General features: G+C 36.5%; 8 protein-coding genes across 16 annotated transcripts in view; 3 read left to right on the top strand and 5 right to left on the bottom strand.

Annotated features, from left to right (window-relative positions):
- Positions 1 to 1794: 1794 nt before the first annotated feature.
- Positions 1795 to 17232, bottom strand: LOC106072859 (uncharacterized). Its single transcript, XM_056044652.1, has 8 exons — positions 17071 to 17232; positions 13069 to 13295; positions 12652 to 12903; positions 12168 to 12259; positions 8210 to 10135; positions 6797 to 7026; positions 2303 to 2456; positions 1795 to 2007 (listed from the first exon to the last, which is right to left on the bottom strand). The coding sequence occupies exons 2-8, from the start codon at positions 13272 to 13274 to the stop codon at positions 1814 to 1816; spliced, it is 3054 nt and encodes a 1017-aa protein (XP_055900627.1). The 5' UTR covers positions 13275 to 13295; positions 17071 to 17232; the 3' UTR covers positions 1795 to 1813.
- An 8125-nt stretch (positions 17233 to 25357) lies between these two features.
- On the top strand, positions 25358 to 59164 carry LOC106073454 (pleckstrin homology domain-containing family F member 2-like). 2 transcript variants are annotated; one of them, XM_056043959.1, is made up of 9 exons: positions 25358 to 25449; positions 47342 to 47406; positions 47898 to 48035; positions 48759 to 48822; positions 49451 to 49576; positions 51422 to 51531; positions 53097 to 53250; positions 54390 to 54502; positions 55518 to 59164. In XM_056043959.1, the coding sequence occupies exons 1-9, from the start codon at positions 25434 to 25436 to the stop codon at positions 55539 to 55541; spliced, it is 810 nt and encodes a 269-aa protein (XP_055899934.1). In that variant the 5' UTR covers positions 25358 to 25433; the 3' UTR covers positions 55542 to 59164. The 2 variants fall into 2 exon arrangements, with proteins under 2 accessions (XP_055899934.1, XP_055899933.1); XM_056043958.1 differs by lacking the exon at positions 25358 to 25449 and adding an exon at positions 41420 to 42138.
- A 619-nt stretch (positions 59165 to 59783) lies between these two features.
- Positions 59784 to 65822, bottom strand: LOC106073455 (ubiquitin-conjugating enzyme E2 T-like). The gene is made up of 6 exons (XM_056045409.1): positions 65515 to 65822; positions 64292 to 64361; positions 63987 to 64092; positions 63094 to 63192; positions 61642 to 61737; positions 59784 to 60493 (listed from the first exon to the last, which is right to left on the bottom strand). The coding sequence occupies exons 1-6, from the start codon at positions 65630 to 65632 to the stop codon at positions 60221 to 60223; spliced, it is 762 nt and encodes a 253-aa protein (XP_055901384.1). The 5' UTR covers positions 65633 to 65822; the 3' UTR covers positions 59784 to 60220.
- Positions 65823 to 68810: 2988 nt separating this feature from the next.
- Positions 68811 to 176492, top strand: LOC106053220 (MAM and LDL-receptor class A domain-containing protein 1-like). The gene is made up of 65 exons (XM_056043065.1): positions 68811 to 69000; positions 83579 to 83753; positions 88210 to 88263; positions 88769 to 88897; positions 89536 to 89647; positions 91760 to 91901; positions 93267 to 93357; positions 93919 to 94044; positions 94627 to 94889; positions 95133 to 95361; positions 96012 to 96137; positions 97927 to 98202; positions 100142 to 100300; positions 102148 to 102374; positions 103570 to 103705; positions 104719 to 104862; positions 105387 to 105658; positions 107235 to 107294; positions 109133 to 109247; positions 109773 to 109951; positions 110390 to 110518; positions 111184 to 111283; positions 112402 to 112512; positions 113411 to 113536; positions 114170 to 114307; positions 115232 to 115362; positions 116683 to 116764; positions 117597 to 117731; positions 118704 to 118850; positions 118972 to 119069; positions 120699 to 120863; positions 121829 to 121922; positions 122942 to 123097; positions 124267 to 124398; positions 124840 to 124974; positions 125801 to 125946; positions 126622 to 126730; positions 127467 to 127646; positions 128685 to 128896; positions 130407 to 130500; positions 131365 to 131499; positions 132397 to 132650; positions 135018 to 135231; positions 136416 to 136541; positions 137443 to 137582; positions 138435 to 138564; positions 139951 to 140094; positions 141287 to 141445; positions 142714 to 142832; positions 143078 to 143171; positions 143583 to 143729; positions 145275 to 145528; positions 146069 to 146300; positions 146697 to 146885; positions 147971 to 148170; positions 149012 to 149198; positions 149661 to 149827; positions 150804 to 150946; positions 158419 to 158617; positions 168411 to 171177; positions 172557 to 172634; positions 173285 to 173381; positions 174837 to 174921; positions 175091 to 175143; positions 176203 to 176492. Exons 2-64 carry the CDS (start codon positions 83702 to 83704, stop codon positions 175127 to 175129), a joined length of 11811 nt encoding a protein of 3936 aa, XP_055899040.1. The 5' UTR covers positions 68811 to 69000; positions 83579 to 83701; the 3' UTR covers positions 175130 to 175143; positions 176203 to 176492.
- Positions 176493 to 194842: 18350 nt separating this feature from the next.
- Positions 194843 to 222535, bottom strand: LOC106053221 (uncharacterized). Of its 6 annotated transcripts, none has more exons than XM_013208745.2 (3): positions 222356 to 222535; positions 200681 to 200757; positions 194843 to 199816 (listed from the first exon to the last, which is right to left on the bottom strand). In XM_013208745.2, the coding sequence occupies exon 3, from the start codon at positions 199725 to 199727 to the stop codon at positions 198558 to 198560; it is 1170 nt and encodes a 389-aa protein (XP_013064199.2). In that variant the 5' UTR covers positions 199728 to 199816; positions 200681 to 200757; positions 222356 to 222535; the 3' UTR covers positions 194843 to 198557. The 6 variants fall into 6 exon arrangements, with proteins under 6 accessions (XP_013064199.2, XP_013064198.2, XP_013064201.2 ...); XM_013208744.2 differs by lacking the exon at positions 222356 to 222535 and adding an exon at positions 213866 to 214276; XM_013208747.2 differs by lacking the exon at positions 222356 to 222535 and adding an exon at positions 206659 to 206794.
- LOC129928706 (uncharacterized) lies at positions 210369 to 211055 on the bottom strand (the record flags this gene model as incomplete). Its single annotated transcript, XM_056044158.1, has 1 exon — positions 210369 to 211055. A coding segment is annotated over one exon (441 nt), but the record flags the coding sequence as incomplete, so codon positions are not given.
- On the top strand, positions 211054 to 211899 carry LOC129928737 (uncharacterized). The gene has a single exon (XM_056044512.1). It carries the CDS (start codon positions 211054 to 211056, stop codon positions 211897 to 211899), a length of 846 nt encoding a protein of 281 aa, XP_055900487.1.
- Positions 222536 to 237031: 14496 nt separating the features above from the next.
- The window catches only part of LOC106053222 (uncharacterized), a 17546-nt gene continuing 15749 nt past the window's right edge, over positions 237032 to 238828 (bottom strand). For all 3 annotated transcript variants that reach the window (XM_056044142.1, XM_056044141.1, XM_056044143.1), the window contains one exon: positions 237032 to 238828. This exon is cut by the window's right edge and continues 1797 nt beyond it. The gene's annotated coding sequence lies outside the window, so the exon portion shown is untranslated.

The following is a 238828-nucleotide window of genomic DNA, read 5'->3' as shown; positions in this document are numbered from 1 at the left end:
CAAAGAAAGCAATAACATGGAGGCAATATCCAGGAAATGGAAACAAAGATATAACATGGCACCACTCCTTCATGGACGATCTTTAATATTGCTGTGTCGATGTGCTGAACAGCGCTAGACTATTGTCTTTTTTTTTTAGTTGGTTTAACAGATTGTTTAACTGTGCTCTGAATTGAGAAAAATCCAGACTTTACTGTTAAAAAACTTGAATTAACAAGTTTTCAACAACCATCCCGTGGAATAAATATTATCTTTTTTTTAAACCTACTTTTTAAAGCTGATGAAAAAATAATTATTACCAAATTCCTGTCAGAGATAATTGCCTAGAAAATATCTAATTAAAATAAATTCAAGCAATTGAAAATATTTCAAATCATGAGCAACGTTTCAACAAGATAACATTAAACATTTCAGATTTGTATGATTTTTTTAAACATTGGGTCTGCAGGATAGTATTTCAAATTATTTCATGCACCACAAGAAAGAAAGATTTAATGCTGCAGGAGTGAATGATTGTATAGAAAATACACTAAACATGCAAAAATAGCTGGTAGACAGAGATCTCTCATCATAAAGGCTGTGGGAAACACGTGTTAGGTTCAAAGAAAAGCTTTTGCAGAAAACGGGCAGAAGACACAAAGAAAGCTTAAATAGATCTCCAGCAGACAATGGCTATGTCTGTATAATATGTGGGAAAATATGCAGCTGGGTTTGTGTAGTCATGTGAAACACTGCACTCAATCTTTGGAATGAAAGACCTTGCCACTATATCTCACTCAAATGTTGCATCAGTTCTACTTTTTTTTTTGTTTTCTTGAGTTGAGGAGTCCCAAACAGAGGAAGTATATTCTGAAAATGGTTTAACCATCCTTCTTATTTCCATTCTTATTTGATTTGTAAATAATTCTGTTATCACAAATGTGCACTATTTCTTTGAGCCCTTCAAATTTTTATTTGAAAATAAATCAATAAAAAATGTTTTCTTTTCTTCTTTCAATCAATTCCTATTTCATGAAGCTGATGGTGGTCTTAGGATTTCTCATTCTATTCGTTGCTTGTCTTCCTTCATTATTGGAAGGAGTCTTTCCAGTAAGCTTCTTACAATCCATATCTTATCTGATCTTATCTTATAAATTACAGACGTTACGTCAAAAAAAGATAATTAGGTCCTACACATTTCATGTGTCAATCTAGTCATGCATGTTAATCAATGACTTAAACTCTGCTAAGTTGTTGGTTTTCCTGGCTGATTCAGGCAACCCATTCTATTCTCTAATGGCGCTAGGGAAGAAGGAGCACTTGTAAGAATTTGTTCTAGCATTTGGAATAAGAAATGTGTTTTTCTGAGTATTTTATTAAATTTGGTTTTTGTATTTGAAAATTATGATTCAGTGTTTTATGTATAATTGGCTTCTTTACTTTTGAGTCTTCTCTCCTGAAGGCTTTCTAAATTTACTGATTTTACTAAAGGTGTAACTCTAGTCAAATGTGAATATTTGTTTATGAGTCTCACTGCTCTATTTTGTGTCTGTTCCAGTTTCTTAATGTTTTCTTGAGTTGCAGGGGTTCCAAACAGAGGATGTATATTCTATTATTGGTCTAACCAAGGTTAAATAACATTTTAGTTTTATAATCTTAATTGATTTATAGAAATTTCCTTTAATAAGCCCTAATTTTCTAGGAAAATCATTCAAAGTACAAAACCTTTTTCTACCCATGACGAAGAGTGTAAGCTAATAGCAGGAATTGAAAAAGTTCAACTAATCTGAACATCGACCAACACATATGAACAGCTACTGGGGATGAGTCAATTTTAATAAGGCAAGCCATACTCAACAGACAGTTTACAAAATGGACATAAGTAAAATTTAAAACCTTTCTTTTTAGTCTCAGTTTGAGAACCTTTGCTGGCCGTCTCCACTGGAGGTTTCTGTACAGTTTCCACAGTAATGGTAGGTTGAATTACAGTCTGTCGGGGCATTGCTTGTGGGGGGGCTGAAGTATCATCTAGGGAAAACAAATGTGTATAGATCTATTATGTACATAAAGAGTCTGGCATTAACACTGTACCACAGAATGGACTCCGTTTTACACTGTTTCAAACTACTGTTAAAGGTACAATATCCATTCAATGATTAATTTGTAAAAATCCACTAGGCCAACAGATGTTTTATAGTTTCTATCACAATTTTAAATTTGTAAAGAATAAGCACACTTATTGAAATGAATGCTAACAGCAATAAGTTCTGTGTAAAATCTCTGACAGTAAGATGTATTAAATGTGGATTAAAAACTATGTTACCTGGCTTGGGCAGCTGGGCTACAGATGTTTGCCTTGATGAAGGTTTTGTAACGGGAGATGCGGGATAGGAAGGGTCATTAGGCCCTATTGAGCCAATTGAAGATGAAGGATACTGACTCTGTGAAAGCTCATCCGCCTTCTTGCGTACAACATCCTTGAACATGGCATTAGATTCATTCAATAATGTGACCTTCTTACAACATTCTACAACATGGCATTAGATTTATTCAATAATGTGACCTTCTTACAACATCCTACAACATGGCATTAGATTTATTCAATAATGTAACCTTCTTACAACATTCTACAACATGGCATTAGATTTATTCAATAATGTAACCTTCTTACAACATCCTACAACATGGCATTAGATTTATTCAATAATGTGACCTTCTTACAACATCCTACAACATGGCATTAGATTTATTCAATAATGTAACCTTCTTACAACATCCTACAACATGGCATTAGATTTATTCAATAATGTAACCTTCTTACAACATCCTACAACATGGCATTAGATTTATTCAATAATGTAACCTTCTTACAACATCCTACAACATGGCATTAGATTTATTCAATAATGTAACCTTCTTACAACATCCTACAACATGGCATTAGATTTATTCAATAATGTAACCTTCTTACAACATGGCATTCAATTCATTCAATAATCTGACCTTCTTACAACATTCTACAACATGGCATTAGATTCCTTCAATTAATTATGTGACCTTCTTGAACCTCATGTACAAAATTGTACAAGGTAAATGTGGTGCGATAGTGATGTTGGTGTACAACATTTTATAAAGAAAGTTTTGTGAGAGGATGTTGTGTGTACAACATTGTACAAAGATGATGATGTGGGTGTACAACACTGTAAAAGGAAAGTGTGGCACGATGATATGTGTGTGTGTGTATAATATTTGTGAATCCCAGGAAGCACTGGAGTCTAACTGGAATTTCCCTCCTTGACCAGTCACCACAAATTTAGCCGTGAGTTTGCCTCTAATCCAATTGAATGTATTGTGTTTAGCCTCTCAAATCCTGGTGCCTTGTGCATGTTGGAGCTTCTCCTTGTTCAAATTCAGCCGTGAGTTTGCCTCTAATCCAATTGAATGTATTGTGTTTAGCCACTCAAATCCTGGTGCCTTGTGCATGTTGGAACTTCTCCTTGTTCTGTTGCACTTCCTTGCGAAGTGGATTTTCTCTATGCATTGATTGCTAGTCAGTCCCCAAGCCGAACATGCCATTATGATGAACGCGTGATGGCGTCTTATTTAAAGGCGAAATTATACGACATGAAGCAAAGTGGCTAAGTAGTAAAGCGCTTGGCTTCCGAGCTAATTCGAATTCTCTGAAGACTGGGATTTTTAATTTTGGGATCTTTAGGCGCCTCTGAGTCCACCCAGCACTAATGGGTACCTGACATAAGTTAGGGAAACGTAAAGGTGGTTGGTCATTGTGCTGGCCACATGACTCCCTCATTAACCATGGGCCAGAGAACTAGATGACCTTTACATCATCTGTCCCATAGATCGCAAGGTCTGAAAGGGGAAATTTTACTTTTAGGATATATCCTCTAAAAAGAGAATATGTAACAGTGGTGGGATGATAACATATGAAGGCTGAGTCTTGAGGGGCCAGACTTTTTTGTGTATTGACAGTGATGACCTGTATGTGATATATGTAGTACCAGTGTAGACATGCTACCTTGCTTTAACCGTTCACATTATTTCTTCCACACCCATTCTCGGATCAAGTTGAAACTTTAAACAATTATTTATACTAACAAAACAAAGAAATCAATTAAAAAATTAACAAAATAATTAGTTTTTTTAATTGAATAAAGGAAATATTATTATTATACATTAGTGAGAGATATAGTTCTTATCTTATAAAATACAGACGTTACTTCAAAAAAGAAGATGATTACGTCCTACGCGTCATGCATTTAGTCATGCATATTAACCAATGACTTAAATTCTGCCAAGTCACTGGTTTTCCTGGCTAGCTCAGGCAACCCATTCCATGCTCTAATAGCACTAGGGAAGAAGGAGTATTTGTACAAATTTGTCCTAGCATATGGGACAAGGGACGTGCCTTTATCTTTGTGTCTTTCAGAGTATTTTATTAAATTTTGTTTTTGTATTTGAAGATTATGGTTCGGTGTTTTATGTATAATTGCTACTTTACTTTTGAGTCTTCTGTCCTGAAGGCTTTCTAAATTTAGTTCTTCAAATTTGTTTTTTTATCAAAAGGATTTTTTTTTAATTTTGCTTTTTAGTCTTCTGTTCTTAAGTATTTCATAATTTTGTAATTTTACTCATGGCTCTATTTTGCCTCTGTTCTAGTTTCTTTGTTTTCTTGAGTTGAGGTTCCCAAACAGGATGCATATTCTAATATTAGCCTAACTAAAAGTTAAATAGCATTTTAGTTTTATGTTCCTGTTTGATTTGTGAATATTTACTTTCATAAATCCTAATGCTTTGTTTGATTTGTTTAAAGATGATTTTGTCAACGTGGGAATTTTAAAGATAACTTTTCATGTATTATAACACCTAGATATTTTGAGTTCCTGGTCTTTGTAACTGGTTTACCATGACTCAAAAGTAAAGTAGCAATTATACATAAAACACTGAACCATAATCTTCAAATACAAAAACAAAATTTAATAAAATACTCTGAAAGACACAAAGATAAAGGCACATTCCTGGTCCCATATACCTGAGCTAGCCAAGAAAACCAGTGACTTAGAGAATTTAAGTTATTCGTTAATATGCATGACTAAATGCATGACGCTTAGGATGTAATCATCTTCTTTTTTGAAGTAATGTCTGTAATATATAAGATAAGATAAGAATAAGCTATTTGTGTGTGTGTGTGTGTGTGTTTTTGTTACTCTCAATAAACAGCATTTTTACTTTATTACTTTATTTTGTTACATTTCTGTTATTCTTCCAATTCTCTTTGTAAACCTTCAGTATCTTGTGTTGTGTTTTTTTGTTCTGTATATTATGCAATCATCTCTAGATGATCTGACTTTTCTTCCTGAACTAATGCAATTAGGTAGGCCATTTATGTAAATTAGAAACAGTAGTGGACCGAAGACTGTTCCTTGAGATACAGCTTAGTTTACTGTTAATGGCATTGATTTGGAGCCATTTAATTATTATTACCAGTACAGTTTGTTCTCTTCCTATTAGGAAATTCCGAATCCATTGGTGCAATAAGCCAGTAATGCCAAAATATTTTAATTTTTGAAACAAAACTATGGTGGTGAACTTTGTCAAATGTCTAATAAATTGCCATCTATTTGTTCATTATTATCTAGGCCCTTTGAAAAGTCATCAATTAGAAATATAAGTTAAGTTTCACATGACCTAAGGACTGCAGACATTATGTTTATTTAATTGGTTTATGATGTTGCTACATATGATCTATTCTTGTATTTTACATGGGATGTTGGCGAGTGTTACTGGTCTGTCGCTTTTTGGGTCAGATTTTTCTCCGTTTCTAAATGGGGTGACTTAAGCTTCTTTCCAGTCCATATTACTCTACCTTGTTGAAGTGATGCTTGAAAAAGTAATCTGAGCTTGGTGCTAGCTCGTTGTTTAGTTCTCGGATTAACCTAGTTGGAACACACCCACTGTCAGCTGGAGAAGCTTTATTTGGTTTTATGTTAGCTACTAGGTGTTCAAACGTTTTTAAGATTATTTTGTCATTTATCTTATCTTTTATAATACAGGCGTTACTTCAAAAAAAGAAGATGATTACATCCTACGCGTCATGAAGTCAGTCATGCATATTTACCAAATGCCAGGTCACTGGTTTTCCTGGCTCGCTCGGACAACCCATTTCATGCTCTGATAGTGCGAGGGAAGTTTGTTCTCTCCCTATCAGAAAATTTTAACTCTTTATGTTTATTTCTCGGGCCTACATTATGTTAATCAACAGTGCTATATTAATTAAATTCAATTATTATATTAAACATTTCACATTAACGTTTGAGTGAGACTAGTGTGAATGTATATATTGTTTCTATTGATATAAATTTGTTTTTTTTTTCTAAATGCACAAATTCTAAGACAAATTATCTCATGGATGATAAAGGCTATTATTAGTCGTACTAGTACTAGTTTTTTTTTAATCCCTTTTGTTGCATACCTATGTTATTAATTACCATTGATTTGTTCCCATGCTATAAAAGTTTTTGATTTGGACAGAATCTCCAGCTCTCTCTTTTTATTTCCTCTCTCTTATTCTCTTTCCCAATTTTTCTCTCTTCTTCTCTCTTTCTCTTCCTTTCCTTCTTTCTCTCTCTTTCTCTGAAGCTTTCTTGTTTTTTTCAAGTGTAATGCTTGACTTTTGACTTGACTATTCATAATTTGTTTCAGCACAGAAAGCTTCAAACTCCATTTGTACATAACACAAATGATCATTATGTTATCATCGTCTGTTTCAACTCTGTTACCTTTTCCACATCACACTTACCAGAACTGAGCTGAAATCCATGTCCTGCTGTGAAGACCTTGTCTTGCTTTTGGAATTTCTAGCACCTGGACCATGATGCCGCCGGTGACCATGGTGATGTTTGCGGTGACCTCCATCACCAATTTCAGACTTTCTCTTTTTTATATCAGTTTCTTTACCAGGGGCAGCTGCAGCTTCTTTTTCTTTCTCTTTCTCTTTTTCTTTTTCTTTTTCTTTGGCCTTGGGATCATCTATGCAAAGGAAATCACAGAGCTTTATGCCATTACACAATAAATTGCATTTGAATTGTCAAAGTTTGTTTTTTTTCAATTCCTAATATGTTAGCTTAGATGCTCTTCATGGCTGGAAGGTGGCCGAAAAAGTTGCTCAAAACTTGGAAGTCTGGACATTAAAAAAAAAATGGTAGCAGAAGTGAAATAATACTAAGCCTTGTCTTCGAGCCCAAAGATTAATGAGGAATGCAGTATTTCCCTTGATCCCAGCTGTGACCTACATATTTGTCACAACTAGTGCAAGCATAACCATTGTCCCCTGGTGGTCCATTACGATTTTCTTTTCGCCGTCTAAATCTGTCTCATGAAGCCGCATGCAACCAGATGCTCTCGTCTATGTCAGTTAAAGCAAGTTGGCACCTAAGCTGATCTCTAAAGCTTTTTCTGTGGGGCACCTCTGTTACATCGACCACCTTTCTGTTGAAATAGTGTTGTGCTAATAACCCAAATGTCTTCGATCCAATACCGGTCAATTCTTGTTCAATGATGACCTGATCAGATTCCGTCTGATCAGATCAGAACCAATCTTATCAGATCGAATATGGTAAAATCCAATTTTATTGGAACATAAAAAAAAAAGGTAGTAATTAAATTTTACATTTGAAATTAAATCTTGTTTTAATCTCAAGAGTCAGAGGACAAAATGCAGACAATAGTGCATGGGAAAAGAAAGGGAAGCACAAGGAGGAAGGGAAGACAATATAAAAGAATGGACAGGCCTACCATTAACTCTTTCTCTCCGTAATTATTTTCCTCATTCCAATAATATTATTCATTTAACTCATTTGTATTTCACTATCCTGTTACGATTAAACTTCAATAACTTTGTGTTTGTTATCAGAAAATATTATATTTGGTATCGAATTATAGGAGAATGCACGCTTTTTTTTACACAGCACAAAGTTTATAAATCCAAAAAGCCATTTAGTTTAATGGGGTCAAATCAACGTTGGCATCGTCAATTAGGAGAGAAAGAGTTAAAAGCAACTCTACTTTTGGCAAAACGCAAAAAGAAATGAAGAGAGATGGTCAACATATTATGCGTCCCAACGGGACCAAGAGACAAAGAAGGTAAATAATGGCATTGCTAAAAAAAAAAATGATTTTGTGGTAATTTAAAAATAAATAATAAAACAATTACCTTTTGGGGGTTGATCCTTACTTCGAGGCTGAAAGCTGTAGTTAATGTCTCCAGATTTCTCTTTACCGCTTCTTGGCTTAAAATTGGAGAATGACATGTTATCGTTTGTCTGATCGGCACTGCTTTGTCTGAAGGTGACATGATCTCCTAGATGTCCTGTCAGACTACTGACATGGGTTGCGACTGTTGTCTTGGATGTGCTGCAGGCGTGTTTATCATGGTGATTAGAATCTCCCAAGGATCCAGTCTTTCTTTTATCGCAAAGATTTGAATGTGATGACTTTCTTGGGCTGCGCGTGCTGGGTGACTGCAGGCGGTGGTATTTCGACTCCTCCATCTGCTTCCAGGCGTGAAATAATTTGTAGATATTTCCAAGGTCAAGTTTCTGGAGTTCAGTCTGGCTCAACTTCCCTTCGCTACAGTAAGCCTTTTGAAAAGCTTGAAACTCAGCTTTCGAGAGCAATTTTCTCAGTTTACTGGGGCTGATAGATGTTCCATCTCCTTGACTTAAGTCCTGCATAATGTTGTTATCTGTGAGCATAGTGGTATATTTAGGTCTGACTTTTGACCTTTTGTTTTCACCATCTGAAAAGCATCGTTTCGTGTTTTCCTGAGATTCGTCATGAACATTTTGATTCGATTTTTTCTTCTTCCTGGTAAACAAGAGATTTCGAAGCTTGGACGTTTTCATTGGTTGAACATTCACGTCACTGTTTCCTTGCCAATCATCTTTTGAGTATTGTGTCAGGAAGGCTGGGTATTCACGACGTTTTTCTGGATAACAGAGAGAGTTCTCTGTCACATGACCAATCTTGTGTATATTGCTCATGCCATTGACAAAATTTATGTTCGCCATCATATCATACTTGGGGTCTGTATAAGTAGGCAACTCCTGCCTGAACTTCTCTCTCCAAACCTGGTCTCCCTCACAAAACTTAAGGCCTTCAATTTCATCCTCAGGTCTGTCGGCAAGCCTGGGATCTGGCAAGTTGTTAATGAACTCACTACACCAGTACTGAGACATCTGAAGCTGGTTCAAACTGTTTAGCCTTTTCTCCAATGTATTGAGGGAGGTGGGTTTGTCCGGCACGCCTCTGTAGCTTTCATGCCTGTAGGAGTCTGGCTCGCAAAACATGTACTTGTGAAGCTGGGTGGCTGATATCAGCTTGTCAGTGAAAGCTTCTTCCTCACATACCTGAATAGAATTGTTTCTATCCAGTTCCGCGTCCCCACTTGCCATGTCCTTGACCTGAACTTTGCTCAGCTCTTTCCTGGCATCCTCCATTATACCCTTGATGAGCAGACTTTCGTCGCTAGTAGAGACCTTGGATACGTTCTTATCAGCGTTTTTCGACTTGTTTTTCTTGTCTTTCTTCTTGCCCTTTTTGTCTTTTTTACCTTTTCCTTTGTCTTTGCCTTTCTTTTTGTCTTTTCCTTTTTTGCTTTTACCTTTCTTATCCTTACCTCCTTTCTTATCCTTTCCTCCTTTCTTCTTATCCTTTCCGCCTTTTTTCTTATCCTTTCCTTTCTTTTTATCCTTACCCCCTTTTTTATCCTTACCCCCTTTCTTTTTATCCTTCCCGCCTTTCTTCTTGTCTTTACCACCTTTCTTCTTTTTATCCTTTCCACCTTTGTCCTTCTTGCCTTTCTCTTTCTTCTTTCCTTTTTGATCCTTGTCTCCCTTACTTTTTGTCTCAGGCTCTTTCTTTTCTTTCTTTTCAATTTTCTCCTTAGATTGAGATTTGGATTTCACGGGAGCTGGCTCTTCTACTTCCTCTTTCAGAGAGCTTTTCTTCTTCAAGGACTTGTTGGAAGTAGCACTTTTGAGCTCTGGCATGGATTTTTTAACTGGAGAAGGCATTATGATGGACTTGACTTTAGGCAGAATGCCTTGAGTCTCTTCCATCTCAGGTCGACCAAATAAGCCTGGAACAGTGGTCAGGAAGAAGAAAATTCTATCAATGAGATTGAATAGGAATAAATTATGGCTTTTATATAGCGCTACTTTCGTGCTTATAGCATGCTCAGAGCGCTTTGGTCCAATCTATTTGTGGACCAGGGGGTGGAAGGGGGTATCTGGGAGAAGGTTTTTCTGTGCTGCCTTTAGGCGCTCAGTAAACGCAACTCAAGTCGGGTGTCAATTGTCGAGCCTCCTTCATAGGTAGCCAAGCCAAGCCAAGTTCAAGCATATTTAGCCTCTTGACCATGCTTCCCAGTATAGCAACAATGACATCTCATTAATAGTCATTCTTTTTAAAAGAAACTATTTCATGTTCTAATCTAGTCTTTCATGCACAGGATTGTTTATTTTGTTATGTTTTATATGTTTTGGAATGTTCCTTCAGATTCTGAAGATAATTAAATCCTAGCCCAAACTTCCCGCAGGACAATGGTAGAAATCAGGGTTTGAACCCAGGACGTTCAAGACAACTGAATTGCAGTTCACATGACTGCGCAGTCACCCAAGATCAGGATAGGCCCATTGAGAGAGAAAAAAAAAAAAGCAGGGTCCCGAATCACAGATGACGAAAAAAAAAAAGCCTCTGGTAATTACAAATGCCCAACTTGTGACCATCCATATACATTTAAGATTGGCCTCTATTGTCCCATGAGAAATGACCATGTTTATTTACTAAACAAGCTTCAGTTGTTCGCATCAGCATAAATCCTTATTTCCTTGCCCAAACCTACCGCAGGATAGAATATTGTGTTAACAGTCGGAATTGAGCACTGAAACAATTAAACATGTGCCTGATCCATAATAAGTCTACATTAAAGTCCTTAGAAAAGATACCAGCAACGGAGCTAGGCAGGCTTTAGAGTGGAACCCCCCAGGGAACAAGACGCAGAGGAAGACCAAAAAGAACATGGCGACGCAGTGTACTTGAAGAAGCAGAGAAGACCAGGAAGAGCTGGGAAACCATCGAAAAAGCTAGCAAGAGACCGTGGAGAGTGGTGTGTTTTTGTCGAGGCCCTATGTTCCATGAGGAACTCAAAGGAGTGATGATGATGATGAAAGGTCTTTTGTAATTAAATGGACGTACATCACCCGGAATAAATTACTATCAGAATGGAGCTAGGGAATTATGGGATAAGATAGAGATGAAGTGAAAGACTGTGTAAAAGCTGTGTATAGTTTGACTGACCTTGCGATCTATAGGGCAGATGATATAAAGGTCATCTGTTTCTGTGGCCCAAGGTTAACAAGGGTGTGATATGGCCAGCACAACGACCCACCGCCTTTACTTTTCCCCAACTAATGTCAGGTACCCATTAGAGCTGGGTGGACTCAGAGGCGCCCTAAAAATTCAAAACATAAAATCCAAGTCTTCATCGAGATTTCAACCCAGGACCCCAGGTTTGGAAGCCAAGTGCCTTACCACTCACCCACTGCACCTCCTTGAGAATGGTAGGAGTTTATAATTGTTAGGAATTTTTTATTTTAAAGAGTATTATTGCAAAAGTTCTTTTTGTTATTGGATATGATAAATATGTCCAAGAATAACTTTTTTTGTTGGCATGTTTTACATGTTTTTGATGTTCCTCCAGAGTTGAAGATAATCTACTTCCTAGTCCAAACCTCCCGCAGGACGACAAGAGATGACAGCGGGTAGCGCGTGAGCCCTGATCTATCGAGATGACCGAATGACAGTCCAGACAATATTGTTTTTGAATAAAATAGTTGTACAGAAATAAGTATGGCATGACTGATTCATTTAAAGTTGAGTAGTTAGCTGAAGGCTAATTAAATTTAAATCTTAAGTATTCAAGAAAACTGCAAGATTGAGATAAACAATTTCATTATGATTGTAACAGGTGAAAGTAATAGAAGTATTGAAATAAACTAGGGAACAAATCAATCAAAATATTCTATAGGGCTAAATTTTTTTTGTTTATAACAATTTATGTTACATTGACCACACAGCTATAAACGGTATTGAAATACTGGTCCACTCACCTCTGGATTGAAGAGAAATTTTGAGTAAGTCAGTACTATGTAATCCAGCACATCCCTGGTCTGACCAATCACCGGTCAAATGTTTTTCCTGCCTGCAAGATATGGATTAGCTTTTAAAATTTAAATGTTTCTTATTGAACAAGAATATTAGAAAGATATTTTAACGAGAAGGCTTTATAATAAGGGAAATAACTCAATTAAAATATGACTGGATTCTTCACATATGGGATGTAACTCATATTTAACAATTGTAGCTGCTAGTCTCAATTGGATTAAAGCCTACAATTTAAATAGACTCTAATGGCAAGGCTCACTCTTCTAATGGAAAATCAGTATATGAAAGAACTGTAAAAAAAATATAACTGGGTCCCTTGATAGGGGAGGTAATTCATATTTAACAAATGTAGCTGATAGTTTTCATTTAGGAAAAAAACACTAAAAATTAAAAGACTGAATTTCTATTATGAAATATTTTTAAACTCACCTCAGCCGTACGCAGAGATTGCATAAATACTTTCCGTTGTTTTGCTCCACTCGACAAAACTTGCACACACGATACATGCAATGCATACAAAACTTGCCGCTATCTACAAATGGTATAGGTCGCTTCCAAATTTGTAGAGGTCTTCTACAGCGTACACACATGTAGCCCATGTAGTAGGGATTTTTGGCATTGGGATTCTTTTTAGCTTTACCAGCCCAGGAACGAATGATTTCAATCTCATTTCTCACAGCACTGAAATCGTTATAAAACAAAAAAATTGAACACACATCGTCCTGCGGGAGGTTTGGGCTAAGATCTTCCTATCCGAGGGAACATCCGAAACATTGAAAAAATTAAACAATAAAATGTTGTAGATAAAAAGATAAAGCTTCCAATCTAAAAGCTTTCATAACTTACCCCACTGACTTGTCCAGTGCCCTCGTCTCCAGCTCATCTTTTTCAACCACTTGTTGGAGCACTTCTTCTTCCTCGGTTGTAAGCGTGCGAAGGTCAATGAGCACATTGTGAATGGGTGGGATCGCTGGTAAGTCATCCGTATCAATGTCATTGTCCATGCCCTCCTCATCCTTCTTCTTCTTCTTCTTCTTTTTCTTCTTCCCCATTTTTTTAAATTCTAATCAAAACTTAGAAACAAAATAGTACAGGGACTAGATTATTTACATAAAGAAAGGCCCAAATTAAAGAAGTGATAAATAGAACAAGAAGCACATTAATAATAATATAAAACAAAAGCACATTTCTTATTCCATATACTAGGACACATTCGCAAAAGTGCTCCTTCCTCCATAGTTTCATTAGAGCATGGAACAAGTTGCCTAAGTCAGCCATGAAAACTAATGATTTAGCAGAGTTTAGTCTCTTATCGTGCAAATTACAAACGCTCCTTCTTAACAGAAGAGGATTACATCCTATTCATATACTTGTATCAATCTTATCATTCATGTTAATTAGAAATTTACTCTACTAAGTTATTGATTTTCCTGGCTGATTCAGGCAACCCTTTCCAAGCTTAAATGTCTCTAATTTACATGTATGACTAGATTAGCACATAGGTAAACATAGTAAATAACTATGATTCAAGAAAAATTGCTAGGTTAAAATACCAACTGTACAGATTTTTGTAAGTATGCATTTAATAGACATCTTATAGCTGTACTCTACACATATTGATATCACTAGCACATTATGACTTTTAAAAAGCTTACTATAAAGAGAAGCAAGAAACAAACCTTTAAATAAATTATGGCTTTTATATAGCGCTACTTTCATGCTATAGAAAGCTCAGAGTGCTTTGGTCCAATCTGAGTTGTGGACCAGTGGGGGGGAGGGGGTAGCTAGGAGAAGATTTTTCCGTGCAGCCTTCAGGCGCTCAGTAAATACAACTCTGTCAGAGTCGGGTGTCGAACCTCGAGCCCCCTTCATAGGTAGCCAAGCCAAGCCAAGTTCAAGTGCACTTAGCCTCTTGACCATGCTTCCCACATTTGCATTTATTTCATATTGTTATATTGCTAACTGGTTGTGTTGTATATATGCTTTGGACTGTGGTCTCAATAGTCCCAAGATCAAACCCTGCCTGCTTATATTTTCTTTTCTCCCGCAGAAGTTTGAGCTAGAACTTTTTAATCTAAATATCTGAGGTACATCTAGTTCTCCTTTCAGACCTTGCGAACTATAGGGCAGATGATGTTAAGGCAAGGTCATCTGTTTCTTTAGCCAACATTTAATGGGCAGAGTGTCATGTGGCCAGCACGACGACCAACTGCCCCTTTTTTTTCCCAACTAAAGTCAGATACCCATTACAGTTGGGTGGACTTAGAGGTGCCTTTATCGAGCCGGATGTCATGTAGACAGCACAACAACCAAACCACCTTAATTTTCAATAAACAGGTACCCCTTATAGTTAGTTCTCAACCTATCAGGAAATTCTGAATCTGCTTGTGTCATAGACCAATAATACCAAAATATTTTAATTTTTGTAAAAAGTTATGGTAGTAAATTTTGTCTAGTGCCCTAGAGATGTCTAATACAATGGCATCTATTTTTTCCATTTTGATCAAAGCCCTTAAAAGAGTCATCAATCAGATCTATTAGTTGAGTTTCACATGACCTAAATTTCCTAAAGCCATGCTGATGGAGTAACACCTTTATATTTTAATCAAAAGTATTAATAAAAAAATCTTTATTATCCATAAGAAAATTTGTCTACAAAACATAACTATAGAAAACCAAATATACTTCCACACTAGTTTCACTCAAACATTGCATGTGAAAAGTTAAAATCAGATAGTTTGATTATATTGAATGATTTGATTGCAAAGGGGAACCAAGGAGATTTTGTGTCTGTCTGTTTTGTAATCAGTGTCTTGTATCTTTTCTGTAATGGCAAAATGTTAGTCCTGACCTATAGGATGTTTTTCTTGTCTTTTTATCTTTTTTAAATATGTTTTTCTCAAATAGTTGTCCATAAGCTGTTTGTTGGTTGCTGATGAGTAACATTTAGAATTGAAATATTATCCAACCTATTTGATATCCAATATCTGTTATAAACATTACTGATACATGACACCAAGAGATTCAGGTAGAGAAAAAAATGTAATAAACTATGGCTATATAAATCAAAGTGTAAAAATCAGGTGTACCTGAAATTTTACAAAAAAATTGAAGTATGTCATTCCACTCAAAAAAAAAGGTCAATTATTAAGAGCAATAAACAAACTAAAATATGTTGATGTTATAATAAATGAAAAGTAAAATGATCATAAATTCCCATACTGATATTATTACATTATTACAAAAAAAAACAACATTGGGGTTTATTGAAAGAAACGTTTACAAATCAATCAAGAACATATATAATACTAAAATACTATTCAACCTTCATTACCTTGGTTAGACCAATACTAGAATATGCATCATCTGTTTATTGCGACTCCTCAACTCAAGAAAACATAAAGAAACTAGGACAACTAAATAGAGCCGTATAATTTATAACAAATGGATATTCAGATTTGACCAGAGAAGCACCATTAGTAAAATCACTACACTTCAGGACAGAAGTTTAGTTAAGTAGCAATAATACTTCTTCTTCTTCTAGCCAGCTTTATTGCTGCTGAGCTGTGAGCTCTTTTGCAGACTGTGCCAAGGAAAAAAAGTGTGCTGTTTTCTTCAGTTGTTCAATAATACATAAAACACTAAACCATAATTTTTAAATACAACAAACAACCTTGATCTAAAAGAAAATACCCAGAAAGGCACAACGATAAAGGCACATTTCTTAATCCATATGCTAGGACTAATTCATTCAAATGTGTCTGCTTCTTCTTCCCTAATTCTATTAGAGCATGGAATGGGTTGCCTGAATCAGCCAGGAAAACCAATGTTTAAATCTCTAATTAAAATTAATAATCACAACTAGATTAACACATGGATATGCAAAGGAATGAATCATTAATAATAGGCCCTAATATTATTTTTATTCAGTTACAAGTCTTCGAAACAATGTGATGGCCTCCGTAATAGATTTGAGATGTATGAATAGAACTAGAGTAGATATCTTGATCATCTAGACTCTATACTAGACTATATATACAGATTCTAGGTCTAGATACCTAGAAGTAGACAATTATATAGACTTTCTAGAGTCTAGATCTAGATACTGATAATACAATAACTTCGTTCAGCAGGGACAGGGTCAGGCAGGGGTTCCTTCCACACTTAGTCACTTACTTAAGTTAAATTCAGTACTGGTCTTGATTTAGATTAAGATTAGCCTGTAGAATCTAGAACTAGATCTAGCCTTAGGTCTATATTGACACTAGTAATAGTAATAGGATAGGCTATGCCAGGCTATGGTCACTATGGTATAGTGACAGTGTCGATAATAGTCATTATTTATAATAAATTATAATTATATTATATATTATATAGACTAGCTATATTGCCTATAAAGGTTATATACTTATATTTTTATAGATCTAGGCTATATAATATAATATATTATAGTCTATAGGGGCCTATAAGTATAATTATAATATGATATAGACTCCAATGAGCAGGGGACAATGTTTATACCGCGCCGCAATGCATTGTTGTTATGTCATTTGACATACCTACTACTACTACTAGATCTTTCCTTACGGATAATAAAGATTATTATTATTATTATTATTATTATTATTATTAATATACTAGATCTAAGCGACTAAGCCGTTTATATAGAGATACATTTTAGTAAATTTTACATATTCAGGTGGATCTGCCTTTTACTATAATAATATACTAACTAAGTAATACTATCCCCTATGCCTATACTCTATACTATACTACTTTTAGACTTAGAAGTTAGATCTAATCAAAGTATTTCTTTACTATTTAGTCTAACTATGGTAGGCCTATCACCTCATTGTTTATATGATGGCGATACCATGACGGTCTAGATTTATCTGCTACCGTCTAATGTAGATAAAAGATTAGAGATGGTTCTAGATTCTAGATCTATAACTTTTCTGATTCTGCCTTATGAACGGATGTTGCCTGATTTTAAACGTTGGTAAGGTGAAATGAAATGCCCTGCTCGTTTATGCTATGAACCCGTCTTTCTGAATGGCAATTTAAAAGCTTGGCATTTTAATTTCATCAGTAGAATCTGTTTTCTACTTTTAATTGGTTAAGGATGAAAGCTATAGTGTGTAATTTGTTTCTAGATCTATTTATTTTCACGATGTAGCCAATTCCGAGCCTAGCCCATCGTCATTTCCCAACTCTCAATTTGTAGAAGTTAAGCTATAAGATCAGAGGCCTATACATTTTTTTTTAAGGAACCTGTCTGAAACTTTATAAAATAAATGTGTCACAGTTAAGGATTACCAGGCGTCTCCTTTTTTTTTTTTTAGGTCGCGCCTTAATTGGCCTTGCGATCTAGCGAGGCATTAGACCTATATGGCTGCCTGGTCGTACGGTTTGCGCGCTGGACTGTCATATAATCTATATCGATGGTCCCGGGTTCAAACCCTGCCCTCTCCCATTCCCTGTCGTCCTGTGGGAAGTTTAAGACTAGGAAGTAAATTATCTTCAACTCTGAAGGAACATTCGAAACATGTAAAACATAGGGCAGATGGTGTAGGCTATAAGCTATAGGGCCTAGGTCATCTGTTTCTGTGGCCCACGGTTAACGAGGGTGTCATGTCATGCCATTTTGTATACACTCATTTTAAAACAGCTAAGCACTTTAAGGGTTAATCTATAATTAGCACTAATCCATTAGTGGCAAATTCTATTCAGATATTTTTTTTTTGTAGGCCTATATAATAATTCTATATAGTTGTTGTTTTTTTATGTGTATTAAATTTGTAGCTTATGCTTAAATTATAATCATAGAACTAGAAGCAATTTAAGCTTAGTATTTTATTTTTTTTTATTTTTAGCGGTTTTGTTGATAAGGTCGTTGACTTATAGCACCAAACTGCTGGTAGACAAGATAAGCCGATTTTTTTTTTCGTAAGACTCATATTATATTTTTAACTTGAAAAAGTTTAAATAACTTGAATAAATTCTTTATGAACAAAACTAAATATAACTTTTATTACAATATTATTTCAACATGAGATGAAATGAAATAAACTTTTAAATAAATGACACTATAAAACACGTCTTTACACTCTGGCATCCTGAAGTCGTCTAGCCTACCTATTAGAGCTTGCTACAGCGTCTCTTATAGGCTATTATAATCTTGAATCATTCTTCCAGACTATTATAAAATTAATGCTCTCTCTCTACGACTAACAATAAATACTCCCTTTCTATTAACTAAAGAAAAAAAAAACACTCCATAAAAAGCGGTTCCCGAAATATGAGAAAAGCAGACTTTGGGCTAAAGTGTAACGGTTAACTTTTCACAATCTTTCTTACCAGCACATATAGAACTAGAAGGAAAATGAGAAGGCTGACACACTCGCCAAGTGTGGGAGAACAAACACACAATTAAACATTGCACTATATCCAGAAATAATGAAGAAACTAATAGTGAATAAAATAAATGAGAAATGAACTTGCAAGCTCTCATTCTAATCACAAGAAAGATGATGCCTTATATTATAAGCTATCCCGACAAGCAGTGGGGTAGCAAGGTACCAGTGGGCCCGGGTTCAAGAACATTTTGGTGGGCCCGGGTTCAAGAACATCTTATGGGCCCCCTCCAGCCAATAAGACAAATTTAGTGTGTGACAAAAAATAAGTAATCTAAATGCAAAGACATTCCAATGTAAAGATCGTAACTTTAAAAAAAAAAGTTATTCGAATGGATGGTTTTAAGGTCATACGATGTGAATGAGTGGGCATTGCATCGTATTGGTTTCAAATTCAACCAACGCTAGAAAAGAAAAAAACAAAGAAACAAACAAACTTTGAATGGATGGTTTTGAGGTCATACGATGAGAATGTATGGGCATTGGCATCGTATTGGTTTCAAAATCAACCACCGCAAGGAAACAAAGAAACAAACTTCGAATGGATGGTTTTGAGGTCATACGATGAGAATGTATGGGCATTGGCATCGTATTGGTTTCAAAATCAACCACCGCTGGAATCCGCTATCGGAATAATTTAAATAGGCACTCGCTGAACCTCTAAGAAAACATTTAACATCTATATTTCATTTAGTATGGGGATCCAACCCAGGTCTTGTGTGACAGGCTCGAGCTAAATAGGAGATGGCATAAACACGGCTTGGTGTTGGACCGAATTGATGGAAATCAAGTGCCAGTGCTTCTTGTGACTGAATTAGAGACAGTAGGGCCTACTTCTATATCTCATATGTTGTCTACTTGGTTCAAATTAAGTAATATGTCTTTGTCTCTTTACCAAGAGACCTAAACAAGTTCGACACTGGCCCCAAAACACTCCAACTATATGGAGAGCTCCCTGATTTGGAAACCACTGCGCAGTTCATCTCATATATTGGTCTAGTCATTTGAACGCCCAAACATAAAAATGAGAACAAGGAAGAAGAAGAATAAGAACTATCTTTCTACCAGACGAGGCAATTTACTTCTTGCACAGGATGGGGCAGCTTGATGTCGATCTCTCAAACAAAACAAGGCAGTTTATCTTCGTTCCAAGGAAGGGTCATTTTAACATCGGCCTTTCTACCCAGGACTAGGCATTTTAACGTTCTGCATTGGACTAGGCAGTTTAAAGTACTACACAGGCTGGATGGAACAGTTGAACGTTGTACCCAGGTCGTAGACAACACTTAGATATGATTTTTGAGTGTATCAATACGATACGCGGATGTCTATAAAGCCTTTATATATATATATATGTACTTTTTCTGAAACTGTAGGGGAAAAAAGTTTCAATTCAAATGAAAACTAAAATTATATCTTTAGTAGGCCTACACACCGGCTTCGCCCGTCGATTTGTTTTCAGGCTTTATATTGAAAATTAGGCCGCTATGTTCGAAACAGCCTGTTTTCTTTTTAATTGTAATAAACGGGTCACTTTTAAACGATGAACCTAACAAACTTTTTTTTAGTCCGTGAATTAGTGCATCTGTTAGAATGAAATTTTACGCCCCGCTCTTTATTTCCTGTCTGTCTATCTGCCTGTCTGGCTGCCAGGTCGTGCGGTTTGCGCGCTGGACTGTCGTTTTGGATTTATCAATGGTCCCGGGTTCAAACCCTGCCCGCTCTCATCCCCCGTCATCGTGCGGGAGGTTTGGACTAAGAAGTAAACTATCTTCAACTCTGAAGGAACATCCGAAACATGTCAAACAAAACAAAACTCTCTCGCTCGCTCTCATGAACCACCATTTTTTTTTTAAACCTGCGCATCGTAATTTCTCCGACATAGACTTTTGACTTGATTTGTAAACACCCGCTCCATTATTATCTATATTATATTTCGACCGCAACTTCCCAACCCCCAACGATTTTTTTGGCAGATAAGTTCCAGTTAGTTTTCATTAAACGGACCCCCCCCCCCACCACACACGCACACGTTGAATAGTTTTATAACTCTGGTGGTAACGCAGATGGGGATATTAGTGTGTGTGTGTGTAGTCACAATGACACAAATCGCCCCAGGCCAGCGATAGACGAGCGGTCTACGGTGACCATTCGAGTGTTGACAGGTAAACGGTCAACCGCGATGACCTGTGAAGTTTCAAGAAACATAGTTCGTCCATCGTTGATGACCACTTTTTTCATTCAGGGGTTGAGGGCTTTGTACTAGAATTTTGTGCCTCCTCGTGTGATTGGTGAGACCCAGGGGCGGACTGGCTATATGAGCGTTTGAGGAAAAGCTCGGTGGACCGGTACCCAATTGGATCGGTAGGATAACCGAATGAATGCCAGTAAATTGTTTTAAGATTTTATAATATTCCATTTGAAAGCAACACTTTGAGCGTCTTGATTAAAACAAACCAGCATCTTATACACTTTAAAGTATAATAAAAATCTAAAACATTATCGTAAATATATCAACATCCGTATATATATTCTTCTAGTTGACGTCGATTCCTCATACATTCTAACCTAAACGATAAACAAGACACCAAAAGGCCTTTATTTCTTATAAAGATCGTCGCTAGTGTGAATATATTCAGATGAATCTATAAAAAGACCACCAACAACGTTTTAAGTCCTATAGATGACATGTCCAGTCACATACGAACTCTTATTGGTTTGGTGGAGTTGTCAAATGATCCCGAGTTGGCTCCGCTACGAAATCACAATTATTATCTTGAACAGTGTAGCAATGCCTTGATTTTAATCAAAATGCAAAAAGAATAGAAAAAGAAGCAGCAGAAAATAAGTAAGATAAAAAAGCAACTATTGCTGGAATCCTGTGCAAGAAAAAAAAAAGTAAAGTTATTTATGTTGACGTCATTTATGAATGAAAAAGCTCAAAGCCATATGAAACTCTAATACTAAGACGACAAAGACCTCAGTCGAAATACAAAGAGGCTTTACTAAAGTATGAAACATCTTGACAGCATTTGTTTTACTGAACGTAAGGATATTAAATTACCTTCAAACAAGTGGACTTAATGTTCCGTTGTGCGTTTAGTCAGCTCTAAGATGCAGTTAAACTAGCTTTCCAATTTCCAAGTTGGTATTGAGAAAGCTGTCAGTATATGAGCCTGTGAGTAAAGTTCTCCTTTCACACCTTGCGTTCTACATGGCAGATAATAATAATAATAATAATTGACAGACTCACTAGAAAATTACTAACCAAATTTCGATGCCTACACCCCAAGTCCTCCACCATAAGGTTATACCTGCCAAGGAAGGATGGGGGTCGTGGATTGCAGAACATCTTCAAATTGTGTAAGATGCAAGTTTTAAAAATACGATCAAAACTGCTCGCCTCCAGCAACAAATTAGTTTCCTTCCTACGGAAATACGACTCCGATGCAATGCTGATGTCAATGTCAGTTTGGACGACGTAGGGCATGAGATTCGCCAGTGGGAGGAAAAAACACTCCACGGAAAATTTCCGGCTTCATTACATGGGGACAACATCGACAAGGCTGCTTCCTTAACATGGCTCAAAGCAGGTCATCTCTACCCTGAAACAGAAGGCTTTGTTACAGCAATACAGGACAGAGTAATCAGGACAAAAATTACGAGAAGCATATCCTGAAACTCAATGTTGTCGACAAATGCCGAAAATGTGGAAATGTGGGCGAGTCGATTGAACACATTATGGCAGGATGTCCAGCCCTATCAGAATCAGCCTACCTAGGTCGCCATAACCAAGTTGCAAAGTTAATACACCAACACCTGGCTTTGACGTACAAATTGATCGGTAAGGACACTCCCCCTTATTATAAATACTCTCCGCAAGAGGTTCTCGAGTCTACTGAACATCTGCTGTACTGGGATAGGCCTATTCTGACCGACAAAACGGTAGATTTCAATCGCCCGGATCTGCTGTTCATCGATAAAAAAGAAAAAACCGCTACCATTATCGATATCGCCGTACCACTGTCTCATAATTTACGAAAAACTGAGATAGAAAAACAAAGAAAATATGGGAACCTAGGCTTGGAGATTAAGCGTCTATGGAAATTGTCCAAAATAACAATATACCCCATTGTTATATCAACCGAGGGGATAATAACAACTGACCTCACAGACACCTTCAAGGCCCTTAACATTCCTAGGAACATCTTCGTTGCCTGTCAGAGGGCAGACCTGCCACATCACCAGAAAATTCCTCAGTGGAAACTGTTAAAGGGACTACGATGAATTTTGTTTCTCTTTAGCGAAACTCGACCCTGGCAGCGCCAGAGAATGACTACTCGTTCATTTCTAACATAATAATAATAATAATCTTTTTTGTCCGTATGGAAAGTTGTCTTACAATTTGTGCATTACACCAAACAAAAAACATTATAACTATAAGAAACCAAAGTGTACATTCACACCAGACTCACTCATAATTTACATGTGACAAAGTTTATACCAGATTGTTCTTATTTAATGATTTGATTGCCAGGGGAACAAAAGAGTGTTTGTGTCTCTTTTTTTGCTGATATAATCAGTATTTGCAGTAAAATTTAGTTTATTAAGGTCGTGTGTTTCTTTCATTCATCATCATTCCATGTTCCTCGTGGCACATAGGGCCTCGACAAAAACACGCCACTCTCCACGGTCTCTTGCTAGCTTTTTATTGTTTCCCAGCTCTTCCCGGTCCTCTCTGCTTCTTCTAGTACACTGTTTCTAAGGGTGTGACCAATCCATCTCCACTTCCTCTCTAAGATCTGCACTTTTATATTTTTCTGTCCACTCATCTCCCACAGTTTGGTGTTTTCTACTTTGTCGTACCAGTGTATTTTTAGGATATTTCTCAGGCATCTGTTGATGAAGGTCTGTTGATTGCCCCAAAGTCTTGTTCCCTGGGGGGTTCCACTCTAAGGCCTGCCTAGCTCTGTTGCTGGTATCTTTTCTAAGGGTGTGACCAATCCATCTCCACTTCCTCTCTAAGATCTGCACTTCTATATTTTTCTGCCCACTCATCTCCCAGAGTTTGGTGTTTTCTACTTTGTCGTACCAGTGTAGTATGGTTTTTTTTTGGCCAACTGTTAACAAGTAGGGTGGCACGTGGCCAGCACGACCAACCGCCTTTACTTTCCCCAACTAAAGTCAGGTCCCCTTTCGAGTTGGGTGGACTCAGGGGCATCCTCAAATTCCCGAAATTGAAAATCCCTGTCTTCATCGAGATTCGAACCCAACACCCCAGATTAGGAAGACAAGCGCTTAACCACTCAGCCAATGCGCCTCCATGACCTTGTTAAATAACGGAAGATGAAGAGTTGTATTTGTAAATTGTAGTCCATATACCTAAAATATGTCGAGGAGTGAAATTGAATCACAAACAAAAAGTTCGTTGATTGAGAGTCTTCATGTAAGACAAATTTCCTTACGGATAATAAAGATTATTATTATTATTATTATTATTATTTGGTAACACGAATTTGTTCCCTATTCCAAGTGTTATAATGTAGTAATTTAGAAATTGCGTTTATCAGATAGTTTCAAAGTCATCTAATACATTATTTATATAGCTAACTACTTTCGATACATTATTAAACTCTACACCAGTTCTTCTTCTTCATCGTTCTCATTGTTATGTTGGAGTGTTCATATGACTAGACCAATACATGAGATGAACTGCGCAGTGGTTTCCAAATCAGGGAGCTCTCCATATAGTCTACACCAATGATGCCCAACTTAATTCGACCCGCGGGCCATTTCACTTTCCGTCACTCGTGTCGCGGGCCACATGACCGAAAAGGTTCGAAAACGAAATAAAATTGACCTGAAAATTTTTATTCGAAACCTCTGGATCTAGTAGCTTACGTTAATTAATGGGATATATCTGAAATGTATCCTTTTTTTTTACGCGCCTCTACTTAAAATGTGAGCGACATTGTATCTAGCTTACCAACAAATCATTTTCTTCTCTCGTTTGTCCTCCAATCTCTAGGCGTAGTTTAACAATCTTTTTTTATCTGAGATTCAAACCAAGAATGACGACAAATTTGTTTTATAATGCCGTGTATATGTTGTTCCTTTTTAAAACAGCCAAACTTTCTTTATAAATCAAATATGTTGGCTTATCGTCACGTTTCACAAAAATTAAAGATCCCTTCACTTTTTCTTGTTTATTCTAAATTCAGAGTTTCTTCAGGTCTTCCATGTCATAACGTACAAGTACTAATGTTAAAGGTCATTGTACCAATCCATCAGAGAAAAAGAGAGGCCCTAACGTACTTCAAGATACTTTTTCAACTTAAAAAAAAAGAGGGGGATTTTCTTCACTTTGTGTCGACTTTTCTGCGGGTCGGATGAAACCACGTCGCGGGCCGTATTTTGGGCATCACTGCTCTATGCCTATAAAGAAAAGATCTCATAGGGATAGTAAAATTGTTTGGGGTTTCACCTCTCGAATATTTTTTTTTGGTTAGGTATCGTGTATATTTTAATTAGTCGATAAGTTATATATATAATATATATATATATATTACTAATTTTGATTATAGAAATATTAGAAGATGAACTTTAAAAAAAAAGGCAACCAAAAAAAAAAAAGGAATTTAGGAATTTCTGACATTATAGTCTATACTTTTTTTTTTTTTTATAATTTGACCTCGATCGGTCCTAGATATTGATATACACAAATACACAATCTAGATCTACGTACCAACTTTGTTTTACTAAAAAAATCTGGCCATATTTGTGACTCATTCTTTCAAGATGGTTGATCGATTAGGTATGTAGTGTTGACAACTCCCACTGTAAACAAAGTTTTGTTGATTTTATTTTCCTCCCAATTTAGCTCATTCATTCTGTGGTCTGTTGTCATTACTGAACATATTAACATTGTCACTCAGCTCACTTATTAATTTTAATTTGATCACGATCTAATCTAGATCTATGTCTATACTTTTCAATATTTATAATTTACATATAATAATGATATAAAATAAATAATAATATTATAATATAATTTATAATATAACAATAAATTTTATAAATCAATGAATAATTATATAACTATTACTATAACATTGACATTGAATAATGATTGAATTGATTGATGATGAGGACATTGTGTCTGTGACTTAGACTTAGCACAGACTACTGTCTGACTGTCATTGTGGTATGTGTCTGTGTGTTGTGATTGCAGTTCAGCATAGTTTACTTGATTCTAGATCATACATACTAGAGATGTAGATGACTAGATCTAGTAAATCTAGTAATATTTAGATTCTAGATCTATATTAATATTAACTTAAATCTAGTCACTAGTGTCAATTAGATTAAAAGAGTGCTGTTAACCAACATGACGTGACTAAATGATACTAAATCACTAATGTAGCCATTGTAGGCTCAAGTCAAAACTCAAGTCCCGCAGGCGCTGTGAAACTGTGATAACATTTACATTACTACCTAGTCACATTACAACACTATTACAAACATAAAATAAACACTAAACAGGAGAGCTAAAATGACAAACTATTCTAAAAAGGTTTTAAACTGATAGACTTTAAGGTCTTAATTCTTAATGTTCTTCTTCTTCTTGAATGTAGTGAAGCTTGTCTGTCATAAATCAATGGTGAGTGAGTTCCTAACCTTTGCCTTTAGCCCTTCAATTTCAATCATCAATGGTTTTATTTCAAAGACAAAGAGTCAAGACTAGATTCTAGTAGGTTCTAGTGCTAGGACAAATTTGTACAAAAGCTCCAGGTTCTTCCTTAGCACTATTAGAGTATGGAATGGGTTGCCTGAGCTAGCCAGGAAAAGCAGTAACTTGGCAGAGTTTAGGTCATTGGTTAATATGCATGACTAAATGCATGACGCGTAGGACGTAATCATCTTCTTTTTTGAAGTAATGTCTGTTTCATATAAGATAAGGTCTATCTATAAAAATATATATATCTCTTGTCACAGTCTTGTGAAAGTCTTTATATAAATAGATTCTATTATATTTAATATATATGTTTACACAGAGTCAGCCAAATTGGAATTTATGTTAATTTAGATTAGATTTAAGTTTTTTTTTCTAGATCAATAGACTATAGATTTAGATCTCTACTTATTTTAACAAATGCGTGGTTGTGCATGGATCTAGAGCTAGATTCTAGGTCAGTCTATGTCTACTTAATGACTTTATGCTGTCTGTTATACTAGGCAAATGAATATTTAAGTAGAACAGATTCTCTGTGAGGAACATTATGCCATCTCATCATCATAGATTATTATTAGATCATTTAATTTTTTTATTAGCTCTAGATTACTTAAAGTGCAGAATGTATACCCTAAATCTGTATTATAAATTCAAATTTAAGATGTATACCTAGATTTTGTTGCCTAATCTTTGATTTTCTCTAGCTACCAATTTCTAGATTTATAGATCTAGATCATCTAGTTGAAGTTGGATAAGAATGGCATTAGACTAGATTCAGAATCTGTAGGTGCTTAATTACTTTTCTAAATATTTAAATCACTCCATTGTCACTGTCTACATATTGTACTTCAAATTATCAATTAAAGTATAAAGATTTAGTGGATGAATGATAATATTAACTAAACTTCCAGTCTAAGGATTTTGTGTTGAAATTTCTATGGCACGACAACTGATTCAAAAATAAGGTAATATGGAAATAATGAGCATGATATGTATATATCAATAGAGACACAGAACTTAGTAATCTCTGATAACATAATACAATAATGATACATAAAACGAAACCGTTACATTTATTTTTTAAAATTATTATTTGCAGATGCTGTAAAAGGTTTCTAATCTGAGTCGGTAGAATTTGTACTGATCAGAAGATTGGTTGCATGTCTCTATATGCATAGTACTTCTCTTGAGTTCATAGTAATAGGCACACGGATTAAGACACAGTAAAAAAAAATCATTAGGTGTATGTAGAATATAAACGTTTAATCCAGAATGGGAACAGTCTAGTCTTAGTAACTATAAAAGATGTTACTTCTTTGAAACCCTAACCTCAACTGTCTGTTTAACGTTATCAGTTAATATCTACACTAGTCTCCCTTTGAATTTATGTCCTCATAATTGCACATTCACTAGCAGTCACCTAAAGTGTGCATCCACAATGCCTGTTTTAAAAAATAATTTACTAAACTTATAATACATTTCTAATAAAAAGGATTAAAGCTTAAAATTGCAGACAGCCCTAGCAACAGAAATTTAGAAGTAATGAGATACTGAAATTTGTGTGTGTGTGTCTCCGATTGAAGATGTACATATATGATAAGATCATCTTCTTTTTTGAAGTAACATCTGTATTATATAAGATAAGATCTGCAACACAAAACAATTTAAAGTCTAGAGTAGTGGTCTTCAACCTTTTTTTGGCCTACTGCCCCCTTTTCGTATTGTTTCTTTAAAAAAATCCGCCAGTGCCCCCCTCGAAGAAAAACACTTATAAAGAAGCGTAAGAAGGCAAATTTGAACCAAGTGTCATTTATTAATTAATTTTTATGCTGTCAATTACAGTTATCCTGCATGGGTGGTGACTGCATGCCAAAGGCGAGCTTAGAGGAGGACGGCGTTACAGAGGTCCCCCTCCCCCCCCCCCCCCCCCCCCCATAAGCGCTATAAAGATCCACTCAGGCGCCATGTTGTACCATTCTTTTTTCTGAAGACATAATTTTGTAAATCTTATATTTCCTTGCAGCCGGAGGATGGTTTCATTCATTTGAGTTAGATGGTTCCCTATATGTCGTCATAAGTTACATAACTAAACAGTTTTGAAAATATATTTCATCGCTAACAAAAGCAGTCTTTTTTTTTTTGTCACAGACATGTTTTGAAAATTTTTTAATTTAGTTTTAATCAATTTTCAAACAGTATCATAAGACTTTAAAAAAAAGCTCTATGCATTTTTCTAAGAGGCCACTAAAACATATCCTGCTTTGCCGTTGTTGTTTTTTTTTTTTTTAATTTTTATTTTAATATTGTTTGAATAGTAGATTTTTATAATTGTTCATGAATATTCTTAAATTATTTTTGGATATTGCCCTATGTTTGTGAAGCCGATTCGGTTTCATAACCTCATCTGAAAATGCAATTATTCAAAGTAGAACATTGGACTACTTTTATCTAGTGGTAGTCCACTAGAACTCATAAAAATACTTCTTTACACTTTGTCAATGTTTTTGTTTTAAAAAAAGGTTAAAATTATTCAATTTTAATGTTAGCTTTAATTTTTTTTTTTTTTTAATTAACATTTACATATCAATATATTAGCATATGTAGATAAATAAAACTATAATCAGAAAGCGTATTACCTAGTTTGTTTATCAAATCATAAACATTTAGGCACGCAAGATCTAAGGACAATAGATTCCCACAGATTACAATAACAGAGTAAGAATTTAAAAATAGAAAATGGAATTCCCGAACTCAATTTCTAACATTGTTTCTGTTCTTAAATTAGAAGCAAACTATCTATATTTTGTCTATCTTTAGTTTGCCAGCTTTAATTTTGAGGAAATTTTTTATTTGTTTTGTTTCAGTGCACCTTTAGTTCTTTTTTCCCCTTTTATGCCCAGCGCCTCCTTACTGCCCCCTATTGTGCGCAGCGCCCCCCCTACCACCCCTTTGGCTCCCAGCGCCCCCGTTAAAGACCACTGGTCTAGAGTATGGGTGTTGTTTCGGCTTTCACTGAGTTTTTTGTTGTTGTAAACACACAGAATTTAGGTTTCTTTTGACTACAAATACTTGGTTTCTTTTTTTCTAAATAATTTTATTGGCTCAGTGAAACCTGCCTGGGTTTTAAGTTTACATTGTACAGCTTAGTTGCTAAATGCTTACTGGAATGAAGATTTTTTTTTTTTTATCAAAATAAAACAAGTAGTTGATTATGAGTTTTTTTGGTTACAGCGATGGGTTATCATTATTGATTTGTGTGGCTCCCATTTCAGAAGGTTCCATCTTGTGAATTAAACAAAAAAATCAATACCACTAATTACATAACAAAAAAAAAAGGTTAGTCCTTTTTGATTCCCAGAGTTGGTCAAATTTCGAAAAATAAAACTGAACTTTAGTGACCACCCTAAATTTGAATGTAATTGTCTCTAGCTCACATTGTACTTGTTTAATGTTTCCCTAACCAGACAGTTGTCCCTGAGAATGTTTCCTGAACTATTCAACGTCTCACTCACTTGGCAAACCCTTTTTGAGATTATTGATTCAATATTATGTTCTGGCCTTTGGTGTTCAAACTTAGTTCTATCTTATGCATTCAAATGTATAACAAACATTGTGGCTACAATTGCAAAGCATGGTTGATTGCTGCAAAAAACTAACAGATTACTCAATTACTCTACAACGTTCAAAATGTACCAACCAATAGGTTCATGGTCTAGTGCAGTTCTAGAAGCTTTACTTCTGCCTTGAAGTCAATTTTGGCATTTCATTGCACTTCCTAGATACATAAAGGTGTCTGCCTTTTTCAAAACAGACTTTTGTTTCTGGTTGTAGACAAAACTCTTAATTCTGTCATTGATTTATTTCTAAAAAGAGACATATTTTCTGCACATGCAAGGTATCAGGGAAGTTTGCTGGGTATATTCCCAGACCTAAATCTGTGTGTGTGTGGGGGGGGGGCCTGGCCTTAGGCTCAGGCGAAATAGGCAGCCACAGAGGCCTCCAATTAGTGGTGGCCTCGCACAAGGCTCAAAACATTTTTTTTGGAGAAGAAAGAGCATAAACTTGGGCCCAATGTTATTGTTGGAGTACACTAGGTTTTAAATAAATTGCTTCATTTGGGGCCACCAAGTTCACTTTGCCGAGGGCCTCCAGTTGTCTAAGGCCGGCCCTGGTGTAGCATTATGGTTGTCTAAACACATACGCACAATGGACCTCATTCACCAATCGTAAACAAACAGCATTTAGTCACGTGATAATATTGATAAAACAACGGGAAAAAACTGTCACGTGACAGCCTCTGAGTATTAAAATTAGGTCGTAATTTGTATAGAGATAGAGAATCACGTGGCTAAATGTTGTTTGTTTACGATTGGTGAATGAGGTCCATTAACGTACTACATTTGACCACTGATTTGGACCATTTCAAAGTTAAACAAAAAAAAAAAAATGTTTTGTATGTTTTTATACAGTTACGTCACACTCAATGTTACACTCAATTACACGCGTGGAAACTCAATAAGAACTGTGTTCAGTCTATAAATAATTCCGGTAGGTTTTTACTTTAAGTAGGAGAGAATAGTATGCCAGTAGACACTAAAAACTCTTTTCTTGTCTGTGTAAATGCTGACCTTATTCTTTCTTGATCGTTGCTATATATAGGCCTATAAGGTTTTCATTATTCCCCCCCCCCCTTTTTTTTTTTCTTTAAGTGCATTCTTTCCACGTGTCAGCAATGTGGGTTACTGGGTTACAATAACGTTACGGGTCACATAAAACACTTAACATTTACTATCACGCAGGGGGGCTTGGTTTCGGACCGAGGGGGTCTCGGGTTAGAATCTCGGTGGAGACTGGGATTTTGGATTTTTTAGGACGCCCTTGAGCCGCCCGCCCGGCTCTAACGGGTATCTGACACGAGTTGGTCGTTCTGCTGGCCACATGACTCACTTGTTAACCCTAGAAACAGATGACCTTTACATTATCTGCCCTGTAGGTCGCTAGGTCTGAGCAGTACTTTACTACTCTTTCTCTGAGACTCTCTCGTTTTCTCTCTCTCTCTCATTAAACGCCCGAATTGAATGATTCGTGCAGCTCACACTAATCTATATGAGTGTTTGTGAGCTATTCTTATCTTATATAATATAGACGTTACTTCAAAAAAGAAGATGATTGCATTCAGTCATGCATTTTAACCAATGACCTAAATTCTGCCAAGTCACTGGTTTTCCTGGCTGGCTCAGGCAACCCATTCCATGCTCTAATCGCACTAGGGAAGAAGGAGCATTTGTACAAATTTGTCATAGCATATGGAATGAGAAATGTGGCATTATTTTTGTGTCTTTGTGAGTATTTTATTAAATTTTGTTTTTGTATTTGAAGATTATGGTTCAGTGTTTTATGCATAAATGCTACTTTACTTTTAAGTCTTCTATCCTGAAGGCTTTCTAAATTTAGTGGAGCTTTTCTTCAATGTGAGGAATCCAAATCGAAATAGTTTTAGAGGTATGCCCCGTGTAATGTGACATTCTAATAAATAACACTCAAGTTGGCCTTGACCTTTTAGCAGTCGCATCACAATCACATCGTTGTGATTTCTTCAGACACACACACGTGACCTGCTGATTTCCGTGCACTATAAATGTAGCCTGTTGCCTAGTGATGAATCGTTGTTTCCTTGTGAACACATTGTCATGTCTGTCGCCGCAATACATTACCTCTTCCTGGCGGAAGTGCTCTGTCATTCAGCCAGCTTCCCGCCAGTAAACTTATGTGCTGCAAACGACTACAGTTGCTTTCTTTTTCTTTTCTTACACATGAGCTGATTGTCATTGTATGGCACCACCGAGGCCCCGATTCGTTCCACTGCGATCTCTTGTTAAAGTAGCAAATAAAGGCTGGTAAAGTGGTAACATGTATGTTATAAGGTGTCGGTTATATTCAAGACCATAGATGTTAAGTATGTTAGTTGTCATCATATATTTTTTTAAGGTTAGCTGTCATCATATATTTTTTTGAGGTTAGCTGTCATCATATATTTTTTGAAGGTTAGCTGTCATCATATATTTCTTTGAGGTTAGCGGTCATCATATATGTCTTTGAAGTTAGTTGTCATCATGTCTCTGAAGTAAGTTGTCATCGTAGATGTCTTTGGGGTTAGTTGTCATCACGCCTTTAGCTGTTATCATTATTGTTTCGTTCAATGGCGTAGCCAAGATCATCTTGGGGCCCGGAGGGTCCCCTGCATTGTTACATGACGTTATAATTTTGAAACATGGCCTATATTGTACCGATGTGCCAAAAACTCAAACTAATTTTGAAGTCCCCCGTCAAGTATGGGCCAGGGGGGATTGTCCAATCCCCCCCACCCTCCTCCCCACCCTAGCTACGTCAATGGTTTCGTTTTTCGTACACCGTTCCTTACACCCCAGACGTCGGTTTTCATTTTTTTTAAGTTGTAAGATAGTTGCACTTCAGTAACATTGTTTGTTAGATAGTTGCACTTAAGTAACATTGTTTGTAAGATAGTTGCACTTCAGTGACATTGTTTATAAGATAGTTGCACTTCAGTGACATTGTTTGTAAGATAGTTGCACTTCAGTAACATTGTTTGTAGTAACATTGTTTGTAAGATAGTTGCACCTCAGTGACATTGTTTGTAAGATAGTTGCACTTCAGTGGCATTGTTTGTAAGATAGTTGCACTTCAGTGACATTGTTTGTAAGATAGTTGCCCCTCAGTGACATTGTTTGTAAGATAGTTGCACTTCAGTGACATTGTTTGTAAGATAGTTGCACTTCAGTGACATTGTTTGTAAGATAGTTGCCCCTCAGTGACATTGTTTGTAAGATAGTTGCACTTCAGTGACATTGTTTGTAAGATAGTTGCACTTCAGTGACATTGTTTGTAAGATAGTTGCACTTCAGTGACATTGTTTGTAAGATAGTTGCACTTCAGTGACATTGTTTGTAAGATAGTTGCACTTCAGTGACATTGTTTGTAAGATAGTTGCACTTCAGTGACATTGTTTGTAAGATAGTTGCACTTCAGTGACATTGTTTGTAAGATAGTTGCCCCTCAGTGACATTGTTTGTAAGATAGTTGCACTTCAGTGACATTGTTTGTAAGATAGTTGCACTTCAGTGACATTGTTTGTAAGATAGTTGCACTTCAGTGACATTGTTTGTAAGATAGTTGCACTTCAGTGACATTGTTTGTAAGATAGTTGCACTTCAGTGACATTGTTTGTAAGATAGTTGCACTTCAGTGACATTGTTTGTAAGATAGTTGCACTTCAGTGACATTGTTTGTAAGATAGTTGCACTTCAGTGACATTGTTTGTAAGATAGTTGCCCCTCAGTGACATTGTTTGTAAGATAGTTGCACTTCAGTGACATTGTTTGTAAGATAGTTGCACTTCAGTGACATTGTTTGTAAGATAGTTGCACTTCAGTGACATTGTTTGTAAGATAGTTGCACTTCAGTGACATTGTTTGTAAGATAGTTGCACTTCAGTGACATTGTTTGTAAGATAGTTGCACTTCAGTGACATTGTTTGTAAGATAGTTGCACTTCAGTGACATTGTTTGTAAGATAGTTGCACTTCAGTGACATTGTTTGTAAGATAGTTGCACTTCAGTGACATTGTTTGTAAGATAGTTGCACTTCAGTGACATTGTTTGTAAGATAGTTGCACTTCAGTGACATTGTTTGTAAGATAGTTGCACTTCAGTGACATTGTTTGTAAGATAGTTGCACTTGAGTGACATTGTTTGTAAGATAGTTGCACTTCAGTGACATTGTTTGTAAGATAGTTGCACTTCAGTGACATTGTTTGTAAGATAGTTGCACTTCAGTGACATTGTTTGTAAGATAGTTGCACTTCAGTGACATTGTTTGTAAGATAGTTGCACTTCATGACATTGTTTGTAAGATAGTTGCACTTCAGTGACATTGTTTGTAGGAAATTGTTTGTTTTATTTTTTTTTCATGAAAAGTCGAATCTAGATTTGGACGTTTGAAATCCTGTTTCTTCTTATGAATATTATTGGTGTCTTAAAATCACGTGACATCCTTATTTTGTTTGAGTGTCCAGGGTAGCCAGTCACTGATGGGGCCTTGTAATTATACGAACTACTGCAACCCCTCTTACTTAATCATGGGCTATTGAAAGCAACAAACCAATTAGACGAATGAAAATACACATCTAATTTTAGAAAGTAATGTTAAGGCTTCCGCGCGGTGTTGATTCTTGGAAATATAATTAGTGTAGATCTACGTCTGACTGGAAGTAACACTGAACTCAAACTACTTCAGTAACACCGGCGAAAGGCCGAAACAATCAAAATATGTAGTCGACGCTGATGTTGGTCTACAAATATATTTAATAATCAAGAAGGGAATCGTCCGATGTCAGCTATGTCCGTAAATCTGTATGTCTATTCTACTGCTCTACAAGAAGCGTCTTCTTTTAGCGTCACTTAGAGCGTTCTTGTTTTTTAACCAACTTTACGTCATCGTCGCTAAGTAAAACTTTACCCTATTCCCGAAACAAATAACTAATTCCTAATCACGTCATAACAGTAAATAACAGGCCGATGTATGAATCATGTTATGGGTACAAGGCACAAGATAACACTTGATGTGCGCGAAGGATTTTAATTAACATACAGTCATTATAATTGAGTAGATGACAGAAATGAAGTTTGTTTATCGTTGTATGTTTCTGTGGAGTAGGCCTACTCTAACAGGGTTTTTAAACATAATGTAAACCAAATGTAGAAATACTCTCCAACCCAATGCTGAACTGGTTTTATTGTAAAATACTTCTACATTTTCTTTTGTAGTGCTTGGGTACTCTTTGCAAACAAGGAGTGATAAACTAAATTCATTACTGCCATCTCTTCAACTAGAATCAAATTGTGTTCATCTTGTGCAGTGGTTCCCAAACCTTTTCCTTAACGGAACTCTTGGCACTTTCGAGTATTTAGTGGGACGCTTCGCACATTCGAGTATTTAGCGGGACACTTCGCACATTCGAGTATTTAGCGGGATGCTTTGCACATTCGGGTATTTAGCGGGACACTTCGCACATTCGAGTATCTAGCGGGACACTTCGCACATTCGAGTATCTAGCGGGACACTTTGCACATTCGAGTATTTAGCGGGACACTTCGCACATTCGAGTATTTAGCGGGACGCTTTGCTTGTTTATTTTAGAGAGAGATTAATTCACGTGATGGTCTACTGTTTCATTATTCCAGTAGTTCAGGCCTCGAGGAACACTTAGGGTTCCGCTGAACACAGTTTGGGAAACACTGATCGAGTGAGTTCTATTGGTAGCTTGTGTTTCCATTTAGTGTCTTGCTCTTCGTATCCAGAACGTAATTCTGTATATGAAGAATAACCCCCCATCATCATTGGACTTAATTTTTTAACTCTTTCTCTCCCAATCGACGTTACCATCTGTGGTGACACGGTTACTGTGTGGTCAACCGTGACACACGGTCAAGTGTTGGGGTATCGGAGAGTTAGGGGGACTTGGGGCAAGTGACGAGTGTGTAAACAAGAAGAGAGAAAGTCAGCGAGTGAAGTTGGAGATCTGTATATAACGTTGCCGTGTATATATGTTATGTTGAAATGTTACACAATGAAAAGGCACATTAAACTTAAAAGGACTTGTTTCTTCACACCATCGTTGATTTGACCTCATTAAATTAAATTAATGTTTAATTAAAAAAAAAACTTTACTTTATGTTATATAGAAGAAGCATGCATTTCCCGTTAATTCTATACCAAAAAAAATATTTATCTGATCACAAAGAACAAAGCTATTGAAGCTTAGTCATAATATGGCAGTGAAATAGTAATGCGCAACAGGGAGAATTGCGTCTGAATGTGCAAAAATAATTACGGAGGGAAAGAGTTAAATGCGAGCCTTCGCCCGTGCCACATGTCGTAACATTCTTAGCCACACCACTGCTCTGTGTCAAGTGCGCCAGGTCTTGTTGTCTGTGCGTCGTGTCAACACCGGTTCTCTATGTGTCCAGTCATATGGCAGATGTTATGGAGTGTGTATGTGTGTGTTTCTATGAAGACGGTGCGAAGAAGTTCGCGATTGGTTGGTGGCTATGCACTGTGAATGACGCAAGATAAGCGGCATTGCCGTAAGCTGTCTTGAGAAAAGCAGACGGCTTCAGACTGTAAACACCTGTTTTTGTAGTGAGTTTTGGTTCAAAATACCATTTTATATAATTACTGAAGTCTATAACATTTATTTCAAGTTGAATTGGTCTATATTGGAAAAAAAGAAACCCAACTATATTTAGTTTTCTTAATTAAAGAAGTTTTACAAGTTATTTCAAGTTTTACAAGTTAGAATATTATATACAATACGACTACAGCGGTTCAGTTGTCTACTAGCAGATTGGTGCTGCAAGTCAAAGACAGCCTTAAGTCTTGTATTAGCTGCTGTCAATTATTTAGTTGTGTCTTTTCTTTAAGATTTGCATTGAAAGGGATGAACTCGGCATGGAGAAATGGAACATACGCGTTTGAAGCAGTAGAAATGTGAATAGTACGTCTCTGCACTAGAGTAAGCAATAAATAATAGTTTGCAAACCACACCTCTAGATTATATCATTCTTAACACGTCTGGTGAGGCATAGCCTTCCCCTCCCCACCCCAACTCCTTGAGTATGGATTATTTATAATCATTTTTTTTTTTTTCGCAGAACTTTGTAGGCCTACAACTTTAAATAAGGGCTTAGTAAAGTTGAGTTTCTAAGACGCTTGTTGAACTAACTCCACTGTTTTGTTGCGTTATTTGAAATGAAGAGGAATTTTTAAATAAATATTTTCACTGTTTTTTCGGGAAGCGTATAGACCCAGTCACTAATTTATTTTACTGTGTTTGAAATTATTTGCATTTGAATAGCGTAACTGCCCCGATTCGAGAATATATCTTGTTTATATGTATCTCCCCGATTCATAAAAATTATGGGCATTATGTCATCGTTTTGACAGAAATTTCATTCATATTGTAAAAACTGAAGGGAGGCAACATGGATGTTTATTTACATGAAGACATGACAAACACAAAGGGGCATCTGCCTTGAACAAGGCATCTTCATCTCGGCTCTAGACTTGGGCGGAAATCGTTCTCTCTTCCCTAATGTCAACATCCTTCCTAGTCTGGTCACTAATAGTGCGCACCTTCTGCACTGTCTTGGATGGCGGTGTGCATGGCGGGGTTATAACAGTATTATAAAGTTTAGCTTTCAACCCCAACTCACTTCACTTAAGACTTAAGTCCTGCTGCGTCGTTGGGCAGTCCCAGAGAGCGCTCATTGGCGACCTCCACAGCCTCTTCCCAGATGGTGCTCGACAGATTTGAGGTCTTCCAAGAAGCTGCAACGCCATGGTTGACGCACGGCCTTGTTTTCTCTTTTCGGCTTCCTTGTTCTGTCTGGCTTTTGGTCAACGTGTTTCTTCTCGTCTAGGAATGTGCCAAATCTCATACGATGGGCACACCACTGCACTTGGTGGACGAGTGCCCGTGCCAGAAAGAACTTCTATTGGTGACGTGTTATTCCTAGGATCCCTCGCAGCCATTGCTGCAGGGCCACGTTGAGTCTTTAGGGATGCCACGATAGCGTAGGTGGCCGCTGGCTGTATTGTATTGTATCTCGCTGGCCTTAGGGTTCCAAGTGCGACGCACAACTCTATATGACAATTTCAGATGGTTGTATTGAGGGAGTAACTCTGGTGATATGAAGGGAGAGTAATCCTTGAAGGATTACGGGCACGACATGGCCTAAATTGTGCCGATGTGCCAAAAACTCAAACTTCAGACTAATTCATTTGTTTGCCCGGATATGCCTTTCCTACCTGACATTCGACATCTTATTATTTATCTCCATTGCGTGTGGTAGCTCGGCCTAGATATGGGAACTTTTCTATTAGTTCAAGCTTTGTATGCCCATTGTTGACGGGGGTACAGGTTGACGCATAGCTTGGTTTTATCTAGATTTATCCGGAGGTCGATTTTGTGTGTTTTCGTTTCTAGGTTCTCCGCCATCTTTTGTATACATTTCATTGTATTCCCGAGTAATGCTATATTGTCTGCAAAGTTCAGGTCTGTCATTCGGTTTGGCTCACGGCATGGGATACCAAATACAGCCTGAGTCATTGTGTTTGTTTTTTTTCTTCTCTTTTTTTGTTATGACATAGTCAATGGCAAGCGGCAAAAGTAATGGATATAAGATACACTCTTGTATCACGCCCATCTTGATGTAGAACTCCGTTATTCCATTGTCCGTCCTTACACAGCAGCTAGAGTTGCTGAGAGGTGTCGCAAACTCAGGACAAATTTTGGCGGGATATCATATTCTCTTACTATTTTACAATAGAAAAAAAAATCACTTGATATAAATCGAAATGTTAATACGGTGTTAGAATGTGGTGAAATTTATGGTAACCCAATAACAGCATTCATTGTTTAGCCTTGGAAAAAATCGCGCTTGCTACCCATTCCCCATAATCACGTCTCCGTTTCAACGCGGACATTATCGAGTTATTTCCCTTGACACACGCTCCCGGCATGTTCTATTCATCACCCCTTCTCTTTCTTCCCCTTTTATTGTTCTCAACTAAAGTGGTCTTTATTGTTGCCTTCCCTTTTTTATTACGTTTTAAAAGTTTTAGGCCCACTTGCCTCTACTTGCCAGTTAGGATTGCAAATGGTTGTGTTGATGCAGATCTAGATCTTGTTCATTCAATCCTGTGTGACCTTCGACCTACTCCGTCTCAGTTTCTTTTCTGAACTTGGCCCTTTTCCCTACGGGTGTGTTACATTGTAGTTCATTTTGTGTTTATGTATAATTGTGTGTGTGTGGGCGTATACATATTGTTACGTCTCTCCTACTATCCCTCCAAACTGCATCACACGACACAACGAACTTAAAGAACCTCACAACTCAGGGCTCCAAAGTAACAGTAGCAATTAAATTTCAAATACATTACAACACTGTACAGTTGGCAACAACATTACACGAACTGTCCAAAAACCTAGCCTTGCTCCGTCTGACTTCATCGTCTGTTTCTAACTTCGCCTCGTACTGGTCACATTGCGAGGTAACGTGGAGTGTCTTGACTCAAACACACTTGCTCTTATATAGGGTCTCTACTGGCCTTCCAGAACCGGATGGAACGTCGCTTGACCACTCAGGTTGATTACATTCGCCGTGACACAGGTCGTTGCCGAACTGGCGTTTACATTTTGACTATTTTTGTTTTACATTTCTTTATCTGTTACAATTTCACTAAATTCCCTCTATTCAAACCGAAATTGAAAATAGCTAACTTATATTCATAAGCTATTCTCTGGTAGACATTATTTTTATTTCACCCAGTAGGCCTACTGCTTTTGTTAGTTTTTTGTTGCAGTTTATGAAGTTGCATTTCATTTCTATATAACTTTTTTTTCGTTGAATTTGGCTCCTTGTCCTGCGGTGTCTTACGAGTTGTAGTGTAGTAAATAGAAAAAAAAAAACAACGTATTAGTCCTTGACCTTCTTGTCTATTAAAAAATTAATAAGTGCATTTCTATGCCTTGAAGAGTTGCGCGGAAGTTTGAAATGTGCAAGCGTCGTCTGCTAGTCTTCACCGGAAGTGTTCTGTAAACCTTCCTTCATTTAGATGCAGATCTAGATGATTACCAATGTTCTTCTTTTGTTTTGTTCCACCTGTCGTTACGAGGCAGTGGTTCTCAATCTTTTGGGACATAATGACCGCGCCAACAGTTTCTGTTTTGTTTGGAATTTGACTTCTACATTAAATGACCCTTCAATGTATCGTTATAAAAATATGGTTGTCTTTCACCACTTTAGCAACAATGCAAATAGTTTCTAAAATTAGTTGTCGCAACTTATCTCCCATGGCCATCCAATCCGGGCACGATGTTATTATTGTTTTCTTCTTTGCTGTCCATTGCGGAGAAATTTCAACTGAAGGGATGCATCATTTTGTTCAATATGTAACAAGCAAAATATTTTTTTTACTTCTACGGGATAAAAACACATTGACAAAACCATCTCTCAATATTGTAAGATCTATTTCCTTTTCGTATCCAAGAAAATTAATTTATTGCTACTTACTAAATATTTTTTGTTTGTTTTTCATTGATTCATGTTTTGTTAGGGACAGTGAATAATTGTGCAAAGTTTCAGCTTGACCCGGAAGTGGGGGTCAAATAACGTGTTCAAAATTTGTACCAGACAGGTGGACGGAGTGGGTTGATTTAAGCTTTGTAAAAATAGTGCAGCCTACTCTGAATAAATATAGGTATCAAGTGTCTGACGTCCCTTCCTAACTGTAAAGTCTAATGCGTTGTATTGCAGCCTTCCTCAAGTCAAGTAGATAAACCCAAGACCGAGTTGCTAATTTACTTTGTAGATCTAGGTCTACTCAGTTCAAATATAATTCTACACTTTCTCTTGTCATGTCCACGGGCCTCCCCATCACCCACCCTCTTTTCTTTCAGCGGATTTCTCTCGTCACGACTTCCTTCATGTGTTTTTCTTCCCATCGTGAAATCCAAGATCCACTTGTCGGTCTATTTTTACGCCCGGTTAAAGTAAGCCCCATCTTTTAAAACTTGATGATTAACACTTGATCTAGATATGGATCTAGAATCACCTGTTTCATTGGACGCCTTGTCTTACTCAAGCGTGTAAGAGACTGGTTTTTACCCCAACTATTATATACATGACCTTTGCCCTTTAAGCGCGTGTTTTTTTTTTTTTTTTTTTTTTGATTTTAGAATGAATAGACGCCGCTACTGCGCACATAGGGACACATGTCACACACACAAAAAACACATGATAATTTCAACATGTCAAAACCTGGCCTTCGGGCCAGCGCAATGGCGTGATTGCGCTAACAAATCTGTCTCCACCTCTCTCTTTCTCGCTCTCTCTCTCGTTATTTTGTGGGCACCGGATGTGCTAAGTTAGAAGTCACCGTCTTTTCAAACGCCTGCAGTTTTTCATTGATAACCTTTCACCTCTTCTTGCAGCACGCTGACACCCGTGTAGCTCAGTAGCGGTTCCTCGACTTACGACTATTTTTTTTTTTTTAAGTGCGTGATTCATTGACTTTTTGATGTCATCGATGTAGATCAAATTATCTTAACTGGAAGTGACAAGTGTCATTAGAAAAACCTTAAAGTTTTTTTTTCTTCTTCGATCTTATCTAGATCTACTCAAGATCTTTCTCACCGTGACTGGGATGAAGCTGTTGACATTTTCGTCAACCTTGAATCTGTGTGTTGATCCTAGTCCACTTTTCTGTTGACACTAAGCGTGCTACCGTTAGGCTTACTGGAACGCCGTGTGTGTGCCACACAGCTCTAGGATATTCATTCAATCTCCAGTTATTTCGACATGACGCCGCGATACCCTTTCTTTCTCACAGTGTACGTGCGGTGAAATTGAATACAAGGCTACTGGATGAGTCCCCCTTTTCAATGGATTACTACCCCTTGCCATACCACATTGTTGTGTGACCTAGATATCTGGGACAATACGTGTATAATTAGTCAATTAAGTGTACCATTTGTCACCTGTATTCGCTTCTCAACGGATATTAAGATACTGGCTTAGGATAATCAGCGTAACTCAAGGAATATTTGCGTGTTAAATAATATGATACAAACAGCCAGGAAAAGTTTTATTCTTTATAACACTGATGATGAGGAGGATTTAGACATAGGAGGTAGGGATACTTAGATCTAGCTAGATCTACTCTAGACAGTCTAGTCTGATCTGATTACTGATAGTACTAATAGTAGTAGTGATAGACTCTAGATTCTAGTAAATTATTAAATTTTTACTACCGGTACCTTTACTATTTTAACTGTGAATAGATCTTTTTTTTAATGATTTAGATCTAACTGTATATAATTTAGCCCTTGTTATATAAAGGGAGGAGTGATCCCTAAAGCAGGATTATGTCGATGTGCCTAAGTCTAAGCCTAAACTCAAAACTCATTGTTATTTTCAAAATTTTGTTTTCTGAATTGATTATTTGATAGTCCAAAGTTGATGAAAAAAAAAAAGATAAAACTTGATAACTGAAAGTTGTTTTTTTTTTTTTTAAAGAGATCTCTAGAGAGATTTTAGCAGTATTTGACACAGTGGACATAGTCACATTAATAATGTTATGATCTAGTTCTACCTTCCACAAACATCTAATTTCTAAGGCAGACAAAGATCATTAGTCACTCAAATGTGGTGGTGTGACTCATCAACCCGTCTAGAATTCAAGACTAAATTTTATGCTATCTGATCAAGTTCTAGACTCTAGATCTACATCTAGTCCTTAATTCTGTGAAATTAGAATCTTGTTAGTGGGTGAAACTTTTTTTTTCTGGATTTCAGAGTGTCTTTATAGTCCATCTACTTATCAACTGCTATTGGAATTTAACATCTTTTGGGGGGTTGGTTTGCTTTTGTGCTAATCACTAACAAACATTAAAGATCTACATCTGTACTATCTATACTAATCTATATTAGACTATATAATCATAATGCCATATCTCAACATCAGAAACTCTCCTGAATGTCTGTACTGACTAAAGGAAACTTAATATAAAACAATTAAACAGTTTGTAATTTTATTTTGAAATTTTCATTTTACTTGAACTTTCCACATCTAGATACTAAACCTTAGTCTTTTAAACTTTCCACATCTAGATACTAAACCTTAGTCTTTTAAACTTTCCACATCTAGATACTAAACCTTAGTCTTTTAAACTTTCCACATTTAGATACTAAACCTTAGTCTTTTAAACTTTCCACATCTAGATACTAAACCTTAGTCTTTTAAACTTTCCACATCTAGAGATACTAAACCTTAGTCTTTTAAACTTTCCACATTTAGATACTAAACCTTAGTCTTTTAAACTTTCCACATTTAGATACTAAACCTTAGTCTTTTAAACTTTCCACATCTAGATACCAAACCTTAGTCTTTTAAACTTTCCACATTTAGATACTAAACCTTAGTCTTTTAAACTTTCCACATTTAGATACTAAACCTTAGTCTTTTAAACTTTCCACATTTAGATACTAAACCTTAGTCTTAGTTGTAGACTTTATTCTCTGGGGATTGTGAGGAGAGGGGTCATTATGGTACCTCTCATAATAATTTATGTTGAGGTCATCTTTATCATCTGTTCCTTTTAGGAATGGCTAGATCTAGTTGACTCATCCTTTCAATACTGCCTCAATTCTTCAATTATATATTTATGTGTTGTATGAGTGTTTGTTGATATATACAGGGCTTTTTTTTTTTTTTTTTTTTGTGACGGTATCTATATATATTTGGGTTGATCAATCGTGGCCTTGAAATAATGTCTTGCTTTATGTCTAAATAATTGCAGCTTTTGGTGCTTCAATGTTAAAGAGTTTCTATTTGCTTGCCCAAGAGAAGAATTGTGGCATGACACATTCTTTTTGTTTTTTTTTTATGATCTTTTACCCAGCTTTCTTTCAAAAGTAGAAACAAAGACTGGTGTTGGAGGAGATAACATTATGGGAAAAAAATGTAGGCCTAATTGATAGACATAAATATATGTCTGGCTTATATTTATATCTATTGTATATTTCTTACAGACTCTAATGCTATTGATGGAGTACACTTGTATTTTTATTGCTTTGTTATGCCAGATCTTATTACTATTTTAACTGTGAATAGACCTTGATTTTAATGATATGACTGTATAGAATCTGGCCCTTGTTGTTTAGAGAGAGAGTAGTCCTTAAGGGACTGCAGGCACGACATGGCCTAAATTGTGCCGATGTGCCTCAAATCAAAATCAAATCAAATACTTGCATCGTTTGATTTGTTTCTCTTGTTACTATTAATAGATCCCAGACTGTTCAGGGTTTGCCCATGAAGCTTTTAATTGAAACTCCCCTTTATTTAGTTCACCACCACTAAAGAATATAATCTTTCTGGATATCAGCTTTATTGATATTAACAAGACATTTTATTTCTCTGGTAACACAAAATGAATAGTTCTATTTCTGTTTACAAAGCAAGTTTGTTTTTTTTTCCTTTGAACTCTCTGTTTTGTTTGCTAGTTTTAATGATTTGAGGGCAAATTTGTTCACAAATTTCAATTATTTCTTAGTTGGCTGTAGTGAAAAAAAAACAAGATAATCTCTAGGGAATGAGGAGTTTGGTTTTGTCATTAGAAGAGATAATGCATTGATGTCATCACTCTCAACCCTTGCTTGTATCACTATCTTTAAGTGTCTGCTACATTTAGTTGAGCTTTGGAGATAAAAAGCACTCCTTAAAAGGTGCTCAAACCACTTGTCTGAACCAAGTCATCAATCAAGTCAGATTTAGAAATGTTGTCATGCTTGTCAATTAACTTCCCCCAAACACCTTGCTTCATAACCAAACAGTAGCTGTAGGCTCTAATCTATTTCTGTTGTCGTATACTGTTATTCACAAGAAATAGGATTTCAGTCACAAACAGTTGAGAGTTGTCTTAGCATTGAGATGAATCAGATGAAGTAAACGCACTTTGTATACTAACACACAATATCATTTATACACATGCTTATTAAGTTTACAATAATAGATACACATTAAACTGCAACCAGGAGACATCATTACATTGGGCTTAGCACATAAGGTGTGTTTCTTGAAATATGGCTCTATAAATACAATAAAAAGAGACTCAAGTTAACTTTTTGAACCAAGAGGCAGTAATGTTTTTAAAACATATATACTGATTGACTACACCTAAGGAAAGGATAAAAGATACAGGCTTAACTGTAACAGCCTCATGCTAATTTTTTTTTTTTTTTTTGAGGTATCTCATCAACTTATACAGATTAGGACATTCTCTCCTGCCCTGTACACCTTCACATATCCCTAAGTCTTTGGAACATTTAGGGTACCACACATGGTCAGGCAGCTCTCCATTATATAGTTGTTTTTTTTGTATAGGGGTGTTTTGGGGCCAGTGTCTTGTTCAGGTCTCTTGAAAAAGACTGAAGTACATGGTCAGCATTCTCTGGTGACACTTCTTAAAGGCAAAGTTCGCTAGTCACAATTTTTAGTTTACGAAACATATGGGCATGTCATGGCTTAAATTGTGCAGATATGCCAAAATATCAAATATCTTTCATTCATTTATTATCTGGGTTATTTTTGTCGTTTGATATTTTTTTTTTTTGTTATGCAAATGAAGCTGTTTCAAAATTTATTAACATTTTATGATTACTTGAAAAGTAATATACTGTGATTAAAAAGTGGGTATTTTCTAATCCAGTCTCTGTAAATGTTCAATCATTCCGTAACACTTCTACAATGTAAACCAAACATGGAATGTAATCTTTTGAATATCTACATTTATGTTGACTTGTTTGCACAAAGAACTTTCCCTAATATGCTAAGAGTGTTTTAATGCTTGACTTTTAAAAATACTAATTCATTGCATATCAAAGTAAAATGAGAAAGAGAATTTTGAAGTTTTCATTGCAGTAGTAGAAAAACATTACATCAGCGAGTAACTTGGTTTATAATATTTATTTCACTATCTTTTTTATGTTAAACTTTTTATTTCTCTCTTTTTTTTTATTTACCGGATGTGGGACTGATTGTTCTTTGTTTTGATAGTAAATTTGATGCAGTACCAACATGTTCAAATAAAAATAGACAACATTATGTTAATGGTTCCTCTTTTTAGTTTATTTCCCGGGATCCAAAAAATGAAAATAATACAATTTCTTAGTGCATTTGTTCATATTTTATGAAATTTAAAGTTATTAAATGTGTTTAGTATTGTGGATATTTAATATTTATGGATTAAATGGTTAATTAAAAGGTTAAATCTTTCAGAATAACAATTTTTTAATGAACTTTTAAACATTTTCTTTTTCTGTACTCAGTTTAAAATTAATGAAAAATATATATTTTTTTTGAATAATTTATAATTTAATTTACTATACTTTTGTAGCCCATTCATTTTCCATAAAATCAAATATATTAGATTATTTAAAAAAATATAAAAGTTATAGTTGTTTTAGTAACTCTACCTTTAATAAAATATAAAAGTTATAGTTGTTTTAGTAACTCTACACCCCTTGAAAATTTGTGTTCGTTCTCGGAAAACTCCATTTTTTTCGATCAAAATAATTCGCACTCAAAGAGTTAAAAATGTAATTTTTAAAAATAAAGTTAGCCAAAAAAAAATATTTATATTAATTGTTTTTTTTTTAATCTCCTACTAAAATCTATTTCAATGCAAGATAATGGAGTTATGCTTTCATTTTTGGCAGTCCTCAAAATATCTTAAGCCTTTTTAAAACTTTGACCATAGTTATACTAAGGGAAGTGCTTAGTTTTAGTACTTTATATATATATGGCTTCTTCTATCTCTGAAGACAATGGATGCGGCCAGATGAGTCACTGGTTTTGGTACTTTGTATAACAGGAAGATCAATCCAGTGGCTTAAAAAAATGTACATTACAGAAATGTGTTTGTATAGTTCAGAATCATATTGTGTTCATTATTTTAATGATGATGCCAAAAGAAATAGCTTCACATATACTTAAATGAGATAATGGTTTTCAAATACATTGGCTCTTGACTTTCTGCACATTTTTATTTCTTTTTAACTGCTCATACCTTTGTGGTGACCAGTATTGTCACAAGTTTCTTTATCTCTCTTTTCCTATATGTTCTCTAGTACATTAGTTGATGTTTAAAGTAGGAAAAAATTTAGGTTTTATAATAGGTTTGGATTACTGCTTCTGTTTTGGAGGAAGGGGGCTGTCATATCAGTGCTACTTGAATATTAAATTGTGTCACACAAATTACACACAGTTAGTGTTTGTCTAGTTGAAAAAGATATCATTTTTGTATAAGTTTCTTTTTTTTTTTTTTTTTTTTCAGTGAATTCAGAAGCCAATTCCAGGAGAATTAACAATGTTGAACAGAGTTTTGGTTCTTCTGGTCAGGTGAGCAAGTCATGTGTCAGCTTACTGACAGTTGTTTTGTCGTGTAATAAAAGATTCATTTTTTACATAAATAACCTCATTTTGTTTGAGCGCTGTGTTTTCATGTTGCCGGTCATGTTGACTATTTCCAGACTGGACAGTTAGATCAGGACATTTTAGTAATTACCATTTAAGTTCATATTGATTTAGTGCTTGTTTTGGTTTGTGATTTCATGTTATTTGTTAATGGTCTGTATAGTGACTAACTGAATGTTACTTTAAACTCCTGTGTTACTAGATATAGTCTTTGCTTATGTCCCAATGCTTTTATGTTATAATCGAAATACAATTCAGATATTTCAAACCTTTGTGTTACTGTACAACTTGAGAACCTCAATAAAGTTTTTTAATATATTAGGTCTGGGTGTAAACGTATTACTCTTGTGTAATTGTGTTAGTCTTGTATGTAAGCACGCAAACTAAAATCATCTGTGCCCCTTTTTTTTATGCAGCCCCTTGGCCTACCTGGGAGAGTCCTCGTTGGAGAAGGTGTCCTGACAAAGATGTGCCGTAAGAGAGCAAAGCCTCGACAGTTTTTCCTTTTCAACGATGTTCTCGTATATGGAAACATTATTATCCACAAAAAGAAGGTAAGTTTTATTCTAGGGCACTATCTCAGTTTAAAAGGGAAGTTATGAAATCAAGCATTTGCTTTAGAAAGAAATTTGTAATGAAATTTTTGTAGGGTAATGTTATTCTAGTATGTAAAGTAAAGTTCCCCTTTTAGACCTTGTGATCTATAGGGCAGATGATGTAAAGGTCATCTATTTCTGTGGCCTATGGTTAACGAGGCTGTCATGTGGTCAGCACAACGACCAACCGTCTTTACTTTTCCCCAACTGAGGTCAGGTACCCATTAAAGCTGGGTGGACTCACAGTGGCGCCCAAAGATCCAGAAATTTAAAAATCCCAGGATTCAAAGCCGGGACCTCTGGTTCAGAAGCCAAGCGCCTTACCGATCAGCCACCGCTCCTCATTGTAGAATGAATGTATGTTTCTTCTCTGACTTACAATCTTTAGTCTCCATGACCTGTGGTTAAAAGGTGCATTATTGAATAATGGGATTTAGTGGAAGTGATATAGAGGAGTAAAAACACAAGGGAATAGTGTAGATCAGCGGTTCTCAACCTTTTAGGCTCGGCGACCTCTTTTTACCATCCCCCACTCTGATGGGACAAATATACTAATATACTGCAATATGGTTTTTAATGGATTTGGTTTGAGTGATGCTAGGTCTTATTAATTAAAATGTATCTTATAAATACATATCTAAGTACATAAAAATAAAAAAAAAACATTTTTGTATATTCCAGTATAACAAGCAACATATATTGCCTCTAGAAGATGTCAAACTGGATAATGTTGACGATGATGGAAGTAAGTTTCTACACACAATGTTTCCTCATCTTGTTTTTCAAGATATCTATCACATTATGGTGTGTGTGTGTATTGCTATGGTGACTGTGAGTAGAAGTTAGTTGGTTTACATTTTAGACGTTAGTACCTAAGACAGCTTACGACATTGACACTTGTCTTGCATCATTCACCCTGCGTAGCCACCAATGGACCTCATTCACCAATCGTAAACAAACATTTAGCCATGTGGTGCTCTATCTCTTCTATATAATTTGCTATCTCATGTTTAATTCATGATGGTTGTCACGTGACAGTATTTTTTCGTTGTTTTATCAATAAGATCACGTGACAAAATGTTGTTTGTTTACGATTGGTGAATGAGGTCCATTGCTAACTTGTACTCACTATCACCATAGAAATACACACACCATAACATACATTTATACAAATTTTCCAAAACTCTTTTTGTCTGTTTTTGCGATTGGTAAATCTATTTCACCATCACCTATGCTAAAGTGATAGTTCATCTATTAATGTTTTTCGAAAGTTGAATAAAATAATAATAATAAATCAACGCATTCATTTATGCTTAGAGCCATAGCTTCACAGATTTTAAACAATGTCTATGATATATTGACCTTTCTTTCAGATTTAAGAAATGGTTGGAAAATTATCAGTCCCAGTAAATCCTTTGTTGTCTATGCAGCGACAGCCACAGAGAAGAAGGAATGGATGGCCCACATCAGGAAATGTGTGAATGATATACTAGCATTAAGTAAGTTGAATCTGTGTGACCTGGAATTGATAAATTAACTTTTCTTTGATAAAAAAAAAAAAAGAATGAGGGTTTTTAAAATCCAAAGACCCTTTGTGCTTACATATTATTTTTACTTCATTTTATGCAGATGAAATTATTTGCAGATAAAGTAATTGTTTGCAGATAAAGTAATTGTTTGCTGAGACTTAAGTTCTCTTATTACCAGAGCTATTTCTTTGATTCTAATTAGAGTCACAGCAATCACTCTGAAACCTTATATTGTATTCTTTTAGAACCCAGTCCGGACCATACTCAGAAAGACACCAAGATAGAGGCACATTCCTCGTTCCATATGCTAGGACAAATTTGTACAAAAGCTCCTTCTTCCCTAGCGCTATTAGAGCATGGAATGGGTTGCCTGAGCTAGCCATTAAAACCAGTGACTTGGCGGAGTTTAGGTCATTGGTTAATATGCATGACTAAATGCATGACGCGTAGGACGTAATCATCTTCTTTTTTGAAGTAACGTCTGTATCATATAAGATAAGCCCAATTCTTTTTCCTCAGACATAATTTTTTATTTCTGAGATAGTTTGATACAGGCTTCTACAATGTCTTTTTTTTTTTAAATATATACTTAAAGGTATTTTTGGAAACTATCTCTTTTTTTCACCAAAACTTCATCGTCGAGGCATAATTGCACTAAAAGTTTGAAATGCATGGCACATCATCACTACATAGGCCAGATTGTTTACTTCAACCCCAAAATGGTTGCATGATATTTTGTTAACAATCTCAATACTGCATTATCCATTCAACTAAACCTTTGTGGTTATTAGTTACTTAATTTGCCTCATCATCAGCAGATGACTGAGGATTAGGTGGTGAACTTAATCCATGCTGACTTTGCTAAATGCATGCTGAATTATGCTATCTTTGACTGTATCATTTAAAATGAGCTAAAAATCTTTTGAATGTAAATACAAATGTAGTTTGAAGCTAAATTACTCACTAAACTTCTATATTTTTGTTTTTGTTCCCCTTTCAGACCTTGTGGTCTATAGGGCAGATCATGTAAAGGTCATCTGTTTCTGTGGCCTGTGGTTAACGAGGGTGTCATGTGGCCAGCATAATGTCAAACTGCCTTTACTTTTCCCCAACTAATGTCAGGTACCTATTAGGGCTGGGTGGACTTCCTGAAATTAAAAATCCCAGTCTTCACCAGGATTTGAACCCTGACCCTGGTTCAAAAGCCAAGTGCTTTACCGCTCAGCCACTGCTCCTCCTGAACTCCTATATGTATTGTATTTATGTTGTCCGATTTGTTCTGTGGACAGATATTCAATTAGAGCTATTTGTATGTCAGCTTTGTTGAAGATTGTTGGTGGGTATTTTGAAGTGGGGGATGGTCATATGACCTCTGGGTTGCAAAGTGTATGCTGACCTAAGACTACTGATCAGAAATATTCTTTTATGGGAATCTGGATGGTCTAGTACCTTGCCTAGTATTGCATTGCTGCTAAGAGTTGTTGAATCAGAGGTCCATGGCTCGCTATATTTAATTCACCATTTCTCTCATTAAAAATGTGGTCTTTAGGGCTGCCTTTATAGATGTAATATGTATGCAATCCTTAGAATTAAATAAAATACTTAGATGAATCAGTTGGACACTGGATGCTTTTATCTTGTGTACATTGTTAAAAGTTTACAGAGAAGTGTGATACCGGTACTCCAAATAAATACATTCCAACTAACTTTCATTATTTTATTATAGGGAAAGCTGTTAGTTGTGATAATAAATCAAACTTTTGTCATTGATCATTGGATTATTTCACTCTTTTTTTATGTTGTTTTCCTTGCCAGGAGGTATCAGACAGAGCACTACAGTGGACTCTCCTGTTTGGGTGCCAGACTCAGAGGCTAAGACATGCATGCACTGTAGAAAGTCAGAGTTTACTGTCGTTAATAGGAGGGTATGTGTCTTTTAATGTCTGTCTAAGGTCTTAGTGTATGTCTTAATTGTGTCTGCCATTACATTGTATATGTCTTTTATGTGTCTCTGTGTTAAGATCTGTGTCATAATTTGTTCTGCAATATATATATATAAATAGCTTCTCTTTCATGATCAAAGATTGCTCCGTCTCATTTGTTGTGAATTCAAAGATGACTATGAAGTGCAATCTTTATTTTTAAAAGTTGATCACACACAACGCTCTGGTTAGTTAAGTCAGTCGCCATATTGCCTGTTTTTAGTTTTGTACTTCTCTTAGTTCTTCTTTGCTGATGGCCGCCCTCTTTGACTTTTTATCTTGTAACAACAACATTCACGGCTCCATGCCGCCAGGACCGATCAAGGACTAGTATTTCCAAGTCATAAGTGTCTTCTTCTTTCTCATTATTATGTTGGCTCATTCAGATGACTAGACCAATATATGAGATGAACTGCGCAGTGGTTTTCCATATCAGGGAGATCTCCATATAGTTTTCTTTCTTTAGGGGGGTTTTGTGACCATTGTCTTGTACAGGCCTCTTGGTAAAGAATGCAGTTTTGAAGGACATAGTCAGCATTCTCTGGTGATACTCCACAAGTGCAGATTTCACTAGTTCCAATTTTGAGCTTCTGTAAAATATGTTGTCTCATTCTGTTGTGTCCAGTTCTGAGGCAAATTAAGACATTGATCGTGTCTCATAAGTGTCGATTCTGCATTAAGTGTCTTTGTTTCTGTGTTGTTTTTTTATTGTCTTTAAATATACATGCGCAGCTTCAAGTTTTCTTATTTCTTTCAGTTTAGACATCCCCTTTCCTCTTCTTTTTTTTAAAAATTAGACCCAAATTTCTAGTGTTAGGTCCCTATATGTGTGTCAATCTTATCTTATTTTATATAATCTTATATAATACAGACGTTACTTCAAAAAAGAAGATGATTACGTCCTACGCGTCATGCATTTAGTCATGCATTTAGTCATTCATATTAACCAATGACTTAAATTCTGCCAAGTCACTGGTTTTCCTGGCTAGCTCAGGCAACCCATTCCATGCTCTAATAGCACTAGGGAAGAAGGAGTATTTGTACAAATTTGTCCTAGCATATGAGACGAGGAATGTGCCTTTATCTTTGTGTCTTTCAGAGTATTTTATTAAATTTTGTTTTTGTATTTGAAGATTATGGTTCAGTGTTTTATGTATGATTGCTACTTTACTTTTGAGCCTTCTGTCCTGAAGGCTTTCTAAATTTAGTGATTTTACTAAAGGTGTTACTCTAGTCAAATGTGAATATTCGTTTGTTATGAATCTCACTGCTCTATTTTGTGTCTGTTCCAGTTTCTTAATGTTTTCTTGAGTTGAGGAGTTCCAAACGGAGGATGCATATTCTATTATTGGCCTAACCAATCTGTATGGAATTAGTCCAATGTATCTACTCTTATTCACAGATAGTTATGTGTTGTCTACTTATCCTATGAACTTGTGTATTATGTTATCTTAGAGTTATTCCCACTGATTAAATGATGGTCTGTATAATGTCCTTTTAATTTCCAGCACCATTGTCGACATTGTGGTATAGTTGCCTGCAATGCTTGCACCAGTAAAAAATGGCTGCTCCCACTCCAGAGTTCAAAGCCGATTAGAGTTTGCCTTACCTGCTACCAGAAATTGTCCAAAGAGGCAACAGACAACAATGTGACTAGAAAATGTAAGTGTAGTCAAAAGGATTAGGGTTTCTTTACTTAGCTTACAATGTTTCTAGCTATTCCCTCTGTGGTATCTTGTACATGTTGTTTCTCCCACATTCCATTCTCCAATCAAGTTGAAACATTGCACAATTATTCTTTGATCATAGCACATGAATCATTCAAAGAATTAACCAATTAGTTAAACAATTAGTTGTAATTAATTAATTTTTAAAATATAGAAATGTAAGGGGAGATATGTCTTGTGTAGAAAATAAGGGGATATGCTAACAATTTTTAAATGTAGACTTTTTTAGACTATAAAACCTTTTATTTTTATAAGTACTTGTATAGCTCAGTGGCTAACTTGCAGACTTCCATACAGGAGGCTCTAGACCACAAGCAACTTTAAAAAAAAAGCACATAAAACCTTTCTCCCTCCCCTCCAGTGAATTAATAAAACTATTTCCCGTTGCACAAATTTATTATTGTAGTCTAGATCTATTCAAAATTAATTACATGATTGATTCAGAATAATGAATACAATTTTAGTCAACATAAGCTTTGTTTTAAAAAAAAAGTATTTTTATATATAATTGGTTGTATAGAGCTTAACTGTGTAGACTATGCTTGAATACCTACAGTTAACACATAGTTTTGCATTGAACAACATGGAAATGTTTAGTGTTGGCTGATGTAATTAGTTTCTCTTTTGATGGAATATCTGTAATGTATAAGATAAGAAAATGAAACCATTTTTTCAATATACCTTAGAAATCAGTTTTACCACATGACCACTGTGCTTCTTATATCTAATCAGAACATTGCAAATTCATATATCTGTTAAACTACATTTTCTATAGAAAATAATAGCAATAGTTTTAAATAATTTAAGTCTTACACAAATATTTAAGTACTTGTCAGTGTGAAGTTACACTTTAAGAACCTATTTTATTTAAATTTTTGTTTGCATTGCATTTGTACACATATTTGTTTTGTAGCCATAATCAGTTCAATCCATTTTGGTGGTGCTTTTTTTAAACCACTCTCATTTCCAGCAAGGTTGATGTTCTGTTTCCAACTTCTGCCTTCTAATCTCTGTCACTGCATCCTATTTTGATATTGTCATTTCTAACTTCCATCCTTGTATGATTACTTTCAGACTCTTCAGTTATGACAAGTGGTGACAATAGAAATTCATCGGGAGAAGATTCCTCTGATGATGACGATGATCAGTTTAGAAATGGTGGCTCTGAACAACTAGCTATAAATGATGTGAGTTGGACAGTTAGTGTTGGAGTAACTTGAATGCACTTGATGATAAACTAGAGCCCCCTCTTCTTAATTAAATTAATTAAATATTAAATTTCACTCTAACATAAATTAGCAAGAAATTGATTAGCATTAAAATGATCACTATTTACTTTTGTAACTTAATAATTACATTTGTGTTAAAAGTCTCCTATTTTTCTGTGGGTCATAAATAAACGTCTTTGAAATCCTTTACACATTGCCAACTACAGTTGTTAAAAATGTCTTTCAAATCTTTATGTTATTCTCTTGATAAAGCACAGTCACAGCTCCAAGGGCAGCAGCCTAGAAAAATCATTAAAGTTTTGATGCCACTAACTAATAATAATACAGTATTGATTTAATTCGACAAAAATTTAAACATAAAAAAATGTCAATGGCTTTTTGAAAATCTTATGCTGTTGTGGTTAAAAATATTGAGAGATTGACCCTTCACCAACCTCTAGGCCAAGCCTCAATCAGATTATTTAGTCACATCTGTTAGGCCAGGCCCACACTGGTCATGTCTTAATAACAATCTATGGTCTGTTAAAGTCGCAAAGCAACTATCTATCATCTATCATCTCATAGAAAGAGGTAATATCTATGGTCAGTGTTCCTCCCCTCCAATCCAAAGTAACTGCATGTGCTGATACACTTTTGGATCAGTGGCCTCGCTGGCTCTGCCAGGGTGTAACTCTATGTGCTTCAAGCTTCCAAAAGGTTACCAGCTCCTTATTTTTAGTGAAGCCTTTCCAATGTTTGTGTATAGCTGCAAGGCAGCAGAGGTTTGAATTCAGTTTTCCTTCTCCTAGGTGGGTAGCCAGCCAAAGCTAATGATCATACCAATCAGTTCATTGAATACTTGTGAATGTCAAGGTCAGCCGACCAAACATTACATTACATCTGTCCTTGGACCTCTATGACTTTGAATCTATATTAACCATTATCTCTGCAAATGTAGGAAATATCAATAGAAGTCCTATTTGTTTTGTTGCAGGCACATTTCCAGAGCTATGACTAATGCAGTACCGGTACACTTTGACTAGATGTTGGATCCTGATCAAAAGCACTATTTTATAGAATACATCATATATTCTTTTAGTTGAATTCAAAACTATTTTTATACATTAAAATATTTGGAGGAAAAAAAAAGGTTAGTGGGGGTGGGGAGCTTTTGTACTTGTATTATATAGAAATCCTTCAACTGGTGAGATGAACAGTGTTTTGTAGCGCACTGCTATATTGTTTTGTGTGTTTTCATTTTTTAACCCTGTTGATAACATTTGCAATAATAAATCGATTTTCATCTTACTCGACTGTGGGCAAGATTGAGGAAAGTCAATGTTAAAGTCACTATGTAGTAAAGTTCATTGGGGTTAAAGTTCAGGGTGTAATAGAAGCACAGGCTCATTTCAGGTCGTGTAAATAAATAAGATTGTAATATGGCTTCTGAGTGAGAACACTACCAATACTTTGTTAGGGTCTTCCAGCTTGTATAAGCATTGCAGGCCATACTCTAGACTGCACTGGTCCTCTGTATTGCCTTGAATGTGTTTGGCAATCACAGAAGAGGATGATTACGCTACATTTGTGATAACATTGAACTATGATTATGTTAGAATCCATATTTGTTGTTTACACTATGAGAATCTGTTTCATGCAAGTTGATTGCTAATTATGTATTGAGATGATAACTTGTTTCAAGTTTAAGTCCTATTGTATTATTCTCACTGCAATGTATGGGTAGGGCAGTAAGTCGACTTTAAATTATTCTCCATCCACGTACGGAAAGTGTGACATCTTTCATAAATATTTCCGTTTCACATGATCACAGTGTGTCGCACAAAATGTTCACAGTGATGCTCGTAGAGGACAAACAAAAACTCGTAGAGAAATGTTGATGCTTTTTTTTTGTCTTTAGAACTGCTGCGTGGCCTTCTTCATCTTGTTTCTTAATGTGCAATTACTTAACGATGTAACATAGTTTATATAAATGCTGTGTCTGCTATGACTTGAATGAAGTCAAATGTTGGCGTCTAATGTAGTATAAGAATAGAACAGAAAAGACAATATTGTAAATTTTATGTACATTACTATCCACCAGTCAGATGATTAAGATTTTTTTTTTTAACAATAATTCTCTATGATGAAGATATTTTTATAATTTTTTCTTTTATTACCATATATGTTTTGGTATTTAATCTTTACTATTGAAATAATATGTTGCAATGGCATATTAGTTACATGAGAAGTTGTAAAGGGATAGTCTCTAGGCTTAAAATGCCACAGAATATTGCAAGCAGGAACTTAAACGATTTTGTTTAGTTCATAAGGTTATGATGGCTGTTCTTTGTATTTCCTAATTATTGCAGAATGGTTACTTATTCACTGGCTTGTCTTAATTTCTTGTTCAAAGTATGTCTCCTGTCAACTAGTGCTTACCGGGTACCAATCTTTTTAAGCCACAGTCTTGATTTAAGTTTGAGCAAAACTTTACCACAAACCTCCCTGTGCACAGATTTGTTTCCATACTGGTTAGAACTGGTTTTTAGTCTTAACATTATCCCCTATTGTTTTGTTTCATTGTACATATGGCCCTAAGGTAGCCAGTGTCTATATTCCAGTACACTGGTATCTCTTGATAGTGTTGTGACTTAACTGTGTTTCTGTATGCATGTCTGATAGTATTCTTGATTTCACAGCATAATTATGTGCAGCCTAATTTAATATGAATCATACTGAGACCATTCATTGACCAGCAATGTCACAACCTGTGGGCAAGACCTGTGATGTGGCAACAAGCTATTGGTCTAAACTGACCACATGTTGTGATGTTTCCAGTCAGTGTTCAGGCCCTCTATAACAACTGGGTCTCGATCATACTCCTATTTATATGTTTGACTAAGTAAAATAAAAAGATCAAATATTTTATTTCCCTTACACTCGCCGAGACGTCAGAACTGTAAGCTAAACTCATTTCATCAGGTGGAACTTAGCAGGTTTTTGTCTTATTTATTAATGAATGTATATTTTAATTTGTATAATACATTTTGTAATTATTTGATTGCATCAAAACAATTTTTATTGGATCAAGTCAATACTCCCCATGTTACTAATTGTTATCACCCGATAGATTAGTATATCAACATGTGACCTGCAGAAAGTCATCTGTGACTTATAAAAATTTTCTGTTTGTTAAGTCTAGTGTTAACAGCTCAGGAACAAGGTGATAGATCACAGACTTTAACATAACAAATAAACGTGGAAGACTAGCTCTTCTGTTGTTGCAATTTTGTACATTGTGTTGCTTCCCTTTTAAAACTGAAGTATTCAGACAAAATTCACTCTGCTCGACAATCTCTTTACTTGGTCTGTGACCTCCCTTTGATTATCTCACTTATAATTAACTAAATGGCACAAGGAATTAACATTGGCGCCGCAGTAATGTTTGCATTGGATGATCAGAACATGAGTTGCTTAGCTTGAATGTGTTATGTATGCTATGGTCAGTAAAATGCAAGACTTCACTTAATCAAGGTTATATAGGATGGCTGCCTGGTCGTTCAGTTGTCTCAATGGTCCCGGGTTCATACCCAGCCTACTTCCATTCTCCAGTTGTCCTGCCGGAGGTTAGGAAGTAGATTATCTTCAACTCTGAAGGAACACCCAAAACATTTTAAAATCTATATATTAAAGGAAGATAATTAAGCAGTGATGCCAAAACTATGGCCTACAGGCTTTACCCTAGCTTTGATGGTGTGCTATGCAGGCCCTTAAAAACATTCTGTGCATAATGAAGCAGTAGAAGGCAAGTTCCTTTGGACTCCTCGTATGATTTTGATGACTTATGTGGGACCGTCATAAACTTTTTTTTTTTATGATAGGTCTTTTCTTCTTTTTAGTGCAATTGTTATACAAGCCATTGTTATTTGTATACATAATAAATGTAAATGATGACTCAATTTATTAGTTCATTGAAATTTAGTTACTCTTGTCTGTTTCTAGGTAGTTTTATATTTACTGTAATAGCATAAAAAAATTATTATGAAATAAATAATTTCTCTTCAAGTTTTGTTTTAGTCATAAACATGTGTTAATGTAATGAAAAGTTCCATGGAATAGATTTATATCAATTGACCTATTATAATTAAATTTTTAATGATCTTTTCTTTTACTTTGATTGTCATCCTTTAAGTAGTCCATGAAAAGATTATATTTCATTGTTATAATTAATTGCACCTATCTTTTGTTAAATCTTTAATAATCTTTTTTTTTAGTTTTTCATCCCCTAAGTAGTCCAGGTAAAGGTTGTTTTGTATTGTGGCACCTTGTAACTCTCTTGTTGAAGAAATACTTCACAGAATGTTTAGAACAATTTCGCATTAGCTTGTTCGTTAGCCCAAGTTTCACAAGACTGGGTGGACGCAAGAACTGATCAAATTTTTTTTTAGGTCTCTAAATTTTGCTTACAATAGTTGAAGGTTTTCGCAGTGTGCCCAAGTATGTCTATATTATTGTTACATTATCTTTGCTGTATGTACCAACCGATATAATTGTGTTAAATAATGATTCTGTTTCAATGACTCTTTTTGCCTTTGTTCATAATTCTTTGTTGAAACTTGATTACATTTGTTTAACAAATCATTTCGTTTTGAGTGTTCATGTGGCAGTGAGTGATCAAAAAAACTAATGTAGATCAAAATATTTCTTGAACTAATGCACCTGACCTGAATTAAAAAAAAAATGTAAAAATAAACTGCACCACAATGATGGGATAAAATCATAGAATATCTGTGTTATTCCCAAGATGAGAATTGTAGTTAGCGATTAGAACAGACTTAAACATTTTTTTTTTTAGCAAACTAGTCACTATGTACTGAAAATATATGGAATGTAGTTAAAATGAAAAACTTTTTTGTTAATGTTGTTAATAATTAGATTTCTGGATGTTCCATTAAAAATCTGAAGGAGAAAAAAAAAACATTTTTGTTAGAGAAATAACAAAATTTCCAGATCTTTTGCTAGGAAAAAAGATTGGAGGAATTTTGTTTGAAAATGTCCAATTTCTGGTCTCTGAAAATGTTAAAAATTCTTGTGTAACATTAACATGGAGGATGTAAAAGTTAAATAAATAATTCTAATAGTGTCAAATGATGTGAGTGACAAGTGATTACAAAGAAATATGTAGCTTGACCTACTGAATGAATCAACATAACACAACATGGGTGCAGGATTTTCTAGAGAAATAACACTAACACTACTATAGAATAATAAATACTTGTATTATCTTAAAGGCAATAACATTCCATCAATAATTAATAAATAAGATGATGTTTAAAAGATTCAAATACATAAAATTCAACATGACAGTCGAACAGAACAATGATGGCTCTCTAACATATTTGCTGACTTTTAGATCAGCTTCTTCATAATATTCCTTACATGGTATACGAATGAAAACCAAAAAAAAAAAACAAATCTACATTATTGTCCAACACATAGGTCAGACAAGACATCAAATTATATACAGCTAGCAAAAGAAAAAATAATTTCATGGTGACCTGAACAGCTTATAAATTGTATTTCAGTATCACTCAAGTCCTATTGGTGTAGACTACATATTTGCAAGTCTATTTGGAAATAGTGCGACCAATGAAATTAAACTATTTGCTAGTCAACTTCAAGGTTATATACAAAAGATCAGTGTAATCTCAATTTCCTTTTTTTTCTTTCTGGACAGTTACCTGCGGGCCAGTTTTCCTGGTTGCCTTGTACTTCTTTTGTGGCAGTATTGTTGTCAGTGCCAACTGGACCTTGGGGTGGTTGGGTGCTTTCTAGCACGCCAGTCTTGTCGCTGGATGAATTGCAGACCTCCTTGCTACTAAGTTTGAGTTTAAGAGTTGGTCGAGTTTCACTTCCTGAGGCATCTCTAAGTGCATTACTCTCTCTCATCTCTAATGGTTGTTTCACATTCTAGTGAATACAAGAACAAGTTTACGTCAGTTTTTTTGTTACAAAACTGATTCTGTCATGACGTCACAAATCAGGAAGGGTGACCCCAAGAAAATTTCAAAATGGCGACCTATTGATATCAACAATAGTTAAAATCTTAAAAACTTTTAAAAAATGTGTCTCTGTCAATAATAATTTGTGATGGTACAACTTTTGAGTGTAGGTTTATGAGCCTATAAGCTACTATTAGACTACCGGAAGAACCTGATCGGGTGTGGGCAGTATAATATCTACTATTACCCAATTACTTGGTACTGACTTCTATAAGAACTTCTTACATAACTACTAACTTCTAGCTTGACTGCTCTACTCTTAACTTCTGTTGACTTCTCTAAATTTCTCTTGCAAGCTCACAAAATCTATCAGTGAAAGAGGGGCCCTTCTTCTTCTAGCCAGCTTTTTGCTGCTGAGCTGTGAGCGCTTTTGCAGACTGTGCCAAGGAAAAATAGTGTGCTGTTCTCTTCACTTGTTCAGCACTGAGAGGGGCCTTAACTCTTTCTCTCCGTAATTATTTACCACATTCTGGTGGAATCAACGATGGTATCGTTAGTTAAGAGAGAAAGAGTTAAAGAACTGCCAGTTCAATTTAGTTGAAATGTTGACCACAAAGTTTGTAATAACCCTACAGGTTACTTAATGAGAAATTCTTTGCATATAAGCTCAAATTGTTTGTATAGTAAAACAAAGATTTAACCATAGTTACTTGTTACTAAAAGAAAATTTAGCGAGCTTATGAGGACTGCCTAACAGAGAATGTGCTATGAAAATCAACTAAGGCATAGTGGAAAGCAGCTGATGGCATCTGAAAGACAGCCGGAGAGCTCTCCTGAAAGTCCTGGGACACACATTTGAGGCCAAAGTAAAGGCCTTGTCAAAGACAGGCATAGATGACAAAAAGAAAATGTAAGTAGACCCCCTGGCAGATAACAGCTTTGTTTGCATCAGATGTGGCAAAATATGCTCATCAATGACAATGCTTTATTAGGTAAAGAAAACTAGTTTTAAATGCTTCAATAGTTTTTGTCAAAGCTATTCGCTTAGGAAAAGAAAAAAGAAAAGCAAAGCATACATACAAAATTGGTTTCAGAAGAGTTTATTGTACTACTTACTTTATGTTGAGAGTCACTTTCAGTCACAGCATACAGGCGAGTCCATTCCTTAGCTTTTGCTGCATATGTCTTGTAGTCATATTTGAATTCTTGCCACTGGGGAAAACATTTTTTTTTAAATGAAAAATTTTAATTTTAAAAGATGAAAAAAAAATTAAATTATATTATTAAGACATAATGGTTTCCATTCTTCAGATCTGTCTGGCCTATACTGATTTTCAATATATGAGTAGAAATTCACATAAAATGAAATTCCTTTGATGATAATTCATAATTTTTTTCTCTACTTCATAATAAAGCGAACTACCAGGCCTGTGAAAATAAACTACACAGACTGTAAAAAAAAAAAAGATCCAGGTTTAACAAAAAAACACAGAGATAAGATTTTAAAATTAACTTTGCTTTCCAATTTTTAAAAAAATCTACAAACATTCATGTTATGGTAGATTTGTAATTGCTTTTATAAAAGGGATTGTTTCCACTTTTTTTTGCAAATAAAATAAGGCTCTTACTCATTTTGTAAAACTATTAACTAGAAATTTTTATAACTTATCCAAGATTCACATAAAAATGTATAAAATGCAAGCTAATTAAATAAAAAAACAACAACACTTGAATACATTTGCATAAAAAATTAGACCTTTATATGTCTTCATAAAAAAAATCTTCAAATAATTTCTCTAGTTCAATTAGCTCATTGAAATTTTAATTTTCTCTCTAAAAATCTTTAAAAAGATTAGTTTAAGCGTAATTGAGGTATCTGGTTTTGATTAGTACAAAATCAAGAAGTATTTCTTTTTTAATTCTTTTTGTTTAGTGCATTTTTCATGCTAATAAGTGCTCACTGCATTATGTTCCAATGTGGACATGCAAGAGAGAGGAGGGGGTGATTGGGAGAATGTTTCTGGGCTGCTTATTGTGCTCAGCAAAATATACACAATTTAAGGATGGCTGCCTGGTTGTGCGTTTTGCATGCTGGACTGTCGTTCAGACTTATTGATGGTCCCAGGTTCAAATCCTGCCCGCTCCCATCCTCCGCCATTCTGCGGGAGGTTGGGACTAGGAAATAAATTATCTTAAACCTTCTCGAAGGAACATCCGAAACATGGAAAACATTTTACAATTTATTTTTTTTCTTGAAAGAAATTCTACAAAAAAACTTATTCATGGAATTGAATAGCAATATAATTAGACTTACAACTAAAGATTTATAAACCTGCTTTCTAATATAAACAGACGTTACTTCAAAAAAAAAAAGATGATTACGTCCTACGCATCATGCATTCAGTCATGCATATTAACCAATGACTTAAATTCTGCCAAGTCACTGGTTTTCCTGGCTAGCTCAGGCAACCCATTCCATGCTCTAATAGCACTAGGGAAGAAGGAGTATTTGTACTAATTTATCCTAGCATATGGGATGAGGAATGTGCTTTTCCTATCGTTACTTACAATGTCTGTCATTAAAGGATCCTCTGAGCCAGGTTCGCCCATTAAAACTCGAATCATCATCAAGACAGTGGAAATATTTAGGAATGGTCGCCATGTTCCCTAAAAGGAAAAAAAAAAAAAAATTAAATAAGAAACTTTATCAAACTCTCTTTTCTGGAGTTGAGGATAATCTTGATATCACACAGCTTTTTAAATAACATATATGCATACTTTTCTTTTGAAACAAAAGGCTATATTTCGGAAAAGTGGAAGATGATCATATGTTGAACATGATGAAGATTATAGGGAAAACATATTTAAAAAAAAATAGCCATTTTCTTTTTTTGAGTTAACACAGCCTGATCTTCTATTTGGTATGTATGCACATAAAATAGGCATGATGCATATGTAACATGGTATATGATGCCTATGTAACATGTGTATGGAGTTAACACAATGTGTAACACAAACTGATCTTCTATTTGGTATGTATGCACATAAAATAGGCATGATGCCTATGTAACATGGTATATGATGCATAAGTAACATGGTATATGATGCATAAGTAACATGGTATATGATGCCTATGTAACATGGTATATGATGCATAAAAGTAACATGGTATATGATGCATAAGTAACATGGTATATGATGCCTATGTAACATGTGTATGCACTGAAGGAGGCAGGAGACTATACATTTCGCCTGCTTTTGTTTTTGTGAAAAGAATGAATTGAAATATGTGTAAAATAAAAAAGGAACTTCCTTGTTTTAAATTCAGTAGGGCCTACATTTATATAATATAATTACTTCACCAATGACAGCAATCTATTTTTTTTTTCATGATAACAAGAGCTAATAGATCTTTTTTTTTTTTAAATTCTGAAACACTTTGTTAGTCTTTAGGCACATACCTTGGGAGGAATCTTCAACGTATCCATACAAATTCTTCCATCAGGATCTATGTTTGGGTGGTAAATTGGAGTAATGAAACGAATCCTTGGAGGTTCAAAGGGGTATCTAAAAACAAAAGAAAAGTTAAATTAGCTTTTGAACAATTCTATTATGATGGTTTTTTTAAAGTACTGCTAATAAATAAGCAATGATGTTACAATGCTAGATCAAATATTACATCTTCAGATCTAATTCTAAAGATCAGAAATTGATTTTTAAGGTCTGATGTACAAAAGAGTTAAAACTGGAAATAAATTTGCCTCACCTGTCAGGTATTTGAATCTCCAACTTAAAGGTGCCACCTTCATATGGAGTGCCAGATGCACCTGTTATTTCTGCACACGCAAAAAATGACAATAATTAGTACATTAAATATAGTCTTAAAATCTGTAAAAATGAAGATTCAGGGTTTATTTTTTATTTAAATGAAAGCCACCGCAGGCTAATGAAATTTTTTTTCAGGTGAGTAAAATTGTTAAGTTACTTGAAATACTTGTAACTTACTATTTTTTCTGTTACAGCATCAGTAGATTTATATTTTGGCCCATGAATTGTAGTATCACTTATTTCCCTCCCAACCCCCTTTTCTCTTGAATAATTATAATGCCTTAAATTTAAAATAATAATTAGTCTCAATCTGATCTATAAATTAAAGACTCTCTACATAGATCTATCTATAATCTATATAAAAATGATGACATATTAAATTATATTTTTGGAATCTAGACAAGATCTATTATAGATATTTAAATTAAAGATGTTTCTTCAAAAGAGAATTATTTATTATTTAAATTTAAGTCTAAGATTTTTATCAATCATCTGCATCCCATTCTGAGATTCTCAGATTATCACGATTCTAGCATTTAGAATCTCAAACTCAATCTAGTAAGTTTAGTAATCTAGATGAAGTAGATGAGTAGATTAGTAGATCCTTTGCCTTTGACTTTGGGGCTTTGGTAGCTAGACTGCTAGACCTAGATTTATAAATGAATCATATGTAGATCTATATAATAGAATCTAGTCTAGATCTATTCTAGACTAGAATTAAATAGAAATGTAAACTCACTAAAAGTAAAGTGTCTAAAGTCCTCTAAAGTCAAGAGATGTTAGCTACATTAAGTAATATGATTAGCTACAACAAATATTGAAATCTACATTCTACAGGCCACTACAGACTATATCACTATACTTATACATAATCATAATACACTAATTTGACTAATACTACTAATAGTAATACAGCACTGATATTATTACTATTACAATTGATGATTCACAATGATTGAGTTTTTCAATGATTTATTGATAATTGATTGATTGAACATTGTCGGTTGTGAATAGTCACTTAAATAAATATAACTTATAGATTATACTATAAATTATAGATCTAGATCTATACTCTAGATCTAGTGAAATCTAGATCTAGATCTAGTAAATTCTAGTATCTAGATCTAGAATCTAGTCACAGTGACAATCTTGGTTACTTACGCGCTGAAAGGTTATCAAGTCTCTCGTCGTTCAAAGCAGAGCAATATATTTCTGAAGATGGCAAACTTAAAAACATTTCAAGCTCCTTTTTAATTCGACTTTTATTTATATTGTTCATTGCTTCTATATCTAGATTAGTCAGTTATTTTAGAGAATATCAAGATCTAGACTATAACAGTATTTACAGAGATTCAAAGAATCCGCGAAATTCTAGACACAAACCGGATGTTTACAGATCTAGACCTATGTGGAATAGTGTCTATTTTATAGGTTAGTGTTCCCTGACAACTTGATAACTTACAAACCAAAGACTGTTACAAACATATCTAAATCTAGACATAACTATGGTTACAAAGTACAACAAAGACCTATATATTATAGAGACTCGATATCTAGATAAGATTGTCCTATTAAATTTAGATCTATAAATGCTAACATTGAAAAGGAACGCGAAGTTGTTTTTTTCCTAAGGACGAAAATAATGACACTGAAGACAGCAGGCGCTGAAGACGAAAAGAGCATGTAAATTTAGACGACCGTCAGACGACGACTTTTTCTGCTCTAGATGCGGACAAATATCAGGTCCACTTTGCATAGTCGTGTACTGCACTCATCTGTAATCCTCGGAATCAAAGAACATTGCCATTATTATAATTGAAATTATAATTAAATTGCGTGAATTGTTTCATCTGCTAAGTAGAACCTTTCTTTTCTTTTTTTTTTTGTTTTTGTTCGCGAAAGACGTAAAGAAGATCGATTCTAAGGTTCTTATGAAGAAAATATTCCGTTGTGTCTTCACCAACGCGATTTTAGAATCTACACTCTTAGTCCTGAACTGCCTTATAATTTATCCGAAGTTTAACATGATCAGGCCGTGACCTCGAAGGTGTCGATCAGGTTCACTAGACGTCTTGCTGGACACAATGATGAACCTATATTAGAATCTATAGGCTTACAATTTACAATGGTCAAGCCCATTTCAAGTCTTTCATTCTTCAATATCGACTTATCCCGCAATTATAATAGACTTTTCGTATTTTGATTAAAAGTAAAAATGATGCAAATAAGCTTTCTATATTGATAGAACGACTGGATCATGCAAAATAGAAAATGTATCTAATCTAGAAATTAAGATATTTATAAATAGATAAATGAAAAAAAAAAAAAGAAATCTAAAATGAAAAACAAAATATCTTTAGTTTAAAAAAAAAACACATGAATAGGTCTTTATTTTAATTTTCAGATAATTCTTTAGCTTATAAAAAAGAATCATAATTAAATACAGTAATAAGCATTATAGTAACAAATTGTTTTATTTAGTTATCTTATAAGTTACAGAAGTTACTTTAAAGAGAAGATGATTGATTATTTTCGTCTAACTAGTCTACAATGAGATTAAATAAGTTGCAGAAACATTTTGTATAGCCTACTTAGTGGGTTGATGCGGTCATGGCCATTTTCTTGTAGGTCTATGCTTAGGGAATTGAGATGCTATAGAAGGATAATATAGGTATCAACAACAAAGACCGCATCACAAATGCGATTCGAAACAGGAAAACCCCAATGGCAACTGGGCCCCAAGATGACCAGCTGACCAATGTAAAAAACAAATCGCAAACTAAAACAACACAAAGTTCTCAGGGCTCGCAAAAACCTAGGCTTCCTTTAGGGAACAAAATCAGGGAAAAGAATGTGAGGCAGACAGAGAAAGCATAGGAATAAAGAATATACTAAATGGACGGGCCTGTCAATGAAAAGAGATTCTATTCAAGGCAAAAGACAGGAATGAAGAAACACGGTCGACAGGTGTGGCGCCCCAACAGTTCCACAGACTAAGGGATAGGTGAAGATGATCAATCTTTTATTCCATCTTTCATACAACAGGATGGCTGCCTGGTCGTGCGCTATGTGTGCTGGACTGTTGTTCGGTTGTCTCGATGGTCACGGGTTCATACCCTTCCCGCTGCCACATGCCCGTCGTCCTGCGGGAGGTTTGAACTAGGAAGTAGATTATCTTCACCTCTGGAGGAAAATCCGAAAGTAAAACATTTTACAACACAATATGAAACATCTTCCGTACCGGTATCAACAATTTAACAAGCATAATAAAGTTATGGCACAGCAAGCAAAGTTGTATTTAAAAAGACCTGCACACTTTTAAGAAAATTACAAAATTATTCAGATTACTGGTGAATAGAAACATTTTTCCCCGAGAGACGACTAATTAGAATGTCACACCTTAAAATGGCATTTCACACTTTGAGGCAAAGAATGCCAAGGCAGAGTATAGCACTGTATACAATCAAGACTCGCCTGTACACCCATGGTAGGCTACACCGAATTCTGGCAAATAGTGTGCACATTTGTACACTGTAGGAAATAGAAAGCGTATTTCTTACTTCAAATGAAATCGTCAGAATTCTATCCTACCATGCATTAGGCATTCTATACAATGACGAATTTAGTGTATATATATATATATATATATATATATATATATATAAATATCGGGGTGGGGGTGGCACGGTGGGTGAGTGGTTAAGCGTTTGGATTCCGAACTTGGGGGGTCCTGGAACTGGGTTTGAATCTCGGTGAAGACTAGAATTTTGAATTTCGGGATCCCTATAGGGTGCCTCTGGGTACCTGACATTAGTTGAGGATAAGTAAAGGCAGTTGGTCGTTGTTGGCCACATGACACCCTCGTTAAACGTGCGCCACAGAAAGGATGATCTTTACATCATTTGCCCTATAGATCGCAAGGTCTGAAATGTACCAATAATTTTGAGAAATAACAAAACTGTTAGCATAAATGTTATAAAACTATACACTATAATCACTTACATTTCCTTAAATACTTTTCCCATTTGCTTTTTTGTATTAAGCCTATCCCTAATAATAGTTTTAAAAATGAAAGTATTTATCATGAAAAGAAAACAACTTGCAAGTCACAAAATATCATTAAAACTGATTTTCAATAACCCTTCTACTTTTTGAGATCTAAACTTTGACAGACAAACGTACGGACAGACAGACAGCACAAAAAAAAATATGTATATAACACAAAAGGCTAATTATAAATAAAAATTAAAAACCCTTAGTCGTTTTAAGCTATACACGGTTCGGAACATACGAATAATCTTAAGTATTTCAATAAACCCGGCTCCTACATAAATATTATATAGGTGCTAATAATTCAATATAATTAAAGTTTTTGTAATGCTGAACTAGTGTCCCATGTAGTATCAGCAGGAGCACAAAATGTGATTAACTAGATTGTTTTTTGTTTGCGTGTAGGTGGGTGTTCGCTATACAAGGTCTTGAATCAGGTCACAATCTTAACTGATACGATATCTAGATGAAATGCTCGGATGCATCTGTGTTAACTTTTACTATTATTTTTTTTGTAATACTTTTCCTATTTAATATTTTTTGTTTCGTGCATTAGTCTAAAATAAACATTTCTGATATAGGAAGTTTTTAATCAAGGTAATACATTTTGGTTTTGTTTTTGGGTTTTGTATTGACTGGTCTCTGCTCTACCTCCGTCTCTCTCTCTCTCTCTCTCTCTCTCTCTCTCGCATGCACTCACTTTCCTAATCATTCAGCTATTCGCATAATTAATGACATAATTATTATGTTAGTCTAAATAAATACGATTTTTTTGGGGTTTAGAAAATTGAAATATAATTTTATGAGTCCGAATAGGTGAGCATATTCAATTGGCACAAAAAATTTTGAATAATATAAGATTATTTAATTTGCTAGATAAATAAAAAAGAAATGATTGTTGTTAAAATGGTACAGTAGGCTATACATTAGTTTACTATTTACGTGATCGAAAGAAACGTCTGCAAGAAAAACAAAACAAAACAATGTATTCATCCTGCCCTCCAGGTAGCCTATTAAGTAAAATCACTCAATTCTGAGACAATTCAGCACAGAATTTAAAAAAAATATATAAACGGGCAAATGGGCCTGTGGCATTCGATCGCAGATAAAGTTAAAAGTTTGCACACTTATTCATTGTACCTGAAAGGACATTCTCTCTCTCTCTCTCCCTCCGTCTTTCTCCATTCGTCCCTGTCTTTTGCCTTGTTTAAAACCTCTATCAATGGCAGGCCCGTCCATTCTTTTATGTTATCCTCCCATCGCTTTCTCTGTCTGCCTCTTCTTCTTTTTCTGGTACTGTTCCCTGAAGGAAGGTCTTTGCGAGCCCCTTGGATCATGTAATATGGCCATATATTTTAAGCTTGCGTTTCTTTACAATAGTTAGCAGGTCATCATGGGGTCCGATCGCTGCAGTAACCCTGTCTCTAATCTCTTGGTTTGTGATGCGGTCTTTGAAAGTGATGCCTAGGATACTTCTGTAGCATCTCAATTCCATTGCTAGGATCCTCCTCTCTAGCTCTGCAGTCAGCGTCCAAGACTCGCAAGCATATAAAAAATGTGGCCTTGACCAGGGAGCGCATCAGTCTGATTTTGTTGCCGAGGGCCAAGCCCTGTCTTTCCAAATGATTTTCAGTTTTGAAAGGGCTGCTGTGGACTGTGCAATTACATAAACTCTGTCGCCATATTTGACTATTCTGTTTTAAAACGTCATGGGACGTTAGAGTGAAAACGATTAATCCTCGCTCCTTTTTATAATTTCTGCTAATGATTGCGTTTGACAATAAAGAATAGGGAATAAAGAATATATTTATAGCGTATATGATATATAAATTATATTAGTGACATATTTTCTAAAACATTTTCTAATTTCTTAACTAAAATACAAAAAGAAAAAGTATTGGTTTGTCCGATGGGTGGAGAGCGATTGCTTGTATCGCCCCTCCCACCTGGTACAACCCTTTTTCCTAATGATACAATTTGAGATTAGAGTGTGGTGCGACATTTTATACAAATGGGTTCAAATATCAACATGTAGCTTATGTTATATAAATATTCAACTAATTTTGTTCTCAAACCATGATTTTTCCATAAAAATATCACCGGCCCCCACCACTCAGAGGGCTAGAGCGGGAAGGGCAGTAGATGCAATAGCCCCCCACCCACCCCACCGAATCGGCCAAGATACCAGAAGGGGAGCGACATAATATAAAAATTATATAGTAATTCAACTAATTTTGTTTTCTATTATTTAACCATAAAAGTAGGACCGCTCCCCCCACACTCAAAGGTTTAGGTGGGAAGGGCAGTATATGTATTCGCCCCCCCCCCCCACCTCACCCAATCAGCCAACAGGGGAACGACATAATATAAAGACCAGTTAAAATACCAATATCAAGTTTTAATCAATAGAAATTTAATTGATTCTGTTAACAAACTGTTATTTCTACAAATAAATTGGACCGCTCCGGGCGCCCCCCCCCTCGAAAGTTTATGGTTTGGGGGGGGGGTGTCGGATTGATGCCATCGCTCTCTCCCCACCCCATTATTTGGCCAACGTACCAAAAGGGGGGCGAAATAGTTAAAAAAATAGGTTGAAATGTAAATAATTCGAATATATTATTAACATAAGTAATAAATTCGTATACAAATTTTGTGATTTCTTTACCCCGTCGAAGTGGTGGGGGTCGGCCGACTGGGGGTGGGAGCGATCGCCCCTCCAGCCCCCCCCCCCCCCCCCGGATCCGCCAGTGGTCTTATTGGGAGAAAATCATTTAAGTTTTCCAGTTTTGTGGAATCAGGCGATTTTGTAGCGAGTACTTCAAGACGTGCACATAGCTTGATCAGCCTATAGCAGCGATGCCCAAAATACGGCCCGCGGGCCAGATCCGGCCCTCGACGTTGTTCCATCCGGCCCGCAAAAATGTTGGCACAAAGAGTAGGCATCTCCCACCCCCCTTTTAAAAAAAAAAGATTGACTTATTTATCTTTACCTACGTTAGGGCCCTAAATTTTTCTTTAATTGATTGGTACCATGACCTTTAACATTTGTGTGTTTATGAGATGAGAATCTACCAGAAAAAGAAAACGGATCTCAACTTTCTTTTGTGGAGCATGACCATAAGCCAACATATTTGATTTGTAAAGAAAGTGTGGCTATTAAAAAAACAACAACAACATATAAACGTCAGTATGATAGAAACATGACGACATTCTTGGTTTGAGCCGCGAATAAAAGATTGTTAAACTACGCCTACAGTTTGGAGGATCGATAGGAATATTTATGAAAAAGCGACAAGAAAATGAGTCGGTGGTAAAGCTTGCTACAATGTTGCTCTTATTTAAAGTACAGAAATTAAGCCATTTTCTTGCGCTTGAAAAAAAAAAAAAAAAAAGCTTCAGATATCCAATTCCATAACGTAAGTATTGTTTCTAGATCCATGGGTTTCTAATCAAATAGTTTCATATTCAGGTACATTTGATTTAATTTTTTTTTTTACCTTTTCGTTCACGAGTGTCAGAAATTAAAATGGCCCGCAGGTCGAATTAGGTTGGGCATCACTGGCCTATAGATATATATTGTTACAAATGAACAGTGATAGGTAGAGGTCAACGTGTGACCCCGGCGAGATGACACAGCAGCGAGTGTTCTCTGGAATCTACATGTATAAACAAAGACAGGATGTGACGTTTCCTCACGTGTTGTCCCAGAAGATACTAGCAGTGTTTGTGCAACTTTGGAGGATCGATTAGGGACTCTATGTAAGCCAGAGAGTTAATGTGAAAGTCAGTCGTAGGAAGTCGTAGGTACAGTCGTCGTTACTGTTGTCTACTGTGCGAGACAGTAGAAGAGAGATGTGTACGACTCGATGTAAGTTAACTAGGGTAGAGTTAACTGGAGTGGACTACTGTCGTTAAAGTTTATACAGCGAACTACAGTGGACTTGAGCCGTTACAGTCGATACAATCGATGTAAGACGTGTGCGGCTCTAGTGGAAGAGAAATGTGTACGACTCGATGCAAGTAACTAGGCTAGAGTTAATTGGAGTGGACTACTGTCGTTAAGGAAGTCTATACAGCGAACTACAGTTTACTTGAGCCGTTACAGTCGATACAGTCGATGTAAGACGTGTACGGCTCTGATTCGGCAGACTTGAGTACGACTTGGTTAAGCTTTGGGAGACCTGGAGCGACACTGGGAAGTGTGTCGGTGGTCTGTTCAGTGGAATACGGCTCGATGCAAGTTGACAAGAGATGAATTGCAACGAAGTGAAGAAATGAATTGCAACGAAGTATAGCTAACTGTTAACTGACAGATATTGTACAGTCTTCTACGCTACATGTTACAGTGACGAAATGTTAGAGTTAATAGTCAATAAAGTTATATGAAGCTGAAAGTTTAGTCGTCAAGTTCTTTGCAGTGTTTTTATTTGTGTGCCTACTAGTACATTTAGCCAGAAGATAGAAATATGTAACAATATATATATATATATAGTTATCAGATAATGAAAGTATTAACATCTAGGCCTACTAAATGTTATCACCCAATGCTTATTCCGACTCTCCCTTGTCAGTAGATTTGGATATTTTTAGTGCGACTTTTCTTTTAATACCAGATGACTCAAATGCGAACTGCGTGACAGTTGTTTTCGTTGCTAACCTAATATTATTAATTTTTTCTTTTACGTGACGTTAAGTTTTTTAAACAAAGCACAGCAGAACATAAAAGAGAGCACTACAAAGAATTAACAAGAAAAAGGTTTTAAAAAATACTTTAAAAAACCAACAAAGCTTATATTAAGTGTAATTGTAACAATTAGTCTTAAGAGGATAAAAAGAAAGGAAAAAAAATGGATAAAAAGCAGATAGCAGTAGAGTTGCGAGGTTGAAATCTATTGTGTGGGAAGCGTGGTCGAGAGGCTAAGTGCGCTTGAACTTGGCTTGGCTTGGCTACCTAGAAGGGGGCTCGAGGTTCGACTCCCGACTCGGGCAGAGTTGCGTTTACTGAGCGCCTAAAGGCAGCACGGAAAACCAACTCCTAGATACCCCCTCCCCCCCACTGGTCCACAAATGAGATTGGACCAAAAGCGCTCTGAGCATGCTATAAGCATAAGCTTTATAAAAGCTATAAATATATATATATATTTATATATTCCAGTTTTATTAATGAACCAAATGCATATACTTATCTCATAAATTACGGACCTTTTATTCAAAAGAGAAGGGCTACGCCCTACGCGTAAAAAAGTGAAGTTCACCTTTCAGACTCTCCGATCTAGGAAGAGAAGAAAGTAAGGTAATCTGTTTCTGTGGCCCACTGTTAACGAGGGTTTCATGTGACCAGCACAGCGACCATACCAACCATAACGTACCCAATAGGAGCTCAGAGGCGTCCTAAAGTTCCCAAAATAAAAAAAATTCCAGTCTTCACCAGGATTCGAACCAGAGAACCTTCAGTTCGGAAGCCAAGCGCTTTACCACTCAGCCACCTCGTCTCCTACGCGTATCCTTGTGTTACTCCAGCCGTGTATGTTAATCAGGGACTTTAACTCTGCTAAGTCATAGGTTTTCCAGCCTTACTTCTGTACCACGCGCAGACATTAGATCTATTTTTCCCCTAGAAGATTTTTAAAAAACATGCCAATCATTTCCGGTTTACCTTACCTTTACCTATCCCTTAGTTTGTTGGACAGTTGGGTCACCATGCAAGATTCATCGACTGTCTTTCTCTATTTTTCTCTGTCTTTTTACCTTAGTTAGACCCTCTTTCAATGGCATGCCCTTCCATTCTTTTATGTTGTCCTCCCATAGCTTTCTCTCTCTCACAAATTGAGAGTCAGAGAGTTGGAGCTAATGGAAAAGAAAGAACTCAAAGAGCATATAAAACCTGTATGGAAGCCAAAGTTGCCACCTTTTAATGAGAACGTGGATCAAATGGATGCATATTTGGCGAGATTTGAAGTGCATGCTCAAGCTACAGAAATACCTAAAACTCAATGGGGAAGTCATCTTTATACATTATTACAGGGAAAGGCACTGCAAGCTTGTATCAACTTTTCTAAGAAAGATTTAGAGGATTATGACAAGGTGAAGGAAGTATTAATGAAAAGATACAACCTGACCCGTGGGTATTGGCAGATACCTTTGGTAGATAAAGCTAAACCACTTACAGCGTTTAGTAGTCCTTTTGGTTTATTTCAATTTAATGTCAAGAGTTTCGGGCTTGTCAACGCACCAGCAACGTTCAGCAGAATGATGAGAAAGGTGTTGTCTAATCTACCCCATGTACTGTGCTACCTAGACGACATCTGCATTCATGACATTACTTGGTCAGATCACCTACAACATCTAGAAATGGTTCTAGATACATTGAGGAGAAATGGTGTTTAACCGTGAGACCATCTAAAGTGGAGATTGGTTGCAAGAACATTTCCTATCTATTGAAACTTATTCACAACAGGGGAGTGAAATAGTAATGAGGAAAGAAAGAAAAGAAGAACTCCTTCGAAGAGTGGAAAAATAATAACGGAGAGAACGAGTTAAGGGCCGCTCGAAACGAAATTGAGTTGGGGTCCCCTTCCTTAATAATTTAGCATACACAATTTTCCTCATACTAATTGATACAATAACGTACTATTGTTACTGTTACTATTGTACGTCAACACACGAGTTCAAACTGACCAAATTGTCCCCACGAGATTTTAAGATGGGAGAACATATAGTAGCCTACGCAGGAAAAGGCCAGCATATTTTGTTTTTTCTGTCTCTCTCACTCTTTCGCTAACTTCTTTCTTTTTGTCTGTCTGTCTTCTTTCTCTTTCTCTCTATCTGCCTCTGTCTATCTCTCGATTTTTCTTCTTTCCCTATATATTTGTGTCTTTCTTAACTCTATTTCTCCGTAATTATTTTCCGCCTTATTCATATTTCCCATTTTGTATTTCACTTGTCTTATCTTCTTATTTAATACAGATATATAAGATAAGATACGAAGACGTTACTTCAAAAAAGAAGATGATTACGTCCTACGCGTCATGCATCTAGACATGCATATTAACCAATGCCTTAAATTCTGCCAAGTCGCTGGTTTTCCTGGCTAGCTCAGGCAACCCATTCCATGTTCTAATAGTGCTAGGGAAGAAGGAGCACTTGTACAAATTTGTCCTAGCATATGGAAAGAGGAATGTGCCTTTATCTGTGTGTCTTTCTGGGTATTTTATTAAATTTTGTTTTTGTATTTGAAGATTATGGCTCAGTGTTTTATGTATAATTGCTTCTTTACTTTTGAGTCTTCTATCCTGGAGGCTTTCTAAATTTAGTGATTTTACTAAAGGTGTTACTCTAGTCAAATGTGAATATTCGTTTGTTATGAATCTCACTGCTCTATTTTGTGTCTGTTCCAGTTTCTTAATGTTTTCTTGAGTTGAGGAGTCCCAAACAGAGGATGCATATTCTATTATTGGCTTAACCAAAGTTAAATAGCATTTTAACTTATATGTTCTTATTTGATTTATAGAAATTTCTTTTAATAAATCCTAATGCTTTGTTTGATTTTTTTGATAGTTTCATCAATATGGGGATTCCCTGACAGTTTTTCATTTATTATTGTGATAGTAAGTGTATGTGTTTTGCGTGGCTGGTAGTGCAGTGTGTATGCCTGTGTATGAAATGACCAGTGGACCTTGAGTGTACATGGTTGAGTGAACAGCAGTGTGTTAGGACTGTGTGTAAAAGGAGGTCAGCTTAGAGAACAAGTGGCTGGAGTAAAGAACATAATTAGAGACTAATAAAATCATTGTGTTTATTGAAGCTCCTGTTGGTTTAGTGTGTCTATTACATGGTGTCAGATGGACCGACTCCACCCGCCACAACCGCTGGAATTAAATGGCAACGTAGCAGAAAATTGGAAAAGGTTCAAACAATCCTTTCAGATCTATACGATAGCAAGTGGACTGGATACAAAAAGCAGAGAAGTCTATGACATTATTGCATGTGATCGGCCAAGAAGCAGTGCAAGTCTATAACACTTTCCAATGGACGGATAATGAATGTAATGAATGTGAGATTAGCAAGTCCTTCCATACACATCACTGCATTCTTTAAAAGTTCGAAAAGTACTGTCTACTGCCTATTACAATTATAACACCTAAGTATTTTGCGTTTTTAGTCTGTGTTACTGGTTTACCATGAATAAGATAAGTGGAATTATTTTTTTTTAGTTTTTTTTTTGTTACTGTTAATAACTGACATTTTTCTGGGTGGAAAGACATACTCCAATTTATTCCAATTTCTGTAATTCATCTAATTCTCTTTGTAAAATTTCTGTATCTTGTGTTGTTTTTATTGTTCTATATATTATGCAATCGTCTGCAAATAATCTGACTTTTGTTTCTGAACTAATGCAATCTGGTAAATCATTTATGTTAATTAAAATTAATAGTGGACCTAGGACTGTTCCTTGAGGTACACCTGAGATTACTGTTATTGGTGTTGATTTAGAGAATTTATTATTACAGTTTGCTCTGCAGCTGATTACTTTTTGGGTTAGGTGTTTAATTTTAATATATTTTTATAAACTCTTTCTGCCTTAGTGTCTTTAAATTTTCTATATAGGTTTTCCTTCCGTTTACACATTCTTTATTCTATTTTTAAATCAGCATTTATTTATTTTGTTTGATGTGTATTCAGTTGGTATATGATTTTCTATAATGTTTTTAAGATAGTTTTTAACAAAATTCCAGAGGACATCGACTGGTTGGTTATAATGTCTTTTTCTGATTAGAATGTTTGTTGAAAGTTTAAAGCAGCTGGGTATAGTTGTGTTAGGTTGCATTTGTTCCAGAGTGAGATTATTCTTTTGGGTTTTATATTGCTTTTATCAGTGTATTTTAATGATCCCATGGTCTGATAGACCTGGGATAATATCATAATCGACTGCTAATCCAGCCTGTTAGTATTGTTAGGGTTAAACTTCAATAATGTTTTTCTGTTAATCAGAAAATGTTATAATAATAATAATAATAATAATAATAATCTTTATTATCCGTAAGGAAATTTGTCTTACAATTTGTGCATTACACCAAACAAAAAACATTATAACTATAAGAAACCAAAGTGTGTATTGATAAGTGTAGATCATTTTTATATAAAAATCAAAGTTTTTGAACCCAAAAATTAATCTAATTTAATGGTATCGTCAATCAGGAGAGAAAGAGTTAACTTTCCATGTCTCTAAGTCTCAATATCTAGGTCTTTCCCTCTTCTTTTCTCTCTCATTAACTTTTTTTTTTGCACCCTAATCAAACTCTCTAACCAAATTTCAAAATCCAGAAGCTGTTTTTTTTTTTGTTTAAATCTGAAGGTGACTTGACAGTTAAACAAAGTCAAGAAATATTAAACCTATATAAATACAAAGAAAGAAATACAAATAGAAAAAGTGTTACGAAACTTATTTCACAACCTTTGCCCCTCATTCTTAAACAGGCCAGGTACGTTCAGTTGCCAAAAAGAACTGTAATTTGAGTGCACAAATATTGAAACGACCACCGAATTCTTAGAGGTACAGTACAGCTGTACTTTATGCTTCAGTGCAAAGGCGTCAACGTCACATGTAGAAACCTGTGGCGTAGCAAAAACGGGGCAAGTGGATCAATGCGCCTAAGCCCATGACACCAACGGGGTCCTTGAACGAAACTATATTACAAATTGATATTGTAGGCTTATCGAAGTCTTACTTTTACTTATAGTCCATCATGTATTTATCTTTATAAAATTATATCTTTTGTAATGAATCTCTTCTAAATGCATCTTTTGTAAATGAATCTCTTCTAAATGCATCTTTTGTAAATGCATCTCTTCTAAATGCATCTTTTGTAAATGCATCTCTTCTAAATGCATCTTTTGTAAATGCATCTCTTCTAAATGCATCTTTTGTAAATGCATCTCTTCTAAATGCATCTTTTGTAAATGCATCTTTTGTAAATGCATCTTCTAAATGCATCTTTTGTAAATGCATCTCTTCTAAATGCATCTTTTGTAAATGCATCTCTTCTAAATGCATCTTTTGTAAATGCATCGTTTCTAAATGCATCTTTTCTAAATGCATCTTTTCTAAATGCATCTTTTGTAAATGCATCGTTTCTAAATGCATCTTTTGTAAATGCATCTCTTCTAAATGCATCTTTGGAAATGCATCGTTTCTAAATGCATCTTTTGTAAATGCATCTCTTCTAAATGCATCTTTTGTAAATGCATCTCTTCTAAATGCATCTTTTGTAAATGCATCTCTTCTAAATGCATAGTTTGTAAATGCATCTTTTGTAAATGCATCTCTTCTAAATGCATCTTTTGTAAATGCATCTATTCTAAATGCATCTTTTGTAAATGCATCTCTTCTAAATGCATAGTTTGTAAATGCATCTTTTGTAAATGCATCTCTTCTAAATGCATCTTTTGTAAATGCATCTCTTCTAAATGCATCTTTTGTAAATGCATCTCTTCTAAATGCATCTTTTGTAAATGCATCTTTTGTAAATGCATCTTCTAAATGCATCTTTTCTAAATGCATCTTTTGTAAATGCATCTCTTCTAAATGCATCTTTTGTAAATGCATCGTTTCTAAATGCATCTTTTCTAAATGCATCTTTTCTAAATGCATCTTTTGTAAATGCATCGTTTCTAAATGCATCTTTTGTAAATAAATCTCTTCTAAATGCATCTTTGGAAATGCATCGTTTCTAAATGCATCTTTTGTAAATGCATCTCTTCTAAATGCATCTTTTGTAAATGCATCTCTTCTAAATGCATCTTTTGTAAATGCATCTCTTCTAAATGCATAGTTTGTAAATGCATCTTTTGTAAATGCATCTCTTCTAAATGCATCTTTTGTAAATGCATCTCTTCTAAATGCATCTTTTGTAAATGCATCTCTTCTAAATGCATAGTTTGTAAATGCATCTTTTGTAAATGCATCTCTTCTAAATGCATCTTTTGTAAATGCATATCTTCTAAATGCACTTTTGTAAATGCATCTCTTCTAAATGCATAGTTTGTAAATGCATCTTTTGTAAATGCATCTCTTCTAAATGCATCTTTTGTAAATGCATCGTTTCTAAATGCATCTTTTGTAAATGCATCTCTTCTAAATGCATCTTTTGTAAATGCATCTCTTCTAAATGCATCTTTTGTAAATGCATCTCTTCTAAATTTATCTTTTGTAAATGCATCTTTTGTAAATGCATCTCTTCTAAATGCATCTTTTGTAAATGCATCTCTTCTAAATGCATCTTTTGTAAATGAATCTCTTCTAAATTTATCTTTTGTAAATGCATCTTTTGTAAATGCATCTCTTCTAAATGCATCTTTTGTAAATGCATCTCTTCTAAATGCATCTTTTGTAAATGCATCGTTTCTAAATGCATCTTTTCTAAATGCATCTTTTCTAAATGCATCTTTTGTAAATGCATCTTTTCTAAATTCATCTTGTCTAAATGCATCTCTTCTAAATGTATCTTGTCTAAATGCATCTCTTCTAAATGCATCTTTTGTAAATGCATCGTTTCTAAATGCATCTTTTCTAAATTAATCTCTTCTAAATTCATCTCTTCTAAATTCATCTCTTCTAAATATATGTTGTCTAAATGCATCTTTTCTAAATTCATCTCTTCTAAATTCATCTCTTCTAAATTTATCTCTTCTAAATGTATGTTGTCTAAATTCATCTTTTCTAAATGCATTTTTTCTAAATGCATCTTTTCTAAATGCATCTTTTCTAAATGCATCTTTTCTAAATTCATCTCTTCTAAATTCATCTCTTCTAAATTTATCTCTTCTAAATGTATGTTGTCTAAATGCATCTTTTCTAAATGCATCGTTTCTAAATGCATCTTTTCTAAATGCATCTCTTATACATGCAACTTTTGTAAATGCATCCCTTCTAAATGCATCTATTCTGAAGCGCCGCGTTGTTTTACTATATAATGCTTATTGGCACTTAATGCGCTCTATAGACCTATATCGTAAACCTAAACCCGGCCCCGTACAAATTGACACAATCTTCTTCTGGAAAAAGATGGGCTTTAGGATGAGAGAATGATGTCGAAGTGTTGCGCGAATTCCTCCTCCCTAACATTTTCAGTGCAAGTCACTTAGTCACCTCCCCCCCCCCTCCTTTTCCCAAACTGCGCTAGCAGAAGAAAATCGTCAGAGAAAAAAAGGCCAATGATAGTATGGTTCAGCTGGAATAACCTTCCCAGTGTGCAGCTGAACATTTGAGGCCCACACAAGCCTCACCAGCCACATGAGAAGGCACCATATCACAGTGCAAAGCTCTCAGCCGCTTGGTGATAAAAGTGATCATCATTGAACCACGATGGACGTTTTCTTTTCGGTCGCTCCTTTAGAAATGAGGATTATTTGGTCTTGTCCCAAACCTCCCGCTGGACGACGGGAAATGGCAGGGTTTGAACTCGGGACCATCAAAATGCATACCAAACATCAAAAATTGCATCGAACATTTTTTTCTAAACTAGAGAAAGCATAATTTTCTGTTATAGAAAAACAAAACCTAATAAAATACCCAGAAAGACACAAAGATAGAGGCACGTTTCTTGTTCCATATGCTAGGACAAAGTCGTACACGTGCTCTTTCTTCCATAGTGCTATTACTGAATGGAATGGGTTGCCTGAATCAGCCAGGAAAATCAACGACTTAGCAGAGTTTAAGTCACTGGCTGACATGCATGACTAGATTGACACATAAAATGTGTAGGACGTAATTATCTTCTTTTTTTTTAGACGTAACGTCTGTAATCTATAAGAAAAGATAAAATTTGTGTAAGTGCGCATTTTGGTTGGCAATGGTCGCAAACACACAAAAAAATAGTAGGCAATTATCGTCCCTTGTGCAGTAACATAAATTTAGGCCTAAATATTAAAAACAAACACGCAATTAATTTGTGTATTTTGTACTTACTGTAAAGTTAACTGACTCTATTAAACAGACATTTCATGTCGCAAAGTCAGCTTGAAATATGTAGTTTCTGTATGTTTACTTTACTGTATGGTTATGACTCCGCTGGGTGTGGCAAAATATGTAGGTCACAGCTGGGGCTGCGTATCTGCGGGAAATAATGCATTCCTCATTAATCTTCGGACTCGAAGACAAGCCTTATTATTATTATGTTAGAAAAGAAAGGGTATTCATTCTCTGGCGCAGCCAGGGTCGAGTTTCGTTAAAGGGAAACAAATTTCATCGTAATCCCTTTATCAGTTTCCACCGAGGAATTTTCTGGTGATGTGGCAGGTCTGCAGCAGTACCGCCCTCTGACAGGCTGCCTGGTCGTGCGGTTTGCGCGCTGGACTGTCGTTCAGATTTATCGATGGTCCAGGGTTCAAACCCTGCCCGCCCCCGTCCCCCTGCGGGGGGTTTGGACTAGGAAGTAAACTATCTTCAACTCTGAAGGAACATCCGAAACATGTAAAACATTTTACAACAAACATTTTACATCGAGAATGTTCCTAGGAATGCCAAGGTTCTTGAAGGTATCTGTGAGGTCAGTTGTTATTATCCCCTCGGCTGATATAACAATGGCGTATATTGTTGTTTTAGATAACTTCCATAAACCCTTAATCTTCAAGCCTAGGTTCCCATATTTTCATTGCTTTTCCAACTCAGTTTTTCTTACATTATGAGATAGTGGTATGGCGATGTCAATAAAGGTAGCGGCTTTTTCTTTTTTTATCGATGAGCAGCAAATAAGGGCGATTAAAATCAACCGTTTTGTCGGTCAAAGTAGGTCTATCCCAGTACAGCAGATGATCAGTAGACTCGAAAACCTCTTGTGGTGAATATTTGTAATAAAGAAGAGTGTTCTTACCGATCAATTTGTACGTCAAAGCCAAGTGCTGGTGTATTAACTTTGCAACTTGGTTATGGCGACCTAGGTAAGCAGATTCCGATAGGGCTGAACATCCTGCCATAATGTGTTCAATTGACTCACCCACATTTCCACATTTTCGGCATTTGTCAACAATGTTGAGTTTTAGGATATGTTTCTCGTAATTTTTTGTCCTACTTACTCTGTCCTGTATTGCTGTAACAAAGCCTTCAGTTTCAGGGTAGAGATGACCTGTTTGGAGCCATGCTAAGGAAGCAGCCTTGTGAATGTTGTCCCCATCTAATAAAGCCGGGAATTTTCCCTGGAGTGTTTTTTCTTCCCTTTGGCTAATCTCATGCCCTACGTCGTCCAAACCGATATTAACATTGTGTAGGTTCAGAGGGGTCATATCGCAGTCGTATTTGCGTAAGAAGCAAACTAGTCCATTGCTGGATGAGTGCAGTTTTGATCTTTTTTTCTTTTTTTTGAAACTTGCGTCTTACACAATTTGAAGATGTTCTGCAATCCACAGCCTCCATCCTTCCTGGGCAGGTATAACCTTATGGTGGAAGATTATTATTATTATTATTACTTCACCTTAATTATTATCGTTAATTGTCATCATATTTAGATTTGATTTTCTATTGGAACACTTAATTCTACAAGAGATAGTTGTAACATTGCAATAAAAATTGAATAGATTATTGACCAGTTTTTAAATCAGCTTATGATCAGACAAAAAGCCGATTGCTAATAAAAAAAAAAGATAGCTAAGTCAGATTCTATTGCAATGTCTAATTAAGAACTTACAATAAAATATTAGGCTTTAGCAAATGAGCTAGCTCTTTGATGACAGAATACATTTAGATCTATTGCTTTTATTTCCGAACCTGTTGCCAAACCTCAAAAGTTGAACAAAAAATGTAACTCTCAAAGGTGGTGTATTTTGTCAGCCCTGATATAGTCATTGCCACTGCAAGTATTTTATCTTAGTGAAAAAAAAAATGGACCTAAGTCTGGGTCTGTATTGTGAAATATTGATGTAGGCCAAACATTAATTTTTAAAAGTCACTTGCTCTCTCAGATGTAAGTTTAGCTTATAAAGATTTTACCTTGAGCTGCATTAAAGTTTGGGTACTTTCCTTGAAACTTAGAGCAAATTAAAGTTATATAACCTTTATAACTATAATTATATATATATCATGATAATAAAAAGTTTGTCTTCGTATGAGTTGGCATTTTTCTATTGCATGTATAGAAATTATTTATTTTTTTCCTAACTATTAGTCAGTTTTACATTTTAGTTTGCAGGTCCTCTCTCAAAACACACAGTAGGAAGAAATAAAAAAAGCCTAAGTTGGCGTACACAATGAAAACACTCATAAGATTGGTCAAGTTTATTAGCTGATAAACGCGCGAATCAGAGGATGGAGGCAGGAAAATTAAAGCGGATTTATATTCAAACCTTTTTGCTGACAGGTAAGTTTTCTTACCTAAGAAACATTTTTTTAAAAATATATGGCTGCGTTATTTTTATACTGCGGATCATGCGTTGTATAGACAGTTGCGTTTCATTCGTGGCGCTTAATGATGAACGAATGACCATAAGGATTTCACTTGTAGGCCTAAGGGAAGAACTTTAACTCTTTCTCTCCATTATTATTTTTCCACGTTTCGAAGGACTTTTTCATTTGGTTCATTACTATTTCAATCCCCTGTTATGATTAAGCTTCAATTACAGTCGATCGTCCATTAGGAGAGAAAGAGTTACATTCTTTGTAATATTTTCCCCGTAGTAATTTACATGCATTATATTTATATGATGTATGACTTGTGAAGGTCGTTACTGATTAGCATGTAAATAACTCTTACTCATAAAATGTATTACGCTACTTTATACGAACGCCCTTTCATAAATGCAGCATAATGGCAAACGCAGAATAATTCAATTTTGCTTTGAATTACATTCAATCTACGGTACAAGGGTCCACCACCATATTCGGGATGGCTGCCTGCTCGTGCGGTATGCGCTCTGGACTGTCGTTCGGACTTGTCGATGGTCCCGGGTTCTTACCCTGCCCGCTGCCATACCCTGTTATGCGGGACGTTCGGACTAGGAAGTAGATTATCTTCAACTCTGAAGGAACATTTCAAGCAGTTTACAAATATTCTTGAGCTCGGACACACGCGCACATAGAAGCATTTATGTGTGTGTGTGTGTTTGTTACCGGAAAGTAGGAAATTCTGTATTCTATAGGATGCCTAGGCATTCTGATGCTTTATGGCAAATTAGAAAATGACTTCTCCATTTATCAACTTTGACTTTCTTTTGACTTTTGACTTAACTATGACTTAGATACTATACACAAAGATGTCAAAATTAACAATCCCAGTCTTCACCAGGATTCGAACCAGAAACCCCCCGGCGGTTCGGAAGTTATTAAGCGCTTTACAGCGCTTCCTAATGGGTGTGAAGGTGGTCTGTTATATCTTAAGTGGGTCTCACGGTGTTGTTATTTTTTTACACTCAGGATATTTTTCAAGAAGGAAATAACGATAAAGATGACTAATGGTATAATGACTAAAATGCATACAAACAGTGGTAGACAAGACTTTTTTTTTTAATTTACCCTTTCGTAAGAAGAAATTAAGACACCTTTTTTTCTCCTAAGTACTTTTAATAAAAAACTATCATTTTGTACTTTTAATAAAAAAAAATATATATCATTTTGTTTCACTACCGGTACTATAAAAAAATCTGATTAGCTTGACTCTGTAAGCATGACCGATTCTCGTCATTGTGTCTCATAATTAAATGCACACAGCATCGAGCTCCTCAGTGATACGACGTTTCAACCCAGCATCCATGTGTTTACAAATAATTGTTCACGTGACTTAGCAGGCTTGAAATCTCCTTCTAGAGTAAAAGTCGTGGAAGCAATATTCTGAAAAGATTGCCCAAAGTTAAGCCCGCACAGATCGCTAAATATTGGATTATTACACAGCTTACTTCGAGATTGGACTCCAGCTGAGATGTATTTGCTGACCGCCCAGAGAAAGCACGAACGCCCCTCCCAGATATCCCCCCTCTCACAATAGCAACAGGACCAAAACGCAATGAAGTATCAAGGACACGCGTACGTTATGTCATGACCAAACACCGCAGAAGTCATTAATGTACGACGTATATAGCCTATTGACTCGCTTCCCACTCGAGATTCTGTCAGTGGTGGAATAAAAGAAGCCAATAGTTATAGTATTAACAATAATAATAGGCATATTAATAATGATAATAATAATTGTACTTCAAGCGTGCTTCCTGAAGACACACTTGACACGTGACAGACACAGGAGCTGACGATAATGACGATAATAACAATACTGCACGAACCCAGCAGTCTACGCATTCGCGACACACTAATAGTAACCATCCTCATGTGTAATATTATAATACTACGTCAACGCACAATAGAACCTTTTACATTTTTGGTGACCAGTAGGCCTATGTGTCCTTGACACGCACGGACTTCTTGGAGCACTCAGGAACACGGACTATTTTTCGTCAGTAAGATCGCTACTGTGACAGTAACCAAAGTACCAAAATAAAAAACAACAACACTTTATTACCAGCATTTATTTACTTTTATATATCGCGTGATCACCACATTCATCTTGTACACTTATGTGGCAATTGTGGAAGCTTTACGGAGCATAGTAAACAGCCAAGGCAACTGTATTCTACATTGGTACAAAATTGTTGCGCCAGTTAGGGACAAATATCAACGTCATTGCCAAAATTGAGCTTATATCTGCTTCATCAGATCTAAATTTTTAGAACAATCTTTACAAGATCAGAACTGTCATCATCTGCATCAAGTCTACTTCTGTAATTAACAAAAGTTGGAAAATCCTGTTTCGCTGAGATATGTTGTTGGACATTGAACTCATTTAGGATGACATAGATGTCAAACAGGGGGGTCTTTTCTGTAGTTCACTTTCACCGTTATAAAGTGCAACCAACTGTGGTTATGTTTTATTAAAAGCTTTTACTTCCACACGAATATAAAAAGAATTTTTTTTTTAGAACTTTGCCTCTTGACAGTAATCTCCATTCAGTGTGAATTAGCAGAACATTTTGGACGCACCAAGCTCATGACAAAGCTTTGAGAAAAGTAGACAGTTTGAAACACAAGATCTCACAAAATTGAAAACCATAACATCGTTTTCTATTAAGGCTTCTTGTAATTCTACTTCTTTAATTATTGTGGCATTTACTAATATTTGTCGATGAGTTAACTCATATGGTTAGCATGGGCTTGCCCAGCTGGGGCCCTTACTGGGCCCAAAATCTTTGCTATCAGGGTTTGGATGATATTTGGTGACTCATTGTGTACCAAAAGTTGAAATCCAGACCAACATCCAAGCATACTTTTTAGACGCTTGCAGCCCAATTGTCAGAACCTGCGATGCTGTTAATTCGCTGCATATGTTGTTTGCAAATAAGGACGCTTTAATTGTTTTAACTCATATATACCAACGATGTGCATAACTGCACATAACTGTATTGTTGCTTAAAGAAATTCAATTAATTATTTCAGATGTAGATTTTTAACATTAAACTGCTGTTTTATCTGTATTCCGAAATAGGCTATAGGCCTAAGTAAAGAGATCATCTTGTAACACGCTCACAAACCACAATCTTCTCTATAACGTGTTGACGAGGGATTTTTTGGGTCTATTCTGAACTTTATGTTTGAGTGTTTGAAAGTTTTAGGTTTATCTTTTTATCAAGGTGGCATCGTCTCAAATGATCCTCCAGCGTAATTAGTTTTATAATATATCGTCATAAAAAAGCACTTAGGCGACCGCTTGTTTGACAAGGAAGGAATGAATCCTCAATTTTTAAAAAAATCATCGCTGTACAGTCTACATTTCTTTTTGTTAAACATTAATTACATGTAGACAAAAGACAAAATTAAGCTATTTAAATCAGTATTGAAATTAAATACAATTTTTAATTTCACAGTAGGATAAATATTTATAACTAAGGTAAAAATCATATATTAGTATATGAAATAATTACATTAATTATATATGACCCCCGTGGACATCTCATCGTGACCTATGACCTATGTCGAAGGTGCCGATCTCATAGACCCCCAATTTATTTGTTCACTTTCGTAGACCCCTTGGAAGTCTTCGATATCATAGTCCCCTGGGACTTTGGGAATCACTGATCTTGGTCCTAAGCACAGACCTGTATATAATATATGTCTGTGATCCTAATGTGAATTCTCCTCTCAAGTTTTATGCTTCACTTTTAGTTTCAAAATAATGTAGATCTAGATTATTCTAGATCTATATACAGTATTTCACATGATTACGCACACCCATTAGATCTAATTAAGATCTAGGCCTATTCCGATGAGACTTAGATCTATAATTTTCTATTGGATGTCCATTAAATGGCACAGAACTTAGGAATATTAGGATTTCGATGGTGATGCCAGGGCGCTTATTTCGACACTTGCAGACTCTATACTATAGTGACTTGTAGTGTATAATAGTCCTCCCCTGGGGCCTGGCCTGGGTAAACTCAACTAGATCTCGATCTAGGTCCAAATTTATTTTATCAAGACCCCCCCCCCCTTTTTTTTTTCCATTAAAAAAAAGTAAATGACTGATTATGATCATGTATAAGTGTTTAGTCAGTTTGGATATTATATTATTAATTGTTGAAATTGAAAAGATAACATTAAGATAATTAATTTAACATAATTTAAGACAGATCTATACTTCCTAGTTCAAACTAGACTGTAATTAGTCGTAGAACTCGTAGGACCTAGATTAGATCCCCATGCCCATGCCTATTGATTGTCTATATAGATATAAATCTAGATATATATTTATAAAAATATACTTTATGTTTCTGCAGTTGTCTTGATAACTCCAGCAGATTTAGTTCCAGTCTCTAATAATAATAATAATGGTAAGTAAATCTAATCATATGTGATGCATTGCCATTGTAGTATTGTATATGCCTACAATGTTTTACTGTTTGTGTATATTCTCATTTAGGCTCTCCTGCGCAACAAACCATCTGATACTAAATAAAAAAGTCATTTGTTGTCAGTTGTCTTGCACAAGTATATTAAATATTACTATCCAGATTACCTATTATCTTTCCATTGCTTTCTCTGTCTGCCTGTTCTTCTTTTTTCTTGGTACTGTTCCCTCAAGGAAGGTGTTTATAAAAAGCCCTGACCACCTTGTCGTATGGCTGTAGAGTTTAAGCTTGCATTTTTGACAGTAGTCAGCAGGTCTTCATGGGGTCCAATTGCTGTATTAGTCCTGTTTCTGATCTCTTCGTTTGTGATGCAGTCATCGTAAGTGATATCTAGGATCTTTTCCAACAATTCTGAGTGAACACCTACTTGTTAAATATTTATATCTATTTTAATCTATCTAATTATTTCGTTGATTCATTTCTTTAGGTTCTTCAAGTCTGGACTGCAACTTTGACAATCAAACAACATGCAGCTGGACCACACCAAGTTTTTCTTTGATACCATTTACATTCTTAAGTAACCACATTCAGGATCACACCCAGTTGTCAAAACAAGGTAAGTCGTGTGTGTTCTTTATCAAGGTGAGTGTTAATTAGGTGTAAGTTGACCTCAAATTGGTTTTCCTTTTTTATTTTACTTTATTTGACTCCTTAACTCCTTGACTCCTGTTAAATTATTCATGAGAGACCTAAATTATGAATATAACTACTTGTAATAAAAATTATAAGCAGTTCACTGATGCTTATAGGCTGATCTGTCATTTTTTATTCAGGGTCATTTTATGTCCTCAGTTGTTATTTACAGAGGTGCAGTGGCTAAGCAGTAAAACGCTTGGCTTCCGAACTGGGGGTTCTGGGGTTCCAATCCTGGTGAAAATTGGGATTTTTAATTTCGGAATGTTTGGGCGCCTCAAAGTCCACCCAGCCCGAATGGGTACCCGACACCAGTTGGGGAAAAGTAAAGGCAGTTGGTTGTTGTGCTGGCCACATGACACCCTCATTAACCATAGGCCATAAAAACATCATCTACCATATAGACCGCAAGGTCTGAAAGGGGAACTTTTTTTTTTTACTTTTTTAGTTGTTATTCAAGCTAAACTAGAATTTATTTGTCTGTATTTCATTGTCTTTGGTAACTTAAGGAATCTTCTTTATAAGTAACATCTGGCTTAAACTAATAAATTACTATTCTAGGTCACCCACTTGTTGTTGATACTAGCTACACACCACAAAATACAACTTTACATCTGCAGTCTGGATTCATGCCACCAACAACTAACCTGGTCTGTTTCACGTTTTGGTACCAGTAAGTGAATGGATCTTTATCTGTCTATTTTTACCTTGTACATTAGTGTTTTCATACAAGAAAGTAAATACAGATGTAAAGCTAAGGGCTAAATGTAAAGCTAATGATGCATATATATAACATATATACAGGTGTAAAGCTGAGTGCTAAATGTAAAGCTAGTGATGCATACATACTACACGTACACAGATGTAAAGCTAAGGCTAAATATAAAGCTAATGATGCATACATACTAGGCCTACATATATACAGATGTAAAGCTAAGTGCTAAATGTAAAGCTAGTGATGCATACATACTACACATACACAGATGTAAAGCTAAGTTAAAATATAAAGCTAATGATGCATACATATAGACAGATGTAAAGCTAAGTGCTAAATGTAAAGCTAGTGATGCATACATACTACACATACACAGATGTAAAGCTAAGTGCTAAATGTAAAGCTAGTGATGCATACATACTACACATACACAGATGTAAAGCTAAGTTAAAATATAAAGCTAATGATGCATACATATAGACAGATGTAAAGCTAAGTGCTAATGTAAAGCTAGTGATGCATACATACTAGGCCTACATATATACAGATGTAAAGCTAAGTGCTAAATGTAAAGCTAGTGATGCATACATACTACACATACACAGATGTAAAGCTAAGTTAAAATATAAAGCTAATGATGCATACATATAGACAGATGTAAAGCTAAGTGCTAATGTAAAGCTAATGATGCATACATACTACACATACACAGATGTAAAGCTAAGGCTAAATATAAAGCTAATGATGCATACATACTAGGCCTACATATATACAGATGTAAAGCTAAGTGCTAAATGTAAATCTAGTGATGCATACATACTACACATACACAGATGTAAAGCTAAGGCTAAATATAAAGCTAATGATGCATACATATATACAGATGTAAAGCTAAGTGCTAAATGTAAAGCTAATGATGCACATACTACACATACACAGATGTAAAGCTAAGGCTAAAGATAAAGCTAATGATGCATACATACTAGGCCTACATATATACAGATGTAAAGCTAGGTGCTAAATGTAAAGCTAGTGATGCATACATACTACATCTATATAGATGTAAAGCTAACTGCCAAATGTTGTAAAAACAATGATGCATACATACTACATTTATGAAGGCAGCAGTAGATGTCAATAAAGCAAAATCTGTCTGTAGTTTATATTATGTTGCCCCATGGTTCTGTTGAGAGATGCTACTTAAGAGGAACTACTGTATGGGCAACATCATTCCGACCATAACTAAAGCTCATTTTGTTACATTCAGTTTAGGAAATGAATCATAGTCATTCTACAACTTAAAGAGGCCAACTCAATGCACAAATAGAAGACCAATTCCCTCTAGGAAAATACATATATTTATTTTTATATATATTTTAAAAATTTATATTTGTCAAAAGCTTGTATGTGAATCATGTGTGTTGATAAATACGATAAATACGTGTGAGAGAAGTATCTTGTTTGGCAAGCAATATCTATATATATAATTCTCTTCATGGCTCAAGAGTTTGGACAAGAAGTAAAGGAAAGATCACTCTTTTATTTCTGCAAGTCGGACTAGCGTTACCCTACAAAAAAAAAAAGAGGGAGGGGGAGAACAAGTAGTATTCACCCGTCACAAAATAGCAGGGCCGGACTTAACCGTTGTGACCCAGAAGTCATGGAAAGATCACTCATTTTATTTCTTCCCCCTCGTAGTTTTAGTGGTGAAAAAAAGAGGGGGGGGGGAGAACAAGTAATCTACTCTGTATTCATCCGTCAATAAATAGCAGGGCTGGACTTAATCATTATGGGGCCCTATGCGAAACAGATTTCGCGGAACCAAGTTTGGGTCATATGTACCAATTTGTCTTAGCATATGCAACGAGGAATGTACCTTTATCTTTGTGTATTTTTATTACATTTTGTTTTTGTATTTGAAGATTATGGTTCAGTGTTTTATGTAGAATTGCTACTTTACCTTTAAGTCTTCTACCCTGAAGGCTTTCTAAATTTTATAGTTTTCACTTGGTGAAATTGTATGATATTGATTATAAACATCTACAAACATTTGTTTTTTTTAAATTTCAGTGTAGACAAATCTGGGCTATCAGACCTGTCATTATCATTAATCAAAGGGACAGCAACTCTCAACATCTGGCAAGTAGACAATGAAGTAGTATATCGTTGGCGTTCAGCAAATGTTAATTTGGCCAGTGATGTCCCATTTCAGGTACATAATGGTTTTTAATAAGACCTCACACTTCATGTTTTAAGCTTTAGACAAATGTTCCAGTATTTTGCAGGGTGAAATACTATGACAATCTGGGTTTTAATTCTGACCAGGGTATAGTGATTTTCAAAAATGTTTTTTCCAGATGTCCTTTTTTATGCCAGATTTTTTTCACTGTTTCTACTCTTGACATAACAAATCTCTTAGTCTTCTAAAGTTTATCTCTGCAGATTGTTGACTGATTTCAATCCAACATAAAAAAGCAACAGAAAAGCATGTTAAGTTTGAACATTACTGTCACAAAGTTATAAAAAGAATGGAACAGTATGTTTCCTTGCCAGGGTCCATAGAAAAATTAGTTTTCTCACCATTGTTATAGATCTCAATGTGGCATAGGTTTTTCCAGAGACTATCATATTGCTGCAATCATTTTAGATTTATAAGACATCATTGATGTTTTACAGAGGCTGAATCATATTGCTGCAATCATTCTAGATTTATAAGACATCATTGATGTTTTCCAGAGGCTGTATCATATTGCTGCAATCATTCTAGATTTATAAGACATCATTGATGTTTTCCAGAGGCTGTATCATATTGCTGCAATCATTCTAGATTTATAAGACATCATTGATGTTTTACAGAGGCTGAATCATATTGCTGCAATCATTCTAGATTTATAAGACATCATTGATGTTTTCCAGAGGCTGTATTATATTGCTGCAATCATTCTAGATTTATAAGACATCATTGATGTTTTCCAGAGGCTGTATCATATTGCTGCAATCATTTTAGATTTATAAGACATCATTGATGTTTTCCAGAGGCTGTATGATATTGATGCAATCATTCTAGATCTATAAGACATCATTGATGTTTTTCTAGTGTTGTTTTATATCATTGATGCCATCATTTGTGGTTTGACTGGTAATGTTTGACATTAGGGATGTACTAATATTTTTCTGATCTGATGTATTTAACATCATTGTCTGTTTTGTGTTGTTTAAAATCTACATCTGTTTGGCCTTGATTAACATCATTCATGAATACCTTATGATGTTATCTTATAAATTACAGATGTTACTTAAAAAAAAAGAAGCTAATTGCATCCTACCCATTTCATGTGTCAATCTAGTCATGCATGTCAATCAGTGATGTTGTTTGATATCATTGATATCTATCTGGTATTGTATGATATCAATATGAAAATAATTTCTGTTTGTTGATAACAGTAATGTCAGTTTGGTTTATGCTACTACTTTTTATACCTGTTTGGTGTTGTTTGATATCATTTAATGCTTATTACATTTTTTTAAACATTTTAAAAAAATTATCCATTTAATCACTTCTTTTTTTTGTCTGCAGTTGCTGTTTAATGCCACTGCTGGTAATAGGATTTATGGGAGTGTAGGTATAGATGACTTAAAATTGAATATGGGACCTTGTGCTAGGAAAGGTAAAAATGATTAAGTGGATTATTAGCATAATGCAATAAGTGTATCTACAGTAATAAGTTGTTTTTTCTCTTGTAATTTGAATTATATTTATAATAATAATAATAATTATCACTTTTATATAGCGCTACTTTCATGCTTATAACATGCTCAGAGCGCTTTGGTCCAATCTCATTTGTGGACCAGTTGGAGGTAGGGGGTATCTAGGAGAAGGTTTTTCCGTGCTGCCTTTAGAAGCTCAGTAAACACAACTCTGCCCGAGTTGTGTGTCTAACCTCGATTCCCCTTTATAGGTAGCCAAGACAAGCCAAGTTAAAGCGTAATTAGCCTCTAGGCCATGCTTATCTCACTATTGTAACTGGGGCATAGAGTAGAATTGAATGAAATGTCTTAGATAAACAACAAGAGGGTATGGATTTATTAATGTGAACTTTCTTGAGCCATTTTTTTAAAAGTCAGGGCCAAAATTTTCTTAGACTGATTGTGTTTAGCCCATGTACATTTTCTGGATGTATATATATATGTATGTATTTTAGTTCTATTGTCGCACATTATCTCAACAGATGTATTTGATTTTGAAAATGGCTACCAAGGTTTCACAAGAATGTATGATAATTCGTTTGACTGGATGCTGAAGGGCGGGGGAGAGACCAGAGCCAGAAATGACCACACGTTAATGTCACCATATGGTAATAATCTAGATACCATTTTCATTTCTACATATTATTGTAGCAAAATAAAATCATATTAGTTTGGAACATATTGAGATGTTAAATCACGTCTTATTCTACTACAAAGTTGGAATGATGTACTGGAGAAAATTAAAAACGGTCAGAACAGATGTTGATAGAGTTATTTTCTAATTATAAGCAAAATTAAAGGATATTATATAGAAAAGACTTCTTTAAAATTTGAATCTAAAACGTTTATTTGAACTACAATGCAGAATATCTTTAAAAAAAAGGAAATTACATTAAAAAAGAACAACAAAGCTTTAAATTGCTTTTTTAGAAACTATTTCGGAAAGATTTTTTTTATTCCTTTGAAGCTTTTAACATCCCCTAAAATGTAAAGTTCTGTTTTATTAATTCTTTAATATGGTATATCTAGAAGCATTTTAGGGTTGATGCGCAAGCATTACATATTTTATAAAAAAGATTTCTTTTAAAATGATATTTGATCAAAGATGTCTAAATGGAATAATTTTCTTCAATTTTTGCTAACAATCTTTTCATTCTTAAGCTAATTATACACTTCTGCTATAATTCAAGGTAAACTTCTGTATGCTGACATGAAGAACCAGTCTAATGGATATTCATCTAGCACCATTAGCAGTTCTTTCCCTCCTGCCAATGAAGAATGTCTGTACTTCTGGTACATGAAGCTTGGTGGAAACCTGAGCACATTTCAAGTCTTTGTCAATCAGGAAATACAAGGGGCTGGCCTTGAACTGCAGAATATCTGGGCAGTGAATGAGCCTGCTATCAGCTGGACCAAAGTATTTCTTGACATTTCCTCAAATGTACCTTATCGGGTATGTGCCTTTAATTAAGCCGTAATTAAATTTGTCAAACGCACCATAATTAATGTGTCATTTAAGATATTGCATAGTTTGTCAAATAATCCTTGCCAATCATAGATTACATTGGTACATTGGCAAAATAAAACTAGGATCATGACAATGCCTTTAGAATTTTGGTTTACTGTCAAACCATAAACACCTGTCTTGGTTTCTTTGAATGATAATTCTGGGTTTTCTTTTTTCCTGTTCACACAGATAGGTTTTCAAGTTATGGTTGGCAGTGATCATTCAAACGATGAAGTTTTCCTGGACGATGTTAAATTCAGTACTGTGCCATGCCCACAAAAACTGGACTGTGACTTTGAGGGCAGCTTTTTGTGTGGCTATCAGTCGTCGAAGACAGGAGACATTTTCTGGCACATTCTGAGAGCTGATGATCCGAACAGTGTTATACCAATTGACCATAGCACACAGTCACGCCTAGGTAACAGACCTTGGTTTATTTTTAATTAGTCATTCATATGGGAACTATAATTTTGATACATTTTACCTTGAGGATAAGTACATTTTACCTTGAGGATAAGTTCATTTTACCTTGAGGATAAGAATGATGGACTTGATCAGTTATCAACATTCAACATTAACGACCTGAATTATAGCTCAAGCCTCTACAAGCTGACATGCTAACCTTACTGCTAGTGAGGTGCACATGAAAACAGAAGATTCTATAGTTATCTATTGTTTGTTTCAAACCTACTTTAAAGCGGTGACTTAATAAAAGGGACTAGTTCAGCTTATATCGCACCACTTCAGTCAAATACCATTTCTTTTCCTTGTTTGAGATACCAAACAAAAAAATTACCAATAATTAAATAACTATGGCTGCCTGGTCGTGCGATTTGCATGCTGGACTGTCTTTTGGATTTATCGATGGTCTCGGGCTCAAACCCTGCCTGCTCCCATCCCCTGTAGTCCTGTGGGAGGTTTGGACTAGGGAGTTAACTATCTTCAACTCTGAAGGAACATCCGAAGCATGTAAAACATTTTACAAACATTTTTTTTTACAACTTCATTAAAAATGAAAAGCTAGGCTTCTTCAAAATGGCTGTAATAAGACGTTGCTCTACATTTCAGGATCCTATATGCAAGTCAACTTTCCTGCTACACTGACCAGCACTTTGAGCATTGATCTTGTCAGTCAGCCTATACCAGCCATTGAACGAAAATGTTTGACCTTTTGGTATGCTAGTCAAGGAACAGGTAATAAAATAAATAAATGAAATATAATTGCTCAGAATAGCATTTGAAGTCAATAATAATTGCTACTAAGTGATTATTAAAAATGTTATTCAACAGTAAGAATAGTTTCATTCCTTCACCTAATTAAACTGAATAAAATGAATTGCGTCAATTGTTTATGTAATGTATCATTTTCACACAATGGACAAAAGAAATCAATAATAATAGTAATTGAAAACAATGCCTAAAAAATGTACTTACTTCTAGGCTACAATTAGGCTGGTGTTAAGATACATTATTATAGCTTTTATATAGCGCTTTTGGTCCAATCTCATTTGTGGACCAGTGGGGGGAGGGGGTATCTAGGAGTTGGTTTTTCCGTGCTGCCTTTAGGCGCTCAGTAAACACAACTCTGGACAAAAGAAATCAATAATAATAACAATTGAAAACAATGCCTAAAAAATGTACTTACTTCTAGGCTACAATTAGGCTGGTGTTAAGATACATTATTATAGCTTTTATATTACGCTTTTGGTCCAATCTCATTTGTGGACCAGTGGGGGAGGGGGTATCTAGGAGTTGGTTTTTCCGTGCTGCCTTTAGGCGCTCAGTAAACACAGCTCTGCCCCGAGTCGGGTGTCGAACCTCGAGCCCCCTTCTAGGTAGCCAAGTTCAAGCGCACTTGGCCTCTCGACTACGCTTCCCACATAAAAAAAAAAGTCATTAAAAATGAAATAGCAAAATATATATTGTTAATCATAAAACAATATACACCACAGCTTTACCCCTTCTATCAATGAAACATGTACGTATTAGTTAGATGGGCATATTGACAAAAATTATATGTATTAGCATGTAGCATTTTTTTCCCTTTTTTTTAAAATTATAAAATTGTCCGAATAATGAACAGAAAAGGGTAAACACAATTTTTTAAAACCGAATTTTGCAATATTTTTTGTCTTAATTAGCATTGGTATTTTGCCCCAGGCATCAGCTAACCTTTCTATATCATGTCAATCTGATGTATAAATGAAGAAACTAAAATAGGCACATAATAATGCTGTGATATTTATAGCTAATGACTATTCACATTAAACTCGAGTAACACCATTAGTAAAAATCACCAAACTTAGGTACACTTCAGGATAGAAGACTAATAAGTAGAGTAGGCAATATTCAATACGAAACCTAACTCATAAATGTTAAAAAACACAATCTGATAAAATACTCTGAAAGATACAACGCTAAAGGCACTGTCATGCCCATATGCACAGTTTGGCTTCTCCAATGACACTTATAACTATCCCTTAGTCTATTGGGCCAGTAGGGCACCCACTACAGATGATCTGTCTCTCTCCATTCCTCTCTTGTCTTTTTCCCTTAACTAGAATCTCTGTTAGTCTGGATGGCTGCCTGGTCGGGATGGCTGCCTGGTCGTGCGGTTTGCGCGCTGGACTGTTGTCGTTCAGATTTATCGATGGTCCAGGGTTCAAACCCTGCCCGCTCCCATCCCCCGTCATCCTGGGGGAGGTTCGGACTAGGAAGTAATTATCTTCAACTCTGAAGGAACATCCGAAACATGTCAAACATTTTAAACACAAACATTTAGTCCTGTCTATTCTTTTATGCTGTCTTCCCTTCACTTCCTTTGTCTGCCTCTTCTGTTCCTTGGTATTCTCTTACACTAAAGTTAAAAAAAAAAAATATCTTTTGATCACTAGGACATAGTGATCATTTCCATAGTAACTATTTCTGAATGTCTTTGTGATGGATACATTGTACTCCTTGTTTACTGACAACTATCTTGCAGGTAATTTAAGAATTTTACTTATCACTGAGTCCTACCAGAACATGCTACTGCTGAAAGCTGTGATTGATGATATGAAAGACAAAGGAGAACGAACATGGCATTATCTAGAGACGGACATCACAGATGTGACGGATATGTTTAATATCACATTCCGGATTGAAGGCTTTCCCTGGTCATCCTTTGCTATTGATGACATTCAAGCCATCTCAGGCTCATGTGGTCAGCTTCACAATGGAACCAATAACACGAATGCAGCAACAGGAACTGGTCTTGATCGTAAGTTTGATTTGGCTTTTTAAAGTTTAAGAAAGCAGTCTTTGTCTAGAAATATTTTCTCAAGATGATTGCCAAAGACTCACTACCTAATAGCATCTTCAATGATGTCTGTTAACATAATAAGACTCAATAACTTAATTCATCTTTTAGAAAATTTTTTGAATAGATAAGTCTACATTTTAAAATGAATATAAGTACAATGGAAAGAGACAGTTTGAAGATTATGTGTGGTGCCCCAATGTAAGATTAAGGGATAATTGAAGGTAAAGGTGAATTACAACTTTCTTGGTAGTCTGTCATTGCTGCTTTCTTTCTTGTGCATTTGATTCTCTCAGTGAAGTGACACATCCAGGTGGTTGTATTAGACCTAAGTTTTTTTCCTGCAGTTAAGTGACACATCCAGGTTGTACTAGACCTAAGTTTTTTTCCTGCAGTTAAGTGACACATCCAGGTTGTACTAGACCTAAGTTTTTTTCCTGCAGTTAAGTGACACATCCAGGTTGTACTAGACCTAAGTTTTTTTCCTGCAGTTAAGTGACACATCCAGGTTGTACTAGACCTAAGTTTTTTTCCTGCAGTTAAGTGACACATCCAGGTTGTACTAGAACTAAGTTTTTTTCCTGCAGTTAAGTGACACATCCAGGTTGTACTAGACCTAAGTTTTTTTTCCTGCAGTTAAATCCAGGTTGTACTAGACCTAAGTTTTTTTCCTGCAGTTAAATCCAGGTTGTACTAGACCTAAGTTTTTTTTCTTGCTTCCTTTTAATGGGAACAAACTAAATGCATGATTTTTTATTTAAGAATTAGCTCAAAGCTGTGTTTTTTGATTGTCTGATTCCAAAGATTAAGAATGAGTGCAGTGTTTCATGTGATCACACTAAACCAGTTGCAACCTGCATATTTTGCATACAAAGCCATTGTTCCCATGATGAGAAACACTCTTAGTAATCCTATGGCCGAGATAAGTTAACCCTGTCATTCAAAATAGAATACAAATGTCTTTTCAAAAATGTTTAGCCTGATTCTGTATAAATTATAGTTATTTTCTATAATATTTGTGAAATACTGCACCCATCCCTAATCTTGATAATCAAAGCCATTGCTATTATAGTTATACTCAGATGAAAGACAATCATAAAACTAAATAAAATGAATTATGTGAACTTGTTTAAAGATCATATTTATCTTAGTCAATCTAGACTTCATTCATGCATTCATAATTTACAAAATATTTCATCATTGCTTTTATATATCACATCTGCCAACCTCTTAAAGCAAGTGCACACAGGTTAAATTACTTTTGTTGACATATAAGGCAGGAAGTGTAAGATAAAATTAGATAATTTTATTGGCCTCTGAGAGGCTTCCATGTTGCCTCAGCTAACACAACTCAGCTCAAGCCAAATCAACTTCACCTATCCCTTAGACCATTGGGGCACCACACAAGATCTGTTGACCATCTTTCTCTATTCCTCTTGTCTTTTGCCTTTGATAGAATCTCTTTCATTGACAGGCTCGTCCATTCTATTTTATGGTGTCTTCCCATGGCTTTTTCTGTCTGCTTCTTCTTCTTTTTCCTGGTATTGTTCCCCAAAGGAAGGTTTCTGCAAGCCCTGAGGACCTTGTGATAAGGCCATAGAGTTTGAGTTTGCATTTATTGACAGTAGTTAGCAGATCACCTTGGGGCATGGTGGATGAAATAATCCTGTCTCTAATCTCTTCATTTGTGTTGAAGAGTTTGTATGGGATACCTAGGATCTTTATGTAGCATCTCAACTCCTAGACAAATATCAAATTTAAAATCCCTAGTTTACATCTGGATTTAAACTTGATCCCTCTTAGGTGGCCACACTGTTTTTACCACTCAGCTACAAATTTCACAAATATACTTAAGTGTTCTGGTTGTTTCATGTTAAAATAGTTTAATGCTTTCTTGCAGCAAAACAAATTATATTGGGCTGCGACTTTGAAGATGGCTCACTATGTAACTTCACAAATGAAGACACAAGGGGCTTTGAGTGGAAGATTTTTTCTAGAAACTCTACACATACCAAAGGAACTGGATTAGATTTTGATCACACTCTCAACAGTAATTATGGTAAGTCTTTGTATCTCACTGGCCTCAGCATTTGATATTTGTAAAAAATAAGAGGACATTTAATTAACAGGCTAACACTAGCCTAATATGCTTAATGTAAAGTTTGTAATGCACTGTCTTTGATATAGGAACCTAAGCAGTCCATTATATGCTCGTGATAAGAATGAAAGTAACACTGCAGAGAAACCTAAAACAAGACTTTACTAAGCTAGAATGACACATGAACTGACCACATAGACATTAACACACATTCTTATGATATTACCTAAACATAAACAAGTATCAACAATTTCACCACAATGTTGCTCAACTTTTGGTTTTAAATTAGATTGCCATTTGTTAACATTTTATACAGAAGAGTTTATTTCTCATTTCTTGTTGCCATTTGTTAACATTTTATACAGAAGAGTTTATTTCTCATTTCTTGTTCTCAGTAAATTATAAATTACAGTTTAGCAAAATAAAATACTAATAGATGCTGTATAAAATTTAATTATGTGCAGTATTAACACACTTAATCAATGTTGTGACACATTCTCATGATATTACCTTAACATAAACAAGTATCAACAATTTCACCACAATGTTGCTCAACTTTTGGTTTTAAATTAGATTGCCATTTGTTAACATTTTACACAGAAGAGTTTATTTCTCATTTCTTGTTCTCAGTAAATTATAAATTACAGTTTAGCAAAATAAATTACTAATAGATGCTGTAAAAATTTAATTATTTGCAGTACTATGCTTTTCATAATTTGTATTGCATGTCAAATATGCATGTTCCTTCTATCTTGAAAGACAATGAATGTTCCAGATTCTTCCGGGCAAATTTCTAGAACTTAGATAAGGGATCATGGGTGGTCCATATGTCATAGTCTCTCTCTCAACCTTGCTGATGTGATTCGGAAAAACTGCTTCTCATTACATTTGGAACCAACTCAGTTGCAGAACGTCTATAGGGCTTCACTCCGGATTTTCCCTCAAGATAGTCTCCTGAAGCCTTAGTATCACAAGGCAGTGGGTTTGAATTCAGAGGGCTCTCTCCTAGTGAATTGTCTTATTATGCTAATGAGCTCCATCTGCCACAAGCTCATGGTGTTATTATTATTATTATAGCTTTTATATAGCGCTACTTTCATTCTTATAGCATGCTCAGAGCGCTTTTTGGTCCAATCTCACTTGTGGACCAGTGGGGGGAGGGGGTATCTAAGAGTTGGTTTCCGTGCTGCCTTTAGGGGCTCAGTAAACACAACTCTGCCCGAGTCGGGTGTCGAACCTCGAGCCCCCTTCTAGGTAGCCAAGCCAAGCCAAGTTCAAGTGCACTTGGCCTCTCGACCACGCAATGTTCTGAGGTGCCAGTTATTTACCTTGACTCCTTCATCCTTTAGTAACTCAGTTTCACCACAAGTAGGCCAGGTGCTGGAGTTGTCAGAGGATGATTGAGATGCATGCCATTTAGGAATATTTTGAAGACAGTAGCAGCTTACCCCCATTGACACCACATGACTGTGACACCCTTGGAAACTTTGACTGTCCAAATGAGACATGTACATTAGAATAACAAGTAAATACAAAGAATAGTTTCCTTTATAGAGGAGAAAAATACTTTCTTTGTAATTTTAACACTAAATAATTTTTTTTATCTATAATATTTTTAAGAGGCACAAATAGAAAGAAATAAAAAATCCATCCATATTTTAAAAAATATTTTGTTTTGATTGAACATTTTTTTAGTTGACCTTTGTCAGAACTAATAATAAACTTTATGTTGCACTTAATTGTATGAATTGGTTTTGTGGACAGACAATATTTTAATTTAATATTGTTTTTTTTTTTTTGACTGGAAGGTAAGCATATTTACATGGATGCTAGTGGCAAGCAACCATCCTCACTGGCTTACCTTAAGACAGGTAACTTCACAGGTTATGCTCCCTGTGTCAGCTTCTGGTATGGCATGGCAGGGATAGATGTCAATAGGCTCATAGTTTATGTTCGACAGCCAGGCCAATATGACAGTATCATTTGGACAAAATCTGGCAACATTGGCCAACGCTGGAACCACCAGATGCTTCAGGTAATGTTTTGTTGACATTAATTCATATCTTTTTTTGCTTCCCATGTTACATAAAAATGTCTGGCTTAACTCTTTCTCTCCATAATTATTTATCACATTCTAGTGGAATCAACGTTGGTATCGTCAGTTAGGAGAGAAAGAGTTAAATCCCTTTTTATGCCAGGTTTTGCATGTGTTATCTTTCTTCCCTTCTTACTTCTACATTACCTGGCAACTATTTCATTATAAGCTGAAGAAACATTTTACAAATATTTTTCATCAATTAAAGCTACCACAAAGCTCAAATCAGTGAACATTGATACTGACCATTGGGAAGACATAGCACTAGACCCCACTAGTTGGAGAGAGACGGTGACTAAGCAAGCTATGGACAGTGAAAAAACATGGACCTCAGCTCTGGAAGAAAAGCAAGCCATACGAAAAATGGCCGACTCCTCTACCACCAAAATGAAAGCCACCTTAACCTGCTATATTTGTGGTCAGGAGTGTCTCTCCAAAATAGGGCTTCACAGTCATATGAAAAAGTGTTTGAGATGAACCATAGTCACTCTATGACTGAAGGAGGTCAACTATATTAAAGCTAATAATTATATAAGGAATAGTCTTCATCTGAAGATTAAAGAAGAATGGAATACTTTAGTTGGCTATGCAAACCCAACTGTATCAGACACATCTAACAAAGAAAAAACCATTGCCAGCTAGGGGTCAATTTAAGTTTTTTCTCTGTCTGCTCCTGTCTTTAGTAGCAGTTTTCCTTTGGGTCTCAATTATACATTCAATAAAGATAAAGGCACATTCCTCATCCCATATGCTAGGACAAATTTGTACAAATACTCCTTCTTCCCTAGTGCTATTAGAGCATGGAATGGGTTGCCTGAGCTAGCCAGGAAAACCAGTGACTTGGCAGAATTTAAGTCATTGGTTAATATGCATGACTAAATGCATGTTGCGTAGGACATAATCATCTTCTTTTTGAAGTAACGTCTGTATTATATAAGATAAGATAAGATCATTTTATGTCTCAGTATATCATCTTATCTTATAAATTACTTACGTTCCTTTGAAAGAGAAGTTGATGACGTCCTATATTAATCTAGTCATGCTCACATGTATATCTTATATTGTATTCAATAGTTTTAAGTTACTTAGTAGGATGCTTGTAATGAAATAATTAAAAACTTGATACTTACCACAGTTGACTGCGACATTTAATGACACGGGTAGCATGGTGCCGATGCAGGTTATCTTTGAAGGCGTAGTAGGTCAGAGTTCAGTAAGTGATATTGACCTGGACGACATTTTTGTATACAACCAAGACTGTCCACCCAGCGGTAAGTGATCATTGGGTCTCTTAAGGCTTAATACTCTGACACTGTCTATTACTATTTATTAAAGTAATGGAAATGTTAACTCATTTTCTCCGTAATTATTTTCCACATTCCGACGGAATTATTCATTTGTGTTTCCCTACCTTGTTCTGATCAAATTTCAATAACTTTTTTGTATGTAATTAGGAAATGTTATAAAAGGTATATAATTATAGAAGAATGGAGTGAAAGAGTTAAACCTCAAAGTTATTTTATGTCTTTAGAAGCTTATATATAGTGGTACTCTGCTGGAAGCATCAATATTGAAAAACAGGAAAATACTAGTGTTAATATCAAATGGAGAATGTTCTATAAAATGTTTATTGCAATTAAAATCTGTGCTTTTCCTGATATATTGCAATTAAAATCTGAGCTTTTCCTGATATATTGCAATTAAAATCTGAGCTTTACCTGATATATTGCAATTTAAATCTGAGCTTTTCCTGATATATTGCAATTAAAATCTGAGCTTTTCCTGATATATTGCAATTTAAATCTGAGCTTTTCCTGATATATTGCAATTAAAATCTGAGCTTTTCCTGATATATTGCAATTAAAATCTGAGCTTTTCCTGATATATTGCAATTTAAATCTGAGCTTTTTCTGATATATTGCAATTTAAATCTGAGCTTTTCCTGATATATTGCAATTAAAATCTGAGCTTTTCCTGATATATTGCAATTAAAATCAGAGATTTTCTTGATAGAAGGAAAAAATTTTGGTCCTAGCACTGAAATCTTAAAAGCATTTATTAACAATAGCAAGCAGCAATCAAAGTTCTAGACATAAGACTGTGTGAAAAACTTCCTATTAATTAGCTTAATTTGAATATTAGCCTCTTTACTGTTTAAAAAAAAAGTGATCCATAAATACAAATGATTGCAGTAAAATATTTTTCCTCATTTAAAAATATTTTTTAGACCCACTCGACATATCTGTCATAAATTTGTCTTACTTTTCTTCTTTGTTTGGATTAGATTTCTGCGATTTTGAAGACAGTACATTGTGCAATATAGACCAAGACAATATGGACAGTGGGAACTACATCTTGTTTCAGAAAGCCGGAGACATCAAAAACAGCTATGCCCTGAGTTCGGACCACACATATCAAACTGGTGAAGGTAAAGGTCAAAGGTCATCTTAGACACAGAGTGTCATTTTATTTAGAAACGAGTATATGGCTTATGATACCATTTCTTTCTAATCCAGACTTGATATGAAGAAGCTTACATTATTTAAAAAATTGTTTACATCTTTAATATCCTACAAGTGCGGTGGTAGAGCGGTAAAGCGCTTGACTTCCAAACTGGGATCCAAGGTTCGAATCCTCTGGATCCTCAGTCCACCCAGCTCTAATGGGTATTTGACATTAGTTGGGGAAAAGTAAAGGTGTTTGGTCACTGTGCTGGCCACATGACACCCTCTTTAACCATAGGCCAAAGAAACAGATGACCTTTACATCATCTGCCCTACAGACCACAAGGTCTGAAAGGGGAACTTAACTTAAAAAAGAATACACTTATCACAACTCATTTTAACATGACTTCTGTTCATCTATCAGTTACCTTGTCAGCATACAAGCTATTTCATGAAATATTCTATGCTGTTATTAATATATTTTTGTATTGTTTATTTGTATTTGAAGGTCATTATGCCTTGGTGACATTTAGTGATGTGCGTACTGGGAGCAAGTCTCGACTTGTATTTCCTATGATGGTCAGTGACAGTGTCCAGTGTCTAAACTTCTGGTTCTATATCAACAATCTGCCATCATTCCCCGACTCACACATTATCCGAGTTCTGGCCAGAGATGAGAGAGGTGTTGAGACAGTGGCCGCCAAACTGAGTGGACGGGACGCGGGTGACTGGACCCCAGCACATGTTTCAGTTTCTCATATCATCACAAAGAAACTACAGGTTTGTATAGGTGATATAATGTCACATAGCAACTCTCTTTTTGCTCTGAGTTCTGGCCATGTTTCAGTATCTCATATCATTACAAAGAAACTGCAGGTTTGTATAGGTTATGTAATGTCACATAGAAACTCTCTTTTTGCTCTGAGTTCTGGCCAGCACATGTTTCAGTATCTCATATCATTATAAAGAAACTGCAGGTTTGTATAGGTTATGTAGTGTCACATAGAAACTCTCTTTTGGCTCTGAGTTCTGGCCATGTTTAAGTATCTCATATCATTACAAAGAAACTGCAGGTTTGTATAGGTAATGTAAAGCACAGATTCTCTCTTTATCATGAACTGCCATGTTCCTTTTGTCCATGTAGTGCGGAATCTTGGAGTTTTCTTCGACTCAACACTATCTTTCGACCCACACATAAGTCAGCTCTGCAAAGGTCTTTATCTGCAGCTGCGCAGATTAGGCCAGATCCGACCATATTTAACAACAGAGTCAACAAAAACGCTAGCTGTGGCATTCATACTCTCCCGCCTTGACTACTGCAACGCCGTGCTAGCAGGTATACCCGATGACAAAATAGCCAAGCTGCAACGTATACAGAACAACGCCGCTCGAATAGTCCTTAAAAAAACTAGACAAGATTCTGCTACTACGCTCTTGCGCACGCTCCATTGGCTTCCCGTGAAAGCGAGAATCGATTACAAGGTCGCCACACTTTGTCATCAGTGTATATATAACAACGAGATGCCCTTGTACCTTAGCGAACTGATTACTCCATATGTCCCACAGAGAGCCCTGCGCTCAATGGACTCAATGCTTTTAGTAGTGCCACGTTTCTCCCTCAAAAGCTACGGTCTGCGTGCTTTTTCAGTTCACGGACCAAAGGTTTGGAACTCACTCCCCATTGATCTCAGACAGACAACATGCTACACCACTTTTAAGAAGAACATTAAGACCTATCTGTTTAAAACTTTTTTTAGATTAACTGTCATTTTAGCTCTCGTGTTTTTGTTTGTAATGTTGTTACAGTGCCTTGAGCCTACATTTTGTTTGTTAACAGCGCTTTATAAATAAAATTATTATTATTATTATGTAATGTCACATAGAAACTCTCTTTTTGTTCTGAGTTCTGGCCAGCACATGTTTCAGTATCTCATATCATTACAAAGAAACTGCAGGTTTGTATAGGTTATGTAATGTCACATAGAAACTCTCTTTTTACTCAGTGTCAGGACATGGAAAATCTCATACTCTTACACTGCTACCTTACTGCAGTTAAAGACCCATGCAGTCATTTCCTGCAGGTAGAAGCTTTGATACTGTCACTTACTGAAGGCAGATGGTCAGTGGGTTGTCAGCTTTATGAAGTTTCTTTTTGTTGCCTTGCTTTACAGATAAACTGTACAAAGATAAGATAAGATTTAGTGAATGATGTAGCTCTTTCTATTCTCCCCTTACTTTAGGTAGATATTAATATTATGTAATTAGTGATGTAGATGAAGTAAATCTAATTTGTTTTTGTATTATTGATCTAATCTTTATGTCCATATTTAATGTACTTATTTTTTACTTTTCTTAGATTATAATTGAAACTGAAGCACATAGTGGATTTGGAACCATAGGACTTGATGATATTCAGGTAATTTTAAAACTACATAAACATAGTGCTTTGGAATAACTTAGATTATTTGATTAATAATTTCATTTTGAATGCTTGAAAATTCCTGCATGTTATGCAGTGGTTAAACACAACTAAGAAACCCAACATAGATTCTTAGGTATTTACTGAGACCTACACCAAATGTTTGAACAGTAAATTCAAAGTCACTCAAACTAAAGTATCTTGTTTTGTATAAAGTATCCCACCAGCTCTAATGGGTACCTGACATTAGTTAGGGAAAAGTAAAGGCGGTTGGTCGTTGTGCTGGCCACATGACACCCTTGTTCACCGTAGGCCAGAGAATTGGATGACCTTTACACCATCTGCCCTATAGACCACAAGGTCTGAAAGGGAAACTTTACTTTACTTACTATCCCACCTGCGACTGGCAGAATTTAAGTTCCTTCCACTTCTCAAATCTCTAAATTGTTGATGCTGAAATATGCTTCCCGAAAAGCAAACAGTCTTACTCATAAATACAGTAATATTGTGTGTGTGTAGTATTGTTGAATGTATATCATGTGTTTATATGTAGTACAGCTCTAATGGCTACCTGACATTAGTTGGGGAAAAGTAAAGGCGGTTGGTCATTATGCAAGCCACATGACACCTTTGTTAACCGTGGGCCACAGAAACAGGTGACCTGCCATATAAACCATATGGTCTGAAAGGGGACTTTTAAATGCATTATATTGTTAATGCAGAAAATTTTGTGATCGTTATTTTTTAAATTATTCACATGTACCAGCTGTGCTATAACTGTATCATCTCTTCTCATTTTTTATTTGATATTAACTGACTTTACTTTTATTTACCAGTGAGTAGGAAAGTGAAACTTTTTCGGCCTCAGAAATTGAAGAACAAGCCCAAATTATAAACAAATAATCTGAGAGTGAAATCTGGGAGTACGCCAGGTCATGAATGGTGAACCACAAATGGGTTGGTAAAGTGGGGAGGGGTCATACTTGATTCTGAACCTGACAATAGCTCTTATTAGATTTGATTCAAAAGTGTATGAATGAAAAAAATGACAAAAGTGTCATCACAAGACATGTGCTCAGTACGGTATGGATAAATGTGTATGGAACCTCCAAAGGATGAAATGTACTACACACAAGAGACATTCTTTTCATTGTTCTGTTCAATGGGAGCTTTATCTTAATCTGCCACCATTTCCCCCTGTTGTAAGTGCATCATTCAACTAGTAATGATTATTGAAATTTTACCTCGTAGCTCGACCAGGCTTTGGATTTTAGAAACAAACAAAATGGATACATGCAGATTCTGTGAAAGCCTGAAAACAGTTACATGCCCTTTTTGGAAACCACTGATTACATCAAAACTTTTGGAATCATTGGTTTTATAGACATTCTAGAACTGCTGATTGCATACACAAGGATTTAAGGATTAAAAATCATTGAAAGTTAAAATAATAAGTACTACCACTAATTTTAAAATATTTCTTCAGATTTCAATTTTCTGTTATAGACAAAACACTAAGCAGAAAAATGCAATAAAAATTACACCTGGAGAATTCTATCAAAGACCATGTGACATAACTTCAAGACTCAATGACTAGGACAAGAAAATGTATATCTACAACTCTCATATGCATCAAATCTTGCAAAACATTTTGGTCACTGATGGGTCATCACTACCAAGTAGGATTCTGTAATCATATCTAATCATCTGACTCAAGTTTAAGCTTTATCAGAAGTGTCATTTCACCAGTGTGTTAATTTTCATTTTAATGATCTAGGATGTATGCCATGTAGCTTGTGTAGTGCCATTTATGTTTTGTTGTTTTTTTTCCTCAGTTCTCCCCAGACGAGTGTTACAATGTGGTGAACTGTCAGTTTGAATCTGGCACTTTGTGTAACTGGCACCAGGACCTGATGTATCCCACTCCTCCCTGGCAAGCTGTGCACAATGGTGAGAGGTTGGACTTGAAAATGCTTGATGATATGAATAGCGTCGCATTTTAGATAGAATACTAAAAAAATGTCTCTTTCCAAGGTTTTATTAAACAAGACTGACAAATCATTTTATAAAAACACAGTATACACACACAAACATGTACATACTGTAAGCCAGCTTGACACACCAGTACAAAAAAAACACCAGTACAAAACACAACATAGAACATATATGTCCTACAAAAAGTAACTTAAATTGTTTTGTTATGAATCCTAAAAAAAGGTTAATCTACATATATGAGTGCAAGACTTATTGCCTGGTTGTATGGTATATGCTTTAGACTGTCATCTTGATTGTTCTTAGTTCTAGCCCCTGTTTCACTTTAATCCCCTGCTATCCTACTGTAGATTTTGGCCTTGATGTGATAATTCTCATTTCTGAATATTCAAAAACCTACAAACCAAACAAACATTAAATATGTGATTTATGTTGTCAACAATTATATATTTTGCTTTGATCTCGTATCGTTTACCTTGTCAGAGACCGACCCTGATGGCTACTACATGTCTGTGCACTTCACTGATCAACTCCCAGAAAGACCCGCTGTGTCTGCTGTTGTTTCAGAGTTGACCCCAAACACCACTCTGGAAAATTTTTGTTTTATGTTCCGTTATAAAATCCTTGGCAGTAATACTGACTTTCTCAATGTCAGTCTGTTGGTAAGCCTTCAATTTTCTTTGATCATGTTATAGATATTCCTTCCTAGAAAGTAGTACTATTTCCCAAGTTTCTTTAACAATAGCTAAGGATTGTGACAAGTGATTTTTGAAACCTGGACATATTATATATCTAGGTGAAATTTATAATAGTTCTGTCAGGGAATTTGTTGTGAAATAAAGTACAATCATTGGCAACAAACAACACACTAGAATGATATACATTATTGAAGTTAGAAATTATTCATAAGGCATGTAGAACTCCTAAACTGCCTAATTTAAATTTTCAAAATTTCCATAATTGGATTTCTTTTTCTTACATTTAAAGTGAGTGGTATAGAAATATATTAAAAATGCATTGCTTTCAGCTTCACTCATGTTTTTTTTTTTTTAATAAATTCTGAAAACTTTGTCTTATTTAACAACTTAAATCATTCACAGGATGTCACAAAACTAGATCAATCCAATGCTGTTGTCCAGATCTTTAGTACATATGGTAATCAAGGCAACAACCAATGGAATAGGGCCTTTGCTCAGAAACCAGATGGTTTTAAAGCTGCCTTTTTCAAGGTACACATTTTCTGTTATCTTATAAAATACAGACATAACTTCAATATGTTTCCAGAAATATCTTCTTCTTATCTTATAAAATACAGACACTACTTAAAAAAGATTGAACAAATCTTTTCCAGAAATAGCCTGAAGATAAATGGGCTTCTTTAAAAAAGGTTTCATTCTAAATATCTGACAAACCATTTAGCAGGAGGTTTGACCTAGGAGATAATATTCTTCATTTCCAAAGAAATATATGTAAAAAATATAAGTTAAATTAATCAAGACAAATTATAAGCAGAGTAAATCTGATGCCATTTAACTTTATCAAGTAGATTTATTTGAAAAAAAAAAAAAGATCATCTGTGTAACGTGCAATTGTGCAACGGAGTGACTAAATTTCAACTTCCGTCTTTTTATGAAACAATATTTCCTCATTTACAATAAGTAGATCATCCAAGCTTTCTTTCATCTCATAAATCAGCAACCTGTTGATTTCAAAATCCATTGATGTCAGCAGGACACTGAGGATAGACAAGCAAAAAAGAAATTTCTGTCAATGTGATAAAATTGATGCTTATTTACATGAAGATAATAGATGACACATGACTTCTATTCACATATATATTTATACTACTAGACTTCACATAAACTTGTTTCATCAATCGATTTCTTGATTGCAGTTTGTTATTGCTGCTACTTCCGCTAGTACTTCTGCTTCAGATTTACAGGGGCAGATAATGGTGACTGACATACAGTTGTCTCCTCACAAATGTACAGATGGTAAGCTCAAAGTAACTAGCTTATTTTACAAGTTTATTGTTTTTTTGCAAAGGGATGTTTGGTGGCAATATATGGCTGCCTGGTCATGTGGTCTGCGCTATGAAAGGGCACAATGGCCGTGGGCTCTAATGCTACTTGTAGCCATCCATTCAGTGACTATGCAGACCCAGTTGAGACCTGCATATTTTCCCCAACCTCATGCAGACAAAGACGTTGTTCGATGGCGGTCTATTGTCTGTATATAAAGCTCTGTATTAAACCATTAGTTTTTCATATTCTTTCACCATGAAAATTAACTTATCAAATAGTCTTGAGATGTCATTTAGATTTATATGGTCTTGTGATATCATTTAGATTTATATAGTCTTGTGATGTCGTTTACATTTATATAGTCTTGTAATGTCGTTTAGATTTACACAATTATTATTTAAAAGAAAACAAACCTATCTAGCCTGACAATGCTTAATCTTGTACTAGCCTAGAAAAGTCATATTGAATAGGATTAAGATTAAAATTTGAGAATATAAAAACTGTAATAGTTTTACCATGTCAATCCCCCCCTCCCCCCCCCCCCCCCCAAACCACCAAAAAGTTTAGGTATATATTAGAGTGTTTTATTTAAATGGTCGTCTATATTCCTATTAAAATATTTTGTTGTAATGTTTATCTCCATTCTTGTATTTAAGTGTCTTACATAAATGTTTATCTACTTTCCTATTTAAGCCTTTTATTGCAATGTTTATCTACATTCATATCAAAAAGTGTTTTATTGCAATGTTTATCTACATTCATATCAAAAAGTGTTTTATTGCAATGTTTATCTACATTCATATCAAAAAGTGTTTTATTGCAATGTTTATCTACATTCATATCAAAAAGTGTTTTATTGAAATGTTTATCTACATTCATATCAAAAAGTGTTTTATTGAAATGTTCATCTACATTCATATTATAAAGTGTTTTATTGAAATGTTTATCTACATTCATATCAAAAAGTCTTTTATTGAAATGTTTATCTACATTCATATCAAAAAGTCTTTTATTGAAATGTTTATCTACATTCATATCAAAAAGTCTTTTATTGAAATGTTTATCTACCTTGTATCCTGAATGCTTAGAAAGAAACACAACTTTCTTCTGCTCGCAAAACACAAAGATAACTCTGGACAACGTTTGTGACTTCAGAAATGATTGTCCAGGTCCTCAGCATGACGATGAAATGTATTGCGGTGAGTTTTGTTGCATCTTGTGGTATTTGGGTTTTTAAATGAGAAGCATTTTAGTGATTTACAACACACCAGTTAATGTATTAATCAATATGAATCAGGACATCCCTTTATTCTCGCCCTACCTTAAATGTAAGAGTCATAATTCATGATGGCTACTAGGTTATGTGACATGCACTGCATACTATCATCAGGATGATCCAGGATCAAATCCCTGCCTCCTTCTAACCCTTGCTGCCATTGGGCACTAGATTCTAATAACTTTCATTTCTTGAGAAGCTTCAGAGATTTGTAGAGGATGTCACTTGTTTAGATTTAGTTATAAAGTGTTTTGTTTTTTTATATATATCGGATGTTCCTTCAGAATTTAAGATTATTACAGCCTAGCCAAAACCTTTTGCAGGTATTGGCAGGGGGGGGTTTGAACTCAGGATTATCGAGTACATTGCTCATGACCATGGAGTCAATTAAACAGATGACACATTAGGTGTCTTTAGTTTAATTCAGCAGATCTTTATGTAGAATGTAATATAATGAAGTAATTATCAACTTGTGTTTAGTGAACTGACCTGTGTTGCTTGTGTGCTGGCCAAAGTGTCAGGAGTTTCTCTGGCTTACTGTACTTTAGATAGACAGAATAGACAGTTTAATGTCATAGCACTCAATAAGACAGAATACACAGTTTAATGTCATAGCACTCAGTTAGACAGAATACACAGTTTAATGTCATAGCACTCAATTAGACAGAATACACAGTTTAATGTCATAGCACTCAATTAGACAGAATACACAGTTTAATGTCATAGCACTCAATTAGAAATATTATTCTCCTCAATGTAGTTTTTCTATGCATTGATTACTACTAGATAGATAAAGGTATCTAACAGGATGATGTTTTTAGGAGCCTGCAACTTCGAGTCCAACTTCTGTCAATGGTTGGATGATGGTACGGGATCAAGTCACTTTATGCTGGGTCTAAACTTGAGCAGTACACATCTTCCTGACAACAATCATGGCAGTGATGGAGGTAGGTTCTCAGCAATGCAGTTGGAGCTGTTTGAGTGACCAGAATGTCATAGTTTAGTTTTTATTCTAATGGTTTATTGAATGTGGCTCCAACATAATAGTTGAGTTTCTTTGTTATTTATTATGAGTTTCTTTGTTATTTATTATGAGTTTCTTTGTCATTTATTATGAGTTTCTTTGTTATTTATTATGAGTTTCTTTGTTATTTATTATGAGTTACATTTTTTAGTGATCAGCGTCCGTAACATCATTTTTTTTTTTATGGTTAACAGATTTGTTTTGTCATTGCCTTTACACCAAGTTCATAGTTATTTTTAAAGCGATTTAATTGTGTTTTTTTTTTAATATATATATATCTATCCACCTTTTTATATTGTAAGATGATAGTGTCTCAGTAACAATCATTTTTTATTACTTAAAAATAATCAAACAAATTCCATACAAAATAATCTGTTGCCAACTTTACCTGATAACACACATTTCTAGGTTTGTAGTAGCCTCCACTTGTAACCTCAGAATTAGTTGGTCAGTAAGTAAATAGTTATTTATTCCTGTCTTGATCCAAAGTCTGTATTGTAAAATTTTCTAATGTTTCTGTAATTCTAATAAAAATGTTTAAATTGATATTTTTTAGGTAACTACTTGTACATTGAAGGCACACCTGACTCCAGCCAGGAAGATATTGATTTAGTTCTAACTCAAGCTCTTGGTCCTTCCCCTCCATCTTGTTACCTTCATTTTCACTACTACGTGAACTCAGAGCCAAACATTGGTAAAGATAGAGTCTGTCTTTAGATTAGTTTCACTTTAACTAGTACATGAACTCAGAGACAAACATTGGTAATGATAGAGTTTGTCTTTAAACAAGCGTTACTTATTCAAGATGATTACAAGGCTCAGCCTTCTTCATAACATTGTCCACCTATTTCCATAGCATAGTGTATCTATCTCCCTGATATGGCTCCATCTGTCTCCTTGATATGGCCCAGCTGTATATTTGACATGGTCCATGATATGATTCAGCCAGTTACTGATGTGATTCAGGAATCAAAGCATTACTAGATAGTTATAAGTTAAACATATAAGAAGGTTTTGGGGTATTTAATTAGTCATTTAATTAACTCATCAGTTTTTCTTATATTATTATTATTATTATAGCTTTTATATAGAGCTACTTTCATGCTTAGAGCATGCTCAGAGCGCTTTTGGTCCAATCTCATTTGTGGACCAGTGGGGGGGGGGGGGAGGGGGTATCTAGGAGTTGGTATTCCGTGCTGCCTTTAGGCGTTCAGTAAACACAACTCTGCCCGAGTCGGGTGTCGAGCCTGAAGCCCCCTTCTAGGTAGCCAAGCCAAGTTCAAGCGCACGTGGCCTCTCGACCATGCTTCCTCTTGTCAAGCAAACTTATTAAATCTTACATTATTGTAGATCATAAAATGTTATAAGCAATGTTTTTGGGATATGAAAATAATTTTTTACCTCCATTTATGATTCCTTTTATATTTTATTTTTATTTTTCACTGGCCTTATCATTTGATCGTAATATTCAGAAAAAAACAACAACTAGATCTTACACACTTTAAAACTCTTGATTCAGTAAAACCTTAACTATTAATATAAATAATTTCCATTCATTGTTAGCATATTGCCATTATTTTATTGCTTACCAAACTGTTTTTGTATTGTTTTCTTTAAGCTTTGGGAGATCTTTTGGTGGTGATAGAAGAAAATGATGAAGAGACGATAGTGTGGCGAGCTTTGCGAGTGACTAGTCCAGTCTGGCATGAAGCGGATGTCCCCATCGACAACATTCATTCTCGCTTTAAGGTGATGAGAGACAAACTTATAATTATTTGTAAAATAATGCTTGGATATTTGGAAACACTTTAATTGTCACTGAAAAGTCTGCTAATTTACCTCACTTATTTTATCCATCTGCTATAATTGAAGAGGTGTTGCAGAGAGATAGAGCAGATAATCCTTTGCAAGGTGTTAGGTCTTATAAAGTATTACCTCAATACCCAATCGAGAGTGACGTTTTATCCCAGCCGTTTGGGCCTGAAATGTTTTGACACAGGATACGTTTTGGTGTGAGATATTATAACTACAATTTAAGAGACAAGTAGTTTTTATGATTAAAGTTTTTTTTTAACCAAACTATATTATTGTATGTATATGTATAGATAGAATTCAACCACCATCCACCAAATTTTTTTTTTATAAAGGTTTTGATTATTTCATGAATACACAATAAGTCAGATTCCTGCCTGAGACCACTGGCAGAAAGATTTTTATTGCCAAAATTATTTTGGGGTAAATTAATTAAATTAAATAAACCATTTTTCATGTGTAAATGAAACAGTGCATCAATTTGTTTCCACCCCATAAGTTAATACGTTAGGTGTGCACAGGATAACATTCATCAGTTTTCTCTCCTTTTTTTGTACTATAAATTAAATCATTCTCATTTCCACTTAAATTTGCATCAATTTTTTTCTAACATTTAATCTATTAAAACACACACTCCTGTTATGATATGATTTAACAATAATTACAAAACAAAATTAAAGACCGAAATAATGGATAAAAATATTTCTTGTTCTCTACATGAATAATACGTTAGACACAAACACACATACAAAACATTGATATGTATCATTCTTTTTTTAAAAAAATAATCAAATGAATATAAAGAATGTGATCTAAACTTTTTTGCGCCAAAATGACCATCGCACCAAAACGGCTGCGCCAAAATGTCCTGCTTTGACCTTAATCTGGTTGTATTACCTTTTAGGCTAGTTGATAAGGGAAGCATTGTTTTCGAAATTTGTCTTACTTTTAGGGTTCATACTAGATTGTGGGAGTTGGTTGCTATTGTTTGACATGTTTCGTTCCATCAGATTTTAAAAAAAAACTACATCCTAGCCCAAACTTCTGGCAGGAAAGTGGTGCAAACCATTCAACCAGGTCACCAAACTATAATGTACAAACTGATGTTCTGTCACACTGACATAATGACTTACAAAAAATAGTGAACTAATAGTGAAATATATATGTATATATATATAATTCTGTACAGGATATTAGTATTGATAAGAGTAAACAAAAAATTTTATATTATTCTATATTTAATTGTTATAATTCTAGATTCACTTTCGACTCAAAAACCTAGCCTACCAGCAGTATGTAGCTATAGATGATGTCAAATTGAATGGATGCTCTTTTAAAGGTCAGCTATCGTCTCCTTAACTCCCTGATGAAATATTGTTATCAAGTTGTTGAATATGTGCGTTGAAGTTATTTAATAATTTTAATTGATTATATCCCAGCGGTTTTGTGTCTTTGTAAATTACAAGTTGACTTCAAATATTTCTAAATTATTATTAAGAAACAAGTTCAAGGTAAATTTAGCTCAGCCTAGAGATTTCTTTAGTTAGTATACCTTTTCAATCAAAGTTCATCTACACAAAGTCAACTATAGTTTTTTCTTATGACGTCTTTAGTTAATAGCATTTTCACCTCTTATTTTACTATAGTTTACTATTACTTTAGAGTAACACCTTTAGTAAAATCACTAAATTTAGAAAGCCTTCAGGACAGAAGGCTCAAAAGTAAAGTAGCAATCATACATAAAACATTGAACCATAATCTTCAAATACAAAAACAAAATTTAATAAAATACTCTGAAAGACACAAAGATAAAGGCACATTCCTCATCCCATATGCTAGGACAAATTTGTACAAATACTCCTTCTTCCCTAGTGCTATTAGAGCATGAAAATGGGTTGCCTGAGCTAGCCAGGAAAACCAGTGACTTGGCGGAATTTAAGTCATTGGTTAATATGCATGACTAAATGCATGACGCGTAGGACGTAATCATCTTCTTTTTTGAAGTAACGTCTGTATTATATAAGATAGTAATTGATTGGTTCTAGCTGCACCGCTCTATGAGAATGGTTTGTGCTCTAAAACACTTAAACATTAGGAAGGGGGGGGGGGGGTTTACAAGATGTTTGTAATTAATTAATATTTGACTAAACCTAGGCTATATCTTTGTTCAGAACCAGCAGTGAACGTAACCTGTGATGGAACTCAGTTCAAATGTAAAAGCAGTGGAGCGTGTCTAGACTCGACTCTGCTGTGTGACTTCAATCAAGATTGTTTGGATGGCAGTGATGAGGAGGACAACTTGTGTAGTAAGTTCACAATAGTCTAGAACAAATTCGTACAGTGCCATTAGATATTGGAATGAGTTGTCTGAATCAGCCAGGAAAACCAACAACTTAGCAGAGTTTAAGTCATTGATTAACATGCATGACTAGATTGACACATGAAATGCGTAGTACGTAATTAGATAAGATAAGATTAGATAATTTTTATTGATCCAATCTAATGGAAATTCAGTTTGACTACAATTGACAAGCTCTTATTTGAAGTAATGTCTGTAATATATAAGATAAGATAAGATTATTGTAAATATGGCTGAAGTGTTTGCTCTTTCAATGACATTGCTGGAAATACATTGAATTGTCCAACATACATTTGAATACCAAGGATGGGTTGAAAAAAACATATATGATTCATAAAGTGGGATGCCTAAGAACAGCAGATAGAAATATATTAGATCACATCGAAAGGAGTAGGATTAATGCTAACAAATGTCTGATTCTTTTGCTTGGCTCATGGTACTTAAAAATTTCAGCTTGATCTGAGATAAACTTTTTACAAGACAAATAAAGTGAGTTGATATAAGCTTTGTAAAAATACAAATAAATTCATTATTTATATTTTTGTACTTCATCTGCTTTATCAGAATGATTTATCCTAATTTGATCATTTATTAAACTTCTTTTATCAAAGATCAGTACTCTTTGTTTGACCAATTATAATTACCTTTTGATAGATTTTTGGTGATGCGCCAACAAAACACCATGTGATTTAATTTTACGCACTAAGATAAACCATCTTCTATTGAACTAGCTGCATCCAACACTTATTGGATGAGATTGTACTTCCATTATCACCCTAGCTTTAATACTATGACCTGTTTCTTATACACAAGAACAAAGTGAACAAGAAATCTATGAAAAATAACAGAGTTATTCTAACTTGAAATATTATTGAAAATATTCTTATGACTGAAAAAAAAATGTATTGTTATATCTTAGAATCCTATATAATGGATGACTTTGAACACAGCCTTGGTAACTGGCTTCAATCTTCTAACGATGATTTTGATTGGTCACGACATGAAGGCCAAGGGGTCAACTTGTATAATGGTCCAAGAAGAGACCACACTTTAGGAACTCATTTTGGTTAGTCACATTTTTTGAAGTAACATCTGTATTATATAAGATAAGATAAGAAGATCTAGAGTTGTATCAGTTGAAATGCCAGCAAGATATTTGTGTAATGTAAAGGTCCTCTGTTTTCCAGGTCACTACATGCTGTTAGAGGCTAGTGGGCACAGGTCAGGTCAGACAGCTCAACTTTTAAGTCCTGTGTTCGCACCTACAGTACAGAGTGGATGCTGGGTGAGTAGAGTCATTTGACTGTGTGATGAATAGTGTCGATTTGTTGAGATATATAGATCCAATGATACACTGATCTTGATTTGGAGGTATCCAATAGTATGCTCTATTTAATGTGTTAAGAAAAAACATAAACACAGAAGAAACTATACTGAACTAAAATCAAAATAAGGAATTGCCTTGTGGCCCCATTAGCGACAAACAATATAAACAATAAACACAGAAAGTTAGGTTATCTTATCTTATCTTATATAATACAGACATTACTTCAAAAAAGAAAATCATTACGTCATTAACCAATGACCTAAATTCTGCCAAGTCACTGGTTTTCCTGGCTAAAACTTAACTGTCTAATGTTGTTGGCTGTTCAAAAGAGCTGGAAATCCTAAGAATGAGGTTGGACTAACATTGAGGATGGCAGGATGTGATAGCGTCACAAAAAAAGGAAACTACCTAAAGGAGTGATGTTGCTTGTTCTTCATCTCATTTTATAGAAATGTGTATAAATTATTACATGTGGAGGGATGGTGCTTGGCATGAAAATATGTTTTCTTTTCTAATTGCAGAGTTTTTGTGTGTGTCATTGCAGTGGTTTATTACCATAATGAGATAATTAGTTCCCCATGTTTTATATTATATAATGAATGGAGACAGTCCTTGATTCATGGTTTTTGGATTTCTTTGAGGTGTTCTTGTAGTTATGCTTTTATCTTTTCTTATTAATTACACTCACCCTCTTTGAATGCCCCTACCCCATCTTAATCCACCTCAGGTGGATTAACTACCACTACAGTCCAACATGACCAACACCCTGTACGGCAGTGCTGAACAACTGAAGATAACAGCACACTATTTATCCTTGGCACAGTCTACAAAAGAGCTCATAGCTCAGCAGCAATAAAGCTGGCTAGAAGAAAAAGAAGAAAATTACAATTACTTAAAAAAAGAAGATAATTATGCATGTTAATTAGTGACTTAAATTCTGATAAGTCATTGGTTTTCCTGGCTGGTTCACTCATTAACTGTCCACTAGTGCTTCCAATAGAAATAATTTGGCACCTTGATTTGGGACCAGCATGATGACAGCCCAAAGTGCATACCTTATGACCAGCAACCAGACACTTAGAGCTTATTTACACCACCCTTCTCCTGTTACAGGTGACTTTTTCATTGGCACTCAAAGTTTCTTTATTTTATTTTCAATATATTTTCTATACAGTTGCAGCAGTGTTTACTTTTTTTGTACTTGATGTATCAGTCCAATTATTATTTATATCATATCTAGGTAGTTTTGAACAATCTCATATTGAGGTAGTATTGAATAATTTCATTGGCAACCCTTTCCATTCTCTAAATGGCACTAGGATAGAAGGAGCACTTGGATGAATTTGTCCTAGCATATGGAATAAGACATGTGCCCCTATCTTTGAGTCACTCTGAGTATTTTACGTCTCATTTTTTAAGTAACATAAAAATGACCTAAATGATTTCATTGTTGCTTTGATTCAAAAATAGCAAAATGGGTGAGAAAAATCCTTGTGATAATCGAGTTCTGTGTCTGTAATTTTGTAGAACTTTTTATTTAAACGTATGATTCTCCAAACTTTTTCAATTTCTTTTTATGTCAACTAGGTCATGTTCTATATCTACATGTTTGGACCAAACTCAGCAGACTTCAGACTGACCACTCGGGCATCACAAACTGGTGCCCACAATGTGTTGCTTGAGATAAATGAAGGATTTAAAGATACATGGTGGAGTCAAAGAATTCACCTTCAGTCAACAGAAAATTTCCAGGTTAGCATATTTCATGTAATAAAAGCAGGGGAAAGGAATATTTAATAATAATAATGATAATAATAATCTTTATTATCCATAAGGAAATTTGTCTTACAATTTGTGCATTACACCAAACAAAAAACATTATAACTATAAGAAACCAAAATGTACATTCACACCAGACTCACTCATAATTTACATGTGACAAAGTTTATACCAGATTGTTCTTATTTAATGATTTGATTGCCAGGGGAACAAAAGAGTGTTTGTGTGTCTTGTATCTCTTTTGTGATGGTAAAATCACAAAATCCTGACACATAGGGCGATTCTTTATTTCGAGGATCTTGTTAGCTTTTTTATAGATGTTTGTCTCAAACAACTGCCGAAATGGGGTTTGTTTTTTGCCAATGATTTTGCCAGCAGCATTTAGGATTCTATGAAGTTTATTTTTATTTTTAATGCTCAGATTGCCATACCATATTGTCATGTAAGGTCACAACAAACATTTACAGCTATTTAGAAATTTTAAATCTTTTTTTTAGGAACAAAATTAGTTCTTCTTCTTCTTCATCGTTCTCATTGTTATGTTGGAGTGTTCATATGACTAGACCAATACATGAGATGAACTGCGCAGTGGTTTCCAAATCAGGGAGCTCTCCATATAGTTTTCTTTCTATTGGGGTGATTTGGGGCCAATGTCTTATACGGGCCTCTTGGTAGAGAGAGCAGTTTTGGAGGACGTGGTCGGCATTTTCTGGTGATACTCCACATGGGCAGATTTCACTGGTTCCAATTTTGAGCTTCCGGAGCTTAGTGTTTAGTTGCAAATAAATTAAATAACTTTGTGACAGTGTCTTGTGTTAGCTAAGACTAAGACTGCTTTATTGATCCTTGTTATAAATTTGTTGTGATTACAACGATGTTGTCAGCATGTTTACCTTCTCATCTTATTGGCTTTATTTTCACATGTATCTACAACCCAGGTGGTACTGGAAGGCATCACTACAGGAGTCTCCTCCCTTAACATTGCAGTCGATGATATTTCCTTTACACCACAATGTCACTTGGCTGCCAGTCGTAAGTGGAACTGTTTTGACTTTTTACTAAACTTGACAAGAAATATTTCTGATGTTTTCTTTTCCTCTAACTTCTTTAGTCGTAGAGCGACTATGGCTCATCTTGAACACTTTTTCATGTGACTGTGGAGCCCTATTTTGGAGAGACACTCCCGTCCACTAATATCAGGTTAAGGTGACTTTCGCTTTGGTGGTAGAGGAGCTGGTCATTTTTTGTATGGCATCCTTTTCTTTCTTTTTTTTTTCTACTAAATCCTCTAAACTTGACAGTAAATATACTTGTGGTTGTATCATAATGTATATTTTATTGTGAAACATACAAGTTAAAGACATCATCTGTCATTGTAAGGGTAGGAACATTTTTAGGCTTTTATATGTCTCTACAGACTAAGCTGGGATTCAAAACTCCCTTACAAAGAGCTGCGGCCTGCTTTAAGTGGGATAAATAGAGGCAATTCATGGACTATCCAAACACCTTTATGTGAATTTTTAGTCTTATAGTCTTCACCTATCCCTTTGTCTGTTGGACCATTTGGGCACTATACAAGATTTGTCAACCATCTTTCTCCATTCCTGTCTTTACCCTTGAATAGAACCTCTTTCTATGGTAGGCCTGTCTATTCTTTTATGATGTCTTTCCATTGCTATCTCTGTCTGCCTCTTCTTCTTTTTCCTGGTACTGTTCTCTGAAGGAAGGTCTTTGCAAACCCCAAAGACCTTGTAATAGGGCCATAGAGTTTTAGTTTACGTTTTGTTACACTAGTTAGCAGGTCATTGCTCCAGTAACCCTGTCTCTAATCTCTTTGTTTCTGATGCAGTCTTTAAATACCTGGGATCCTTCTGAAGCATCACAATTCCATTGCTAGGATCCTCCTCTCTAGGTCAAAGACTTGCAAGCATATAAGCTTATAAGCATATGGGTTAGCTTATAGTCTTATGTTTATACGTTAAATTGTACATTTAGTACTACTCCTTAAGTCACTGAGAAACTAATATCAATTTTTGTTGCTGTGTTTCTAGAGACTCTCCCTGTGGGCCAGCAGACATCAACCCTACCCCCAAAGTGTCCAGAGGCTATGTTCACCTGTAATGCAGGCAGCGTCAAGTGTATCAACGCCAGTGAAGTCTGTGACTTTGTGGCTCAGTGTGAGGACAGCTCTGATGAAAGAGAATGTGGTGAGTAACTTATTCAGCGAGGCATATGACAACGTGAATAGAAAGCAAGCGAAATACTTTTTTAAAAAACAAAGCTTATATTTAGTGTAATTGTGTCAGTCATGTAATTGTATGTATGATTGTCTTAGACGTAATGAATCTGTGCAATTAAAAATATTTTTACCAATTATTTTTGTTTAGCTTTTACCTTTCTCAACCGCGCTAGGATCCTATCACTTGTCTGAACCAGTTGTAGAAGGGGGTATTGTGGTGAATGTTTACATTATCATTTTTTAAATGCATAAAAAAATGTTCACTCAGGGCTCGAGTCCTCTAGAGAACTATTTCAACTTAAAAAACAACATCTGTCAAACATAGTTTCTTTCCCTTGTTAAAGATACCAAACAAAAAAAAATTATTATCGATTCTTGTGTTGTCAGGTAAAAGAAATAATTATGCCAAACTTCAGCTTAATCTGAGATTTGGTGTGGGAGACATAGCGTGTACAAATGTTTTAATATACAGAGTTGAAATAAGCTTTGTAAAAGTGCCAACAGATCTTTTTAGAATTTACAGTCAAGTAAGGAAGCGTGGTCGAGAGGCCAAGTGCGCTTGAACTTGGCTTGGCTTGGCTACCTAGAAGGGGGCTCGAGGTTCGACACCCGACTCGGGCAGAGTTGAGATTACTGAACGCCTAAAGGCAGCATGGAAAATCAACTCCTAGGTACCCCCTCCCCCCCACTGGTCCACAAATGAGATTGGACCAAAAGCGCTCTGAGCATGTTATAAGCATGAAAGTAGCACTATATAAAAGCTATAATAAGTGAAATAAATGAATTCATGTATGTAAGGCCCAGGAGAAATCTGAATGGAAGGATGTGTTGAAGCAGGCCAGAGCCCTCCATGGGCTGTAGCACCACTGGGATGGATGGATGGATTAGTTTGAGACTTTGTATACTTTAATTTGTTAGTCTTACAAATATTTTAATGGGTTTCAGTTTGTCATCACTATGGCGAATGAAAATGTTTATAAAAAAAAAGTCTTTTTGGATGTTTTTTGTTTTAAATATTTATTTAGTTATTGAAGACAAAGATGTTTTTAGCGCAAAATTTAAAAACAAAGAAATGAATCTGTATTATTATCTTTGAATACAAATACATCATGTTATTGTATTATCATGTATTTCTAGGTTCTTGCACATTTGAAACAGATGAGTGTGGCTGGTTTGATGAGAGTATAGGTAACAAGATGTGGACCCTGGTCAAAGGTGGCTCTCTTGGATCACCACTAGATGACCACACCTTTGGAATTCCTGGGGAAGGTAGTGCTCTCAGCTAAATTCTTTGTTTACAAGTTTTAACACCACATCCTGAGGCACTAGTTCACATTAGGAAAATTGAATTAAAATATAATAAGTTAATATTGGCTTTATAACCAAAGAGCCACAATTATAATAACTACATGTAATTCTGTAATTTGTTAATTTTTCTCTTTAGTGTACCTAGAGTTCATTATATGTCAGTGTAACAAGAGTTAAGTTTATATGAAATAATAAATCAGTTAAGAGGGGTATGCATATTTAACATGACTAGATTGACGCATAGATATAAGGACATAATAATTACCTAAGATAAGAAGATAATGTAATAAGGGTTGTCTTCGAGTCTGAAGATTAATGAGGAATGCAGGAATTCTAAATATAAATTTAAATAAATATATCTTGTAATAAATATATCTTGTAATAAACGTATCCTGTTTCTAGGCTCGTATGTGTCAGTGGTGGATGGACTGGGAGATTCTCAACTCCCTGCCCTATTGGTAGGGCCAACAATGCCTTCCATGGGAGCTGATTGTTCCATGAATGTTTATATCCTCAAGGAATCTGGAAACATCAATGGTAATACAATAGCACAATAACTTTTAAATCTGGTAGTATTAACAGTAACACCCTCATCTCATATCCTGTTCGGACCTTAGGTTACCAACCAGCTTCCTCCAGGTGTTTCGGTTCTGAGCAAGTCTCTCCAACTGTCTTCACATCTTTCCCATCTGCTTGGTCCAAATCTCGACGCCGTGTATTTCTGTTTTTTTTCCTCTTTCCTTGGGGGTTCCAACTTAAAGCTTGTCTCATAATGTTGTATGCAGACTTGACGGCAGAGTGTCCGAGCCATCACCACCATCTCTGAAGTATATCTACTTTAACTCCTTCTCTCCTAACTGACGATACCAGCGTTGATTCCACCAGAATGTGGTAAATAATTATGGAGAGAAAGAGTTAATGTGCTGCTACTTTGTCCACAGTTCCTGGTTGGAAAGATCATAAGAATATTTCTAGAACCCTAGCTTTCACGAAATGAGAATCTTTTTTGTTTTATTTATTAGTGGGTTGGTGGAGCAGTTAAGATTTTTGTGTTCAAGACTTAAAGGTCTGATTAAAGTTCTGGACACTACTCCACTCAAATTTGTTCATAAGTGAACTGAATATCTTATGAGGTTATGGTTTAGGTTGATGGTTGCAGAATATCTTGCCCACTGGTATTCATAAAAACAGGTGAACACAATTGGGGCTTTAGTTTTAATTTTGAGGATTTTTTTTTCTTTGTAAGGATAGTTAGTTATTTGTATTGTTTAATAAGATCTAGATCTGTATAGTAGGCAACTATTTAATTAGTCTAAAATTGTTTTAAATGCTGTCTTCTTGATTGTGTTGCTCTCTGTTACAGGAACAATTGAATTAGGACTCCGGGATGGAAAAGATCCATTTAAAACTGTTGTCACATCAGTCCAAGTTAAGTTTGGACGTGGTCACCCTGTAGGACAGTGGTCAAAGTATTCATACCACATTGGGTCACTACCTGCAGGCTATCAGGTGATGCCTTGTTTAAACGCTAGATTGAATTTCCTACTATTTATGATTTAACTTGTTAAATTTTCTCAGTGGGGTCGTATAGTCCTCACTGAGCACCTCTAGTGGACAGGCAGTCGTACCCTCTTTTTGAGGGTAGCTTGGCTCACTCTTGGTCCCCCCTCGGTACCCAACTCTCACCTGTGGCTCCCAGAAGCTGTAGCATGCGCAGCAGCCACACCCCGGAAACGGCTTTGACTGGCCGGCTAAACCAGGTATAGGGTATCTGACGTGTCCATGGCACCCAGTACACTGAGGTTCTGTCAAACCTAGCATGTGAAGTCTGGACTTGGCGGCCTGTGCGTAACGTCACAAAACTAGACTAATCGGACAGAATGGCAAGTACCAGCACAGTGCTGTGGAGTACTCAAGAGCAGGACAAGACACACAGAAAGTCTCTGGTCATCCACTGCAAACTTGTCCCCGGACGTCTTGACCAAATCTTGCTTCCGGAAAAGGACGGGTTTTAGGGCGAGAGAGTGAGGTCGACGTGTTGCGCAAATCCTCCTCACTTTAATCCAAATTCCAGCGCAAGTCACTTGTCATCCCCCCCCCCCCAACATCATCGAACCACGATGGACGAACTATATATACTTCCCCAAGCAGACACTGTAAATCTTTATGGTTGTTCTGTTCCAGGCCTTTATTCAGGCAGTGAATGTCACCTCTAGACAGCCAGGCTTGACTTTCAACATTGATGACATTGTCTTTGAGAACTGCCAACAGAACGCTACAGCAAATATCTCCAGTGAGTAATAATAATCAAACAGTAGTAAATAGATTAAGAAAACAAAGACATAATGTGAAATAAAGAACAAGGGTTTGAAACACATTAAGCTTATGTTAATTAATTCAACTATGTAGATTTCTGTACAGTGATTTACCGATCACTTAATGTGCCAATGGAAAAAAATGATGTTCTCCCCAGATACCTTTTTTAACTAGGTTTTGAAACTCATTTCTACGGCATAATCTTAACTCTTTCTCTCCATAATTATTTTTCATGACATTTACTTACCTGCTATGATTAAACTTATATAATTTTTCTATCTGAAAATATCTTATTTCGTAAAGAATCAAAGGAAAATGCATTCTCTTATTTTATAATACAAATTAATGTTTATAAAAACCAAAAAATAATGGATGTGGTAAAATCAACAATTAGGAGAGAAAGAGTTAATAGCGAACCACTAACCAGTGAATGAAAGTAAAATGTTTATTTTATATGTTTCGGATGTTTCATCAGAGTTGAAGATAATTACTTCCTATTCCAAACCTCCCGCAGGACGACGGGGGATAGGAGCGAGCAGGGTTTGAACCCGGGACCATCGATAAATCTGAACGACAGTCCAGCGCGCAAACCACACGACCAGGCAGTCATGTATGAATGTATCACTTTAGGTACTATATTTAATGTCCCTATTTCAATAAGGATTGTTCAATATTTCTTCATGAAACCTCTTTGATGAGCTCACTGTTTTCAGGTGTCAACTGTGACTTTGAAAGTGGCTGGTGTGGCTACTTTAATAACTACTCACAGAACGGGCAGTGGTTGCTGGCCAACAAGGACATGACCTTGACCAAAGTGGGACCAGAACATGACCACACTACAGGCAGTGGTTACTTTGCTTATGTTAATCTGGAGTCTGGCTACAGGTACAGAGGTATGCAAGAAAACTTACTTTAAAATATAACTTGATAATTATTTGTATTGATAAATAAAGAAATAATTCCTATTACAACTTTCAATGTAATATATTTTTTTTTCTTAAGCAAAAGTTTTTTTGTTTATATTATTATCTATATTTCTAAAACCTATTTTTAAAAATTGTGAAAAATCAGAGTGCTAAAAAAAGTTATCTCCCTTGAATTACATTAACGGTTTTTGAAGTAAAATTCTTAAAATCACCAAATAATAATAATAAAAAATACAATAATAATCATACCTAGGCTTGGGAGTACACTTGCAAGCATGTACAACAGGAATATTTAATTTGATAATCTATTTTTTTATTATATTGATAACTTATTACATCAGGGATGACTAGTCAGTCTTACAGCTGCCTGTCCAAAGGCTGTGTGAAGTGTCTAGTGCCCTGCTGCCCACAAACTGAACCCCTAGCTTTAGGCTAATGGCTACACTGCCTTGTGTGGGTCCCTGAAAGGTCTAATGCTTAGGGAGGAAACTCTCAGTAAATCCAGTTTTGTTAAGACCACTACTCTCTAGTTGACTCCGGCAGCCACCTGACCCCAAATTGCGATGGTTTTCCATCCCTTTGGATAGTCAGTATGGAAGAGAGGCGAGGTGGGCATGACACATGGGCAGCCCAGCACTTGTAAACTTTGTGTCCAGGCTTTCCCCCAGTAATATTGAGGTCACTCCATCTCTGACATTAATGTCTCTGCCAGGACTGGCCTCTTAAGCTACAAAGGGAAAAGATTGTCTCTCGAGATGTAAAATGCCACAGATCACTAATCAGCCAATTGTGTCTCTTTCACTTTTCTCTACACTCAGATGAAGGAATATTAACTTTACTAATTTAGTATACGAACATGAAGCTGTATGTTTATGCTGGTAAGCCAGAATTTTAAAATATATTTAAAATTAAATAATGTAAACATATAATAAGCATTGTAACATGAAAAAAAAAACTCCAGCTGGCTTCTAATAACAGCTGTTCATTTAATGTCTTCCTTTGCAGAAGTGACTGGCCAGCTCGTAACAGGCCTGTTAGATCCTGGTACCATGAGAAACGGATGTCTGTCTATCTTCTACCACACATTTGGTACATTGATTGAACTGGATGTCTACATCATTCAGGGCGGCGTCTCTCAGCGCCTTTTTACCCAGTCACACACAGAGGACTCGTGGAAGCTTGGACAGGCTAGCATCACGCCCACGGGACTTTTTCAAGTATTGACATTACATTTTTTTTTATGTGATATAAGACGATAACAAAGTTGAAGCTGTTCTAAGTCTGACTGATACTTCATGTGATTATGGACATACTGGACCTAAAATAGTCATGATGATTAAATATGAAGTTGTTCTAAGTCTGACTGATACTTCATGTGATTATGGACATACTGGACCTAAAATAGTCATGATGATTAAATATGAAGTTGTTCTAAGTCTGACTGATACTTCATGTGATTATGGACATGCTGGACCTAAAATAGTCATGATGATTAAATATGAAGTTGTTCTAAGTCTGACTGATACTTCATGTGATTATGGACATGCTGGACCTAAAATAGTCATGATGATTAAATATGAAGTTGTTCTAAGTCTGACTGATACTTCATGTGATTATGGACATGCTGGACCTAAAATAGTCATGATGATTAAATATGAAGTTGTTCTAAGTCTGACTGATACTTCATGTGATTATGGACATGCTGGACCTAAAATAGTCATGATGATTAAATATGAAGTTGTTCTAAGTCTGACTGATACTTCATGTGATTATGGACATGCTGGACCTAAAATAGTCATGAGGATTAAACGTCCTCAGATTTTCTTGAAATAAAAACCAACATGTTCAGAAAATAATTTATTTCTTTTACTCAGAATGGGCTTGGTGGGGCCTGGTTTTGTCAATATTGGTAAAGATCTTGATATTCGGAGGCATGGTGGCTGAGTGGTAAAGCACTTGGCTTCTGAGCTGAGGGTTTTGGGTTCGAATCCTGGTAAAGACTGGAATTTTTGAATTTCTGGGTTTTAGGGTGCCTCTGAGTCCACCCAGCTCTAATGGTACCTGAAATTAGTTAGGGAAAAGTAATGGCAGTTGGTCATTGTGCAGGCAGAATAACACCCTCATTAACCTTGGGCCACAGAAACAGATGACCTTTACATCCTCTGCCCTATAGATTGCAAGGTCTGAAAGGGGAACTTTACTTCTTGATATTTAAAGTGTCAAACATGTGAAAAACCTCTTCTGGTCTTACATTGTCACAATCAATCAACTGATTAAATCAATAAATCAAAAAACAAGAACATAAAACTAAAATGCTTTTTACCCTTGTTAATATTAGAATATGTGTCGGCTGGGATCCCTTAAACTCAAAAAATATAACAAAACTAGAACAGACGATAAATAGAACCAAGAGATTTATAAAAAAAGGACTATTTGCATTTGACTAGAATAAAATGTTAATAAAATCACTAAACTCAGAGACAATTCAAGACAAAAGACTAAATCAGCCAGGAAAACCAATGACTTAGCAGAGTTTGAATCCTCTAACTAACAAGCACAATTAGATTAATATATGGATATAGTAATCTAAATTCTCTTTTCTTTTGAAGAAAAATATGTAATTTATAAGATAGCAATTAAGTTGTTTTGTTTTTTTTTAATCAGCTAATCTTCATTAAGTAAATTTGTCCCATTAATTTAATAATTTTACCACCACATCTATTTCAGATTTCATTTTTTGGTAAAGGGACAATGACTCAATTCTATGGACATATTGCTTTGGATGACATCACACTGGACAGTGGCCCATGTCCAGCCACAAGTATGTTTGACTAAATAAATGGTTTTCTTTTTAGACCTTCTAGTAAGAGCTTTTGTTCCCTTTGTCAGATTAAATAAATCAACAACTTCTGATTTGGAATAAATGAACATGAGCAGAGACTACTGACATTAGTTTAAAGATGCAACAGCTACTGTCATCTTCTACTCATGCATGTTGATCAGTGACTTAAACTCTGTTAAGTTGTTAGTTTTCCTGGCTGGCTCAGGCATCCCATTCCATTCTCTAATGGCACTAGGGAAGAAGGAGCACTTGCATGAATTGGTCCTAACATATGGAATTAGATCTATTATATTACTTCACATTTAGCGACTTAAACTCTGCTAAGTTGTTGGTTTTCTTGGCTGATTCAGGCATCTCATTCCATTCTCTAATGGCAGTAAGGAAGAAGGAGCACTTGTATGAATTAGTCCTAACATATGGAATAAGATCTATTAGATTACTTCACATTAAAAGCAAAATCTAGAAAATATTTTTATTTTGTGTGGAAAAAATGTGTTTGGTATTAGTTTTCTTGGTTTGAACAACAAAATATTTGAAATAACAGCTGTAATCAATAAAATGACCACTAAATAGCTGCAGTCAATAGAGCGGCCAACTAAAATAGCTGAAATTTATAGATTGACCAATTGAGATCTGTTGTATTTTACGCCTCTTCCATATAGAAGAGTGCTCATCACACAGGTCCGGTAGACTAAGGCTTTGGTATTGTTAGTCAGCAAGGTACTGCACCACACTCTTGTCTGCAGCCATGACACCAATTGAGCAAGTGAATCAATGCAATATTACTATCATAAATTAAACTACTAATTTAATGTTTATCTCATATTGGCCTTTCTCTTGCAGTGGAATGTAACTTTGAACTGGACATGTGCGGCTACTATCAGAGCACCACTGACCAACAAGACTGGTCAAGGATACAGGCTAGCTCTGTCTCTGAAGGTGACCCAACGGTTGACTATACAACATGGACTCCTGATGGTAGTTAACTTTATTTTTTAGGCTAAAATTGAGTCTGTATTTGACCTATTAGTTTTCAGAATCAAAGCCAGTGCCTTATTATTTGTATTTTCTAACTCCACTGTTAACAGTGTCCATGCTCAGAACCTGCTGTCACAAATTTGTTTTTGGAGAGAGATGTGTATTGTATCCACAATGATATGACATGCACTGATTCAAAGATGCTTATAAATTCTCTTCAAGTAACACAACGCTGAATCTAATTTTCTTAGTTGAATGCTTTCAAACTCAATTCAACAAAATAAGTCATTCAAAATGATAACTTGAATAGAATTTTAGAGTTGAAATATTGCACAGTGAGATACAGATGAACAATAATCCTTCACAGAATAATAGTTATAATTATCCAATACAGAAACAGAAACAGATTTTTCCATCATCTGTTCCATAGATCCCAAGGTCTAAAAGGGGAACTTTCCTATACTTAATACAGAATACTTGTAACAATGGCTATTTGAAACAATGACTAATGACTAACTTTCAATGATTGTGAACAATCAACAACCAACCAACCAACAAACTCCAACAGCCATATCCACATGCCATATAAAGTAACAGATATCGATATTTCCGATACTGCTAGTAAGTTATATCACCTTCTCCTAAGTTCATTTTGACCTTAGATATTTAGTTTATGCAAATGAAGGTTATTTAGAATAATCTGCTTTATTTTATTCCCATGCATACAAATGTGACCTAATAATACTGACCGTTGAAGCAGTACTGGTCAGCAGTTATTGTGTGCTGTCAAGCGTGACATTATGCATACAGGTGACTCCTATAATCCTGGCTGTGCTATTTAACATAAGATTAAAATGTTGCCACATTGCAACCTTGTTTAAACTTTGTCTACACCAGGTCATTACATCAAAATGAGTGCTGGAACTCCTGGTGACCACTCTGTCCTGATCAGTCCATTGTACTCTGGTCAGTCTGGACTCAAGTGTCTCACCTTCTGGTACTATGTAGAGCTCGGCAAGAATGCCAGCATGGAAGTTTTTTACTGGCCGAATGGATCGAGAGATCATAGCAGCAGCATTTGGACCAGTGTTGGCTCATTCCCAAGATGGGTGTTTGCCCAGTCGACAGTCAATGTCACTTCCCAGTTCAAGGTCAGTTAAAAAAATCAAACATGCATGTTTTTTTTTTCCAGCACAGCAAGCAATGACTTTAACATGCTTAATCACTTGATGTGTGCTTTGGGCTGTCATCACAACATTTTTCAAACTTCAAACTTGAATTTAAAAAAAAAGTATTAAATTTTTTTTTTGTGTTGCTATGTTTTGATTATGTGTATAAATGAAAGCACTTTTAAGTCAATGAATAACCAGAGAAAGGAACAAGCAACCTAAACAAAATGTTTTTTCAATCAATGTCTCTCTTTTTTTTTATTATCTTGTAGTGGCCACTCATTTCTCATTCTATTTATTAGTTGTAATGCTTCAGTCGTATAATAATTCAGTATTGCTACGACGAGCAGGGTGTCAGGGCATCTGCTGTGTTATTAGCAGCAAACTCCTTGGCTGGCATGGCCATGTTCTTAGAATGCCAGAAGGTCAACTTCCACAAGACATTCGGTATGGTGATCTAACAGAAGGCAGAACAGCTGGTCGCCCACTTTTACGGTATACAGATGTATGCAAATGCGAAATGAAGCTTTTCAAAATCAACACTAGCTGGGAAAAAGTGGCACTGGATAGATCATCATGGAGTGCGAGCATAAAGGAAGGGTCCCGGATTGCAGATGCCATACGCAACAGTAGTATAAAGAAGGGTGAAAAGGCAACATTGTCTGGTGATTACACATACATTGTGACCGCAGCTATGCATCAAGGACTGGCCTCTTTAGTCACACAAGAAGTGTCAAAGGGAAAAGATTGTCTCTCAAGAGTCTTTCCAGTGAATGTTCACAATCAAGTTCTTCTATTGACAGTTCAGCTTCTTCTCTTCTTCTTCTAGCCAGCTTTATTGCTGCTGAGCTGTGAGCTCTTTTGCTGACTGTGCCAAGGAAAAATAGTTTTCTTCAGTTGTTTGGCACTGCTTTACAGGGTGTTGGTTATGTTGGGCTGGAGTGGTAGTAGGGTCTGCCTAAGGTGGATTAGGAAGGAGCATTCAAAAAGGATATGGTTTACGGTTTCAGAAGGGTGGGTGCAGTGTCTACAAAGGGGTAGTTGTGTGGGATTTATTTTATTGAGATGGTAATTTGACAGAGGTGTGTGACCTGTCCTTAGTTGGAAGATTGTAGACTGCTCATTGCGCGGGAGGAAGTTAATACTGTCCAGTTTGACAGTCCAGGTAATTTCTACTTAAACCTCTAATTATTTATTCAACTCTTTACTGAATACAATGTCCATTGTGGTAACATCCTTTCAAAGTGTGTTCAAAACAGACAGATTTATTTTTAGGATGATTATAGTTTGAAAAATTATAACTGTCAAACCAGAGCTTCTATTGTGTGGCCAAATAAGCCATTTTTTCACTAAGATTTTCATAAACTGTGAATTTCTAGGAGAAATGTCAGAGCTATTTTTGAAATGTTGAAGTGTCCAGGTTCCACTTAATGTAATGTATTTTTGGAGCCCATTATTATTATAGCTTTTATATAGCGCGACTTTCATGCTTATAGCATGCTCAGAGCACTTTTGGTCCAATCTCATTTGTGGACCAGTGGGGGGAGGGGATATCTAGGAGTTGGTTTTCCGTGCTGCCTTTAGGCGCTCAGTAAACACATCTCTGCCCGAGTCGGGTGTCGAACCTCGAGCCCCCTTCTAGGTAGCCAAGCCAAGCCAAGTTCAAACGCACTTGGCCTCTCGACCACGCTTCCCACGAAGATAATAGAACTTGTAAAAAGTGGTTTGTCAGGGAGGAGCTAGAAATGTATAATACATCTGAAGTAAAATTCAACTAGAGTTCATATCAAAATCCTAAATTAAGTTTATGGTTAATGATTTCCAATTAATATCATGGTGGTTTTAGTCACCCATAATCCGAAAAACTGCATTTTTATGTTTTTCTTTAAGTAATGTAAGTTGGTTGCATAATTCCTGCATATACTCTAAGCTAGACTTTGGTAGTCTGTAGATGCTACCTATTATTAGGGATGTTGAGGTGTTAATTTTATGAAATGTTGATTCTATATTTTTTGAGTTTGGTAAAGTAATTTCTTCCGCTACTAGTGTGTTTTTTTTTATTGCTAAAAGAACTCCTACATGGTTATCTTTCCTACAAATTTCATTATTGCTTTGAAAATGTCTGCTTTTATAAATTTCAAGTTTCTGTTTTTGCATTTAAGTCTGGCTTCTCTCTGCTGATTTGTTATTAATACTTTGAAAGTTTATGATAGGGTTTTGAGGTACTTTGGCATTACTGCTTTAGTAGGTTTATTTGATTACAGTTGATTAGTTACTATTAATCTGTAGCCAGTTTTTACAGTTTGAGAGCCTGCCATTCAAGATAAAAGCATATTGTTTCATTTACAGATTAGTTTTGAAGGTAGAGTACCTCTCTTGGGGGCAACTAGCTTCAGTGTAGATGACATTCACATTGAAAATGGACAGTGTCCACCAATTGCATCCTGTGATTTTGAAAGAGATTCCTGTGGATTCACAACTGATCTTTATTATTGGTTACGAAGTCGTGGTCAGATGGGTCCTGGAGATCCACCTGTTGACCACACCACAGGCACCAGCAAAGGTCAGAAAGTTAAATATTTCACTGTTGTTAAACAGTAGTTCATCTTTAGTTAGTTATATTTATAGCTACATGTTCAATAAATGTTGAAAAAAAAAAAGGTTTTGCTAAATGCCAAAACGCTGCAGTGTTCTCAGATATAGGTAGCTTCCAAGGGCTTGGTCACATGCACTTAGTGCCACCAAAGTCAACATTCACATGGTATATTAAATAGTGACTTGCTTTAAGGCCTCATTTGAAACTTTGATGTAAACAAGCTTGATTTGAAACACCTTATCTTATCTTATATAATACAGACGTTACTTCAAAAAAAAAGATCATTACGTCCTACGCGTCATGCATTCAGTCATGCATATTAACCAATGACTTAAATTCTGCCATGTCCCTGGTTTTCCTGGCTAGCTCAGGCAACCCATTCCATGCTCTAATAGCACTAGGGAAGAAGGAGTGTCTGTACAAATTTGTCCTAGCATAAAGGATGAGGAATGTGCCTTTATTTTTGTGTCTTTCAGAGTATTTTATTAGATTTTGTTTTTATACTTAAAGATTATGGTTCAGTGTTTTATGTATAATTGCTACTTTACTTTTAAGTCATCTATCCTTGATATCTTCATGTGAGAGAAAATAGGACTGGATAGGTTCACTTACAAAATGAATATAAAAAGGCTTTTGGATCCCAGAGATGTCAAGTATAAGAAAGAAAAAAAAAAGAATCAAACAGCGTCTGATATTCTAATTTGCAATTACAGATTAGTCTCATTAATCAAAAGAGGTCTTGTTTGGGGAAAACATTGTGGCTCCTGGCATCTAAAGTGCTCTAATAAATATGATACTTTGAAATTGACGGGTAAATTTTGAAAAAGAATTTAAGTTACTTGTTTGGGAAAAAAGAATTAGATAACATTTAAATGAATAACACATAAACTTTTGCAAAACCTGTATCTTTAAAGATTATGATTAAAGTATTTATAAAAAGTTCAATATAGATAGAATTGGTCCACTCATGTTATAACATGCATATTCATACCAGCGGATTATAAGACTCATTTATACAACTGAATTAACAAGCATTAGTCATCTTTCAAACTGTATTATTATTCACTCAACAAAATATTCACATAGTTTTGTTACTCTGACATAATTGGAGAGTACTGGTAAAAATTAATCATGACTTTGTATTACTCTAGGTTTCTTTGTGTCCTTGTACATCAAAGATGCTTTCCATGGAGGTCAGTTTGAGCTGCGCAGCCAGTGGATAAATGCTACTCATCCAGTGTGTGTGTCTTTCTGGTACTACGTGAGCTCAGCCAGTGGTCAGTCTCTCTTGTAATGTACAGGGATACAGTTTAGAATTCAATCGACCATATTGTAGTCCGGTTGTACTTTTCCATGCATACTTAATCAGCACTAGATATGTACCAGGCATGGTGGCTGAGTGGTAACACACTTGGCTTCTGAACCAAGGGGCCGCAGGTTCAAATCTCAATGAAGGCTGGCATTTTGAAATTTGGGATTTTTATAATGCCCCTAAGTCAAACCATTTTTATTGGGTACCTGAAATTAATTGGTAAAGGAAGGAAATTTGGCTGTTGTGCTGGCCACATGACACCCTCATTAGCCATTGGCCATAGAAACAAATGATTTATATCATCTGCCTTATAGATCACAAGTTCTAAAAGGAGGTACCTAACTTTTTTAGATAGATATGTGGATAAGTGATGTTTTCAGTAGATAGACATAGCAATTTTCAATACTGTGATATCATGCAGAAGGAATAGTAAGAATGCAATGTTCTTATAATTTGTACAATAATCCACACTGATAGACGAGAACAACTTTGTAATTGTCCTTAAGCTTTGACTTTCAGATACAAGAATTTTTCTTTCAAATTGAGTTATTTGACTGAAATACCAAGAATAAAACACAATTTAGATATTTAATTACAAGGATTCCATATTTCTGAAAGCAACACCAAACAATATTCCCAATTCTTTTGCATATCAAATTTGTCTTTGACTATAAGGCTTAGCAGAGAATAATACCTTGGTGGTATAAACCCAAAAATGAAAATTTAGGTTAGAATTAATTAGGAATTCATTGTTTCAATGTCCACATCAGAATACAATATTAACAATAATTATATTTGTTATGTATGTATTCTCTTAAAAAATGTCATAAATTAATCATGCTAAACCGATTGATTAACTCTCTTAGCTTCATTGTTTAATGTCCTTGTGTCGACATCATCTCTGGAGGATCCATTAGACAGGCAGGCAGTGTATAATCTGACAGCCCTACAGTCAGACGAGTGGCAGAAAGTCCAAGTCACTATCACAAAAACTGAACCTTACTATGTAAGTAGTTTTTTTTGTTTTTTTTTACCTTTACCTATCCCTTAGTCTGTTGGACCGTTGGGGCACCATGCATGATTCGTCGACTGTCTTTCTCCATTCCTCTCTGTCTTTTGCCTTAGAACCTCTTTTAATGGCAGGGACGTCCATTCTTTTATCTTGTCCTTTGTGATATTCCTTTCTGATTTCTTTCATCACATCTGGACCTAGATAATATGCTCTAAAGGCCTAACAGATATAAGGCGGCGAGGTGGCTGAGCGGTAAAGCGCTTGGCTTCCAAACTGGGGGGTCCTGGATTCCAATCCTGGTGAAGAGTCCACCCAGCTCTAGTGGGTACCTGACATTAGTGAAGGAAAAGTAAAGCTGGTTGGTCATTGTGTTGGCCACATGACACCCTCGTTAACCTTAGGCCACAGAAACAGATGATCATCTGCCCTATAGACCACAAGGTTTGACAGGTTTTTTTTTACTTTACCTAACAGATATGATGTTTCATAAATCTGGACACATTTCTCCTGACTGATGGCTAATACTAATTTAAAATTATCAGGTATTTCTAAAAATTGATAAAATGTCTGTGTTGATTCCACAAGTCTTTTTCTATAGAAAAATATCCAACAAAACAGTTTCCTCGAAATCTATGTAAAAAAAAAAAAGCATTTTGATTCCCCAAATCTGTCTTCATGAAATATGCACACCGTCCCCTTAATAAAGTGTGTGAAAATCTTCTCAGATTTTTTAATTTTGGAAATCTTTTTCCCCAGATGTTTCATAGCTTGAATTTCCATTCACTGTTTACTTTTGTTGCTTGAGCTAGATTTCCATTCACTGTCTGCTTTTGTTTCTTGAGTTAGTTTGTCATAGCTGGAGTTGTAGTCCAGTCCAAGGATGGAACTCTGGCTCTCGATGATGTGTTGGTCAGTGATGGAACTTGTGATCAGAGAATCATCTCCACCCTGCCTCCCCCAGAGACGAAAACTTTCCGTAAGTATCAAATGATAATAGAAACATTGAGCAGTTTAATGTGGATGTGGATCTCCCTAGTTTCTAATGTAATAAATTAAGATTGTGGGAGAGGAAAAATTTTGATTAGACTTAAGTTGTTGGATTTGGAGTCCATCCATCCCCCCAAAGGCAGACCCCAAATGCGATGGATTGATGATGTGGAGGCAGATCTTCAACAGCTTGGGGTTAGGGCGTGGAGACGAAAGGCTCTGGAGAGATCTGAATGGAGGGATGTGTTGAAGCAGGCCAGAGCCCTCCATGGGCTGTAGCGCCACTGGGATGGATGGCTCTGAATGGAGGGATGTGTTGAAGCAGGCCAGAGCCCTCCATGGGCTGTAGCGCCACTGGGTTGGATGGCTCTGAAAGGAGGGATGTGTTGAAGCAGGCCAGAGCCCTCCATAGGCTGTAGCGTCACTGGGATGGATGGCTCTGAAAGGAGGGATGTGTTGAAGCAGGCCAGAGCCCTCCATGGGCTGTAGCGTCACTGGGATGGATGGCTCTGAATGGAGGGATGTGTTAAAGCAGGCCAGAGTCCTCCATGGGCTGTTGCGTCACTGGGATGGATGGATGGATTGCAAAACAACAATCATGCCTAGGTTATTTTTCATTTAGATCTGTCCATTTTTTCTTGTGACATTTGACGAGAGTAACACCTTTAGTAAAATCACTAAATTTAGAAAGCCTTCAGGACAGAAGGCTCAAAAGTAAAGTAGCAATCATACATAAAAACACTGAACCATAATCTTCAAATAGAAAAACAAAATTTAATAAAATACTCTGAAAGACACAAAGATAAAGGCACATTCCTCGTCCCATATGCTAGGACAAATTTGTACAAATACTCCTTCTTCCCTAGTGCTATTAGAGCATGGAATGGGTTGCCTGAGCTAGCCAGGAAAACCAGTGACTTGGCAGAATTTAAGTCATTGGTTAATATGCATGACTAAATGCATGACGCGTAGGACGTAATCATCTTCTTTTTTGAAGTAACGTCTGTATTATATAAGATAAGATAAGAGAAGATTGTGTCTAGAAGCTTATGTAGCAATATTTTTTTTTTATATGACAAGGTTATTAGCCCTGCACACAACCATCTGGGAGAGTGTCCCTTTCAGCTCTCTGGATAGCTGCCTTAACTCTTGGGTAAAGTGCCCTAGCCTTTATGGATCCCTCTACTTGTTGTTAAGGCAGCAGGTTGGATTGTGGTCCATCTTGGGTATTTCCGGAGAGGATTCCCCTATCCGCCACCTGGGGGGGGTGCTCAATGGAAGATCAGCAACTCATGAACAAAGGAGTCCTAGAAATGTAGATGATTGTTTTATCCTGTCTCTTCAATCTCTGAATCTCTTGTTCCTCTCCATGCAGCTCCTAGCTCCTTAGACTGTACCTTTGACTCACTGTGTCAGTGGACCCAGAGCAGCAGCGACAACTTTGATTGGATGATTACGTCCAAGAGTCCATTCAAGTTTTCAGGAATGTCCTATGACCACACAAGTGACAGCTCTCAAGGTAATGTCTGGACCAACAAACTCATTAACATACCATCTAACAATACCATCTAACAATCATATTATTATACCATCTAACAATCAGGTTATACCATCTAACAAACACATTATTATATCATCTAACAATCACTTTATTATATCATCTAACGATCAGACTATATCATCTAACAAGCACATTACTATACCATCTAACAAACACGTTACTATACCATCTAACAAACACATTACTATGCCATCTAACAAACACATTACTATACCATCTAACAAACACATTACTATGCCATCTAACAAACACATTACTCTACTATTTGTGTTCAAAGTATTCTCTAGTTTTCAAAAATTATATTTAAAAAAAAAGACATGAATGAAAGGACAGGAAGGCAAACTTTCTGTTGATTTTTTTTTGAAATCTGAATGAATTAGACCTAAATAAAAACAAAGTAAAATAATGTACCATATGCACAAATTAAAAAGACAAATTAACTGCCCACATGAAAATTAAAAATAGATGAAGTTGTGAGAGGCGAATGAACTAATATTTCATTAGTTGGAATCGGATAGTACGCCACAGTTAATATTTTTGTGATTTTTAAATTGAAGAATAGTGTCATTCACTTTTGATTAGTCTTATTAGTTGAAGAGTTTTTCCAATATCCAAATCTGAAGCATAAAATTTTTTTTTTTTTTCAATTAGAGAGGATATATTTTCCCAAACGTAATTTTATAACTAATTTTAACTGTGATACTTACCTCTGGTTTGTAATGATGTGCATATTTATCTTTGTTAACTTGCGTATCATGTGGGAATAAATGATTTCATTTTTATCATTACAATAAAAGTAATATATTTTACTCTGGATTGTAGAAACAAATACCTATGGTTGTTTTGTGATATATAATTCAAAGGTTCACTTAATAGTAAAACTATCTTGGGTGTTAATTTGTTGGTAAACCACTTGAAACTACATGGCTGTCTTATTTTTATCCATGCCCTTCAGACTCTTGTCACAATGGTCCAAGGTTTGAACCTTGCCCACTCCCATCCATCCTGCAAGAAGTTTCTAAAAGAATAAAAAAATACCATTGAAATTTGATTTGAATGGGAAATTATATAATGTATAAACCCAACTTAAGAACTACACATTTAATGGTCATATCAGCATTATAAAATAGGATTGAATCTTTGTTGTCAGGTTCTTTTATCATGACTAATCCAGCCACTAAAGTCAGTGGTCAGTTTGCTCAGTTGGTCAGCCCAGCATTGAATGACCTCAGTAAGGGTCTTTGCTTCAAGTTTTGGTACTTTATGTCAGGTCCATCTGCTGGGAGTTTAAACGTCAAACTATTGAAAGGTAACTGAGATGTTTCACTGTCTTGAGTTTTTGTTTATATATACCATATCTTTGGCTTATTTATTCTATTTTAGATAGTTTAATTGGGGATTTAAACATTGGATAGGCTTAGATTGTGTTATAAAATTTTATGTAATGATATCCTAGGAATTGGAATAGATGTTGAAAAAATGACTATTTAAAGTTAAAAATTTTATATTGCATTAGAATAATAGGCAGCCTGGTTGAGGGGTATGTGCTTGAGTTGTCACCATGGTAGTTTTAAGTTAGAACCCAGCTTGCTCCCATCTTTTGATGTTCAGCCAGAGGTTAGGGCTAGGATCTTATAATCTTCATTTCTGAATGACCATCTGGAGTCTATAAAGCAAACAATGTAGAATATCTTTAGTTTAATCCAGAAAATGCTTATAACTAAAGTTTTGTGTTTGAAATGACTTTAAAAAGCTTTATACCATCACCAGAGTTTTTTTTTTTTTCATTTTTAACTTTTGTTACATTCTTTCCAGTCTTAAATCTAATGTAATATTGATGACCAAATAAATGTAAATTACATTTTTTTAACATTTATAAATATAATAAAACTGCTTCTAGTGAACCAATAAAACATAGTAATACTTCAGTGGCACTTACGTCTGCCTGGTCGTGCGGTTTGCATGCTGGACTGTCGTTCAGATTTATCGACGGTCGAGGGTTCAAACCCTGCCCGCTCCCATCCCCCGTCGTCCTGTGTGAGGTTTGGACTAGGAAGTAAACTATCTTCAACTCTGAAGGAACATCCAAAACATGTAAAACATTTTACAAAACAATATAACTGAAGAGACCAATCCTTGGTACACAGCTGCGATCACAGTTTAAGCTTCTGTTATCACCAGGCGCTGTTCCTCTTTCACCCTTCTGGTGTGTATGTCATCTGCCATCCAGCACTCTTCCTTGATGCTGACTCTCCATGTGAATCTATCCCTTTCTTCTTTTTCCCAACTGTTAGTGTCATTTTTCAGTTTCCACCACCCAGTGCAACACTCTGTCAGAACCTGCGACGCTGCTGACCCCAAACTGTATCGGCACTGCTGTTCCTTTGGATACATCAGCTGCGTGGAGAGGGGGGAACTGAAGGAGGCCATAGAGAGAGTGTCGTTTTTGAAAACACAAATAATAAATTATTGTACCACAATTAAAGAAATAAAATTTTAAAAAAGTGTAAAGTTAGGGTGCTATTCTCTATTAGTGCAAGCCATTTTATAAAAGTTTTTTTTTGTTGCTATTCCCAGACAGTCAGACTGCCAGGTTATTATGGCATAGGGATGGTGAACAAGCAGAGGATTGGCTGTATACTAATATTTATGTTTCACCTGATGAACTGACCAGTGGTCAGCCCAAAGTGGTCAACGTAAGGAAATCTTATATAAGAATTGTAATATTTTAGAAAATTGTAGCCTACTGCAGTATTCTATCTCATTCTTTTTATAACACACTCACTTGTCTAAATTTCTTTAATCTCCAAACTAACAGACTGAGTTCTAACATTTGCTAGTCTATGACTCTTTGTTATTCCCAGGCAAAACAAAAAGTAGGTCTATTCTATTCCTATCTTTTGTTTTCATTTATTGTATTTCAACTTTGAATTTGTTCTAGCTGGTCCTAGAAAACATATTAGCCAGTGAATACCCAGAGGACATAAGAATTGATGATGTTTCAGCTAACTCTGGTCAATGCTGGGAAGAAATGAGTAAGTTAAAGATCGAAATTTTTTTTTTTTTTTCGTGTCTTTCTCAAGTTTTCTGTAACAATGAAATCTGTGTTGTGTAAAAGCGCTGTTACTAAATTTTATTAATGAACATTAAAAATTGCTTTCAGTATTTTACCTAAATATTTTTGTAATCTTATCTTATCTTATATAATACAGACGTTACTTCAAAAAAGAAGATGATTATGTCCTACGCGTCATGCATTCAGTCATGCATATTAACCAATGACTTAAATTCTGCCAATAGACTTTAAACAAATGAGCTTTTTTCATTAACCTGATGTTAACCTGATGAAGGCACTGCATTTAAATATTCATTTGAGACTGAATTTCATATGATCATAATTAGACCTCAGTGTTTTGTTTTTTTATTTTATAACATTTATTTTTTAGAACATTGTGACTTTGAGAGTACAGACCTGTGTGGATTTACTCAAGATAGTTTGGATAATGGAGACTGGATTTTGTCTCAAGGCCAAAATGCATCCAATACTTCAATTCCAGGTCCACTAATAGATCATACATATGGTACACCATATGGTAGGTATAGTAGAGTATTGAAATAGAGGGTATTTTTTTTTTAAAGCAACTGTCTTGAAACTTCAACTTGCTTGAAATTTGCAATAAACTGTTTTACAGCTTTAACTCTTTCTCTCCTAACTGACGATACCAATGTTGATTCCACTAGAATGTGGTAAATAATTACGGAGAGAAAGAGTTAAGACTTATATACTTATTTGTAACTCTTGTCTTACATAGACTTTATATCTAATGTTAATAAGTAGAGGCCTGGTCAAACTATGCAGCCGCAGTGGGCCCTGCACTTTCATAGGCCCCATGCTAATTCTAGGTGTAAAATATCAAATTAAACCATTTTATAACTTATATTACAGGGTTCCCGCGCCTTCTGATTTTCCAGGAGCTCATGGAAATCACCTGAAAACATAAAAATCTCCTGAAAACATAAAAATCTCCTGAAAACATAAAAATCACCTGAAAACATAAAAATCTCCTGAAAACATAAAAATCTCCTGAAAACATAAAAATCTCCTGAAAACAAAAATCTCCTGAAAACATAAAAATCTCCTGAAAACATAAAAATCACCTGAAAACATAAAAATCTCCTGAAAACATAAAAATCTCCTGAAAACATAAAAATCTCCTGAAAACATGAAAATCTCCTGAAAACATAAAAATCTCCTGAAAACATAAAAATCTCCTGAAAACATAAAAATCTCCTGAAAAAATAGACGAATTGTCATATTGAAGTGTCATTCAATTATTTAGACCAACAATGCATGAAGATAGATTTAACAATTGGGCAATTCTTGCTATTGAGCTAGATCTATGTAGGGAACAGAATTTTGATAATATACCGTATGATTTCGCTACACGCAAGGCTCATAAAGTTAATTTGATGGTGATTTTGTACTTTGTAAAGAATGAATAAAATGCAAAGATAAATGTATTTTCCAATACAAACTCTTATCACTTATTATCCTTGTCCCTACCCAGACTGGGCCCCCGCGCAATCCATTTCTCATGGGGCCCCACAATTTTTAGGGCCAACCCTGCATACATAGACTTTATATCTATGTAGTTTATAAGTAGATGTCTTATCTTACATGGACTTTATATCTGAACTTTAATAACTATAAATGCCTTGATGTACAGATAAAAAGTAAATAAATTGTTTTTTTTTTTGCAGTTTCTTTGAATGTGTCAATTTATAAACAAAGAACATATAACAAAGAACATATTTAAAAAAAAAAAGAACATATGACAAAGAACATAAAAAGAACATAAAAAGAACACATAACAAAGAACACATAGCATATACAAAGAACATATAACAAAGAACATAAAAAGAACACATAACAAAGAACATATAACATATACATAGAACATATAACAAAGAACATAAAAAGAACACATAACAAAGAACATATAACATATACAAAGAACATATTAAAAAGAACATAACAAAAAACACATAACAAAGAACATATTTAAAAAAGAAAATATAACAAAGAACTTATAACAAAGAACATATAACAAAGATGTTGTTGTTTCTGTGTTCAACAGGGCATTATCTCTACATACAAGGATCCCAGTTCAAGCCATTAAACAGGGCTGGTGTGATATCCAAAACTCTTGGACCTGTTCAGAGTAGCTGCCTGAGATTCTACTATCATATGTTTGGAGATAACATGGGTACCTTATCCGTTAAACGCCTCACAGAAGAAGGGGATGTCACCCTGATGTGGAGCAGGGGAGGTAACTCAGGGGACACTTGGAGAAGTGCGTACGCAGCTCTAGAATCGGGCATCAGCTTTCAGGTGATTTGTGCGTGATTACATTTAAGTTTTATTCACCACCACACCAACTAGTGGTGGCCAACACCATGGTGGCTGAGCAGTAGAACACTCAGTTTTTTATTTATATAAATTGGGGTGGCGCTGTGGCTGAGCGGTAATGCGCTTGGCTTCAGAACTAAAGTCCTGGGTTTGAATCCTGGTGAAGACTGGAATTTTTAATTTTGTTTAATTTTGAGATATTTGGGCACCTCTGAGTCCACCTAGCTCTAAAGGGGTACCTGACATTTGTTGTGGTAAAGTAAAGGCGGTTGGTCGTTGGGCTGGCCACATGAAACCTTTATTAATTGTGGGCCACAGAAACAGATGACCTTTACATCATCTGCCCTATAGATCGCAAGGTCTGAAAGGAGAACTTTACTTTTTTTACTATATAAATTGGGTCTTGACTAATGTTGAAAATCAATGATTTAGAATACATTAGGCTCAAGATACTCATTAGGTTCAAATACTTGCCAGTATATCAAGATACTGCTACTAATTTTTTTTTCTTCATGTTGAAAGCTTGCATTTGAAGCAGTGGTCAAGTCCAGTCAGCAGGGAAACATTGCAATTGACGACATTAGTATCTTGAACACCGCCTGTCCTCAGCCAGCATCATGTGACTTTGAGACTGACCTTTGCTCTTACCAGAATGTAAAAGACGCAGATGACTTTGACTGGCTGCGTCACAGCGGTCCTACTTTGAATGACGGCACTGGGCCATCCAGAGATCACACCACTAACACATCCAATGGTGAGTCAGAGCCCAGGGGAAGAATACAAGTTGCTTTGAGTTCTTGATACAAATAATGTAAACTTGGCGAAATCTTATTTGTACACAAAATGGCTGCTTGGTCACATGGTATGTGCTCCAGACAGTCATTTTGATAGTCCGAAGTTCAAACCCTGCCTACATCCATCCCCTACAAGTGGTTTAGTGGGGGGCGTTATAATCAGAAATCTTCATTTATGAATTTGTGTCTAAATACTTACTAGTGAAAGGTCAGAGGTTAAATGATAATGCATTTGGCTTCTTAATCCAAAGATTATAATCATTCGTCATAGAGTATTAATGCTGTCTAAAAATTTTTAATAAAACGTTGCTTTTAAATCTGTTATGCAAGACCTAGCCATTTTCTTTCCTATTAAGGTCATTATATCTACACTTTGAATGTGCTAAGGCATCATGGGAAATCTGCCAGACTTGCGTCTGAAATATTACCGCTAACTGATGGCAGTTGTTTGAGCTTTTTTTACCACATGCAAGGTCAAGGAACTCTGTTAATCTGGCTGGACTTCAACATGAATCATCTCCTCTCCACCATTACAGAAAACACAGGTAGTGAAAAACATGCTAGCCAGTGACATTTAACTAGGATAAGATTTGTTTATTAAAGAATTCTTATAATTTAAGCAAAAGCATAGTACTATTGAATTAAAATTGTACAAATTGATTCTGAAATGTTACTACTAAGTTTAATGAAATAATAGATCATTAATGCATCATTTACCTTATATAGTAAAGTTTCATTTTCAGACCTTGTGGTCTATATGGCAGATGATGTAAAGGTCATCTGTTTCTGTGGCCTATGGTTAACGAGGGTGTCATGTAGCCAGCACAACGACCAACCACATTTACTTTTCCCCAACTAATGTCAGGTACCCATTAGAGCTGGGTGGACTTAGAAGCGCCCAAAGATCCCGAAATAAAAAAATCCCAGTCTTCACCAGGGTTTGAACCTAAGACCCCCGGTTCGAAGCCAAGTGCTTTACCACTCAGCCACCATGCCTCCATTCTGATAAGTAAAGTGAAGTTCCCCTTTCAGACCTTGTGGTCTATAGGGCAGATGATGTAAAGGTATTCTGTTTCTGTGGCCTACGGTTAACAAGGGTGTCATGTGGCCAGCACAACGACCAACCGCCTTTACTTTTCCCTAACTAATGTCAAGTACCCATTAGAGCTGGGTGGACTCAGAGGCACCCGAAGATCCCGAAATTAAAAATCCCAGTCTTCACCAGGATTCGAACCCCGGTTGCCGGTTCGCAAACCAAGAGCTTTACCACTCAGCCACCGTGCCTCCCCATTCTTATATACTACTCATCAAATATTAATGTTTCTTGCAAAGTAACATCATGAATTAGATTCATAAACTTTTTTTTTTTTCAGAACCTGCAAATAAATCAGTTATTATCTCCAAGTTAATTTCATAAACTTGATTATTTCTTTATTAAGCATCCATTTCATTTGATCAGATTTTATATATGGTTTAAATAAAATTACAAGGACCTTGAGTGTTTCATCAGTCTTCAGTTGATCAAGTGATGAGATGGCAGTGCAATTAGAACTCAGAATATTTATACCTTTGTATGTGTTAAATGATTCTCTCCCCTGATTCAAACTTTGTCTTTATGTTTGACTTCCAGGTGACCACTGGAAGCAGAAGTCACTCAACATCACCACTGACACTGAGTTTGTCATTATTTTTGAAAGTCAGATTCTGATCGATGGTCAAGCTGACACAGCCGTCGATGACATCAGCTACACGCCAGGCTTGTGTACAAGTACGCAGGAGCCGCAAATGTTTGTGTGTTCCGAAGATGGAAAAGCCATTGATTTGAATAAAGTATTTATACATTTTTTTAATTGGTTTTGACTAAAAATAATTTATGGGATTGTGCTACATCAGTTATGTCCAACCTATGGCTCTCTGGTTATATCCTGTGTTAACTGACCTCTGCAAGCGTCTGCTTACATTGCTAGTGGCTCATGACATTGGTGTCAAAGAAGCTGACATACTGGCCAAATTGGAAGAAATGACCAAAATAAAAGAGAGAGTAGAGTAAACAAAATATTGACCAGTTGTCATCCCGATTCCAAGAAAAACTAGCTTTCTTTACAAGCTTTTCTGACATTACCAACTTATTATTTTTTTCCCCACTGAACTGCACACAACAGAATCACATGTTTCTTAGGCTTAAAATTGAACTTTATCCTTGTGGAGTGTCCCCAGAGACTACTGACCATGTCCTTCAAAGTGCACACTGTAAAGAGAGGTCTGAATAGGACCCTGGCCCTAAAACTCCCCTAGAGAAGAACTATTTGGAAAGCCTAATGATTAGAAACCAATGTGCAGTTCATCTCATAAAGGATTAGTTTTAGGAACCCTCCAACATAGCGAAACAATGGAAACAGATGACCTTTGACATATGACACCTGCCCCATAGATTGCTAGGTCTGAAAGGGGGAACTTTACTTTACAACATAGCAATTAGATCAGAAGGTCAAAGGTTAGGCACCACTGGACAACTATAAACTTTTTGTACTTGATTGATGCTTTATACTTGATTAATAGTTTTAACCTCTTCATAATCTAGAGGTGCAACTTTATTAAAGTTTATGTAAACTTTTTGTACTTGATTGAAGCTTTATGCTTGATTAATAGTTTTAACCTCTTCATCATCCAGAGGTGCAACTTTATTAAAGACTGTCTGAATGGCTCAGATGAAGTCCATTGTGGCAACTGCTCCTTCCAAAGTGACCTATGCGGCTACAGAGAAGTGAGCAAAGGCAGTTTCCACTGGGTCATTGCCAGCAATCACACAATGAAACATTCGTCTCTAACCAGCGGTCTGGGCTATGACCATACACTGAGTAAGTCCTACAGCACAGCCAGAGACTTAAACTGTTCAAGCTGAGATGAACCGATCCTTATGTTACAGCTGAACCCAGGGACAACTTAACGTAGAGAGAAACTAAGGTAGTTCCTAGAGAGCTATAAGTATAGATGAGCCCCCAAATATATGTTACAGCTAACTAGATCTATACTTATAGCTCTCTAGAAACTACCTTAGGTTCTCTCTACGTCTAGGTGTCCCTGGGTTCAGATGTGATTAACAACTGGATGAAAACACAGAAACTTTATTATACTTCATGGCACATATCACACGCTGGTCTCTCTCCTGTCTGACATCTAACACATCTCTGGTCATTGGCTCATTTGTAAAAATAGATCATACATCATTCATTCATGACACCTTAGTTTATTAAGCAAAGCTTTTTTATAGAGTGAACAAAATATCTGATAAAAAGACTAAATCTTGTTTCTGCTTCTAGATTCTCCCTATGGCAATATGCTGTTTGTTGACAGTCTAAGTGGTAGAGACATGGCCGTAGCAATCCTTGAATCACCGCTACTTCAGACCTCCTACAAAACATGCCAGTTAGAGTTTTATTACAAGTTTTCAGAGCCTCTGGCTGGGGAAATCTCTGTGGGGTTGAAGGTATGTCTTTCAAATTGCTTTGTCTTTGTTATGAGCCTTTTCTCCCCCATATTTTGACAACTAAAGTCTAAATGTGCTATATGAAAGATGCACAGCCACTAGCTAAGCAAATTAAGTCTTATTTTAAATTATTGTCATGGTTGTCAGGGGCAGGTATGGCGAGAGTGATTGAGTTATTTCTTTGTACTATTTAAGTATGAAAGAGTTATATCCCTTTGTTTATTTCTCCTCCGTTCGTTAGTGTATTATGTTCCTGGACTGGTGTTTGTTTATTAATATTTACTTGAGCAATATTGGATATTAAAAATATTATATTCTTGGAGATTTGGAGTTGGAGTTGATGTGTAGGCTATCTAGTGGTAACTGTTCTTATTTGAGTAATTAAACAAGTATTGTTAAGTGTTATTGAAGATTCATACCCCCTAACGAGCCAAGTCAAGAAACACACCAACCAAGTCCAGCCAAGCTTAAGTGAACCCTGACAATGGTCTTGCCTATGATTTGTTGGCTTTGTTTATTGCCCACCTAGGAAGCCTTTAAAAAAGTGGAGAAAAATCGTATATGAAATTATGCAGTGTAGGTTTCATGGTGTTAGGTGAAAAATTTTCTTATTGGTTGTAAACAAAAATTTAACTTTGAAGAAAAATAACTTTCTCCAGTAGTTCTCCATGTGGGAAGCGTGGTCGAGAGGCTAAGTGCGCTTGAACTTGGCTTGTCTTTGCTACCTAGAAGGGGGCTCGAGGTTTCATGTTTGACACCCGACTCAGGCAGAGTTGCGTTTACTGAGCACCTAAAGAAGCACGGAAAACCAACTCCTAGATACCCCCTCCCCCCCACTGGTCCACAAATGAGATTGGACCAAAGCGCTCTGAGCATGCTATAAGCATGAAAGTAGCGCTATATAAAAGTTATAATAATAATAATGTAATAATTTTGAGGGTAAAAAATAATTTAATAATTTTTTGTCTGTTTTCAGTTTGATTGGTCCACTGGTCTCTTCCCAACAAGCTTCTCTCAGAATCGAGTGTACAATCTGGACTCCTGGCATCTGGCTCAGGTGGACATTGGTTACGTGGCAGACAGTTTTAACATTCTCATCCTGGCCAGGAAAAGTTTTCTGTAAGAATTGTTTTTTTACTCATCTCTTTGGAGTGTTATAATTTGTATAATATAAAGGTGTTGAGCTCATTGTATAAATGTCTAAGTCTAGAGATTTCAACAAATATTTGTTTGGCAATGTACACCTCATCTTCCCATGCTTACACACCTACATACACCAAGACATACAGTTCGAGCTCTATGTTTTCTCCTTGCGAGATAAAAATCAAACACATTTGCTATCCATTCAAAATTGTCTGTAAATCCTGTGATTCTTGTTTTGAAAAGCTCAATACATTTGGATGGGTCTTATTTACATTTGGTTAGTTCATTCCTTGATATGGGCTATTCTCTTTACTTGAGAAAGTCAGGAAGGAACACTTACAGTTAAATGACAAGAAGCGTCCCGAGACATGACGTTAAACTGCGCTCCTCTTTCCTTAGCACTTTTGGAGCTCAAAAGGGCCCTACTTCTTTTCTATCATTGTGTCTGCCTCCTCTTTTCCTAAGTCTGCCTTCATTGATCATCACACTGTCTCCTTAACTTTAAATTCTCACTACGTCCTAGACCAGTCCGTTTGCCGTGGACTGCGACGGGTAAGGGGGGATAAAGAGATCCTGGTGTTTGAGTGGTGGCTATCTGAGGATAAACCACAACAACACAATACTTTGGCTCCAAGTTCCCCTAGACCTGAGACCCAGATGGCCCGCTCTGGGTCAACCGGCTGGTCATGCCGAGCTACCAGCATAGGTCGTCGACCTATGCTGGAGGGCGGTGGCTGGAGGGTCAATCAGGGAGCTGCTGTATTGGACACATGTCCGATGTAGCAGCTGACTGAGTATAGCACCTGTGTAGCCCTGGCGGGCTCATTCTGGACATCCGAATGGCCCGTCCCCTTGTTGGACTCGATGGCGGGTGGGGAGCACAGGTGCCGAATTAACCAAAATATATATGGACCAAAAAACACACACAAAACTACTTGCCCCAGACCTATGTCTGGGCAAGAAACGACGAATTGACGATAAAAAAGAGGAGGTCGCAAAAAGCTGTGCCACCTGGCCATCATTTCTGGTGGTTAGATGCACAGAGGAGGGAAAAAGCCTGACCAAGTTGAGCCCTTTTATTATCTATAAGGGACTCAAGTCAGTAGTGGGAGAGCCCAAGAGTGTGTCTAAGCTACACAAAACAATGGAACTCCTTGTAGAAGTAGACAGCAAGACACACTCTGATGGGCTTTTAAGATGCAGAAGACTCTGTGATCTCCAAGTGGAAGTCATGCCACACAAGAGTCTGAACACCAGCAGAGGTGTAATCAGCTCTAGGGACCTACTGGAATGTTCCGAGAAGGAAATAGTGGAGGGCATTGAAGGAGTCACCCATGCCCGGCGCATTACCAGGCGCAGGGAGGGTGAGGAGGTCAAAACCGCCACTATTATCCTCACATTCGGAACTAGGACACCGCCAGAGTATGTGAAGGCAGGATACCTACGAGTTCCAGTGAGGCCCTACATACCTAACCCCATGAGGTGCTTCAAGTGCCAGGGTTATGGACACGGCGCGGCAGTCTGTAAGAGGAACACTGTGTGTGCCAGATGTGCTGGAGAGGGTCATGAGGACAAGGGCTGCACAGCCCAGTTCAAATGCCCAAACTGTCAAGCTGGCCACTCAGCCTACTCCAAGGACTGCCCTGTGTGGAAACAGGAGGTTGCCGTGCAGGAGTACAAGGCAAGAAACGGATGTACCTTTAGCCAGGCGAAATCGGCTGTACTGGCCCTACCCAAGGGCCAATTCGGCTTGACAAAGACCTACGCCCAGGCTGTTGCTAAGAAAGGAAGATCCATAGCCACACAGACGGACACATTGACCCCACCACCCCCTCCTCCTCCCCCAACTCAGAAGAAAACACCGCCAAAGAACACACCTCTGAAGAAACAAGAAAGCCCTGTTGTCATGCTAAAGAACAGGTTCTCTGTGCTCGCTGATGAGAGCATGGAGACTGAGCAGCATGTCAAAACCAATACTCCGGGAGAACCCGGAGACATCATGTCTGACACAGGTTCTCCTCAGAGAACCCAGCCAGACACCCCAACCTCTACTGAGTTAGAGGTTGACCAACTCCCTAAGGGGAGAAATCAAAGCGGAGAGGATGCCCGAGGTGAGAGAGGAGGAAATAACCTCCGCTCTAACCAGAGGGATCTCCCCTCTCCAGAGAGAAAGACTTCCCCCAAAAGGGGGTTGTCCTCCTCTCCATCCAAACCCAAGAATAAAAATACCAAGGTCACTGGAATAAAGGGAAACCCCCCCCGGGGGCCTCCCAAGGCCAAATAGCTCCAAGTAGGTCATCTAGAATAAGCCATGGATTCCAGAATTGTACAGTGGAATTGTAGAGGCCTCAAGGCCAATTACGAGGAAATGCAGCTACTGATGGACTCTGAGACTCCTGTAGCTGTCTGCTTACAGGAAACATTTCTAAAAGATTGCATCAGCTTCCGAAGCTACCGTGCTTACACCAAGAATGTTGAGGATGCAGAGAGAGCATCAGGTGGAGTCTGTATCCTTGTGAAGGATAGCATCCCCCATGAGAGGGTAGAACTACAGACCACACTACAGGCCGTAGCAGCTAGGATAACCCTTCACAAGGTTATCACTTGCTGCAGCCTGTATCTACCACCAGGCGCTCCATTAAACCGAACAGACATGGAGGACCTATTGAAACAACTCCCCCGGCCTTATTTAATCCTTGGGGATTTCAATGCCCATAACACCATGTGGGGATCCAACAATACCGACACAAGAGGTCGTATGCTGGAGGATATCTTCCTCCAACATGATTTATGCATACTTAATGATGCATCACCGACCTACTTGCACCCAGGAACTGGATCATTCACATGCATTGACCTCACCGTATGCGTCCCCGGACTTCTGGACGATTTTAAATGGTCAGTTAGCAATGATCTACGGGGAAGTGATCACTTCCCAATCATCATTACTAACAATCTCCCTTCATTGGGACGACCTCAGCGGTGGAAACTGAATAAGGCCGATTGGGAACAATTCCAAAAAAGATGCTCTGAGGATATCACAGAAAATATCCTCCATGAACAGAACCCAGCTGATACCTTTGCTAGCAAGCTACTAAGTATAGCCAGGAAAGTTGTACCCCTAACCTCTGCAAATCCAAAACGGCCTAGCAAACCATGGTTTGATACAGCTTGCAAAAGTGCTATTGGTGATAGGAAAAAACGACTGGCTGCATTTATAAAGAATCCTTCCCAGGAAAACCTAAAGCTATTCAGGATAGCTAGAGCAAAGGCTAGACAAACCATACGGTCAGCCAAAAGGAATTCCTGGAGAAGTTTTGTCGGCAGTCTGGATGCCAAAACTTCTGCTAGAGCGGTTTGGAAGGCAGTAAGGCGAATCAAAGGGAAAGAATCAAATGCAATAGGGCATTTGAAAAATCAAGGACGAACTGTCACGTCCCCCAGAGAAATAGCTGACTGCCTTGCATCCTCAATAGCAGAAAAATCATCCACTGCACACTACACGCCAGAGTTCCAAAAAGTCAAAACCAGGGAGGAAAGACACCCCATTGATTTCAGGTCAGAGAACAATGAAGACTACAACAAACCGTTCTCGCTTGAGGAACTGAGGGAATCGCTGGACAAGTCACATGACACAGCGCCTGGAGAAGACGAAATCCATTACCAGTTCCTCAAGCACCTTCCCGAACTCTCATTGGCAGTCCTGCTAGGGGTCTATAACTGTGTGTGGCAAACAGGCGCTTTCCCAAACAGCTGGAGGAAAGCCACAGTTATACCGATACCTAAACCGGGAAGAGACGGCTCTGACCCAGCTAACTATCGACCAATAGCACTAACAAGCTGCATCTGCAAAACCATGGAAAGAATGATTAACAGTAGGCTGGTCTGGTACCTGGAAAGGAATAAAGTGATCTCAAACTACCAGTGCGGATTCCGGCAGGGGCGGACAACAACTGACCACCTGGTAAGGCTGGAAGCTTATATTAGAAATGCATTACTCAGAAGAGAACATCTAGTAGCTGTATTCTTCGATATAGAAAAGGCCTATGACACAACCTGGAAACATGGCATTCTACGTGACCTGGCGCTTATGGGGCTTAAGGGACACCTCCCCCGTTTTGTGGAGGAATTCCTGAAAGATCGAAAATTTCAGGTTCGAGTGGGCAACTCCGCTTCTGACACTCATGACCAGGAAATGGGTGTACCCCAGGGCAGCATACTGTCAGTCACCCTGTTCAACATTAAAATAAATAGCATCATAAATGCGCTGTCCCCTGGCATAGAGTGCTCTTTGTATGTTGATGACTTTGTCATTCTTACTTATGGGAAAAACATGAACACCTTAGAAAGGAAATTACAGTTATGTTTAAACAAAATTCAGGGTTGGGCAAACTATAATGGTTTCAAATTCTCAGACTCCAAAACAGTTAGTATGCATTTTTGTAATCTAAGGGGACTCCACCCAGACCCTGAACTATTTATACACAAAAAGAAGATCCCTGTCGTGAAAACTACAAAATTTTTAGGCCTCACCTTAGATTCCAAATTTAATTTTCTCCCCCACATTAAGGAACTTAGGAAGAAATGCCAAAAGTCATTAAACATACTAAGAGTACTCAGCCATACGGACTGGGGAGCTGACAGAGATACCTTGCTGCTGCTCTATCGGAGTCTAATTCTATCCAAGCTAGACTACGGATCCATAATATATGGAGCAGCAAGGAAGTCGTACCTAAAAATACTGGAACCAATACAAAATGCTGCCCTGCGTCTCTGTCTCGGCGCGTTTCGTACATCACCTATCCCAAGTCTCCATGTGGAGGCTGGAGAACTCCCCATGGATATAAGAATGAAAAAGCTTGCAATGCAGTATATAGTCAAGCTAAAATCCAACCCCACGAACCCTGCTTTTGACTCCATATTTAACCCCACAGAGGTAGAATTATACAATCGAAGGCCTAACGTCATACAGCCGCTGGGCCTTCGAATGAGAGAACCCATCCAAAATTTAACCCCACCCATTGACCAAATCTCTAAAATAGAAACCCCTCAGAATCCTCCTTGGCTAATGAATAAACCCAAATTAAATTTATCCCTCCTTAATTTCAAAAAAGAAAATACAGACCCAAGCATACTACAAGTCCACTTTAGGGAACTGCAGGAGAGCTACGGAGATTGTGGCACCATCTACACAGACGGATCCAAAATGGAGGGAAAGGTCGCGTGTGCCTGCTCCTTTCGGAACAAAACAATCTCCCGTAGACTCCCCGATGGCTGCTCCATCTTTACGGCCGAATTGCACGCAATATTGCTTGCACTTATGGCCGTAAAAGCATCAGAAAGGAGGAAATTTATAATCTGCTCCGACTCCAAATCTGCATTGCAAGCTTTGGGGCGGATGAAGACTGACATCCCATTGGTACATAAGAGCCTGAAGCTGTTGGACCTAATAACAGCCGACCGTAGGGATGTCACCTTCATCTGGGTCCCCTCCCATGTTGGCATTGAGGGAAACGAAGCCGCAGACAGAGAAGCAAAGAGAGCCCTAAATCATGCGGTGTCAGGAACCCAAATCCCCTACTCGGACCTGAGACAAAGTATTGCCTCTGCCACCTATCGAGAGTGGCAGAACCGATGGGAGGCTGAGACTCACAGTAAACTCAGGCAGATTGTGGCGGATGTCAGGTGGCGGCCCACATCTAAGGGTCTGACAAGGCGTGGTAGCACAACCATGTCCAGACTTAGGATTGGCCACACCTACATCACGCACTCTTTTGTACTGAAGAGAGAGGAGCCCCCACTTTGCGAGTACTGTGACTCTCGCCTCACCGTGGAACATATCCTCGTTGATTGCCCCAGATACCAGGATGTCAGGGCGAAACATTTTAGAGCCACTAATCTAAAAACACTATTTAATAATGTCGACCCTGGGAAGGTACTGGGCTTTATTCGGGAAGTGGGGCTATCTACGAAGATGTGATTTCTGAATTTGTGAACATACACTATTTACATTAGATTTTTACCAAATATTTAAATTTTTACTACCTTTACTATTTTAACTGTGAATAGACCTTAATTTTAATTATATTACTGTATAGAATCTGGCCCTTGCTGTTTAGAGAGAGAGTAGTCCTTAAGGGACTGCAGGCACGACATGGCCTAAATTGTGCCGATGTGCCTCAAATCAACAAATAAATAAATAAATGACAAGAAAATAAAACTTTGTGGTTATTTTTTCCCCTCAAAACATCATGCTGTTTCTGCATGAAACCTCGAGTTTATCTTTATACCTTTTGTGTTGATCTATCTTATCTTATATAATACAGACATTACTTCAAAAAAGAAGATGATTACGTCCTATGCGTCATGCATCTAGTCATGCATGTTAACCAATGTCTTCAATTCTGCTAAGACACTGGTTTTCCTGGCTAGCTCAGGCAACCCATTCCATGCTCTAATAGCACTAGGGAAGAAGGAGTATTTGTACAAATTAGTCCTAGCATATGGAACGAGGAATGTGCCTTTATCTTTGTGTCTTTCTGAGTATTATTTTAGATTTTGGATCACCTTCCATTACACAGTTCCCTGTAAAATACTTACTTGGCACCAAAAGCCACACAAATAACATATTCATCAGCCTACCTCAGTTAAGAAATTTTGACCATGGTGTTTATGTATTGACTTTCATATCTAACATCTGAAAAAAAAAGTCTAATCTGGTCATTAATGAACACACTCTCACGCTCACTGCAAACTGTCGTTTTGATGATGTCTTTCTAATAGACATTATTTATATTATTTATTATATACACGTCAAAGAACTAAATACAAAATGTATTTGTAAATAGATAGTCTATTAGGAATCTTACATATTTATATTTTAGTCATATTACCTTATATTTCAGTCATATCACCTTATATTTCAGACACACTACTTTATATTTCAGTCACATTAGTTTACATTTCAGTCACATTAATTTATATTTCAGACACACTACTTTATATTTCAGTCACATTAGTTTACATTTCAGTCACATTAATTTATATTTCAGACACATTACTTTATATTTCAGACACACTACTTTACATTTCAGTCACATAAGTTTATATTCCAGTCACATTAATTTATATTTCAGACACATTACTTTCTATTGATTAGAAAACTTTAGCTTAAGAAATTTTAAGTTACTAGTTTCTTTTACGTTATGGTTACACCTTCTAAGGCAAATAGTTAACAAGAATCAGCTGAAATACATTTCATCCCCCCCCCCCCTTCTTTTCACCCTTTTTTTGAGATCAGTCTTTAAATCTCAGTTTGACTCAGCAGCCTATTAATTATATCACTCAGCATCAGCAGCTAATTTGTGGGAAATAAAAGCCTATTTTTTAAATTATGTTTCTATTAAAGCCTGCATACATTCAAATTGCTCTCTCATTTTATGTTTCAGGAGCCGAGGGACCATAGCCATCGACGATATTAGTCTGGTCAACTGTGGACCTCCTCCCCCTTCACCTCTAGTGTGCTCGCTGTGGTCATCCCAGATGCCTGGCTTTCAGTGTGCCAATGGCTACTGTGTGGATCAGAAAGTTGTCTGTGACCTGACCCAGGACTGTGGAGATGGAAGTGATGAGAAGACTTGTCAGAATGTAAGAATATCCAGTAATAAAATTCCCCCATCACACTTAACCCAACAACATATGTATATCAGTTGATTGCAAAAAAAGAGCAAGAAAAACAAAATGCCCAATTTAGTTTGTTTTGTCTGACTAAGTCAATCATATAACTTACATAATAGGTTAGAGCCATCCCCTTCACCTGTCCCTTACTCTGTTGGACCAATGACACAAGATCTGTTGACCATCTTTCTCCATTCATTTCTGTCTTTTGCTTTGGATACAATCTCTTTCAATAATAGGCCTATCCATTCTTTTATGTTGTCGTCCCATAGTTTTCTCTCTTTTTTTGTACTGGAAAGTCGTTGAGAGCCCTGAGGACTTTGTGATATGGCATAGAGTTTTAGTTTGAGAGCCCCGAGGACTTTGTGATATAACATAGAGTTTTAGTTTGAGAGCCTTGAGGACTTTGTGATATGGCATAGAGTTTTAGTTTGAGAGCCACGAGGACTTTGTGATATGGCATAGAGTTTTAGAGCCCTGAGGACTTTGTGATATGGCATAGAGTTTTAGTTTTAGAGCCCTGAGGACTTTGTGATATAACATAGAGTTTTAGTTTGAGAGCCCTAAGGACTTTGTGATATGGCATAGAGTTTTAGTTTGCAATTTTTGACAGTAGGTAGCAGGTCATTGTGGGTCCAAGCGCTGTATTAATCCTGTTTCTAATCTCTTCATTGGTGTTGCAGTCTTTGTGTGTGATACTTAAGATCCTCTGTAGCATCTCCATTTCTTTGCTAGGATCCTGCTTTTAGTTCTGCAGCAAGTCTCAAAGATTCACAAGCATATAAGATGGTGGCCATGATCATGTAGCCATGAAAGCTGGAAAGCTGGAATAAATTTTAAAATTGTCTTACAGCTTTGGAATAAGTTGGTAGAATTTTTATTAAATAAGTAAAACAGTTGTCTATAATGTGCGAAAAAGTTTTTTTTTCTTTACATTTATTTGGGACACAAAAATTCCAAATACAATGATTTTTACAAATTACCCCCTTTCCCCCAAATAAAATTATTAAAAAATTATCTGCGCCATTGTCTTAATGTACACAAGTCAGCGTTTTTTTTTTTCCCTTTTCTATGCTGTCTTCATATTTTTTCTTTTCCTTTGATTTTGGATATAAGAAAATAAACTTTTTGAGACATTTGTTTTTTCAATCTCAGGTAAAAATACAGATATTCTATCAGTTCTTTTCCAAACATCTTTCTAATCAACTACTTGCTCTGGAAGTACTCAGCTGTTGTTTTTTTTTTTGTTTTGATTGTTACTATACATTGACTGACTATACAGTGACTATATATTGACTGACTATACATTGACTGATATACATTGACTGACTATACATTGACTGATATACATTGACTGACTATACATTTACTGATATACATTGACTGATATACATTGACTGACTATACAGTGACTATATATTGACTGACTATACAGTGACTATATATTGACTGACTATACATTGACTGATATACATTGACTGACTATACATTGACTATGCATTGACTGACTACACATTAACTATACATTGACTATACAGTGACTATACAGTGACTTACTATACAGTGACTAACTATACACTGACTTACTATACAGTGACTATACATTGACTGACTATACATTAAATAAACATTGACTATACATTTATTATACATTAGCTGACTATACATTAACTGACGGACTATACATTGACTATTAAGTAACTCTTTGGTCAGATGGAACTTATCCTAATGAGGCAGTCCATCTATCCTATAGAAATCACTTTGATGACAAACTCTACTGACTTGTTGTGTTAAGGATTCAGGAGCCCAATAAAAAATAGTTTTATGGTATTCCTTCCAATTAGTACTGCAACTGAGTTGGTTTTAAAATGTAATAATTAGCATTTTAAAAATTATCCCAGCAAGGTAAAGAGAGAGGTCAACTTCTTATCTTATAAAATTCAGTCATTATTTCAACAAAAAAAAAAAATATTGCATGTCCCTAGGTCAGTCTAGTCCTGCATGTTAATCAATGACTTCAACTCTGTCAAGTCACTGGTTTTCCTGACTGTGTCAGTCTCATTCTGTTGTGTCCAGTTCTGAGGCCAAATAAGACGTTGATCTTGTCCCATAAGTGTCGACTCTGCATTGTGTGTCTTTGTTTCTGTGTTGTTTTTTTATTGTCTTTAAATATACATGCGAAGCTTCAAGTTTTCTTATTTCTTTCAGTTCAGACATCCCCTTTCCTCTTCTTTTTTTTAAAAATTAGACCCAAATTTCTAGTGTTAGGTCCCTATATGTGTGTCAATCTTATCTTATCTTATATAATCTTATATAATACAGATGTTACTTCAAAAAAGAAGATGATTACGTCTGTCAGGACTGAGTTCTGGTCAGCCTGGGTCTCCTGTTTACTGTAGAGGAGAAGGGGGGCAATCCAGGTTGTTGGTTTCAAAACTGTTGTTGTTTTGGGTTGTTTTTATTTGGTGAGATGTTTTGAAAAACATAATGTAACTCATGATAAGGGGTGTGTTTTTTGTGCCTAGTGCAGGACGGTTGGTTTTTTAGAGATATATTCTAAGTGTAGAGACTCTAACTATTTTTGCTGTATGAGAGTGAAAATAATGGAATTAAAGATGTTTATATGTCGGTAAAGTGGCATTCTGAATCTTATTTTATCGTTGTATGTGTCATTATGATATTGTCCAGGACTTGGGTACAATTAGCATGAAAATGAGTCTTTGACATTTTGGGGGCCTGTCCAAAACAACTACATGCGATGGATGCATCAATCTCCAGTGAAGTATCTGCTGTATCCAGACAGCATATATCTCTGAGTACTGCAACCTGAAGTATCTACTGCACCCAGACAACGCATATCTCTGAGTACTGCAACCTGAAGTATCTACTGCACCCAGACAACGCATATCTCTGAGTACAGTAACCTGAAGTATCTGCTGCACCCAGACAACGCATATCTCTGAGTACAGTAACCTGAAGTATCTGCTGCACCCAGACAACGCATATCTCTGAGTACAGTAACCTGAAGTATCTGCTGCACCCAGACAACGCATATCTCTGAGTACAGTAACCTGAAGTATCTGCTGCACCCAGACAACGCATATCTCTGAGTACAGTAACCTGAAGTATCTGCTGCACCCAGACAACGCATATCTCTGAGTACAGTAACCTGAAGTATCTGCTGCACCCAGACAACGCATATCTCTGAGTACAGTAACCTGAAGTATCTGCTGCACCCAGACAACGCATATCTCTGAGTACAGTAACCTGAAGTATCTGCTGCACCCAGACAACGCATATCTCTTGAGTACAGTAACCTGAAGTATCTGCTGCACTCAGACAGCGCATATCTCTGAGTACAGTAACCTGAAGTATCTGCTGCACCCAGACAGCGCATATCTGAGTACAGTAACCTGAAGTATCTGCTGCACCCAGACAGAGCATATCTCCAAGTGTGTACTAATGAAAGAGTTCAAGTCCATAAGGAGCGGAAACTCGTCGTCTGTATTTTAGGCTGTTACTATCTAATAATAATGATTTAACATGCCGAATGTGTTCACTATTAGCAAGTAATAGTAGCACCCCTTCGTACGTCTAAACATAAGTGTATATGCATGGCCAATTTCGTTCCTTATAATTGGATTACCAATACGCTCATTCCTTAGATTATACTGAAGAAGCTGCTGCTGGATCTCATACTTATATGAATTTAACTTTTGTGGTACATTCTATTTGGATTATACTGAAGAAGCTACTGCTGGATATAATACTTATATGAATTTAACTTTTGTGATACATTCCAAGTACCGATACCGCGCGTAGGTATAAAGCCATGTTGGGATTACCTGTTGGATTATCTACCTGAAATAGACTAAGAGAAATCACATTATTGGATAACCTTGGACAATTGTCTTTAACCTGTTGGAGTACCAGTTGAACAACATAAGTAGGAACAGAGGTATTAGTATTATTTTAATTTTGCTTTAATTTTTTTTGTATGTATATCATTTTGTGAGGTAATATTGTAATAAAGGACACTGCTCTAGGAAAATGTCAGAGTTTATACCTCGTCCATTTGAGGAGATAGTAGCCCAGGCTCAGATGTTGGGGTTTAAGGGCAAAACGTTAAAGAAATTTATAGAGGCCCAACAGAAAATTGACTCAGATAGACTGACAAGGGAAGCGGAGGAGAGAAGACATATAAGAGAGATGGAGGACAAACAACTAGCAAGACAACATGAAATGGATAAGAAAGACATGACAGTTAACGACAACCCACAACAGAATAAACAGTTAGACAAAAACCTAAAATGCATGACAGACAACGAGGACTTGTTATTCTACTTAGAACTGTTCGAAACGACTGCTACTGCTAACGACATACCCAAGACAAGATGGCCACTTGTCCTCACTCACAAGTTAAATGAAAAACTAAAATTGTTTATGATACAAACAAAACTGATACATAACACTGACTATGATTTTGTTAAGGGGGAGCTCCTAAAACAAGCCCAACTCACAGAAGAAGCCTGTCGAACACTGTGGCATGAACTTTCCCCAAAGACGGACGATATGAAAGATTTTTATGTCCATTTGAAAAGGACATTTGACAACTGGCTTAAAACATCACAAACCCCAATGACAGTAGACGGTATAATTGACCTTATAATGAGAGACAGACTTTACAGTGTGCTATCTTCTGAGGCCCTGAAAGATATTTTGCTACGAAAGCCTACTTCAGCCCAAGAGGTCTTAGACTGTATTGATCAATTTAGAGATGCCACGAAAGGCTCCACACATATTGTAAAGGGAAGTAACAAAGTAACTAGTAACGATATCCCATATGTAGCTTTTGGTGCCACTGGTCAATCTAACAGTCGTCGCCCGAATAATATAAACACAGAGGGTACACAAGTGATATGCTATAGATGTGGAAAGGGCGGACACATTGCTCGATGGTGTCGGGTAAAGATAAATGAGAATAGAGGGCCAACACAGCAATGACTAAGAGTATTACCAGAAAGGGGGCAACACGTGGGATTATTTGCATGTCACACTGATACATATAATTTTCTAGATTATAAAGATAAATCAGTTGGTGGATTGAAAATAGTTGAGGGATTTTTAGGAGATCGAAGGGTATCTGTCCTACGAGATACAGGGGCGAGCATAATTGGGGTCCGAGAAAGTTTGATAGAAGAAAGTCAGAAGATAGATGGGTTTTTCACTTTAAAATTAATAGATGGACAAACTTTTCAGTATCCACTTGCTTGGATAGACATTGATACTCCATTTCTAAAAGGAGTCTTTGTAGCGGCCATGTTCAAGGACCCAATAGCAGATATTATTATTGGAAATGTTGATCAGGCTAAAGCATTTTTATATGGGAATGCTGTTACTAGGGCCATGGCGAAAGCAGAAGACAATAGGGTCAAATCGGAAGATAATGACAGGATTGGTCTAAGTAAGTGGATGGAATTGGACAGTGATTTTAGAGAGGATCAAAGAAATGATAGTTCGTTAGTTAGATTATGGGAAAAGGCGAAAGCAGGAACGGTCGAAGATAAGAAAAAGGGATTGGTATCATTTATAGTGGAAGAAGGTCTACTTTACAAAGAATTTGAGAGAAAAGATACCCCTGGGGTAATAGAACGACAACTTGTAATCCCTACGAATAGACGTGAACTAATATTAGAAATAGCACACTCTACACCTTTAGCTGGACATATGTCTATAAATAGAACCAGATATCGGGTATATTCGCATTTCTTTTGGCCGGGGGTAGATAAAGATATAAAAACATACATTAAATGTTGTGACCTTTGTCAAAGAGGTAGACACCCAGGAAAAGCTGGAAAGGTAGAACTAGGGCGCATGAATATTATTTCCACTCCATTTGCTAAAGTTGCTATTGATATCATCGGACCACTCCAAATGACAGATCGGAAGAATAGATTCATTTTAACGTTGGTTGATTTGGCAACAAGATGGCCGGAAGCTGTACCACTACCTAATACAACAACACCAGTAGTAATAGAAGCTCTAAGTGCTATTTTTACTAGAATAGGATTCCCGGAACAGATACTCTCTGACAATGGATCTCAATTCAAATCCGAATTATACAAAGAAATATGTCAGTTTTTTAAAATAAAGATTGTTAAATCAACACCATTTCACGCCATGTCAAATGGGGGCGTAGAACGCTTTAACGGGACTTTGAAGTGCATGCTGAGAAAGACGGCCGAAGCAGAACCTAAGAATTGGGATAGAGCTATAAACGCACTTCTGTTTGCGTACAGAGAGGTACCAAATGAGTCTACTAACATTTCCCCTTATGAAATGTTGTATGGAAGGAAAGTCAGGGGGCCTATGTCAATTCTAAAAGATCTTTTTACTAATCAACAGGTAGAACCAGAAATAAAGAATGTGTTTGACTATTTATTAGACCTAAAAAGTAGGCTGGCTGTGGCTTGTCAAATAGCTCAGAATAATAGCTCAAAACGTAAGGAAAATTATAAAAGGTATTATGATAGAAATAGCAAAGAAAAAGATATTCAAACAGGTGATTCTGTGCTTTTACTGAAACCACAGAGACAGAATAAGTTAGCCTTGCACTGGGAGGGGCCTTATAAAGTAGAAAAAAGAATTAACAAGTTTAATGTAAAAATAAAGAAAGGCAATCGAGTAAAAATCCTTCATGTTAACAGATTAGTAAAATATCATGAAAAAAACAACACGGAATGTACGGGTAAGGAAAATAGTGATCTACAACTCTCGGGAAGTGCGTCTCATGTATTGTATGGGGGTCAAGGGGAAGAATTATTACATGCGTGCATAGCGTCCCTTGTAACCGACCAGGAAGATGATAACCAAGAGGATGAAGTTACTGAGTTACCTACTCTTGAGAGTACAAATTCCAGGGAACATATTAGTATCAATACTGAATTAACCGAATCCCAAAGAGAACAGATTCAGACGCTAGTTGAGAAGTATAAAGATATAATTACTGATATACCGGGTAAAGCGAAGGTTAAATCATTCAACATTGAGCTCACAACAGAAAAGCCTATTACACTGAGGCCATACGCAGTTCCTATTCATATGAGAGATGTCTTAGACAAGGAGATAGAGAACATGATTCAAATGGACATTATTGAAGAGTCTCAATCGCCCTATGCATTTCCTGTCGTTTTGGTTAAGAAAAAAGATTCAACAGTACGTACTTGCATAGATTTTCGGAAATTAAACGCGGTTACCAAATTTGACGCGGAGGCTATTCCAGACCAAGAAGATCTTTTCCTACAACTTAATAGTGCCAAATTTTTTACAAAGATAGATCTAACAAAAGGCTTCTGGCAAATACCAATAGAAGAGAATAGTAGGAAGTACACTGCATTCAGGGTACCAAGTGGTCACTTTCAATTTAAATATCTACCGTTTGGTCTGATTAATTCTCCTAGTTTTTTTAATCGGACTATTAGGACCATTCTTAAAGGACTGGAAAATGTTGTGTTTTATTTTGATGACATTTGTGTATTCGGGCATGACTGGTCATCACACTTAATAGCACTAGAGAAAGTGTTGTCCAGGCTAAAAGAATATGGGTTTACTATCAAGCCAAGCAAACTTGAAATCGCGTATCCTAAAATAACTTTCTTGGGTAATATTGTAGATGAAGGAAACATATACCCAGAACCCAATAACAGAGACAAGGTATTAAATATAAAAGCACCAAAAACGAAAAAAGAGGTTCGATGTTTGCTAGGTATTGCTAATTTTTATAGCAGATTTATTCCAGCATTCGCGGAAATAGTATTTCCAATTACTGGATTGTTAAAAAAAGGGACACCGACGAGGGTCAATTGGACTCCAGAATGTGACCGGGCATTAAGAAAAATTCAAATGTGCATGACACGGGATCCTATACTGAAATTACCAGACGTTAATAGACCATTTATTGTGCAAACAGACGCGTCGGACATAGCCATATCATGTTGCCTTTTGCAGGAAGTAAAAGGAATATTCCATCCTGTTAAGTTCTTGAGCAGAAAACTGTTGCCCAGAGAACAACGGTATTCTGTAATAGAGAGAGAATGCCTTGCCATTGTTTGGGGGGTGCAACGCTTGTCCAGATATTTATATGGCGCTAAATTCACAATTCAGTGTGACCATAGACCACTGGCCTTTTTGAAGAGCGCAACATATGGGAATAATAGAATTTGTCGTTGGGCTCTATTATTACAATCATTTAACTTTAATGTAGAACATCTAAAGGGCAAACTAAATGTAATTGCTGACTTTCTATCTAGACTAACAGAATAGACCAACATGACATTGATTACAGATAACTGACATTTAATATTTATTCATTTCAAAGTTATTTGTTTGCTAGGATTGGGGATATGTAATTAACCGCCTTCTACAAAAGGTAGAATATATGTTTGCACAATATTTTTTGTTTACATGTTGATATGTATATATATATATATATAAATATAATTATAATTGCTTAGTATGTTGTATATAACATTTACATTTCGGAAAATATGCTTGTTCACTGACTATTTTTTTTGTTTACATATAATTATTATTGCCTAGCAGGTTGTGTATAGAATTGACATTTCATGTGGATACATCTTTTTTTTTTGTGGGTTTTTTTTTTACAAACTGTAGGCTATGTTTTAGTACCAAGATTACTTTTATTTGCATGTTGATATATGTAAGTTTGGAAAATCTCTTTATCGGAAGTTTGTCTGTTTTAAACGAACCCAGAAACAGACAAAAATTAGAGGGGGGAGAAATGTCAGGACTGAGTTCTGGTCAGCCTGGGTCTCCTGTTTACTGTAGAGGAGAAGGGGGGCAATCCAGGTTGTTGGTTTCAAAACTGTTGTTGTTTTGGGTTGTTTTTATTTGGTGAGATGTTTTGAAAAACATAATGTAACTCATGATAAGGGGTGTGTTTTTTGTGCCTAGTGCAGGACGGTTGGTTTTTTAGAGATATATTCTAAGTGTAGAGACTCTAACTATTTTTGCTGTATGAGAGTGAAAATAATGGAATTAAAGATGTTTATATGTCGGTAAAGTGGCATTCTGAATCTTATTTTATCGTTGTATGTGTCATTATGATATTGTCCAGGACTTGGGTACAATTAGCATGAAAATGAGTCTTTGACAACGTCCTACGCGTCATGCATTTAGTCATGCATATTAACCAATGACTTAAATTCTGCCAAGTCACTGGTTTTCCTGGCTAGCTCAGGCAACCCATTCCATGCTCTAATAGCACTAGGGAAGAAGGAGCATTTGTACAAATTTGTCCTAGCATATGGAACGAGGAATGTGCCTTTATCTTTGTGTATTTTATTAGATTTTATATTTGAAGATTACTTTTGAGTCTTCTATCCTGAAGGCTTTCTAAATTTAGTGATTTTACTAAAGTTGTTACTCAAGTCAAATGTGAATATTCGTTTGTTATGAATCTCACTGCTCTATTTTGTGTAAGTTGTAGTTTCTTTGTTTTCTTGAGTTGAGGGGTTCCAAATAGAGGATGTATATTCTAATATTGACCTAACCAAGACATGACATGTGAATAACACAGAATCCCATTATCTACAATTCAAGAGAAACTGTTTAGGGCTGCCTCTAAATACAGAGGAGGTCTTATTTATATTTATTTAATTTAAATGGTAATACATTGCTTTATAATTTTAAGCACCTCAAATATATAAATATAAAAAATATAAGTACTATGTTTCTCTTTAAGGTCAAGGCCTGTGACTTTGAGAACTCGCTTTGTGATTGGATTCAAGAGTCCAGCACTGACTTGTTTTGGAGATTTGGTACTGGCGTCAACCATGACACACCAGTGTCCAGAGATCATACTCTGGGGATGGCTAGTGGTCATTACATATATACCAGTTACTCACCAGGGTTGAGCTTTCAAGTAAGGAGCAAGGCGCGACTTGTCAGTCCTGTGTTCCAAGCCTCGGCATCAAAGACATGCCAGCTGACTTTGTATTATTACATGTTGAAAAACTTAAACAACAGCTTGACACTGAGTGTCAGTCTTAGGACAGCCCAAGGTGGCTATGAGACCAAACTTTTCTCCCATTCAAGGGGGGACTTCACCGGATGGGAGCGCTACGTCATCCCCATTATTTCCCCTCAAAACTTTCAATTAACTCTTGACGTTGTTCCAGGAACAGGAGCCAAGGCTCAGGCGATAGTAGCCCTAGATGACCTGGTGTTTAGTTCTGGATGTCAGGCTGTTTTTACCCCACTTCCTACTCCTGGCTACACTCTAACCACTCAGCCTGTGACACCTTTCCGATGTTTGAGCGGTCAGCACCAGTGTCCAGATGGGAAGTGTATACAGGCCAAGTTTGTTTGTGACTTGAAACCAGACTGTGCTGATGGGTCAGATGAAACTGATTGTGGGGCATGTGAGTTTGAAACTGGAGCCTGCGGCTGGTACTCAACAAGTACTGGTAGTCTAGACTGGGCTCTGACTACACCAGATGTCATGGGAAAAGTAGGTCCAACAGTGGACACCACTTACAACAACAGTACTGGACATTACCTCTATATTAAACCAGCCTATGGACTTGGTGTTTCAGCTGCCATGATGACCAGTGGTCCTCTACCTCCTATCATCGGAGCATGTACGATAACTCTGGAGTACTATGGGAACCCATCTATTTCAGGACACATGTCTCTGTTGATTAATGACCAGGGATCAGCCATTCCTTTGATGACAGTTCAAGTTGACCAGGCTTCATCAACAGGATGGCAGCTAAGAACTTACAGTTTTGTCAAAGATGTGGATGAAGGCTCTCAACTAATTCTCAAGTTTGATGCTGATAACATCAATGGTTCTCAAAACGTCGCTGCTGTAGACAGCATTAAATTTCATGGATGTTCAAAGCAAGAAGAAGTTGTCAGCTTAACCTGCGACTTTGATTTTAAAAATTTGTGCTCCTGGAAACAGTCTTCTAAGGATGTATTTGACTGGATCTACTCAGGGAGCAATGTCTTCACATCTAATGGTCCCAAGAGAGATCACTCTTTTATGGGCTCAGGGTATTACTTACTGGCCAGGAGTCTCAACCGGCACCAAAAAGATACCACAGGTCTACTAAGTCCTGAATTGCCACCCAGCGGACCGAGCGGAAACTGCCTTAGTTTTTGGTACTTTATGAATGGAGCTGATGTGGGTTCCTTACGAGTAGAAACATATAGTGATCAAGTCAATAACATTCTATATGAACGAGTGGGAAGTTCACCCAACCATTGGATCCAAGCTTTAGTCCCTGTGAAGTCATTGGACGCTTTTAGTCTAGGCATCAAGGCAGAAGTGACCGGAGGCTTCAACGGAGACATCGCCATAGATGACATCCAGTTCAAAGATGGCGCCTGCGCCTCGCCCAATGAATGTATGTACGAAGATAATAATTTCTGTGACTGGTATGAGAAAGCAGGGGACACTATCTACTGGGCTTTGGGAAGCAAGTCAACAGCAATAGGATCCATTCCCCCTGTTGACCATACATTGGACACAGTCAATGGTCATTTTGCTTATGTAGAGACTATAACTCCAGGTACAGCTACTCTAAGAAGTACACTTCGGTTGACTTCAGCTCCGACTGCAACTCTCTGCGTACAGTTTTGGTATCACATGGTCAGTGTCAATTCAACGCAACTTAATATATCTGCAACGCTGCAAGATGGTCAGACTAGAAATTTCTTAAGTCTTCACGGACCATCCGATGATCTTTGGAGAAAGGCCAGTGCTCCTATCACACCCATTACTGGGGTCTACGAGCTGCAAATAGCTGCTGCGGTGCACGGAGGTGTTGGTCATGTGGCCATTGATGACCTGCTCCTTCAAGATGGTCACTGTCCAGCCCCTGGCACATGCAGCTTTGAACAGGACATGTGCAGCTTCACCCCCATGTCCAGAGGTGGAGATTTTGAGTGGGTGCTGCACTCAGATGAGGCTGAAGACAACAGCTATGTATTCATACAGGCCACTAACACAACGAACATCAACGATGCGGCCGCTCTTCTTAGTGAAGTCATTAGCTTCAACCAGATTAAGGTCAAATGTTTGCAGTTCCGTGCCCAGCTCAGGTCGTCTCTACCCACCCAGCCCAGTTTACAGCTACACATCTATTCCAGAGACGCGTCCACCAGTTTAAGAAATGAAATTGAAACACTGAAGACGTTTTCACTAAATAAATGGACAGTTTATCAGGTAGCGTTTGAGGTGCTCGGTGATTTTGAGCTCTTCTTGGAGTCAGTCTACACAGGCCACTCTATTGGTGGCCTGGCACTGGATGATATTTCTTTGAAAGATAACCCGTGTACCCCAACTACAGTCAGCCCATCACAGACACCTAGCTCCTTGCCAGCCACAGAGCCAACTCAAAGGTGTGCTGGCAGTACGTCATGCCAGCTTGTCCAAAACAGATGTGCGCAGCAGTGTGATGGAATCAAAGACTGCACAGACGGCTCTGATGAACTGAACTGCGGTACGTTCTTTTAAAATTTTCTTTGAACTTTTTTTACCTTTGAAATAAAAAATGAATTTAATAACGTAGACACTCCTAGTCTTACAAGCTTAGTTGTCAATTTTGAGCACTATGCTGATGTTGTCTTAAAATGACATGGGCAACCAATGGCTTAAGATACTTAAGAAAATATATTATCTCTGACAGACTTTGATTTTTCTGTGTTGGGTGTGGCAAAATATGTAGGTTACAGCTGAGTCTGCAATGTCACATGAAACACTGCACTCCTCCCTAATCTTCAACTCAAATACAAGCCTTTTTATTATTACAAATATATGAATCTTTTAAAAGTCATTATTTGACAACATTTGAGTGATAGTTCTGCTCATGGAATAAAGTAGATCTGTATTTTGTAATGATGCTGTGAAATGTTGTACTAGATTCTGGTAGGTTTATATTTTGTTACCTTTACCCACAGCTCAGCCCTGATTTATTACAATATTCTCCTGTTTGAAAATACCAAGATAAACCTAGTTCTTTTAAGATTCAAATATTCCATCTCATCTATTTCATTGCCTTACATCTCTTTCATGATTTCCAAAAAAAAAAAAAAATTGAATTAAAAGTTGTATGATGCGATTATCTCATAGCACATAATTATCTTCTGTTCTTTATACGATAAAATGCAAAGAAACAAGTTGGCCTAATTTAAGCCTAACACTTGGCCCTTGAATTTCAGTTTACTTGAAACTCATACTTAGCTATGTTGAAATAGTTTACCACACCTACTTTTGGCCCCTTAATTCTGGTATTCCCCCACCCAAAAAACAACAAGACTCCCTGTCTATTCTCGGATTTTCAATTCTATATCTAGATGCTGATCTAGTCCTTATAGCATTTTCTTTCATACTTTTACTTAGTACCAATACACACAAACACACACTCTTGTAGCTAGTTGGTTTTTATAAAATTATCTACAAACTTATTTTTTTAATGTAATTAAGTTATGTACTGAAGATAGAGAGAGAGAGGGAGGGAGGGAGAGAGAGGGAAGGATGGAGGGAGGGAGAGAGAGAGGGAGGGAGGGAGAGAGAGAGAGGGAAGGAGGGAGGGAGAGAGAGGGAGGGAAGGAGGGAGGGAGAGAGAGAGTGAAAATATGGATTTAAAAGAAGGAATATATCATTTTGTGCTACTAAATATTTGTATTTTGGCTTCATGAAAACATGTTGTTATTACATGTTTCTGATGTTCCTTCAGATTAGAAGATTGTTACACACCAGCCCACACTACCTCCCAAAGGATCAATTTGGGAACTATGGAACACTAGTAAATTTATGTAAAGTACTTAGTTTTTCTGTGTGCATGCTTCATGTAAACATTTGTTGCAATTATGTTCACAGTAGCCTTAACGGTATCAACTTCAAAGTCAATGAGTCATGTGACCAACGAACAACAGAGTCAGAGTGATGAGAGCAGTGGTATGTAGCTTTTGTCTGAGTTTTTTTTTTCTTCAAATATTGATTGAACACTACAATTAGAACATGTTAGTTCTGATTCATCACTGTTAGTAACTTATTTGATTTGATGTTATGATTTGATGTTCATCATGATGTTTTACCCACACATCATGATGTTACCCACACAGGTTATACTGTTTTATCATTAACATGTATCATGTTTATCGACATAGTGTTGACTTTGTTCGGAGGTGCAGTGGCTGAGTGGTAAAGCGCTTGTCTTCAGAAACTGGGTCTATGTCCATATCTTGGTGAAGATTGGGATTTTTTTTTGGGGGGGGGGGGGAATCTTTAGGGCGCCTCAAGATTCCGTCCAGCTCTAATTGGTACCTGACATTAGTTGGGAAAAATTAAAGGCAGTTGGTCATTGTGCTGGCCACATGCCACTCAGTAACCATGGCCCACAGAAACAGATGACCTTTACATCATCTGCCCTACAGACTAGGTCTAAAAGGGAAACTTTATTTTAATGACTTTGTTTATATTTAAACAATGTCTATGTTTAATATTCTTTGGTATTAATGTTTGTCTGTGTCTACATTTACCATGGACTAATGTCTATGTAAGTTTATATGTCCATTTGATACCAAGCATGTTACTTTCCCTTACAGATTCCTGGAAGTTGCCAGTTGGTCTGGTGCTGGGTGCACTGTTTGGTACTGTTGTAACAGTTCTCATAATTGTGTTTATAAGACGTAGAAGAAGAATGTAAGTTGACTTTCAGACCACACTTATGCAAGCACAGAAACACCATAAATGAATCCAGAAATTGTGTACACTAAAATGTTTTAGTATTTGAAATCCAGCACATTGACACACTGATAATGTCTTTTATTTAAATGCATAATGGCTTATAAAAGAGAGGGGGGGGGAAAGGTTTAGTGACTTGCTTTCCTATTCCAATAAATAAGAAATTGGAGAAATGTGCTTTCAAATATAAATGTCAAGTCTAGGAATGAATTAAGATTACAACTTAAGGTTTGAGTATGACAATATATATATATAATAATAATAAGGCTTGTCTTTGAGTCCGAAGATCAGTGAGGAATGCAGTATTTCTGGTGGCTGCGCAGCCTCAACTGTGACCTACATATTTTGCCATACCCAGGGCAAGCCTAACCATTGTCCGCAGGTGGTGGATTTAGATTTTCTTTTCACTGTGTGCGTCTGTCCTCGGAAGCGGATTTACTTTTGCTCGCAAATGTGTATCCTGCTGCATTTGTGAGTGACCTCCAGCTGTCTCGTTCTGAGGCCGCATGCAACCAGGTGCTCACTTCTATGTCAGCCAAGGCAAGTTGACGCCTAAGCTGGTCTTTGAAGCATTTTCGTGGGGCGCCTCTGTTATGTAGACCACTTTTTAGCTCACCAAAAAAGAATGTCTATGGCATATGTTCATCCTCCATATGGGATACATGCCCTGCCCAGCGTAACTGTCGGACCATAAGAAGTCCCTCTATACTGTCCATACCGGCGTTCTCAAGGATATCGCTGTTAGTTGTGCGGTCTTGCCACCGTATGTTCGAGATGGAGCGCAAGCACCTTTGGTGAAAGCTCTCAAGTAGTCTTAGTTGTTCTCTGTAGTGTCCATGTCTCAGATCCATATATAAGGGTTGAGAGAACCACCACCTGGTAGACATTGATTTTCGTAGGCCGGCGGAGCAATTTATTCCGCCAAACTCTCTCCTGATGGCATCCAAAAGCGCCACTGGCCCTGGCCAGATAGTTATCAACTTCCCTTGAAAGTGAGGCGTCATTTGATACCATACTACCCAGATATGTGAAGTGGTCTACCACGTTAAGGAGCTGTCCATTTATGGTGATCTTTGGGGCTGAGTAGGTTGTATTGGGTGACTTTTGTTTTCCCAAGGTTCATAGATAAACCAAAAGAGGCTGCAGCGCATGCAAATTCGTTGACCACGTTCTGGAGATCATGTTCATTGTGAGCTAGCAGGGAGCAATCATCGGCATAGAGAAGCTCTGTTATGACCTTCTCCTTTGTTTTTGTATGGGATAGTAGATGTCGAAGATTAAACACATTGCCGTTGGAATGAAACCTGATGTATATATATATATATATATATACATTTCTTATCAGTCCACATTCCTAAAATGTCACTTTTTTAAACTTTTAATTCTTTGAAAATATCAATCTTTATTCTGTAGACCATTCCAAGCATTGGAGAGTGAACGGCTCAATCAAACGTTAAGTAATCCTGCCTTCATGTATGACACTGATAATCAGGGAAAGGTAAATTTCTAAAGACTTTCTATTTGCCCTTTACCATTGCATCACTACACCAAATATCATTTGACTATTGTGGATTTAGAGCACATTTATTGAATATATTTTAGGTCTCCAAGTGTCTGCATTGCATGGCTCAATGACATTTGAAATAATTTTAATTTGAATATTTCAGGCTGTATCTGCAGAGAATTTTCATGACTTGAACATCTAGTGGATCATAAACCTGTGAGTAAACATAGTTAACATTTAGTTATTTTTTAAAGCAATCACTTTACAATTACTTATATAAAGCTCTGTATTTTGTTATTGATCTGTATTGGTCAAGTTGATTCTTTATTTTATTTTCATTAGTTATATTTTGTAACAGATTCTTTGCCCCCTATATGAAACTTGATTTCAAAATGGATATAGCACAGATTAAATCCAAAAATATCAATTACCAACATTTTAATTAATAAATTAAAAAAAAAAAAAAAAACTTAACCAATCCAAATCGCAACTTAGAATCACCAAAAATATTTAAGCCAAATCGCTAGTAGCAGTTAAATGTACCTACTGTCTTTTCCACTATTAGATTGCATTGACAAATATATTGTAGTGAAACCCCAGACCAGTAAAATTCCAAACTCAAGTTGGTTCTTTTGTGTTGGACATCTCAAGCATTTATAACCTCTTTTTTTAAATCTTAGTGGATAGTGTTACAAGTCAGAGAATAGGGAATTTCCCATTTCTCTTACATCTAAACAGGTTTCAATGAATGTTTGTTTGTTTTACATGTTTCGGATGCTCCTTCAGAGTTGAAGATAGTTTACTTCCTAGTCCAAACCTCCCGCAGGACGACGGGGGATGGGAGCGGGCAGGATTTGAACCCTCGACCATCAATAAATCCGAACGACAGTCCAGCGAGCAAACCGCACGACCAGGCAGAATGATTTGCTTTTAACTTCTCTTATTTATTCAGCTTTAGAAGATAGTTTGGAGTTTGATTACTTACAGGACCTGATTTGGAGGTCTAGAAGCCCTGGGGCAGCAAAAGAGTTGATGCACCTAATTATTTTCCCAATAAAACAAAATATTTTTTTCTATCTAGTCTTTAAAAAATTTATTGACAATAAATACTATTATTTAAATGAAGAATGTAGTGATTTTTTTAAAGTCAAAAGTCCTAAATCCTGCTCTGATTACTTGTTCCCCTCTCTGCCACTGGGTTACTTTTGTTTTGATAGATTGCTTTAAGAAATTAGGAATTGATTTTTTCAGAAACTTTTATTTTATTCTTGACAGGAAACAGTTGTGACTGAAATCAACGCTGACTCCCAACATTATCATGGATAAAATCAACTTGACAGGGACTTAAAAACTGAAAGATGAAATCAAACTGACCTACTTGAAATGAACTTTGCGAGCACTTTCACTATTCATTTTCACCATTCATTTTCACCATTCATTTTCACTATTCATTACAGATTCATAAAATGCAGTTTTCACGTTTGTCTGCCTCTATAGCTAAACTGATTTCATAATCTACTGTCTTGTCCATCTTGTATATAAATTGTTAAAATATCATTTTCTTGTCCATATTCAAATTGTTTGTTTGACATGTTTCAAATGAGAATTGAACATTATTACATCCTGGCCCCAAACTCCTGCAGGATTTATTGGATAGAGGTGGGCAGAATACAAGCAGTGAGACAGCAGTCCAGAGCACATAACATGCAATCAGATTGTTTTGTTGTCTGTTACCAAGTCAACAGAAATATATATTTTTTTTATCTTATCTTTCTTTTAGTGTTAAAAAAAAATAATTTCTTTTCTGATTTCTAAAAGAAAATATTTTTAATGTGCCCTTTTCAAGAAGCTAACAGATTTGTAGCTGAGCAAATAATTTTTTTTTTAAAAGAATGTAAAAATGGAAATGTAAAAGTATAGTATCTGTAATTTAAAGGTATTGTTTGATGTGGAGTCAGGAGCTAGCCAGGAAAACCAGTGACTTGGCAGAATTTAAGTCATTGGTTAATATGCATGACTAAATGCATGACGCGTAGGACGTAATCATCTTCTTTTTTGAAGTAACGTCTGTATCATATAAGATAAGATAAGAGACTTCAGAATATAATTTTTACCTTTAATTCTAAGAGATGTATGATAGCAGTGGACTTATTTATGTAATTCTTTTACTTTTTATTCATGAACAATTTGTTTCTGTCCCATTTTGCCAAATACAGTTAAAAAAACAACAACATGAAATCTTATTCCAAGAACATTATCTTAAAAATAGTTTATTCTTACATGAAATTTATATTAATGGCTTACAAATTTCTGTTGTTTTTTTATACTGCTGTCATGTATTTAGTGTTAAAGGAATTGTAGTTTTCAGAAAACAGTTTTTTTTATAAATAAGTCACTTCATTTTGAGTAGTATATTACAACTTTGTCTTTTGAATCCTGTTATGATATAAAGCTGTTTTTTTTTAAAATGTAACACTTGTAATTGTATGTATATCTTTTTGTACACTTTGATATGCACATTAAATATTTGATATTCATATATTAAAATATTTAGACAATATTTCTTTATTATTCAAAACTATTCATACAATCTATAAAACAGTTTAAGGTCATTCTACATGACCTAGCAAGTATAGTGCTATAAACCTTATAGAGTTTCAGGGAAATAATCTACACATTGTAGGTAAAGAAAGCACTAACATTGTAGGAATTAGTGTTTTTAAAAGAAAGGTCTTTAGGGGTCGCAAAGACCTTCCTTCAGGGAACAGTACCAGGAAAAAGAAGAGGCAGACATAGAAAGCGATGGGAAGACAACGTAAAAATTGGATGGGCCATCCACTGAAAGAGGTTATATCCAAGACAAAAGATAGAAGGGAATGGAGAGAGATGATTGTAAAAAAAAATGTTTTACATGTTTCTTCAGAGTTGAAGATAATTACTTCCTAGTCCAAACCTCCTGCAGGATGACTGGGGATGGGAGCGGGCAGGGTTTGAACCCGGGACCATCGATAAATCTGAATGACAGTCCAACGTGCAAACCGCACAACCAGGCAGCTATCCGGTTAGGGTTAGGGATGGTCAACAGATCTTGTGTGATACCCCAATGGTCCGACAGGTGAAGGTGACAGGGCAAAAAGAAACGAATTGTTTCCACCGACTGAATGTTTTGTTTTTTTTGGTTTAAATAATCATAAGTCTTGGGGAGGGGGTATACAGAAATTCTATAAGAAAAAAGATGTTACTCATCCTTATGCTTATGCAACAAATACCTCGTGCTACCTAATCAAATATTCAGTACTTGGAACATGAAACTCCTTGGTTGGGAAGTCAAGCACTTTGCTTCTCAGCCATCAGCCCCTGCTCTCCCAATTTTTAACACAATAAATGCTTACTTGATACAGGCAAGATAGTTTGAGAGCCTCTGACAAGATAGTTTGAGAGCCTCTGACAAAGATAAAATTTTAAAGACACATTTGTTATTGTATGTAATGATTTAATTGTCATTGTAAACTAGCTTTCACTTTAGATTTAGACTTAACTTAGGCATTGTAAACCTTAAACTAGATTTAGACTAGACTCCTTTAAAAACTAAAATCAAGAACAGTCATCATGAAATTGCTCTGGCTATTTATCCTAATAATCACTAAATGCACACTAGCTGAACACAGAACTAGATCTACCTTTGTCAACACTAAACTTAAAAAGGAAACAACAGTCATAATCAATCATCACACTTTAGAACAATGCAACTTCAAAAATAACCTAACATACACATCTATAACATTAAAGAAGATTACCCATCACAAATGGAAGTTCTCAATCAGACACAGCAGAAATAAATACCTATCACTGTTAATATTAATAGCAGGAGATGTAGAGTCAAATCCAGGGCCTAGATCTAAAGATAGATGCAACATCTGCAAAAAAATATGCACCCTGAAACAGAAAGCCATTCAATGTGACACCTGCGATGAATGGTACCATGCATCATGTCTCCATATGAATACATCTGTGTATTATGCCTTAGGCAACAAAGACGCATCATGGCACTGTGTACCGTGTGGGTTACCTCAGTTTACATCAGGACTGTTTGATTCCTTTGATGCGGACACTTCTAACCCATACAACATCCTAAACACCATCCCGAACCAAACTCACCAACCACTAGCCAGATCCACTCCTGTTAAACCTAAATCTACTAAAATTAATACAACAGCCTCACTAAACAAACCTACTAAAGAAGTAATACCAAAATACCTTAAAACCTTAGTTATAAATTTTCAAAGCATTAGAAACAAAACAGCAGACTTAGAAATTTTATTAGAATGTGAGAAACCAGATATAATTGCAGGAACAGAAACTTGGCTGCATCCTGAAATTTATAATGCAGAAATTTTCAATAGTAATTATGAAATTTTTAGAAAAGATAGGGCTGATAATCATGGAGGAGTTCTTTTAGCAATAAAAAACACTCTTATAGCAGAAGAAATTACCTTACCTAACTCAAAAAATGTAGAATGAACATTTTGTAAAATTAATACCACCTCAACATCCCTAATAGAAGGCAGCATTTACAGACCACCAAATTCTAGTTTAGAATACATGCAGGAACTATGTAATCAGATTACTACACTTAAAGAGACAAATAAAAATGCAGTTTTTTGGATTATGGGTGATTTCAACCTACCTGATATAAATTGGAAAACACTAACCATAGATAAACACCAAAACCTTAAGGACATAAATGAGCTTTTCATAGAAACTTTACACAACCTAAGTTTAGATCAAATCATTAAAAAGCCAACTAGATTAAACAACACATTAGATCTCTTCTTAACCAACAGACCTGGATTAGTAGTTGATTATGAAATTATCCCTGGTCTATCAGACCATGAGATCATAAAAATACACAGTCAGATAAAAGCAGTAGCCAATACAAAACCCAAAAGAAAAATCTTACTCTGGAAAAAATGTAACCTGACACAACTACACCAAGCTGCACTAAACTTTCAACAAACATTCTTATTAGAAAAAGACATTAACCAACCAGTCGATGACCTCTGGAATTTCATTAAAAACCATCTTAAAAGCATTATAGAAAATCATATACCAACTAAATACGCACCAGACAAAATAAATAAATGCTGGTTTAATAATAGACTAAAGAAGCTTTGTAAACAGAAGGTAAACCTATATAAAAAATTTAAAGAAACTAATGCAGAAAGAGTTTACAAAAAGTATATAAAAATTAAACACTTAACCCAAAAAGTAAGCAGACAGCTGCAGAGTGAATACATAAACAATGTAATATCTAAAGATAACAACAAAAACCTATGGTCATACATTAAGTCTAAGAAAATGGAAACAACAGGCATAGCACCATTAAAAGATGAACATAATACATAATGATAATGAAACTAAAGCAAACATCCTAAACAAATACTTTGCATCAGCATTCTCAGCCCCAGGAGACAAAGACATATTACTGAATTTGAACCAAGTAAACAACATAGAAGATATAGTAGTACAAGAAAATGGAATTCAAAAACTATTAGCCAACACCAAACCAAATAAAGCTTCTGGACCTGATGGTATTCCAGCTAGATTACTCAAAGAACTAAGCAATGAGCTAGCCCCAGTGTTCAAAATACTCTTTCAGGCTTCACTTAACCAGGGCAGAGTACCAAAGGACTGGAAAGAAGCTAATGTCACCCCCCTATTTAAAAAAGGAGAAAAATCTGACCCAGGAAACTACAGACCAGTATCACTTACCAGCATCACATGTAAAATCCTAGAACACATAATATGTAGCAACATCATAAACCACTTAGACAAACATAATGTCCTCACACCATACCAACATGGCTTTAGGAAATATAGATCATGTGAAACACAACTAATAGGACTAATTGATGATTTTTCAAAAGGTTTAGATAATAGTGAACAAATAGATGCTATCTTACTAGATTTTTCTAAGGCTTTTGACAAAGTTCACCACCATAGTTTGCTTAAAAAATTAAAATATTTCGGCATTAATGGTCCACTGCATCAGTGGATTAAAGATTTTCTGATAGGGAGAGAACAAACTGTAATAATAAATGGCTCTAAATCAACACCGATAACAGTAAACTCAGGTGTACCTCAAGGAACAGTCTTGGGTCCACTACTATTTTTAATTTACATAAATGATTTACCAAATTGCATTAGTTCAGGAACAAAAGTCAGATTATTTGCAGACGATTGCATAATATATAGAACAATAAAAACAACACAAGACACAGATATTTTACAAAGAGAATTAGATGAATTACAGAAATGGGAATCAAATTGGAGCATGTCTTTCCACCCAGAAAAATGTCAGTTGTTAAGAGTAACAAAAAAAACTAAAACAAATTAATTCCACTTATCTTATTCATGGCAAACCAGTAACACAGACTAAAAACGCAAAATACCTAGGTGTTATAATAAATGAAAAACTATCATGGAATCCACATATTGATGAAACTACAAAAAAATCAAACAAAGCATTAGGATTTATTAAAAGAAATTTCTATAAATCAAATAAGAACATAAAACTAAAATGTTATTTAACCTTGGTTAGGCCAATAATAGAATATGCATCCTCCGTTTGGGACCCCTCAACTCAAGAAAACATTAAGAAACTGGAACAGACACAAAATAGAGCAGTGAGATTCATAACAAACGAATATTCACATTTGACTAGAGTAACACCTTTAGTAAAATCACTAAATTTAGAAAGCCTTCAGGACAGAAGGCTCAAAAGTAAAGTAGCAATCATACATAAAACACTGAACCATAATCTTCAAATACAAAAACAAAATTTAATAAAATACTCTGAAAGACACAAAGATAATGGCACATTTCTCGTCCCATATGCTAGGACAAATTTGTACAAATACTCCTTCTTCCCTAGTGCTATTAGAGCATGGAATGGGTTGCCTGAGCTAGCCAGGAAAACCAGTGACTTGGCAGAATTTAAGTCATTGGTTAATATGCATGACTAAATGCATGACGCGTAGGACGTAATCATCTTCTTTTTTGAAGTAACGTCTGTATTATATAAGATAAGATAAGATAATAAAACAAATTTGTACAAGTGCTCCTTTTTTCTTTCTATTGCCATTAGAGCATATGGAATGTGTTGCCTGAATCAGCCAGGAAAACCAACGACTAATCAGAGTTTCCAATCTAGAGCCTGTCTTGCAATGCTGTCTGCTGTTCGAATTGTGTGTTCAATCCAGGCCCATTGGCGTCATTATTTTAATATATTTCTTGCTCAATTGGTGTTTGCTGAGTTGTTTCCCTTTGGCCCTAGTCTTTGTTTGGCCATCTCGCACCTGTTATAAGACGCAAGTAGGCTGTCACCCAAAGGGAAGCGAGAGCAAACTTGGATCGGATTACCAAGAAGGTAACACGGCGAGATGGACCCGAGTCTGATGGCAAAGTATTGTGGTGGCCCTATGCTCTACTGGGAGTCAAAAGGATGAAGTCAAACAGTAGAATTAAAATCTGATTAACATGCATGACTTAGATTGACACTTGGATATGCACAGGACATAATTCTCTTCTATTTTGATGGCACGTCTGAAATCTATAAGACTCCTTCGATATTACTGAATGGGAAATAGCAGACAGTTTTACTTTATTACTTGATAAAAAAGCCTGGTCGAGATGGCTGCCTGGCCGTGCGGCTTGCGCGCTGGACTGTCGTTTGAATTTATCGATAGACGATGGTGCATTTTTCAAACCCTGCGCGCTCCCATCCCCCGTCGTTTTCAACTCTGAAGGAACATCCGAAACATGTAAAACATTTTACAAACATTAATTGGGTTTAAACTAGTTTTATAAGCCACCGGAAGATACATTCATTTCCTCGTCCCAGTAAATGATCCACAATTTCACGAACATGACTTCTGTATCCTTTCATAACATGTCACACGAAGTATAATACATCGCACTGAGTCATACATACACACTAATTTATATTTTATCTTCACTTCTTATAATTTCTGTCATATTAATACTGGTCTAACCAATATATTCTCTTTTTTTTTTTTATTCCACTTAGACTGTCAGATAAAGATACTCACTAGACATAACAACACCAATTAGTAGTTCTGAATTAACATATACATTAACCCTTGCCCTTTAGCCAACTTGAACTATAAATGTAGATTTATATTACAGAATGCCACTCAATTTACTATTAAATTCCAATTTTCTAGCTCTGTCACAAAAAGAAAACAATGTTAATAACAAAAATCCTTATGATAGGCTACTTTTAGACCCCTCACCGGATAACGGCTTTGTCTATATTAGTTCTTGCAAATTATGTAGGTTGCAAAATATGTATTAAAGGTTGAATCTAGGTCTTTATAGCCCTCATCGTTAATCTTCAAACTAGGTCTTTGTAGCCCTGTGTAATGCTGCCCACATCCTTAATCTTCGAACTAGGTCTTTGTAGTCCTGTGTAATGCTGACCTCATCCTTAATCTTCATACTAGGTCTTTGTAGTCCTGTGTAATGCTGCCCACATCCTTAATCTTCAAACTAGGTCTTTGTAGTCCTGTGTAATGCTGACCTCATCCTTAATCTTCAAACTAGGTCTTTGTAGTCCTGTGTAATGCTGACCTCATCCTTAATCTTCAAACTAGGTCTTTGTAGCCCTGTGTAATGCTGCCCACATCCTTAATCTTCAAACTAGGTCTTTGTAGTCCTGTGTAATGCTGCCCACATCCTTAATCTTCAAACTAGGTCTTTGTAGTCCTGTGTAATGCTGCCCACATCCTTAATCTTCAAACTAGGTCTTTGTAGTCCTGTGTAATGCTGCCCTCATCCTTAATCTTCGAACTTGAAGACGAGCCTAAACATATTGTAAACTTACTCATTTCATGTTGGGGAGGGAGATAAATGGAAACTATATTATACTTCAATAATGTAAGATTCATTTCCCTTTTTTCTAACAAAATTAAAAGTTTCAACTCATCCGAAAATGGAAAGTGAGAGAAATAACGTGTACAAAATTTGTACCAGACAGACAGACGGACAGACAGACAAAGTGAGTTGGTATAAGCTTTGCAATAAAAAGAGAATGCGTGATCTAAATTGTTTATAACTTTTCGCTTATCCTTTAAAGAACGATCATCTCTCTTACCCAGGCCTACAGACTCTCTGGGTCCGCCCATGAGTTCTACCGAATTGGCTTCCGTTCTACACTGTCTGTTTATCGTTGAACTTTATTTCTCGCCTAGAACAGTGTTTCCCAAAGTGGGGTACGCCTAGCACCAGGGGTACGGGAAGACTTTGGAGGGGGTACGCCAGGGGCGGACTGGCTATATGGGCATTCGGGCAAATGCCCTGTGGGCCGGTACCCAAATGGGCCAGCAGGACCACAGAAAGGGCCGCATGGATGCCACTATGTATTAGGCCTAAATTGTTACAGGTTTTATAATATTCTTTTACAAACGGGGCCCTCTTAAATCTCTCTACAGTGTAATTGTTATTTAATTTAATAAATTATTCGAAATAATGTAATAGCCTACATCCGTAGACAGTGCTACTAGTATGCTTTTAGGGCCTACACACTGAGCGATTAAAAAGCAACATAAGGGCTATCTTTTTTTTTTTATATAGAAATACAGAGCTCATTGTGTGCATGTGAACAGTTATCGATGCTCAAAGTAATATAATGATTTTGAGGACCTATAATTGGATGTCCATCAAAAGATATGTAGTTTACGGGCCTGGTTGTAAAGAAATGCCTGGGCCGATTTTGACACCCAGTCCTCCCATGGGGTACGCGTTGTGCTTCATTAACCATGTTGATTTTTTTTAAAACTCATTTAATATGTTCTTTTAATAAATTAAAGGGGGGAGGGGTACTCTATATTACCAAATTTTTTTTATATATATAAGGGGTACACATAGGTCAAAAGTTTGGGAAACACTGGCCTAGAATAGAACATCTAGTGACACACTTGCCTATTCGTGGGAACTATTTCAATGCAGGGAAACCTTTGTGTGACCTTGCAACAACCCGTCTGAAACTAGTAGGCTGTTGAACCTTGTTTAGACTAATATTAGAATATGCGTCCTCTGTTTGGGGCCCCTGAACTAAGGAAAAAAAACTAAAACAGAGGCAAAAGATTCTAACAAACAAATAGAGGGTGCGTCAAAAAAAATGTATACACACTTTGAACTGTCATAGACAATTTATTTCCCGTTCTACAATGCTAAATTGCAGCACATGGAAAGCTTAATTAATGTCTAATTGGAAAAATAAATGTGATTAATGTGAGTAATGTTCAAACTGGTGGCCCTCAGCATCAATACGTTGCTGAGAACGAGCCAACATTGATTCCGTACATCGTACCAAAGTGTCCACTGAGATTTTAGCTGTCGCACCAGCCTTGGAATGTACACACGAAACTTGCCTTGCCTCAGAATGCGTAGCACACTACTAGCACTTACATCACTCTCACGTGCCGCTTGCCTTGACGCAGTTGTGGACTCATCACTTGTAACTGTACGAGGTCGCCCTGGTCGACCTTTATGCACATCACACACTGTTCCGTGAATTTCAAATTTGTCTCGTAATTGTTAACCTTGAAGGTGGTTCTGTACCATACTCATGTCTCCACTGTCTTCGAACCGCAGCTGCATTCTCAAACTTCCAGTACTACTTAATTATCTGCTTCCGCTCTTCAAAACTCAAACGCACGTCCGCCATGTTGCAGTTACTTCCTTGCCACTCCGGTACTGTGTGTGGTACAGAACCACCTTCACATTTATTTTTCCAATTAGACATTAAGCTTTCCATGTGCTGAAATTTAGCATTGTAGAACGGGAACTAAATTGTCTATGACAGTTCAAAGTGTGTAGGCCTATACATTTTTTTTGACGCACCCTATATTGACATTTGACTTTAGTAAATTTAGAGACACTTCAGGACAGAACAATAAAAAGTAAAGTACCTATAATACATGAAACACAGAACCATAACTTACAGACACAAAATCACAATCTAATAAAATACCGAGAAAAACACAAAGGTAAAAGCACATTTCTTATTCCATTTGCCAGGACAAATTCATACAGTTTTCCTGGCGTTATTACAGGATGGAACGATTTGCTTGTACCAGAGTTTAAGTTTAATGTATACATGCACGATTAGATTGACACATAAACACGCGAAGGACTTCAATATCTTCTCTTTTGAGAGAACGTCTGTAATTAAATAAATAAGAAAATGGGTTTTGGTACAAACTTTCTTGGGTTTTGGTACAAACTTTCTAAGGCCTGTGTCTGCTCTGGGTCGTTCGTGTGTAGTTCATTGCAAAGCTCTAACAAGCACACATCTCCGTTTGTTGGTTTTAACATTCGATATGACAAAAGCCTGTATTAAAAATAAAATGGCGAAAGTCATTATGGTTGACCCCAGTGGTTCTAAGGCCATGCCGCTCGACCCCCTTATACAGTTTAGTAAAGCTCTTCAAGAAATGAAATGGCACAGCTACGTCTGCTATAACTGTAATCGCAATGGTACGGAAAGTAGACTTAGGCCTACATTTATAATTTTCTGTGAGTACGAATCTTCGAAGACAAGACTATTTCATTTAGAGCCAAAACAACTTCCAGTCTTGTGCTAAAAAGTGAGATCAGAGGTCAATTGAGAGTTTGTTTTAAATTTTTTTTTCGTTCGATGGAATATTAATAGTTTAGATCAAATCTAGGCCGGCCTTAGGCATAGGCAAACTAGGTAGCCGCCTAAGACATCCGACTGGTGGGGGGGGGGGGGTTTTCGCACAGGACTGTCAAACAAATTTTTTTTAGAGAAAAAATAGTGAAACTTGTTTTTAGAGAAGAAATAGAGAAATGTGTATTTAGAGAAGAAATAGTGAAACATGTTTTTAGAGAAGAAATAGTGAAACGTGTTTTTAGAGAAGAAATAGTGAAACGTGTTTTTAGAGAAGAAATAGTGAAACGTGTTTTTAGAGAAGAAATAGTGAAACGTGTTTTTAGAGAAGAAATAGTGAATTGTGTTTTTACAGAAGAAATAGTGAAACGAGTTTTTACAGAAGAAATAGTGAAACGTGACCTCATTGTGATCGTTTTTATGTTTTTAATAACTTGCGTTTTTTTTTTGTTTTCACTGTATATTCTATATTGTTACGATTCTCTCCTAATCAGGCCTTCTGTAAACACTGCTAAACACATCAACACACGAACCTGACAACAAGAGCTCCAAATAATCTGGTACTTTAATAATGGTCAAATAGATAACAGCCAATACTAGACAATTGACCCACATCAACAATAAAAATGCTACACAGTTCATCACCGTACTAAACTCTACTGTCACTATCTCTTCCTGGACTCGTACATAACACCAGGACCGACTTCATGGCCAACTAACAGTCCCTGTCTCCTCGCTGTCCTGCCTTAAAACGCACTGCCTTACACACTCTGTGTCTCTGGTCCACGCAGGCTTACGATGACCATAACACGGGTTATATTCACGTGCAACATTCATACCAGTACTGTCCCTTGCCCTTCGACATATCCCACTAAACTGTCTTTCTAGCCTATGTCACACAAGTCAGCTGATCACACACAGTTCGCCAATAGGGTTATAACAATTTTTTTTTAAATTTCATTTGGGGCCACTAAATTCACTTCGCCTAGGGCCACCAATTATCTAATGCCGGCTTTTATCAAGCCCTGGCTATAATACAAAAAAAAAAACAGAAATGGAAAAGTGGTTTGAGTGCTGGGACAAGTCCCAAAAAGCCCGTGGAGTCTGGGAGCGAATGAGGCGCCCTGACCGAACTTCCCCGTGGTGGAGGCTGTCCAGGCCTGAGCAAGCTATTATAGCACAGTGCAGGACAGGCCATTGTCCTGTTGGCTCATATTTCTCGCGGCTATGGCCAAATTTTGATTCACGGTGCCCCCTCTGCGGGGAAGAAGAGGAAACCGTGCCTCATATTCTGTTTGACTGCCCCAGACTTGCTGATCTCCGTCTCGACAGGTCTGGGAAACCAAAAATTCTCGACCTGTATGGCGACATTCATGCACTACGCAAGACAGCAGGGTTTCTGTTCAGGGCTTTTGCAAGAGAGGATTTGAGCCTCTCAAGCCCCCACACAAATGGAGTTTAATGATGATGATGAATGCCGGCCTGGTTTAAATCAGACCGTTGACTGTCTGCTTTTCGTACACGTATTCGTGACAGTATTTGTATTCGTACTTTGGTCTGTTGTTTGTCGCCCGTGACTGTGTTGTCGCTGTGTTGCTCTTTGATTAATTAATGTTAAAACGTAGTCATGGTTTCAATGCAAATTATGCGTATTGTAAAAAAGCTCTTCAATTCATTTCTTTACAAACACTTAAAATTGTATATTACTAGCATTGCACAAAAAAAAATATGTAAATACTTAGATAAAAGAATTTCAGCATTTCTTGGTACTGATCTGCATGTTGACAATCATTTTAAAACGACTTACCGGTATGTTACTGCACAAGTCCGGTGGGCCGGTACTCAAATGGGCCGGTAGGGTCACTTAAAGAGCCCCACCCCTCATGCATGCCACTTTGATACGTATCAAATGGCCGTGTTTAAAAAAAAATCGTTTACAGACTCTAACATTGTAGGCCCTAAAAAGTCCAAATACTGATTTAATTAAACACATTTTCCGAAATAATGTAATACTCTACATCCGTAGAGAGTGGTACTAGTAAGCTTCACTTTATCCTTTTAGGGCCTAAACACACTTAGCGATGAAAAAGCAACTTAAGGCCTATATTTCTTATAAAGATATAGAGTATGCGTACAGTTATCGATACATTAATAAACTTAACATAATGTTTTGTTATACATGTTTTCGGATGTTCCTTCAGAGTTGAAGATAGTTTACTTCCTAGTCCAAACCTCCCGCAGGACGACGGGGGATGGGAGCGGGCAGGATTTGAACCCTCGACCATCGATAAATCCGAACGACAGTCCAGCGCGCAAACCGCACGACCAGGCAGCCATCCTGACTTTGATGACAGGTAAGCCTAGAATTGGAGGCCCATCGTATGATATACAATTTATAGTCCGGAGTGTGTAGACATGCCTGAGCCGATTTTCACACCCAGTCCGTCCCTGGTTAAGCGCCTGCAATCTTCCATAATCTTTTGGCTTTTTTTTGCTATCTTTACCTCTTCTGGACTAGTCTTCTTTGGGCCTCAAATGTGTGTCCCACGGCCTTTGTGGCGTAAAGAAAACTTAACTCTTATAAATTACAGACGTTACTTCAAAATAGAAGCTTATTTGTCTGCATGAATATGCAAGCCGCAACTGGGTTAGCGTAGTCACGTGAAACACTGCACTCATCATTAGGGGTAACGTGGTCGCGAGGCCAAGTAGGCCTACGCTTGAACTTAGCTTGGCTACCTAGAAGGGGGCTCGAGGTTCGACACCCGACTCGGGCAGTTTACTGAGCGCCTAAAACTAAAGGCAGCATGGAAAACCAACTCCTAGTTACCCCCTCCCCCAACTGGCCCACTAATGAGATTGGACCAAAAGCGCTCTGAGCATGCTATAAGCATGAAAGTAGTGCTATATAAAAGCTATAATAATAATAATTATTTGGAATCGAACACAATGCCATTATTTTTATTATTATTTCCCATGGCTACGCAGCCCCAGCTGTGTCCTACATATTTTGCCACATCCAGCGCAGGCATAACCATTGTCCACCTGTGGTCGATTTAGATTTTATTTTCGCCGTTTACGTCTGTTCTCGGCAGCGGATTTTCTTTTGCTCAAATAAACTACTATAAGACCTAAATCTATATATTTGTAAGAAACTAGGGTGGGTATTATCAGTGTGAGAGTTATCTGGGGACTACTGTCTCTACCATTTTAGATCGTCTGTCTGGTTGTTAGGTATCGATACTCGCTTCGGACTGTCTCGATGGCCCGAAGTTTGAACCCTGCCCTGCTGTCATGAGCAATGAGGCAAATTCTTCATTTCTGAATGAATATCCAAAATGTACACTTCATGTCTAAACATAAAGCATAGGTGAAGGCTGCTTGGTCGTGCGGTATGTGTATAGGAGATAGTGAATCAAACATGTTGGAGAACCACTTATATATTTACCTCAAAGGTCATCCCAGCCCGCCTGTTAGACTAGACTTAGACGCTGAAGTAACATAATTACATGAACACACTCCTCTGACACAGATTCGTTCAACTAGGACACTAGATATATGCGGTCAGTTTGCTCTCTGGGGAAAAGGGGGGGTGGACAGGACGAGGACTTCGGAGAGGACAACGTCTGCTTCTTCAAACCTTGGGGGCAGGGGGAGAAATTGTGCGGGAAAAAAATGATGAAAAGCAAGATGGAGATCTGGTGAAACCTTTGTGTGACAAGTAAGGGGTGTTATGGAATGTGTGTTTCTATGGTGACGGTGGGAAGAAGCGATTGGTTGTGAACGCAGCAGGATAGGTGGCGTTGTCGTCATTGGTCTTGGGACAGACGACTCCAGAATCTGAAGCTGAGAAGGTTGTGTTGTTGTAGTGAGATTTTGTTTAAAAAAATATTATTAGGGGCCTACTAATGTCGTGTACATTGATTTTTATCTAATATCAACTTGATTTTGTCTATATTATAATAAAAGTTATATTTAGTAGGCCTGTTATTCACAAAGAAGTTATCCAAATTATTTTAAGTTTTACAAGATATAACAAGCCTACAACGGTTTTGTTGTCTACCAGCGACCGATAACAATAAGGGGCGAACATTGAGGGGCCTGAAAAGGATAAACACATGGGCCCCATTTGGGTGATCAACGTTGGCGCAAACGGGGGCCCTTAGGAGTGAGTCTGGGCTCAGTTAGGAGTTAAGTTGAAGCCCTGAAGCAAAATAGTTCAGAAAAGAGATGCTCAATTACCCGGACTCAAATACTCGACTGAAATTATTTATTTCCTGTAATAACTAACGCTGAGACCGCTACTAAGTGTTATTGTATTGAGAGATCTACTAATTTGTGTCTCGGAGTGTGTGTGTATGTGTCCAAAGATCATGACAAAAAAATTGACATGCTAAAATGTCAAGTTTAACGACTGGCTGACAGGTCAAAGTCATTGCGACGATCTAACCAAACAGGTATTAACCCAACTGTCCAGTACTGTAAACCCTAAGTTATAAGTGTGTAAGATATTGAATTTAATCTCCTAGCGAGAATCGGACAAACAGCAAATAGTATGAGTTTACTAAAGTTCCCCTTTTCAGACATAGCGATCTTTAGGGCAGATCTACGGAGAAGATGATGTCAAGGTCACCTAGTTCTTTAGCTAACGGTTAACGAGAAGGGTGTCATGTGGCCAGCACAACGACAAACCGCCTTTACTTTTTTTTAACGAGTTTACAGCAATGAAAATAAGTCTTTTGTTGTAGACAAAAGACAATAGTTAGTTTCTTGGCTGTTTGTATAGTTCAGGGTTAAAAAAACTGTCCTCAACGTCTTATAAATTAGAGACGTTCCTAAGATAAGATAATTAGGCCTACGTCACGTATCCATGTGTTCATCTAGTCGTGCATGTTAATTACAGACCTAACTCTTTCTCTCCTATTTGACGGTACCATCGTTGATTTGACCCAATTAAATTAATTTTTGTCTATTTATAGACATTAATGTGTGTCACATACAAAGAGCATGAATTCCCCTTCAGTTCTATACCAAAATAAAACTTTTTCTAATAACAAAGTTATAGAAGTTTAATCATAACAGGGAAGGGAACTACAAATGAACAGAATTAACTCTTTCTCTCCTAACCGACGATACCAGCGTTGATTCCTCCAGAATGTGGAAAATAATTACGGAGAGAAAGAGTTAATAATTCCGTCGGATCATGGAAAATAATTACGGAGAGAAAGAGTTAATAATTCCGTCGGATCATGGAAAATAGTTACGAAGAGAAAGAGTTAAACTCTACTAAGGTCATAGATTTTCCTGGCCTGTTCTATGCTCTAATGGCGCTAGGGAAGAACAAACATCTGTACGAAATTGTCCTAGCGTTTCTTATCCAATGGATTACGAACTTTACTTCAAGAGAAAGAAATTTCTATAAATCAAATAAGAAACTAAAATGTTATTTAACCTTGGTTAGGCCAATAATAGAATAGGCATCCTCTGTTTGGGACCTCTCAACTCAAGAAAACATTAAGAAACTGGAACAGACACAAAATAGAGCAGTGAGATTCATAATAAACGAATATTCACACTTGACTAGAGTCACACCTTTAGTAAAATAACTAAATTTAGAAAGCCTTCAGGACAGAAGGCTCAAAAGTAAAGTAGCAATCATACATAAAACACTGAACCATAAATCTTCAAATAGAAAAACAAAATTTAATAAAATACTCTGAAAGACACAAAGATAAAGGCACATTCCTCGTCCCATATGCTAGGACAAATTTGTACAAATACTCCTTCTTCCCTAGTGCTATTAGAGCATGGAATGGGTTGCCTGAGCTAGCCAGGAAAACCAGTGACTTGGCAGAATTTAAGTCATTGGTTAATATGCATGACTAAATGCATGATACGTAGGACGTAATCATCTTCTTTTTAGAAGTAACGTCTGTATTTTATAAGATAAGATAAGATATCCCAAGCAAATAGAATAAGAAAATGTAACAACTCTTGAAAGCTAATCTGATCTTTAGGAAAAATATCGACGCCTCTGAAGGATCTGTGGTCGTGTGTCAAGTTAGTCCTTCGTAGTTCTGTAAACATAAATATATAAATGTTTGGTTACTTGACTTGAGTGACACTTTATCAAACGAGAAGATATGCTCTTCTATTAGACAACAGTTATCAGAAACTAACAAACAACTTATAATTGTATGTGTAATTGGCATGTCCTGTAGTTGTGTGATGGCTGTCTGGTTTCGACAGATTACTCACATGTTCGAGAGTCTTGTTGGTAGTACTAGATGCTGTGACGGTCACACTTGCCGGGGATTATATTATCAAACTTGACAATTCAATGAAATGAAAGAAACATCTCTCTGTATTTTCTTCCAACTTCTTTAATAACTTCTCCAACTTTCACATCAAATTAACTTCTCAATTCAATAACAACTTGACTTGATACTTCATAAATAAAACTTGAATGATACATGAAACTTTACTTAGTATAACTTCAACTTCTAAAACTTTACTTAATGGACCCGCTAATATCACAAAACTTATTACTAATCGAGGACCCCGTCTAACTGACTTTCCCTTAATTTATACCTTTCTTAATCGTACATTCCAAAATCATGGAAACTTCTCAGATAATTATTTTAGTAGCTTTGACCTTCTAGAAGCTGACTTGTGCTATTTTTTTCCTTAACCCCTTTCTTTGATTGGATACCTAAAATTAACTTGTTTACGCTGGACACTTGCACTGGTTTGAACTCGAGCTTGTAGAAACTGGTCGAAATAGGTCACAGACTCGACTCGTGACAATGTGTTTAAAACTATTAAAGAACAAAACCTATCGCAATAACAAGATGTAAGGACTAAGCCCTGACCGTTAGAAACTTGAATAAAGTTTAACACAGAAAGGTCTCAGTCCATTTTCTTTCCGTAATAAGACGCTGTCACCTTGAATTCCTAACACCAACTGACTTAATACCAACATAAACAAGCTAAACCCCACTATACGCGAGGTCACGTTCAAAGTCATTCCACTATGGTGCGTCTCTTTACTAAGTGCCTAACATATGATTCTACTATGGTGCGTCTCTACACTAAGTGCCTAACATATGATACTACTATGGTGCGTCTCTACACTAAGTGCCTAACATATGATACTACTATGGTGCGTCTCTACACTAAGTGCCTAACATATGATACTACTATGGTGCATCTCTACACTAAGTGCCTAACATATGATACTACTATGGTGCGTCTCTACACTAAGTGCCTAACATATGATACTACTATGGTGCGTCTCTACACTAAGTGCCTAACATATGATACTACTATGGTGCGTCTCTACACTAAGTGCCTAACATATGATACTACTATGGTGCGTCTCTACACTAAGTGCCTAACATATGATACTACTATGGTGCGTCTCTACACTAAGTGCCTAACACATGATACTACTATGGTGCGTCTCTACACTAAGTGCCTAACATATGATACTACTATGGTGCGTCTCTACACTAAGTGCCTAACATATGATACTACTATGGTGCATCTCTACACTAAGTGCCTAACATATGATACTACTATGGTGCGTCTCTACACTAAGTGCCTAACACATGATACTACTATGGTGCGTCTCTACACTAAGTGCCTAACATATGATACTACTATGGTGCGTCTCTACACTAAGTGCCTAACATATGATACTACTATGGTGTTTTAAATACGTTGACTGATAAAAGGTTAAATAATTGTTTTAGGCAGCATCCAGTTGATGATTTCTGTTACCTAGTGTTTACACAATCTCATCCATCTCACAAGAACATGACGTAATCGTGGTGACTGGTGAGAAGTATTATACCTGCAGCGTAGGCTTAGTAACTAACACCTTTTTCATCTAGTGCAGCGGTTCTCAACCTTTTATGCTCGGCGATCCCTTTTTACAATCACTCACTCGGACGCGACCCCCCCCCCCCCAATAAAACAATAGAAGAATAGACAAAAACAATCTATATTTTCTATGGTCTTAGGCGACCCCTGGCAAATCGTCAATCAACCCCCAAAGGGGTCGGGACCCACAGGTTGAGAACCCCATATCTAGTGGAAGTCGTAAGACGACGTAAGATTATATATATATATTTATATATATATATATATTTGGTAGATCTTTCGTAGAATTAATGAAGTTCTAAATAGATCAAGTGCTGAATTTAAAGAAAATCTTTATTTTTTTTTTGTGCCAATTCAAATCAACAATAAATAAATAAATAAAATGGAATTTGTTTTACACATAAAATACATATAACAAAAGCATGTACATCTTGAACTCACAATCGGCTGTACAAACTCTAAAGACTAGAAGCGCTTTAGTTCATTTAGTAGCACGTCCAACATTTTGCGAAATAAAAGTACAATAAATAAATCAATAAATAAATAGAACAGTGGCAGACAATGTCACACCTACTTCATTTGTAGGATGGCACGAAGAGAAGAATTGAAACTTACAAAATACTAAACAGATTTTTAGTTCAGTATTGTTTCGTTTAATTTAAAATTTAATTATTTACATATGACAATTTTAAGCGAAGGCAAGTGTGCAAATGCCTCCCGAAACAAAATATTAAGAGTTAAAAAACAACAACAAGGTATTATTGTCATCTCTGATCTGAAGATTAGGCCGATAGGGAACAGAAACAGAACACGTGTACCTGAGGACTGAGTGCATTGCACTTGCGGGGATGGAAGTAAGGACTCAGGGAAACTACAGTAAATCCACACGCCGGGCACCCACGCGGCTGATGTGGTACAGAGAAGGAACACATGCTTGTGCCCCCTCTCCAGACAAAACAATGGTTCAGGCCGATGGAGGGAAACTACATTAAGTTCCCAGAGTCTCAATTTATAAGACAATCACATTCATGAACACCTAAAGAGGCACCAGCTTTGGGGCCGAATACATTTCAGACATGCATGCCACGGGCCGCTTCACATCGTTGAGTCTCATGGCACCAAGCCTCTAAAGTTTTATTATGCACAGATTAGAGTGACCAGGTAGCACTGCTTCACTTAATGTGGTTTGGGTAGGACAGATTTAGATAAATACTGTTTATTTTAAACATAAGAGCTAGCTATGGTTGTTACTTCCCTTTCCCTGTGATCTATGACTATTTTTCCTAAAAGAAAAAAAAAAAAAGCCACATAAAAATGTGTTTTTTTTTTTTTTAGGTTTTCTATAAATGATTATATAAAGGAAGAGTGGAAAAAGGTGGTGTGTGTTCCGTTAGCTGTCAAGTAAATGTGTGTAAGCTATGTGAAAGGGGGCGGGTCGCCTAAGGTTATTACAGTCATGAGCTTACACGTTGTCAAAATGACTCAGAAACACTGGACTTTGAATGTCTCCAATGAAACACACACACACACCATAGACAGTGACACAGCAGACATTTTAAAAAGCGAATAGACTCACTTTCACAAGCAAACATAGAACACCATGAACTAGCATGATACAACATGGGTTCTTTTGACTTGAACCAAGGGCGTTTGGTAAGAGGTACCGCCAACCCCCCCCCCCCCCCCCCACTTCCAGCTACAAAAGCAATGAAGAGCAAATAGTTTAACTTTGAAGCAATTACTCTAAATGACATTGGCATACCATTTAGACACAGTCATAGGCAACAAATAGACACAGTCATACATCAAACAGACACAGTCACAGATATATCATTTAGAAAGTCATGGGCATACCATTTAGACACAGTCATAGACGACTAATAGACACAGTCATACATCAAACAGACACAGTCACAGATACATCATTTAGACACAGTCCTAGACATAGCAAGCATGCATTAACATTCAAATCTAACATGCTCTTAATGCTATTTTCTTAATGGACCTCATTCACCAATCGTAAACAAACACCATTTAGCCACGTGGTGCTCTATCTCTTCTATATAATTTACGATCTTATGTTTAATTCATGATGGTTGTCACGAGACAGTTTTTTTTCCCGTTGTTTTATCAATAAGATCACGTGACTAAATGTTGTTTGTTTACGATTGGTGAATGAGGTCCATTTTCACAATCATGTTTATAAGCTTTAGAAAACAACAACTTGTCAATAGCTAGGATGACACTGATCTAAGGGAATGCAAAACTGATTGCTGGATAGCTAGCTGGACCTCGGTGATCAATGGTTTGCAGAACATTTGGTGCACGGGAATGCATAGCATAGTTGATCGATGCACAGTAGGATATTGGTCTATTATATAAAGCAGTGTTTCCCAGGGGTAGGGGAAGACTTTGGTGGGGCTACGCTTTGCATCTCATTAATTATGCAGATTTTTTTTTTAAATACCCATTTATTATGTTCTGTTAATATATTAAAGTGGGGGGGGGGGGCGAGGGCTAATCAGCATTACAAAAATTATAAAAGGGGTACACATAGGTCAAAAGTTTGGGAAACACTGATCTAAAGGAATGCAAGACTGATAAACGGGTAGCAGGAGATTGCTGCATAGAAACGCTACGTTCATCTTTGGGTAGCAGGGCATTGTTTAAATGGATTGCACACTGGATTAGTGAACTCATAACGATGTGATACGTTTGGTAACGCAAACATCAGCAGTGGATGACAACCCTTCCCTGTCCATGTCATCAAAGCATAGGAATGTGGGGAAGGGGGGGGGGTGACCACTGAGGCTCGTGACTATTATTGTCACAGAACAACATCGTAAAGGGGAATGTTGGGTGACCTTAGGATAAGTGGGGGAAATAATCATTAGCTTCGTGAGGTCAGTGTCATCTGTTACACTCAATCATTAGCAGTACAACAGAAAAGATAAAAGCAATTATTGCATGTGGCGCAGACATCTTTTTTTTTTTTTTTCAAAACGAGGCAACTGATTTTTTTTTACACACTTAAACATATTTACATACAACTTAAAAAGCTCTCACTAGTACAGTTATCATCTGCCTTTATGTTGGACCTTTGGAAAGTTCACTAGTTCAACTGTCAAACACAGCACCAGCACACATGTCAGCCGATTGTGACGTTTGACTTAATCGGTCTAAATGCCACTACGGCAGGAGTCTTTTTTTTTGTTGTCTTTGTTGTCTGCTGTCAAAAATGTGTTACAGTACCGCAAAGTTATATCCCCTGCTTTTACAATTTATTAATTATTTTTTTTTTTGCATTACGATTTAATTAAAAGTACCCAGATTGAAATAGACCTCAAGATATTTAGATAAGGATTTTTTTAAAAATCATTTTGTTTCTCAAGAGATTCGAAATTCTCTTTCATAAAATTAATTTTATATTAAAAATAATAAAAAATGAAAAAAGTCTGTAAGACAAGTCTCATAAAATAAATATGTTGCTGAGTAAATCTTTAAGGATACTATCTCACTTAAAGGCTTACAGGCCTATCCATATAGCACTCTATTCCTCTCCCCTTTTTTTTCTTCCATAAAATGAAAATGATTATTTGGCCCAGTGTCATGTAGCCAATTCGCAAACCACTGCACTATAAAAGAATGCTGAATGGAAAGAAACGAAGCAATTACGTCATCAAAAAAGACGCCTTCTATCGCGCAGACGATTTCTTGCTTGGCATAAGAAATCATGACATTCTGCTGTTTAGAGAGTATCCGTATTTCTTTTTTTTAACAACCGTTTTATTTATTTGTTCCGCTTGCGGTCCGCTCTTTTGAACTGTGTTACTCCAAGTTCGTCTGTTCGTATCCATGACAACGTAAATCCATACGAATTCTCAGAGACTTTACTCCTGGAATTTTCCCGCTTGAAGCCATTGTACACATAACATCCTTAACGAAACATTGATCTGGACGCCAATGACATCGTTGCAAGGACGACTATGCAAAAGCAACAGGGAATAACTACAACTACTGAGAATAGTGTCTATAGACTGTGAAGTAGATTTTTTTGTTCGTAGTGGTTTTGGTTTCGAATGACTACAATATCCGCTTTATTGATTCTATGTTTCTGTTCGTAGCCAGACGTGGAGGAGCAAGCCGTCTTCTTGGTGACAGTGTTACACACTGAGCGAACTGAAATCGTCAAGATCAAGACTAAAACAAGTATAAATAGAACCACTGCCGCCACTACCACGATCGGAATATAAGTTATGTGGGCCTTGACGCCACCACCAACACTGGAAGAGGTGGTAGATATCGGACCAGCTCTCTTGCTGTAAAGAAACTCCAGGAACTCGTCCGTTGTTCCGTTGAAGTCGTAGGCTGAAATGGTGAACACGTTTCCGGTGTGTTGGACGCTTTCAAAGATGATCATGACGAAGGGGACGCCAGAGCACCAGGCGCCAGTCTTTGGGCTGCTGGCGTTGAAGCTGAACACGTGATCTTGGGGATTAAAGGAGTACTTGACAGTAGAAATGTACACATCCCAATGAATGCTTTCATTTTGTTGCACTAAGGTATAGAACAAACACATGTTTTTGGGGTTGCCGCTGTCTTTTACTAAATTTATTCCACAAACTTTTCGATTCAATTCCTGTACGTTTGTAAATTTACTGCGTATGTCTATAGTGCTATTATATAATCTATATGTTTCGTCGCAGAAAGAATCTTCTAGAAAAAGTTTTCTACGAGGACTTTCAATGTGGACAACATCGAAATGGAAAGAGAGAAGTTCTGGGTTAAAATCTAGCTTCACATTGAGTTTTTTAAGCTGAAAGGTCAACGAGTTAGACTCGGAACACAATTCTCTCTTTTGCCATCTATTAGGATAATATTTCAAGGTGAAAATCTCTTTATGTCCGTCTAACACGAGCAGTTCGACGTTGGAGTCATTGATTTTGCTAAACTCTTTGATTTGTTGAAGGCAGACGTGGCTGTCTCCGCTGGCGATGAAAGTTATTTGAGCGCATCCTAAAGTCTGCACTACTTCCGGGTTGATCTTGCTCCACACGTCGTGAGGCTGGTCAGACGGAGACACAACCTCTGTCATACAGTTACAGGAGCACTTGTGTCTCGCCCAGCAAAGCTTTGTATGCCAAGCTAGTAACATTGCTAAAACAAGGCTAGCACACAAAGGTTGATCTCGAACTTTCATGTTTACTAGATGAAGTTTACCCAGTGGAGTATCAATGTCTTCATCTGTTCCTTTTCTTTAAAGTTGGCAACATTGTGATCTAACGTTTTCTGAAAAAAAATAAAATTGAAAAAATTATTTATGGGTTGATTTCAACATTGAACACACATCTAAATAGATTTGAACATTTCCAGTCAGTACTGAATAATGGAGCCTCCATCATGGAGCCTCTATTTAGGATGTAACAAAAAAATCTAGAACAGCAATGCTATTATTATACACTAAGTTTCATTCTTCACTTGAGCTCAATTGTCTTTGTTTCAACCCTGCCATACTGTTATTCTGAAATTAAATGAAGCTCAATAATGACTATTGCGAAGCCCAGGATAATCTTCTAGGCATTTCAGAAATCGATGCGAATGCGTTCGTCGGTTTTGGCGACATCCTTGCATGCTTTGCGAAACTTCGGAAGTAACTGCAGACCTAGAGAGGAGAGTTCTAGCCATAGAATGGAGATGCTATAGAAGCATCATATGTCTCTTCAACCAAATACTGCAACATAAATAAGGAACTTCGGAACAGGATCACAACGGCAACTTGTCCTCACGATGACCATTGCAAAAAAATAAAACGCGTACTAGAACTGTGTGTCCATGTCACGAGGTTTACCAACGCTTATAACGACCTCCCTGCAGGAAACTGTCGGCTACTAGAGGAAAGAAAAAGAGGCAGACAGACAAACGGAGTGTAAGACAACATTATAACAAAAAAAAATATGTCATTGAAAGAGATTCTAGTTCAGGAAAAAGACAGAGGAATGGAGAAAGACGTTCCCCAGAATTGGTGTGGTGCCCCAACTGAAGGATAGGTGAAGGTGAAAAGCTGACTACCTTGATAATACTTAATATACATCAATAGCTATCCTGAAGTTAATTAACAATTATTAAAAAAAAAAACAAAAACAAACAACTAACCTGAAAGAAAGAAGTCATGTTTTGTGCTGTACATTTCCTATCTTGTGACGTCGACTTCCTGTCTCCATCGTGGTTTCCTAAAAATAGAAATAGTTACAACAGTCATAAGAGCATTGTTGGTCAATAATCAAGTAGTCGTGATCGATATTCATTGGGCACTCGTTTGGTCACAATAAGTAATGTTAGGACAAATTAGGCGCTTTTTTTATTAACTCGGAGGCACGGTGGCTGAGCGGTAAAGCGCTTGGCTACTGAACCGGGGTCCGGGGTTCGAATCCTGGTGAAGACTGGGATTTTAACTTCAGGATCTTCGGGCGCCTCTGAGTCCACCCAGCTCTAATGGTTACCTGACGTTAGTTGGGGAAAAGAAAAGGCGGTTGGTCGTTGTGGTGGCCACATGACACCCTCGTTAACCGTAGAAAGCCACAGAAACAGATGACCTTTACATCATCTGCCCTACAGACCACAAGGTCTGAAAGGGACACATTTTGTAAACATTATTTCTTCCACTACCCTGCACAATTGTTCACTGTCACTAACAAACATGAGTCAATACAAAGAAACGACAAAATAAGCAGTGGTAATTAATTTATTTTGTTTGGTTTAGAAAATATTTTAGCATCGAGAAATATGGCTGTAAATGTATAGTTCTTTCCCTTATTTCAGGTTTTTAAAAATATATACAGCTTGTTTTTAATTTTCTTTTGTTAAGTCCTACTTTCAAGCATCGAGTTTGCTCAGTGTGGTCTGGTCCAATCTCTTATGTGGACCAGTTGGGGGGGGGGGGGGTATCTAGCTTCTGAGCTGCTTTTAAGAGAGCAAACTCTGGGCGCTTGCAGAAGAGCTCTAAAGACTAGCTCAGATGTCAGTTAAAAAAACAACAACAACATGGCAGCTACTGACATCCAATGGACACAACTGTCAGTAGAATGCAAACAGATCACATATCTAGAAATCCATCCCGACTCAATGGAAAGAAAGACACCCCACCAACAGACTCCGACGTAGGATATAGAACAATATATAGTTCATTGTTGTATCCTAATAATCTTATAAAATTACAGACGTTTCTTCAAGAGATAATATAATTAGGCCTACGTCCCACGCGTCTCCATGTGTCGATCTGGTCACGCGAGTTCACCAGTGACCTAAACTCTGCCAAGTCGTATCACTGTTCAAATTTACGTTTCATTACTACTTTTGCAGCTGTATATGTGTAATGTATTAATTTCGCCATTTCGCCCACACTGTCACAGAGGAAAGTAGCTGGCAGCAGATGGCATCTAAAAGGGAGCTCTTACTAAGGCTCTGGGACAGACATTTGAGGCCCAAAAGAAAAGACCTTGTAGAAGAAAGGTGCAGAAGATGTAAAAAAAAAAAAAAAACCCGTAAAAACGACCCCGGGTGGACAACGGCTGTGTCTGCATTAGCTGAGGAAAAATATGCAGGTCGCAACTGGTTTTGTGCAGTCATATGAAAAACTGATCTCATCCTTAATCTTCGGAATTGAAGGACGTTGCCATTATTATTAATGTCTTGTTAGAGAGAGAGAGACTCAATTTAATTTAGGGTCTTTTTTTATGCCTTTGAAAGAAGCCTTGGGCTCCAATATGCGTTGACCTTAATCTACAATAAACCTCATTCGCTAATCGTAAACAAACAACATTTAGCCACGTGATTCTATATATCCTCTATACAAATTATGTAATCCGTAGTGGCTGTCACGTGATACGTATTTTTCATTGTTTAACCAATATTATGACGTGGCTAAATGTGTTTATTTACGATTGGGGAATGAGGTCCATTGTTTGAGAGGACGTTTATGGAAAAGGGATGTGGGCGGGCTCAGGCAGGGACGCATAATCACGTGACTATGGGCAGGGAGGGGGGGGGGAGGTGCCAGATAACAAAACTAAATTGGAACTCTTGACATTTGGAGGATTTTATCTCAATAACCTTACCCCCTAACCTTACAGTTGGTATTAATATCATGTAACATGTCACGTGTAATCGTGATAAGTTTCAATATTAAAAGCTCCAAACTACATTTATGTTTCAAGTTTTTATTAGTTTAATTACCCTGGAGGCGCGGTGGCTGAGCGGTAGAACGTTTCGTAGACTGGGGTTGTTTTGTCATGACCAGCTACACGTAGCCTAGGCTAGCCTTACACTGACCAATAGACATACGACCTATTTACGCCGTTCTACAAAAAAAAAAAAATCATTTTGCTAATGAGGCAGTGACCAGAATCCAAATGGACCTCATTCACCAATCGTAAACAAACAACATTTAGTCACGTGGTAATATTGATAAAACAACGAAACAAAAACTGTCTCGTGACAGCCGTTGTGTATAAAAAAATGTTTGTAAAATGTTTTACATGTTTCGGATGTTCCTTCAGAGTTGAAGATAGTTTACTTCCTAGTCAAAACCTCCCGCAGGACGACGGGGGATGGGAGCGGGCAGGGTTTGAACCCTCGACCGTCGATAAATCCGAACGACAGTCCAGCGCGCAAACCGCACGACCAGGCAGCCATTAAAAATTAGATCGCAATTTGTATAGAAGAAATAGAGAATCAAGTGGCTAAATGTTATTTACGATTGATGAATGAGGTCCGTTTGAAGCAAGTAGGTTCAAATCTCTAACTATAATGCAATACGAAAGGAGAAATGTTCATGATTAGATTTATATTAGTTTAAAATATGGAACGCTTTTAAAAAAAAATGAACTGATGTGTCACCCGATTATTTTTTTATTTGAAAATGTGTAAGACTTAGTCACTGTGGGGAATTCAAATGTCTGCTGTGTAACATTCTGCCCCAGGGGTCGACATTGCTAGACACGCCATTGTTAAAAGCAGGTCAGCTTTATTAATAGAATATATAAAAGGGTTATATTAGTTGAACACTTGAGTGTTTGTTGGAATGAACCGTACCATCCAATAATCAATGGCACCTGGAGGTGACATGTAGCTTATGATAATAGCAGCACTAAGGTAACAAGGATATTGAAAGAAGGAAGTGAAGAAGGTGAAACAGAGGTAGGCACCGAGGAGGGCTTGAACCACGGACCCCGAGTATACATCTAGCAGCGACCAGCACCTGTGTAACATCTACTTTGACCACCAAGCTCTAAAAAAAAAAAAAGCTTTCAAGGCAGTATCTGGCCTTGCATCACGACCCTGGGTCAAGTGATTATGCCCCCCCCCCCCTTATAGGTACCTGAGGCTTCTTCCAAAGACACATTATAAATAACCCTAAAATAAATTCCACCTGTCTCTCTCTCTCTCTCACAATACAATAAGACAACATTAACTCTTTCTCTCCGTTATTATTTTACACGTTCTGATAGAATCAACGTTGGTATCGTCAGTTGGAAGAGAAAGAGTTAATACATCCAAGTAGTAGTAATAAATCAAAATGACACGCAAATGGCGTTTGAAGTTTTTACTGTTGAAACAAATTATGAATAAACATGACATGTAGCATCTGGAGGTTAAAGAATAAAAGGTCCTTCAAAAAAATAAGACATATCTATATTGACACTATATGCGTTATACGTGTATGGTTATTCTGTATATTTTCCCACTTTATACCGGTCGTTTTAGCACTAAACTGCTGGTAGACAGCTAAACCGTTGTAGGCGTAATGTATCTTAACTAGTAAAACTTTAAATAACTTGATTAGCATCTTCTGTGAAAAAAAAATAAATATGTACTCTATAATAACGAGGCAAGGAAAGTTTCCAGCATTAGAGAACGCAGAGCCAACAAAAGGCTGAGAGAAGAAGCAGGCTTAACTCTTTCTCTCCGAACTGACGATACCAGCGTTGATTCCACCAGAATGTGGTAAATAATTACGGAGAGAAAGTGTTAACTAAGCTTCAGAAATAAACCCAGTACATTTTTTAAAAGGAACACGTCCACTTTATACAATGTCTTCATGGTCAGCGAATCTTGACCCAAGAATTGAAGCCCGTGAGGTTTTATTTCGTTTGGGGGTATTTTATCGACCACTGCGAGATCCAAACACAATAATGAAATACACCAGAGGACTTCAATCTGAAAACTGGATGAAAACAGGACAGGTATATTTGTAATTCCCAGTAGGATACCGGAAGGCGGGAATAATAATATTAATAATAAGATAATAATAAGATTAACCATGTCAAAGATTTTGTTCTGATTTGCTCATTTTCCAAAGTCACAAAATAAATAACAAAAAACTTAGATGGCATGTCTTTAAAGTAGTTACAGCGGTTCCCTAACTGGAACTGGGACAGGGCTCAAGTGTGTATAATTTATACACAAAACATTTTAAAAAATTGCATTTTTATTATAGCCTGTGGTATATATTCTAACCAAGTCAAATGACGTCATTAGAAATGTTTCAAAATTGAAATAATTTAAGTTTTCAAAATTTAAATAAAAGATGAAGCGGAACTTACAAATGCTAAGCATTTGCGGAAAGAGCAGATCGAGACAATTCACTTTTTGATGAAGTCATTGCCAACTTTGCGGATGCGAAAATCACGAAAAAAGTACTTCATACTTCCATACGAAAATGTGACTGTCGCTACAAATTATTCGTTCATTAATTTACTGGCTACTGTTCTTATCCAAATATGGATTTCGTACTGTTATGGAGTGTGTGTGTGTGTGTGTTTCTATGGTGACGGTGAGAAGAAGTTAGCGCTGGGTTGATGACTATGAAGAATGACGCAAGGTAACCGGCACTGTCGTAAGCTGCCTTGGGTGGTAGACCAGATGAGTCCAGAATGCCAGAGTGTAACGACGTGTTTTTTTTTTTGTAGTGAGTTAGTTTTTGTTTTCAAATTACCATTTTGTATTATTACTATAGTCTATAGTCTCAAGTTGAATTTGTCTATATTGTAATAAAAATGCTGTACTTTTTTGTTTTTCACAAAAGAAGATTTCATTTATTTCATAAATAAATATAGACTGGCCGATAAAAGAGTTTTATGAAACGAAAATGTGTGACTTGCAATGTTGTGTACTTTATTATACAGCATTTATGAGCAGTATTCATATCTATTTCAGCCATAACCTATATAAGTATTACAATATTTTCACTTTGTGTTTTTTTTTTAATCTTTAAGACTGAAGATCATGCAACTTTTCAGAATTCGGAAATCCGACAACAATAGATGTACAATGTTTTCAAGTTACATGAAGTTACTTCCTTTTGCCAGTCTATATTTATTTATGTCTATGGTTCAACATAATAAGATATAATACGCCCATAGCAGTTTGGTATTATAACCCAACCACAGTCAACAGCACATAGCCTACACTCTTAAGAGTTTGGGATTCGCGGACAGGCCTTGCTACCTGAGCGCATGATACCCTCGGCCAGCCACTGGTATCTCTACATAAAAGTAGGCCATAACTTACCTGATATTTGTATAAAGGTGACTATCCTAGAGATCTACCTGTAACGTGACGGGTTAATATGTTGTCGAATGTAAAAGCGATATACATACATAAAACAACACTTGCTGTGACCTAGTTCAAGCCTTAAGCCAGAATCCAAACGATCGATTATAATCAATAACAAAAAACACAGTCAAAAGTTTTACTACACAAACGAACGACAAACTCCTTTAAGTGGTAGACTCTTCTTGAGCATGACTATAACATAGTCACCGAGACTGGGGTGGGGGGTGGAAATGGGCCAAAGTAGACTTCAATTTCAAAACAGGATAACACTTGAGTGGGGTTAGAAAAGGGGGGGGGGGCAATGGTTAAGAAAAAAAAACTAAAAAAAAAACAAAACACCCCGAACTTTATAGTTTGAATGAGATTAATAGGGAACAAAAACTTGAAGGGAGATTAACTTGAAGTGGCATAACTCTTTCTGAAACCAAACTACCCGCTATATAATCTGAGTTAAACACACAGCTATAACGTTGAGTGACAGTAAGGTATTCTATACTCAACTTGAAACAGAGCCTTACATTAATAGAAGGAAGTCTTTCCAAAAAATCACTGGCAATGGAACAGCAGAATGATCAAAGAATCAGTTATTCAGTTACTCCACAAGTATATCAGTTTCAGCTCTATGTCACTACGGTGACAGCAAAACATTAACTGAGCAAAAACGGAACAAACTTTCGAACAGTTTTTCTTTTTAATTATACGATAAGACAAGTAAAGGGGGGGCTGGGGGAGGGGGATATAAACCGGAAGTTGATCTAAAGTGTTGCAAAAAAAAAAAACACAAAAAAAGAGTTTTAGTACTTATATGACTCATCGAAAAAAAGGGGAGGGGGGGGGGGAAATACCAACACTGGACTTACTGTCCCCACAACGTGCTATAAAGAGACACTCTCTACATCACTTAGAGACAATCGTGTGTCACGTGTCACTGGACAACGCTATTTTGAAATAGGTACGTACAAGGGGAACTACTTATGTATTTGTGTATTAAAAGTGGGTTGTTGTTTTTTTTTCGGGAAAAAAAAAAGGGGGGGGGAGGTCTTAATTGTCTGTAATTTCTAAGCAATGACACGGGTGACTGGTTAACTCTTGCGCTGTTGACCTGCTTCTTTAAAATAATTCTTATGTCATGCCAATACAGCATTAGAAAGGGGAAAAAAAGGGGGGGGGGGTGACAGTGTCATTAGGTACACACATAGCTGTTTCATCATAGATGTTAAAACTAGTTGTTGGGAGATTTTCCACGTGACCACAGGGAATCTCTTTACATTTTGCACCTTCATTTCCATTGGCTGATAGAGTAAACAAGAGCAACAAGGGAAAGTAATATTCTCGTTTTAAAAAAAACAACATTTCTACAAAAATAAACTTTCGACATTGACAAATAATTAAACATAGTTCTAGGGGGGATTCCCTAGCTCTTATTAAACAGTTTCGCTTCCTGTGTATTTCGATGACGACAGACCAACAAACTAGGCCACAAATAAAGTGTGCAATAGCATCCACCTTTTCACGCTCTCCCCCCCCCCCTCTCTTACAACGGCCTCTCTTGACTGACTCTATTCCAGAACCGTAGGCCCTATGTCTACTGTCAAACGTTGGTGGCCTGAAAAGCTTGACCTATTCGGTTCACACGTCGACCCGAAATTACAAAATGTTCGCGTCACCTCTGAGGATGTCTGGGATATTTAAATGGGAGGTCTATAATAGAATGGTTGCTATTGAGGATTTTTACTTAACTAAACAAGGTCAAGGTCCCTAAATTGAAACCAAAAAAAAAAAAAAAAAAACTTATCAACCCTTCCTTCTATTCTGTACACCGGAAGCAGTTTTCTAGCTTTTCCGCCATGATAACATCTGTAATAAGTTCAGTACAGGCTTAACTGGAGTCGAGAGTAAGCCACTACTTTCTTCACTATGTCTAGTAAGCGATTATTAAAGACAATCGCTTTGATATGAAAGAAACAAGGCAAACTTCTCAATAGTCAATATTAACACACACACACACGAACATGAGCTCACACACACCGAGACCATGCGTTATAGAGGCCTCAACACTGACCAGCGGCGTCGCAACCTGTGGTCAGTTTAGACCAATAGCTCGTTGCCATGTCGTACAGGCCTGTGACGTGGCAACAGCCATTCGTCTCCACTGCCCGCACGTCGAGACGATGCAGGTCAGTGTTAAGGCATTCTATGACGATTCTTATCTTATCTTATATAATACAGACGTTACTCCAAAAAATAAGATGATTAACTGCAAGTTACTGGTGTTCCTGGCTGGCTCAGGCAACCCATTCCATGCTTTAGTTGCACTAGGGGAAGCAGCATTTGTACAAATTTGTCCTGGCATATGGAACAAGGAACGTGAATTTATCTTTGTGTCTTTCTCGGTATTTTATTAGGCTCTGTCTTTGTATTAGAAAAGATTATATGGTTCAGTGTTTTACGTATAATTGCTTCTTTACTTTTAATAATTCTATCCTGAAGGCTTTCTGAATTTAGTGATTTTACTAAAGGTGTTACTCTAGTCAACTGTGAACATTCGTTTGTTACGAATCTCACTGCTCTATTTTGTGTCTGTTCCAGTTTCTTAATGTTTTCTAAAGTTATTGGCTTGTGTTTTCAATCATCCATTGTCTGAGAATGCGCATTCACAAGGCAGACCAACATACCCCCCCCCCATTTATTTTGCTTTCTATTATTTCTATCATTGTAACAAAAAAATAAAGTGTACAGAAGAATTTCATTTTGTGTACCGATAAAATTCAAGGTTTGGGACGAATGGGATACAAAGAATTGTAAAGTTTTTAATTGTGTTTTATATGCTTGCGAGTCGTGGACGTTGAATGCAGAGCTAGAGAGGAGGATCCTAGCAATGGAATAGACCTCATTCACCAATCGTAAACAAACAACATTTAGCCACGTGGTGCTCTATCTCTTCTATATAATTTACGATCTCATGTTTAATTCATGATGGTTGTCACGTGACATTTTTTGTCGTTGTTTTATCAATAAGATCACGTGACTAAATGTTGTTTGTTTACGATTGGTGAATGAGGTCCATTGAGATGCTACAGAAGGAACCTAGGTATCACATACAAAGACCGCATCACAAACCAAGAGATCAGAGACAGGGTTACTGTAGCGATCGGAGCCCATGATGACCTGCTAACTATTGTAAAAAAGGCGAAAGCTTAAAACCTATGTCCACATTACAAGATCTACGGGACTTATTATGATACTGCCAACATGTTTTGCATGTGTGTGTGTCCTAATGTCATTTAAAGAAAATATTTTCATGCACATGTTTGAAGTGGTCAGTTGAATACAGTCACAAGACGCGAACAGTGTGCTGGCGCCTGCTTCAAATAGGTCGTTATCTAGGTTATATGACTGAGGCCCGAATGTTGACGCTAGAACTATAGTGATTTTGCCTTGTCGCGAAGTAGAGCTCTACTTGGAGTTTTGTTGTAGTTGTGTATATGTCTATATAGATCACAAGACACCGGAACGACATTTAAAATACGCATCAAAGAAGCTTATTCCAAGATTACACATATAATAGTATAATAATAAAGGCTGCAATATTTAAAGTATCAGAGAAAATAATGCGACCCTACATGGTAAAAAAACAAACAAACAAAAAAACAAACACGCTGGTTGACTCTTTGTCTCTCTAAAGTTCCCAGGTCAACATGCCACGGTCAAGCCCAGGTCAACTGGTCACATGGCAATAAAAAAAAGGGAAAAAAATATACAATTAATCTTTCCCTTCCTCATTAATAAAACAAATCTAATTTAATGAAAAATAAAATAATTAGAAAAGCAAATAATTACATCATCATCACCAGAAATAACAATCATAAATAAAACATTCTGAAACAGCCACGATAAAGATAGCGGTGGAGGGGTCAGTTGGGGTCAGATTCAAAAGCCTGGTCTGGAGTTGACTGGGGTTGTTCTGCTATACACACAGACAGACGGGTGTGTATAAACAACGGTCGGTGACCACTACGTCAATTGTTACTTTAAAAAACAACAAAAAAACATCCTGATATAAAAAAAAGTTAAGAAGGATATCCTCCACCAGTCGGACCTATACGAGAGGGTAGCGTGGGAGTTGAGAGAAAGCGGGGGCGCGGGGCGCAACTGGTACAATTCACTAATCGAAACATGCTCATGATGTATAGAGGCTACAGAATCTCCTGAATATCAATGCTTTTTTTTTTATTTCTAATACTTTTAGCTTGTTTGTTTAGGTGTAAGTTGATAATTATTTATTTCATTAACATGTTTAATTTCACAAGAATAAGGAGCCTAGGTTATCAGCAAAGTGAAAAAGTTTGTAATGGTAGGATGGTTCAAAAAACGGAACAACAGAATCAGAGCGCACAACAGAATCGGCGCCACACGTCGGGTGGAGAAATGCGTGGCGATGACAGAAGTAGAGAAATATGTTTGTATACGTTCACTAATAGAATGGAGATGTAACGGATGAGGTTGTGATGGATGGTGATGCGATGGATGGTGATATAATGGATGAGCTTGTGATGGATGGTGATGTGATGGATGGTGATATAATGGATGAGCTTGTGATGGATGGTGATGTGATGGATGGTGATGTAATGGATGAGCTTGTGATGGATGGTGATGTGATGGATGGTGATATAATGGATGAGCTTGTGATGGATGGTGATGTGATGGATGGTGATCTAATGGATGAGCTTGTGATGGATGGTGATGTGATGGATGGTGATGTAATGGATGAGCTTGTGATGGATGGTGATGTGATGGATGGTGATCTAATGGATGAGCTTGTGATGGATGGTGATGTGATGGATGGTGATGTAATGGATGAGCTTGTGATGGATGGTGATGTGATGGATGGTGATATAATGGATAGTGATGTAATGGATGAGTTTGTGATGGATGGTGATGTAATGGATGAGCTTGTGATGGATGGTGATGTGATGGATGGTGATGTAATGGATGAGCTTGTGATGGATGGTGATGTGATGGATGGTGATGTAATGGATGAGCTTGTGATGGATGGTGATGTGATGGATGGTGATATAATGGATAGTGATGTAATGGATGAGTTTGTGATGGATGGTGATGTAATGGATGAGCTTGTGATGGATGGTGATGTAATGGATGAGCTTGTGATGGATGGTGATGTGATGGATGGTGATGTAATGAATGAGGTTGTGATGGATGGTGATGTAATGGATGAGCTTGTGATGGATGGTGATGTAATGGATGAGGTTGTGATGGATGGTGATGTAACGGATGAGGTTGTGGTGGATGGTGATGTAATGGATGAGCTTGTGATGGATGGTGATGTAACGGATGAGGTTGTGATGGATGGTGATGTAATGGATGAGGTTGTGGTGGATGGTGATGTAATGGATGAGCTTGTGATGGATGGTGATGTGATGGATGGTGATGTAATGAATGAGGTTGTGATGGATGGTGATGTAATGGATGAGGTTGTGATGGATGGTGATGTAATGGATGAGGTTGTGATGGATGGTGATGTAACGGATGAGGTTGTGGTGGATGGTGATGTAATGGATGAGGTTGTGATGGATGGTGATGTAATGGATGAGGTTGTGATGGATGGTGATGTAACGGATGAGGTTGTAGTGGATGGTGATGTAAAGGATGAGCTTGTGATGGATGGTGATGTAATGGATGAGCTTGTGATGAATAATGATGTAATGGATGAGCTTGTGATGGATGTGAACTGGATGTAAGGGCTGTGCTATGGATAGTTTGTGTGTATGCGTGTTTCGAAAGATGAATATACTCTAATGTAATCATGAGTCAGTCCATCACACACGAGGTTATAAACAAGGGGAGTGTAGAATAATTGAGAATTAAACCAGATCACATTCCAATTACAATAAAAAGGACACCCTATTATAAAGATGGCTGCCTGGTCGTGCGGTTTGCGCGCTGGACTGTCGTTCGGATTTATCGACGGTCGAGGGTTCAAACCCTGCCCGCTCCCATCCCCCGTCATCCTGCGGGAGGTTTGGACTAGGAAGTAAACTATCTTCAACTCTGAAGGAACATCCGAAAAGACGTGTTTTTTTTTTCTAGTGAGTTAGATTTTGTTCTCTTTTTTATATTATTACTAGAGTCTACTCAATTTATTTATTTCATATCAAGTTAAAATTTGTCTTTATCGTAATAAAAGTTATAGTTTTATTCACAAAGAAGCCATTCAAGTTATTTAAAGTTTTACAAGTTAAGATTTAATACGCCTACAGTTGTCTACCAGAAGTTTGGTGCTACAAGTCAACAACCGCTCACAACACTAAGTCAATGTTAACTATTTTCCCTTCTAAATGAAATTTATATATATATACAAGTTACAGTGGAAGCAGCACGACGAAAGGCTAGTCCAGAGAAAACCTGGATGGATATGATAAAAAGAATGGACTGGCCCCTCTCTTGATATCCTGCTGGGAACATCTGCTGACCGGGAAAGGTGGAGGGATTTGGTCACTCGAACTGACCCAAAGGCTTTTCAATATCACCCCCCTCCTTACATCAACTCATTCCTTCGACAGGTCAGCGACATAGATCACTGAGTTTATTAGTAGATTTTTATAACATTACTGGCCAGGCAAAACAAACACATTTACTGACACACATACCACAAGACGAGGTAGCCATCGGAAATGGGAGATAGTGATTGAACTATTTTGTTTTTATGTTTTGGATATGCTTTCAGAGTTGAAGATAATACATTTCCTATTCCAAACCTGCAGAACGACGGGGGATGGGAGCGGGCAGGGTATGAATCGGGGACCAGGGGCGTAGATAGGAATTTGTCATCATTTGGGGGCCCGGCGGGCTTGATCTCTTTGGAGGGCCCCTGTATTTTGCGTAATATTCAATGCAAAATAAACCCACTAATTTGGGGGCCTCCATCAAGTGGGGGCCCGGGAGTATTTTCAAATTCTGCCCCCCACCGTAGCTACGCCACTGCCGGGGGACCATCGAGACGACCGAACGACAGTCCAGCGCGCAAACCGCACCACCAGGCAGCCTAGTGGGATACAAGATAGAGTGACAACGTGGGTAACAAATAGTCAATAGTTTGAAAAATGAAAGTGATAGACAAGAGAAAAAAACAGCAACAACAAAGAAATGACTTTTCTACTAGCCGGATATGACCCGCGGACCTTAGTTTGGGTATTACCGATCTAGTGAATTGGATCAGATACATATCAAAACATGACGAGAGTTCCCTTCAGATTTTTTAAACTTTTGCCAGAGTGACAACGTGGGTAACAAATAGTCAATAGTTTTAAAAATGAAAGTGATAAACAAGAGAAAAACCAAGAACAACAAAGAAATGACTTTTCTACTAGCCGGATATGACCCGCGGACCTTAGTTCGGGTATTACCGATCTAGTGAATTAGATCAGATGCATATCACATGACGAGATTTCCCTTCACATTTTTTAAATTTTGCCACGAAAATAAAAGTAGAATGTGAAAACGGGTTTACCCGTTCAGTCAACTGTTCATATCAAATATATAATACTATGAGAAGGCTATAATGTAAATAGAAATTTCCCTTTAGTAATTAGATCTAGTTACAAAGTAGATATATATCATTTTTCAATAACAATTTTTATCAATCTGAGTATGTTAGTTTAGAGTTTAGAAGTTAATTAGAAGAAAAAAAAAAGCATTGCAAAATACCTTAACTATGGCGAACACTAGCTATGTTTTCTCTCTCTCTCGCTATACATCCTCATCTCTTCATTCCTCCCTCTCTCTTATTCCTTCACGTAAATTGAAAGCGAAAGAGGTGAACATGTAAATAATGAAAGGGCAGACTACTGCAATTAATTCTCTCCAAAGAACTTGACTCAGAGCTCAGTAGCGGTTCTTACTGTGTTTACCTTGCCTCGGTTCTATCCAGCGAAACATTACACAGTACAAGACCACGCGTGAGAAATCGCCCCTTTGAGTTAATTAACTAGATCGAGATCAATCTCATTAACATCAAAACAAGATCTTTGGAAAGCTGCTGTAAAGGTCAAGAGGTCAAAACATCAAGCCCACAACACTTGAGACGGACAGGAAGTTCACAGCTGGTTTCACAAGCCCCTCGCTATTGCTAGCTTTTAGGTTAATGTGTAAGCGCTAGTGTGTGTTAGTATATAAACACAGGTGTGTTTCCTGGATAAACGAACATGTCCCTGAATTCTGGCCTAATTAATGTTGCCAGCTATTTTCAAAATTATATTTACCCAGCATAGAATGTTTTTTAGAAATAAAAACTAAGGAAGACTTTAAATTAAGCAGCAACAATACACAAAATAGCCACGATTTACAAATAATAATAAAAAACACAACCTAATTAAATAAAGACTACAAAGATAAAGGCACATTTCTTATTCCATATGCTAGGACAAATTCGTACAAGTGCTCCTTCTTCACTAATGCCATAAGAACATGGAACGTGCTGTCTGAATCAACCAGAAAAAACAATAACTTATCGGAGTTTAAGTCTGATTAATAGGCAATACTAGATAAACACATAGATACCCGTAGGGCGTAATTATCTTCTGCTAAGGAACGTCTGTAATTTATCAGATAAGATAAAGCATAGAACAGTCCTGAAATCAATATGGAAGATGAAATGATAGGATGGATGAGAGACTGTGGCAACAGTACATCAATAACAACAAGAATATCAAAAGAACGCAAGATCTAAATAGCCTACTATTTTTAGTTTTGTTTTCTTACATTTGTCCACAACAAACCCAACACAGGCAGATGAATACATATTTTTTATGTTCCTTTTGGAACTTGCGATCTATGGGACAGAAGGTTAAGGTCATTTGTTTCTTTTACCAACGGTTAACGAGCAGGGTGTCATGTGGCCAGCACAACGACCAATCGCCTTTACTTTCCCCAACTAAAGCCAGGTATCTATTAGAGTTGGGTGGACTTATAAGAATTTCGAGAATAATAGACACTTTCCCAATAGGATTTTTATACCTTTTATGAGCATCGATAATGAACTGATGTACTTTAAGAAATCCTGTCTTATATAATATAGTAACATAAATCCTAGGCTATATTCTCCACTTTTCGAAAGAGGCTTTATTTGGTAATGTACAGGCGTAGCAGATGTGTTAATGTGTCTAGTGTCACGCATGAATAACTCGACGCGACATATGCTTTGCGATTATTTAAAACCTGTGACATCAACGTAAGGAGAAAAAAAAACGAGAATTATAAATAGAAATGCGCTCATCGCTGGCTATTCTTTCAGTTACATACAATCAATATTCATGCAGAGGAAAACACGGCTTCAAGCTTCGGGAATACAAAAAACTTGACCGAAATGAAGTGGTAAAAGCCATGTAACATGTGGCTACTACAGGGCCGTCTTAGGCGTAGGCAAACTAGGCAGCCGTCTAGGGCCTCCGTAATGTTTGTTTTACATGTTTCGTATGTTCCTTCAGAGTTGAAGATAGTTTACTTCCTAGTCCAAACCTCCCACAGGACGACGGGGGATTGGAGCGGGCAGGGTTTGAACACTCGACCGTCGATAAATCCGAACGACAGCCCAGCGCGCAAACCGCACGACCAGGCATGCCTTTGCACACATCAGAAAAGTAGTTAGGTCAGTGACTCATGAGGTCACAGTCTTTAGTCTCATCCCACGGCTAAGGTCAGTCAACGACACGTGTTCACAACTCCGGATCAATAGCAATCTTGCCAGGAGGAGCAGGAGGCTTGGAGATCGATGCTTTTGACATGCGTAGGCGTATTGTTTTCGTTGATAACAGAATCACACGAAACTCACGCCCCTGGTCTAATTTATAATTAGGATGAGTAGGTAGCGAGTGGACGGCTACCTTAACTTCCGCAATATAGATATATTGCAACCGTCATCGGCTTCTTTGTGGTGATACGTGTAGCATTTAATATTTGAGTTCCACTAACCTGCAGCAATCGTCTATTCATTTGAATCCCTTTATTTTATAGTCTATACAACTATTAGTGTGCCCACAGTTATACACTGTAAAATTCAGACAAAAGCTTAATATGGGAGAGTATCTGTTTCAAATTATCGAAAGCATACTATTTTTGATCGTAAGCAGGGCCGGTCTTAGGCCACTGCAACCTATGCGGCCGCAGTGGGCCCCGCACTTTCATAGGTTCGCGCGAATTCTAGGTGTAAATTATTAACTTAAACCATTTTAACTTATTATTAAAGGGTACCTGGAAATGCTGGAATGCTCCTGAAATTTCAAAATATACGAAAAAGTCATGAAAACGTCCTGAAATGATAAAGATCTCCTGAAAACTCATGCAAATCTCCTTAAAAAACAGACAAAATTGTCGTTTCGGGATGATTTTGTAGTTAGTAAAATTTGAATAAAATGCAAAGACGAATTTATTTTCTATTACAAAATCTTGATTTTCACTTATTATCCTTATCCCTACCCAGACTGGGCCCCGCGCAATCCGTTTCGCATAGGGCCCCGCAATCTGTAGGACCGGCCCTGACCGTAAGCCTTCGATAAAAAAAAACAGATTTAGGTATATAGACTTTCTTTAAGTCTGTGGCGACAATTAATGTCGCCTAAAACAATACAGCTAACTTTCAACAACTTTCGTTGTTTGAATTTTAGACAGGATGACTGATAAGTTGAAGAAAGATGTCTCTACATCCCCGATCGAAAATCAAGCACAAAGCCTACTCTGAACTGGGTAATTCTGCAGGAGTTCAAGGGGCAGCCATCTTTGTACTATTTTGTTAATGTTTATATTCCAAAGAAATCCCAAGATAGTGTCTTAAAAAATACCAAGAATTAACATTACTTCTGTGTTTTCAAAGCAATGCTATTTTTTCTTTTTAATATTGACTTGGTTTCAATACAATACGTTTCTTATTGTTTTGTCTTCTTTTTAATTGTTAAATATTGTCTGTCTATATCTATTCTGAATTATTCTGATATAGAGAATCTAAATTTAACTAGGCCTACAATAAATATCAGCACAGTTTATTACCAAAAATTAATAGACCTTTATTGCCTTTAAGAACCTATTAATATAGTAATTAGTCTAGTTCTAGGAGTTAGATTATGAGTCTAATTAATAGACTTATTAGGACTAGATGATACCAGTATAACTAGATCTAGCATATTATTTAGCTTCAAAAATAAAAAGAGAAAAAAAAACCCAAATCTGAGAGAAAACCCAAGATATAAGATTACAGTCTAAACAATAACAAAGATGGCTGCCCCTTGAAATCCTGCAGAATTACCCTCAACTGTTTTATTTACGACAGTTATAATGAAGTTTTTGTATATAAATATCGCCGCGATTTTAACATATTTTTCTTTTCGGGGCATGTTATAATTTTTAAAATTTTAGTTTAAAAGTTTAAAAAAAAATAAATTTGCCTCTCTCCCAACACTACGGCCCATGTGACGCTAGAATGGACTCGCCCTCTAGATCAAGGATCGTTGAAAAAAAAAAAAGACAACACAAGAACGAAAGTGACGCGAGCAGAGAAGCGTGAAGAATCTCAACATTAATTGGGGCAGTAGGAGGGGTCAAGTGGGAGGAGCCCGTAAAGGTTGACGTGAGGTCACATACCGTTTTCATTTTGAGCATGACCTCAATTACCCTACGGTCAAGCGTAGGGAACTGCTACTGACACACCAGTGTGTATGCGTGTGCAGATGCTGCACTCTGGGCCTAGTGTTTATGCATTAATGATTTATCACATGTTGCTGAACTCTTCTGACAAGAAGTTGCTTTTAGACTTTCTTTCCATTTCACTACCAAATAGCAAACACATAGATCTAGTTTTATTTATTGTTTGTTTTTTTTTAATCGAATAGTTAAAATTTCTAGATGTATGTGTCAGTGTAGAAATATCTATAAAGTACAAAAAAAAAATACAAAATACTATATGACGTAGCAGATTATCATTGCTATCATTGCTATCAGACATAGACACTCGGAATGCTTTTTTTTTTTTTTTTTAAATTTTGTTATGGTAACGCTACATCAAACTAGGTTAAACCTCTACTTTAGATTTGATTCCCTTTTGGTTTATTGTGTGTGTGAGTTTGATAGCTGAGTTAAAATCTAATTTTCGAAATATATATATATATATATATATATATAAGATAATTAATTTAAATTACAATTACCATTTTTACCTGCATTTTCATCAAATTACACGTAAATAATAATAATAATAGTAATACTAACAATTGTAACACCAGACACGTATTAAAGGGAGCAAGGGACTGCCCTGAATTTTGTTTCTCTCTAAACGATGTTCGGCCCTGGCGGTGACCGGTCATTTCATCCCCTGGTCACTTCATCCCCGGTCATTTCATCCCCAATGAAATTTTTTATATATAAATATGATTATGTAGAATGCTTTTAGACATTTTATGACTTGTTACTAATGCGTTTACAGTGTTTCCTCTTCCACTTTGTTTTTTTTCATGAGAAATCTTATATTATATTGTAACTCTGGGTGTGTACATAGCTAATACTAACCCTACCAATAGCGCTTCTATTGGATGTGGGGGTTGTAATATCATAATATTATCCGGATCGAAGGCCAAGATTTGGTGGAAGTAGTAAAAAATCATTTGAGAGATAGAAGTGCGATTACAATAATTATGACCGTGCCGCTGATAACTTATCATCAAATGCCAAGCTGTAGTGAAAGTACGAAAGTATTTTATTTTTCAATCGCTCTTTCTTGAAAATGGGCGCGTCATTTTTAGCCTTGAAATAAGGTTTTATTTTTTTTTCTAATAAAGGCTGAGTTAATATCCTCATGATATCTCGCCTGTATAAGTTTTGCTTTAATTCCTTTTAAACATTAACGTGTTACAATTTTGTCATTTAAATAAAAAATGAATATATTAAATATTGCTCGTTTCATGATTTTTAAAATTACAATTTGTTAGATAAAAATGATCAGATGATGAAAATATCAGGGGATGAAATGACCAGGGGATGAAATGACCGGGGGATGAAGTGACCGGGGATGAAGTGACCGGGGATGAAATGACCGGGGATGAAGTGACCGGGGATGAAGTGACCGGGGATGAAGTGACCGGGGATGAAGTGACCGGGAACCGGCCCTGACAGTGCCAGAGAACGGAAATTAATTCATTTCTACAACAATAATACTGATAACAATACTCAACATAGCTTTTACTTGCAATGTAATTGTGGACCTTAATATGGCTATCCTTTACACCAGGTGTGTGTGTGAGTGTGTGTGTGTCGAGGGCGTGGGTGTATATATGAAAGAATGGGATGAACGTGAACGAAAGATATACAAAGAAGAAAAGCGATAACGGAAAAGAATGAACAAGGTGCGCCCCCAGGTAACGAAGTGTGTGCCCTACCCCCATCCCTCGAGATTGTAAACGTATTAAATGCCTGTAAGGTAAAAATTCTTGTTCAATGTCTTATACAGGCACATTCTTCTTCACTACTGTACCAATAAAATAATGAGTCAACGTTTTAACACGCTAATTAGCCTAGATGCCGCAGTTATACTAAATATGACTTGTATTTGTATCAGCAAGGATATCAGAAGGATAAGAACCGTCGTTAGGGAGAGGATTGGAATTAGGACAACCAGTGACATCTCTCTCTCCCTCCCCCTCTCATTGACGTTAACAACCAGATTCCTGTATCAACGTCTGATGTAATAATATTCTATTTTGATACACGGATAGATGGAGTGACTGGCGTATAGATAGAGATAGGTAGATACATAGATAAATAGATAGACAGACAGATAGATGGATCGATAGATAGATAGTTAGTCAGTCAGAAAGATATATATATATATATATATATATAGAGAGAGAGAGATAGATAGATAGAGATAGTAGATAGTAATAGATAGGAGATAGAAAGATATAGATAGATAGATAGATAGATAGATAGATAGATAGATAGATAGATAGATAGATAGATAGATAGATAGACAAACATACAGAAAGATAGATAGATGGATGGATAGATAGATAAATAGATAGAAAGACAGGCAGAAGAAGAAGATAGCAAGAACTAACTCACGCCAATACTTTACCATATTAAAGTGCCAGCGATATGTTCCTGCGGTCTATACAAGCTAAATGGGGGAAGGGAGATAATGAATTTTAATCGATAGGAAATTTGTTGGCAAGGGCAAACAGTTATTTAAAAAAAAAAAAAAAAATACAATGCCATTATACAAGCGCAAACGTTGATGTGTGAGCTGTTTGTGCGTTGTTCCGAGTTTGTAGGTGGGTGTTGTTACCATGACACAGTGACATCACAAGATAACAAATGTCACGCGACGCCCTGGGCGCCCAGATCGATACCAGAAGGATGGTCTGTATTGATCTTCACGAGGGTGTGTTCATATTTTTTTTCCCGAAGAGAAATAGGAAGGACTTGGAATGTTATAAGATACAACACGCTCGAGAATGATGGGGTAGCAGATGGAAGCTACGGAAGAAATTAGTCACCACTTCTGGAGAGCTCTGTCAACAGCGTAATTGCATCCATTGTACATTTTATATCTTCTCGCCAGCCTTCCAACCAAAACACAAGAGACAAAAATCCCATGCTATATATGTCAGTGACGTTGTTTAATTCTTTCGTTAAATGCCATTGTTAAATTAAAAAAACTGACTTTTTAATATTTTTTTTACTTCAAATTAATTAACTTGGAAAATTATCTGATTAACGTTATGGAGTGTGTGTGTGTGTGTTTCTATGGTGACGACGGGAAGAGGTTAGCGATTGGTTGTGAATGATGCAACATATATGGGATTGTCGTCAGCGGTCTTAGATAGGACAGACGACTCTAGTTTGCCAAAATGAAAAGTTTTTGTAGTGAGTTAGATTTTATTCAGATTTCAGAATACAATTTTATATAATTACTGACGCATACTACACTTATTTTATTTTATCTCAAGTTAAATTTGTTTATATTGTAATAAAAGCTCTAATTTACTTTTATTCACAAAATAAATTATTAAAGTTATTTCATGTTTTATAAGTTAAGATATAATTCGCTAACAGCAGGTTTAGTTGCAGCTTGGTGCTACAAGTCAACGGACTGTCCACAACCGTTAGGCGCACGTAAGATTAAAGGCCTCAAGAGAATCTTCATTTAAAAATTAATATTATCTAGAATAACTTAATAAGTGTAAACTTACATCGTGTAAAATGTTAATACAGCAGTGATCGAACCTTAATAGGTCTAGGCCTCTCTGTGTAAAAGTAGAATCATAATAAATGTAGTTGTGTAGACTTTGAACGTGCATACATACAAAGACTGTGTACGCGTTTCTATGGCAAAATATATAGGTCATATCTGGGGTTGAGTAGTCACGATAAAATCTGTTTACATCCTTATAAATATGGATCTAGATCTAGATCCAATCATGGCACTCTAAGACAATACACACATATCTCTCTCTCTCTAATGTAAATATATATGTGTGCATACACTAGATCCAGTTTTAAGTAAAACTATATCGATGTATGCCTAGATATCTAGTTAGTTAGGCCTAATTATATACTATAGATCTAGATTCTAGATCTAGAATCTAGTTTAGAGTTTAGTGTCTCAATAGGCCTAATCCAAAGCCTATGTTTACAACAAAGTCATCAGTCATTGTTAGTTCTAGTCTAGAATCTAGATGTAGATCAAGAAATTAGATATTTTGACAATTTTGTACATCGTATCAGAACTTCACATACAGATAAGCCTCTGATAAACTAGAAAAAACTAGAATCTAGACTAGAAATTCTAGATTATTTGATTGACACTTGAATTATATCATATTTTTCTATCTTTATCTTATTAAGGGACGTGTGACACTGTGAGTAGGTCTAAGTCTACTGTGAATAGTGTGTAATTTAAATTTATACGATAACGGATTTAGATCTATATAGATCTAATTCTAGATCTAATTAATAATAAGATATGGATATGGAAGTCTTTTTTCTACAATCATACAATGGATAGATTAGATTCTAATCTAGATCTAGTATATATATATAATATAATATAGATAGGCATGCAGCTCTATAGGTGAACGATAAGCTATAGACTATAGACTCTAATTATATCTAGATCTAGTTAAATTAGATCTAGAATATAGATCTAGGCCTACTTACATTTTGTACTGAAGTAATGTTAATCCTTTGTAATAGATATAGGCTATTCAACACGTGATTAATTCTAGATCTAATAATGTTTGAAAAGACAACATATCCCATGCGGCACCAAACATTTCCGGTATTGAGTCCAGACCAGTCTGTGTGCGCGAAATGTAGCGATTCATGACTATGAACTAGCCTAGGAAGCAGACAAAGAGTTGCGCGGGAAGTGGTGGGGGTTGACTCACGTAGTGTTCAGAAATCGTGGAGTGGGAATGGATGCGTGAGACGTGCTGGGGCGCAGAAGTGCTTTTTTATAATCCTGTACCACGCTACATCAATTGTCTATTCTCTTGTTTTGTACGAGAATCTCTTTTACTCAAGTATGCTGGTGTATTATTTCATTGTTTTGCGATACTTCTAGCTCTGCTGTTTACAAATCAACAATAAATAAAGCATTTGTATTCATGGTATAGCATTGTTATTTGTCTTTGTTATTTTTTAGGAGGGGGGGGGGGTTCAAATAAAACTTATATTATTTCGTTTAGCAACAAGGTCGTGATGTGTTTCTGTTTTTTATGAACTAAATTAATTCAGTGCAATATTTAAAGACGTTAATAAACATGAGAGACTAGGTCGATAAACACTTAAACTAGATGAACTTTGATAAATATGTACTCCGTATCTTATGATAAATTAATGTTGAAGTTACAAAAAGTATAGCGGCTCTAAAATTGTCTTAATTAGTTTGCTGTCTCAGCCAGTGATGCGAATCGTTTTCTCAACACTATACATATATGAGAACCATCGATTCGGGTTTCTCGAATCAGTAAAATGTATAGGCCAGTAGAATTTAAATACTTATTAACACGTTTAAATGAACAAGGATTTTACATGGTTTTGGTCAGACATGGTATAATATTAATCTTATTTTTAAGGACTTCTAAAATTTTAAAGATAATACCGCGTCTTGCTTATAAGTAGGATACATTTCGAAAAAAGGAAACTTGGGTTATTCATTTGAAATATGACGTAATCATCTTTTTTGAAGTAACGTCTGTATTATGTAAGATAAATAGGCTTAAAAAAAGTCGTTAATAGTGTGAAGATTTAAAGCAAGTAATAGTTTTAAACAACTTTAAAAAAAAAAGATCAAATGGATCGGATTGGATATTTTGTTTTATAAAATACAGACGTTACTTCAAAAAGATGATTAGGGCCTACGTCCAACGCATCATGCATCTAGTCATGACTTTAATTCTTCCAAGTTATTGGTTTTCCTGGCTGGCTCAGGCAACTCATTCCACGCCCTTATAGCACTAGGGAAGAAGGGGCATTTGTACACATTTGTCCTAGCATATGGAACGAAAAATATGTCTTTATCTTTGTGTCTTTCTGAGTATTTTATTAAATTTTGTATTTTGTAATTTTGTATTGAAAAACAAATGCCAGTATGTGGATAGAATCCACCCACTTTTCTTCTTCGAAGTTCCAAATGTTTGAACCAAATAAAGAGAGTATAAGCTACTAGAGCAGACAACTGAATCAGAATTTTAATTGTCGCAGCAGAAATATCTTTAACACTGTAAGTTAATGCGCATCATTGCATAACGTATTGTTACGCCTGGTCGTTGTTTTTTTTTTTTAAATCTCGGGACTGTCGTCTGTAAGGTCAAGAGTCAGTTTTAATATAAAGGTCCTTTTTTTTTTAAGGATATCTCAGTTTTCGCGTTAACATCTGTTGTTAAGCTTTCTACATAACATTATGGAAAGCCCCAGTTACTTATACGTATGAACGAAAATAATCTAATGTTGTTTTTTTTTTGGGGGGGGGGGGGGGAGAGTCGCGGCGTATTGATAAATTGTAAAAAGGGGTCGGCGAGAAAAACAGGTTGAGAGCCGCTGTACTAGATGGAATAATAAAAATAAATAAAAACAAAAAAACAGGAAGGGAATTTAAATCGAACTTGTGTGTGTGTATTTATTATGGGAGCAATGCCAACTCATTAATCTTATGCTAATTATGCCTACTTAACATTGTGATAAGAGCTATGAAGATTAAGATCTTAACAAAAACAAACACTTTTTTTGTCTGACGTGGCCTAAGTGCAAACGTCTGTTGGCTCTCCAAATTTTGTGATATAGACTTCACAAGATCGTCACAATGGTTTCTAGTTCCAATTCCGCTGTGCTTAACTTCATCACTTGAAATATGTAGGACGTAATTATCTTCTTTTTTTTTTCGAAGAAAGATAAGAAGATCACCAGCCGACATGCAAAAGATTGAGTGTAGTAGGCTACGAGGGCGGAATGGGTGTCAAAATCGGCCCGAGCTTTTCTATACAATCCGACCCACAAATTCTAGATCATCTGATATGGGCATCCGATTCTGGGTCTACCCTGTCCTTAAAATCATTTTGTTATGTTTGATAATGTATCGATATAATGCAGGGGTTCTCAACCTGTGGGTCGCGACCCCTTTGGGGGTCGATTGACGATTTGCCAGGGGTCGCCTAAGACCATCGAAAAATGAATTGTTATTGTCCATTCTTCTATTGCTGTGTGAGTATACGGAAGGGGGGGGGGGTCGCGGCAGAGTTTTGGGGGGGGGGGTGTAAAAAGGGGTCGCCGAGCCTAAAAGGTTGAGAACTGCTCAAATAATGCATACAGTGAACTCTATATCTTTAAAAGACGTGTAGGCTTAATGCTGCATTTTAATCGCTAAGTATTTAAGCCCTAAAAGGATGAAGCCCACTAGTAGCACTGCCTACAGATGAAGGCTATTACATTTTTTCGGGAAATGTGTTAGATTGAAATAGCATTATACTGTAGCGTCTGCAAAAGATTTTTTTTTGAAACAGGATGCTCAGAGGGCCTTTTCATATATTATAAAACTTTTAACAATTTGATATGTGCCATAATCGTATCCATGCGGCCCTTCCGGTGGGTACCAGTCCACCAGTCACTGGCCCGAATGCCCATCTAGCCAATCCGCCACTGGGGGTAGTATATGTAATAATCTATGTTTCTTAGGGTAAGCTTGACAATTATAAATTTTTAAAAAATATACGTACAAAACAAGGTTGCAAAGACAGTTTGTGTGGAAACACAAACTCAAAATCGGCCCCCGAAGTGGTTCACCCAGGCAGGTAAAAAGGCAGGTTTCAATATTTTCAGAAAGAACATCAGAATGAAATTCTATCAAAGACAAAAGACAGAGAGAAATGGAGAAAGAAGGTTGACGGATCTTGTGTGGTACCCCAACGGTACCAAGGGATAGGTGAAAGTACAAGAGAAGTTCGATGTGAGCCTGGCCTAACTAATGCCATATAATGATTATCTAATCGTAAAGGGTCAATCTCTTATTCAAAGCCTAAAAAAAAAAAAAATTCACTTTCCTTTAGTTTAATGTCCTGTGTTGTGTGGGCAGGCCTGCATGCAGTTCACAAGATGATATGAAACACTACTGATTAATTATGTTCCACTTATACACATACTAAATAGGTTTTTTCTCTTTAAAAATAAAAGTAAACATTTCTTTGTAAATGTAGTACTTAGTATGACAGAACTTACTTATTTTAGCAATAAAAAAAAAATTTTTTGACAAAAAATCTTAAACCGTATGCATAAATGTGTTTAAAATTATGGTAAATAGTAATCTCCCTTACTAAATAGCCTCCCGTGTTTGTTACTATTAAAAGTGAATAGTTGTAGGAAAAAACTCCTTGCATAGTTGATTTTAAAAATAAAATTTTTCGCTTCCAGAAAAGAAAAAAGTAGCCGTTGCATCAGAACTTTAAATCGTCTAAAAAATCATGATGTCGAATTTTCAATATCTCTTCTAGTTTACGAGATCTAAACTGGACGAACGGACGGACAGACAGACCACACAAAACTAATAGCTTTTATTCCCCTTTCGGGAGCCGCTAACAATGAGTTAGGTTTTAGAATGACATATTGATAGCAGTAGAAGAAAAAAACAACAGATCTACATAAAAAAAAAAGGTTAGGTAAAAGTCGAACACATCACAGTGTACTCAATAGCAAGACTGTTTATGCTCAGGTTTGCAGCTGAACTGTTGTATGCGTATTAGTAGACCAATACATAATGTAACTGTTGTATGCGTATTAGTAGACCAATACATAAATGTAACTGTTGTATGTGTATTAGTAGACCAATACATAATGTAACTGTTGTATGTGTATTAGTAGACCAATACATAATGTAACTGTTGTATGTGTATTAGTAGACCAATACATAATGTAACTGTTGTATGCGTATTAGTAGACCAATACATAATGTAACTGTTGTATGTGTATTAGTAGACCAATACATAATGTAACTGTTGTATGTGTATTAGTAGACCAACACATAATGTAACTGTTGTATGTGTATTAGTAGACCAATACATAATGTAACTGTTGTATGTGTATTAGTAGACCAATACATAATGTAACTGTTGTATGTGTATTAGTAGACCAATACATAATGTAACTGTTGTATGTGTATTAGTAGACCAATACATAATGTAACTGTTGTATGTGTATTAGTAGGCCAATACATAATGTAACTGTTGTATGTGTATTAGTAGACCAATACATAATGTAACCGTTGTATGCGTATTAGTAGACCAATACATAATGTAACTGTTGTATGTGTATTAGTAGACCAATACATAATGTAACTGTTGTATGTGTATTAGTAGACCAATACATAATGTAACTGTTGTATGTGTATTAGTAGACCAATACATAATGTAACTGTTGTATGTGTATTAGTAGACCAATACATAATGTAACCGTTGTATGCGTATTAGTAGACCAATACATAATGTAACTGTTGTATGTGTATTAGTAGACCAATACATAATGTAACCGTTGTATGCGTATTAGTAGACCAATACATAATGTAACTGTTGTATGTGTATTAGTAGACCAATACATAATGTAACTGTTGTATGCGTATTAGTAGACCAATACATAATGTAACTGTTGTATGCGTATTAGTAGACCAATTCATAAATTTGTATGAGATATGTGGACGAGAGGCTGAAACGCCTGGACGTGGCGTGACGTGCGTTCACGTTGTGCCTAAAGGCAGCACGGAAAACCTTCTCCCAGATACTCCCCCCCCCCAACTGGTCGACAAAAGAGATTGGACCATAGAGTATGCTGTAAGTATGAAAGTTGTGCTATACTCCCTCCCCCCCCCCCAACTGGTCCACAAAAGAGATTGGACCATAGAGTATGCTGTAAGTATGAAAGTTGTGCTATACCACCTCCTCCCAACTGGTCCACAAAGAAAATTGGACCATAGAGCTCTGAGTATGCTGTAAGCATGAAAGTTGCGCCATACCCCCCCCCCCAACTGGTTCACAAAAGAGATTGGACCATAGAGTATGCTGTAAGTATGAAAGTTGTGCTATACCACCTCCTCCCAACTGGTCCACAAAGGAAATTGGACCATAGAGCTCTGAGTATGCTGTAAGCATGAAAGTTGCGCCATACCCCCTCCCCCCCCCCCCCACTGGTCCACAAAAGAGATTGGACCATAGCGGTGACAGCGCTCTGAGTACGCTATAAGCAAGAAAGAATGAACGGAACAATTATTGACACTATAATATATGCGACTTTCATTCTGAGTGTTTGTAGAAACACAAGGGCTAAGAAATTTAAACAAAATATTTTTTACTCAAATTTAGAGCTACAATAAACACACATCCCTCTGTCTCTCAATTTCCAACTTTCGTCATGTGTTCACTCCTATTTATGCTATAATTTATCAACTCCAAGGTCTTACTTGTGTCATCAGAATTTGTCAACCAATAAAAACACGCTCGCGCGCACAGTCTGCATAACAAGGTTTATGATACCACACATATAGGCCTAAAGGTAAATAAATAAATAAAAGCCTACCAATTAAGATAACAAAAGAAATAATTTGGCTATCTAGCTATGACAGACTAAGGGTGTAAATAAAGAGATAGGCCTACTCAAACTAGAAGACAAGATGAAAGACATGAAAAATAAAGATTACAAAAGAGAGTTTGTGAAACACAAACTCTGAGGCAATCTCCGTAAGGCCCACCCAAATTTTATATTTTAAGAAATGCAGATAAAAAAAAAAGGTTTCAATATTTTCAGCTCTAATATAAGAAGCCAATAAATTCAAACTGTCAGTAACCACAGTCCACCACCCTCCATACAAAACAGACGTGAGCGGGGGAGAAGGGGTTGCCACCGTGGTTGTCAAGTTTGGCCGGCTGACATTGTTCTTATTAATATTGCATTGTTTATAATCATGAACTGGAAGGCTAAAGCTAAGCGATTAAATCTCGTATAACGGATATGAATCAGTTCAAATTATCAATAGAAATCTAAACAATTATTTCAACGGAAACCTAAAAATAGGGCCTATTAAACTGACAGATTTTAACTTGTTAAGAATAGACAGGCAGAAAAAACTAATAACTTCGAAACTGTGGATCACATTTTCTAAGAATTATCCCGGTATCAAGATTTAGTTCTTGGTATAGTCATTAGTATAATTATATGGTTTAGTCTTCTAAATCTAAATCACAGATCAATCAACATGATGACAAATCTTCCAAGAAAAGGTAAATAAACAGAAAAGATTGTTGACAACTCAAAATATTGTAGGCCCACATGCGTAATGTTGTACACCTTAAATTGTTACATGAATGTTCATGTAAGTTTCATCTAAATCTTAAGATCGCAAACAACAACATGTAGAGGATGACACAATTACATTTAATCTTGTTAAGTAATCATGCATTTGAGAGCTGGCAAATTTAGTAAGCTACAGGTGGATGAGTAAACTCAGGTGTACCTTAAGTAAACATCTTTGGACCATTGCTGCTACTAATTTACATGAATGACCTACCTTGTGACATAAGATCAAGAAAGTCCTTACCGAGTACAGGGACAGAAGACGAAAAGAAAACAAATAGATCCACAGCGGACAGAGATAGACCCATAGCGGACAGGGATAGATCCACAGCGGACAGAGATAGATCCACAGCGGACATAGATAGATCCACAGCGGACAGAGATAGATCCACATCGGACAGAGATAGACCCACAGCGAACTGAGATAGATCCACAGCGGATAGAAATAGGCCCATAGCGGACAGAGATAGATCCACAGCGGACAGAGATAGATCCACAGCGGACAGAGATAGATCCACAGCGAACTGAGATAGATCCATAGCGGATAGAAATAGGCCCACAGCGGACAGAGATAGATCCACAGCGGACAGAGATAGATCCACAGCGGACATAGATAGATCCACAGTGGACAGAGATAAACCCACAGCGGACAGAGATAGACCCACAGCGGAGAGAGATAAACCCACAGCGGACAGAGATAGATCCATAGCGGAGAGAAAATAGACCCACAGCGAACTGAGATAGGCCCACAGCGGACAGAGATAGATCCACAGCGGACAGAGATAGATCCACAGCGGACAGAGATAGATCCACAGCGGACAGAGATAGATCCACAGCGGACAGAGATAGACCCACAGCGGACAGTGTATGCTGGTCGCAATGGATTTTCGTGGTCGTGTGAAATATTGCAATCATCTCTGAATTTCCGAATGGAAACAATTTTCAAATATCCCCTCAAATATCATTGGGGTAGATGATGTAAAGGTCACATCTGTTTCTGTGGCCCACAGTTAACGAGGGTGTCATGCGGCCAGCACAACGACCAACCATCTTTTATTTTCTCCAACGAATGTCAGTTACCCTTTAGAGCTGTGGGGATTCCGAGTAGCCCTAAAAATCCCGAAATTAAAAATCACGGTCTTCACCAGGATTCGAACCTGGGACCCTCGGTTCGGAAGCCAAGCGCTTTACCATTCAGCCACCCGCGTCTCCAAGACATTACAAAACGTTAATTTCATTGGACGCATTATCGAACTATTACCAAACTTAATTAACTTGTCACGCAGTGGTTCCCAAACGTTTTCCTTAACGGAACACTTCGCACTTTCTGAGTATTTAGCGGAACACTTCGCACTTTCTGAGTATTTAGCGGAACACTTCGCACTTTCTGAGTATTTAGCGGAACACTTCGCACTTTCTGAGTATTTAGCGGAACACTTCGCACTTTCTGAGTATTTAGCGGAACACTTCGCACTTTCTGAGTATTTAGCGGAACACTTCGCACTTTCTGAGTATTTAGCGGAACACTTCGCACTTTCTGAGTATTTAGCGGAACACTTCGCACTTTCTGAGTATTTAGCGGAACACTTCGCACTTTCTGAGTATTTAGCGGAACACTTCGCACTTTCTGAGTATTTAGCGGAACACTTCGCACTTTCTGAGTATTTAGCGGAACACTTCGCACTTTCTGAGTATTTAGCGGAACACTTCGCACTTTCTGAGTATTTAGCGGAACACTTCGCACTTTCTGAGTATTTAGCGGAACACTTCGCACTTTCTGAGTATTTAGCGGAACACTTCGCACTTTCTGAGTATTTAGCGGAACACTTCGCACTTTCTGAGTATTTAGCGGAACACTTCGCACTTTCTGAGTATTTAGCGGAACACTTCGCACTTTCTGAGTATTTAGCGGAACACTTCGCACTTTCTGAGTATTTAGCGGAACACTTCGCACTTTCTGAGTATTTAGCGGAACACTTCGCACTTTCTGAGTATTTAGCGGAACACTTCGCACTTTCTGAGTATTTAGCGGAACACTTCGCACTTTCTGAGTATTTAGCGGAACACTTCGCACTTTCTGAGTATTTAGCGGAACACTTCGCACTTTCTGAGTATTTAGCGGAACACTTCGCACTTTCTGAGTATTTAGCGGAACACTTCGCACTTTCTGAGTATTTAGCGGAACACTTCGCACTTTCTGAGTATTTAGCGGAACAATTCGCTTTTTTTTTTTTTTAGAGAGATTGATTCACGTGGTGGCCTACTAGTCAATCGTTCCAGTAGTTCTTGGTACATCTATTCAGGCCTCGCGGAACACTAGAGTTCCGCGGAAAACAGTTTGGGAAACACTGAACTAGTGACTATATAAACTGTGTGAGTATTGTATTGTTAGCAGTTTCAAGAAGAAGAAAGCGGAAGGACAAAATTGCAAGTACTTAAAGACTGAGAAGTTTTGCTTGAGTGGCACTTCAAAGTTTGATAAGCCTAGCACTGAGATACTATACATCTAGCGTTGCTGGAGTGTCACAGTACGTGGAAACCACAACTTAAGATTTAGGTTTATAAGATCTGTGAACAATTTTCTGGATTAAAGGATAAATAGGCCCAGTGAGAGAAATTAACTGAATTAACTCTTTCGCTACTAATTGACTATGCCAGCGTTGATTTGACCCCATTAAGCTATATCGATCTTTGGAATTATTAACTTTAATTTGAGTTATGTAAAAAGCGGATACATTTCCCTATAATTCGATACCAAATATAACATTTTTTTTTTATATCATACAAAAAAAAAATATATAAGTTTCATCATAACAGTGAAATACAACTGAGTAAAAAAAAAATAATTTTATCGCAACGAGTAAAATAATTACGGAGAGAAAGAGTTAAACGGTAAAAAAAAAAAATGGTAAAAAAAAAGGATATCAAGAAAAAAAGTAAAGTTCCCCTTTTATACCTTGCGATCTATAGGGCAGGTGATATAAAGGTAATCTGTTGGCCTACGGTTAACAAGGGTGTCATGTATTCAGCACAATGACCAACTGCCTTTATTTTCCCCAACTAATGTCAGGTACCCATCAGAGCTGGGTGAAAGCTGAGGCGCCCAAAGATCCAGAAATTATAAATTTTTAGTCTAGACCAGGATTCGAACTCGAGATCCACGGTTCAGAAGTCAAGCGCTTTATCGCCCAGCCACCGCTCCCCCAAGATCAAGAAAGGGCGAGGAAAAGGATAAGAAAAAAAAAAGGGTAAAGAAATCGAGAATAGTGTCCCTTGCAACCAATAGGACATGATATGAAGGTCATCTGCTATCATGACCGACAGTTAACGATGGTATCATGTGGCCAGCACAACGATCTACCGCCTTTACTTTCCCTAATTAATATCAGGTACCCATTTGAGTTAGGTAGACTTAGGGGCGTCTAAAACTCCTGAAATTCAAAATATCAGCCTTCGCCGAGATACGAACCTGAGACAACTCCGTTCAGAAGACCATTGCGTTTACCACTCAACCACATACAATGTGCGTGTGTGTGTGTGTGAGAGAGACAGAGAGAGAGAGAGAGAGAGAGTTTGTGAGAGAGATATTAAAATGATAGTCATAAAATATTAATATTAATTAAGTCTATACATTGAAAACGATTAACAATTTATTTCAAACTTAGTGTACTCCAAATATAAAACTGGGGACAAGCTCCGCTATTTCTTCCCTAAACAATAGTTTTGACTAGTATTTAATTTGAATGCTCAATTTCGATTGGAAAAAAAAAAGTGTATTTAAAAATTCTAAATCAAATAGTCCACTAGCCTTCTAAAGTGCATGACTCAATGCGGATCGTCATAAACTTGAAAGAAGAGTTCTATACGGTAATAAATTTTTTTTGTTTCGTTTCTGTATGATACTAAATTCCGTCTTTATTTTTGCATTGATTAACGATACGTAATTAATTCTCTTACCCAATTCTCCCCCCCCCCCCACACACACACCAAAAAAAAAAAACGTGACTACATATGCATTCTCTTCTTTATAACATCTGCTGCCCTTGACGACAGTCAAACCAATTACCGTTCACTAAAAGTGATTCATTGTTCATGACGGCTGCTTGGTAGTGTGTCATTTGCTCCGGAACTGTCGTCACGACGGACCCTGGTTCGAGCCTAATTACCTGTCTGTTTCCCCAGGACTCCTTCAATGCCATTATGCCTCGGAACGGGCTTGCACTTTTTCTCCAGCTGTCATTAGAAAACGATGGGTGTTTACCTACTGAATGTTTACCTTCAGTGTGTTTACCTACTGTGTGTTTACCTTCAGAGTGCTTACCTACTGTGTGTTTACCTACTGTGTGTTTACCCATTGTGTGTTTACCTACTAAGTGTTTACCTTCAGATTGTTTACCTTCTAAGTGTTTACCTTTAGAGTAATTACCTTCATGGTGTTAATCTTCTGAGTTTTTACATTCAGGGACATCATTCCAACTGATCCCAAACTATTGAAACCATCGGTACCGGAAAATGCAGAGACATTACTCAAAGAACGACAGATGAGAAGCAAAGTGAAATACGATGCAAAAGCAAGACTGCCTAAAGATTACTCTGTCGGAGAGAAAATGAGAGTTCGTATAGGACAAACATGGCAGAAAGCAAAACATTCATCACCCAGATCTTACATCATAAAGACAAACGATGGAAAAACCTACAAAGGAAATCAACGCTTTTTAAACAAGAGTTTCAAAGAAGACATCTCTGGGTACCATGATACCGATGAAGACAATGAACGGCAAACGAAACAGACAGTTATAACGTCTAGAGAACTTGTTGTGTCAGTCAAAACAACCAGAAGTGGTCGAGTTGTTAAAGTTCCTTGTAGATATCAATCTTAAGAACTTTAAAAGGAAGGATGTGATAACAGCTTTAAAAGGAAGGATGTTCTGTTTATATTGCGTCATTGTTTGCTGTGGATGTTTTGTGAGAGAGTACTTAAAAGGATGTGACGAAATAAAATGATAGTCTTCAATATCTACTTATATCAGCGGTTCTCAACCTTTTATGCTCGGCGACCCCTTTTACAATCCCCCACTTATCCGCGACCCCCCCCCCCCATACACACAGAGCAATTGAAGAATAAAAAATAACAATCCATTTTTTTCAATGGTCTTTGGCGACCCCTGGCAAATTGTCAATCGACCTCCCAAGGGGGTCGCAACCCACAGGTTGAGAACCCCTGACTTATATCAACACAAAGTCTCTGTTTATTAATTATTATTATTAATGTCTACAGTATTTTATTTATTTCTCTGTGACAACAGAACAAGTTGAAATATTGTCTTTCGGGACATAAACTGCCATTGTATATATCATTTTGTTTCACTCTTTACTTTTACAAGCAAATGTTCGAATATTGTAGAGTTTAAATTGGCTTTTATGTAAAGGATTTTCTTTTTAAGCAGTGGTCCTATGTGACTAATGGAGGACCTTTTAGTCGAGGCTGCCTATTATATTGAGCCCATTTATTAGGGGCTACTTTGACAGAGCACATATTGTAGCAAAACTCTTTATAGAAACACAGTTCAAAGAAACCATTACAGCCCATTCGCTTGGCATCAAAACCATAGTGGACCATATGTGTAAAGACTGTTAAGCTTGTGACTGTAACAATGAAAGCAGGCCTCCTAGGGTATTAGTAGGCTATTTATTTTTTTCTTGAAGCAGCTAAGCCAGCGGCAAATACATCGTCTCCACTCCTCGAAGTTAACACACCTCATCCGTGCGCAAGGAAAGGGGTAGATCTAATAGGAACATATTCTCCCTTTACCTTCCCGCCCATACCCAGCAGTTCTGTTTTTTTTTTAACTTCCGGCTAAATAAACGTAGATAATTAAATGGCTGATCAACCTTTTGCTCCCTGTCCTTGACCTTTTATTAATCGTTTGCATCTGCCAAATTTTAAAGGCGTAAGTGGCTGATAATTAAAAACATCTTCAAAATTGTTATATCAGCATTCATCCATATTATGATATAGATCTACTTATAGACGCAAATAGTGATTTAACAAATCCGCGAAACTTCTGTCTTTAAGCAGTAGGCCTGTCGAGAATGGACCTCATTCACCAATCGTAAACAAACATTTAGCCACGTGATAATATTGATAAAACAATGAAAAAAAAAACGTATCACGTGATAGCCTTTATGGATTACGTAATTTGTATAGAAGAGATAGAGAATCTCGAGGCTAAATGTTGTTTGTTTACGATTGGTGAATGAGGTCCATTTATTTGTTTATATATCGATTGTCACCCCTACTGTCCGTAGTGTTTGCTCTCATGTAAGATTGTGTACTGACTATATCTTCTGTGTCTTGACCTTGACTATGTGTGTAATCATTTTCCTCATTCAGTATAATAAAGCTTTAGATGTTAACATTGTCTTTGTTATATTAAAGTACGACAAGGCCTAAATGCATTTATCATCAAACACCTATTATGAAACATTTTTGTTTTGTTTTAATTAGAACAAGACTATTACCTTGATTGTACAATTCATATGCCGCTGAAATCATATTTCAGTATAGTTTTAGTAGGTCTACTCTTAAGTTGAATGAATCCTTTGGGTGGCGATATCTATTATATCCTCGTGAATAACAACAACAAAGAAAGATCCATCTTACATTTTTAAAGCTGATGCCTCCATCTAACCGCGCTCTGGGAAAGAAGTAGCATGAACGTGTCCTAGCATATGGAATAAGAAATGTGTTCTCATCTTTGAGTCTTTCTGGGTACTGGAGTTTTGTAATGCTGTGTTTATTGTATTATGTAAAAGGTTTTTCATCTATTCTCATTTGATGTATATCAATAGGTTTATCCTTCAGTTATTATGACATACTCAATTAGACCTCACCCATTTCCTTTTTTTCTTCAAACCATTTCCTTTGGGTTAGTAAATACATCTAAATAGCTTCTTCCTGGTTTAATAGTGTCAGGTAGGTCTACAATATAAAAAAAAAAAAAATCAGTCCGGAAGCTGGACCTATAAGGAAGATCGTGCGGAAACTGGAAGGTAGATGTGCTATAATCATCCTGGGCCGGAAGTCTCATGTTGAGAGCTGCTATCAAGATTTTATGGTCTACAAAACAAACGAACAAATTAGATCTACTAACGCTGAGGCCATGTTTGTTTCATTGTTTAGTGTCTAGTACCCCGGTATAACTCACTTTTTTTTTTTCTTCTAAGAAACTTAGACTTTCTTCTTTAGAATCATCTCTCTTTTTCTAATCAGCATCATCATTTTCTTTCCTAAATGAGCATTTCTCATTTTCTTCTCACATTTAAACATAATCGTCCCTCCCTCCCCCCATTTTCTCTAGTCATCGTCACTAACTATCATTCATTCATCATTCACTCTCTCTATCTGTATCTCTCCATAGGATCATGTCTTTCGCTGCTATATACATATACGAATCTGATCCTAATCTTATTTCTCAAATTCTGATCTTAGAATAAATCTGTACTTGTATCCCTAAAAGCAGTATCGTCTAATTTGCAGGTACATTACTCCGTTTTTCTTGAGGTAGACAATGGGGCTTGTCATGTTGGCTACGCTTCTGCTAAATATATTCTCTTATTTTATATCTTTCTTATTTCAAAAGTTTTAACAACGTACGGGTATTTTATTGTTACCAAGACTTTCCTGCTCAATTCAAGGGGAATAAATCGGAACGTTATTTGAAGGTTGCAATGTCTTAATTGTCTCCCTTAGATTACCGTTACAAGTTCTGTTGCTGTAGTCGGTGTAATGGATGTAAACCAATAAAATCTCTAGGTCTGGTACAGTCCGAAGACTTTAGTTCGCCATTGGGAAGGCCTTTGTTTTATGGAGCTTCAATAAGTAAATATTGTCTTCGGGTCATCAAAATAGTATACATTTATTTTTTGGTGTCTGACAAACAGGCAAAAGGACAAGTTGACTCCATCAGATTTCATGAAATAAAATGTATTTGAATGCAAGAATTTTTAAAAATACTTTTATTGCCCTAATTTCAATCTTTGTTACAAATGTATAAGCTTTCATACTAGTAACAAAAAAAAACACACAAAAAAAAACTTAAAATCTTAATATTTCATCAAGACAAACATTTTTCACAAGAATGATATACAGATAAAAACAACAACCATTGTTCTCAGCTGTTGAGATTCTAATCACAAATATGTAAATACATAGTGGGTATGACTCTAAACATTATAAATATATCGATTCAATGTACAAGAGTTTCTGAAATCAAGTCTTAGTGGACATTATAATATATAATATGTTTATGGAAGACAATTACAAAAAAATAAATGATAATAATAAAATAAAGTTTAAAAAAATATATATTTCTATTAGATAAATTCCTTTTAAGGAATACAATTCACCCAAACTCCCAGGCTTACCACTGCGGCTATCACCAACCAATCCAACCTACTTTTAACTACTGGTACCCTAAACTGTGTAGATTAATTTACTTCAATAACCAAAAAACCAATTATAAGGTACTAAATGTACTCCACAGCTGAACACTGTCTATTGCATTTACTTTATTTACAGACATAGTTCTATAAATAGTGGAATGAAGAAATGACACAAGAGAATAAAATAAAAAATTAATACATATGTTATACAACCAAATCTACAACCATTACTAAAAACTACAATTAAAAATATTTTTTCTTCCATTTAAACTGCTAGTGCACACAAAATAAAATTAATAAAGAACACATTTCATATACCTTACTTTGTGGATTTCAGTTGAAAGAAATATATATATATATTTATAAAAAAAAAAAGAGGGGGGGGGGGTGACAAAAAAATGAATATAAAAATTAATGGCATAAGAAGTGTGGTCAAGAGGCCAAGTGAGCTTGAGCTTGGCTTCTTATGAAGGGGGCCTGCGACACCCGACTCGAGCAGAGTTATGTTTACTGAGTGCCCAAAAGGCAGCACGAAAAAAAACACACTTCTCCCAGATACCCCCCTCTCACTGGTCCACAAATGAGATTGGACCACTGCGCTCTGAGCATACTATAAGCATGAAAGTAGCGCTATATAAAAGCTATAATTTAAGAAAATAGGTGTTGGGAACATAGCTACCTGGGGACATAATCAGAGAAACCAATAATCATGACAACTGCTCTTCATCTTGAAATAAAAAATATTAAGGCTTTGTAAACAAGAGAAACTCAAATACAATGGAAAGCAAAAGATAGTTGTTTACATGTAAACGAATATTTAAAGGCTGATAACAATGATTAAAATAATATCAATGAGCCAATACAAATACCAATCAAATTAATTAATATCAAGGCTCTGATTCAAGTTAACAGCCGATACTATAAACCAAAGGCTTATTTCTGGTGCTGTGCTGACATAAGAATAGAACAGCGGTTCTCAACCTTGTAAGCTCGGCGACCCTTTTTACAATCCCCTACTCTGCCGCGACCCCCCCCACACACACACACAAAAACACACATACAGAAGAGTAGACAATAACAATCCATAATTTCTTTGGCCTTAGGCGACCCCTGGCAAATCCTCAATAGACCCCCAAGGGGGTCGTGACCCACAGGTTGAGAACCCCTGGAATAGAAAGAGAAGTTAGAGTTGAATCTTCATTACTATATTAAGTATAGCAAGAGAATGGTGGTAAGATCATGCTATCTACAAATCATAACCAAGGATTTTAGTTTTTGGTCTATTATTTTGGTATATGGAACGGGTATCTTATCTTTTAAATTACAAATGTTTCATTCGAGAAGAGGCTAATTATG

The sequence above is a fragment of the Biomphalaria glabrata genome, chromosome 10, assembly GCF_947242115.1.
Source record: "Biomphalaria glabrata chromosome 10, xgBioGlab47.1, whole genome shotgun sequence".
Classification (NCBI taxonomy): Eukaryota; Metazoa; Mollusca; class Gastropoda; family Planorbidae; genus Biomphalaria; species Biomphalaria glabrata.
This window is presented reverse-complemented; position numbering and strand designations above follow the sequence as displayed.

Excerpts from the sequence above, each read along its gene's own strand:
- LOC106072859 (XM_056044652.1), bottom strand. The coding sequence starts at position 13,274 with ATGGGGAAGAAGAAAAAGAAGAAGAAGAAGAAGAAGGATGAGGAGGGC. Across the intron at positions 12,260-12,651 it reads AATCTCTGCGTACGGCTGAG|GCAGGAAAAACATTTGACCG; the intron begins GTGAGTTTAAAA and ends CATATCTTGCAG. Across the intron at positions 10,136-12,167 it reads AATTTCTCTTCAATCCAGAG|GCTTATTTGGTCGACCTGAG; the intron begins GTGAGTGGACCA and ends CCACTGTTCCAG.
- LOC129928737 (XM_056044512.1), top strand. The coding sequence starts at position 211,054 with ATGGATGAGTTTGTGATGGATGGTGATGTAATGGATGAGCTTGTGATG.
- LOC106053221 (XM_013208745.2), bottom strand. The coding sequence starts at position 199,727 with ATGAAAGTTCGAGATCAACCTTTGTGTGCTAGCCTTGTTTTAGCAATG.
- LOC106073455 (XM_056045409.1), bottom strand. The coding sequence starts at position 65,632 with ATGAACAATATAAATAAAAGTCGAATTAAAAAGGAGCTTGAAATGTTT. Across the intron at positions 64,362-65,514 it reads ACTTGATAACCTTTCAGCGC|AAATAACAGGTGCATCTGGC; the intron begins GTAAGTAACCAA and ends TTGCGTGTGCAG. Across the intron at positions 60,494-61,641 it reads AAAGTGACTCTCAACATAAA|AATGTGAAACAACCATTAGA; the intron begins GTAAGTAGTACA and ends TGTATTCACTAG.
- LOC106053220 (XM_056043065.1), top strand. The coding sequence starts at position 83,702 with ATGGAGGCAGGAAAATTAAAGCGGATTTATATTCAAACCTTTTTGCTG. Across the intron at positions 94,890-95,132 it reads CCTCAAATGTACCTTATCGG|ATAGGTTTTCAAGTTATGGT; the intron begins GTATGTGCCTTT and ends CTGTTCACACAG. Across the intron at positions 150,947-158,418 it reads CTGGCCAGGAAAAGTTTTCT|GAGCCGAGGGACCATAGCCA; the intron begins GTAAGAATTGTT and ends TTTATGTTTCAG.
- LOC106073454 (XM_056043958.1), top strand. The coding sequence starts at position 42,069 with ATGATACAAACAGCCAGGAAAAGTTTTATTCTTTATAACACTGATGAT. Across the intron at positions 49,577-51,421 it reads GAATGATATACTAGCATTAA|GAGGTATCAGACAGAGCACT; the intron begins GTAAGTTGAATC and ends TTTCCTTGCCAG. Across the intron at positions 53,251-54,389 it reads CAACAATGTGACTAGAAAAT|ACTCTTCAGTTATGACAAGT; the intron begins GTAAGTGTAGTC and ends GATTACTTTCAG.